Genomic DNA, 288358 nt, shown 5'->3' with positions numbered 1-288358 from the left:
TTCTTTAGCAATAAGCAAAGTAACATTTTCTTACTAAAATATAAATAATCTAAGGCTACATCCCCATCATTTACCCTGACATATTGCAAACTAGATTTGCACAGATGGGCAACAAGCCAGATTGTAAAAGAAACAACATAACATTAAATTACAATTAAGGTAATTCAAGCTATGAATGCAGTCACTTTAGAATTATATTTACCCTTAAACAGCAGATTCAATTATAATTCTTCTTATTCTAACTAAACTTGCTCTTTGTCAGCGACTCATGATTATTGGTGAAGCTATCTGAAATAGGCAACATGAGTGTTTTAGTTAAAGTTATAACATTTGCACCTTCAAAAACTCTCAAATATCTTGGGATCCTTGTGGTTTAATGGTGGAAAATAAGTTATTTGTAGAATGTCCATTTAGCCCTGTGATTAAGATAACGAATTCTTGCAATGATATAGTAATGTTAACACAGTAAACCCTCCAAAGCAATTCAATGGGACATTAGCCAATCAGCTTTTATTCTGCTTTTAACTAGGTCAGCCAGATGGACCTCATGGACTATGAGTTCCCTAATTGGGGCTGTTAATCTGGTCCAATCAGAGAGCCCTAGTTGACAGAAATAAACAGGAATGGCAAATGTCTTGTTCACTCTGAGAGCTGGCTCTGAGGGAGCTGGCTCCTTATCAAGGACTCTCCACATGTAAATAAAGGGTGACTTGGTGATAGTATTCTTGTCTCTGTGGAGTTATTTCAGTGGTGATGAGAGAAAAGCATGCTCCTGAAGAAATTTGCTCGCAACAGTTGTCGTTGAGTTGGGGTAAGCATTTTGACTTCATACCATTGTTTGGAAAACTTATCTCTTTTGATCTTTCCTTCAAAGACTGGGGCCAATATGTGGACAAAATGCATTATCTTTTTATGGGCAAATGACATGGCGGAAGATGAAAAGCAATGAGTATTTCTCCTGTGGATCCACAGCTTTTTCGGTTATTAGAAGCCTAACTTTCCCTGAGGCAACAGCTACTAAAACCTTTCAAGAGTTCAAAGGTTTGGGGCAGCTCAGTGGCTAGCACTGCAGCCCCACAGTGCCAGGGATCTGGGTTCGATTCCAGCCTCGGGTGACTGTCTGTGTGGAGTTTGCACGCTCTCCCCTTGTCTGCATGGGTTTCCTCTGGGTGCTCCGGTTTCCTCCCACAATCCAAAGAAGTGCAGGTTCAGTGAATTGGCCATGCTAAATTGCCCATAGTGTTCAGGTGCACTAGTCAGGGGTAAATGTAGGATAATAGGGGAGGGGAATGGGTCTTGGTGGGTTCCTCAGAAACACAGGGATTCTAGGTCAGCCCACAGCAAAACCCCAGAACAATGCCCAATATCAACAAACACATCGACCTGGACCCAATATACCGGCCACTGCAGCAGACAGCTGGAACTGACAACCGGAAGCGGCAGACAAACCACTATAAATACTGGAGGAAACATCACAGAAGTGCTTCACAGGAGGCTCCCAAGCACTGAGGATGTAACCTAGACAGGGGACGAAACATCTGCAACACAAATTCCCAGCTTGGTGAACAGAATCACAAGAACATTCCAAACTTTGAAGACAGGCGTGAAAGAAGCAGCCTACAACTTCATTACATATCAAATTGTCCGATTACTATTTGATCATATGACCACCCCTCATGCAATAGGGATAGCACCAGCAAAGTTGCTAATGGGGAGAAGACTCCACACCAGGTTAAATCTGATCTTCGTGGACCTGGGGTGGGGTCAGGGTGAAACTGCATCAGAAATGCCAATGCTGGACAGAAGACTCCACTAAGTGAGTGACACAGTTAACTTCGGGGAACAAATTTTGACATAGGAACCATGGGAATGAGTACCATGGGTAAGAGACATGGTTGATGCAAGGTCAGGTCCAGTGATGCACAAAGTTCGGGTAGATGAGATAGTCCAAAACACGCACATGGACCCCAGATGAAAGCTTCAAAATGAGTGGGCTTGCATAAAGGATCTCAAAGGTTGTGCTCCTCTCACCACCAGCCAAGCTATGTCTTGCTGCTTGATGGAATCAGACAGCTTCTCTGTGACACCAACTGCAAGGACACCCCTCCCAGAATGCTTCACCGTGTCACCATCTGTGAGGACAACTTTCCAGAATGTTTCTTATTTTTATTTCAAAAATATACTTTATTCATAAAATACTTTAATGGTCTGTACAGTTGGACAAGCCATACATATGTAAACATTCCATTTGTTTGCATACCAATACAGAGTAATCATTCCTATTTACAGGTGTGCACGATTAATTTTTAGATGAGGCATCAGCAGAGCCCAAATGACTGCGCAGGCCCCCTGTTCTTCTTTAAGCAGGCAGTGGTCTTTCCCCACTGCACCTTGGCAGCAGCTGCCCCAAGCTTCAGCGCGTCCCTCAGCAGTGGAATGTGCCAGTCTGCAACACTCAGTTGGGGTCAACTCCTTCAGCTGGAAGATCAACAGGTTTCGGACCGCCCAGAGAGCGTCCTTCACCGAGTTGATGATCCTCCAGGCACAGTTGATGTTCGTCTCGGTGTGCGTCCAGGGGAACAGGCCGTAGAGCACGGAATCCCGCGTCATGGCGCTACTCAGGACGAACCTCGACAAACACCACTGCATTCCTCTCCAGACTTCCTCTGCATAGGCACATTCCAGAAGGAGGTGTGTGACAGTCTCGTCCCCCCCGCAGCCGCTTCGAGGGCAGCGTGCGGTGCGGCTGAGAGTCCGGGCGTGCATAAAGGATCTCACAGGCAGAGCCCTTCTCACCACCAGCCAAGCCATGTCTTGGTGCTTGTTGGAAAGTTCTGGCGATGAGGCATTCTGCCAAATGACTTTGACAGTATGCTCAGGGAACCGCTCGATAGGATCCGCCCTCTCCTTTTCCCGAAGGGTCTCAAGGACACTACGTGCTGACCACTTCCTGATGGACTTATGGTCAAAGGTGTTTTCCTTCATAAACTTTTCCACGAAGGACAGGTGCTATGGAATGGTCCAACTACTCGGAGCGTTCTACGGCAGCGAGGCAGGCCCATCCTTCGCAACACCGGGGACAGGTAGAGCCTCAGTAAGTAGTGACACTTGGTGTTTGCACACCGGGGATCCACGCACAGCTTGATGCAGCCACACACAAAGGTGGCCATCAGGGTGAGGGTGGCATTGGGTGTATTTTTTCCCCTGTTGCCCAGATCTTTGTACAGTGAGTCCCTTTGGACCCGGTCCATCTTTGACATCCATTATAAACTGGAAGATGGCCCGGGTGACTGCAGCGGCACAGGTTCTGGGAATAGGCCAGACCTGTGCCATGTATAATAGCAATGACAGTGCCTCACACATGATGACCAGGTTTTTTCCCGCGATGGAGAGCGACCGTAGCTTACATCTGCCCAGTTTCTGCCTCACTTTGCTGATACGCTCCTCCCAAGACTTGGCGCCGCCCCAGCCCCCCCCCCCGAACCAAATACCCAGCACCTTCAGGTGGTCCATCCTGACGGTGAAGGGGATCGAGGATTGGTCGGCCCATTTCCCGAAGAGCATGGCCTCGCTCTTGCCTCGGTTTACCTTTGCTCCCGAGGCCCATTCGAACTGGTCACATATGCACATGAGTCTGCGCACGGACAGCGGATCTCAGCAGAAAATGGCAACGTCATCCATGTACAGGGAGGCCTTAACTTGCAAGGCCCCCGCTGCCAGGAATAGTCACCCCTCTCAGGCTCGCATCCTTCCTGATGGACTTGGCAAATGGCTCTATGCAGCACACAAACACCGTGGACGGCACGGTGGCACAGTGGTTAGCACTGCTGCCTCACAGCGCCAGAGACCCGGGTTCAATTCCCGCCTCAGGTGACTGACTGTGTGGAGTTTGCAGATTGTCCCCGTGTCTGCGTGGGTTTCCTCCGGGTGCTCCGGTTTCCTCCCACAATCCAAAAGATGTGCAGGTCAGGTGAATTGGCCATGCTAAATTGCCCGTAGTGTTAGGTAAGGGGTAAATGTAGGGGTATGGGTGGGTTGCGCTTCGGCAGGGCGGTGTGGACTTGTTGGGCCGAAGGGCCTGTTTCCACACTGTAAATAATCTAATCTAATTTAATCTAAAAAAACAAGGCAGGAGAGAGAGGGCAGCCCTGCCTGACTCCAGATCTGACTGGGAAGCTATCTGATTCCCACCCATTGATTGAGACTGCACTGACAATGTTGGTGTAGAGCAGTCTGATCCAATTGCAGATTCCCTCCCCAAAGCCCATTTTGGAGAGAACATCTCTCATATACCTGTGTGATATCCTGTCAAAGGCTTTCTCCTGGTCCAGGCTGATCAGGCAGGTGTCCAACCCTCTGTCCTGCACGTAGGCGATCGTATCCCTGAGGAGTGCGAGACTGTCAGCAATCTTCCTGCCCGATACAGCACAGGTTTGGTCAGGGTGAATCACCGACCCCAGAGCAGACCTGACCCAGTTGGCGATTACCTTTGCCCAGAATGCTTCACTGTGACACCAACTGCGAGGGCACCCTTCCAAGACTGCTTCGCTGTGACACTGACTGCGAGGACACCCTTACCAGAATGCTTCACCGTGACACTGACCGTGAGGGCACTCTTGCCAAACTGCTTCACCGTGACACTGACTGTGAAGACACCTTCCCAGAATGCTTCACTGTGACACTGACTGTGAGGACACTCTTCCCAGAATGCTTTACTGTGACACCAACTATAAGAGAATGGATGGGAATCTGGAATCCACTGCCTGAAAGTGTAGTAGAGTAGCAAAGTCTATAAAGAGTAGTAGAAACTGTCATGATATTTAAGAAGTATTTAGAAATGCAGTTGTGATGTCATGGCATACAAGGCTTTGGACCAAATGCTGGAAAATGGGATTGGAATAGTTGGGTGCTTGTGTTTGACCAGTGCAAACTCAATGGGCTGAAGGACTGTAAACTTCAGTAAATCTTTGACTCAAAGATTAGCAGAAAATCACCAAAGGAAGGGGAAGGAACTTAAAGCAACCTCTATCATGAGCAAAAAAGTATTAGGAAAATCCATTGGACTAATAGCTGACAGGTGTCTGGTTCTTTGCCTCTTAAAAGTAGTGCCTGCAGAAATAGCGAATGATTGTTTGTAATGTTCTAATATTCCCTTGATTTCACAAAGGACCCAATGAATTGAAAAAAACTGTAAATGTGGCATTTATATTCAAGAAAGAAAGAAAACAGAAATTGCTTCTGCACTCTCTCCAATACAGTCACATCTTTCCATAATGTGGCACCCACAGCTGTGGACCATACCCCAGTTGAGCTCTAACAAATGGTTTATACAAGTTCAACATCGCTTCCTTACTATTGTATTTTATGTCCCTACTCATAAAACTGAGGAAAATGTATACTTTATTAGCATATTCTGTTCCTCCACATGCCCTGCCACTTTCAATGATATTTGCATGTATACACCCAGGTCCCACTACTCCTGCATCCCCTTTAGAATTGTACCCTTTATTTTGTATCGCCTTTCAATGTTTTCCCAAACAATATGCATGACCTGACACTTCTGCACATTGAACCTCATCTGCTGTTCTCTCCACCAACTTGTCAATGTTATTTTGGAGTTCCACACTGTCTTATAGTTCTTCCGAGTTTCATGTCATCTGCACACTTTGAAATTGTCCCTTGGACTTCAAGATCCAGATCATTAATATATATCAGGAAAAATAAGGGTCCTAATACCGATGCCTGAAAACTCCACTCCAAACATTCCTCCAGCCTGAAAAAAATCCATTGAATCACTTTTTATAAGGGGTGAGAATGTGAATGTGGGGAAGTCTTACTGCAACCATACATGACATTGGTGAAACAATATGTTTCTGTATGCAGTTTTGCTCTTCTAATTTCAGGGAGATATACTTGTATTGGAGGCAGTCAGAGAGGGATCACTTTTTGATCCCTGGGCTGAAGAGTTTGTCTTATGAAGAAAGGTTGAACAGTTGGAATATACCCATTGGAGTTGAGAAGAAACATCAAGAGGGGATCTTACTGAGAGATGTAAACTTCTGAAGAGATAAAAATGAAATACTGCAGAGGCTGAAAATCTGAAATAAAAACAGCAAGTGTTAGAAATAATCATGATGTGGAGGTGCCGCTGTTGGACTGTTATGGACAAGGTTATAAGTCACATGACACCAAATTATAGACCAACGGGTTTATTTGAAATCACAAACTTTCAGAGCGCTGCTCCTCTGTCAGGTGAAGTGTCTTCACCAGCTGAAAGGACAGCGCTGCGAAAGCTTGTGATTTCAAATAAACCTGTTGGACTATAACCTGCTGTCTTGTGACTTCTCACCTTGGAAATACTCAGCTGGTCGGGCAGCTTCTGTGGAGAGAGGAACAGAGTTAATGGTTCAAGTAGATGAGTCTTCTTCACAACTGATTGTGAACAGGCTTGACAGGATAGTCATAACAGTAAGACATTTCCCTTTTTCAGGGCATCGAAAACAATGGGACAGGGTTTCAAAACAGTCCTCCCATTTAAGATCAAGTTAAGGAGGGATTTCTTCCCTTGTTAACCTTTGCAATCTCTACATCAGAGAGCAGTGGAGGATGGGTCATTGAATATTCTCAAGCCTGAGTTAGACAGTGTTTTTATCTTTAAATGAGTGAGAGGGTAATGGGAGTAAAGCAGAGATGCAGAGTTAAAGCCATTATCAGATCACCAATACAGGAGTTGGGACATCATGTTGCAGCCGTACAGGACACTGGCTAAGCCACTGTTAGAATATTGCGTGCAATTCTGGTGTCCTTCCTATCAGAAAGATGTTGTGAAATTTGAAAGGGTTCAGAAAGGATTCACAAGGATGTTGCCATGGTTTGAGGATTTGAGCTATAGGGAGAGGCTGAACAGGCTGGGGCTGTTTTCCCTGGAGCGTCGGAGGCTGAGGGGTGAGAAAGCAATTAGCTTTGTGTAGGAGCTAATTTTAAATTATTTTGTCCAGGTGTATTAATTTTGATATTGCAAAAATATTGCCTTTTTTTTGCATTTGCAGTGACACTTTACATGGAGCAATAACGAAACTGACATTTCATGTGTGGCTTTGTACAAAATTATGAGGGGCATGGATAGGATAAATAGACAAAGTATTTTCCCTGGGGTTAGGGAGTCCAGAACTAGAGGGCATAGGTTTAGGGTGAGAGGGGAAAGATATAAAAGAGACCTAAGAGGCAACTTTTTCACACAGAGAGTGATACATATATGGAATGAGCTGCCAGAGGAAGTGGTGGAGGCTGGTACAATTGCAACATCTAAAAGGCATTTGGATGGGTAGGGTTTGGTGGGATATGGGCCAGGTGCTGGCAAGTGGGACTAGATTGGGATGGGATATCTGGTCGGCATGGACGGGTTGGACCGAAGGGTCTATTTCCATGCTGTATATCTCTATGACTCTATAACTCTAATGTCAGAGCAGGCTTGAGGGGAAAAATGGCTTACTCCTGCTGTGCTCTTGTGTAGAGACATGAGTTGTATCCTTACATTACATTTTCCCATTTCACCTGAATTTTAATCATACACACTAGAAAATACCTTTTTGACTGTTTACCTGCTGTCTCAAAATGGAAAAATGTACACTGACCTCATTAGGACTGACTCATTGCATTCCATTAGAATATCATCTAATCAGCCAGCTGGAGATGTAACCAGTGGACCAGAACATTCGATAGCAGTTATTTGACCATTGTTGTCATTTAAAACCCTCATTGAGGCCTCCAGAAAATATTGTGCATATTCTCGACTATATTTAAGATTCGGTCTGTTGCATGAAGCATCTTTATGTCATAAAGGAGGAACTATATTACAAGATGGCCACTTCTGTTATAAAATAGCTTGCAGTGAATTGATACACCCGAATTACAGTACCCAGGCATGATTAGAAAAACTGAGTGGCTTAAAATACTTGGCTGCTGTCAAAACATTTGAAGTTTAATGACCACGTAAAAGTGAAAGATCTTTCAACATAATACATATTTGGTGCAGTATATGTATGAAAGGACTGCCTGACTAATTAAAAGAAATGTGGCATATTGCAATTTAAGAACATAAGCAGAGACCAAGCCCGCTAAAATGCACTGTAAACAATCTTATTACCCAGTCTGCAACTTCTTTAAGATAAAGTTGCATGCCTTTGTAAAAGAACTTGTCGTCCCACTTTAAACACATTAATATAGTTTCAGCAGCATTATTATGACTTAAATTTCTTCTTGCAACAGTGTAAAGTGCCTCACCCTAATTAAAACCAGATGATGAATATCATGTCATACTTGGAAAAGAACCAATCACATAAGTGGGTGGTTAGCCTTATTTGTTTTTAAGAAAACATTTCTAAGGGATCTTCCAGTAAAATGTGCTAGAGAGAAAGAACAGATGTTTGCATTCTGAAGAAGGTCCATCTTCAGATGCATTCAGAGCCGGTGAATCCAGACAGCTATTAATTCCAACACCCTGATTCAGAAAAACTATTTTGGACATGGAGGAAGCAATTAGCTTTGTGTAGGAGCTAATTTTAAATTATTTTGTCCCGGTGTGTTAATTTTGATATTGCAAATATATTGCCTTTTTTTTTGCATTTGCAGTGACACTTTACATGGAGCAATAACGAAACTGACATTTCATGTGTGGCTTTGTACCAAAAAAATGCCACCAGGTATTTTTCATACATAATGTGGACAAATAAGGTGCAATTGTTTTAAATGTTTGGCTAACTTGCAACATACAAATAGGTATCATGGCGACAAGAAAAGATAATACATTCATTAACAAAGGCACCATCTAATCTTGCAGCAGCCCCCCGAGTCTTATGAATCCACCAGATAACACAATTTTAGTAGCTGTGCAGTGAAGATCAGGGCAGCAGCACATTACTTTGCAATTGCATTTCTCATAATGGTCAAACTCAAATTGCTCGGATATACACAGCAGAGTTGTTTATGCCAGCAGTAAAAGCATGACTGGCTACATTCTCAATTTGCTGAAAATGTGTTGCTGGAAAAGCGCAGCAGGTCAGGCAGCATCCAGGGAACAGGAGAATCGACATTTCGGGCTTATGCCCGAAACGTCGATTCTCCTGTTCCCTGGATGTTGCCTGACCTGCTGCGCTTTTCCAGCAACACATTTTCAGCTCTGATCTCCAGCATCTGCAGACCTCACTTTCTCCTCCTACATTCTCAATTTCTTGACTGAGAATGCCTTAAATTAAGCAGCCCACTTGATTGCAGTGAAGTTCATTCAGTCAGTGTGCTCTAGTCACACTTCTGCTATTACGTAGCTCTTCTTCTGCAACAGACACAACAGAGGATTCTCCTTTGAATCCTCCCACTTCCTCCAGACCAAAGGGGTAGTCATGGGCACACGTATGGGCCCCAGCTATGCCTGTCTCTTTGTTGGCTACGTAGAGCAGTTGATCTTCCGTAATTACACCGGCACCACTCCCCACCTCTTCCTCCGCTACATTGATGACTGCATTGGCGCCACCTCATGCTCCCGCGAGGAGGTTGAGCAATTCATCAACTTCACCAACACATTCCACCCTGACCTTAAATTTACCTGGATCATCTCTGACACCTCCCTCCCCTTCCTGGACCTCTCCATCTCCATCAGTGACGACCGACTTGTCACTGACATTTTCTACAAACCCACCGACTCCCACAGCTACCTGGATCACACCTCTTCCCACCCTACCTCTTGCAAAAATGCCGTCCCGTATTCCCAATTCCTCCGCCTCCGCCGTATCTGCTCCCAGGAGGATCAGTTCCACCATAGAACACACCAGATGGCCTCCTTCTTTAGAGACCGCAATTTCCCTTCCCACGTGGTTAAAGATGCCCTCCAACGCATCTCGTCCACATCCCGCACCTCCGCCCTCAGATCCAACCCCTCCAACCGCAACAAGGACAGAACGCCCCTGGTGCTCACCTTCCACCCTACCAACCTTCGCATAAACCAAATCATCCGCCGACATTTCCGCCACCTCCAAACAGACCCCACCACCAGGGATATATTTCCCTCCCCACCTCTCTCCGCCTTCCGCAAAGACCGTTCCCTCCGTGACTACCTGGTCAGGTCCACGCCCCCCTACGACCCACCCTCCCATCCTGGCACTTTCCCCTGCCACCGCAGGAACTGTAAAACCTGTGCCTCCCTCACCTCCATCCATGGCCCTAAAGGAGCCTTCCATATCCATCAAAGTTTTACCTGCACATCCACTCATATCATTTATTGTATCCGTTGCTCCCGATGCGGTCTCCTCTACATTGGGGAGTCTGGGCGCCTCCTAGCAGAGCGCTTTAGGGAACATCTCCGAGACACCCGCACCAATCAACCAAACCGCCCCGTGGCTCAACATTTCAACTCCCCCTCCCACTCTGCCGAGGATATGGAGGTGCTGGGCCTCCTCCACCGCCGCTCCCTCACCACCAGACGCATGGAAGAAGAACGCCTCATCTTCCACCTCGGAACACTTCAACCCCAGGGCATCAATGTGGATTTCAACAGCTTCCTCATTTCCCTTCCCCCACCTCATCCTAGTTTCTAACCTCCAGCAACACGATCCCCTTGACTTGTCCGGACTTGTCGGACCTGCCCAGCTCCTTCTCCACCTATCCACTCCACCCTCTCCTCCCTGACTTATCACCTTCATCTCCTCCCCCACTGACCTATTGTACTCTATGCTACTCTATCCCCACCCCAACCCTCCTCTAGCTTATCTCTCCACGCTTCAGGCTCTCTGCCTTTATTCCTGATGAAGGGCTTTTGCCCGATTTCGAAGCTTTTCGGATGCTGCCTGAATTGCTGTGCTCTTCCAGCACCACTGATCCAGAATCTGGTTTCCAGCATCTGCAGTCATTGTTTTTACAACAGAATACATCATAACTTTGTGTGATAGGATAATGAGTGATGCTACTTAAATTGAAATTTATATTGAGAGAGATGTAAAATCAGTTTGTCACTCATTATTCACCCATAGCCATTATAAAAAGTCAAATTCCACTCCATTGAGTTTTGCATCAACATGCTGGCAGGGCATAATATATTAATGAAAAGATAAACTCAAATACTAAACCACTGGTCATATCATCCAGAAATCCACACCTTGGATCATCCAGGAACCAATTTCAGCTAGTTATTTCTGTATAACATAAAATTGGAAGAAAACATTACTTTTGTTTGTTTAGCATCAAGAGGAAGTGGTAAATAGATGAAAGTAGGATCCTTAATTTGGGCAGTTAACAGAAGTAGAAAATAACATGCATGAATCTAAAGCAAGACCTCCAATTGTAAGAATTCCCCTGCAAAATGAACAGGGTGATCAGTGAAATATCACCTGCAGATGTCAGAGACAGGCCTGACCATATTTGGGCTTCAGGCCTCATTTGAATGAAACAGGGGAACAATTGGAAGTGACCACTCAATTTACCAGATAGAAGCATTTGGATTTTGGCCAACTCAAGCAAATGAGTCAGCCGCCACAAGAGGCTGCTGGGAGAGGGGAAGAGGGCAAGCCTTGGGCTGACAGTGGGTCACAGGATTTTGTGGAGCCACAAGGGGCATGGAAATTAAGGTTTTCTTTGTTTTCTGAGTAGTTTCTTTAAAGATGGTTCATTAGGAGCTGAAGACAGGAATAAACTATTCAGAGCATGCATTGTGTAAACCTCTCCGATTTGATCAAGGCTTAATTACCTACATTTACATCGTCAAAGCATCTGACAACTCCTTTAGGAAAGCATCAAGCCTACAGGTCACTTCCAGATGACATTAAACCTGAAATTCTTCTCTTAATTTAGTGACCAAGGAATTGGCATAACGCTATTGATTTCTTTCTGTTGATATTAGTTTCATTGGTTTAATGAAAGCATGGTTGTGGGTGAATTTCCATTTATAAGACCATAAGACATAGGAGCAGATGTAAGGCCATTCGGCCCATCGAGTCCACTCCGCCATTCAATCATGGCTGATGGGCATTTCAACTCCACTTACCCGCATTCTTATAAATGAGATCAGAGGTTAGAGAGATAATGATAAATGTAGTCAAATGTTTTGTAAGACATGATGATTGCTGAATTAGTTATTTTTGATTTGCTCATTCATGGGATGTGGATGTCACTGGCTGATCAGCATTTATTGCCCATTCCTAGTTGCCCTGGAGAAAGTAGGGGTGGGCTGCCTTCTTGAACCACTGCAGTCCACCTGTTGTGGGTGGACCCATAATGACATAAGGGAGGGAATTCCAGGATTTTAACCCAGCGACTGTGAAAGAACTGTTAATGTTTCCAAGTCAGGACAGTGAGTGGCTTGGAGAGGAACTTGAAGGGGGTGGTGATCCCATTTATCTGCTGCGCTTGTCCTTCTGGATAGAAATGGTTGTGGGGTTGGAAGGCACATACTGAAGTTCTTTGGTGAATTGCTGCAGTGCATCTTGTAGATAGTACACACTGTTGCGACTGAACATCAGTGGTGGAGAGAGTGAATGCTTGTGGATACAGTGCCAATCAAGAGGGCTGCTGTGCCCTGGATGGCTTCTTGAGTGTTGTTGGAGCTGCACACATCCAGGTAAATGGAGAGTATTCCATCACACTTCTGACTTGTGTCTCATAGATGCTGGATGGGGTTTGGGATGTCAGAAGGTGTGCTACTTGCTGCAGTATTCCTAGCCTCTGAAAATGATACCATGGAAATGCTATGTAAAGGAAGACCACAGATCAAGAACATGCAGTGTTAGGAGCTTGGAGTTATGTCTGAATCTTCTTCAAGGTGAGGATGGAAGAAACTGCAAAATTTGGATCAATGTTAAATTGGGAGAGTATATATAACATGATTCTGCAAATTGTACATGTTCTACAGAGGCGACAGCCTGATAGGCTACATGATCTCTCTGTTCCTATATTCAGACATTGTCAAAACAGAAATGAATAGTTTCAGTCTGCCCAGTACCAAATTAGACTAAAACAAAGGGCTCTGGAAGCACTTAGTAAAAAGTCAAACAAGGTGCTGTGAACTTGTACTGTCCATTGAATATGTTTCACATTTTACTTCAAATTGCATTAAGGGCAATGTTCCACACTTGAAGGCGACCTATGAAACTCTTGTATAGTGTAGTTGTAGGTTGTAAATTTGCAACATTGGACTACTTGTATTGTTTGATTTCCTGGACCTTTTTAACATTTAGCATTTCTTAGTTAACTCATTTTTAGGGGTTTCCCACAGCAGGCAAGAATTACATGAGGGTGACATGATTGAAATCTTAGCTGCTAGTCTTTCAGAAATGCATCTTCTGTTGGTGACTTTTTTTTAGATTAGATTAGATTCCCTACAGTGTGGAAACAGGCCCTTCAGCCCAACCAGTCTACACCGACCCTCCAAAGAGTAACCCACCCAGACCCATTTCCCTTTGACTAATGCATCTAACACTATGGGCAATTTAGTATGGCCAATTCCTCTGACCTGCACATCTTTGGATTGTAGGAGGAAACCGGAGTACCCGGAGGAAACCCACACAGACACAGGGAGAATGTGCAACCTCTACACAGACAGTCACTCGAGGCTGGAATTGAACCTGGGACCCCTGTTGCTGTGAGGCAGCAGTGCTAACTGCTGAGCTGGCCAAGCAACATTGACATGTCTACAATCTCAGTTATTTCATTCTCATAAAACCTGAAGAGGCAGCACTGTGATAGAAAATGTTTGTCAAGGAACAAACAGATGAAGAACACCTTACTCCTGATAAAAACAAGGAATTCATTCAAACCATTAGTGGATGACTATGGGTGCGCACTTTAAAGAGATTCAGTTATCTGTTACAACTTATCACAAAATGGGCTGCATTCTCAAATTAGTTTAATAGCACTATTATTTAGCACTTGCATATTTGAGATAAATGCATTTTAAAGTCACAGATTCTTGTCTACAATTGTCCCTAACAATTTATGTTCCTGATCTAAACCACTGGAACATATTTATTTGAAAACATGAGTAGCTATCATTATTGTACAACTTATCAAAAACATAATTCCAAATGTTAAATGTACAAGAAAGAGATAATGTTTGAAACTTTGGAAGGTGCAAAGTGCCAATATTCAGGTGTTGTTGACCTTGTGATAGTCAGAATAACATTAATTAGTTTGTAATTGTTACTGAGGGCAGAATCTTCCCAGCTCCTGAACAATATGGGCATTGATGAGAAAGTTGGGAAAACCATGAGAGATGGCCAGCAAGAAGTTTCTCAATATCCAGACCAAAAAGTCCCATTCTGCAACCAACTATTGAATAAAAAGACAATATTCTTGTGAATGAATGTGAGAGGTCTGTTTGAATTCATTATGAGTTAATCTTGCCTCATTAACATACAGTTTTCCCTTCTCCCATCCACCAGATAGAAAATCAACAGCAACCACCTGATGAAGAGGCAGCGCTCAGAAAGCTAGTGATTCCAAATAAACCTGTTGGACTATACCCTGATGTTGTGTGATTTTTGACGTTACCTTGAGTATGTAATTTAAAATAAATTCTGGGATTTACATATGACAGAACAGAAACCAGCATATCCTATTCTAAAAGATGAAAGATTTAATCTAAAATTGTTTAATGTATCACATTTCCATGATCTTTAGCTATAAATTCTGTGATCATGATCTTATTCTCCACAACCACCTGATGAAGGAGCGTCGCTCCGAAAGCTAGTGCTTTCAAATAAACCTGTTGGACTATAACCTGGTGTTGTGTGATTTTTAGCTTTACATAGAGCAAGCCATTGTTATACATTTAAGAACATCAGGAGGTGACCCCTGGATTCCCAAGTATAATTTACATGTGTAATATTTTACACAAGGACTTGTGGATATAGACAGGCACGAACCCCAATCAAGAATCATCTTTGTTCAATTCCTGACCCTCTTTAGATGTTCACAAGAAAGTTATTCTGTGGACACTTCTACCTCATTCTGTTACACTGAATCAGGATTTATGATTGAACTCAAGTCTTGGAATTAATAATCTATAATATTGCTTTGTTTCATTCCGTTATACAAGTACCTTTTTTAGTGTTACATAACGAGATTTGGATTTGGAGCATGTTGGTATTGCAAAGGACATGTTCATAAGTTACATTGGCTTGCTTGTAGAATTTTGCACATGTTGCAAGAAGCACATTACTCATGTAGCAAACTGCCATAAATAAGATAGCATGTCGTCTGCAGAGAATTACAATAACACTGAGGAAAGAGCAGCCACAACCCACCACAACAAAATTTGAGCTATTCACCAGTGATTCTGCAAGCGATCTGCTGTGAAAATGTGGCAAATCCTGGGTTACTTCATTTAGTGACAATACCATTACTTTCAGCCCAGTACTATAAACTGTGTAACTAGAAATAAAATGGTGGTTTCTGAGCAGATCAAAATATTACCAGCAAAATCTCTGAAATAAATTGATGTAAAGAACGATAAAAAGCTAAAAAACACTAAAAAAAATGAAAAATAAATTGAAAAAATATATAGTTGAAAAGAAAAAAGCTGTTAAATAGATAGAACTATCTAAAAAAATTAAAATCAGCTTTATGTTGTTCACATGCATGAGAACAGATGGCTTTTATCACCAGATAGTCATGTTAGCAAACACTTTCAGCAAATAATTTCCACAAGAAATAATCAGTCCTATTAAAGTACTGTATTCCCAATTCAATGAAGGATTGAAACATGCTCCTTCATGATTAATTCTGTATAATATGCACAGGCGAGATCCATGGAGGTTGGGAGAAAGTTAATGGGGGTTGTTCTATTTACAGTCAGAGCTTTGGTTCTCCAGTGCCCACTCTCACTATCTTAGCTTAATCCATGTCTGATCTGATTCAAAAGTCAGCTGGAATGTCGGGAGATTGTGATTCCTGGAACGTGAAAGGAATTGTGAAAACATTGGTAATTTGCTTGGGCTGGTATCTTGCCCGAGCATCACAGGTGGTACCAGGCACCGCATGTTCAAAGATGGAGCCTTCATCACACCATCAACTTTGCAAAAGGCCCCACCACATTCTGGTTCTCATCCAGCTCATTCTGTACTGAATGTGCTTTATAGTGTTCATAGATCACATCTGCTTTCTATTATAACAACATCTGTAATAACAATTTTTGTGAAGTTACAAATGCTAAAAGTCATAACGTAGAATTAGAGGTATCCTTATCACTAAGTTATTTTTCAAATCTACTTAGAATTGCCTTTCCCCTCCAAAGTAAGTTATATCATTGTATCTGAAATGTCAGCACTTAGGTCTTTTAAGTGTTAATTAGGAATAAAATTGCAAAGAAATTAGCCAAACCAGCACTTTTTTTGTTTCATCAGTTTTGAAAGTGTTATTTTTAATCTCCTGGTTTGCGATAAATTTATCTGGGTTCAAAGCACAATTCACCTCTGAAGTAGAGACAGCCAGATAATGCTATCTCAGACTGAACCAGCCTTTGCTTTGATTTTATCTCCTGTCATTAGTAAAAGCTAATTTATTACACCATTTGTTTTCCCAAAATCATTAAAGAACTTTAGTTTTAATGGTTTCATTAAATTTAAGAATCCATTAATCTAAACTACTGTAAAGAATTCCTTCAAAAAGCCACCTACTATTTATCAGATTTCCCAAGAACCCGAATCTACTGCTTGGAATATTCACTGCGTACTTATTTAAGAAATTGTCTTTAAAGATTGTATGTGAAGGCATTCAATTATTCTCCACAAAATCAGCAGTATAATATTTTACACCTGTGCCCTGTGTGTGACTCACATGGACACAGTGATTAGCTCAGTACTAACATTATTTTGTCTCAATGCAGTGACTTTCCTTCAGTATTGTTTTGCAAGGTCATTAGATAAATACAGATAAGGAGCCTTATGGCATATCTCTGCACTGTCCCCAGGCTTTAAATGTTTTCCTTGTGCCCCACTGAGACTAAGGCAGGGTCTGACCAGCGTACACCCTAAAGCTGACCAGCTTATCTTCTACCATTTCAGCGTATAGTTCAATTTGGTGCTTTCTTTCATCAGTCTCACACAGTTATTTGACATGTTAATTGCCAAATGTACTGATATACCAGATCCTTGTAATGTCACAGTCCATGAAAATTAGCCTATTACCCATTTACCTTTTGAAGATGTGAGGTATCCTTATTAAAAGCTCTCTTCCAAAACAATGAAGAGACATAATTATCTCCACATTCATCTTCCTAGTGAAATTCCTTTCAGTGAGACGAGATTCTCACTTGTCTATGAATGCTTGGGTGGGCTCCACTCTAAAATATTCTCTTGTCTTAAACTTTCTCTCTGCACAGGAAATGGAACTGAGATACCAGGATTTGGCAGCAGACTATTTGGCAGCTGGTAATGACAATTGCAAATGTGAGGTAGGAGATCATAATCCTGTAAACAAATCTCCTGTCTGAGTTAACAATATTTGATGTGGTGCAAAATGGTGGCAATATTTCTATTTAGCATTAAGTTAAAAAAGGTAAAGTCACCAGTGTTGTGCTCTCTCGTTAGAGAGAGTCAATTGGTGGTTTAACAAGAGAGTCATCATGCCTCAGGCATGGGGAGAGGTTGAGAAGGACAATCTTTCATGGCAATCACAGCCATGCAGGAATGGTTGGCATCACCCATCAACCAGCAGGCACAGGACCTCTCCATCTCCATCTCCAGCGACCGACCAACCACAGACAAAAAAAAACCATAGCCATCACTCACCAACCATCCAAGCAACTGAGCTAACTGACCCCTCCCATATTCAGCAATGGTTAAATCAATTGCACAATAAGTGCAAAGTGGAGTCCTCATCCTCAACCCAATAAAACAGTATCAGTGTGCTCAGTTTTGAAGTAATGGAACAAACCTGTACATTGCTCAGAAATTAGTATGTTTCTTATCAGTCTGTGCATAGCCATGTAAATGAGAGTGGTTCAGGTGTTTGATTTGTTTGAGCATGTCAAGTCAGCTGTAAGTGGAGACTATTTCCTGAGAAACGTGATTGTACATGCGCAAAGGTTCGAATACTTTAATCCAGTTAAGGACAAAAATCTCTTGGTTGTGACCAAATTCTTTTGGAGGTGATGTGGTGAAAAGTTTTTGTATCAGCCCTAACATCAATGGATCATAAAACCAGGTGCGTGACCAGATGTTGACCTGTTTCTGTTAAGTGAGTTAGGTTCAAGACCTGGCTAAAATGTTTGCTTACAGTTATAGGAATTTATTTTGGTGAAATGGCACTGGTAATACAGGCTGGAACATCTCTGAGAGAAGAAGAGAAAGAACAATAGAAAGAGAAATAAATACATTGGCGATTGTAGCCAGGTACAGTGGAAGGCAAAAATGATAATGTGTATATTTTGTACATGTGTTCGGTACTTGATCCATTCTAATTATTTTATCTAATATTATTGTGTTCTTGTGTCTTACATTACTCCCTTGGTAAAACCCCAGCTCGTTATACCTTTTATGAGGACCTTTGCTTGCTTTTAGATCTCGGTACCTTTCAGTTAGGTATTGCCCTATGGCACCATGGGGCTGCCCTCTCATTAGAGAGAAATGCCTGGTGGTGGTTTAACCAGAGGATCACCACACCTCAGGAGAGGGGAGAGATTGAGAAGGAGAATCCTTCATGATAACCTCAGCTGGTACAGGAATTAAACCCATGCTGTTGGCAACAGTCTACATCACAAACCAGCTAGCCAGCCAAATGAGCAAACTGAGCCCCTTCAGAAAATGAACAACGTAAACCTAGTAATTGTTTTTAGCTACTGGACTACTCCAATGCTTTAAATGATCTTTTGCAAAACAACATATCGGACATCATTTTCAGCTTAAAATAGCAAGCAAGTTTATAACATAAAAGGTAAATAAGTAGCCAAATGTAATATAATTATGCATTTCTATCAAACCTTTCAAGTGAACAAAATAAAAATATTGCAAATAACATACAAATACACAGAGTTTGATTTCTTACCACTGTAGGAGCTAACATAATTTAATATGCTTCTTAGAAACGTAAATCCACTTGTTCTTTTAGTGGTTTCAAACAGATCAGTTCCTTCTCTGAGATTTTCAGATAAACTCTTTGAAGCGGAGAAGTACTTGTTTATCATATCTTGGAAAGGTTTTAGGTTCTGGCTATTCCAAGTTAGGGAGAAATCGAAAATCATATGCGAATCAAACCGTTGCACTGCATTATTCCTTTCTCCAGTCTTTGGCTGACAAAGCGTTGCAGTATCAGCGTAGGCATGCTACAAGATCCTGGCTTGGCTGCTGTTAAATTCCTCAGTAGCTGATCTGTTCGCTTTTTGCTGGTCTCCTCAAGTCTTCCTCACGATCCCTGCCAAAGATGATAGGTCATGGGATTCATGCACAAGTATGTGGAGGAGGCACATTCAAATTTGCAAATGAGAGAAATGCATCCTATGGAATCAATGTGCCCTAACAATGCTGGATGCATAAGCTGTCTGCTCACCCCGGCATCCATAAAACCATAAGATAAAGAAGTAGAATTAGGCCATTCAGCCCATCAAGTCTTCACTGCTATTTGATCACAGCTGATATGTTTGTCAACCCCATTCTCCTGCCTTTGTCCCATAACCTTTGAGCTCCTTACTAATCAAAATCCTATCTATCTCTGTCTTAAATGCATGCAATGCCTTGGCCTCCACAGCCTTCTGTGCCAATGAGTTCCACAAATTCACCCCCTCTGGAAGAAGAAATTCTTCCTCATCTCAATTCTAAAGGGTTGTCCCTTCATTCTGAGGCTGTGCCATCAGATCCTCATCCCCCCATTAGTGGAAACATCTTCTCCACTCCACTCTATCCAGGCCTCCCAGTATTCTGTAAGCAATGCAAAATATGCCAAAGTATTGCACTAACATTTATAGACTCAAAGCAGAAGCTCTTTGGTTAGTTGCTGAATGAATGGTCAGGAACTGGACTTTTGCCAACCTCTATGCATCCACCACTGCTCAATCCGTTTATTTGAATCAGAGCTTATTAGGTTTGCATGGCTAACTTTCACCATGAAAATATCAGCTATTTCTGCAAGAGTGGAGAAGCCCAGCATCAGAAGTGAAGGCAAGAGATTTTAAAGTGATAGAGGCTGACCAGAGATCTGTGGCAAGTTTCCCACTGGGCACCAACTAAGACTGAGCCTGCATCATGTAGATCTGTGGAGCCAAATGGAGACATTAAAAGCTGCAAAGTGGTCCTCAATGCCTGATCTCAGGGCTGGCTACCATGTGTTCAACAGGCTGGTATCCATAGGTTGAATCAGGCAGCAAAAGACTTTCAGAGATTTACAAGTGTTTTATTGTAAATCTATAACTTAGTGCAAACACCGTTTCCACCATTCCTCTCTGGACCCTTTCCCTGTCCAGAAGTCAAGTCCCCACTGAGGAAGAATCTAGCTCTTCACTTTTAATTAACACATTCACAGATGTTAAAACACACTTCTGGAGCAGATATGATGTGAACCCTGGGCCTCATGGCTCAGAGATAGGGTCACCGCCATTTCACCACAGAGCTTCATGAATCCAGTTCTTTTTGAAAAATGAACACACCAGGGACCGTCAACAATAATAGAAGGGAAGGACATGGAAAGAGGGAAGGTATTTAATTAAAATGGAATGGGGGAGGGTAGGAATAAGGCAGTCCACCTCCTACAGTGCCCACCGCTCTCTCATGACATCGAGAGTGTTGGTGGACACTGCAAGCTCTGTCTCCAAGGCCTATAAGGGCAAGAATGTGATCATGGAAAAGGGGCAGTCAGCTGGGAACTGTGCAGAGGTGGGTACTGCAGATGTTGGAGATTAGAGTGGTGCTGGAAAAGCACAGCAGGTCAGACAGCATCCAAGGAGCAGGAAAATCGATGTTTCGGGCAAAAGCCCTTCATTAGCATTCATCCCTCCATGGTCTACAGCCCAACCTGACAATGGTTTATTTAGATCAGATTGGTGCTGGAAAAGCACAGCAGGTCAAGCAGCATCTGAGGAACAGGAAAATCAATGTTTCGGGCAAAAGCCCTTCATCAGGAAACAGGAACCCTTCCCGCTCCTCAGATGCTGCCTGACCTGCTGTGCTTTCCCAGCACCACTCTGATCTAACCTCTGGTTTCCAGCATCTGCAGTCGTCACTTGTGCCGAATGGTTTATTTAGCCAGACCCAGGCAGCAGACCCATCACAAGGTACTCAGACTATCCTGGCCCCATTTTTACAAGATGCTCAACCCAGTTCATGTTTTAATAAAACCACAACCAAATCTACCCACCATTGCAATGCAGCAATAACAAAATAGGGAAGCGTATGAAGAGAGGGAGAGAATTAAATTAAAATGGAATTAGTTGAACCCAGCTCTTAAATACAAAGTCCAATGAGTGTCATTTTCTCTCAGTCAACCCTGGAGCTGTTTTAGGCTTACCCTTATATGGATATGCATGTCTAACACTGACAGATTCCAGACTCATTTTTATTCAAGTCAAGAAAAATATATTTAGACAAGGATCACAGTCTAAAGGTATGGAGTTAGCCATTCAGGACTGAGATGAGGAGAAATGTTGTCACCTAGAGAGTGGTGAGTCTGTGGAATTCTCGGCCACAGAAAGTGATTGAGATCAAAACATTGAATATTTTCAAGAAGGAGTAAAATACAGTTCATAGAGAAAGACAGATCTCTGGCCACAAACAAGATGCAAGGATGGTATGTTGCTTCTTATGTGTGAAGGTTGAGGATAACTTGGAGTGACTACAGGACATTCTGAAGTGGAAGGGTGAACAGCCAGTAGTCATGGTGCACATTGGCACCATTACATAGCTTAGAAAAGAGATGTAGTCTGAAAAGCAGAATAAAGGGAGTTAGGAAACAAGTCAAACAAAAGGACCCTATAGGTAGGAATCTCTGGTTTGCTACTGGTGTTACATGCTACCATGTGTTCAACAGGCTGGTATCCATAGGTTGAATCATATTGGAACTCCATTTTATAATTTTCCACTCCTGTACCCCTTACTGCCAATCCTTTACTTCTTGTCCTTCATCTTGGATATTTAGCCAGTTTTTACATTTTTCCACAGACATGCTTGCATGGCCCACAATCCAAGATGTTGGCAGTGGGGACAGCAGTATTTGGCTCCTGAGCGAAGGGCTCCATCACTCTTGGGCTCATACACTGGGCCAAGTTGCATCCATGCTGCTTCAACATTCTCTTTCCAGTTTGGTAACATTTTTGTTTTGACTTTGGTTGCCCTGGGACCTCATCCTGATGTCCTCCGATGAGTCCTCCATCTTGGGTGGCAGTGTCAGAAGATGAGCCAGGACTCTGTTGGCTGATGTCCAATGTCGGAGGAAGCGCAGGACCTGCACTGAACCATCTCCAGCTCAGAGGCGATGGCGCCATTGACAGTAGAAAAGGACCACATTGTCAGGACTCCAGAGACAATGTCTGAGAGTAGTGACGAAAGGAGGAGGTGCAGATGAATGCTAGGGAGAAGGAAAAATGAATTTTTGAAGCTGTTTCAACCACTGTAATATCAATTTAATATTAATTTATTTAGTATTTTCACATTTGTACAATTTCTTCAGTAATTTATTCCATAATCCAAGATTGTGCCAGAATGTGGCAGGATTATACACATTTCACTGTACCGAGGTACAAGTGACAATATTAAATAAATCTAAATCTAATGGCGACCTTTCAGTCATCTGACTCTGCTGGCTGGTAAACCATTCATGAATGGAATTCGAGCAAATGATCCTTGCATGAGATTACTTTGTCATGTTCTTTGTGATCAATTAGTGTATCAGTATGTAATTCTCTTAAATTCTGCCTCTCTGGTTCCAAATTGCAGAACTTGTGGCATGCAAAGTACATACTACTTCATTATCCACATCTTCTCCCACATTCTCAGAGTCAGAAAACTCATAACGCATCCCACTCAATATGCGGAATGTGCCATTATATACTGTGAATCCTGTGTAATTAAAATTTTTGCATTATGAAAGCTTTCCTGTGAGGAAGGAGGAGCAAATTGGTTATGCAATTTTCTTATCAGTCAGACTCCTCCCTTCAGAGGTCAATAACACTTCTTGGATCTCTTGACAAGAAACTCTTGGTTTCCTCAACAGAGTACAATAAGATTTGGATTGTGTGAATTGTTTAATTTTTACTGAATACAAAAGCTTTACATTCTTCATGTCCAAATGCATTTTTGCTTTTTTCATCAAAGCTTTACTAAACGATAATGGCATGTCACTGTGGTTGGCACAGTCCTTATCAAACGTCACAGTCCTGCAATTTCACAGGGGTAAACCACTCTCCTTAAAGATGGTAATGAATTATTGTCACTGAATTAAAAGCAGGTAGAGCTTTCATATTCTTTGAATATAATTTTATTTGTTTTGTCTAGGATATCTAAATAACAGGTCAGCCAATCAACTCAACATACATTTGAGTTACAGCCAAGTACAGTACAACTGACTGAATCAGCGTGGGTTCCATTCCTGCACCAGCTGAAGTTACTACTTAGGACACTCCTTCTCAAACTCTCCCCTCTCCTGAGATGGCATAACCCTCAGAGGCTGGACCAGCTGCTATCTCTGGACGAGCTGACCAAGGCCCTCGAGTCCTTCGAAAAGAATAAAACTCCCGGAAGCGACGGCTTACCGGTCGAGCTCTATTCCGCTCTGTGGGACTTGATTGGCCAGGACCTACTGGAGGTGTATGTCAGTATGCTTCGGGCAGGTACCATGAGTGAATCCATGAGGAAAGGCATCATCACCCTCGTCCACAAGCGGAAGGGGGAGAGGGAGGAACTCAAAAATTGGAGACCAATCTCACTGTTGAATGCAGATTACAAAATTCTGTCAAAAGTAATCGCCAACCGGGTCAGGTCTGCTCTAGGGTCGGTGATTCACCCTGACCAAACCTGTGCTGTGCCGGGCAGGAAGATCGCTGACAGTCTCGCACTCCTCAGGGATACGATTGCCTACGTGCAGGACAGAGGGTTGGACACCTGCCTGATCAGCCTGGACCAGGAGAAAGCCTTTGACAGGATATCACACACGTATATGAGAGATGTTCTCTCCAAAATGGGCTTTGGGGAGGGAATCTGCAATTGGATCAGACTGCTCTACACTAACATTGTCAGTGCAGTCTCAATCAATGGGTGGGAATCAGATAGCTTCCCAGTCAGATCTGGAGTCAGGCAGGGCTGCCCCCTCTCTCCTGCCTTGTTTGTGTGCTGCATAGAGCGATTTGCCGAGTCCATCAGGAAGGATGCGAGCCTGAGAGGGGTGACTATTCCTGGCAGCGGGGGCCTACAGGTTAAGGCCTCCCTGTACATGGATGACGTTGCCGTTTTCTGCTCGGATCCGCTGTCCGTGCGCAGACTCATGTGCATTTGTGACCAGTTCGAACGGGCCTCTGGGGCCAAGGTAAACCGAGGCAAGAGCGAGGCCATGCTCTTCGGGAACTGGGCCGACCAATCCTCTATCCCCTTCACCGTCAGGACCGACCACTTGAAGGTGCTGGGTATTTGGTTCGGAGGGGCTGGGGCGTGCGCCAAGTCTTGGGAGGAGCGTATCAGCAAAGTGAGGCAGAAACTGGGCAGATGGAAGCTACAGTCGCTCTCCATCACGGGAAAAAACCTGGTCATCAGGTGTGAGGCACTGTCATTGCTATTATACATGGCACAGGTCTGGCCTATTCCCAGAACCTGTGCCGCTGCAGTCACCCGGGCCATCTTCCAGTTTATATGGAGGTCAAAGATGGACCGGGTCCGAAGGGACTCATTGTATAATGATCTGGGCAACGGGGGAAAAAATACACCCAATGCCACCCTCACCCAGATGGCCACCTTTGTGTGTGGCTGCATCAAGCTGTGCGTGGATCCCCGGTACGCAAACACCAAGTGTCACTACATACTGAGGTTCTACCTGTCCCCGGTGTTGCGAAGGATGGGCCTAGCCTCGCTGCCGCGGAACGCTCCGAGTAGTTGGACCGTTCCGTATCACCTGTCCTTCGTGGAGAAATTTATGAAGATAAACACCTTTGACCACAAGTCCATTAGGAAATGGTCAGCACGTAGTGTCCTTGAGACTCTTCGGGAAAAGGAGAGGGCGGATCCTATCGAGCGGTTCCCTGAGCAGACTGTCAAAGCCATTTGGCAGAATGCCTCATCGCCAGAACTTTCCAACAAGCACTAAGACATGGCTTGGCTGGTGGTGAGAAGGGCTCTGCCTGTGAGATCCTTTATGCACGCCCGGACTCTCAGCCGCACTGCACGCTGCCCTCGAAGCGGCTGCAGGGGGGACGAGACTGTCACACACCTCCTTCTGGAATGTGCCTATGCAGAGGAAGTCTGGAGAGGAATGCAGTGGTGTTTGTCGAGGTTCGTCCCGAGCAGCGCCGTGACAAGCGACTCCGTGCTCTACGGTCTGTTACCCGGGACGCACACCGAGACGAACATCAACTGTGCCTGGAGGATCATCAACTCGGTGAAGGACGCTCTCTGGGCGGTCCGAAACCTGCTGATCTTCCAGCTGAAGGAGTTGACCCTGACTGAGTGTTGCAGACTGGCACATTCCATGGTCCAGGACTACGTGTTGAGGGGCACGCTGAAGCTTGGGGTAGCTGCCGCCAAGGCGCGGTGGGGAAAGACCACTGTGTAAAGTCTGCCTGCCTAACGAAAAACAGGGGGCCCATGCAGTCATTTGGGCTCTGCTGACGCCTCAGCTAATTATATGGGCATATGATCAAAAAATGTACAGACCTGTATAAAAATGATAAGTTTTGATCTCTGTATGTAAATGTTTACATACGTATGGCATGACCAATTGTACAGACCATCAGTCGTCTCTCACTAATGAGAGCAGCAGCATTGTAATCTAGTAAGACTGTGGTGTTTTATTCATCCTCAGAACCTTCTATTTCATGAGCTGCTTCAAACACTTCTTTAGACAATTCCTGATATAGGGACGTTTGGTGTTACCTTGGAAACAGCTGTCAGCTATGGATTTCTGGAACTCAGTTGCTGTCAGTTGTCACCCCAATTCTTTATTTTCCCTTGATTCAGGAATCCATTAAATGTACAACCCTCCTCAAAATAACTTGCAGTAATTCCGTCCTTATACAGCAATTCCGTCCTTGTAGCCAAGTCCCCTTCGACATTAACAGTTAATAATCATAGAGTCTTCCATTCTCTGTATCACAGCAGACCTCCCAATATGTCCTGTGAAAGAAGCTGAATACAATTATTATGACGTTTAACATCTGTCCGAACCAATGGCCTGACCGTGTGCAACATTTATGCACAATCTTAATAGTTTAAGCATCAGCACAGGCTTCAAAATTTATACACTGAATTGCTTTCACCTTTTATATAACCTCTCAAACTCCATGTTATATTCTTCCATCGACTGATTACTAATTTTCTTAAATTTATCTAATACTGACCACACCTTGCAGGCGTTCAACAAGTTATCCTTTTTAGAACTCAAATGTCATTAAAGTCATAGAGATGTACAACACAGAAATTGTCCCTTCAGTTCAACTCGTCCATGCCAACCAGATATCCTATTCTAGTCCCGTTTACCAGCACTTGACCCATATGCCTCTGAAACCTTCCTATTTATATACCCATCCAGATGCCTTTTAAATGTTGTAATTGTACCAGCCTCCACCACTTCCTCTGGCAGCTCATTCCATACATGCACCACTCTCTGCATGAAAAAGTTGCCCCTTAGTTCCATTTTAAATTTTTCCTCTCTCACCGTAAACCTAAGCTGTCTAGTTCTGGACTCCCCCATCCCAGGGAAAAGACCTTGTCTATTTATTCTATCAATGCCCCTCATAATTTTATATTCCATTTGCCTTCCTAATCCCTTGTACCTGCACTCTAGGACAAGATAAAAACCGAAAGAACTGTAGATGCTGTAAATCAGAAACAAAAACAGAAGTTGCTGGAAAAGCTCAGTAGGTCTGGCAGCATCTGTGAAGAGAAATCAGAGTTAACATTTCAGATCTGGTGACCCTTCCTCGGAACATTCTGATTTCTCTTCACAGATGCTGCCGGACCTGCTGAGCTCTCCCAGCAACTTCTCTCCGACAAGATGCTAGTTGCAGTTAAAGTTGATGCTTTAATTAATTTCAGAGGAGAATGTTATACAAGGGGCTTCAGGATCCTGGAGCAACCTTGCAATGATGTTACAGAGCTGCATTTCGCAAAGTATGAATGACAGTGTGGCTGGAGTATAAACACCCAAGAATAAGAGAGAGTTTTAAGCGCAAAAGGATATGAACATACAAAGAGGATTGAATAGTCCTGATTTAATGTAACTATAAGTCAGAGCCTGGTGTATTTATGATTATCATGTATAGCAGTATCTAGTACTAATGTACAATAAATAGTGTTACTTTGAAATCTAAACATGAAGACAGTTCTTGATTTTGCCTTTGACCAGTCTTGCATCAAGCCCCATAACAAAAGAAAGAGATCAGTGGCATGATTGAGTTTTCAGTACATGAACAGACACTGACAGCTGAAAGATGATGATACAGCAGCTGGGGCCATTTGTGACTGCCTCTAACAAGTTATTCCTGTTCTGGGGAAACAAAAGTTCCATCTAATAATAGTGTAATTAACACCTCACCAGAGGACAAGGAGTTACAGTACTTTTTTTTGTGTCTGTTGCTCAATTGCTTCAGGTCATTGCATTTGCAATTGGATCACAATCGGGTAACAAAAGGATGCCCTATGAATTCAATAGCATGAGATGGATCTTTCACACATTTCTATTGTTTCAAATGCATTCTCTGACATACCAGAACTCCCTTTACCCCCCTGCTATAGCTGTATATAAAGTACAATATATACATACAAGGTGAGATTCCAAACCTGAATAGACATATTCTGGGAGGTTTCATCAGATAACCTCCAAATGCCGCATCTAGTCAAATATTCTTCTGACTGTCCTTTGTGATAGTTTTAAAATTAACAAATTAAGAAAAAATGAAATAGACAACCAGTTGACTTGGAGACTGGGCCTCATTTGCATTAGGCTAGCAGCCTGTCATCTACAACTGAGTAGGCCTACACTGGGCGAAAGTGAGGACTGCAGATGCTGGAGATTAGAGTCGCGAGTGTGGTGCTGGAAAAGCACAGCAGGTCAGGCAGCATCAGAGGAGCAGGAAAATCGACGCTTTGGGCAAAAGCCCTTCATCAGGAATTCATCAGGCCTACACTGGGCCAACTGTCCTCAGAACTGGAGAGAGGTGGGTCACAGAGGCAAAGCAGCCTTGAGTGGAGGTTGGCAAGTTGATGGGGATTGGAGGTGTAGAGGCTAAGTCCAGGATTATGGAATCCAGTGAGCTACTTCTGCCCATTCTGACCCTACATGTCATGTTCACTTTTCAAGTCCTCTTCAGCCACCCGATGTTGGTCAGAGCTCATAAGTTGCATGTTATACCCAGATCAAGGCCAAAGTTGACCTCATTTGAATTTAACTTTTATTTTGTATAGGCCCACCTCCTGAATCTGTGGTCCGACTCCAGCTACCCAACAACTTATGCTCCTACATATACAGCCCACAGCAAGGGAGTGGTAAGCCATTGCACCTCATGTTTTGGGGTGTTTCTACTCCATTTCTGCCAGATAAAGTGGTGAAAATTCAGTCCAATTGGTCACACTGTCTACATTGCTGGATGAGAGGTGATGCTGTAAACGGACAGTTACAGAAGAAGAGTACCAGTTCTTTGAATGGAAAGTCCGAAGTGCAAACATTCTGCAGGAGTTGCGTGCACGATTCGTTTTGTTCAGAAACCTATGTTCCAAACTGATTTTGTCCTTTGGTGTACCTGGTACCCCATGACCAACCACTACCACCTCAGAATCATGTGTGGCACGTAAAATGATTCTTGATTACATCTACCTTTGGCCTAATGAAATTTAGGAGCTGACTCAGTGCGGCTAGAATGATGAGTAGCATTTCTTCAGAAGGTCAATTAACAATTGAAGGCTAAAAATGATGTTGCAAGCGTAAAGCAAGAGCTGACAAGATGATGTTGTGCTTTAGGAATCAATATATCATGTTTGTTATTGTTTGTGAGCGTGCATGTAAATATGCAAAAAGTAAATAATAAGGGTGGTCTAGAAAAAGTGATGTGCTTTTAGCTGATGTAGGAAGTCAAGTAGAACTAAATCGAGACTTTAATTTACATGTTGTAGATTGCCAGTCTGTTACTGATTTGCATTGACTTCGTCATAAATAATTGTCTCAAACACAGCAAGTGTCATTATTGCAAGCATGCAAAGTTGAACGTCTCTGCACAGTGCTGGCTGTCCTGTTATACAGCATACAACAGTTTCTAATGCATCCTGGCAAAGTGCGCTGCCTTTCTTAGGCCTCACGGTATATAGTACACTCGCAGTCCTGTCTTTGTTGCATCATGCAATATCAGTTTATTTCCTAAAGAGCAATACGAAGAATGTTTAAAAATAATTAGGGCAGCACAGTGGCTCAGTGGTTAGCACTGCCGCCTCACAGGACCAGGATCCCACGTTTGATTCCAGCCTCGGGCGACTGTGTGGAGTTTGCACATTCTCCCCATGTCTGCATGGGTTTGCTCTGGTTTCCTCATACAATCACAAAGATGTGCAGGTCAGGTGAATTGGCCATGCTAAATTGCCCACAGTGCTAGGTGCATTAGTCAGAGGGAAATGGGTCTGGGTGGGTTACTCTTCGGAGGGGTCGGTGTGAACTGGTTGGGCTGAAGGACCTGTTTCCACACTGTAGGGAATCTAGTCTAGTCTAACACTATTAAGTTTGCCTTCCATATGGTAGGGGCAGAGTGGAAGATGGATTGCATCCTTTAGACAATACATTCACTATTAAGCGCAAGAGTACTTTTTAACAACACCAAATTCCATAGAATCATACAGCTTGGAAACAGATCCTTCAGTCCAACCAGTCCATGCTGAACATAATCCCAAACTAGACTAGTCCCACCTGCCTGTTCCTGGCCCATATCCCTCCAAGTCTTTCCGAATCATGTACGAATTGAAATCTTTTAAACATTGTAACTGTGTATGCATCCACCACCTCCTCGGGAAGTTAATTTCACCTGTGAACCACTCTCTGTGTTAAGAATTGCCCCTCATGTCTTTTTGAAATCTCTTTCCTCTCACCTTGAAAATGTGCTCACTAGACTTTAAATCCCCATCATAGGAAAAAGAAAATCTTCCATTAAACCTACCGATCCCCCTCATGATTTAATAAACCTCTATAAGGTCACCTTTCAACCTCCTATACTACATTGAAAAATGTCACAGTTTATCCAACCATTTTTTATAACTCAAATCTTCCAAGCCTGATAAATCTCTTCTGAACCCTCTCTAATTTAGTTATACCCTTCAGTTAATGAACATTTTTCTGAAGGTTGGTAAGAATATTCTCACTGCAGAATAAGTATGTGTGGGGGGGGGGGTGGGGGGGTGGAAGTGAGAAAAGGATTTCTTTTATCTTTCTAAGAAAGGAAATATGAAAAAAAGGAAGATGAACAAATCAATTTAATGCAAGCTCATTGTTTCATGTCCAATATTGTGCCATAGTTTAGGAGTTACTGGACTGGATTTTCACATCCAGGTGTGTGTGATTCCAGGTTCTGAAACCTCCACCAGAGAAATAGTCATCCTTTGGAAATTTCACAGAAGTGCACCCTTTAATGGCACAGAGACAGGTTATCTTCCTGACCCAAGGTGGTGTGCGGGCTCTCAAAGCTAGAAGGCCAATCAGAAGCCTTCCAGCTTGAGACGTAAGTCACTGAGATAGTATTTCAACATCTAGGTCCGGACTACCAAAGTCGTTTTCAAACTTCAATTAAAAAGCTTGTGCAGTGTCTAGGCCACCATGATGCAGGGTGTTGTAGGGAAATCCCTCCGTAAGGAGCTCTTTAACTGAATCTTCACCCATGGAGTCAGGCAGGGACGACCTCTAGGTTGGCCACCCAGCTCAGGAAAGGCCAACTTTGAATAGAGTTAACAACAATAATGCTAATTGACTGCCTACAACTTGCAGATAGTAGGAAAGTATTGAGGGGGGGAATTGGAATGGTGGTGGCAGGTGTCCCTGTTGGTCCTGAAATCCCCTCAGCAAAAGGCCATTTCTGGGAACCTGGCCTTTGGATGGCACCAACATTTTCAAGCCCATTCTTAGCCAAGCCAGCAGAGTAAGCAGGAAATGTGACTCACTGTCTCGCAATTCTAATGCAGACAGATACAACAGAGAATTGGAAAGGAGAGCAAAGTAAACAAAATATGACTAGAGGGAGAGAAACAGGTGAAGCTGACAAAAGGGGGTGGGGGGGGGGAATAGCATTCAAGATCCAGAGTTATACTGGAACAATGAAAACATTTTCTATTTTTTCTAGTGGTTCAGGGAAACAGGGAGATCTGCAGCTATGTAAATGTCAAATACCCCACGTACATGAATTTTTTAAAATCCCATTTTGGGGTCAAAGAGAGCCTTTGAGATTACCCTTAATGAATGGCTGGTGATTTTGTGCATTTCTCATTTCATAAGTGAGAAAAATAACATACGCAACTCATTTAAGACTTGCTCTTGTGTAAAGTGCAGGAATCACCTGAATTTATAAATTTTTTATTGAATCTGACTTCCTTAATAACCACAAACCAAAATTTTGAATTTTAATTTCAGAAATTATAAGAAAAAAATACAAATGTCAAGATTGGTGGTTATTTTGCAAATGTGTTTCTGTCTTAACTGTTTTGGAAAATATGCCTATTTCTAAGAAGTCTTGTACTTTTGCCATGAAGGCATTTTCACACGTTGATTTAATTACCATAGTATTATGATGTAGAAATGACAGGGAACATGATCTAAAGTGATCTGGAACCACAAGAATATTAATCCTAAATGAGGATTGATTTCATACAATTGACCTGAAATGTGACATGTTATGTGGTGGTGATTTGAATTATTTTTCTTAAATCTGGAATACTAATAAACGATCTGAAGCAATGTTTGATCTGATCAGAGTTGCTTGTTTTGTGGGTATTTCTTTGGGAAAAAAATTCAATCCTGGAGACTGCAAATACTCCAGCTGCCAACACCAGTGATTGTGTGGATCTGAGCTCTATAGATGAGGACAGTTCAAAGGTTAAAAACCTGTAGCCTCTGCTGAACTATCAGATGTTTGGCACCCCCTTGTCTGTAAGAAGAAATGTTATCCGTAGTTTCCATCCTTGTTTATGTGGAAGTGTGACAATGGACTGAAAACAGGTTCAATCCTGCTGTGGTACTTTCCACAGTTGAATAGCCTGAAGAAACTCAATGTTTAAATCGCACACAAACTATTTGAATCAACTAAGTGTTGAACTATAGCCTCTGCACAAACCAACAGGAGATAGAGGAAGAAAGTCAGTTCTTTAAACTGCAAAAGGTTTAAGGATGTGTAGAGAATTAATTTGTTGAAAAATACTATTCTCACATAAAACTGATGGCAGGTGGAACAACAAGGGTGAGCTACTGTTCGGATGAGTAGAGAAATATGTAAAAACATGTCCCAGTTCTGGTAGATTTCACTCACCACTGTGAAAGTTATAGTATTTGGCTCTCCGTCTCTAAACTTTACTCCCTCTTGATCTCTTTTATTGCTATATCAGATTCTTTGTGACCCCATAGTTTCTTATTGAAACTGAGCTTGCACTTTTGTTCCTTTTATGTGATTTAGTTCATGTGGTTCAGCTAATTGTTTCAGATAAGTAAAGATTAGGCATATTTAGAGAAAAACAGCCTTATCAAGTGATGACTAGCTATTATTTGTTTTTATTTTATTTATTCATATGCTTTAATTTCTTTTTCCATTTGTCACTTCTTCAAAAAGCTAAGTGGTTAAGTATTCTGTACAGTATCGGGCTAAAACCACTCTCTGTGTTCAATTAACCAATTATTTTAAGTAGGTTCCAATTGATCTCGGTATCATTGGGTAGTTTTTTTGGTACAGACACAATGGGCTGGAAGACCTCCTTCAGTATTGTAAAATTCTATGTTTCATTATCTGGACTAGAAAGGGGGTGGGGGTTGGAGGAGTAAGGGAGGGATAGAAGTCAGTCATGGGTTCCTACCCTGTTTTTCTATCTTGTATCCTTGATGTAGGGTGATAACAAGATTCAAGGATAAAGTGAGGATTGCAGATGCTGGAGATCAGAGCTGAAAATGTGTTGCTGGAAAAGCGCAGCAGGTCAGGCAGCATCCAAGGAACAGGAGAATCGACGTTTCAGGCATAAGCCCTTCTTCAGGAATGAGGAAAGTGTGTCCAGCAGGCTAAGATAAAAGGTAGGGAGGAGGGACTTGGGGGAGGGGCGTTGGAGATGGGTTGGGTGGAGGGAGTGGTCTTTTTGGTTGAGAACGTGGTTGAAGAGCTGCTGTGCAGAGGAGATGACCTGGGGAGTGCAGTGAGAGAGGGACTCACTAAAATCCTTGTAGAGGGAGGAAGAGAGCTTCTTCAAGGAAGGCATCCTTGCAAGAGGATTCGCAGTAGGTTAAAATCTTCGAGGAGAAAGTGTTGCTGGCTCTCCTGTTCCTTGGATGCTGCCTGACCTGCTGCGCTTTTCCAGCAACACATTTTCAGCTCTGATCTCCAGCATCTGCAGTCCTCACTTTCTCCCTACCTTTTATCTTAGCCTGCTGGACACACTTTCCTCATTCCTGAAGAAGGGCTTAGCCCAAAACGTCGATTCTCCTGTTCCTTGGATGCTGCCTGACCTGCTGCGCTTTTCCAGCAACACATTTTCAGCTCTGATAACAAGATTCAGCCAAGATGATGAGATGTTTAACAAAACATTGTTGTTTAGATTTACATGTGAAGAACAACCAACTGACTGAGGTAACTGTAAGCTACCAGTGTTAACGCATCTTGATACAGTTGACCACCACAAGGAGGGAGAGTGGCTGAAAATGGTTACAAGCAATGTCGTGCCCAAACCAGCAATAGTAATTTAGCATCACATATGACACCGCATTGCAGTCAATGGAAAGGGAAGTCTATCACTAAAATTGGCTGGCAACTTGCTATTGCCCATCTCCACATCACTGGTTCAGACCAATTTCAACACAAGAGCAGAAAGGGGAAATAAAGATTGGCCTCTTTCATGTGCATGCAATCAAACTAATGTTCACTAATATGTGTATGCAGCCCCATTTGAAGAGCTGGATGATAGACATGGTGGAGCACATCAATCTCCTACTCTATAAATCTGCAAGGAGAACTCAACTGGAACAAAGTGGATAGATTAGATGTCTACCTGACACATTCTTTTTAAGTTCTTATGAACAATAATTCCAAATTTGAATTATGTATCTGAGGAGTGTCTGCAAGAGGCAAGAAATCTTAACATTATCTGATCTAAATGAAAGACTAGACAGTGCATATACTGTGGTTGGGAAATGCCTAGATAGGACACGAGGGACATATGGAACTTTACCACAGCTTTAATCAATGCCTTCAGAAGTGGAGGGATTTTATTAGCAATTCAGGAAAAGAACAACAAAAGTATACTTAATAGACAGTTAGTTTTCATAACAAAACTGTGTAACAAAAGTTTAAGATGGCTCCCCTCTTCGATGGACACAAAATACCATTCAAAAAGGAGCAGAAGATCTCGCCGATCGCTCTGCCAACCTATCTTTTATTGTCATGTTCATATTGTCATATTTTCAGAATTTCAAATTAGTTTTTATATTTTAAAACAGAAATGTAAAAAGCTGAAAAAGATGTCTGCCTCTAGGTCACTTGACTTCTTTTATGGATTGGAACCACTCTCCTAAGAGGTAACATTCAGAACTCATGAAGGAACGAACAGAACGTTCCAGACTATGCCGAAGCAATGCCTTTTCCTCAAACCAATCCGAAAGGTCCTGTCAAATTGAATCAGTCATTCAAACACAAAGAAGAATCTTTTAGGGACCTGAATGATGTGGGCAACGCTGAGGTGTGTAGGACAATTGGCCGACAAGTGCAGTGAGGCCCATTGAGATGTTGGGAGCAACTCCAGTAATCTTTTGTTTTTTTCACAAGCAGGGTGACAAGATTCTCGCCAGGTAGCAGCAAGTTACCAATAGATGGGATTATTATTTGTTAAACACTATGTTAACAGCCCAACTCACTGCATTAATATTCAGCTTCCTATCTTACCAAACATATCATAAAAGTCAACATCAGGAAAACTCAACAAGTAAACATTCAGCTCACTGCTTGCAGTAAGCAACCTCCACATTGAAAACCAGGAACCAAAATCTCAGGGAATTCTCCCTGGGTACCACTATCATGCACCCCATATTCATTGACATTGTCAGCCTTTAGCAACTCTTATGACACATCTCTAATCCATATACACGATGTTTCTGCACTTTAGTGCTTCACTTCGGGCTACACTGGCAACTATTATGTTGCAGATAAGAAACTGTGCACTTAGGGACACTCTCCCAGGTCACTGGCTGGACTGGACTGCATCTCTGGGCTCCCCACTTGCATTTGTAGCATTCAGTCACTGAACCTACCTGGATGCTCACATCATCCCTGCTTATGTTGTATTGCTTTACTGCAATTCTCCCCTCACCAGGAAACATCAGATTTATATTATTACTGTATTGCAATGCTGTTTAATGCAGACACAAAACCAGGAAGCTTGTCCTGATTGTCAGCAGACCTCACTCAAGGCAAGGGAAATACCTTTGTTCAGGGGGTCTGGTACTGTAAGTCAAGGTAAGTACCTGATACCAGTCCAAGCGCTGATGATGAAGGACCGAGTCAGGATCCTTTCCTCACAAGGGAGTGAGGAGCTGAATGACTGGCAGTCCACCACCCATTTTGACTCTTTCCACCTTGGGATGGGAGGGTGGGGGTTTGTTTCCTCATGTATTAGGAGGTGAATGTGAGTGGCATACCCATTATTATTTGCAGGTATTTGCATTTGGAGGTGTCCCAAGTGCGTGAGTGAGTAGGCAAAGCAGAAAGTTTGTTTTTTATTAGATTAGATTACTTACAGTGTGGAAACAGGCCCTTCGGCCCAATAAATCCACACCAACCCTCCGAAGAGCAATCCACCCAGACCCATTCCTCTACATTTAACTCCTCACCTAACACTAGGGGCAATTTAGCCTGGCCAATTCACCGAACCTGCACATTTTTGGACTGTGGGAGGAAACCCACACAGACATAGGGAGAATGTGCAAACTCCACATAGACAGTTGCTTGAGGGGGGAATTGAACCCAGGTCTCTGTCGCTGTGAGGCAGCAGTGCTAACCACTGTGCCACCGTACCGCCCACATTATCATAGGGCTGAGTTTTACACCATCCCAGCTGGGATATTTGGAGTCAAAGTAACTTGTAATATAAAATGGGTGTTTTGCCCTCCCATCATTAGATGTACTGAGTCCTTTAAGTGGCCAATTGGGAAATATATGGTAAAACTTCTTAGTCAGATGCCCTCCAATCAAGTAGGAATACTACTTCACTCCAACTTTGTGAACTAGGCTCCCCTCATCATGCAAAGAGAGAATTACAGGAGGAAGGAAGAGAAAATAAGTAAAAATAAAAATGGGTGAGAAGTAAAAGTTTAAAATAGAAGGTCATTGCCTTGGATTTGGAGCTGCAGCCAAATTACTCATCCAAGTGAACACATGGAAGACACAAGTTCAGTTGGCCTAGTTAAGCAATTGTTAAACTATTGTATCGCTATTTATGTTTAATCAACCTGTTCAAATGTGTTAATATACTCCTCTGGATCAGATGGGACTTGAACTCAGGCTTTCTGCCTCAGAGGTAGAGACACTGCCACTTAACCACAAGAGATCCCCACGTCCTCCTTTCTACTCTTCCAAAACTACTAATTCTCAAATAGCTAGCCAGACCCCTCTATAGCACTGTAATGAAAGTAAAACAAAAGGTTTGGAGAAACTTATAGAACTGAATGGAAACTTACTGAATCAAAATAATATTCTCTAAAGTATTGTCCTTCTTTCTGTTCTTTTAAAACAAAACTAAAATTAGGTTACATGTTCTCTGATGAGGCACTGTAATAAAATTCCCCCCTTTCTATGCTCAGTCCAAGGGGTCTATCTCATTAGCAGTGATAGAGAATAAACCACTATTGAGTCACAACAATAAGAACCACTTGTCTGACACAAAATGTAGTTTATTGCATAATAGGCATCGGTACAGTTACAGTGACTAGTTGGACATATCTGTCTCCACTGGGACCTTGTGCCAGACTGTACCTTCTCCACCCAAAGACTGTATGGCTCATTGTCAGATTGGGTGGCATTTAATGCAGTTTCAACATTAACTCTTTCAGAATCATTCCATAATACAACACAGATGATTGAAGGACTCATTGATATAAACATTTCCATATGAATGAAGATACAGTCATACAGTCACAGAGCTGTACAGCATGGAAACAGACCCTTCAGTCCAATTCGTCCATGCCAATCAGGTACCTTAAATTAAGCTAGTCCCATTTGCCAATACTTGGCCCATATCCTTCTAAATCCTCCCTATTCATATATGCGTCCAGATGCCTTTTAAATGTTGTAATTGTATCAGGCTCCACCACTTCCTCCTGCAGCTTATTTCATACATGCCCCATCCTCTGTGTGAAAAAGTTTCTAGTAGGGAGTTGGGTTTTGGGACAGAAAAGATCTCCAACTAAAAATCTGACGCCAATTTTAAATAATGCCGAGACAGCCATCAGATTGCTATAAAAACCCAATTAATTTCACAAAGGACCCCAGATGTATCCTACATATCACACAAACCACACAAACCGGATTAACCCTAAACTGGCCTTTGAAGGAGTATGGCAAGCAAATTGTATCCACTGGAATTAGCAATCAGCAATAAATGCTCACCTTGTTAGCAATGCTCATATCCCAAGAGAGTTTTTTTTAAAGAAGTGTTTGCATTTTTAAGCTATAAACCCAATACATTTATATTTATTACAGGCCCCTTGCCCCAACGAATCAGAAATGTGGCAGTTCTCTTTTGAATATTTCAGCCACACGAGTTCTTATTTCACTAGGTAGCAGCTTATTCTGTCAATTGAAGCTTTGAAAAGTAGTTACTCCTTAAGTAGTGGTTACATTATAATTTCAGGTGAAACATGATCTTGTACTTGCTTCATTTTTAGTGATGTTAACACTCTTGAATGTCAAGGGGCGGTGGTCAGATTGTTTCCTGTAGGTTATGATCATAGCCTGGCATTTGTACGGCATGAAGGTTACTTGTCACTTGTCAGCCCAAGCTCAGATATTGTCTACCCTTTGTTAACAGCTTGAAACATACTGTAACCTTTCCTAATCCCCATAATGAGACCAGGTTTAGTTTTTCCTTCTGTTAGCCTGTTGCCCATCACCTGGATCCGAATACTTGTCAGTTCCACCAATTCCTTTACTAACAACAAGATCACATAGTTCAAAGGGAAGAAAAGAATGATTATCATTTCCTGCTGATTGATCAGGGTCGTTAAAGTCAGTGCATGGCTCCTAGAGATGGGAGTGTTCAGTACTGTCCTTCAGTGCACAGACTTAGGGAGTGAAATTATGAGGAACTGAAAAGCAAAGTAAAAAAATGTTTCACACATTTGAAATAATGAGCAGAGTTGATAAACTACAAGCTGTAAATTCTTTGAAATATTTTGCCTTTTCAGTTTCAGAGAATATTATTTTGATTCAGTAAGTTTCCATTCAGTTCTATAAGTTTCTCCAAACCTTTTGTTTTACTTTCATTACAGTGCTATAGAGGGGTCTGGCTAGCTATTTGAGAATTAGTAGTTTTGGAAGAGTAGAAAGGAGGACGTGGGGATACAGCTGTTTAGAAGACATGTCTGAAAGAGCTGATTGTATCCTTTTGAAGGATTTATAACATATTTTGCATTGTTTCTACATAGGAGTGTGCAAAATTAAACAACACAATAAATTCAATTGCTTGTATTAATAAGAAAGGAAATAATTACAGCATTCTGAAAAAGAAAACATCCACCAATCTGGCACACATGATGAAGTTCCACGCTTGAAGTTTATGAAGGTAAATAGGAAGATGGCTGTAGTTGATGGAGGTCAGTACCTCAGCTTCAGGACATCTCTGCAGGAGTTCCTCAGACTATTGTCCTAGGCACCACTATCTATAATTACTTCAACAATGACCTTCCTTCCATCATATAGTCAGAAATCGCAATGTTCACTGACAATTGCACAATGTTCAGCACTGTTCACGACTTCTTAGATACTGAAGCAGTCCAAGTTCAAACATGACAAGATCCAGACAATATCTGAGCTTGGGCTGACAAGTGACAAGTAATCTTCATGCCGTACAAATGCCAGGCTATGATCATTACATACAGGAAACAATGTGACCACCACCCCTTGACATTCAAGAGTGTTAGTATCACTGAATCGCCCACAATCAGTATCCTTGGGGTTACCAGTGACCAGAAACTCAACTGGAATTGACATATAAACACAGTGGCTATAATAGGAGGTTAGAGGGTAAGAATACAGTGGTGACTGATTCACCTTCTGACTCCCTAAAGCCAATCCACTATCTCAAAGTCACAAGTCTGGAGTTTGATGGAATACTCCCCACTTATCTGGATTGGTGCAGCTCCAACAACACCATCCACGATTGTGGTCGAAGCAGGGAGCAGAGTGAGTGCAGGTCAAGTCCTGGAAGCCAACCACAGCTGGAGCCGGAGTGAGAGCAGAGCCAATGCAGGCCAAGCTGGGAGCTGAGTCACAGTTGGAGCCTGAGCTGGAGCAGCAGCAGAGTGAGTCCACGCTGGCTGGAGGACAAGTCCAGGAGGTGAGTCTGGGACAGAGGCCTGTGCGTGGAGGCAGCATGGCCTCATGTTCTGAAGCCTTGTGGATACAAACTAAGTGAAAAAGGACTATGAGTTGAGTACTTTAAAGATACTCTTTATTCTCATCGTAGACTTTTAAAACTCTATTCCCATGCTGGTCTATTGTTTTTTACTATTTTAATTATTTAACAACTCTTAAAGTATCTGTACCTCAGTACCCTGTGCCTAAGATGGTGCCAAGAGGCAACATTACAAACTTTTCACTGAATTCATTTGATTGTATGTGACAATACAGGCTACTCTAAAGGCATGACAAGCTTGATAATATCCACAACAATGCAGCGTGCTTGATTGGCACCATATCAAACATTCACTCCCTCCACTACCAATGCTCAGTATCAGCAGTGTGTACTATCAACAAGATGAACAGCAAAAAGTCAACAAAGAGCATTAGACAGCACCTTCCAAACACACGACCTCTTCCATCTAGAAAAACAAAGGCAGCAGATACAGGAGAACACCACCACCTGCAAGTTCCTCTCCTGAATGGCACTGTGGGTCAACCCACAGCAGATGGACAGCAGCAGTTCAAAAAGGCAGCTCACCTCCACTTTCTCAAGTGCATCAAGGGAGAGGCAATAAAATGCTAGCCAGTCAGCAACGCCCACATCCCATAAATGAAAAAGAAAGGAGTTTTAAAGATCTTATTGTTATGCATATAGACAAAACACAAGACATCCCAGTACCACTCATGGAACTCAAAAATGAAACCAAAATTATGTTCTTCTTTAATATAAAATAATAAATCAACTTAAATAATATATTTCAGACTGGAATCCAAATAAAAATAACAGGAACAAAAATAATGAATCACATTATCTTGTCACTTTTGAAATGTTACTTCTCTGAAGACAGTATTCTTGTTCTTTCATGGGATGTGGGCACCACTGGTTGGACTGGTAGTTTTTACACATCCTTGCCTACTGAGACAGTGGAAACCATATTGCTGTTTGGAGTCTGGAGTCACATGTAGGCAAAGCCAGGTAATGATGGTAGATTTCCATAGTGAACTAGTTGGGTTTTTACAGCAATCAGCAATGGTTACATGGTCACCATTAGACTAGCTTTTTAAAAAAGTTAATGCTTTTAATTGAATTGAAATTCAACCAGTTGCCACGGTGCAATTTAAACCCATGCCCCCAGACCATTACCTCTATGTCATTGCTTCCTGGGCTCCACAAACCTTGAAAAATGGTGGGCAGAACCCAGATTTTTCTAATTGGTCTCATTTTTGTTGCAGGAGGCATTCTTAAGATACTTGCAGATGACATGAAAATTGATAGATAATCTGATTATAGGATGTGGATTGTGGGATAAACCTTAACAAGGACACGAGAGGTAATGAATTTCCTTGATCTTCTTGAAAATAGTGTTATGGAATCATTTATAAACACTTAACAATGCAGAGGGGGCTTCAGTTTAACATCTCTTCCATGGGAAAGCACGTCTGACAGTACAGTACTCCTTCAGTGATGAAATGCAGTGTGCTGGATTTTTACCCTCAAATAAGAAAGGGATTGACTTTTGTGGAAATTATGAAGCTGTCAGTAGATCCATCAACTTTTATCTGAATAAAATAGTTGTGTTCACAAAGTTACATTTTTAGCATAATTTGTTATATGAGATAACAAAATCAGTGGATTTGCCGTGTGCGTGAGGTTTAAGAGTACCATGTGACAATGTCTATTTGAAGAAGATGAACTGCATCATGAGTGCTGAATCTCATGGGATGTCCTTTGAAAGCAAATCATTGCATCTGACCCTGCTCTCCCCACTATTGGTGACTCCCTCTCAATGACACCCAATACGCCCATGCAGCGATCAATTGTCTGCAGGGATCCAGCAATGATTCTTGGTGAAGGCCTCTCTGACTGATTGGCAATGGCCAGTGACAAACAGCTACAGGCTCCAGAATGGCCAGCAGCACTTTGAGAACTTCTTGGAGACTTAGTTCTCTTGGCAACCCAAGCTTGGCCTCCAATGCCTGATTGCATTTCAATCACAGCAGACTGCCTTCACAGAAATGGCAGTTTGTTTTATTCACTCGTGGGATCACTGAGGAATGGTGATGATAGTGTCTGGGACATTGTCTATAAACTATCATTTCTTAAGTGTGACTATGTTAGGCTGTTGCTTGACTAGTGTTATGGACTGGGGCAGGCCACTCGAAACATTCGTAAGCAGGCAGCCCAGACCGTAACTTTGCTATTTGTTTTGTTAAGTGAAAATTACCCAAAGTAAGTTAGCTAGGTTGACTACCAGGTTTTAAAACAGACAAAAGTGTATTCACAAAATTACGGAATGAAACACAAAGAAGAGAATATAGAATACCCACAGAGTTCAGTCTATCCAAACTAGACCTAATTATGCTGTTTTGAAAAATACGTGCAACAGTCCCAATAAACAAACTCCTTAAACATAGAGTAAAACTGAAACAGAAGCTTACAGGTTAAAGTTAGAAGGGCAGAAAGAGAGAGAGTCTAGCAGCCTGTTTCCACACAGCCCACTGCTGAACTGACTCAAACAAGACTTCAGCTTTCAGAATTGACTACTCCCCTTTCAGTATACAGGTTACTTCTAAAACATGAAAGCTGTGGCCTAAAGTCTCATCTGTTTACGTATAAACAAAAAAGCCTCTCCATAAACCCATTCATCTCTGTACCAAACCAGTCGCTTCGGAGCCTGGACTGTTTTACAGTCCCATGACTATGAAAACAAGTGACCAAACCGCTTGATCATTTGAGTAGAAAACGCATGTAGGAATAGCCTTGGCCACAATGGTGCAGTAGGTGGTCCTTTTATGAGGTTGGATTGGAGGCAAGCCATTGGAGACAACTAACCAGCATTTTGTTTTGCAATATTTGGCCTGCGTGTGTTTTATTCTAAGACAAGGCAGCTGGGAAAGGCAACAGTTTCATGTCCAAGGGGATAAAATTCTTCATCATGACAAACATAACATTCACCAACAAAATCAATGGGAACGCACGCCAAATTTGAAGGATAACACATATGATTCAACCCTTTACGGTTCCAAAAGAAATTAAAAATATGTCTTGATTTAATAGCAGTGCTGGTGAGGAAATATTCCAGCACAAAGTGTAAACAATATTAATGGTATAAATCACGACTGACTGACACACACAGCATTGGGAGTCTTGTTTCTTTCTAAATGAAAAAGAATATGAAATGTGATTTTGGGAAAGCAAAGCTATGTTACCAACTGGAAAAATGTTAGTGTGTTTTTTGTATGAGTCTCTGATGTTAATGTCATTGTAAATTTCAAACAAAACAGATGGGTAACGATTGCACAAATAAATTGTGATTAATTAGATTAAAAGTGTATGACAACATAGAAACCAAGATCAAAAAACTATTTCCAGACAGAGTATGTGAATGTGATTAATGCATATTAAGCCTTTTAAATATCAAGGAAACTATGCATGAAGTGGAAAATATGTGTTTTACTCCACTTTGTATTGATGTCTGTGATGTCTGCAGTCAAGCGTTACGCAACAGCACTTAGTGCTATCCCCTTTGGACAATGCATCTCACAGTTTCTTGACTTTGAACATGAGAGTTTCCTTATGTTTACGATACAAACAGCTCAATTTGCTTTGGAAGTCCTCCAACTAGGACTTTACTTATTGACCCATTCAGCCATCTAACTTCATGCTCTCAGGATATCAATCTCATTCTAGACATTTGGTGGTGGAACTTTTACACATACGTGCTAGAAAATCCAATATGACATTTTCCCTAAAGGCCAGAGGATATGCTAGTAAACTATGCCACACTAAATGTGTTTATTCTGTTCCTAAAGTCTGGCTATATGCAGCATGACAGGTCCTTGAAGGGCACAGTGTAATTGCTGTTACTCGCTCACATAATTTAAACAATGATTTAAAAACTCTTGCAACTAAGTAAACATTACTGAAGTATGAAACAAATGTATTTTAGTGTAACACCTCTAGTTTGATGGACACATGCTTTAGATGCATGGTTTTTATAAATCATCTCTACACGTTCTGTTGTTTGAAATATGTGTTTTGAAAAATGATTTTAGGATAATAGAAGATCTTGAAAAGCATTGTATAGTTGAACATAAAGTGTGTTTTCAATGGTAACATAGTGGATAATCCAGCAGTTGGTGCATTAAATCCTTAAAGGGAAAGGAGTGGTATTGCAGCTATGATTTAAGTTGATTTCACACTGAAAATTTGAAGTCCCTGGTTTAAAAGCAACACAAATTGCATACTTAAAAGCTGCTAATGCATATGGTATATGGTGACAAGATAGTTCAACTGTGAGATGCATTTGTATGTTTCAAGAGACATAAGAAAGGGACTGATGAACAAGAACTCAGGTCATGCGTGGAAAGTAATATATAGGGATTTGAAACACAGGGAATTGGAAAAGCAATGGCTACAACAAATAGAATTGAGTTCAGTGGCTTTGAATGCTGCAGAAATGTTTGAGGAGATGTCCAGAATACGCAATAAGGTAATTGATGAATATTGACATACAAATATCATGCCTGAAAGGACAAGTAATTCAGAGAATTATTGGTTCCAGTTTTGGTAAAAAGGTCATAAGAGTACGAAGAGAAAGGTGAAATAGTGCAGTAAAATTTTTACTCTGATTTCTCTCCACAGATGCTTCCAGGCCTACTGAGCTTTCTCAGCATGTTTCTGTTTTTGGTCTATGACTACATTCTGTTATCACACATTAATGCATAAAATGTGACATATTATCCACTGCATAAAAGGGAAAACTATTTTGATCAGATTGTTTACAAGTGAAATAATATACAGAAGCTAAATTCTTATTGCAAGATGTTAACCAAGATCTTTGTTGAATAAGAATTATTAGAAATAGCAAAATGTTGCTTATAGTCCCTCACAGGCATAATGTGTGACAGATGAAATGATTGAATTTCTCTCTTTTCTCTTCAACACGGGAATATTGTACATGAGCAAAGCAAGTTCTAGTTCATACATGGGGTAATGTCTAGCTGAGATATTGAGGTGTCCAACCAGCTGACTGAAGAGCTAGTAACAGAGCTACTATACGCCATATTAGCAAGGGCTGCCAAACTACAAGCCAATCAGACAGTGTTGAGACTCTTGGTGGGCCATGCAAGAATCAAGACCCTGATGCCAAGATCCCATCCAGCAAGCATTGTCTGCCAATCAGAAACCCACAGTGCTTCTGCTTCACATCAACACTGAGGAGACAATGGCAGCTGTCAGAAGAACAGCCAGCAAAGTTTCCAGATTCAAAGAGGGCTTAGGCCACAGGTATTGTGTAAATGTGTACATGTGTGAATGTGAGTGCATGTATGTGTGTGTCTGTATTTGTTTGGCTGTATGTGAATGAGTCTGTATGTATGTGATTGTTTCTGTGTGTACATATGAGTGCATCTGGGTGTGTGTGTGTGCCTGTGTGCTTGCATCTGTACGTTTGTGTGTGAGAGGGTACGCGTGTGTCAATGTGTCTGTATGTGTGTCTGTGCATGTGATTGTGTGCGACTATGTGTGTGTGTGTATGCGTTTGTGTGTTTGTGTGCGCATGTGTCTCTGTGTGTCTGTATGTTACTGTGTGCATGTGTCTATGTATGTGTGTTTCTGTGTTTCTGTGTGCATATGTCTGTCTGTGTTTCTGTGCAAGTGTGCATGCGTCTGTGTATATCTGTGTGTCTCTGTGCACGTGTGTGTGTGTCTGGACTTGTGTATTTGAATGCCTGTGTGTGTGTAAGTGCTTTTTGTGTGCACGTGTCTATGTGTGTATATTTGTGTTTCTGTGTTTGTGTGAATGTGTGTCTATATGTGCGTGTGTGTGCATGCATGTATATCTGTGTCTCTGTGTGTGTACATGTGTGTGGTTGTTGTGTGTGTGTGTTTGAGTGTGTGTATGGAGGGGGTTTATATGAGGTAAGGCTTGCGGGATTTGTGGCAGGAGTGTCAGAAGCAAGAATGGAGGAGTGGATGAGCCAGCTGCTTCCTGATGTCCAGTTCCTCGGTAAGGCTTGATGTAGTTGATGTAAAGCCCCATTCCTGAAGTGACAAGCAGCCCCATTCATATGGCAACAATCCCACTTGCTGCTGAGTTGACCTTGGTGGTGGCTGACTGAGGCTCTGATGTAGTTCTTAGTTGGCCACTGATCAGCTTTGATAGGTGGCAATGCAGGCAAGTCCCTCCGAAGAGTAACCCACCCAGATCCATTTCCCTCTGACTAATGCACCTAACACTACTGGCAATTTAGCATGGCCAATCTACCTAACCTGCACATCTTTGGATTGTGGGAGGAAACCAGAGCATCCGGAGGAAACCCACGCAGACACGGGGAGAATGTACAAACTCCGCACAGACAGTTGCCCGAGGCTGGAATGGACAGCATAGTGGCTCAGTGGTTAGCACTCCTGCCTCACACTGCCAGGGACCCAGGTTCACTTCCAACCTTACTTGACTGCTTTGTGTGGAGAGTTTGCATGATCCCCCTGTGTCTGGTTTATGTCCTGATGTTCTAGTTTCATCCCATAGTCCAACGATGTGCAGGATGAATGGATTGGAAGTACTGGGCTGTGCAGGCAAGATGGGTTAGCCATGGTAATTGGGGGTTTAATGGAATTAGGTGAGATGCTCTTCAGTGGGTAGGTGTAGTCTTGATCGGTCAAATGGTTTCTTTCTATTAAGGACAAAAGGATAACTAGGGAGAGAATAGGGCCCCTCAAAGATCAGCAAGGTGGCCTTTGTGTGGAGCCACAGAAAATGGGGGAGATTCTTAACGAGTATTTCACAGCAATATTTACTGTGGAAAAGGATATGGTAGATATAGACTGTAAGGAAATAGATGGTGACACCTTGCAAAATGTCCATATTACAGAGGAGGAAGTGGGGGATGTCTTGAAATGCATAAAGGTGGATAAATCCACATGACCTGATCAGGTGTACCCGAGAACTCTGTGGGAAGCTAGAGAAGTGATTGCTGGGCCTCTTGCTGAGATATTTGTATCATCGATAGTCACAGGTGAGGTGCCAGAAGACTGGAGGTTGGCTAACGTGGTGCCACTATTTAAGAAGGGTGGTAAGGACAAGCCAGAGAGCTATAGACCAGTGAGCCTGATGTCAGTGATGGGCAAGGATTTGGAGGGAAACCTGAGGGACAGGATGTACATATATTTGGAAAGACAAGGACTGATTAGGGATAGTCAACATGGCTTTGTGCATGGGAAATCATGTCTCACAAACTTGAATAAGTGTTTTGAAGAAGTAACAAAGAAGATTGATGAGGCCAGAGAGGTAGATGTGATCTATATGGCATTCAACAAGGTTCCCCATGGGAGACTGATTAACAAGGTTAGATCTCACAGAATACAGGGACAACTAGCCATTTGGATACAGAACTGGCTCAAATGTAGAAGACAGAGGGTGGTGGTGGAGGGTTGTTTTTCAGACTGAAGGCCTGTGACCAGTGGAGTGCCACAAGGATCGGTGCTGGGTACACTACTTTTTGTCATTTACATAAATGATTTGGATGCAAGCATAAGAGGTACAGTTAGTAAGTTTGCTGATGACATCAAAATTGGAGGTGTAGTGGACAGCGAAGAGGGTTACCTCAGATTATAACGGGATCTTGACCAAATGGGCCAATGGGCGGAGAAGTGGCAGATGGAGTTGAATTCAGATAAATGCGAGGTCCTGCATTTTGGGAAAGCAAATCTTAGCAGGGCTTATACCCTTGATGGTAAGGGTAGTGTTGCTGAACAAAGAGACCTTGGAGTGCAGGTTCATAGCTCCTTGAAAGTAGAGTCACAGGTAGATAGGATAGTGAAGAAGGCATTTGGCATGCTTCCTTTTATTGATCAGAGTATTGAGTACAAGAGCTGGGAGATCATGTTGTGGCTGTACAGGACATTGGTTAGGCCACTGTTGGAATATTGTGTGCAATTCTGGTCTCCTTCCTATTGGAAAGATGTTGTGAAACTTGAAAGGGTTTACAAGGATGTTGCCAGGGTTGGAGGATTTGAGTTATAGGGAGAGGCTGAACAGGCTCGGGCTGTTTCCCCTGCAGTGTCGGAGGCTGAGGGGTGACCTTGTAGAGGTTTACAAGATTTTGAGGGGCATGGATAGTGTAAACAGACAAAGTCTTTTCCCTGGGGCGGGGGAGTCTAGAACTAGAGGGCATAGGTTTAGTGTGAGAGGGGAAAGATATAAAAGAGACCTAAGGGGCTCTGTACCATACAGAGCATGGTACGTATATGGAATGAGCTGCCAGAGGAAGTGGTGGAGGCTGGTACAAGTGCAACATTTTAGAGGCACTTGGATGGGTATATGAATAGGAAGGGTTTGGATGGATATGGGCCGGGTGCTGGCAGGTGGGACGAGATTGGGTTGGGATATCTGGTCGGCATGGATGGGTTGGACCGAAGGGTCTGTTTCCACGCTGCACATCTCTATGACTCTAAGTCGACCATGGGCTTTCCACGAAGAAATTAATTCTGATGGAAATGGGAAGGCAGCAGGCCCACCTAATCAAATGCCCATCCTGCCTCCAAACATACTACCACTGAAAGCAGAATGTTCCATTCGTGGTTTATTGTTCTTGTTCCAGACTGGAAACCAACAGCTAGAACTATGGCTTTATCTCATTGGGCATTTACCATGTTACAGCCATTATGTTTCATGTCAAACAGACCTGTCAAAATCTTTACACTTTGGATACTGAGATTTATCCATCTTTGATAACGATGCCAGCTTATGATTCATTTCCAATTTAATACAGGCTGTCTGTTCTCATATGATTGTGAAGACCAATTTTAATGAAAGATATTTCTCTAATCTCAGTGGACCAGCTGTCAGATTCACCTCAACGATGATTGTTCCTTGATTTCAGAATCTGGGCTGTGATGTGAATTATTTCCAATATTATCATGACATTATAAAGCTGGGCTGCCAGTTTCATAGATTCTTAAAATGGTCTGTCTGAGACTTGTTTCTTGTCAATCATCAGGTGGAGTCAGCAACACTCATTAAGGACGTCACGCTAAAACATTATTCCACCGTTTTATTTGCTTGGGTGACAGCTTGGTTTGAACCTCATTACATCATTCAGAACTGCTTGGTGAAGTGTATATTTCTAAGCAAGCATAATTTAGCAATCTCAGGGTTGCTCTCATCAAAGCAGTATTGATGTTCACAGAGTTTTGGCTGTAGGATCTTACCGACTACCGAAGTTTAAGGCTTCTCTGAAGTTTATTAAGTCAAATTTCGATGTTTCCACAAGTTTTGACAACTGATAATCTCCCACAACTGGACACAGGTGATTTTCCAGTGCTGTATATTTGACAGAAATTTAATCTGGTTTATCACCTTGTGGACTTCCAATTGGTGCTACCTGGAGAACACAGTTTGCTCAGAAGTGTTAGTTGCCCAGTCAAAGTGAGCATTGAGGGCAGTGTTAACAGAAGTGAGAGAGGTTGGGGGAAATTCCCAAAGCAGGGAGTCTAATCAGTTGATGCCAAGGCTGCATGTGAAGCTGCATTAGTATGACCAGGGGTGATGGCAATTCCATGGAAGTTCCTATTTCAGCTCCTCATTAGTTGCAGAATGATGTGTTGGTCATTTATAATTTAGTTTGACACTATCATTTAGATTGAGCTTTCAAAAAAAAACAAACATTTAGAGTCATAGAGATGTACAGCATGGAAACAGATCCTTCGGACCAACCCGTCCATGCCGACCAGATATCCCAACCCAAACTAGTCCCACCTGCCAGCACCCGGCCCATATCCCTCCAAACCTTTCCTATTCATATACTCATCCAAATGCCTTTTAAATGTTGCAATTGTACCAGCCTCCACCACTTCCTCTGGCAGCTCATTCCATACACGTACCACCCTCTGGTGAAAACGTTGCCCCTTAGGTCTCTTTTATATCTTTCCCCTCTCACCCTAAACCTATGCCCTCTAGTTCTGGACTCCCCCAACCCAGTGAAAGGACTTTGCATATTTATCCTATCCATGCCCCTCATGATTTTGTAAACCTCTATAAGGTCACCCTTCAACCTCCAACGCTCCAGGGGAAATAGCCCCAGCCTGTTCAGCCTCTCCCTATAACTCAAAAAAGGTTAATTTTATTACTCAAAAAAATCTCCTACATGAAGGTTAGGGAGGAGAATTTGATCCAGCAGCCTGGATAGATTTGAAACATAATTGAAACACTAGCTCTCCTTTGTCTAACTTACTCGTTACCTCCTCAAAGAATTTGTCAGATTTGTCAGACATAACGTTCCCTTGACACAGCCGTGCTAACTCAGCCCTCTTTTACCATGCACTTTTAAATACTGAATCATGGACTCTAAAATCTTACCTATGAATAAGGTCAGGCTAACTGGCCTATAGTTTCTTGCCTTCATTCTCCCTCCCTACCTAAACATTTTTCAGTCCTCTGGGACCCTCCCTGACTCAAGTGATTCATGAAAGATCACCACCAATGCCCCTACAATCTCCTCAGCTATCTTCTTCAGACCTCTGGGTGTGGTCCACCTTCACACCTTTCAATTTTTCCAGCACCTTCTCCTTAGTGTTGACCACTACACTCACCTCTGACGCCTAACTCTCTTGAATTTTTGATATTCTGCTGGTGTCTTCCACTGTGAAAACTGATGCAAGAAGCTATTCTGTTCTTCTGACATTATTTTGTTCTCTATTATTGCTTCTCCAGCCTCAGTTTTCAATGGGCCAATGTTTATTCTTGCCTCTCACTTCTTACATATCTGAAAAAAACTCTTCCAACCCTCTTTTATATTACTATTTAGCTTACCCTCATATATCATCTTCTTGCCCCTTATTGCATGTTTAACTTATCCTCTGCAATTTTTAAACGCTTCCCAGTCCTCTGGGTTTTCCACTAATTTTTATCACATTGTATGCTTTTTTGTTCCCTTATCAACCATGGTTACTTCATCCTTCTCTTAGCATGTTACTTCTTCCTTGGGATGAATTTCTGCTGTGCCGCCCAAATTACCCCAGAAACTCCTGCCATTGCTGCTCCACAGTCTTCTCTGCTAGGGTCCCCTTCCAATCAATTCTGGCCAGCTCCTCCCTCATGTCTTTGTAGTTATCTTTATTCAATTATAATACCTTCACATCTAAGGTTAGTCATCTCAGCTCCAAGACATCTCTGAGGGATTCCTCAATGTAGAGGCCTAGGCATCTTTAGCTGGTTCATCAATGACTTTCCATCTATCATAATGTCAGAAGTGGGGATGTTACTGATGACTACATAGTGTTCAGCACCAAACATGACTCCTCAGACACCAAAGCAATCAATGCTCAAAGCAGAAAGTACTGGACAATGTCCAAAGTTGGGCTGACAAATGGCACGTAATATACATGTCACATAAGTGCCAGGCAATGACCATCTTCAGTGATAGGGAATTTAATTCATTGACATCCAATGGCATTGTCAATGCAGAATACCCTATTATCAACATCCTGAGGTTAGCATTGAGTAGAAACTGATCTGGACTAGCCATGTAAATGCAATGGCTACAACAGCAAGTCAGAGGCTAGGAAATCTGCTGTGAGTAACTTACCTTCTGACTCCACAACGCCTGACCACCATCAATGAGGCACACATCAATAACGTGATGGGATACAACCTATTGTCTTGCTGAGTGCAGCTCCTACAACACTCACAAAGCTCGATGCCATCCAAGACAAAGCAGCCTAATTGATTGACACCACCTCCACAAACATTCACTTCATCTACCACCAACTTTCAGTAGCAGGAATGTGCACCACCGACAAAAGATACTGGATAGATTCACCAAGGCTGCTTAGACTGCACCTTCCAAATTGACAGCTTTTACCATCTAGAAGACAGGGGAGGTAGATACATTGGAACACCACCACCTGCAATGTCCCAACTAAGTCACTCGCCATCCTGAGTTGGAAATATATTACTGTTTCTACAGTGTCATTGAGTCAAAATCATGGAACTCCCTTTCTCATAAAATTGTGGGTATACCGACACTAGGCAATTGGGATTTGTACAAACTGGACCAGTTATAACTTAACAGGACCAGGAGTGATATCATCACAGAGAGATTTGCTAATGCTTTTGGATGTCATTGAAACTAGCTTGGCAGAGGGATGGGAACTTAAGAGATAATCCAATTTGGAACTGAGCTCATAAAAGGAAGCAGAAAAGCTGTGAGGCAGATGGGGGAAACAAAGCCAAATATCAAGTCTATCTCAAATGTGAAATAATGTCAAAAAGGCAAAATTAAGGTAAGCTAGCTCAATTTACGCAACATTTGCAACAAGATCTGATGATCTAAAGGTACAAATAGAGATAAATGGATAAATTGATGTTACGGAAATATGGTGACCAGGACTTGGAACTGAATATTTGATTTTTTAGAAGGACAAACAAGAAGGTAATGGAGGTGGAACTGCACTGGTAATACAAGATGAGATCATCACATTTGTAAGGGAGGATTTCAGATCGGAAAAAACAATGTGGGAATCTATTTGGCTGGAATTAAGAGACAGCAAGGAGCAGCAGACTTTAGAAGGGGTTATTTATAGGCCCTCAAATATTAGTGGTAGTGTGGAGCTTGGTGTAAGTCTGGAGATGAGAGAATCTTTTAGCATATGCAACACAGTATGAATGATTCCATCTGCATATAGACAGGATAATATAATTTAGCACTAAAGCCATGGAGGATGAGTTTCTGGAGCGTTGTAGGGTTGTTTTTTTAGAGCAGCATGTTGAAGAGCTGACTAGAGGATGATTTGGGATTTAGTATTATGTGATGAAAAAGGGTTAATTAATATGCTTGTTATAAAAAAACTTCAGAGATGAGTGACTACAATATGACTGAATTTTATATTATGCTTAAAAGTCGTGTCATCTGAAGTATAGGTGTTAAATCTGAATAAGGGAAATTATGAAAACAGAGGCACAAATTGGCTGAGCTGATTTGGGAAAATGCAATTAAAGGTTTGATTGCACATAGGCAATAAAGAATTTTTAAAGAACCATTCCATGGCTTACAGCTGTTATACATTTCTTTAAGGTGCAAAGTCTCAAAAGCTCTAATCAACCGTGACTCACAAAGGAAGTTAAGGCTTACATGAAGTTAAAAGAAAAGTTTTATAAATTGGCTAGAAATAGTAATAAATTGGAAGATAGAGGTTTTTGTTAGAATACAGCAACAGAGGACCAAGAAACTGATAAGAATAGGTAGAATTGAATACAATGAAATCCAACAAAAAACATAAAAATGGACAGTAAAAGCTTCTATGTATGAGAAAAGGAAATGTTTCATTAAGATGAATGTGGATACACACATTCTCCTGACTCTGCTTCAATCTGCATATACTATGGGTGACTGCATATAGATTGCACAAATCAAATTAGTAACAGTTTCACGGAGGAGGAATTCCTGGAATGTATACAGGATGGTTTTCTGGACCAATACACTGAGGAACCAATTAGAAAAAAGGCCATCTTAGACTAGGTATTATGTGAAGAAAAAGGAATAATTAACAATCTAATTGTGCAAGGCTCCTTGAGGATGAGTAACCATATATGATAGAATTCATCAAGACAGAAATTATGTAGTTGATTTTGAGATTAGGGTCCGGAATCTAAATAGAGGAAACTACAGTGGTATGAGACACAAGTTAGTTATAATAGATTGGGGAACGCTACTTAAAGGGATGACTGTGGAAAGGCAATGACAACATTCAAAGAGCACATAGGTGAACTGCAATTATTGTTCATTCATGTCTAGTGCAAAAGTTAAATAGGGAAGGTGACCAAACCATAGTTTGCAAGAAATAATATTAGATTCAAGGTCAAGGCATACAAATTGGCCAGAAAAAAACAATAGACTTGAGGAGTGGCAATGGTTTAGAATTCAACAAAGCAGGACCAAGGATTAATTAAGGAAGGGGAAATAGAGTAGGAGAGTAAGATTGCCGGAGACATACAAACTGACTGTAAAGGTTTTTTGTAAAGCCAGAGTAATTTTTGGGATAGCAGAACTGACAGATGAGGAGAAATTGAGTCTACTAGGATTGTATTCCCTGAAATTTAGAAGAATGAGGCAGGATTTCATAAAAACCTATAACATTCTAACAGGACGAGACAGGTAAGATGCAGGAAGGATGTTTCCAATGACAGGAAGTCCAAAACTAAGTTCGTGGTTTAAGGATAGGAGGTAAACTTTTTGGAAATGAAATGAGGAGAAATTTCTTCACCCAGACAGTGTGGGTTTGTCAAATTCATTACTACAGAAAGCAGTCAAAGCCAAACATCACGTGATTTCAAGAAGGAACTGGCTATAGTGTTTGGGGCCAAAACGATGAAAGGATATTGGTGAAATGTAGGAACAGAATAGAGAGTTGGATGGTCAACCAAGATAATAATGAATACTGGAACATGCTTGAATGGTCAAATTACCTACTTTTGCTCCTATTTACTAGGTTTCTATGTTCCTACAACAGGGAACACAGAAATAACAGAGAAGCTAAGTTATTGCTTGAATCTATTTTCACTGAGGAATATATGAGAAATCTCGCAGAATAAGAGATTGAAATTTCTAAGGAGATTGAGAAATTGAAGGAAATTAGTAATAAGGTTGTACTGGAGAAATTAATGGGGCGGAAAGTTAATAATTCCCAGAACCTGATAGTTTATTTAAAGGAGGTGCTATAGAATTAGTTGATGCATCAGTCAGCATTTTCCAAATTTCCAGAGATTCTGGAATGATTTTTGTAAATTGAAAGCTTGCAAATGTCACACATTATTTAAGAAAGGATCAAGGAAACAAACAAGGAAACACAGACCTGTCAGTCTTACATCGGTAGTGGGGAAAGTGTTACAATCTGTCGTAAAGGACATGATAAATGGACACTTGGATAAAAATGTTCTGTTAGTCACAGTCAGTATTCATTTCTGTATGGAAAATCTTGCTTAACAAATGTACTGGAATTTATTAAAGATGTTAGGTACAAAATAAGTATCGGAGTACTGATAGATGTAGTATGTGGACTTTCAGAAGACTTTTGATGAGGTTCCCTTACAGGAATTAGTTAGCCAAATTAAAACACTGCCATCAGAGGCAATGTACTCTTATGGATTAAGGATTGCCTCACAGACAGAAAACAGTGAGTAGGAATATATGGGTCATTCTTGTATTGGTAGAATGTGACAGAATGTGGGTTAACACAGCATCAGTACTTGGGCATCAGCTGTTCACAATATATATCAATGATTAAATGTCGGCCCCAACTGTAATATTTCCAAATTTGTAGATGATATAGAGCTAAGAGGGAATGTGTGTTCTGAGGAAGATACAGTATAAAGTGGCTTCAGGAGGATTTGGACAGGCTGGGTGAATGGGCAAGAACATGGCAGATGGAACAGAATGTGGAAACAGGGTAAAATGAACAAGATGTACAGGATATTTCCTAAATGGTGGGATGTTGGAAAATGTAGATGTGCAGAGAGGCTTAGGTATCCTTGTTAATAAGCCACATGAAGGTGCGGCAAGTTATTAGGAAGGCTAGTGGAATGTTAGCATTTGTCGCAAGAGGGTTTGAGTAAAGGAGTATTGGAATCTTGTTTCATTAGATCAAACATTGAGTATTAGGTGCAGTTTCAGTCTCCTTATCTGAAGAAATATATTATAGCTAGTGAGAGTGTGCAATGAATATCCATCAGACTTTTTTCTGGGATGTTGTGACTGTCCTTTCAAGAAAAGTTGGGCAAACTGGGCATGCATTGTCAAGAGTTTTGAGAATAGCAAGTTAATTCATTAAAATCTACAAAATACTTAAAGGGGTATACAAGGTAGATGCAGGTAAGATATTTCCCCTGGCTGGGGACTGTAAAACCGTGGAACATATTTTAAAAATAAAGACAATGCCATTTAGGACTAAAATAAGAAGAAATGTTTTTACACAGAGGTTGGTGAATCTTTGGACTTTTCTACCCCAGAGGGCTGTGGAAGCTCAATCTTTAAACATATTTAAAGTAGAAGTTGATAAATTTTTGATTATCAATAACATAAATGGCTATGGGATTAATGTGAGTAAAAATGAAATGTAGAAACTTAGAAAGTAGGAGCAGGAATAGGCCATTTGACCCCTTGAACCTTCTCTGTCAATCATCATGGACATGTCTGATCATCGAGCTCAATACCCTAATCCTTCCCTTCGGCCATATCCTTTGATCCATTTAGCCACATGAGTTAATGCATCCCTGGGAGAAGAGGCCTCTCCTCATATCAATCCAAAAAGGTTTATCCCTTAGGCTTCAACTATGTCCCCTGCTTCTGGACTCCCCCACCGTCAGTAACATGCCATCTGCAGCTAAGTTTTCTCGTCCTGTTACAATATTATAGGTTTCCATGAGATCCACCCCCCCCCCCCCCCCCCCCCCACCCCACTTTTAAATTTGTCTGCAGTGAATACAATCCCAAACTGACTCTCCTCATATGTTAATCCTGCCATCCCAGGAATCAATTTGGTAAACCTTCGCTACACTGAAGTGTTCAATCAGCCATGTTTATTAAATATAGAACAGGCTCAATGGACTGAATAGCCTATTCTTGTTTCCATGTTTCTAAATGAACTGCAGCAGATCAAGATGGAAGCCATCATGACCTTCTCAAAGTCAATCTGGAATGGATAATAAATGTTGGTCCAGCCAACAACACCAACATCCAATGAATGAATAAAAAGAAAAGTACTCTTAAGATCTGTAACTGCATCTGCACTTATTATCCCTGTAGCAGTAAATATCCTTCTGTCCACATTATTTCATTTTAACGTTTCTTACCTGTGTTTGTGTGTGTGTGCTTGATGTTGCATTTTCTTATTTTTCCCAGTTTTGAAAGGTAACAAAAATCCACTTTCTTTCAGTTGAGGAATCCGTGGATTTGGCACTCCTTCATTTCTGATCTGTTAATGTGTTTTTTTAATTGAAAAAGGGTTTTGTTTTTTACAAAATTATAAAAGTACAAAAGATAATATAGAAATCTTATGGTACAACAACAATAATAATAAACTACCTACTACTCTACAGAACAAGCCAAAACTATCACAAAGCCACAGAACAATCTTCCCACATTACAATTCAATAAATAATTAAACATAACAAATTAAATTAAATAAACTTAAATTGAACTAAACTAACTTAACTCAATTTAAATTAAATTAAATTACACCACTCGATGTTCCCCCACCGAAGCTCCCAACAATGGGAACATCATAAATATGCGTATTCATTCAGGTATCCTCCCCTCAGGGTCCCCAGACTGCCAAGCCCGGTCTTTGTGGCTTTACAAAGGCCCTAATCAATACGGCTGACAAGTCCATGTCTATGTGATTCAAAAAGGGCCGCCATGTCTTATAAAACAGCTCCGTTTTCTGGTGCACCACATTCGTAAGAAAGTCTAGGAGGACATGCTCCATCACTAACCTATGCCATCCCATAAGACCCAAGGGATTTTCTAAGATCTAGCTCATTAGAATGTTCTTCCTTGCAAATTGCGTGAGCATGTTGAAAACTCTCCTCCTGTGCTCACCTATCAAAGACAGATTCGGCAATCCCAGAAGAAGGCATACTGGATCTGCCTTAACTTCCGTTCCCAAGATCCCCTCCAATACATTCTCTATGGCACCCCAGTACCTCAGGATCTTATGGCACGACTACAAGCAATGTGTGAGAGTACTGGTATCTGTTTTGCATTTAGGGCACCTTGGAGATCTTCCTTTCTTAAATTTTGTGAACCACTCGGAGCCCAAACAGGCCCTGTTGAGAATCTTTAGTGCTTTATTAGAGAAGCTTTATTGGAAATCGAAATCTTTTGCACATTCTCCCAGATATCCTCCCATGCTCCCAATTCCTGATTCCAGACTCTGTAAAGCCTTTCCACATCTTCCAAGGCACCCCTCTCTGTAGATGATAGAGGGTACTGTCCAAAAGAGTGCCCACACACCGAAACACTCTTTTCTCCATATTGGACTTATAGGGCTGAGCCAAGAGTGTGGTCTTTTTCTATATATAGTCCCTGATCTGAAAATAACGGAAGAGGTCCCGAATGGATAACCCATATTTTTGACTCAACTGGTCAAAAGACATAGGGGAAAGTGGAGTACTGCGGATGCTAGAGATTAGAGTCAAGAGTATGGTGCTGGAAAAGCAAAGTAGGTCATGCAGCATCTGAGGATGCCTGGTCAAAAGACATCAAGACATCTCCCTCAAATAGATCTCCCAAACAGGAGACTCCCCTGGCCTCCCATACCTTAAAGCTGACATCCATTGATCCTGGTCTGAATCCTGGTGCTCCTACTAAGGGGGTGAATGGGGAGGTCTTATGTTGATTACCTTCATTCTGCTGCATCATTCTCCATGCTTTGACCATGTTTATAACGATTAGACTTATACAGTGCTCAGCAACAGTATTCATCCTATCTATAAATAACAAATTAAGGAGGGAACATTTTGCCAAGGAGGCCTCAATGTCGAGCCTTATCGACCTTGGATCCTTGCATGCCCGTTTACTCACATAAGACAATAAGGAGCTTATTTGGTATCGTTTAAAGTCTGGGAGATCTACCTCTGCCATTCCCTGTGGAAGTTGCAGCTTAGCAAATTTAATAAGAGGACACCCACAGTGCCAAATAAAAGATCCGAGCCAGCCTTTAAGCCTCCGCAGCTTTTGCCCAGGCAGCAACAACGAGAGCATTCTCATGGGGTATAGTAGGAAGAACATTCATTTGAATCAGAGCTATTCAACCTAATCATAATATTGGTAACCGCTCCAAAAGCTGAAGGTCTTGTTTTATCTTCTCAAACAACAGTACAAAATTAGCTCTGTACAATCAGTGAAAAGCAGGGGTAATGAAAATACCCAATTACAGGAAACCTTTTGTGACCACCAAAAAGGAAATCATGTTCCATCTTTCAGGTCAGGTACTCCCGCAAGGCTGCCTACGGGGATCTGTTAATAAGTTTAATCAAAGTGTGAAAGCTACGTACTAAGAAAGAAAGAAAAATACTTGTTGCGACCAACTGAAAGTGAATTAAAAAGAGGGATACATTTGAGCTAATATATATTGGAGCAGACTGGAACTAGATTGGAGCTTATACTTGGAATTTGTACCTCCATGAACAACTTGTCATAGAAAATATGATAAGATTATCCTCAGTTCTATTCTTCACCACTTGGATTTCTGGAATAGCACATCTCCATTAGTAGATAATGCTAGTGGTGGTATAATTGACCCAAATCATTGAACAAGTAAAGGTATAGCTCAACTCGAGACTCTTGCACATGACCATTACAAAAGCATTAAAGGTATAGAACACCAGGAAGTCCCTCTTGGCTCCTTCAACCTGATCCTGAAGTCTTAGCATTCAAATGGTCCTGCATAATTCTGGACCTTTTGCCTCCAATATACCATCAGGGAATCCATTTCTTTTACAGATCATTCTTTACATCAAGGTTATCTTCCTGGAATCAGCCTGAAATGTCCTTTTTGCAAGTTGAAATCTGAGCCAAACAGGGTAACATTTCAGACCAAATTACTGCAGATGCCGGCATCTATACTGAAAAATTACTTAAAATGGAGAGAGAGCAAGCTAAGGTTTCAAGTCGAGATGAACCTAGATACTGTTTCTCCACAGATGCTGCCTAACCTGCTGTGATTTCCATCATTTTTTGTTGTTAGGGACAAAATTTCAATGGGTTGCTACAACTCTCTTGCTGGAGTCGCTCAGAGTTTCATGAAGAACAAAGTTATCAATAACACCTAGTGGTAAAAAGCAGTCAGATCAGCCATCACAAAGTGGAAGTTCCAGCTGACATGAAAGAAGGACAGGAAAAAGACTACCACAAATGGTAGTCATGATTTAGAGATGCCAGTGTCGAACTCGAGTGTACAAAGTTAAAAACCAGGTTACATTCCAAAAGGTTTATTTGGAAGCAGTAGCTTTTGGAGCACTGCTTCTTCATCAGGTGGTTGTGGAGTATGAGATCATAAGACGCAGAATTTAGAGCAAAAGTTTACAGTGTGATGTAACTAAAATTGTATAATTGTAAAAGACCTGGATTGTTTGTAAAGTCTCTCATCTTTTAGAATGGACATGTTGGTTTCAGTTCTTTCACATGTAAATCACAAGGTCCCGATTGAGGCCATCCCCATAGGTACCAAACTTGGCTATCAGCCTCTGCTTGGCCACTCTACATTGTCCAGTACTTCCCAGAAGCCGAAAAACTATGCCATGTTTTTCACAGTCGGCAACACACTATTGATGAGGATGAGCACCTCGCCAAGACTTTCCCCACACCTCCACTTCTCACCTTTAAACAACCACCAAACCTCAAACAGATCATTGATCGTAGCAAACTGCCTGGCTTTCAGGACACCACCATACAACCTTGTCATAATAGACGCTGCAAGATGTGTCAGAAAGTCGACACAGATACCACCATTACGCATAGGGAAATCCTCCCACCATGTTCATGGCAGGTACTCATGCGAGTCAGCCAATGTTGTCTATCCCATACGCTGCAGGCAAGGATACCCTGAGGCATCCTTGAGACTGAGCAAAGGCCACAGCAATGGATGAATGGACACCCGCACAACAATCAACAGACAGGAGTGTTCACTCCCAGTCAGAGAACACTTCAGCGGTCTGGGACATTCGACCTCGGACCATCGGGTGACTGTACTCCAAGGCGGACTTCGGGACAGGTAACAACACAAAGTGCTGAGCAGAGGCTGATAACCAAGTTCGGTGTCCATGGGAATAGCCTCAACCAGGACTTTGGGTTCATGTCACACTAAAGGTGACCTTACTGCACTATACACAGACACGCACATATACACAGATGCACACTCACAGACAAACGAACAGACACTCACAGACAGCCATACACACACACAGACACACAGACTCTCCTATACACACACACTCCTACAGACTCACACACACTCCTACAGACCCATACACTCACACAGACGCTCTCTCACACACAAACTCTCTCTCATATGCTCACACGTACACTCCCACTCACACGCGCACATGCACCCTCTCACAGACTTAAACCCCTTTACATTCTCACATACATACACACCCCTTTACACACTCAAATACATACACACACTCTCTCACAGATACTCATAATCCCCCCCCCCCCAACACACACACACACCCACATGCACACACACATATACGTTTGTGGGGTGAATTTGTACTTGCTGAATTACATTTTAGTTTGCTCAAGAACTGCATGTATCCATGTAAGATTCTGTAAATTCGTTGTTTAGATTAGAATCAGTCTGAACATTGTGACATAGACTGTCTCACACAGGGCACCTCACACCTTCAATGCATTATCTGGGCTGACATGACAGCAATTGTTAAAATTCACTTGAGAATGTAACTTTAAAAAAGTTTTGCGATTTACATGTGAAAGTACTGAAACCAACATGTTCATCCTAAAAGATGAGAGACTTAACAAACAATCCAGGTCATATTTTTAATATATAATTTCAGTTACATCACATTGTAAACTTTTGCTCTAAATTCTGTGTCTTATGATTTTATACTCCACAACCACCTGATGAAGGAGCAGTGCTCCGAAAGCTAGTCCTTGTGTGATGTGTGATTGTGTTGTGTGATTTTTAACCACAAATGGTAGTTGTTTTGACAAAGGAGTGGAGATAATTAGACACAAAATATTAAAAATGTGCTTGTTTACATGCAAAATTGGGAAGCAACTGTTTTAAGCTTCTTTCTCTCTTGCAGGTGGAGGTGACATTTCTTCATGTCATTCATTGAAGGAGGAGGTTTAGAATCTTTATACATGTCTCAGCTACTAAAACTGATAATCAGACTGATAGGACAGTATAATAAGTAAGTTAAAAAGTCCCTTTCCAGTAGCACTGCGGATGTGTTTACCCACCATGGATTTAAGTAGGCAGTTCATCATCACCTTCACCAATGCAAATAATTGCTCAGTGACGCCAACATAATTTTTTTTAAAAAAAGGAACAGAACATTTAGTTCCTTGCATCTGCTTTATCACTGAATTAGATCTGGCTTTGCTGAATTTTAACTCCACTTACCACACCTTCACTCCATATTCCTTAATAATCTATAAAGAACTTATCAATCACAGTTTTACATTTCCAGCTGACACAGCTTTTTGAAGGCTGTAGGCTTCCAAGTTTACATTGAAAAGGAGAGGTGGAAGTTAATTCTTTAACTAGTATCAATCCTATGTATCATTTTGCACAATGACCACTCTGGAATTCTGCAGTACTGAACACCATGGAATAGAATTATAGCATCATAGAATCATACAGTACAGAAGAGGCCCTTCTGCTTAGCAGGCCTCAATAACCACAAAGATTGCAAATGTAGACCAAAGGGTTTAAGTTTAGCTTAACTGGTTACATCACAACAGCAACTTCACTTCAAGGATAATTAATTAACAGTGCAGTATTTTGGGAGATCATGGAAGTTGCTATCTAAATGCAAGTTCCTTCTTTCTTTTAGAGAAAGACTGCTAATGACCCTTTGACCAGATTGATACCAGTTTTGACATTTTTGTTGTGGCTTGTACAAGTTGAAGCACTTTGGATGACTGGTGTACAATGTTTTGGCCAGCCCAGCAACTCCAGACTAGATTTAGGTTCATAATTTGCCAAGTGCTCTTACTTCAGGAAATTTTTAAAAAAGCATATTTCTCTCATGTATCCATGGCAATGCACCTTAGTTATAGGGTTGCAATGGCATTAGGGGCCATCAAGGAAACCACAGGCAATTTCTAGGCATGCCAAGTTAAGGAGTGGCATATATGGGGCAATATGTGAAATAAGAATCAAGGAAATAGTCTTGAAAAATGTATTGTGTATGTTTTTTAAAAAAAATTAGATTGTCCTGCTTGGTTTATGTACAATTTAGAAGAAAGCAAAATGTCTCTCAAAGTCTTTTATTTTCTGTCTGGAAATTTTCAGAAAAAAAAAAGAGTGCTTAAGTCTACCTAAAAGTGAAAGCTTCTTATGCAAATGTTCTCATTTTTTGGGAAATCTGTCAAACATGCAATCCATTATTAGCAGCTGCTGAGCACAGCTCTGCTGCCCCTGTATGCTTTGGCAGCTGTTAGGTGCACAGGAGCAAGAACTGGAGGGGCAGAGGCTTTGATGTCTGTCTGGTGATGTTATGTTTTTCTTGGCTTTTTACAGCAGTGGAAATACATTGTAACACGTTCTCATCTTTGCTAAAGTGCAAACGTATGTCAAGCTGCAGTGGCCTGGCCATGGATTTTATTTTTTTCCACACCATGCAATGAAATCTGTTTAATTTTTGCAGACCCCTAATTTGACACTGGGATAACCCCCTTCCTCAGTGCCCCAACGTACTTGCCCACTAAGGCTTGCCGCCAAAGTTAGCATACCACGGTTGAAGTAATGGTCAGCCTGTCGGTTTGTTTTGTTCTGTCGTTGAACAATGTTTTTAATAGTTTAACGCAGTATAATTCTCAGATGCATCACGTGGACAGGGAATAATTTGTATCCTGTGGAATCCAAAATACTGACTGATTTCTTAAAGTGTATATTTGTTTGATTTCCCAGCCCATAATTATCACAATTGGTAGGCAGTTGGACACCGAAAACTAGAAATTAGCTGCATTTTCTCTCATGTATTTCTGGGAAAAAATGTCTCACCAAACCCAGACAGAGAAAAATTAAAGGTTTTACTATCCGCTGTTGTAAGACACACTGCAATTACACTACTCATAAAAAAATGAAAGGATCTACACAGCCACTCTCCCAGATGTACACATAATTCAGCATGATTAGCAGGCCCCATAATCAATTTTCACTTATTGCGCTAAGGGGGTACACAGTGCACAATGTTTATATCAGTAAGCATATGGCATGAGGGAATGGTTCGGATTTGGCAATGGTTGAGGACAATCTAACAAGGAGTTTCTGCTGGGTCAAATAATAGCTGTGCCAGGTACACTATGAGGCCAAAAAGATGCTTCTCTTTTCTGACAATTTTACTTTATTGCTGCTGCAGGTATTTACTTGCTTTCTCAGGTCATGGAAAAGTACATAAACAGCAGCATATGTGTCCACTTGCAGGTTATACAGTTCTGACAAATCCATAAAATGAGGGTCCTATACATTTAAGTGATTATTTATCCTTGTACAGGACAATCTGTCGGCAGAATCAGTCTTTCCACATCAGTGGCCTCAGATTACACTAAGAAAGGATGTGGAAGTGAGTAGTCACAGTTAGTAACTGAACAGTGCTTGGTACCCAATAAAAGCGAAGTACACAAGGGGGATGGTCGATTGTAGCTTTGTCTGTTTAAAGATGGGCTGACAAAGAAGGGGCTTTGTTGGCGGAAAGGTGCACTGACAGGAATATGTCATACTTCCTAACTCTTTAGTTGCAGTCAGTGCAGACAATTCATGTACGAGTATACCTTTTTCTAAATTACAAATGGAGAAAGTGAGGTCTGCAGATGCTGGAGATCAGAGCTGGAAATGTGTTGCTGGAAAGAAGGGCTTCCTGAAGAAGGGCTTATGCCCGAAACGTCGATTCTCCTGTTCCCTGGATGCAGCCTGACCTGCTGCGCTTTTCCAGCAACACATTTCCAGCTCTAAATTACAAATGTTCATTTAAATCTTGTAATCATACTCATTGTTGCTATTGTCCAGTGTCATGATGAGTCAGTCATACATAATTGCTTACAGGCAGCCATAGTGATTGATCAGGTCAGTGGTATTAGTGTTTATAGAGTCACACAGCACAGAAACAGACCCTTCGGTCCAACCATTCCATGCCGAATATAATCCCAAACTAAATTAGTCCTACCTGCCTGCTCCTGGCCCATATCCTTCCAACACTTTTCTATACCGCTGTGGCTGACTGCTATATTGATTGTGCATTATGTGTTGCTGTAACATCAACTTTAACTCAGAGCATGAATGCATTGTATGGATGCCAAGGCGGTTGGTCAGTCCTCTTCACTACCACAGGTCAAAATCCGAATTATCTCCACTCTCACCATATAGACGTAAGGACTCTCGCCTGAACTCAGTAGGAATCATAAGACGGCTGATGGACAGGTGCAGATTTTTTGGTGCGATATTAAGATACCACCAGAGACAGGGGAGAATGACTCTGGCATAATGTAAGGCAGATTATTCAGACATGGTGGGGATGAAAGTCAGAACAGGGAAGGCTCATATTTCTTTGAGGGGCAGGGTGGAGCAGTCATACTCCAATTGGACAAGAAATCAACCTTTAACAATGTAAAAGTTTAATTCAGTGGACCCCAGTCCTGCCTGCTGACATCTTATTGTACAGCATTTCATGCAACTTGAGTGACACAGGGTCAAAGTCATGTTGGTGCTCAATACGAACCAAACATTTTAATTATTAATGAGGTCCTGCTTGCTTGTACGTTCACAGAGGGCATAAATGTGAAGGATAAAGGAAAGAAAAAGTGAACTTGACCCCACCATTTTAACCCTCAGGAGGCCAGAAGCAAAATCCGCCCTCAGAATAATTTTCATAGTTCCATGGACAGTTGCCTCTCTACTTGGAGGTGATAGTTGATCCAAACAGGGCAAGTTAGAAATGTGCTGAAAATGTGTTGCTGGAAAAGCGCAGCAGGTCAGGAAGCATCCCGGGAACAGGAGAATCGACGTTTCGGGCATAAGCTCTTCTTGCGAAACGTCGATTCTCCTGTTCCCTGGATGCTGCCTGACCTGCTGCGCTTTTCCAGCAACATATTTTCAGCTCTGATCTCCAGCATCTGCAGACCTCACTTTCTCCTCAAGTTAGAAATGTGCCAATGAGTAGTTTTCTTTTTGAATTTTCTTTGCACAGTCTCAGTAAGTAGATAATATTTTGGACTAGGTCACTGTATTCTCATACTGTTCAATCCACATTAACTATGAAAGGACATGGCTTACCTGCTGCTATCTGAAAGCAGGTCTATAATTATCATGAAAATCCTGAATGATGTTTTAGCCTTTTGGGTACTATAAGGAACTCCAGCAATATTCAAAAAACAAAAGAACGACAAAAGCTGGAAATCTGAAACCAAAACAGAAATTGTGGGAAAGTCTCAGTAGCTCTGAAAGCATCGATAGAGAGAAATCAGAGTTAATATTTTGGTTTTGTTTTGAAGGAGGGCCACTGGACCTGTAATGTTAAATCTGATTTCTCTTCACAGATGCTGCCAGAGCCGCTGCGGTTTCCAGCAATTTCTACTTTTGCTCCATCAGTTTTCACTCTGTTTTCTACCTTATTCTACACAGTCAATGAAGTAGGATTAATGTAGCTCTTTTGAATGGTCTGCTGTGAGATTTTGTGACTTAGTAGTGTCACTTCTGCCTCCGAACCAAAAGGTGGTGGTTCAAGTTCCAGCCCAGAGTCTGAAGCACACCATCTAGATGTGGGGCATCGGGGAAGACTGTGCAGTTGGAGGTGTGAGTTTTGGAGTGAGATATTAAACAGAGTTCCTGTCTGCTTTCCCAGTTCAGTATAAATAATCCATTGTGGCCAACTTTTATCCCTCATTACTGAAAGCCACTAATATATCAATGTTGATTATGGGGCTTTGCCTTGTATAAATTAGCTGCCATTACAACAGCGTATATACTTCAGAAGTCCAGTTGGCCTTGCTCTAATGGATGGGATGGTGCACAGACAGAATGTCCCTTTTCCACATGACCACCAGTGGAGCCCATAACCATGCCAGCCTGGGTCAATGAAGTCTCAGTCATCTGGAGGAATACCCAGCAATGCAGGAAGAAGATTAATGGCTTTCTCCACTTCACCAGCATAAGTGTCTCCAGTTTCTTCCCAGTAAAAGTAACAAAGAGGATTAATGATGGCAGCGCGGTGGACGTGATCTATATGGACTTCAGTAAGGCATTCAACAAGTTTTCTCATGGTAGACTGGTTAGCAAGATTAGATCGCATGGAGTACAGAGAGAATTAGCCATTTGGATACAGAACTGGTTCAAAAGTAGAAGGCAGAGAGTGGTGGTGGATAGTTGCCTTTCAGATTAGAGGCCTGTGACCAGTAGTGTGCCACAAGGATCGGAGCTGAGTCCACTGCTTTTCGTCATTTATGTAAATGATTTGGATGTGAACATAGGACATATAGTTAGTAAATTTGCAGATGACATCAAAATTGGAGGTGTAGTGGACAGTGAAGAAGGTTACCTCGAGTACAACAGGATCTTGATCAGATGGGCCAATGGGCTGAGGAGTGGCAGATGGAGTTTCATTTAGATAAATGTGAGGTGCTGCATTTTGGAAAGGAAAATCTGAGCAGGATTTATACACTATCGGTAAGTTCTAGGGAGTGTTGCTGAATAAAGAGACCTTAGAGTGTAGATTCATTGTTCCTTGAAAGTGGGGTCACAGGTAGATAGGATAGTGAAGAGGGGTGTGGTATACTTTGCTTTATTGGTCAGAGCATTGAATATCGGAGTTGGGAGGTCATGTTGTGGCTGTACAGGACATTGGTTACGCCACTTTTGGAATATTACGTGCAATTCTGGTCTCCCTCCTATCGGAACGATGTTGTGAAACTTGAAAGAGTTCAGAAAAGATTTACAAGGATGTTGCCAGGGTTGGAGGATTTGAGCAAAGGGAGAGGCTGAATAGGCTGAGGCTGTTTTCCCTGGAGCATTGGAGGCTGAGAGGTGACCTTATAGAGGTTTATAAAATCGTGAGGAGCATGGAAAGGATAAACAGACAAGGTCTTTCCCCTGGGGTGGGGTGTCCAGAAGTGGAGGACATAGGTTTAGGGTGGGGACGAAAAGTTTAGAAGAATCCTAAGGGACAACATTTTCACGCAGAGGGTGATGCAGGTCTGGAATGAGCTGCCAGAGGAAGTGGTGGAGGCTGGTAAAATTACAACATTTAAGGGTATCAGGAAGGGTATATGAATCAGATGGATTTAGAGGAATATGGGCCAAGTCCTAGCAAAAGGAACTAGATTAGGTTAGGATATCTGGTCGGCATGGACAAGTTGGACCGAAGGGTCTGTTTCCATGCTATACAGCTCTATGACTCTGTGACCTCACATTTATTCTATCTCTGCTAGTGCACCCTGTCTTCCACTCTAGCTTGACCACTCTTGCTTTTGCCTGCAACACCTTCTGTCACTCATTCTCACCCACTCCAACACCCTACACCATGCCTATCTTCAGAGATACCTAAATGCTCGCTTGGGTTGACTTTGTGCCACCTTTTCTCATCTCGCATAATATCTAGCTCCTCTCCGGCAGAAAACAAGCCTGCATTAGGGCAGAAAAACACAAAACAAAGTGAAAAAAGGCAATGCAAGGCAGATATACTGTGAGTAAACAAGTAACAGCAAGTAAACAGCCCATGGATGCAGTCTGGTCCAGTACATGAGCTGGGTTGTGTCCCTCAGTACAATGTCCTTGCCACAGCTTTGCCAGGTCGTTATCAATTTGGCCTGAGGTGCAGCATTGAACTGCAAGTGGATCAGAGACATGCCATGAGTGTTCCAAGTGGTTAGCGTCTCAGATGCCAATGTCTGCGGATGTAGGTGTATGTAGTAATATGGAACGTGCCATGAAATGTTGGTGCTAGGTGTCCAACAAAGAAATCATTTGGAGCAAATAGCAACCTGAAGTTGCTAGGTACTTGCTCTCTCTTCAATATCAAAAATTCTCGTCATCTACCTCGTTGACATGTTTAGTAAGATAGGTAGCTGAATATTCATGAGATAATTGTATCATTAATAAAGTTAGTAATATTAAGCATTAATCCCCCTTAATTGGTAACTTGTGGTCACTTGTCTCACTCCATGGCAGATGCAGTGAACTGCTCCCAACATCGAGCTAAGCATGGACCCTGCCACGAATCTTAATCATGCCCACATCACTTAGGCCCCTGTGAGATTCTTCCATTTACTTTCACAATTTCCTATTCAGATAGGTGGTGATTTAGACCTGCCTATCAAAGTGATGCACAGCATGAAGTCTCAGGGATCCCCACAAGGGAAGAAAGGGCTGTCAGATAGTATGCCACAGGGAAATCTCAGGCATTTCAGTTTTATTTTCAGTATATATTGGCTGGAACCTGTCGGTCACTTACATACTTAATTGTCAGAATTGTGGTTCGTACTGGAGGCAAGACATTTCTGCATAGCAAAGTGCCTGAAAACAATAATGTGATAATGGCCAGATACCTTATTGACAAAAAATTCACCTCTTCAGACCTACTTAGGATCAATTCCTTCCATTTGAAATTATGTAGTTGGTTGCATTTCGTGTCCTTGAGCATAGTTTGCTCTTAAGTTCATTGAAGTAACAAAATGCTTGCAAAAACAATGAAGAACTCAAGCAATTTCCTGGCATTCATGCCTGGATTGTGCCTTTTGCCATTTAAAACCATTTTGAATGTTGGAGGGGGGGAAGTGAGGTCTACTGTCTGAACTACACTGGTAGTTCTTTCCTGTATTGTCACCATAGCCTCAAATTCAACACGAGTTCTATCAGTCCAAACCTAGAGTGTAAAACCAGTTTAAAAAACCAGAAATTCTTAGAAGTATATGTACTCGTCATACTGGAGCATCACAGCTCTGCAGTGCTGCCACACCCTGCTGTAAATGGTAGTGGGCAATTAAACAAAGCACTGGAGGAGGAGGCTCCATAAATATCCTCATCCTCAATGATGGAAGAGCCCAACACATCATTGAGGAGAAAGTGAGGACTGCAGATGCTGGAGATCAGAGCTGAAAATGTGATGCTGGAAAAGCACAGCAGGTCAGGCAGCATCCAGGGAACAGGAGAATCTACGTTTCGGGCATAAGCCTTATGCCCGAAACGGCGATTCTCCTGTTCCCTGGATGCTGCCTGACCTGCTGCGCTTTTCCAGCAACACATTTTCAGCCCAACACATCATTGCAAAGGATGAGGATGAAGCATTCGCAGCAATCTTTAGTCAGAGGTACAGAGTAGATGATCCTTCTTGACCTCCTCCAATGGCCCTCAGCATTACGGATACCAGTGTTCAGCCAATTCAATACACTCCACATGACATCAAGAAATGATTGGAGGTACTGGATACTGCAAAGGCTATGGGCCCTGACAACATTCTGGTAATAGTACTGAAGACTTGTGCTCCAGAACATGCCACACTTCCAGCCAAGTTACAAGACTGGCATCTACATGACGATGTGGAAAATTGCCCAGGCATATCCTGTATACAACAAGCAGGACAAATCCAAACCGGCCAATTACCACTGTATCAGTCTACTCTCGATCATTAGGAAAATGACAAAAGGTGTCATCAACAATGCTATCAAGCAGCACCTGCTCAGCAATAAGCTGCTCAATGATGCCTCATTTTGGTTCCACTAAGGTTCCTGACCTTATGACAGCCTTGGTTCAAACATGGACAAAAGTATTCCAGAGGTGAGGTGAGAATGACAGCTCATGACATCGTGGCTACAGTCGACCAAGCGTGGCAACAAAGACCCCTGGCAAAATTGGAATTAATGGGAATCATAGAGCAAATCTTCCACTAGTTAGTCATACCTGACACATAGGAGAATGTGGTTGTTAGAGGTGAGTCATCTCAGCTTCAGGATATCTCTTCTGAAGTTCCTTTGGGTAGTGTCCTAGGCCCAACCATCTTCAGTTGTTTCAACAATGACCTTCTCTCCATCATCATGTCAGAGTGGTGATGTTAACCATTGATTGCAAACCATTCAGCGCCATTCATGACTCCTCCAATACTGAAGTAGTCCATTTCCAATGCAACAAGATCTAGGCAATAATCCGGGCTTGGGCTGACAAGTGGCAAGGAACTTCCATGACACACAAATGCCAGGCAATGACCATCTCCAATAAGAGACAATATGACCACTGTCCCTTGACATTCAATTTCAGCTTCCTCTGTTTAATCAACAAGGAGGTCCAGAGCTGTGGGGTGCAGTCAATAAAGTAGATCTAAAGCCAGTCAGGTTAGCCATGAACTTAATGAATGGCAGAGAAGGTTTGAGGTGACCCTCTTCTGTTCCAATTTCTTATGAACTTTACGGTTTGGAAAAATGGCACCCCACGGTTACATTTTCCATGATGTAAGTTCCATCAACCTTGAATTCGGTGCTAAAGTACTTTTAGACTATCTTACTTTATTTTAAACTATAAATTTAAATTCACGATTAGCTGCAGCATTGAGTAAGTTTATATTCCAAAACAAATAACATGGAGTAAATCAAAGGCCTTCAATATGAGACATATCATTAGGAGTTGTCACATTTGGTTAGTATGCTTTCTTTCTAGAGCACGTGAATAGAGAAAAACCAGGTATGAGCAATAAATGTTACAAATAAATCATTCTTTAAGGTGACCAGCACCAAATGAAGTAGAAGCCATTCTTTTTTAATCAATAATAAGCCAGTTATTTCACACGTTTTACATTATTATGAAGACATTTTGGCTTCAGATCAATCAGAATCTACAGTAGAATAGTGATTGGTGTGATTGTAAGTGTATAAAGTTTCCAGACTGAATATGAACATTAAGCTTTAACTAGTACAGTACTTGGAAACTGGAGCAAACACTTACTAATGCAAACGTTCAATTGCATCAACAGAAAGCCAGCAACATAACTTGGGTTTTCCCATTCTATGGGGAGAAAGTGAGAACTGCAGATGCTGGAGATCAGAGCTGAAAATGTGCTGCTGGAAAAGCGCAGCAGGTCAGGCAGCATCCAAGGAACAGGAGAATCGACGTTTCGGGCATAATCCCTTCTTCAGGAATGAGGAAAGTGTGTCTAGCAGGCTAAGATAAAAGGTAGGGAGGAGGGACTTGGGGGAGGGGTGTTGGAAATGCGATAGGTGGAAGGAGGTCAAGGTGAGGGTGATAGGCCTGAGTGGGGTGGGGGCGGAGAGGTCAGGAAGAAGATTGCAGGTTAGGAAGGCGGTGCTGAGTTCGAGGGATTTGACTGAGACAAGGTGGGGGAGGGGAAATGAGGAAACTGGAGAAATCGGAGTTCATCCCTTGTGGTTGGAGGGTTCCTAGGCGGAAGATGAGGCGCTCTTCCTCCAACCGTCTTGTTGCTATGGTCTGGCGATGGAGGAGTCCAAGGACCTGCATGTCCTTGGTGGAGTGGGAAGGTGAGTTGAAGTGTTGAGCCACGGGGTGGTTGGGTTGGTTGGTCCGGGTGTCCCAGAGGTCTTCTCTGAAACGTTCCCCAAGTAGGCGGCCTGTCTCCCCAATATAGAGGAGGCCACATCGGGTGCAGCGGATGCAATAAATGATGTGTGTGGAGGTGCAGGTGAATTTGTGGTGGATATGGAAGTATCCCTTGGGGCCTTGGAGGGAAGTAAGGGGGGAGGTGTGGGCGCAAGTTTTACATTTCTTGCGATTGCAGGGGAAGGTGCCGGGATTGGAGGTTGGGTTGGTGTGGTGTGTGGACCTGAGAGGGAGTCACGGAGGGAGTGGTCTTTTCGGAACGCTGATAGGGGAGGGGAGGGAAGTATATCCTTGGTGGTGGGGTCCGTTTGGAGGTGGCGGAAATGACGGCGGATGATACGCTGTATATGGAGGTTGGTGGGGTGGTAGGTGAGGACCAGTGGGGTTCTGTCCTGGTGGCGGTTGGAGGGACGGGCTCAAGGGCGGAGGAGCAGGAAGTGGAGGAGATGCAGTGGAGGGCATCGTCGACCACGTCTGGGGGGAAATTGCGGTCTTTGAAGAAGGAGGCGATCTGGGTTGTACGGTTTTGGAACTGGTCCTCCTGGGTGCAGATGCGGCAGAGACGCCACCAAGACAGAACCCCACTGGTCCTCACCTACCACCCCACCAACCTCCGTATACAGCGTATCATCCGCCGTCATTTCCGCCACCTCCAAATGGAGGGGGGAGGGGGAAGGGGCGTAATTGACCACAGTTATATTCACATAGTTATTTGATAGGAGCTATTTCAGTCGGAAAACACAGGTAAAAGCCTGATAGAAAACTGAAGTTGCTGAAAAAACTCAACAGGTCTGGCAGCATCTGTGGACAGAAAGCAGTGTTAATATTTTGGGACCAGGTTTTTCTTCAGAAACCTGACTGAATTGTTTCAAAATGGAGTTACTTGAAAGATAGGCATGGACATGGAATTGAGAGAAAACAATGAAACAATGTGTTCAAGCAGTCTGGAAAGGAATGGGAGGTTTTATAGTGTGATCGCTTGCAAGCATTTTTTTATTGACTTTAGCTCTGTTCTCAACACCATAATTCCAACCAAACTCATCTGCAAACCCCAAGACCTAGGACTCTGCTCCCCCCCCAACTCAAACTGGATCTTCGACTTGCTGACCCACAGACTGCAATCAGTTTAAGATAGATGATAACACCTCCTCCGCAATAATCCTCAACACCAGTGCCCTGCATGGCTGCCTACTCAGCCCCTTATTTCACTCCTTATACACTCATGACTGTGTAGCCAAATTCTGCTCTAACTCCATTTACAAATTTGCTGATTACGCTACCTTAGGGTCAGATCTCAAGCAGCCTTGAGACAGAGTATAGGCAAGAGATAGGTCTAACATATGAGGAACGGCTGAGGATACTGGGATTGTATTCGTTGGAGTTTAGAAGATTAAGGGGAGACTTAATAGAGAAGTACAAAATAATACATGACTTGGAAAAGGTGGATGCTAGGAAATTGTTTCCGTTAGATGAGGAGACTAGGACCCGTGGACACAGCCTTAGAATTAGAGGGGGTCATTTCAGAACAGAAATGCGGAGACATTTCTTCAGCCAGAGAGTCGTGGGCCTGTGGAATTCATTGCCACGGAGTGCAGTGGAAGCCGGGACGCTAAATGTCTTCAAGGCCGAGATTGATAGATTCTTGTTGTCTAGAGGAATTAAGGGCTACGGGGAGAACGCTGGTAAGTGGAGCTGAAATGCGCATCAACCATGATTGAATGGCGGAGTGGACTCGATGGGCCGAATGGCCTTACTTCCACTCCTATGTCTTATGGTCTTATGGTCTTATAAAGAGTTTAGTGATATGATGTAAAGACAATAGTCTCTCCCTTAATGTCAGCAAACTGAAGGAGCTGGTCATCAATTTTAGGAAATGGCATGAAGAACAAGTCCCTGTCTGTATCAATGGCATTAAGGTACAGATGTTCGAGAGCTTCAAGTTCCAAGGAGTAAGTACCACCAAGAATCTGTCCTGGTCCAGCCACATTAACGCTACAGTCAAGAAAGCACACCATCGCCTCTACTTCCTCAGAAGGCTAAGGAAATTGGGCATGTCCACAATGACTCTTACCGATTTTTATAAATGCACCATAAAAAGCATCCTATCTGGAGGCATCACAGTTTGGTATGACAATTGCTCGGCCCAAGGCCACAAGAAATTACAGACTGTCGTGAACACAGAGACCATTCCTTAGAGAGCATTCCCTCTGTGATTCCCTCGTTAGGCTCATACTCCCCACCAAACCACCCTCCACATTCAGCACCTTCCCTTGCCATTCATCACAAAAGTCAGCCTTCCATCCATTGTCTCCATCTATACTTCCTGATGCCTTGGGAAAGCAGCCAACATAATCAAAATCCCTTCCTAGCCCAGTTGTTCTTTCTTCAACTCTCTTCCATCTGGCAGAAGATAAAAAAGTTTGAAAACATGTACCAACAGGCCAAGAATAGCTTCTTCCCCACTGTTGTCAGACTTTTGAATGGACCTCTCATACATTAAAGTTGATCTTTCTCTGAATCACCTAACCTGCACATCTTTGGTTTGTGGGAAAAAACCAGAGCACCTGGATTTTTAGGACTGAGTGGGAATCCTGAGTCCCAAGGGTACAAATTTTCAAAGGGTGGCATCCTAATTAGCTGGCTATGCGTTTGCTGTGTACAGACTCCTTTAAGCAGCTTGGGAACCTTGGTAATACCTGTGAAGGATGGACAGACTCGGTGAGGGCATATCGCCATAGATCCGCCCACAGTTATCAGGCCATTATAGGAAAGCAGGAGAAAGGAGACCATTTCTCTGAAGGATTATCCTCATAACTGAAGTTCCTCATCTGTGGAACCACACTTGTAAACTGCTTCTGTACTCTCTCAAATGCATTCACATCTTTCCTTTAATGTAGAGGTCAGAACTGGATACTGAAGGCTAACAAGGGTCATCTACAATTTCAACATCACCTCCTTGTTCTTGTACTCTATGCCACTATTAAAAATCCAATTAATAAATTATTTACTTTCTGCTGTCTCTACCTGTCCTGCCACTCCCAATGATCTGTGCATTAATACACATATATCTGCTCCTGCACTCCCCCTTAGCCTTGTATTCCTTAGTTTATATTGCCTTCCTGCCAAAATGCATTATCTCACACTTCTCTGCATTGAAACTTATCTGCCACCTATCTGCCAACTCCACTGCCTATTTTATGTCTTTCTGGAGTTCCACACTGTCCTCATTGTTGACAATTCTTCCAAGTTTGTGTTAATAGACAATAGGCACAGGAGTAGGCCATTTGGCCCTTCTAGCCAGCACCACCATCATTATGATCATGGCTGATTATCCACAATCAGTATCCTGTTCCTGCTTTATCCCCATAACCCTTGATTCCACCATCTCTAAGAGCTCTATCCATCTCTGTCTTGAAAGTATCCAGAGACTTGGCCTCCACTGCCTTCTGGGGCGGAGCATTCCATATATCCACCACTCTCTGGTGAAGACGTTTCTCCTCAACTCTGTTCTAAATCGCCTACCCCTTATTTTTAAACTGTGTCCTCTGGTTCTGGAATCACCCATCAGCAGAAACATGCTTCCTGCTTCCAGAGTGTCCAATCCTTTAATAATCTTATACATCTCAATCAAATCCCCTCTCATCCTTCTAAACTCATGTGTATACAAGTCCAGTCGCTCTAATCTTTCAGCATATGATAGTTCCGCCATTCTGGGAATTGACCTTGTGAACCTGTGCTGCATTCCCTCAATAGCTAGAATGTCCTTCCTCAAACTTGGAGATCAAAACTGCACACAATACTCAAGATGCAGTCTTACCAGGGCCCTGTACAGCTGCAGAAGGACCTCTTTGCTCCTATACTCAATTCCTCTTGTTATGAAGGCCATTAGCTTTCTTCACTGCCTGCTGTACCTGCATGCTTGCTTTCATTGACTGATGCACAAGAACACCTTGATCTCGTTGAACTTCCCCTTTACCTAACTTGACTCCATTTAGATAGTAATCTGCCTTCCTGTTCTGGCCACCAAAGTGGATAACCACACATTTATCCACATTAAACTGCATCTGCCATGCACCTGTCCACTCACCTAGCCTGTTCAAGTCACACTGTATTCGCATAACATCCTCCTCACATTTCACCCTGCCACCCAGCTTTATGTCATCAGCAAATTTGCTATATTACTTTTAATACCTTCATCTATATCATTAATGTATATTGTAAACAGTTGCAGTCCCAGCACCGAACCTTGTGGTACCCCACTGGTCACTGCCTGCCATTCTGAATGGGACCCGTTTATTACTACTCTTCGCTTCCTGTCAACTAGCCAATTTTCAATCCAAGTCAGTGCCTTGCCCCCAATACCATGTGGCCTAATTTTGCTCACTAATCTCCTATATGGGACTTTATCAAAGGCTTTCTGAAAGTCCAGGTACACTACATCCACTGCCTCTCCCTTGTCCATCTTCATAGTTATATCCTCAAAAAATTCCAGAAGATTAGTCAAGCATGATTTCCCCTTCGTAAATCCATGCTACTCTGACTATCCTGTTTCTGCTATCCAAATGAGTCATAATTACATCTTTTATAATTGATTCCAGCATCTTTCCCACCACTGACGTCAGGCTAACTGGTCTATAATTCCCTGTTTTCTCTCTCCCTCCCTTCTTGAAAAGTGGGACAACATTAGCCACCCTCCAATCTGCAGGAACCGATCCTGAATCTTGGAAAATGATCACCAATGCATCCATGATTTCTAGAGCCACCTCCTAAAGTACCCTGGGATGCAGACCATTGGGTCCCGGGGACTTATCAGCCTTCAGACCTAACAGTCTATCCAACACCATTTCCTGCCTAATATAAATTATCTGCAAACTTTTAAATTGCCCCCTACACACCAAAGTGAAGATCATTAATGTAAATCATGGAAAGCAAGGATCCCGGGGAACTCCACTACAAATCTTCCTGCAACTTGAAAAATATCTTTACTCTTTATTTCTGATCACTTAGTCAATTTTGAATCCACACTGCTACCGACCCTTTTATTCTGTGACCTATAACTTGCCTCATCAATCTGTTGTGTATCAAATGTCTTCTGAAAGTCCATGTACACCACATCATGAGTATTATCCTCATTAACCCCTTGTGTTACATCTTCAAAAACCTCCATTATTTCTCCTTTAGAAATCCATGGTGATTCTTCCTAATCAACACACATTTTTCAATCAAGCCCGAGCCCACAACCTTCACTGATCACTGAAGTCAGAGCTATATTCTCACAAGAACTCAAACCTTGAATCTCCAATGTTTCAGCATTATAATAATGCAACTGAATCCCTTACCCATAAGGACCACAGAATCAAAAATAAGAACTAATAAGCTGCACTTTTTAAACTGTACATTGTACAGTAGGCCTGGGAAACATGAACAGCTGTGCAAAATACATAGTGTATTGGTTCTGAGTGATACCGGTTCAACTTAACTTGGGAGAATTCCCTTTGGGAATGAGTGGCTGTTCTTGATTTCCCAGAATTTTAAACTAATATCAGCACTCAGGGATCTCTTACTGTTACTAAGTGAATGCAATGTTTTTCTTTTTCTCAGTAATCATGCTTTAATTAGTTTATCCTCCCAGTTGAGCCACATAACAAACCTGAGAGGAAGTTATGTTGTGTTCACGTCATTGTGAATGCCTGTGTTATTTGGCCTCTGTAAAGTACAAACAGGCTTACAGATGAGGTGCATTGTAACCAACTGCAGAAGCAGGCCTGCACTTCTTGCAAGTAGGATTTGTTTTTAAAGTCTGCGTTATACAGATTATACTGATGAAAGAGATCTGTAAATGGTTTGGCAATTATCAGCAGATGTTTTTTGAAACAACTTTTTAAGTCTCCCCCAAAGCTGATTAAGATATTCCTGATGCAGGAGGTGCAAGTCACCATTTTAAGTGGGACAAGCCTTGGTTATATATTGTACTTATGATTCAATCTACAAATCCTGTTGAATATTAAGCTGTGGTATGATTAAAGGGTAGTAGTAGAAGATTAATAAGCTAGGATTTTAATGAAAGGCTCTGTTTTTCAACCATTAGTGCCTTAATTTAGTTACTCATCGAGGAAGATTTCTTATCAGTATAATGTTCCCTGCTCCTCAGCACTGGGTTTGCTATCAGCAGATTAAACTTTGTTAATAAAACAGCACAAGTTTTTTTTTTCTCTATTAGCTAACACACTGGGGTTGAATTGCCTCAGAGCTTTCTCCTAGTTTAACCCCGTACCCTGGTAAATGGAGTGCCCACAGCACTTGTGGCAATGTTGAGGCAATGATCAGGATAAAACTCTGAGGAAATTCAGTGCAATTAACCTTGTCCAATTGATTATAACCCACCAACTTTCATTGGTTACTCAACAACAAGTGGATTTAAGTAGCACAAACCAGAACAAAACTCAATCTTTTGATTAAACATAAATTTGATGATGATTGAGTGGAACCTCTATTTTTGACTTAAGCTCTGCTTTTGTTTCTCAGGGGTCCAGATGTCTCTAAGTGGCATCCTGGAATTTAGAAAACACAGTAATGCATTGACATTAGATAACTGTGGACTGCTTTTGTCCGCATTACAGAGGAGGAGGTGCTCGATATCTTGAACGCATAAAAGTGGATAAATCCCCAGGACCTGATCAGGTTGACCTTAGAACTCTATGGGAAGCTAAGGAAGTGATTTCTGGGCCCCTTGCTGAGATACTTATATCATTGATAGTCACAGATAAGGTGCCGGAAGACTAGAGGTTGGCTAACGTGGTGCCACTATTTAAGAAGGTGGTAAGGAAAAACCAAGGAACTACAGACCGGTGAGCCCTACATCGGTAGGGGCAAGTTACTGGAGGGAATCGTGAGGGACAGGATTTGGACAGGCAAGGACTAATTAAGGATAGTCAACAATACTTTGTGTGGGGGAAATTATGTCTCATGAAACTGATTGAGTTTTTTGCAGAAGTAAAGAAGAGGATTAATGAGGACAGAACAGTGGATGTGATCTATATAGACTTCAGTAAGGTGTTTGACAAGATTCCCCACGTGAGACTGGTTAGCAAGGTTATATTTCATGGAATACAGGGAGAACTAGCCACTTGGATACAGAACTGGCTCAAAGGAAAAAGACAGAGGGTGGTGGTGGAGGGTTGCTTTTCAGACAGGAGGCCTATGACCAGTGGTGTGCCATAAGGATTGGTGCTAGGTCCAATGCTTTTCGTCATATATTTAAATGATTTAGATGTGAACATAGCGGGTATAGTTAGTAAGTTTGCAGATGACACCAAAATTGGAGGTGTAGTGGACAGTAAGGAAGATTATCTCAGAGTCCAACGGGCTCTTGGATTAGATGTGCCAATGGGCTTAGGAGTGGCAGATGGAGTTTAATTTAGATAAATATGAGGTGCTGCATTTTAGAAAGGTGAATCAGAGCAGGATTTCACACACTTAATGGGAAGGTCCTGGGGAGTGTTGCTGAATTAAGAGGTTTTGGAGTGCAGGTTCATAGTTCCTTGAAAGTGGAGTTGCAGATAGATTGGATAGTGAAGAAAGTGTTTGGTATGCTCTCCTTTATTGGTCAGAGCACTGAGTATAAGAATTGGGAGGTCATATTGCGGCTGTACAGGACATTGACTAGGCCACTTTTAGAATATTGCGTGCAGTTTTGGTCTCCCTCCTATCAGAAGGATGTTGTGAAACTTGAAAGGGTTCAGAAAATATTTACAAGACCGTTTCCAGGATCGAATGACTTAGCTTTAGGGAGAGTCTGAATAGGCTGGCACTGTTTGCCCTGGAGTGTCAGAGGCTGAGGGGTGACATTATAGAGGTTTATAAAACCATAAGGGGCATGGATAGGATAAATAGATAAGGTCTTTTTTCCCTGGGTAGGGGAGTCCAGAACTACAGGGCATAGGTTTAGGGTGAGAGAGGAAAAAATTAAAAGGTACCTCAGGGGCAATCTTTTCACACAGAGGTAGTGCATGTATAGAATGAACTGCCAGAGGAAATGGTGGAGGCTGGTTCAATTATAACATTTAAAAGGCATCTGGGTATATGAACGGGAAGGGTTTAGAAGGATATGGGCCAAGTTCCGGTAAATTGGATTAGATCAATTTAGGATATCTGGTTGGCATGGACCAGTTGGATCAAAGGGTCTGTTTCTGTGTTGTACATCTCTATGACACTCTATGCTTTTGTTGCTGTTCAGCTCCAACTTTGACAATGTTGCACCCGTCCCCACACGAATAATCATTTATGTAACATATCTGTTGACAATTTAGATAATCCCAATACTGGCTTGGAAGGGAAGGACTCTCACAGTGGAGTTCCTAGCTCTGAGCCAGGTCTAAGTGCCACCTACTCCAGAGGTGTGTGGAAACATCTATGAACACATTGATTAGAAACCAGATTCTTTTGGTGCAGGCTTAGTGTCTCTACCTCTGGGTCAGAAGGCCTAGGTTCAAGTTCCACCTGCTCCAGAGGTTTGTTATTAAATATCTGGAAAGGTTGACTTTCAAAAAAAATAGAAATTGCTATCTGCACAACAGATCATACCTGAAATTGCCATTGTAATAAAGGAGCACTATCCCTTTAAGATTCCCTTCTTACTGTGTATGGAAAATGTTTGCCTTTAATGCTACTTTGAAGTGGAAGACTCAGTGTTTGGTGAGACTTCTATTCAGAACTCCGAGAACAGCAAACCTTGTTGACTTATTTAAGTGCATTATGCTCATATAGAGCCAAAAATGAATTGGCGGGGCATGAAGCCAGCAAATGAATTATTGTCCTTTTGTAAAGGGATCCAGGGATCTCTGATCCTCCGTCTCAGGAGTTTTACCCAGTACTTTTACAAGGAGTGAACATTCATTGATCGTCATACAGAAAAAAAGGCAAATACATGCAAAGGAATACACAAATGTGTCCAGCCAAAAAGAGCAATAGCTGTAATGGTTTAACTTAGTGCTGCGTATAAGAAATGTAGCGCATTCACAGAATTGGCAAGCCAGTCCTTATCAGTACAAGATAGCATCATTCACATGGGATAAGAACGATAGATAATGAGGATGTGACTTTAATATATAGGTTCCATAAGATGGGGCAGGGACAGATCTAACATCTAGAAGTGGGTCAATGTCAGGTATTCCTGTATGGCACGTATGGTGTGTTGGGAGGAGAGGAAAGGCAACAACTTGAGACTCCAAATAATTTGATTTCTCCCTGAGGCAGTTCAGGGCATCAGTAAGGGAGGAAATGAATCTTTCAGATCTTAGTCTAACTGGATTCCTGACCATTCCTGCTGTGACACATTTTGTTGGAGCAGGGGTAGTGAGCTAGCAATGGCAAGTCCCTGACAGTACTCAAGCGAGCCAATTCTGTCAGAATCTGTCTTGAATAATTTTCACTTCAACAATTACTTCTCAAAACAATTCCAATATCACCTCATGCAGTGAAGCTGGTGGAGTATGACGTAAAGCAGGGAGGGCAGTGGGTGAATCCCCTTGGACCATGTCTGCTTCCTGTCATTGCTGGTGTGATCGGTCTGGGATTTTTTTCCCTCTTTCAATCTGTTTGAGAGCTTTAACTAAAATGCGTCAACAGATCATTAGAGTCTGGGAAAGTATAAAATAGGAAGCAGACTCACTCTCAGGGAATCTCTTTGCTTTACGTCACCCTAGTGAATCCTTTCCATTGTTCTATGGCAGTGGAGAATACACAGGGCTGTGTCGAGACCTGTAAATGGGGATATCATAAAGTATTTGCAAGCAAAAAATTTAAACAGCTCCATGTTTCACCTATGCAAACATTCATAGCATTCTATACTACTTGCCCATATAATAATGTTATTCTTTAAAGGAGCTAGCCAGTGGGAAAATCCATCACCCACTTTCACAGGTGTTTAGAAATTCTTCTCATCATTACATGCAATAACATTGCAAATGTTTTCCCAAGTATGCCCTCCCTGCTATCTTTTACAAATCATAAACAAATTATAAAAGAATGAATTGCCAATTTCATGATATCAAGTAATCTTCCTTGATTGGTACAGCGATGGGGGCTGTTGTAGTAATGGTTGGCCATTCTGACACTTTCATGTTACTAGGCTAATTCCACAAAACTTGATCAATGATTGTATCATTAGATTTCACAGTTTTAACCTTGCTTGCTTACCGAAGTAAATGATTTACCATTCCAAGTTGCATATGCTCTGTTTCCCATCCTATTTCTATTATCATTGAGATTAGAAATTAATCATAAAAATAAATTAGTGTGTGAAGTTGCAAGTCTTGGCGATCACATCTATTCAGCCCTAAGTTACTCTACGGATTTTCCTTAAAAAAACCTAACAGGGTGCAGCCAAACATAAATAGGACATGCAGTATACAGTAAGTGCACAGAAAAATAACTTGAAGCCATAGTTTTCATCACTAATAGGATACAAAAGTAATTTAATGGAGTCCAACTTTTGTATATGGCTAAAAATTCAAAACTGCTGAAAACACTCAGCAGCACAGGCAATATCTGTGAAGTTAAAAATCACACAACACCAGGTTATAGTCCAACAGGTTTAATTGGAAGCACACTAGCTTTCGGAGCGACGCTCCTTCATCAGGTGATTGTGGAGGGCTCGATCGTAACACAGAATTTATAGCAAAAATTTGCAGTGTGATGTAACTGAAATTATACATTGAAAAATTGATTGTCTGTTAAGTCTTTCATCTGTTAGAATACAGTGATAGTTTCACTTCTTTCATGTGTAAATGTGTAAGTCGAGCCCTCCACTATCACCTGATGAAGGAGCATCGCTCCGAAAGCTTCCAATTAAACCTGTTGGACTATAACCTGGTGTTGTGTGATTTTTAACTTTGTACACCCCAGTCCAACACCGGCATCTCCAAATCATGACTAATATCAGTGAAGACAGCTTTCATCAAAATGGAGGAAATTAGAGATTTAACTCATTGTGGAAGTTACTTAGCAATGGGTTATCAGTACTGCCATGGCCAGATTTGAACCTTGTGAGAGTTATAATTACACTTATGTAATGCCATTTCTAATAGCGATAAATCTTTTTGATTCTGTGCATTACACCTCAAGAATATTGCTGACATCCAAATGGTTTGATTATCAAACTCTTTTTATTAGTTTTAACTCCCTCCAGTTTCAGTGCTTCCCCATTTGCTGTTATTGTATGATCAACCTGCTCAGGCATGCTATGATACTCATTTGGACTTCAACCCAGACCTCTCACTTTTATAATGGCATTGGCTTCAATGGTCTATTCAATCAAAACTAAACTTTACATTTTCAATGATTAAGGACCGTCGAAGCCAAAGGTCCAAATTTTTGAGTTGCTGGAGTAGCCTAATATTGTAAGTTCTTACCCCAAACAGGGCACTTCCCCTTTTCCATGGGGGGAGTAGAGTCAGGTTGGGTTTTATGAGTGTACGGTTTACAGAGAAAGCTGGCCACTTAAATCACCTGCTCACACCACTGAAGCGGGATTTCAGGATCCATGTAATGCAGAACCTGGAGTGTGTAAAGTGTAAACTAATTTACTAGCCTGGAAAGAAAAGGTAGCATCTGGATATGATCCTGGGACATCTTTGTATGTAAGGGAATGTGGTGATCAAGTATCCTTGGTATGGTCAGTTATTCCATAGGATTGTTAACAGCAGAGATTATGCCTAAAAAGTGCATAAACTTCTCGGTATCATATTCTAACAGGTGTTAAACCTGTCAAGAAGTGTCAAAAACTGTTGAGAAGTGTCAAACTTGTGAAGAACTGTCAAGAAGCAACAAACATGTCCAAAAATCTATTTTTATGAAATGCCTTTCTTAACAATATAGAACTTGAAATATTATAACTTTAGAATTATTTTCCTCTGTGCATGGATGCTTATAGATATAAGATAGGTTGGTGTGGTACGTTAAGGGATTAGTTAAGGGAACTATTGATTGGTATGAGTTGGTATGAAGGGCCATATAGAGGAAAGGTAAGAGAGACATTGGATGCTGCAGGGAGTATGAGGGGCCGGGGAAATGGGTAAAGAGAATTAGGTAGCATGAGTTGACATGTGAGGCAGGTGTATGAGATTTGAGGGCTGGAGGAATGTTTCATATTTTCTTATTTTATTTTAATGTCCAGACATGGTGCCTAACAGGAGGATTTCCCCACTGTCAACCTTGACAACTGACACTTCCCAGGTCACCAGGCTCAACATCTAAATCAACCCACTCCCTTCAGATCAAAAATGAAGAGTGTGGCCAGCCATGTTTAAAGGCCAGGTTCACAAAGCTGTGATTTCTCCTGTCTCTGTTCACCCAAACTAGGAATGAAAATCATGACCTAATTCAATAATTTATTCAGCTTTGTCTTGTGAAAATAAAAGCTCCTCAGATGAAACAGTATAAGTTAATATATTCATAGATCATTTATGCACACCTCCACATGATTCTTTCACATTTAAAGGAGACAATGGAGTGGTGGTAATGTCACTGGGCTACTAATCCAAGATGTGAGGCCAATGTACCAGGTAGTGGGTTCAAATCCTATCCTTGACAGATAGCAAAAGATCTGGAATTAAAAGCTGGCCTAATTAAAGACAGCAAAGGATTGTGGGCCTATTCTCTCATTAGACAGAGATGACTGGTAGTGGATTAACCTGAGGGTCAGCACACCAGGCAAAGGGAGACAGCAAATCAACCATCCGGCTAACAGAGTTAACCAACCCCCAAATGGCAACTGTGTGTTGACTGTTGTAAAAACCCATCTGGTTCACTATGTCCTTTACAGAATTGTTACAATGCAGAAGTGTCTGCACCAGCCCCCTGAGATTTTGACTTAGTGCCACTCTCCTGTCTTTCCCCTGTAAACCTGCATACTGTTACTTTTTTAAAAATATTTTTATTGAAAATGTAACATGTTTTTACAAACTTACAAAATAAAAAACACAAGTACAAACACTAATATACAATTAAATATTCAATAAATAATAACCAAAACTTGTCAAACAAAAAGAAGAGATAAAGATAAAAATAGAAAAAGACAAAACTCAACTAACTACTAATCTAACCTATAACTAATCAGAGCGTATAATAAAATATTTTACATTACTCAAGAAAAAAAAGGATAACATAGTAATGAAATAGTGAAGTACATACTCGGAACGAATTAAAATCCAGTCATGATAAAACCCATATTCATGCAGGATTCCTCCCCCAAGGGGCCCCGGACCAGCCAGAACCGCTAGCACAACTAGATGAAAGCCCTTGACAAAATGGCCGAAATATCTCTATCTATGTAATTCAAGAAGGGCTGCCATATTTTATAGAATAATTCAGTTTTTTTGGTGCACCATATTTGTAAGGAAGACAAAGGGAATACATTCTATGATTAATCTGTGCCAATTCGGAAGTCCTGGAGGGCCCTCAGCTACCCAGTTTACTAAGATATTTTTCCTTGCACAAAAGGAGAGAATGGAAAATAATTTCCTCCTGTGCTTATCCAGGGAAGGCAAGCTTGAAAAGCCCAGGAGAAGTGATACTGGATCTACTCTAATTTCCGTTCCCAAGATTTCTGTCAAAGCATTTGCTACTCTGACCCAGTATTTGCGGATCTTATGACATGTCCATAAGCAGTGTGCGAGAGTGCCCACCTCTATTTTACATTTGGGACACATTGGAGATGCTCCTGCCCTAAATTCTGTCAATCGTTCCGGTGCTATATGAGCCCTATGGAGTATCTTTAACTGAATGGCCTGGGTTCTATTACAGATGGAGATTTTTCTGGCATTTTCCCAGATGTCATCCTACATTTCTGTGGATATTTCCAACCCCAATTCCTGATCCCATGTTCTCAGCAAACGTTCCATGTCTTCTGACACTTCGTTACGTAATAAATGATAGAGAGTGCTGACCGAGGGTAGACCCATTGGCCACAACACTCTACGTTCTCTATCTGATTTATAAAGGCTATCTAATAATGTAGTCTTCTTCTGTATGTAACCTCGAATTTGGAAGTATCGAAAGAGGTCTCCATTAGGTAGTCCAAATTTCTGGTGCAGCTGTTCAAAAGACATCAAGACCCCCTCATCAAACAGATCCCCTAGATCTCCAGGATTTAAATGTGGCGTCTGTGAGCCCCGGTTGAAAACCCCATGCCCCCATTATATGAGTATAAGGGGGAGGTTTTATGTGAATTACCCTCGTTTCGCTGCATTATCTTCCAGGCTTTAATTGTGTTTTAATACTATAGGGTTTTTACAATGGTCCATAATGACTTTCATCTTATCTAAAAATAAGAGATTAATAAGAGGGCACTTTACTTGAGAAGCCTCGATATCCAGCCAGATTGATTGCGGGTCAGATGAGACCCAATCGGCTATGTAGCTTAATAGAGAACTCAGCTGATACTTCCTAAAGTCTGGAAAATCCAGCCCTCCCCTTGCCTGTGGAAGCTGTAGCTTCTTTAACTTAATAAGGGGCCGTCTATGATTCCAGATGAAAGAACTAAGCCAACCATACAATTTGCGCAGTGCCGGCCTCAGCAGTATCACCGGGAGCATTTTCATACTGTATAAGAGATGGGGCAAATCATTCATTTTAATTAGAGCTATTCTACCTAGCCAGGAAATTGGAAGATCCCCCCAATGTTGAAGGTCCTGCCTTATTCTTTCCAGTAGATGCACAAAATTGACCTTGTACAGCTGACCAAATATTGGGGTAATAAAAGTACCTAAATATAAAAAAACCCTCCAGAAACCACCAAAAGGGAAAGTGAGATCCATCCAAAAAGTGGGACATACTAGCGATACCACCAATCGGCATGGCCTCCGATTTTGAGAATTTAATTTTGTAGCCTGAGAATGTACTAAATAAATTAATAACTTGGATCAGGCGGGGCACGGACATCAAGGGATTACTAAGAAAAAGGAGAACATCATCTGCATAAAGGGTAATTTTATGCTTACCTGTGCCAACTCTCGGGGCCGTTATATTAGAGTCAGCCTGTATAGTTTCTGCTAGTGGCTCAATTATTAGCGCGAATAGCAACGGTGAGAGAGGACATCCCTGACAGCAGCCCCTACCCACACTGAAGCTATCCGAGCCTAAGCCATTGGTGATCACACAAGCTTTGGGGTCATTATACAATGTTGAGACCCATTTATCAAATACCTTTCCAACACCAAACCTTTCCAGTGTATAGAACAGGTATGACCATTCAACCCTGTCGAATGCCTTCTCCGTGTCCAACGAGACTACTATTCCCGGTATTCTTTCCTGATGACAGACTTGAATCACATTCAAAACCCTTCTAATATTATTAGATGATTGACAGCCCTTGATAAACCCTGTCTGGTCCTCTTTTATGATATATGGCAATACCCTCTCTAGCCTCAATGCTAATGTTTTAGAAAGAAGTTTAAAATCAACATTTAGCAAAGATATTGGTCTGTATGATGTGCAATCTTCTGGGTCCTTTCGTTTTTGAGAATGAGGGAGATATTCGCCTCTTTCAACGAAGGTGAGAGACAGCCCTGACTATATGAGTAGTTGTACATGTCCATAAGTGGACCAGCTAATACTCCTGTAAATTCTTTATAGAATTCAACCTGAAATCAATCTGGCCCAGGTGCCTTACTGTTCTGAAGCTGCCTGATTGCGTCAAGTCTTCCTGGGTTGTTAGGGGAGCATTCAGGACCGATACCTGTACTGGGGTTAAGTCCAGAAAGGCCAGTCTTTTAAAGAAGGACTGCATCTTCCCGGCTCTATCTTCACAATCCTGCGATTTATACAAATCAGAGTAAAACTTTCTGAAGATTGTGCTGATCCTTTTATGATTGTGAGTCAGAGTACCAGCTCTTTCCCTAATGGACATGATAGCTTGAGGGGCCTTTTGTTTCCTTGCGAGAAATGCTAGGTATCTACTAGGCTTATCGCCAAATTCATATAATTGTTGCTTTACAAATAATATTTCCCTCTTTGCCGTTTGGGTAAGCGCAATATTCAGGGCTGTCCTAAGGGCTGTAATCCTTTGTAATTTAGCAACAGAGGGCCTATCAACGTACGCTGTCTCAGCTGCCTTTAAGCGAGCCTCGAGTAGACCATGTTGTTCTCCCTTTAGTTTTTTCTGGGTCGCCGAGTATGAAATAATCAGACCCTGCGCATAAGCCTTAATAGTCTCCCACATCATTGACAGGTTACTAGCCGTACCTGAATTAATTTCCAAAAAAGTTTTGAATTCTTGAGAGAAATATTTTACAAATTTACTATCCTTCATTAAGAAAGAATCCATACGCCAATGTCGGGGAGATGTCTCACTGTTCCTAGTCTTGATTTCCATATACACTGCAGCATGATCAGAAATTATGATGTTACCTATTTTGCAGGATAATATGGAATTCAAAAAGGTTGAGAGGGAAAAAAACTTATCAATTCTAGTATGACACTTATGTGAATTAGAATAGAAAGAGAAAGTACCTCCACACATCTACTAATCCTAACTCTTTATTCAAATCCGCCAATTGCCTGGATCTGCAGTACTCTTGAGTATCTTGTCTATCTCCGGATCTATAATGCAATTAAAGTCTCCCCCTATAATTGTATGATGATCCCCAAGAGCCATCAGTTTGGAGAAGGCTTCCATTATAAATTTGAAAGGGTGACAATACAGATTCAAAATCCCATATTCCTCTCCATTTATAAGGGCTTTCATCAGTATGTGCCGTCCAGGTTCATCTTTTATCTGACTTAGAATTTTGAAAGGGAGATTCTTCCGAATAAGAATGACTACTCCCCTACTTTTTGAACTGAAAGATGAAAAGAAGGCCTGATCAAATCCACCCTGTTGTAATTTCAAGTGTTCTTTATCAGTAAATGTGTCTCCTGTAAGAGAGCTATATCAACCCTTTCCTTTTTGAGGTTTGATAGTATTTTCTTCCTTTTGATTGGCGAATTACTCCCCTTGACATTCCAGGTGCACCATTTAATCGAATGACTAACCATAATTGTCCAGGCAAGTCCGAGACCCCCCAGGAGGAAGAACCCCATCCAAAATACCCCGAGCATAGACCATAGAAAAATTCACAAAAATAGAGATTCTTTAATACACTCACACCAATATAGTAAAAAACTATTTCTAAATTAAAAAAAAATATTTAAAAGGAAATTTTCCCCCTTGCTTCCAGGGGGCATCACTTCCTTTCCGAAAACCCATCATATCCTCTCCCAACCAGTGCCCCACCCTCGGCCCAGGCACCCCATAATAAAATAAAAAAATTCAAGTGTACTATAAAGCTAAAGTTAACAGTGAGTACCCTACCCCCCCCACCCACACCAACACCGAGATACATTTAGTAATATTAATACCATGTATAAACATATAAAACTATAAAGTTACAGTCTCAGCAAGTAATAATTAAGTATAATAACACAAAATAAAAGGGGGAAACAACCCCACTCGAAAAGAAAGAGATAAGGTAGGACAAGGCAGGCACCCCTCCTCACCTGAATCAACTAGACCGCCTGGCCTACATATAAAAAAAGAAAATCGCATAGTGGAGAACAAATAAGCCCCCCTCCCTAACCCCCGGAGATGATATTAAACAATAAAGGGAATAAGAGAAAAAAAAGGGGTAAACCGGGGTGGGTGGGGTGGGGGGGGGGGAGCAGAACAGCATCATTAACAACACGAATTAATTCTTACAAACTATTTAAGAGAGTCCAAAAATTCCTTGGCCTTCGCTGGTGATCCGAAGTTATAGACGGACACTTTGTGATTAAAACATAGCGTCGCAGGGTAGCGCAGGGTGTATTGAATGTTTAAAACCCTTAGATGCTTCTTCGTTTCAAGAAATGCCCCCCTCTTGCAGACCAAAGCTGGGTAAAAAGCCTGAAACAGCATAATCTTGGATCCTTTGTAAGTCATGGCTTGGGGATCTTTCCCGAGATTTCTGGAGGCTTCCAGGAGCATTTGCTTCTCTCTGTAACACTGAAGCCGGAACAGGACCGGGTGAGGGCGCTGGTCCGACCGGGGCCTGCGTATTGCAACCTGGTGGGCCCATTCTACCTGCACCTGGCCTGATCCAGCCTCCAGCTTCAACATCTGAGGGTGCCACTGCTCCAAAAACACTGTAAGCTGGCCTTCCTCTTCCCGTTCGGGAAGGCCCAGCAAATGAATATTTTTTCGACGACCCCGATTCTCGAGGTCGTCAATGTGATCTTGTAAGGTCCGTACTTGCTGTTCGAGAGTCCGGACCCGAGCCACGGCCAATTCTGCAGCAGCCTCAGAGGTCGTGGCCTTTATCTCCTCCCCTCCAACTCGATGTTCGATTTTTACAATGTCTCAGTCGTGCTTTTGCAGCGTGACTGAGAGTGATTCCCACCTGCTTCTGAACTCCTCTATGAAGACGTCGATCTTCTCTTCCAGCTTGGTAATCACTGCAACAAGGCTCGCCATTGTAGGTAAGTCCCCCGGGGCGACTGTGGATGCCTCTGCTGCAGCTGGGGAGGGTGGGGGAGGGGTTCCCGCTTGCTGTGAGCTGCAGGCATTCTTTCCCTTAGTCATTTTAACAAAGCACCAAACTACTCAAGTTTAGTGCAAAATGACTAACTGTATTAAATAAAAGTTATTTTGAATGGTTTGGCAGGTGTGGTGGAGGTGAGCAGCCACTTTGCCTGATTCTTGGGCAGAGTACTACGGACTCAGATTGCTGGGTCGCCGCCATCTTAGATCTCCTACTGTTATTGTTAAAATAATCAATAAATACCTCTTCAACACTTCAGTTTAACCTGCCTCCACTATGTCGCCCAGCAGTGTGTTCCATTCACTAAATATTTGATTTTTAAAATTTGCTCCTTGTATTTTATTCTTTTGCAAAACTCTTCAAACTGTAACCTCTGGCCCTTGATCCACTTACAAGTGGGTACAGATTCCCCCATCCACTCTGCCCAGACCCCTCATGATTTTGAAAATGTCCATCAAATATCCTCTTAGCCTTCTTCTCTCAATAGAAAACAATTTCAATTTCTCCAATTTTCCCTAATAACTGAAGTGTCTCATCCCTGGAATCATCACGTAAATCCCAGTGCATTCTCCAATGTATCCCCAACTATCGTATTGTGGCATGCCCAGAACTTTACGCAATACTCCAGCTGAGGTTCAGCCAGTGTCTTATATAAATTTATCACAACACCTTTCTCTACTTGTCATGTTACCTCTTATGACTTATCTACATATGCAAATAGATCTCGCTGGTTCTGCACCCTTTATTTTATACAGTCTTCATATTCTTTGTACCAAAACGCATTCACTCACACGCTTTTTGCATTGAACTTCATCTGCATCTTTCTGCCTGCTCCTCCAATGTGTGAATTTCTATCCTGCCCCCCTCAGAATTAGGGAAGGAAATCCTTACTTTGTGTGGCCTACACATGACTCCAGACCCACAGCAACATGGTTGACAATTAACAATGCCCTAAAGTAGACAGTCAGTTCCAGGTCTACGAGAGATGGGCAATATATGTCTTGCAAATCACCAATCACCAATCATCAAACACCCGCACCAATCAACCCACTGCCATGTGGCCCAACATTTCAACTCCCTCTCCCACTCTACTGAGGACATGCAGGTCCTGGGCCTCCTCTACCACCACACCCTCACCACCCAACGTCTGGAGGAAGAATGCCTCATCTTCTGCCTTGGAACACTTCAACCCCAGGGCATCAAGGTGGACTTCACCAGTTTCCTCATTTTCCCTCCTCACCACCTTACCCCAGTTCCAACCTTCCAGCTCAGCACCATCCTCATGACCTGCCATACCTGCCAATCTTCCTTCCCACTTATCCGCTCCACCTCCCTCTCTGACCTATCACCTTCATCCCCACCCCCATCTACCTATTGTACTCTTTGCTACCTTCTCCCCAGCCCTACCCCCCGCCCCCCCTCCCATTTACCTCTCCACCCCGGAGGCTCCATGGCTTCATTTCTGATTAAGGGCTTTTGCCCGAAACGTCGATTTTCCTGCTCCTCGGATGCTGCCTGACATGCTGTGCTTTTCCAGTATCACTCTAATCTAGATTCTGATTTCCAGCATCTGCAGTCCTCACTTTTGCCTAATATTTGACTTGCAACCAACATCAACAAAATAGATACATTGGAAATATTTTCCTTCTTTATAGTGGAACATTCCTGGGAAAAATGTGTTACATTTTCTTACAAACTAACAATTATTAAACTTCAAAGTAATTCATTGGCTGTGAAGAACATCGAGGCATATTGAGAAGGTAAAAATCCGTATGTAACAGGGTAATCAATTAAAACTGCAGCTAAGTTTAATTTTTATTAATTCATTCTCAGGATTTGGGTCTCATTGGTGAGGCCAGCTAATATTCCCCACCTTTAATAAGCTGACGGCAAATAACCTCCTGGAGTCATTTGAATTCATTAGAATATTTTTTAACACAACTGAGGAATTTTGTAAGATCGTTTCAGAATACAGTTACGAGTTAATTAAATTGCTGTGGGTCTGGAGTCACATATACATCAGACTCAGAACATTAGTGAGTCAGATGGATTTTACAACAATGCAGTATTCTTCTGGTCACCACACTGATTCTATCTTTTATTTCCAGATTTATTTAACTGACATGTTCTATGGTAGGAGAAAAAAACTGATATCTCTGGATAACTAGTTAAGTGACATAATAACTGAATTGCCATACCTTTCACATAACTAGGTGCTAGGAGAAAAGTCTTCATAAAGATTATTCATCCATCTGAATACCTGATTTCCTCTCTTTATCTCGTTTGCAGTTAATGTTTGTTGTTTTTCTCTTATAAAACATTTCCATAGGAAATATTATCCTGCCTCTTACATTTTGGTGCTAACAGGTCTGCTGTGGTTCACAGCATTTCCTGTTTTTATTTCAAATTTCTACTGCCTGCAGATTTCTTTTTCTTTTTATCTCTTGAAAAGTTTCCTTGCTGATGAACTGGCCAATGATGAAAAGTAAACTTTACAATAGGAATTCTCTAACGCTCCATTTAGTATTTGATTGTTAACCTTTCACCCCAAGGTTTATGTTTCAACAAACAGCACTCCAGGTAACATGCAAGTAGCACCACCTTGTGCTACTTGATTTGTTTTATTTGTTTATTGTATGATTTTAGAAGCATAAGGCATTGTATGACATTTGAGCTGAAATTCTTCTTTAGCTGTGTTGATGGCAATGGTGTATTTGCACCAATGTAAGCCTACACACCCTGTCTGTTGAGAATGCCCTGCTTCTTCATTTGTATGGTTCTAATGAATTCCCAGCATAACTTTCATCGTGCATTGCGAGTAAAAGGGAGGACATTTTTCTGAGCAGGTGTATAAATATGCAACTGCAGCTCCTTAATGCAACAATGCCTGTTATTACTTTCACCGCTGGGTTAAGTTCCATTGTGAGAGATATCAGATGGAAAAACTGAGGTCAAATCAGGCTGCTTGGTGGGTGCAAGGAATTGCAGGACACTATTCCCATAGAAAGTTCGCCACTGTGTTCTGAATTATGCCTCAACATCACAGAAACAGATTATCTAGTCATTATCTCATTTCTGTCTGTGAGAGTTTGTTACGTGCAAATTGGTTACCAAATTTCCTAAATTACATTCCTAAATTACACCAAATTTCCTAAATTACAAGAATTGCTGAATGTCAGAAGTACTTCATTGACATGAGGTGTGCAATGATGTGAAAATCATGAAAAGGACTGCGAATCTTTCCTCCCATCAGTGACACAGCTTCAAAGTGGCCAGTTAATACTGCATATTATGCCGAGGTGAGTTGAGCATCTGCTTATTTCTGAGCACAGTAAGAACTTGCAAGGTCAAATGAAGCATTTGGTAGCTGTAGAGCAACACAATTGAAACCAAATTAAAATAGACAAGACACACCCAAAGATTAGAAAAGGTGATTTTAAAACTAATTCTGCGGGCTGTGTGATTGCAGAATAATGTGTTGCTTCAACTTTATGAAGGTGCCTCGTACATATTTGTCTTGGTGATTAAGTATATTAGAATTGTTAAGAAAGCAGGGATATACCCTAGACATGTCCGATATAATGTACTTCTGAGGTATGTGCAAAGCTGCATTAATGCTTCTGCTGTACACTCTTTGAAATAGCCCTGGCAGGCATGAACAATTGCGTGGAGTCTTCCTTTGCTTTCTTTATCCCTCTGCACCTAGCAAGCACCTGTGTTATTGGCACATCTGAGTAGAATGTCAGGCCCATAATGAATGCAATTTAATAGCTATTATAACACTTAGTAATAAACAGTGACATTACCAAATTCCTGCTCTATCACTAGATAGAGATGACTGGTGGTGGCTTAACCTAAGGATCACTATGCTTCAGGTGAGGGGAGAGGTTGAAAAGGACAATCCTTAATAGTAACGACGATTGGTATGGGAATTGAACCCACACTATTGGTCAGAGTATTGAGTACAGGAGTTGGGATATCATGTTGCGGCTGTACAGGATGTTGGTTAGGCCACTTTTGGAATATTGCATGCAATTCTGGTCTCCTTCCTATTAGAAAGACGTTGTGAAACTTGAAAGAGTTCAGAAAAGATTTACAAGGATGTTGCCAGGGTTGGAGGAATTAAGCTATAAGGAGAGGCTGAACAGGCTGAGGCTGTTTTCCCTGGAGTGTCGGAGACTGAGGGGAGACCTTATAGAGGATTATAAAATCATGAGGGCCATGGATAGGATAAATGGATAAAGTCTTTTCCCTGGGGTGGGGGAGTCCAGAACTAGAGGGCATAGGTTCAGGGTGAGAGGGGAAAGATGCAAAAGGGACCTAAGGGGCAACCTTTTTCACGCAGAGGGTCGTGCATGTATGGAATGAACTGCCAGAGGAAGTGATGGAGGCTGGTACAATTGCAACATTTAAAAGGCATCGGGATGGGTATATGAATAGGAAGAGTTTAGAGGGATATTGGCCAAGTGCTGGCAAATGGGACTAGATTAGGTTGGGATATCTAGTCGGCAGGGACGAGTTGGACTCTATTGGCCAACCAGCTATCCAGTCAACTCAGTTAACTGAGGCCAATAAAGTAACCAAAGTATGTTCTTTAACCATTTCAAAGTTTGAATGGGAAAGCCATAATGATTCATAGCTCAATGTACCCTACACACTTTTCACACAACCATGCAGAGATTTTGAAGGTTAATCCCTGTCCCTTCCTGAGTCAACCAACATAAAGCCAGGTGGTAGGAGAGGTGCAACAATTGACCTCCATGGTTCAGTGACAGTTCCTCTTCTAACAATTGATCCTGTGGGGGATATACTTGTATAAACATTGGGTGTGAACTCAATCAGCTCACTCTGACGGCCTCAGTAGTTAATTCTTACAGCTGTTCACTGTCCAGCCATTTGTGCATGAATGGCCACTGGATGAACTATTGATGGATCTTGGCAGCCACCACCATTAAAGAGCAAGGAGCATTGTATTTGTGGATAGAAAGATCCTACCACCATTTCTTTTTCTTTGACTGGGTGTAAGAACTTACTTGGTCTACAGTCGTAAAGGAACAACTTTGGTTTCTACTGCAGTCATTAATTCTGCTAGGGCATTCCAAGAGCTATGATGCCTTTGATGTAAACTTATTCTCCTAAGCACTCTCTTTTCTCTTCCTTCTCTCTATAAATGTCTATAATTGTTTCTTAAATTCTTTTGTATTGTCTACATTATTGGGCCTTTCCTCCTAATACTTTCCTCTTTTCCCCCAGATAGGGGAGTCCAAAACTAGAGAGCACAAACTTAAGGTGAGACGGGAAAGATTTAAAAGAGACCTAATAGGCAACCTTTTCACAGAGAAGGTGATGTGTATGTGGAACAAGCTGCCAGAGGAAGTGGTAAAGGCAAGTACTACTACAACATTTAAAAGATATTTGAACAGGTACATGGAAAGGAAAGGTATTGAGGGATATGGGCCAAATGCAAGAAAATGGGACTAATTCAATTTAGGAAATCTGGTCGACATGAACGAGTTGGCCAAAGGGCTTGTTTTCATGCTGTATGTCTCTATGACACTAGTATTCACTTCTGTAATCTTTCTAAATTATGTTTTACAAAATCCACAACACAAATGAAAATGAAAATGCAGTTATCGTTTTATCTTGCAATTTTTTTGAGTGTGATTTTCTTTTTAAAATGTTTACTTTTTTTCTTCAGGTCTTTCTGCATTACACAAACAGCCTGGAATGAGGCTTATTCCAAACATCAATCTTGAATATTAATTATATTTCTTTCATCACAGATACTGATGATGGTTTACACCATTTTCTGTTGTAGTGGTGTTCAATTATGTTGGGTTGAATCATCTTGCTATTCCTTTGCTTGTCTTTTTGATAGATTCGCCTAAGCAGAAGTAATGTTTCTGAGTCACAGATTCTCGTGCAGGATCTCAGTGAATCATTTGTGAATCATACTGCTGACTAGTGCTATCTGTACCTTACATGAGCTATCTAATGTTATGTCACAAATGACTGGAAAATACCAAATCTCTATAAGCTTGTCTAAGACACATGAAGTCCAGGATTTTGACCCAGTAACTTTGAAGAAATGGCGATGTAGTTCCAAGTCAGGATTGTTTGGATTGAAAAGGAACTTGCATGTGATGGTGTTGAGATATATTGTAAACGGCATGACCTTCAGACTCACAGAAAACCCATATGTCAGTAACCCAACTGGGCTTAGGGTTTTTTAAAATTTAGGGGAAACACCCAACAGCTTAGAGCAAAAGATGTCTTAAAGAAAAAGAACAGAAAGTGTTAAAGAAACTCAGCAATATTTGTGGACCTCATTTAATCGATCAAAATTAATTGCTCCTCTTAAGGGATAAGTTGTTTTGCTATGCTCACTAGTTGTTTAACCTCGGTGAACATACAAATTTGCAAATTAGGAGCAAGAGTGGGCTATTCAGTCCCTTCAGCCTGCTCTACCATTCAATAACATCATGGTAGATTAGATTAGGTTTAGATTAGATTCCTGACAGTGTGGAAACAGGCCCTTCGGCCCAACAAATCCACACTGACCCTCCAAACAGTGACCCACCCAAACCCATTTCCCTCTGACTAATGCACCTAACACTATGGGCAATTTAGCATGACCAATTCACCTGACCTGCACATCATTGGACTGTGGGAGGAAACCAGAGCACCCGGAGGAAACCCATGCAGACACGGGGAGAACGTGCAAACTCCACACAGGCAGTCACTCAAGGCTGGAATCGAACTCGGGTCCCTGGCGCCATGAGGCAGGTCACATCCCCGTGACCCTGGTAACCTTTGACCTCAAGAATCTATGTCCTGCCATGATGCTGTACCGTTAACAAGGTTATTTTGTCTTTTTTCTATTGACAAGAGTGTAAAGGCAGAGGTACCAAAGAGTCTAGTTTAACAATAGAAGGGAGTGGCCAATTCTCCCAGTTCACATCTTTTTCTAGTTTGTTTTAGCTGTAGCAGTCACAATATTTCTGAGTGCAGGGGAGTTGCAAGCTTCAGTAAAGAATTCCTCTCACTTTCTTCTGAAATGTCTCTTTGGATGTCGATCCCTTCTGCCTGGAAGAATCTGTGGTTGAATTTACCTTTTTGCCAAGGAGTGTGTTTATGGAATGTGACTGTATTGAAACAGTTAATTAGTCATGGTTACTGTATCGGGTCAGTTAAGTTTTCTAATAGTTAAATTCTGCTTTGTTTTGTTTGTGTTTCAACTGTAGTGTTTAAATAAATTCTGTTTTGCTTAAAGCTGAGTGTTTGACCAGCTGTATCACACCTGTAACATCCATTTCACATCTGCCTTTACTATAAGTTAGGGTCTAGGCTACCTTCTTATAATATTTTGAGGGGGTCTGACCTGGTCCATAGCACTACTCTTGCCTTAAAAATATTCGAAGACTACTTCCAGCACCAATCAAGATTCGCCCCTTTATGTGAGAAATAAAATTCTCTTTTGCTTAAATGGACGATCTCTTGCTTTTAAACAGTTGCACAGTGGCCTCTAGTTCTAGATTCTCTCACAAGAGGTGACATCCTTTCACATTCACTTTATCCATACCCTCAGGATCTTATGTGTTTCAATCAACTCACTTCTTACCCTTCTAAGCCCCCAGATGCAAGCCTAGCCTGTCCAACGTCTCTTCATAAGACAAGCATTTCAGGTATTAATCTAGTAAACATTCTCTGAACTGTTTCCAATGCATTTACATCCTTCCTTAAATAAGGATACCAATGCTCTGCTCAGTATTTCAGATGTGATTCCACCAGTACCCGATATTACTGAATTACAGCCTCCCCATGTTTGCCTTGTTCCCCTTGCAATAAAATCTATCTTCTTTCCTAATTACTTGTTCTACTAGCCTTTTGCCAATCATGCACCCCAGAAGGAATATCATGTTCAATTCTGGACACCATAGTTTGGGAAGGAGAAACTGTCTGATTGGTAGCTACCAGACACAAATTTAAGGTCATCGGCCAAAGAACTGGATGACAGCTGAGGATAACTTTTTCATACAACGAGTTTTGATCCAGAATGCACCTTGTGAAAGTAGAGCAGATGATTGATTTAGGAGTAGCTTTTAAAAGGAAAGGCTGAAAAAGGGATTGCTGATTGATTAGATTAGATTACTTACAGTGTGGAAACAGGCCCTTCGGCCCAACAAGTCCACACCGACCCGCCGAAGCGTAACCCACCCAGACCCATTCTCCTACATTTACCCCTTCACCTAACACTACGGGCAATTTAGCATGGCCAATTCACCTAACCCCTGCACACTTTTTTTTGGATTGTGGGAGGAAACCGGAGCACCCAGAGGAAACCCACGCAGACACGGGGAGAATGTGCAAACTCCACACAGAGAGTCGCCTGAGGCGGGAATTGAACCTGGGTCTCTGGCGCTGTGAAGCAGCAGTGCTAACCACTGTGCTACCGTGCTGCCCACTTGTAAAGGAAATATATGTGGGGCTCTAAGGAAAGAGTAAGCAGTGAGAGACCAGTAGAACAAGTCATCAAAGAGGTAGCATAGACAAGATGGGTTGAATGGTCACCTCTTTTGTGACACCAATTTGTAACCTTGAGGATGTTAAAGCTATGTTTTGGTAGATGAGCATTTGAAATCTGCGAGATACCACTTACAACTGTTAAGAGAAGTATGTTAGAATTGCTTTGTCAGACACTTTGGCCCAAATCAGCCTATTAAAATTAGCACAAGAGCAGCAGCAATATCTTGTATTTATGTAGTGTCTTTAATGTTGTAAAATGTCTCAATGCATATTCCAGGAATATAATCAAATCAAAATTGACACTGAACTGCATTTACTGGGGCTTCTTTCTCTGGAGCGTAGGAGATTGAGGGGTGACCTTTTTGAGATTTATAATATCATGAGGGGCACAGATAAGGTGAATGACAACACTCTTTTTCCTAGGGTGAGAAATTTTAAAATGAGGGGACTTATCTTTAAGGTGAGAGGAGAAAGATTTAAAAAGAACATGAGGGGCAACTTTTTTTTTACAGTAGCTTATATGTGGAATGAACTGCCAGAGAAAGTGGAGCAATCAGGTACAGTTATGTTTAAAAACCTTTGGATAAGTTTATAAATAGGAAAGGTTTGGAGGGATATGGGCCAAGTGCAGGCAGGTGGGACTAATTTAATTTGGGAACATGGTTGGTGTGGACCGGTTGGACCGAAGGGTCTGTTTCCATGCTGTATATCTCTATGACTTTCTGACTCTATCTCTGCAATCTCTCACCATTTGGATAATGTCCTTCATCTCTTCGCTGTCTATGTCATTCATATCGATGCTTTTTCCAATTGATTCACTGATAGCATTAGGAGCAGGAAGGGCTCTGCTGATTTATTATCTTTTTTTTCCTTTCACAAAGACAGTGAAACCATTGCAGTATCCCTACTGTCACTCACAACTGCAGCAACTTATATTGATTTGATTGATTGTCACGTGTACCAAAGTACAGTAAGAAGCTTTGTTTACAAGTAGTACAGGCAGATCACAATAAGCAAGGATGCACAGATCAGAGATTGTTCAAAAAGTGTAGACAGAGGCATACAGGTTACATTGCATAGGAAGTGTGCTAGGTGAGATCAATGTTAGCAAAATCAGCATTATTTGAGGCTTAAGAGTCCATTGATCAGTTTAGTAATGGCCAGGAAGAAGCTGTTCCTGAATTTGCTGATGCATGTGCTCAGGCTTCTGTACCTTATGCCTGACAGAAGAGGTTTTAGGAGAGCATTACCAGGGTGTGATGGGTCTTCGATGATATTGGCCACCTTTCCACAACAGCGAGTCGTATAAATGGAGTCCATAGATGGAAGGTTGGCTCCTGTGATGGCCTGGACTGTGCAGGTAGTTTTTCACAGTCCTGGGCAGAGCAGCTGCCATACCAGGTCATTGTGCACCCAGACAGTATGCTTTCAATAGTGTATCTGTAGAAGTTGGTGAGAGCCCTTATGGAGTTGCCACCTGAGGAAAAAGAAGTACTGTTGCACCTTCTTGACTGTTTCATCTATATGTGAAGTCCAGGACAGGTTGTCAGTTATCATCCCTCCGAGGAACTTGATGTTCTCCACCCTCTCAACCTCAGTTCTGTTGATGTAGATGAGGGCATGTTCTCCTCCTTTCTTTCTGAAGTCAATGATCAGTTCTTTAGTTTCACTGACGCTGACAGAGGCTGTTCTCATTGCACCATGTCACCAAATCCTCTGTCTCCCTTCTGTATTTTGACTCGTCATTGTTAGAAAGCTGTCCTACTATGGTGGCATCATTAGTGAGATGGCATTGGCTTGGAGTTTGGCAACACACTCATGGGTGTATAGGGAGTACAGTAGGGGGCTGAGGACGCATCCTTGGGGTGTCTCCAGTGTTGAGTCGCTAGGTGAATTGTAGGAGATCATGGTTGCCTGGGAGACTGGAGTTGATGTGGGCCAAGACCAGCCTTTCAAAGCACCTCATGATTATTGAAATCAGAGCCACTGGGCAGTAGTCATTACGGCACATTTACCACTTGTGTATATTAAAATATCCCAATGTGTTTCACAGAAGCATTAAAATAAAATTAATACCAAGGCACATAAGGACTGAGTAGGACAGATGACCAATAGCTTGGAGGAAGAGTGAATCTAACAGAGCGGCTTAAAGGAGGGAAGAGAATTATTGAGGCAGAGGGAGAAATTAGAACTTTAAGCAATCAAATTCCAAGCAAGTGAGGGTAAAGCAGAGAGCTGTCTGGATCTGTAGATTTCATTATTACACCAGACAGCACCATTATCCACTCAGCCATCAAGAAAACCGCTGAATTGAATTCTCAATATAAAAGTTTAAAAGTTAACAAGTAATGGATCCCTTATTAAAACAACAACGTTCATCAGTTTCAAATCTTGAAAACTTTATTTTTGTTGCCAGATTTATGTTGCTCCCCATGCTCTCGATGGAATGTTCTATTGATGATGTCATGGGTTGAACCTGAGCCATGTTCCTCAGATTATCTCCTGACTGATGACATCATCCACTCAGATCGATCATGGAAGCAAATGGAGAAACCTTCTGTGGTCAATAAAATTAGGATCAGACCCTTGACTTTCCGAACATTTGGTTTTAATACTATGAAATCCGTTCGCTGTCAGAATTCTTTTTTTAAAAAAGGCTTTAAGTTGTTATTAATGTACATGAGCAGAAATATATATTTTCCCAAAAGTCCTATTTGTCAGTTTCAGGTGTCGTTCATCCATTTAAATTTAACTTCTCATAAATCTTTGTATCCTCATCTCAGTTTTATTTTGTAAGGTCACAGAAGAAATAGGGCTCATGTGAAGTTGTATAAAGGAACACCAATGATGCGATTCATCTCACAATCCTTTCCAATTCTGACTGATCTGCTGCATCATATTTGCAGTTTTTCCTGTAGATTTCCAGCATTTTCAACATCGCCCTACGTACAGTGAGTGGAAGAACTGGCCAGCAACAAACCTCATCCCTTAATGTATAAGAGATCATCATCCAATTTTATGCACCCAGCCAGCAAATCTTACACAGTGAAAACACACATTAGCCAATAAGCAAACTTCAGATAAGCACTTTTCTTCAGCAAAGGACCTCTTTGGGAGCACATCATTTTTCTTTATTCGTTCATGGAGAATGCATATTATTGGATAGACCAATATTTATTGCCCATTCCTAATTGTCCAGAGGGTAGTTATGAGTCAACCATATCATTGTGAGTTTGTAGGACAGACCAGTTAAGGTCAGAAGATTTCCTCTGTAAATAGCTTTGATTCACACGTATCTCCAATTGTTCTTTTCCTGCACTGCACTTTTAAGTTATAGAACATAAAACATAGAACATTACAGCGCAATACAGGCCCTTTGGCCCTTGATTTTGCGCCATCCTATGAAACCAATCTGAAGCCCGTCTAACCTACACTATTCCATTCTCATCCATATGCCTATTCAATGACCATTTAAATGTTTGTAAAGTTGGCGAGTCTACAACTGTTGCAGGCAGTGCGTTCCACGTCCCTACTACTCTCTGAGTAAAGAAACTACCTCTGACATGTGTCCTATATCTATCACCCCTTAATTTGAAGCTATGCTCCCTCCTGCTAGCCAAGGAAAAGGCTCTCACTGTCCAGCATATCTAACCCTCTGATTATTTTATATATCTCAATTAAGTCACCTCTCAACATCTTCTCTCTAACAAAAACAGCCTCAAGTCCCTTAACCTTTCCTCGTAAGATCTTCCCTCCATACCAGGCAACATTCTAGTAACCCTTTCCAAAGTTTCCACATCCTTCCTGTAATGTGGTGACCAGAACTGCATGCAATACTCCAAGTGCGGACGCACCAGAGCTTTGTACAGCTGCAGCATGACCTTGTGGTTCCGAAACTCGATCCCTCTACTAATAAAAGCTAACACACCGTATGCCTTCTTAACAGCCCTATCAAACTGGGTGGCAACTTTGAGGGATCTATGTACATGGACACTGAGATCTCTCTGCTCATCTACACTACCAAAGATCTTACCATTCGCCAGTACTCTGCATTCCTGTTATTCCTTCTAAAGTGAATTACCTCAGACTTTTCTGCATTAAACTCCATTTGCCACCTCTCAGCCCAATTCTGCAACTTATCTATGTCCCTCTGTAACCTACAACATCCTTTGGCACTATCCACAACTCTACCGACCTTAATGTCGTCCGCGAACTTATTAACCCATCCTTCTACACCCTCATCCAGGTTGTTTATAAAAGTGAAAAACAGCAGTGACCCCAAAACAGATCCTTGCAGTACACCACTACTAACTGAACTCCTGGATGAACATTTCCCATCAACCACCACCCTCTGTCTTCTTTCAGCTAGACAATTTCTGATCCAAACCGCTAAATCAGCCTCAATCCCATGCCTCCATATTTTGTGCAGTAGCCTACCTTATCAAACGTCTTGCTGAAATCCATATACACCACATCAATGGCTTTACCCTCATCCACCTGTTTGGTCACCTTCTCAAAGAACTCAATAAGGTTTGTGAGGCACGACCTACCCTTCACAAAACTTTACTATAAATTCTGTGTCTTACAATTATGTACTTCACAACCACCTGATGAAGGAGCAGCATTCCAAACGCCAGTGCTTCCAATTAAACCTGTTGGACTATAACCTGGTATTGTGTGATTTTTAACTTTGTACACCCCAGTCCAATACCAGCATCTCCAAATCACAAAATTCACAAAACCATGTTGACTATCCCTAATCAACTTATTCTTATTGAGATGATTATAAATCTTATTTTTCATAACGTTTTCCAACACTTTACCCACAACCAAATTAAGCTCACTGGTCTATAATTACCAGGATTGTCTCTACTCCCTTTCTTTAACAAGGGAACAACATTTGCTATCCTCCAGTCTTCTGACACGATTCCTGTAGACAATGATGACATAAAGATCAAAGCCAAAGGCTTGGCAATCTCCTCCCTGGCTTCCCAGAGAATCCTAGGATAAATCCCATCTGGCCCAGGGGATTTATCTATTTTCACACTTTCCAGAAATTCTAATACCTCCTCCTTGTGAACCTCAGTCCCATCTAGTTGAGTAGCCTGTTTCTCAGTATTCTCCTGGATAACGTTGTCTTTTTCCAGTGTGAATACTGATGAAAAATATTCATTTAGAGCTTTCCCTTTCTCCTCTGACTCCATGCATCTCATCTCATCCTAACATAAGCTCTCTTCTTCCTGTTGACAAGAGATTCAATATCCTTAGTAAACCAAGTCTCCTGCACTCAATAACTTCCTCCCTGTTTGACAGGTACATACTTATCAAGGACACACAGTAGCTGTTTCTTGAATGAACTCCACATTTCTAAAGTGCACATTCCCTGCAGTTTCCTTCCCCATCCTAAATCTCATCTAATCGCATCATAGTTGCCTTTCCCCCAGCTGTAGCTCTTGCCCTCCAGTGTATACCTATCCCTTTCCATTGGTAAAGTAAACATAACTAAATTGTAGACACTATCACCAAAGTGCTCACCTACCTCCAAATCTAACACCTGGCCGGGTTCATTACTCAGTACCAAATCTATTGTGGCTTTGCTCTTTGTTGGTTTGTCTACATAGTATGTCAGAAAACCCTCCTGCACACAATGGATAAAAACAGACCTATCTAAATTACTTGAATTATAGTATTCCCAGTCAATATTTGGGAAGTTGAAGTCCCCCATAACAACTATCTTGTCACTCTCGCTCCTATCAAGAATTATCTTTGCTATCCTTTCCTCTATATTGCTAACTATTTGGAGGCCTATAGAAAACTCCCAACAGGGTGATTTCTCTTTTCCTGTTTCTAATCTCAGCCCATGCTTTCATATCAAACACTTATTCTTGATTAAGAGGTCAGGAACCTATATAGTGCCAGTAGCTATTTCACTCTGTAAGAATGCACACTCATCAGGAATTATTTGATAATTTTCCCACTTCCTTGATGCCACAGGCCTTGAATTCATTTGCCACTTACTTCCAATGAAGCAGAGTTTGAGCTATCTGTATAATTGGAATCGCCTGCAACAAGTGCATGAAACAAGTGACATCAAGCAGGTCAATATGGGTTGGTTTTAGATAGAATTTCTTTGTCCTGTTCATTGTGTAGTGCTTCTTTCCCTCCTGTATTTCTCCCTTGAACATGCTGAGGCACATCTCCATGGATACTGGTCACCCACTGAGATTCCAAATCTCCAACCACACCCTGGATACCAAAATCAGTTTCTGATACCATGTCTGCATCATGACTAGGACTGCAACTTCCATAACATTGTCCAAGTCTAAACCCTGCCTCAGATCATTTTTTGCAACAAGTCCCATTCATCCATTGTCCCTGTGCTCACTGAACAACACCTTGGTTTAAAATCTCATCGTTAATTTCAAATCACTCCATGACCTCATCCCTCTTACATCATCAGGAGGCTTGATTATGTCAGACATTACAACCAATCTCAAATGCTAACCTTGGTGGATTCTTCTCATCTTCTACCCTGGTGTGTGAATGTCAATTAACGTATAACATTATCAATGATTTGAATGAGGGGACCAAATTTCTGGCAGCTAGATTTGCCATTGACACCAAGATAGTTTTCAAGAGGAGCTAGAGAGTCTGAGGACGATTGAGCAAGTACGCAAAAATTTGACAGATGGAGCATAAGGTGTGTAAACACGAGCCTGTCCACTTTGCCATGAAGAATACAAAAGCAGTATAGCATTTAAATGGAGAAATATTGTAGGACTAAGTCGTGCAGGGGATCTTGGAATCCTGATACAATGCATGAATCACATAAAGTCAGTATGCAGGTACAACCAATGATTAGGAAGTTGAATGGAATGTTGGTGTGAAGTGCAAGAGAATGGAATATTAAAGTAAGGGATTTTTGCTGTAGCTCTTCAGGGTGTTGGGAAGACCACATCTCCACTACTGTGTACACTTCTATTATCGAGTCATAGACTCATGCAGCACAGAAACAGACTCTTTGGTCCAACTTGTTCATGCCAACCAAGTTTCCCAAACTAAACTAGTCCCACTTGCCTGCACTTGGCCCAAAGCCCTCTAAACCTTTCCTATTCATGTAACTGTCCAGACGTTGTAAATGTTGAAATGTTGTAACTGTACCTGTATCTACCACTTCCTCTGGCAGTTCATTCCACATACAAACCAACCTCTGTATGAAAAAGTTGTCCCATAGGTCACTTTTAAATCTTTCTCCGCTCACCTTAAAAATACTCCCCGTGATTTTAAACTCTCCCACCCTTGGGAGCACACCTTTGCTATTCACCTTTATCTATGCTCCTCATGATTTTATAAACCTCTATAAGGCCACCTTCAACTTCCTACATTCCAGTGAAAGAAATTCCAGCAAATTCAGCCTATCCTTATAACTCTAACCCTCCAGTCCCAGCAACATCCTGGTAAGTTTTTCTGAACCCTCTCCAATTTAATAATATCCTCCACATAGCAGGGTGACCAGAACTGTACACAACACTTCAAAAGTGGTCTCGCCAACATCCTGTACAATCTCAACATGACATCCCAACTCCTATACTCAATGGTCTGAGTAATGAAGGCAAGCATGCCAATCGCCTTCTTATCCATCATATCCACCTGTGATGCAACTTTCAAAGAACTATGTACCTGAACCCCTAGGTCTCTCTGTTTGCTAATACTACGCTGGGCCCTAACATTAACTGTTTAAGTTCTGCCCTTGTTTGTTTCACCAAAATGCAATACCTTGCATTTAGCCAAATTAAACTCCATCCGACAGTCGTCTTTATTTGAGAAAAGTTCTTATTGCATTAGAAGTAATTCAAAGGAGATTCACTTGATTCTTTCCTAGGGTGAAGGATGCATTTTATGAAGAAAAGGTGAATGGGTTAGACCCAGGTCTACTGGAGTTTAGAAGATAGAAGAGAATCAAACATACTGAAACATCTAAGATCCTAAGGGGACAGGAAAGGATGGCTACTCAAAGGACATTTCCTTTTGTGGAGGAGATGAGGAGAATTATTTCCTTTCTCAGGGTTGTCAGAATTTGGAATCCTCTTCACTAGATGTAATGAAGGTTAGGCCTTCAAATTTATTCAAGGTTGAATTAAACGGATCTTTTGATGGATGAACCAGTCAAAAACAGAAAAGGGGAGCTCAGATCAGATGCAAAGCAGCGATGATCTTATCAAGGGGTGGAGCAGGCTCAAAGTGCCAAATGGCCTCCTTCAGCTTCTTAGTCCTACATTCCTAGAAAATTGCTTGCCATTCAATTGCACTCCCATATTAGATTAGAACTAGGGTGGAAGCTGTGGCCTTCCCATCTGTGAGGCTGGGACAGCACCTACAGCAGATGCCAACTTTAATCTCTGGAATGCTGAGAGATGTTTCTTGCCATGGCCTTCATGTGAAGACACGGTCTGGCCACAGACTGTGAACAGGGACAGCTCCATTAAAATACTGCTTTTTCTCCTTTGAAAAGTCAATTTCAAAGATCAGAGCAATCACATCAAAGAACTGTCCCTTTAAGAACAAGGGTTAAATCCAAACTCTGTGTCCTTGCTTATGTTTGCTCGTTTCAGATATCAAAGCAGGCTGGTTACATTAAGTAAAACTATGTTAACGGTTAATTTTAAAAGCATACTGTGCACAGGTTGTACCCACATTGAGGCCTTTCTAATCTAATAGTTGGTTACTCGGAAGTGAACCAAACTCCACCTGGTTATAATTGACAAAGTACATTTCAATGAGTGTGCCCAGGTGAGGCCCTACTTTGTATTGTATCTTCGCAAGTATCCCATGTCATCTTCAGCCTGTCTCCAGTAGAAGGGGACAGAGCCATTGATCCGAGACTGAACATAAGTCCAGTTCATATATTTAAAAATGTTCCTACTTTGAATGTTACAGTGCATTCTACATCCACCAGATAATTCACGGGACAATTGTGAATAGGTCGTATAGCTCCTTTTGGTGTTGCAGATGCTCTCCACAGCAACAGCTCATTATCAGGAACAGAATTATCACACTTATAAAATGTGGCATGAGTACAACTTCAAGAGTAAATGTGCTGGTATGATCTTAGGTAAGAAGTCCATGTTGTGATTTTGGATTTTTTAAAAATGGTGTATGATAATCTGTGAGCGATAACAAGTCATATATCCAGGACAATATGTTTGCCGTTATTTGTCAGTGCATTGAGTACAGGAGTTGGGAGGTCCTGTTGCGGCTGTGCAGGACATTGGTTAGGCCACTTTTGGAATACTGCATGAAATTCTGGTCTCCCTGCAATAGGAAAATGTTGTGAAACTTGAAAGTGTCGAGAAAAGATTTACAAGGATTTTACCAGGATTGGAGGGTTTGAGCTATAGGGAGAAACTAAATTGGCTGAAATTGTTTTACTTGGAATGTTGGAGGCTGAGAGGTGACCTTACAGAGGTTAATAAAATCATGAGGGGCATGGATAGGGTGAATACTCAAAGTTTTTTCCCCTGGGTGGGTGAGTCCAGAACTAGAGGGCATAGGTTTAGAATGAGAGGGGAAAGATTTAAAAGAGACCTGAGACACAACGTTTTTCACACGGGTGTTGCGTGTATGGAATGAGCTGCCAGAGGAAATGGTGGTGGCTAGTACAATTACAACAGGTAAAAGGAATCTGGATGGGTATATGAATAGGAAGTGTTTAGAGAGATATGGGCCAAATGCTGGCAAATGGGACAAAATTAGTTTAGGACATCTGGTTGGCATGGACAAGTTGGACCGAAGGGTCTGTTTCTATGCTGGACAACTCGATGATTCCATGACTGATAGCTCAGATCAAAAAGTGTGTCATGAAATGTGTAGCATTACTGGAAGAAGTCTCCTCAGGATGGACTTCAATGCTACAAAAGCGTGCAGTACCCCACTTTTACAGAACAGCTGTCCAAGTTAAAATCACAGAATAGTCGCAGGACAGAAAGGGGTTATTTGGTCCATTAGACTCATGCATCGTGGCAACAGAGCTGCAATACAAATGCTGCATGACATTTTGTTAACTTACAGTATACTATTAAGAATGTACCATTTGACTCAAGGCACAGCAGTAAAGAAATTTTCAAATAAAAGGTCAGCACGAGAGGAAAGCAAGCAACAGTGCCCCCTATCTCTAAAGTTCCAAAAGCATAATGGAGATGTTCCCAGAACACAGGAATGTTCAAAAATGATGAGTTTGGAAATAACCACATGTAACCAGAGAAATACCATAAGGATTCAGCTGTTTGTCTCCTATTTTGTTTTTGTATTATTTTGGTTTAAAACTGGTGTTGCGCCCAATTGCAATCCTGTTCTCTTGAGTACTGCTAAGGATCTGAATTTAAAACATTTTCATGATAAGTGAGCAACCATTGACAAATTTTATGGGTGTTTAAAAAATATTTACTGCAAATTAGAATAGCTGCCAGTAGAGGCCCATAGCTATGACTATGAAGCAGCCTTTTCTGTAGGGGATCAGGTATCAATTGCAGGTTCTCTAGGTATATGGGTATTGCCTGTTTTTCCAAAAGAGAGGGAGGAAGGGGAGCTTGAAGTTTAGGTCCTTCATGTTCTTTCATAAGGCACAGGCAGCCTATAGGCTTTTTCAAATGGGGAGAGGTTTGTAATATGCATTGATCCTAGCAGAAGATATGCACATTTGAAAATCAGGATGACAATATTATGTTGCGTTATATTTTAGTTAAAATCTGCAGCTATAATACTTTCATATTCAAAGGAGGCACCCAGTGGAGAGGGTTTTTTTTTAACTGTTAAACTCCTGTACTACTTACAATGTGAAAGCTGTAGCTCCAATGGTTGCACTCACTTCTTGAGCCACCCGGTTCAAATCCCGTTCCAGGACCTGAGCACAAAAATGAAGGCTAACACTCCAGTACAGTCCTGAGGGAGTGATGTTGTCAGAGGGTGCTGTCTTTTGGATGAGACATTATATGGAGACCCCCATCTACCTTTTGAGTAAAAGATTGAGAAAGTGTGATGGCTCTATTTGAAAGCAGGACAAAGATGTTTTCCGGGATGTCCTAGCCAGTATTTATTTCCCACTCAATGTCACTAAAGCAGATTGTTTGGCCATCATCACATTGCTGCCTGCGGGACCTTGCTATGTGCAAACTAACTGCTGCATTCTCTATAGTACAAAGGTGACTGCAGTCCAAAAGGTCCTTCATTAGCTGTGGAGTACTTTGTGAGGCCTAAGGTTGTGAAAAGGGCTATATAAATGCAAGTGCTTTTAAAAAGATCTGTGCTGCCCAGAGTCAAAGTAAGCATTGAGGGAATACAGTTATTACAAAATTCAGCTGTTTATATATGAAATAGAGGCTTGTTCATTGATTTCAATAAATCAGAATGAGAATATTAAGTGAACAATGTTTTCAGTTAAAATCTGTTGCTACAATACTTTTGGTATTCAAAGGTGGCACCCAGAGGAAACTTTTCGACTGTCAATCTCCTTGAAGCATTACATTGTGACAACATTTCAAAGAGTACTTCATTAGTTGTGGAATGCTGGAGATTCAAACCTGACGTAAACTTTTATTCAATTCTTTCTGTATATTCAGTACCAACCATCAGTTTACACCAGGTTTAGAGCTCCATCTACTGGTTATTATTAGTACTTTACAAACATGAGGTGAGAAGTTTCTGTTTCTTTGTACAACTCGCCTTAATTTCTGAACAACTGTTAGCCTTTTTTAGACATTAAACAATTTACTGACATATTTTGCATTAAATATAATAAATAATCCAAAACTCCTGAGTCTCTCAGTCTTCACCTTTATGAAATATTTCTTCAAGTTAGAATGCCTGTGAGTATGAAACTGTGATGTAGTGTACTCTAAATACCAACTTGGGTATTTTTATCACTATTCTCATAAAAACTGTCTAATTAGTACCTTGCTTTTACAGAATGACTCACAAAATTTACATCCCTGGTGCAAACAATTAAATGTTTCCCAGGCTTTCCTTAAGGGTATGAATCTTAGAGAGGTTGTACATATAATCACATCTGTTTATGTGATGACTATACATTTATATTTCTAAATTTTCACTTTACAAGGTATAACGCCTGCTAGAAATTGCAGAAGCCTAACAGTAAAAGAATCAGGAAAAGAGGGTAAAGGGCAAGCTAACAATAAGAAAAGGTATAATACAACATGCCAAATCTGGAGACATATCAGACTCGAAACATTTACTCTGTTTCTCTCTCCATCAACGCTGCTAGAACCTGCTGAGTTTCCCAGCATTTTCTACGTTTAACTGGAGGTAATAATTTGCACATAGATCTGGATGTAGAGGATCTGGACTGACTGAAACATGACTACACAAAGAACATGATTGACAACAAAATATTGAAAGACATTTATGAACAAGTGAAGTGTGGATTGAATTAGGAGATAAGGAAAACCTGCATTCCTAATAAAAACATATCATAAATAACCAAACAATGAACAAGAATGCAAGGAACAATTATGTAGGTAAATAGCTGAGGAACGGTCATAGAATAATAATCATGGGAGATTCCAATAACCCCAAATAAATTAGCAACAAAAAGTGAAAGCTGAAAAAAAGAGTTTTACTGTGCATACAGGATTCCTTCACACTTAACATTTAAGCTGTTCATTAATAAATTAATTACCACTGAACCTTATAAAGGTTAATGAGCCAAAACAGGTCAGAGAAGTAAGGAACATCAGAGCAGGAGTGATATCAAATATCAAGATTAGGATCAAGAATGACAAAAGGAAGACAAAGACTTAGGGCATAGATTGGAAAAGAGCAGATGTAGAGGAAACAAGTGTGGAACTAACAAAGGTAAATGAAAAGAAAATCTTATAACACAGAGACCATAAAAAGAAAGAAATCTTTACACAGGTAATTAACGGAACAATCATCAACAATTCTATTCGTTTTAAAATAGTGACGGAAAAGGATAGACCAGATCTAAAAGTTGAAGTTCTAAATTGGAGAAAGGCCAATTTTGACGGTATTAGGCAAGAACTTTCAAAAGCTGATTGGAAGCAGATGTTCACAGGTAAAGGGATGGCTGAAAAATGGGAAGCCTTCAGAAATGAGAGAACGAGAATCCAGAAAAAATATATTCCCGTCAGGGTGAAAGGAAAGGCTGGTAGGAATGCTGGATGACTAAAGAAATTGAGAGTTTGGTTAAGAAAAAGGAAGCATATGTAAGGTATAGACAGGATAGATCGAGTGAATCCTTAGCAGAGTATAAAGGAAGTAGGAGTATACTTAAGAGGGAAATCAGGAAGGCAAAAAAGGGACATGAGATAGCTTTGGCAAGTAGAATTAAGGAAAATCCAAAGGGTTTTTACAAATACATTAAGAACAAAAGGGTAACTAGGGAGAGAATAGGGCCCCTCAAAGATCAGCAAGGCAGCCTTTGTGTGGAGCCGCAGAAAATGGGGGAGATACTAAATGAGTATTTTGCATCAGTATTTACTGTGGAAAAGGATATGGAAGATATAGACTGTAGGAAAATAGATTGAGACATCTTGCAAAATGTCCTTATTACAGAGGAGGAACTGCTGGATGTCTTGGAACAGATAAAGGTGGATAAATCCCCAGGACCTGATCAGGTGTACCCGAGAACTCTGTGGGAAGCTAGAGAAGTGATTGCTGGGCCTCTTTTTGAGATATTTGTATCATTGATAGTCACAGGTGAGGTGCAGGATGACTGGAAGTTGGCAAACGTGCTGCCACTGTTTAAGAAGGGCAGTAAGGACAAGCCAGGAAACTATAGACCGGTGAGCCTGACCTCGGTGGTGGGCAAGTTGTTGGAGGGAATCCTTAGAGACAGGATGTACATGTATTTGGAAAGACAAGGACTGATTAGGGATAGTCAACATGGCTTTGTGCATGGGAAATCATGTTGCACAAATTTGATTGAGTTTTTTGAAGAAGTAACAAAGAGGATTGATGAGGGCAGAGCAGTAGATGTGATCTACATGGACTTCAGTAAGGTGTTCGATAAGATTCCCCATGGGAGACTGATTAGCAAGGTTAGACCTCATGGAATACGGGGAGAACTAGCCATTTGGATACAGAACTGGCTCAAAGGTAGAAGACAGAGGGTGGTGGTGGAGGGTTGTTTTTCAGACTGGAAGCCTGTGACCAGTGGAGTGCCACAAGGATCAGTGCTGGGTCCTCTACTTTTTGTCATTTACATAAATGATTTGGATGCGAGCATAAGAGGTACAGTTAGTAAGTTTGCAGATGACACCAAAATTGGAGATGTAGTAAACAGCGAAGAAAGTTACCTCAGATTACAACAGGATCTTGACCAGACGGGCCAATGGGCTGAGAAGTGGCAGATAGAGTTTAATTTAGATAAATGTGAGGTGCTGCATTTTGGGAAAGCAAATCTTAGCAGGACTTATACACTTAATGGTAAGGTCCAAGAGTGTGTTGCTGAACAAAGAGATCTTGGAGTGCAGGTTCATAGCTCCTTGAAAGTGGAGTCGCAGATAGATAGGATAGTGAAGAAGGCATTTGGTATGCTTTTCTTTATTGGTCAGAGTATTGAGTACAGGAGTTGGGAGGTCATGTTACGGCTGTACAGAACATTGGTTAGGCCACTGTTGCAATATTCCGTGCAATTCTGGTCTCTTTCCTATCGGAAAGATGTTGTGAAACTTGAAAGGGTTCAGAAAAGATTTACAAGGATGTTGCCAGGGTTGGAGGATTTGAGTTATAGGGAGAGGCTGAACAGGCTGGGGCTGTTTTCCCTGGAGCGTCGGAGGCTGAGGGGTGACCTTATAGAGGTTTACAAAATTATGGGGTCGGGGAGTCCAGAACTAGAGGGCATAGGTTTAGGGTGAGAGGGGAAAGATAAAGAGGAGACCTAAGGGGCAACTTTTTAACGCAGAGTGTGGCATGTGTATGGAATGAGCTGCCAGAGGAAGTGGTGGAGGCTGGTACAATTGCAACATTTAAGAGGCCTTTGGATAGGTATATGAATAGGAAGGATTTGGATGGATATGGGCCGGGTGCTGCCAGGTGGGACTAGATTGGGTTGGGATATCTGGTCGGCATGGACAGGTTGGACCGAAGGGTCTGTTTCCATGCTGTACATCTCTATGACTCCCTGACTCACATTCATGTGGCACGTTTAACATGGGAAACCACACCAAGGCAGCTTAAAGAGTGCAATCATAAAAAAATTTACACCAAGATTGATACGGATTGTTGATAGGTGAGCGGTGGGGTATGGTGCATTAAGTAGCATCTGAGCAAATGGCGCAATTCATTAATGCTGCCTTTTGAAGATGTATACCATGACCTTAATCACTTGTGTGAGACTAAGTCACTTTGTTCTCAGCAAAGTCAACCTTTAAAACTTCAGAAAGTCCCTCAAAAAATGGCAACTTACACTTTGAGAGTGAGAGTAAACAATCAGCATGAGGTGTGAGTGGTCACCGTTTTGTCATTCACGTTGTAGGAAGTGCTCTGTGTGCACTTGTCTCCAGGTAAGGAAGGGAAAAAAGGGGTGGGCTGAATGTCCATTAGAAAACATGTAGGTAAAAGTTATTATCATATTATAAGGTTGAGGTGAGTAAAATAGAAGCGTAAGGAACAATGACAACTAGGATTTTTAAAAAACATATTGAAATTCAAGTTCAATATGACCACTCAAAATCTGGGATATGATCGGTGGTAATGCCAATTGGAAAAGTCATGCTGTACGTCTCTATGACTATGAGTCAAAATTCCCTACAGTGTGAAAACAGGTCCTTTGGCCCAACAAGTCCACACCAGCCCTCCAAAGAGTAATCCACACAGACCCATTCCCTGACCAATGCACCTAAGACTATGGGCAATTTAACATGTCCAAGTCACCTAACCTGCACATCCTTCAACTGCAAAGAAAGGTGACAGGCTAGAAGATTGGACAAAGTATAAAGACAGCAAAGAATAACTTAAAAATTAAGGAGGGTAAAATTAGAAAATGAGGAAACCCAGCCAGAAACATAACAGTGGTAACAGCTTCTATACACATGAAACAAAAATAAAACAAGTGAGCATTGGTCCTCTAGAAACTCAGCCTGGAGAATTGATAATGGGAAATAAAGAGACAGCAAGTGATTTGAATAGGTCTTGTGCATCAGCTTTCACAATAGAAGGTACAAGTACCAACTCAGAACTATCTATAGATGAAGAAATGAAAGAGACTGAGGAACTCAGGAAAATTACAGTCACCAGAGAGTAAATCAGTAAGTAACTTGTTGAAGCTGTGTGCTGAGAAGTCCCCAGGTCCTGATGGATTTCATCCTAGAGTCGTAAAAGAAGAGGCTAGTGAGACAGTTGATACATAAGTTTCAATTTTCAAAAACACCCAGATTCGGGGAAGGTCCCATTAGAAAATAGCAATATAACTCCTTCATTCAAAAACAGTAGAAGGAAAACAGAAAACTAGGTCAGTTAGTGCAAATTCCATCATTGGGATTATCTTAGAAACTATTATGAAACAAATTACAGCAGGATACTTACAAAAGTTCAAGATAATCAGGCAACGCCAACATGGTTTTATGAAGAACTAGAGGGCATAGGTTTGGGGTGAGAGGGGAAAGATATAAAAGAGACCTAAGGGGCAACTTTTTCACAGAGGGTGCTGTGTGTATGGAATGAGCTACCAGAGGAAGTGGTGGAGGCTGATACAATTACAACATTTAAAAGATATATGAATAGGAAGAATTTAGAGGGATAGGGACCAGGTGCTGGCAAATGGGATTAGATTAGTTTAGGATATCTGGTCGGCATGGACGAGTTGGACCAAAGGGTCTGTTTCCATGCTGTACACCTCTATGATTCTATAAATAGAAGTCATGTTTAACCTATCTATTGGACTTTGTGAGGAAGTAGCATGTGCTGTGAATAAAGGAGAACTGGTGAATGTACCACACTCAGATTTCAAAAAAGCTTTTGCTAAATTGCCCTATCAGAGATTATTGCAGAAAATTAAAGCTCTTGGTATAAGAGATAACATATTGGCATGCATAGAAGATTGATTGGCTGACAAGAAGTAGACATTAATGAGTCTGTTTCTGGTTGGCAAGATGTAATGAGCACTGTGTCAAGGGATCAATGCTTACACATCTATTTATATAAATGACTTGGCTGAAAGAACAGAAGGTACGGTTGTCCCATGATGATACAAAGATAGATGAGATTCGCTACAGTATGGAAACAGGCCCTTCGACCCAACAAGTCCACACTGACCATTCAAAGAGTAACCCACCCAGACTCTACATTTATCCCTGACTAATGCATCTAACACTAAGGGCATTTTAGCATGGCCAATTCACCTAACCTACACATCTTTGGATTGTGGGAGGAAACCGGAGCACCTGGAGGAAACCCACGCAGACACGGGAAAAATGTGCAAACTCCACACAGACAGTCGCCTGAGGCTGGAATCAAACCTAGGCCCCTGGCACAGTGAGGTAGCAGTGCTAACCCCTGAGCCACTGTACCTAGATAGGTAGGAACATAAATTGAGAAGGGGGCATAATGATGATACAAAACAGTATTGATAGGTTGAATGAGTGAGAAAAAATCTGGCAAATCGAATACAATGTAAGAAAATGTGAAGAAAAAGAAGCATATTATCTAAATCCTGAGAAACTGTACAGTTCTTATATACATAAGCGATCTCAGTGTACCAGTGCATGAACCCTAAAAGACTATGATTCAGGTCCAACAAGTATTAAAGGAAAGTTAATAGAATATTCTCATTTACTGCAAGGGGAATTAAATCCAAAGATAGGAAGGTCACACTTTAATTATACAGGACATTGGTGAGACCACATCTGGAATACAGTACACGGTATTGGTCATCTTTTAAAGGAAGGATGTAAGTGCACGAGAAGCAGCTCATAAATGTTTTACCAGACTAATTCCTGGAATAGTCTGGGTGTCTTATGAGGAAAGGTGCAATAGGCTAGGCTTATTTCCATGTGCTTAAGTAGGAGGCAATTTGATTAAGATCCTGAAGGATTATGATAGAGAAGTTGTGGAAATGATGTTTGGAAAACTAGGGGTCAATGTTTAAAAATAAGAAGTCACCTATTTAAACAACGAAGAGATGAATTTTGTTTCTGACAAAATGTCGTACATATTTGGAACTCTTCTTGATAAGGCAGAATTAATATTTTTAAGGCTGAGGTGAATAAATATTTGTTAGGCAAAGGGGTAAAAGGTTTTCAAGAGTAGGTAAGAATGTACTTTTGTGGATACAATTGAATCACCATGATGTTATTAAATGGTGGAGCGTCCTCAAGGGACTGAACAGCTTGCTACTACTGCTTGTTTCTTTGTTTATTTATCAATTGACTCAAGTGGGGTTTGTTGTTCATTGGCTAACTCATTGCTTTCTTTTCCTCACAAAGATTGCTGGCTCATGAAATCAAAACGCTCTTCAGTATTGATAGCAGTGGAAAACATCTGTTCTCATCTATATGTTCATAGATTCTCATTTCATTGACAGTATGAAATAAATTTCTTAATCCAATGTAACTAATCTTTAGGTTCCATCACATGCCAAGAGTTTCCTATGAAATCTTCAACCACCTATCCTTTCACCAATTGTTCTTTGACAGCCTGTTCCTTGACTTTACATAATTTAATGTGTTCGGCTATTTGGAGAAGATTGAGGTCTAGATATGGCTTCCTGCCCATGTAGGAGAATCCTCGACATGAGGTACACATAGATGTTCTACTTGTTAACAAGTATCTTGTTAACAAACAAGATACTTTGTTAATATAGTATCTTGTCCCAGTATCTAACTTGAGGTCTGTGAGGTGACCATTGACATAAATGTCTATTTGTCAGAATGTAAAGTCTGTACTATCTATTTCTTCTAAGAATGCTTCAGGTTTTATTCTACTGTAGACTGTTTTTCGTGGACAGTTTTTCGTTTTCTTGCTTTTCTGAAATTATGTCCATTTGTAGTAGTTGAACACAGTCTGTGCCTGTGAGGTGTCTTTGTTCCACAGCATTGACAAAGGTTTTTTTAGTGTCTGTTACCCGCTATACTTGCTGTACTCGTTTCTCATATTTGAAATTTATATCTTAAAGATTGAATGGACTCTGTTGATGTCTTGTACCAAGATTGACTTTTTTTCTTCCTAGATCAATATTGCTGCCAGACCTTTTCTTCATTTATCATTCAAATGACTTTCTCTAGAGTCAGGTCTTCTTTAGACTGTAATACATCTGACAAAGACTCCTTGGCAATTCCTACAATAATTTAGTCTCTTATGAATTCCGAATTGCATTCAACATAGTAGCACTTTTCCAGAGATTATTAATTAAATCACCTATGGATTCCCTTGAATGTTAAACTCTTTCATTAATTATCTTCTTCTTTCAAGAATTGTATTAGTTCTGAGATTAAAATAATGTCAAATGCTTTTAGTTCTTCTTCAAAGTATCTGTTGCTTGTTTTACGCCTTGGTTACACTACTGTGTAGGTTCTCTTGTTTAGCTTCTAGGGTTTAGTATTTAATTTGGAAATTATTTTGTATCTCAGAAATTGTTTCTCTAAAATGTTCCATCCTGTGTTCGATTTGACATATCTTTGAAATGAAGACTTCCTGGCAATATTATTTTTGAAGTCATGTCTTCCTAATGTGATGAACTATTTTGCTTGCTTAAAATACCTTATTTTGCAGTAATAGCAGTTTTGCTGCTCTTCACTACTGTACCGGAGGATTTTCCCATATTTTGTGTTGAGTATGTTAACTTCCCATGTTCTCTCATGGTTATAATGGAAGATTTCCACCTTTTTCGCAGTTTCACTGCATGAATCTTTAATAAATGATCCTATTTTAATTATAATCTTACTCAATAATTCCTGCTGCTTGTGGTTTAACTAAGTAAATCTCACCTTTATCATGGTTCTGATGAAGAACTTTACCACATTTTCTAGATCCTGAATAATGTCTCTCAAATTTTCCCTTCTGTTTGAATTGATCTGCTTTGGCTTTTAATTTGCCCCATGTTATCACTTTAATCACTGACATTCAGATGTCAGCTACCTTGAGTTACAATTTCTTTTCCTGGCCCTTTACTTCTGTTTCTATAGCCATGCCTGAATTCTTCACTCGCTTTGGCAACAATGCACGATCTGAACTGTCTTCATTTTTCCAGCCTGGATTGCTCCACAGTTTTAATATCTCCCTTGGCCCATCGCAGATTTTAAGCTTTACTCATGGAATCTCCATTGCCTGTCTGCTCACTAGGACTGCTCCCACAAATGACCAATACTGCATGGTGCTGCCAATATTTGCTTTGGAGTTACTAATTCTTCTTCTGTTAAGAGTTGTGTTATGAAGATGTGGGTGTAGTTTAAGAGAGTTAAAAGCAGCAGAACTACCAGACACAGCAACAAGTGTTCTCAATAAGGCAACAATGTAACACTTTGTTGAACAACTCAATTAGCTCATTGCCTGGAGACAAAACAAATTCAAATTTGGCAAATCAGTTTAAATCATACCCCAAAAAATATCAAACTCCAGTCCAGTTTGAATTTAGTATATTGACAACCTTAAAAGCCAATCCGATGCTTTGGGTTATATGACCAGGGAAAATTGAACAGTTGAGAGGAGAACTGACAAGCCCAGCATATAAACAGACTTCCTGAAAATAGCTGTCTTAAAAGTACCTTTTCGATCAGTTACCTGGAACACAGAAATTCCTAAGAAGAATAAAAGAACACAGGAAGATCCGAATAGAAGAATGAAAGTTGCCTGGTTTTGAGATAAGAAGTGTGGTTTTGTAAATCTTAATTGTGAGTTTTATCAGACTAGTATTATAGAAGGGAAGGTAACAGATAGTAAGACTAAGGAATGTAAACAGTTGCTAGTTAATTATTCAATGTTATCTTCTTTTATCATTCACTGAAGCATTCTTCCTTGTTCAGGATTACCATGGGGGTTTCTTCTTTCGGATTCTTAAATCTTCAACTCTTTGCTGCTGTTAAGTGTGCTGCATGAAGGGACAGCGGAAGAAATCACAGGTCTTGGTGCTGCACCTGCTCTGGGCCCCTAATCTCATTCTGATTCCTGACCTGATTAGAGCAGCCCCACCTCTAACTCAGCATAGTCGGTCTGCCAGAGTCTTAGTCCCCGGCTATTGGGCCGTAATGCATGGACATCCTACCCCTGTCCCATGCCCCACGCCAATCCATTTCCATCCCATCTTGGGCCATGGCAGTGTGAGCTGGCAACCTAGAGCTGAGTCTGCGATCTAATACCAATGCTCACAATATGCTGTCTGAGCAGTTATTTCAAATCCATATCACCACGTATCATATTGTATAGGCAGGGGCAGCTCACAATATGCTGTCTGAGCTTCTGCTCATGACAAAGATTGTTCTCACCATCCTCTTTAAGTGTAAAAAACTTCTGTGGTCTGCCTGGTCTGGTGTGGTAGAGAAAACCCAATTCCTAGCCTAATGAAAAGGATCTCTGTCGTTAACAAGATATAGTTTATTGCATGTTAGCAATAAGTGACAGGTTAGATTGATATGGTAGACATTGTTACAGAGAGGATCAGATGATAGATTTCACTCTTTAGAAATTCAAAGTTGTTCTGCCCGCAAGCCCAAATGACACTAACATAGTGGGTGGTTTTTATGGCACACCTCACTACTAACCCTTTCAGATCCACATAATTATTTCCCATTATTGGATGTTTGTCAAGTTAAAAAGAGTCATGGATCAACTTTCAGCACCTGCTCCACCCCAATTCTTTAAGAGACAGAGGATGGCATTAAGTGCAGACTAGCTTTGTATGGTGTTAACCTCTCATGATTTTGGGCCCTTGATGAGCATGTGCAGCTGTTCAATAGCACAAGTAGAGTTAGTTGCATGTTATTTTAATAAACAGAGAGAAGGACAATCATAGTTAGAGAAAGGTACAGCACAGAAACAGACCCTTCAGTCCAACTCGTCCATGCTGACTATTGCCAGCACCCGGCCCATATTCCTCTAAAGTGTTCCTAATCACGTACCCTTTTAAATGTTGTCATTGAATGAGCCTCGACCACCTCCTCTGGCAGCTCATTCCATACACCCAACACCCTGTAAGTAGAAAGGTTTCCCCTTAGATCCCTTTGAAATTTTACCTCTCCCACCTTAAACCTATTCTAGTTTTGGACTCCTCTACCCTGGGGAAAAGACGTTGACTATTCACTCTATCCATGCCCTTCAGGATTTTATAAACCTCTATAAGGTCACCCCTCATCCTCCAACACTCCAGGGAAAACGGCCCTAGCCTCTCCCCCAGACCTCAAACCCTGCAACCCTGGCAATCAGCTTGTAAATCTTTACTTCAGAAGCAGCAAACACATGTCAATTCTGCATCATAATTCTTATCTATTTTCAGGCCTGATCAAATCTTGTCACTTTCATTTGTAATACGTTCCAGCTCTGAAGAAAAGTCATGGATAGGACATTAAATTGATATCCACGGTTTAATGAAAAGATCCCATGGCACTACTTGAAGAAGAGCAGGTAATTTTCCAAATATCTTCACCAACGTTTGTTTTACAGTGAAGATTCTAAAATATAGGGACGTAATTTCCACCTCCCTTTATGATCTTATTGTGGAAATCAGCTGTTATTTTACAACACAGCAACAGCAGATAAACCTTAAACATAATTTGTGAGCTATTGAAGTGTTTCAAAAGACACTGAATAAATGCAATTACTTTCTTTCCTTTAGAAGACTGAGGTGGGAGAGAAAATTACTAGGATGAAAGTGACTAATTTTTTTGCACTGATCAATGTGTACTAATGGTATCTTGGCTACAGAAAACCATTGCAGTCACCAAAATAATTTGAAATGGAAAGCTGAAAAATATCTTTTAATAATTCATAATAGGTGCCATTTTTCAAAATGAAGTTTGCAGCATGAAATTATATTGCTTCATATCAATCTATTTATGTTTGTGAGTATATATACTTTGAGTTGGCCAATGACTATCTGTCACAAGAAGGCTATTTTACTCAAATGCTGTCTCACTGGACTGCTGCTTAAATAATGTATACTTGTGTAGACAGTCTGAAAGACACAGGATGCAATTTGAAACGTTGCCTGAAAAAAATCTATACGCCACTAAAACATTCTTACTTCATTGACATGAATCAGAATTATGCTGCTATATTGCAAAGTGCAGCTGAAGTCAAAAAACAGAAATAACTCAAACTGTGTTACCACAGAAATTCAGTTCTGCTGTAAATACGATAACAAGGATGAAGATTGCATTACACTGTTGTGAGAAATGATCTTTTGCAGTTATTGTTATAAATTATGTACATTTCTTTTTGAATGTTTCAGTAAAAATACTTCTGGGTTTGGTGACTGATTACTTCGATGCATTTGATAGCAATTACAGTGAAGACTGGATCATGGAAGTATTGTAAATAAATGTTTGTGTTGTCATGCAACTTGACAAACCAAGAGTAATTGTTATTTGGGTAAAAAGGAGGGTCAGTCTTAGCAGTCTAAGACTAATTCTGCAGAAGCCCCCAAGTTATGAGCTTTTATGCACTTCTGGTCATGTACCAACTTCTTGATCTGATCAATTTACATTGACCAAATGTCCTGTTGATAGTTTACTCACTTCCCAAATGGCATACATACATCTGGCCTTCCATATCCTTGCTTTTTGTGTGGCCTATCTGTCCCCAGTTCCCTATCATTTACCACCTGCATTCCTGGTCTTGACCTTTTGCATTCCCATCCTTAAGCTTTTCAGTACAGCTGTGAACCTTCAGTTCTGCCCAGATTTATATTTCACTGACAACACTTTATAACTTAAACTGCTCAACCCTTATTCAACCCTCATTTGCTAAAATATTCACTGACTGTGCAGAATTTATAGGATACTGAATGATGTAGACTATGGTAGGGAATCTGGGAGAATCACGTGAGAAGTTGGATGTCTTTTCTTGACATCTGAGTAACTCTGCATTTTTGGTCATTGAAACAAAATTCTTGCTTGGGAGCGGTGACAAGTTTATTAACAGAGATTGTTGCTTGCTTTCAGTCTCATTATTTGTTAATTTTGCCTTATTAATATGTACCTTCCTATCTCACCACCCGCTAAGAGGAAACTTGACAATTCCCAAAATGAACGTCAGAGTGAGTACCCACAACTTCAGCTCCCTGCTTGCTCTTGCAGACAGCCATCTGGGACACCCGGCACTAACATCTCACAGCACACTCCATGGACAGCGACCACATGCAATCACTCATCCATTGATACTTGCTTCTGACACGTGCCATCTTCACTGTATTACCATGGCACATCTGCAATCAACTTACAGATGGTTCACTATTGCCATGCTGAATCTCAGGCTGCTGGAAGGACACTTTATGTGCAAAGACAGATAACTAGATCAGACCAGGCTGCATCTCAGGGCTGTGTGCATGCCCCCTGAGCCCCTCACCCATTTTGATCCTACTTGGATGTTTATAGTATCCCTGCATTTTTGCAGTGTGCCCCCTCAGACAGAGATACCAGACTGACAGCATAGAGTCCTAGTTGCTTTTAACCTACTGCGAATCCTCTTGCAAGGATGTCTTCCTTGAAGAAGCTCTCTTCCTCCCTCTACAAGGCAACACAACGCCTGGAGGAAGAGCGCCTCATCTTCCGCCTAGGAACCCTCCAACCACAAGGGATGAATGCAGATTTCTCCAGCTTCTTCATTTCCCCTCTCCTCACCTTATCTCAGTCCCAACCCTTGGACTCAGCACCGCCTTCTTGACCTGCAATCTTCTTCCCAACCTCTCTGTCCCCACCCCCTCTCCTGCCTATCACCCTCACCATAACCTCCTTCCACCTATCGCATTCCCAACGCCCCTCCCCCAAGTCCCTCCTCCCTACCTTTTATCTTAGTCTGCTTGGCACACCCTCCTCATTCCTGAAGAAGGACTTATGCCCGAAACATCGATTCTCCTGCTTCTTGGATGCTGCCTGACCTGCTGCGCTTTTCCAGCAACTCAATTTTTCAGCTCTGATCTCTAGCATCTGCAGTCCTCACTTTCTCCTCCTGACAGCATAGAAACAGAGTCAACAGCATAGAAACAGCCCCCTTCAGCACACAATATTCGTGACAAGTAATAAACACCAAATTACACTAATCCCATTTACCTGCACTTGGTCCATAATTCAGTAGTTCTGTATTGTCTTATTGCTTAGCAGACACAAAGCTAGGAAGCTTGTTATCACTGTCAGTGGTCCTCAGTCAAAGGAGACATTCTTCAGTCAGGGAGTATCGGCACTGTAAGTCAAGGGCAGCTTCCAATATCAGTCCAGGGCTTGGATATTATCAGTTAGCTGCCAGTGTCAGGATTCGTTCCTGGTAAGGATTGAGGCATAGTGTTGAGCAGCTCACCAGCTGATGTGATTTTTCTGCCTTAATGTGGGATATTTTCTACTGGAATGACAGAAAGGCAGGTACGGTGGGAGATGAAAGTAGGTAGCACAGCCTTTAGTGCGGCATGATTAGTAGTGTGGGTGGGTGAAAGCGAGTGAGGGAAGATGTTGATGATTTAGTGAGAGTGGTCAAGCCTGAGCCTCGTGGGACCATGGTTCAGTGGCAGAGATAGAGCAAGCGTGAGTAAGAAGAGAGATGGTGACACATACCTTGGCAGAGTGCAGAATGTCATGGGCCTTCTTCGTATTGCTGAGCACTCTGAGATATTTGAAATTGCACTGGCCCTGGTGGCAATCTCAGACCACACTACCATGGTCTGGTGTGAGAGGCTCTTCTGGCTCTCCTGGGAGAAGAGAAGACGAAGTCCTGCCTCTGCACCAACCAGCTCAACAGAACTTCCAGGTACCTGTTCTCATTGCTGGGTGCTAAATTCCCTTTAACGGCCATGTCTGAAGCTAATGTCATGAGTTGTGCAGGGTTGGTCTGACAGTGCTGTTCGGGTGTACAATGGCCTTTTAAAGATGGCACTGCCAATAGGAATGCAGTTCTATTCAATGTTATGCAGGCAGCAGTGAGTTTTTCCAGCTACAGTGAGTGTTGAATCAGGCTAGCATTGGGGACCAGAGGGACATGGCAGGTAGGTTAGAGGGCAAGTCTGGTAAGCTGGCACAGAAAACTCATTAAGATTCAGGGAGAGTAACACTCAATGAAACTGACACGCAAGCCACAAAAACCCAAGGTTCAGCCAACTGTATCTGCACTGCTTCTGGGAACTGACAGGCATGTAGATGTAAGAAAAACAAAAACAGAAATTATTGGAAAAGCTCAGCAGGTCCGGCAGCATCCGTGGAGAGAAATCAGTTAACATTTTGGGTCAGTGACCCTTTTTCAGGATAGCATGTAAATGTATGTTTCTTTACAAGGCCATTAGAAATAGGAACACAAACAGGCCTGCTCTATCATTCAATAGGATCATGGCTAATCTGAAACTGCTCATATTCACTTTCCCGCCCTTTATGCATGACCCTTGATTCCCCTGATTAAGAAGCTATCTATCTTTGATAGAACTGGACCTCAGTGGTCACCATTTATTGCTTATCCGAAATTGCTCTCAAACTGAATGGTGTACTGAAAGTATAAAAGCAAAATATTGCAGATGCTGGAAATCTAAAGCAAACATACAGAATGCTGGACAAAGACAAGGATCCCAGTTATATCTGTGAAGAAAGAATAGGAGTTAACATTTCAAGTGCAAAAGATTTATATTCTAGAGCGCTGGAGGTTTAGGGATGACCTTATAAGGGTTTATAAAATCATGAGGGGAATGGATAGGGTGAAAAGCCAAGGTCTTTTTTCCCAGGGCAGGGAAACCCAAAGCTAGAGGGCATAAACATAAGGTGAGAGGGGAAAGATATAAAAGGGACCTAAGGGGCAGGGTTTTCATGCAGAGGGTGGTGTGTGCATGGAATGAGCCAAAAAAGGAAACTGGTACAATTGCAACATTTAAAAGGGATCTGGATGGTACAAGAATAGGAAGTGTTTAGAGGAAAATGGGCCAAATGCAGCCAAATGAGACTAGATTAATTCACGATATCTGATCAGCAAGGCCAAATTGGACCAAAAGGGTCTGATTCCATGGTGTACAACACTATGAATCTATATCCAGAATTGAATGGGGTTGAACTATAGACAGAGGGATAAGAGAAGGAACAATAGAATGCACTACATGGTGCAGTGCCCAGAATAAAAGACAAAATACGTAAGTGATAATGATGGCAACAAATAGATTTAGATGTAAAATAGATGTATAATTATAGGTGAGAAAAGGAGAAAATGCTGAAAGCAAAGCCAGACACAAACAAGACAGGGTCTGTAATCAAAATGCAGGACAACTCAATGTTGACCATAAGGCATAGGAGCAGAAATTAGGCCATTCAGCCATTGAGTCTGCTCCACCATTCAATCATGGCTGATAGGTTTTTCAACCCCATAACCTTTGATCCCCTTGACAATCAAGAACTTCTCTATCTCTGTTTTAAATATACTCAATGACCTGACCTCCACAGCCTTCTGTGACAATGAATTCCACAGATTCACCACTCTCTAGCTAAAGTCATTTCTCCCTATCTCTGTTCTAAAGGGTCTCCCCTCTACCCTAAAATTGTGTCCTTGGGTCTTTGTCTCTCTTGCCAATGGAAACATCTCCACTCTGTTGAGGCTGTTCAGTATGCTGTAAGTTTCAATCAAACCCCCTCTCATCTTTCTAAACTCCATCGAGTATAGTCCCAGACTCCTCAAACATTTGCTCATATGTTGAGCCTTTCATTCCTGGGATCGTTCTCGTGTACCTCCTCCGGACCCACTCCAGGGCCTTCCTGAGGTATGGGGCTTAAAATTGCTCACGATACTCTAAATGTGGTCTGACCAGAGCTTTATAAAGCCTCAGAAATACATCCCTGCTCAAGATGTTTGACAACATTGTATTTGCCTTCCTAACTATCGACTCAACCTGCAAGTTGACCTTAAGAGAAATCTGGACTAGGGCTCCCAAGTCCTTTTGACTTAGATTTCTGAATTTTCTCATTTAGAAAATAGTTCATTCCTGTAATCTTCCTACCAAAGTGCATGACCTCACAACTTCCCACATTGTATTTCATTTGCCACTTCTTTGCCCACTGTCCTAACCTATCTAAATCTTACTGCAGCCTTCCTGCCTCCTCAATACTACCTGCCCCTCTAACTATCGTTGAATCATCTGCAAACGTAGCCAGAATGCCATCAGTTCCTTCATCCAGATCATTAACGTGTGAAGTGAAAAGTTGTGGTCCCAACACTGACCCTTCTGGAACAGCACTAATCACTGATTTCCATCCTGAGAAGGACCCTTTTATCTCCACTCTCTGCGTTCTGCCAGCCAATCTTCTATCCATGCTAGTACCTTGCCTCTAACATCATGGGCCCTTAGCTTACTCAGCAGTCTCCTGTGTAGCACCTTATCAAATGCCTTCTAGAAGTCCAAATAGATAACATCCATTGGCTGTCCTTGGTCTAATCTGCTTGTTACCTCCTCAAAGAATTCTAACAGATTTGTTAGGCTTGACCTCCCCTCATGAAACCATGCTGACTTTGCCCTATTTAACATGCAATTCCATGGTATTCAGAAATCTCATCCTTCACAATGGACTCCAAAATCTTACCAACGACTGAGGTCAGATTAATCCGTCTATAATTTCCTGTACATAATTTCCCTTCTTAAGTAGTGGGGGTTACATTAGTGATTTTCCAGTCCTATGGGATCCTCCCTGACTTCAGCGAATCCTGAAAGATCACTACTACAGCCTCCACTATCTCTTCAGCTATCTCCTTCAGAACGCTGGGATGTAGTCCATCTGGTCTGGGCAATTTATCCAATTTCAGACCTTTCAGATTTTCTAGCACCCTCTCCTCAGTGATGGCCACCACACTCATCTCTGTCCCCCCACCCCCCACGATTCTCTTGTACTTTTGGGATATTACTCGTGTCTTCCATCATGAAGACTGACGCAAAGTATTTGTTCAGTTCCTCAGCCATTTCTTCGTTCCCCATTACTATTTTTCCAGTGTGATTTTTCCAGCGGCCCAATGTCCACTTTGCCTTTAACAAAAGAAACTCTTGCAATCTTTTCTAATATTACTGGCGAGCTTACCCTCATATTGAAAATCTCCTTCCTCATTTCTTTCTTCATTGTCCTCTGTGGTCTTTCTAAGCTCCCCAATCCTCTGGCTTCCGACTGCACTTCGCCACATTATATACTCTCTCTCTTGCTTTTATGCTGTCCCTGACTTCCCTGGTCAGCCATGGTTGCCTCATCCTGAGGCAACAATGTTGAGTTCTGAAGTGTATAAAGTGTTAAAGCGGAAAGTGGGTGTTGTTCCTCCAGTTTGCATTTGTCTTCACTGGAACAGTGCAGTAGAATAATGTAGGAGTGGACCAGGGTGAATTCATGCTATCTCCAGCCAGATGTCTCCTCAACTTGGCATTTCATAAGGACTGTTCCCGCTAGAAATTTAGTACCCATTGATACTAAATAGTACCTGATTGAAATACAGGACCCAGGCAATAAAATCAGTGTTATTTTGCTGGGAAGACAGTGTGGGTTGCAAGCGTTAGAGGGCGACACAACATCTGTTCTTCCAAACTCTTCTCCAGAAAGAACACTCTCTTCGGCTGTGTCATACGAAAGGAGTCGACGAATTCCGGAAAGAGCCGAAGAGCTCGGACACCGCTCCGGAAAGAGCCGGCAATTGCGAGGTACGGTCGGGAAGAGCCGAAGAGGGCGGGCGCTGGTTCGGAAAGAGCCGAAAGGTGCGGCCTCCGCGCCGAGAAGAGCCGAAGAGGGCGGACGCCGCTCCGGAGAGAGCCGAAGAGGGCGGAGGCGTCCGGCGGAGCCTGGGAGAGGAGAGGTGCAGGCGGGGTGCTCGGTGTTCGGGCCGTGACGGGATTGTGGAGGTGCCGGCCGGTAGGCCGGGTGAGGAAGATGGCGATATCGCGGGGTCTGTGGTGCTGTCAGCGGATATTGGCCTGGATTCCGGTGCTCATCATAACCATGGTCGTGCTGTGGTCTTACTACGCCTATGTGTTCGAGCTGTGTGTGTGTGAGTGCCTCTTTGTTGTCAATTGATGTTGACAGTAGTAGGAAGTTATTGGGCACGTCCACTCAGGGATAAAAGACTGTTAACATCAAGGTTCAGATCACAATCAGACTGAGTATTTTGATCTCTTACCATCTGTCAGGACAGCAGGATCTCACCATGCAAGAACTTGCTGCTCAGCTTTTATGATGTGTGTGTTTAAATAAGATTCTTTAGGAACTGCTATTGCCAGTCCAATGATAGTTTCACTTAATTTACAGTAAAATCTGAAGTTATAGCTACGTCTTTTAGAAGTTCGCCTGCTGAAGTTTGTTCGTACCAGTGTTAAGACTCTTGTCAGATTATGCTAGTTTACATTAAGAGATATAAATGCATGTTATAGATTTAATCCAAGTTTCAAGTTTCCTTTGTTTTGGTTCTCCTTTTATGGCTTGAAAGCAAACAAGTTGATTTTTAACTAATGTAAATAGTTTTATTATAGTTAGTTCTCTAACAGTGCTGTGGTTGGATAAGCTGAAAATGTCAGATAAGTGTCTTGTTTGTAGATTGAGTGGCACCAGGTCTGTCATTAGGTAGTGAACAGAGAGTCATAGAGATGTACAGCATGGAAACAGACCCTTCGGTCCAACTCGTCCATGCCAACCAGATATCCTAACCTAATCTAGTCCCACTTGCCAGCACCTGGCCCATATCCCTTTAAACCCTTCCTCTTCATATATCCATCCAGATGTCTTTTAAATGCTGTAATTGTACCAGCCTCCACCACTTCCTCTGGCAGCTCATTCCATACATTCACCACCCTCTGTGTGAAAAAGTTGCCCCATACGTCCCTTTTTATATCTTTCCCCTCTCACCCTAAACCTATGCCCTTTAGTTCTGGACTCTCCCACCCCAGGAAAAAGATCTTGCCCCTCATGATTTTATAAATCTCTATAAGGTCACCGCCTAGTTTCTGATGCTCCAGGAAAAACAGCACCAGACTATTCAGCCTCTCCCTATAGTTCACTCCAACCCTGGTTACATACTTGTAAATCTTTTCTGAGCCCTTTATAGTTTCATAACATCCTTCTGATAGAATGGAGATCAGAATTGCATGCAATATTCTAAAAGTGGCCTAACCAATATCCTGTACATTTGCAACATGACTTCCCAATTCCTATACGCAATGTTCTGACCAATAAAGGAAAGCATGCCAAACACTTTTTTCACTATCCTATCTACCTGCGATTCTACTTTCAAGGAGCTATGAACCTGCACTCCAAGGTTTCTTTGTTCAGCAAGACTCCCCAGGACCTTACCATTAAGTGTATTAGTTCTGCTCTGATTTCCTTTTCCAAAATGCGGCACCTCAGATTTATCTAAATTAAACTCCATCTGCCACTCCTCAGCCCATTAGTATCATCTGCAAACTTACTAACTATACCTCCTATCATTTATATGGACCCAGCACTGATCCTTGTAGCACACCAGTGGTCACAGGCCTGTACCACCATTCTTTGTCTTCTACCTTCAAGCCAGTTCTGTATTCAGCTGGTTAGTTTTCCTTGTATTCCACGAGATCTAACTTTGTTAACCAGTCTCCTTACTGAACACCCATATAGATCATGTCTACTGCTCTGCTGTCATCAATCTGCTTTTTTTAACTTCAAAAAAACTCAGTAAAGTTCACATGCACAAAGCCATGTCCTTGCCTTTCCAAATGCATGTACATTCTGTCCCTCAGGATTCCCTCCAACAACATGCCCATCACCGATATCTGGCTCACTGGTCAATAGTTCCTTGGCTTGTCCTTATCACCTTTCTTAAATAGTGGCACCATGTTAGCCAATCTCCAGTCTTCCGGCACCTCATCTGTGACTATTGATGTTACAAATATCTCAGAAGGGACCCAGCAATCACATCCCTAGCTTAATGTTTCCAAGATTAGCATCCTTCTGAAATAGCTATGGCATTTCTGTTTCATTCAAGCAATTTCTTAGCCATACTTCAATACTCAATCTAATTATGATACGTTTTTAGAACCAGTATCTAGTGCCAAGTCACTCTTAAGTGAAGAACTGCATTTTGATGCTACCCTGAATTTTCTTTTTAATAGTTTGTATCAAGTTCCTTTATCTGACGGTCTTTTTTTTTAAACTTTAAGTAGTGCTCTAAATTTATAGTTTCTATTCCTCATCTCTGCGTTGATTTTTCGGATTCAGCTGTAGTTCTGAGGATGAATCCTATAAATCTCCTCTGCGATTTGGTGATTCTCCGTTGTATATTCCAATACTGCATACTCTGATCAGAATGAATTGTGACCAGACAACAGTATAGTTTTAGCAGAACAGCATCAGACCATCTCTGATTTGGTGGATTATGTTTGCAGTGTTGTTTGCTACTCAGTACCTGGAGATGGTTAATGTTGAGTCTATTGTGCTTCCATATTTCTTTGAACATCTAGCTAATTAAACACCATTTTTTAATGACAAAAAAAATTGTTGGAAAAGCTCAGCAAGTCTGTCAGTATCTTTGGAGAGAAATCAGAATTAACGTTTTGGGTCCAGTGATCCTTTCTCAGAACTGATGATAGCTAAGAAAATGTTGGTTTATATGCAGAAAACAGGATGAGAAGAGGGGGTAAGCAGTAAATGATTGGTGGGGATAGAGCCCAAAGAAAGAGAAGAGCAGTTGGACAGTCAACGGAGTAGATAACAACCCAGCACGAGGGTGAATAGATGTTAATGGGGGCTGTTAGTGGCTAACAATGGGTGATGTGTAATAACAGACAATGTGATAAGAAGGCCTGGTTTGTGGGGACTGGGGCAAAGACATGGGAGAGCTCAAGCCCTGGAGTTATTGAATGTGATGTTGAGTCCGGAAGGCTGCAGGGTACCCAAGCACCTCATTTTCTGCTTGGGGACCTTGTTATCACATAGTCTGTTATTACACACCACCCATTGTTTGCCACGAACAATTCTCATTGACAGCTATTCACATTCCTAGCCAGGTTGTTATCCACTCCTTTGTCTGTTCAGCTGCTCTTCTCTCTCTCTCTGGGCTTTATCCCCACCTATCGTTTACTATTTACCCCCTGCCCCGTCCTATCAACTGCGTATAAACGAACATTTTCTTAGCTACCATCAGTTCTGAGAAAGGGTCGTCAACTTGAAACATTAACTCTGATTTCTTTCCAAAGGTGCTGCTAGACTCCTGAGCTTTTCCAACAATTTCTATTTTTGTCTCTGATTTACAGAATCTGTTGTCCTTTCAGTTACCAGTTTTGAAATACATTCCGACTACTTTTCATACATAGAAGATAGAGTCATAGTCAGATGTTATAAACTAGAAAATTGTAAATTAACTAATTGACTGTGGCCTTGGTAAAATATTCCTACTTGTCTTTCTCAAACTGAGACTATTTATCTCCAGTGCCTCTCCTCTGTCCATCATTTGAGTGGTGATGCCTTCAACTGGGTCCATTCTCATCTATCCACATCTAATCAGAGCTGCAGTGATTCTCTTCCTATTCCCACATCATTATCTCTGATGGCCCCTTCAATAATATATTGTTAGCCTCTCCAGTTTCTCATTCTGTGATGTTTCTATAGGGTAAAGCAAACTTCAGATTCCATATGTACCCTGATGATACCCAGATCTACCTGACTGCCCCTCCACTGACTCTGATCTTTAGGAGAGGATTCAATGCTTATCCGAAGAGAAAGAAGCAGAGGAGGGAAACTTAATAAGTTGCTATTACACTGAGCCATCATGGACGTATTGAGATGAATGTCCCCCTACACTGTAATATTTCTACCTTTCTATGATAAAACAAACAGTTTGTCCAACACCTAGCATTTGGTCAGTAGGTTTGCTTGAACTAAATATTTGGATTACCGGTAGTCATTGACCTATAAATAAAGAGGCGGACATACCACCAGTGCTTCACCAGAGACTCTCACTGATATCTTATCTAGTATGGTGTCAAAACGTCTGAAAACAAACCTTCAAGCTCAGCGAGCTAATTTACTTATCATCAACCTGAGCTACAAATCTTGTCAAAAATCGGTAATTGTCATTGATCTCCACCACAAGCCTTATTCTATAGCTACTGACTCCAACCCTTCTCCATAATAAGTGTCTGAGGCCAGAGCATTTTATATATCTCAATCAGATCTCCTTCATTTGTCTAAACTCCAGTGAGTTATGAGCCCAAGCTGTTTGAGTGCTCCTCATGTAACAGCCCTTTAATCCCTGGAATCAATCTGGTGAACCTAACCCTGAACTGTGTCCAGTGCCACCACATTCTTCCTCAAGTAAGGAGACCAAAACTGATACAATATTCAAGATGTGGTGTCATCAAAGCCTTATATAAGTGAAACAACTGTGCTTTATTTTTATAATTCAGTCCCTTTGCAATAAATTACAGGATTCCATTTGCCTTGCTTATTATATGCTGCACATGCATACCCACTTTCTGTGATTCAGGCACAATAGTGTCCCGAACCCTCTGCACTGATGCACTTATTCTAATGCTGACCTGACAAGTCTCCCATCTTCCACCTGACATAAAGCTGAGCATGTCCAAGACTCTAGTTGTATCGTAACTATGACCAAGTCCTGTTGACTCAATGCCCTGTGCTCACTGACCTACATTATCTTCTAAGCTGGCAGTGTCTTAATTTTAAAATTCTCATCCTAGTTTTGAAATTCTTTAATGGCTTCACCAGCTCCCCACTTGCATCCCTATCTCCTGTTATAGATCAGACCAGACCCCCTCAAAACATTTCAGGAAAGCAGCCCAGACCCTAACTTTGCTAGTTGACTTAAGCAGGTGTGGATGGATATTCCAGGAGTGATGCAGCTAGTCCAACCACTTAGTTTTAAACAAAACAGAATTTATTGGCAAGATTACCGAATGAAACACAAACAAAGGAGAACTGAATAGAGAATAACTTAACCTATCTGAAAACCCAGTAGATTATTCCAATTTAATGATGCTTTCCAAATTCCTGCAACAATTCCCATAAGCGTCCCTTGGCAAAAAAAAAGTCAAACCAAACACAGGAGAGAGAGAGAGATAGTGGCGAGATTCAGCATGGAACACCTTCTCCCATGTAGCTGTTTCTTTGACCAGCAGCTTCAAAACTGATTGACTACTTTCTCTGAACAACCATACTGTTAAAACCCAAACCAAACCAGAGAAAAGCTGAGCTGGGAGAACTGGCCACACTCCCTTCGTTGTACAAGTGTTTTTTTAACTTGAAAGCCTTTTGCCTGAGACAGTATCTGTTAGTTATAATTAAATTGGCCCTAAAATCCATAAAAAACAGACCGCCTGGAGGCTGTGCGATTCTGAGCTCTCTGAAGAATAAACAAGAACAACATAACCTTATTAAAGGAGCAGTATCATCACACCTCCACACTCCCTAACCAATCTCTGAAAACTTCTCTGAACTACAACCCTCGGATCACTGCACTGCACTAGCTTTTGTACATGCCCAATTTTAATTGCTCCACTGTTGAGGACCTTTCCTTCAGGTGCCTAGTCCATAAGCCCTGGTATTCTCTTCTCAAAACCTAATAATTTATGTATGTTTCAGCATAGCCCACTAGATGCTTCCTTTTCATTAGCAACTTTCAGTAACTTAATACTGTTAGCTTATATATTAAAAAAAGACATTTCTGAGAGAAAAAAAGCCAGAAAAATGAACACTGACCCAATATACGGAAGATTGTATTTGATCCAAGTGGTCAGTTTTAAGAAGGGCCTTAAAGGAGGACAATGAAATGGAGACCTAACATTTCTTATGAATGTCCATATCCCTTGCAAAAACCATTTCTTATTCCATAAAACTTAAATGGATAGTATCTCTACTGCAGGTCTTTATCAAAAGTCTTTCTGGAAGTGAAAGAGCACTACAGTAAATCGCTTACCCTTTTAATTTACTTTATCATCAGAGATTGGTAAGGATAAAGTATGCCCCTTCAAAAATCAAATAAACTGCTGGTTCAGGTTGTATTTTATTTCTGTTTATGGATTCATACAGCTTGTACTTTTGGATTACAACTTTGTACTGTATGTGAAAATGCAATGTAAACAAGAAGTGATCAATGAAAATGAACCTTCAAATAGCTTTATGGGCGGTACAGTGGTTAGCAGTGCCTCACAGCGCCAAAGACCTGGGTGACTCTCTGTGTGGAGTTTGCACATTCTCCCCGTGTCTGCGTGGGTTTCCTCCGGGTGCTCCGGTTTCCTCCCACAATCCAAAAAAAAATGTGCAGGTTAGGTGAATTGGCCATGCTAAATGTGCAGGTTAGGTGAATTGGCCATGCTAAATAATAGTGTTAGGTGTAGGGGAATTGGTCTGGGTGGGTTGAGCTTTGGCAGGTCGGTGTGGACTTGTTGGGCTGAAGGGCCTGTTTCCACACTGTAAGTAATCTAATCTAAAGTAATCTAATCTAAAGCTTGCAGAACTGGGTATTTTGAGTAGGGGGAATACTGAAATGGGATTTATTATATATTTAATTTAAGTGCAGTGTTATTGTACTTGCACTAGGATTTTAACTTTGGCACTGAAGATTTTTTAGTGAGGATTTTCAGTCTTGATAATCCCCATCCTCCCTGTGCTGTCAGAATACCAATAATTAAAAATCTGTAGTTTGATCCAGGGCAGAAAACAGGCCATACAAACTGCTACTAGAAGTTATTAATTCAGTTTGCATATGGCAGTTATTGTAGAAGTTAATTTCATCCAGTTTTGTTTTGGAAATTCAGATCAATTTTGTCAGCTTGTTTTTAATGATTTATATAGGATATCCCAATGGGTATGACAGGATTACAGTGTGATACTGCCATTTCAGATGGAGTTCGATCCTGCTCTTTCAGGATATATTCCAGCCAAATTCCATAGAGATTCTTAAGAGCCATTACATAACTCTGCCGTAATTCTACCCAAATCTTGCCAGTTTCTCCCCGGACTTTAGATCTAATAGAAACTTTGCCTTCAGTGACAGCACACTGTCACTGAATCTCAGCATTTTCTAATGAGATGCACAGTATAAGCATAAATCCAGCAACAGATAATATGCTCTCTTCCTCCTGTGATCCAGTCCATTGTTGATGAAAATCTTCTAGCCATCAAAATTAAGGCTATTTCTCAAGGTTGCTACTGGTTGCTAACTGTTCACATTTCTCTACTCACATTATGTATTGGAAAAGTAATGCTTCATCTCAAATGAGGATGAGAAACACAACCAGAAAATGCAGAAAATATTCAGCAATCCATTGGAAGTGCAAAGATAGGTTAATGTTATTGAGATCTGTCTCTTGATTAAATTTTACAAATATAAACCATAAGTATTAAGTTAGCCTGAAGCAGTGGTTTTTTTAAGAGCAACAAGATGGTGCTATTTTCTGGGTCTGTAGATTGTGAAGGAGCAAATGTGGCCTTTAGTAGAGTGATGTGCTCTTCCTGTCAGGTGTGCAAGTTTAGGGAGAATTTCCATGTTACTGATGATTATGTTTGCAGGAAGTGACTTTGGTTGCGAATCCTATCAGATCTCATGGATCCGTTGGAGTGACAGTTAGGGGCAGTAAGGAATTTGCAGGAGCTAGGAGGTATCATGGATGGCAGTTATAGGAAGGGAGAAAAGCCGCAGGTAGAAAAGTAGGAGAGACAGGCAGGTAGTGCAGGAGTCTCCTGTGGCTATCGCAATCTCAAACAAGTATGATGTTTTGGAAAATGTAGGAGTGATGGACTTTCAAGAATGTAGCATGAACAGGCAAGTTTCTGGTACTAAGAATGGCTCTAATGTAATCAGGAGTACGTCAGGTTCCAAACAATCAATTATGATGGGGGCTGTCTAGTAAGAGGCACAGACAGATGTTTCTGTGGCTGGCAGCGAGCAATCAAAATGGTGTGTTTGCTCCCTGGTGAAAGATCAAGGATATCTCAGAGAGGGTACACAACGTTCTCAAATTGGAGAGGGACCAGTAGGAGGTCATTATACACATTGGAACTAACGACAGAGGAAGGGAAAAGGATGATATTCTGAAGGGAGAATATAGAAAGTTAGGCAGAAATTTAAAAAGAAGGTCCTTGAGGATAGTAATATCTGGATAATTCCCGGTGCTACGAGCTAGTGAGAGTAGTAATAGAAGGATAGAACAGATGAATGCGTGACTGAGGAGCTGGTGCAGGGGAGAACGGTTCTCATTTTTGGATCATTGGAATCTCTTGTGGGCTAGAAGTGACCTGTACGAAAAGGATGCATTGTATCTGAATTGGAAGGGGATTAATATATTGGCAGGGAGATTTGTTAGTGCTGCTCAGGAGAATTTAAACCAGGAAGTGAGGGTGGGGGTAGTGGCAGTGGTGAGACCCAGGGAAATAGCGAGGAAAGAGGTCAATCTGAGACTGGTACAGTTGGGAAAAGGGGCAAGTCAAACAGTCAGGGCAGAGAGAAACAAAGCAGAGAACAAGGTAGGATTGATAAATTAAACTGCATTTATTTCAATGCAAGATGCCTAACAGGGAAGGCAGATGAACGCAGGACATGGTTAGGAACATGGGACTGGGATATCATAGCAATTACAGAAACATGGCTCAGGGATGGACAGGACTGGCAGCTTAATGTTCCAAGTTACAAATGTCATAGAAAGGATAGAAATGGGGCAAGAGAGGAGGGGAGGGAGAGTGGCATTTTTGGTAAGGGATATTATTATAGCTATAGTTAGGGAGAATATTCCTAGGAATACATTCCAGGGAAGTTTTTAGGGTTAAACTGAGAAATAAGAAAGGGATGATCACCTTAGATACCCCCCCCCCCCCCCATAGTCAGCTGGAAATTTGTTTCTCAGTTGTAAGGAGATCTCAGTTATCTGTAAGAATAATAGGGTGGTTACTGTAGGGGATTCTTAACTTTCCAAACATAGATTGGAACTGCCACAGTGATAAGTGTTTAGATGGAGAGGAATTTGTTAATTGTGAACAAAAATATTTTCTCATTCAGTATGTGGATATACCTACTGGAGAAGTTGCAAAAGTTGACCTACTCTTGGGAAATAAGGAAGGGAAGATGACTGAGGTGTCAGTGGGGGAGCAGTTTGGGACCAGTGACCATAATTCTATTAGTTTTAAAATAGTGATGGAAAAGGATAGGCCAGATCTAAAACTTGAAGTTCTAAATTGGAAGAAGTCCAATTTTGAAGGTATTCGGCAAGAACTTTCAAAAGTTGATTGGGGGCAGATGTTTGCAGGTAAAGGGATGGCTAGAAAATGAGAAGCCTTAAAAAAATAAGGTAACTAGAGTCCAGAGAAAGTATATTCCTGTTAGGGTGAAAGGTCAGGCTGTAGGTGTAGGGAATGCTGGATGACTAGAGAAATTGAGGGTTTGGTTAAGAAAAAGAAGGTAGCATATGTCCAGTATGAACAGCAGGGATCAAATGAATCCTTAGAGTATAAAGGCAGTAGGAGTATACTTAAGAGGGAAATCAGGAGGGCAAAAAGGGGACATGAGAAAACTTTGGCAAAAAGGTTAAGGAGAATCCAAAGGGATTCTATAAATACATTAAGGACAAAAGGATAACTAGGGAGGAATCCGACCCTTCTAAGATCAGCAAGGCAACCTATGTGTGTAACCGCAGGGGATGGGATAGATACTCAATGAGTATTTTGCATCAGTGTTTACTATGGAGAAGGATTTGGAAGATACAGAGTGTAGGGAAATAGATGGTGATTTCTTGGAAAATGTCCGTATTACAGAGGATGTGGTACTAGATGTCTTAAAACGTATAAGTGGATAAATCTGCACAACCTGATCAGGTGTACCTTAGAACTATGCGGAAAGCGAGGAAAGTGATTGCTGGGCCCCCTGCTGAGATATTTGTATCATTGATAGTTACAGGCGAGGTGCCAGAATACTGGAAGTTGGCTAACCTGATGCCACTGTTTAAGAAATGTGATAAGAACAAGCCAGGGAATTATAGACGTAAGCCTGACATCGGTAGTGGGCAAATTGTTAGAGAGTATCCTGAGGGACTGGATTTACATATATTTGGAAAGGCAAAGACTGATTAGGGATAGTCAACATGACTTTGTGTCTGGGAAACCATGTCTCACGAACTTGGTTGAGTTTTCTTGAGGACGTAACAAAGAGGATTGATGAGGGCAGAGCGGTGGACATATCTATATGGACTTTAGTAAAGTGTTCAACAAGGTTCCTCATGGTAAACTGTTTATCAATCTTGAATCTCATGAAATAGAATGAGAACTAGCCATTTGGATACAGAACAGGTTCAAAGGGAGAAGATGGAGGGTGGTGGTGGTGTAGAGTTGTTTTTCAGATTGGCAGCCTGTGACCAGTGGAGTGCCACGTGGATCAGTGCTGGGTCCACTACTTTCTGTCATTTATACAAATGATTTGGATGTGAACATAAGAGGTATAGTTAGTAAGTTTGTATATTACACCAAAATTGGAGGTGTAATGGACAGTGAAGAAGGTTACCTCAGATTAGAACGGGATCATGATCAGATGGGCCAATGGGCTGAGGGGTGGCAGATCGAGTTTAATTTAGATAAATCTGAAGTGCTGCAATTTGGAAAAGCAAATCAGAGCAGGACTTATACATTTAATGGTAAGATCCTGGGGAGTGTTGCTAAACAAAGAGACCTTGGAGTGCAGGTTCATCGTTCTTTGAAAGTAGAGTCACAGATAGATAGGATAGTGAAGAAGATGTTTGGTATGCTTTCCTTTATTGGTCCGAGTATTGAGACTAGGAGTTGGGAGATCATGTTGCAGCTGTACGGGACATTAATTAGGCCACTGTTGGAATATTGCACGCAATTCTGATCTCCCAGCTATCAGAAGGATGTTGTGAAACTTGAAAGGGTTCAGAAAAGATTTACAAGGATGTTGCCAGGGTTGGAGGATTTGAGCTAAAAGGAAAGACTGAATAGGCTGGGGCTGTTTTCCCTGAAGCATTGGAGGCTGAGGGATGACCTTATTGAAGTTTATAAAATCATGAGGGGCATGAGTAGGATGAATAGACAATGTATTTTCCCTGGGGTGGGAGAGTGCTGAACTAGAGGGATAGGATTAGGTGCGAGGGGAAAGATTTACAAGGGACCTAAGGGGCAACTTTTTCACTCGGAGGGTGGTGCATGTATGGAATGAGCTGCCAGAGGAAGTGGTGGAGGTCAGTACAATTACAACATTTAAAAGGCATCTGAGTGGGCATATGAATGGGAAGTGTTTCGAGGGATATCTGCCAAGCGCTAGCAAATAGGACCAGATTAGGTTGGGATACCTGGTCGGCATGGATGTATTGGACTGAAGGGTCTGTTTTCGTGCTGCACGTCTCTATGACTATGACTTTATGTAACTGTTCATTTGAACTGTTCATTTTCATAGGGTGTGGAAAATAGAGAAGGTTAACCATCAGTGTTGCAGTAACAGTTTGGGAGTGCTTAAATTCTGTTTACTTACTATGCAAAGACAAAATACTGCAGATTTTGTAAATTTGAAATAAAAACAGAACTACTGGAATACTCAGCCAGGCGGGCACCATCTGCAGAGAGAGAAATAGAGCTATGACGAGGATGTTACGACACTGGATAAACCCCCCCACCCTGCTCATTTTAAACCAGCAACACAGAAAAGGTTTATCCCGTGCAGTAATTTGTGAAAATTCAAGAGGCCAAGAACTACTTAAAGTAAAGATTAACAACTTTATTTCTTAAAGAATAACAGAGAATAATTAGCTAACAACTATTTACAACTCCTTCCTCTAACCTATCTTTTACTTTCCCTTCTATAATACTAGTCCAATAAACCCCCCGATTAAGACTTGCTGAAAAATTCAAATTTCAAACCCAGCTGTCGAATCTTCTCCTTGCGGATTTGCTCACCAGGTCGGTGTTAATGTTTTTCTCTATGCAAACTCCTTCTCTAGACAGGTACCTCTCAAACAGTTCTGACGGCAGTCTACATCTGTTGGTCTTTTGGAAATTCTCCCCCAACTGTTCAATTTTTCTCGGTTTTATACCCCCCAAAGCATCGGATTGTGTCATTGGCTTTTAATATTGTCAATACTCTAAATTCAAACTGGAGTGGAGTTTGGTTTTTTTTTGGGGTGGGCTATAATTTAAAGTGATTGGCCTAACTCAAATTTGTGTTTATCTCCAGGCAACCAGCTGCACTAGCTGCTGGACCAAAAGGGTCCATTGTATCTTGTTCAGAACACTTGGTGCTGTCAGATAGTTCTGCTAGCTTTTGAAGGTACAGTACACCCACAACTTCAGAACAAAGACGCAGGAAGTAACAAAGTGACTGTGAAAATGGAGTCTGATGGGGTGGTGTAAGATTATGCAATTTGGCAAAAGAATAAAAAAGAACCACATTCTTTAAATGGTTATAGATTGTAGCGTTTAGAGATGCAGGGTGATCTGCATGTCCTAGTGCATGAATTCTAAAAGGTTAGAATGTAGGTACAGTAAGTAATTAGGAAACCTAATAGAATTTATTGTTTATTGCAAGGGGAATTAAATACAGAAGTAGGGACGTCATGCTTCAGTTATTAAGGCATTGCAGAGACCACATCTGGAGCACTGTGCGTTTGAGGAAAGATATAAATGTGTTGGTCGCAGTTTAGAGAAATTGGTCGTTGGAATGAGTGGGTTTGTCTTATGAGGAAAGGTTGGATAGGCTAGGCATGTTTCCATTCAAATTTAGAAGGGTAATGTGTTATTTAATTGAAAGATCTAAGGTCCTGAGGGGTCTTGACAGGGTGAATGTGGAAAGGATGTTCCTTCTTTGAGTCACAGAGTCATACAGCATGGAAACAGACCCTTCAGTCCAACCAATCCATGCCGAACATAATCCCGAACTAAATTATTCCCACCTGCCTGTTCCTGGCCCATATTCCTCCAAACCTTTCCTATTCATGTACTTATCCAAATGTCTTTTAAACATTGTAATTGTGCTCACATCCCCCACTTTCTCAGGAAGTCCATTCCACATGCAAACCACCCTCTGTGTAAAATATTTGACCCTTATGTCTTTTTTTAACCTCTCTCCGTTCACCTTAAAAGTGTTCCCCCGAGGATCCAAGGTGGCGATCTGAGAGGTCTGCTCTGCTGCGCTCTGCACCATAACCCAAGCTAAGTGGTGCTTTTACACCCCCCACCCCACCATTAACCATCCGTGAGAAAAATCAAGAGAATAGAGTGAAAAAGTCCCTAGCACCCTTTAAATTCCAATTTAACATTGTAAGGAGAAGATGAAGTCGGCTAAAGGGAAGGGAGCGTGAGGATCACAACAGGCAAGGCACCTCTCTATAGTTAATATTAGAGGCGTGCTGGAAAAGAAGGGCTTATGCCTGAAACGTCAATTTTCTTGCTCCTCCGATGCTGCCTGAACTGCTGTGCTTTTCCAGCACCACTCTAATCTTGACTCTAATTTCCAGCATCTGCAGTACCCATTTACGCACGGCACTCCGATTGAGTGTCAGGCACACCCGCAGCTGCAACCCCAATTCCCGCTGGTTGCCCTGGAACCCTGGAGTTTGTAAAACTTCGAGAAAAAATTGCATCAGTGCAAGAACCGATCTCTGCCATGCTGCAGAAGCATGAGCAGGAGATCCATGCGTCAAGGCAGTCAAACAAAGGACTGCAGCCAAGAATTCACAGGATGGATCCGAAGACTGGAAGGCCAGGTTCGGGCCCTGCTGGACCAGGTCAATGACTTGAGAATCAAGGTTGAAGGAAACATTTACGGTTTAGTTGGGCTTCCGGAACGTGAAGTAGGTGAGGGCCTGGTCAGCTTCCTGGAGCAGTGGCTCCTGCAGTTCCTAGGGCTGGAAGTCAACTCACGCCGGGTGTGTGTGAAGCGAGCCCACTGGATTGTGATGTGCGGGTCGGTCAGATCAGCCCCTGCCCAGTCCTAGTGTGACTCCAGTATTACAAAAGGAAGCAAATGATAATGGAAGCCTCCATCCAGAAGGCTGGGAAAAGATTCACAGGCCCTGGTGTACAAGGAGTCGAAAATTATGTTTTCAAGACTTCTCTGGGGCTATAATTAAGAAGAGGAAATCTTTTGAAGTCAGGAAAAGGCTGAGAGACTTGAATTTCCAATATTCTGTGAGGTAACTGGCAGTATGGAGGGTCTGTTTATAACTTTGTCCCAGCAGAGAAAACAAGGGATTTTCTAGACTCTTGAAATAGTTGGTTTGGATCAGAAAAAAGCTATGGACAATGGTACATCCTTTGCTCTGTTGGTCGTTGGTTTTACATGCTTGGTATTGCTCAGATGTAAAATTCCCTTTTTCCTTTTTGTTTGCTAATTCCAGTTATTCCATTGCTTTCTTTTGGGTGTGGGGTGGTTACTTATGTTAAAGATAAATGGGATTGACATATGGAGGGGATGGGTTGGGCGTCCACTTTTAATTGTGTGTAAATAATTGGTTTTCTTTATCTCTGTACTGCTTGGGTTTGGGACGCGGCCTTAGCTGGAAGGAACCAAGATGATGGTCGGGATTGGGATGAGAGCCCCCTATGGGTGAGGGGGAAATTTCCAGTTATTTGTTGTTTTTATGTTTATTTAATTTAGGAGTAGTAATTAGTTTTTTTTTTAGTATTAATGGTGGTTTTCTCCACCAGGTGCACCATGAGTAAGCTTCTCTTTGTGGGGCCACAGGCCGCTTGGCACGGTATGGCATGTGGTTCGTTTAGATTGTGCACCTGGAATATTAAAAGGGAGTCATTTCCCGATCAAAAGGAAGAAGGTGCTGTCAAACCTCAGAAATTAGAGCGTTGACATTGCCCTGCTACAAGAGACACAGCTGAGTGACTAAGAACATTTGAAGTTACAGTAGGGAGCATTTGGTCAGGTATATTTTACCTCTTTTAACTCTAAAAGAGGAGGACTGGCCATTCTCATACAAAACAACCTTCCATTTCAGATAATAGACCAAATTAGGGGCGAACATGGATGGTTCATCATCCGTAAGACCTTAATACACAGGAAGGAGTATGGCATCCTGAGCGTTTAATGTCCTCTAGCGCACCCCCTTAAATTTTTAATTGACACATTCTCCAAATTGATAGCTCTTGGAATGCACCATATGATGATTGGAAGAGACTTTAACTGTCTCATGGACCCTGAGGTGGACAGGATGCCAAGCAGTCTTTCAGGTATCTCCTCGCAATCCAGACTTACGGTGGACTTATGTGGGGAGTTGGGGTTGGTGGATGTGTTGAGTATTTCCACCCTAATGGTAGGGATTTTACCTTTTACTCCAACCTACAGATATGCCACATGAGTCTGTCTGGATACGGTGTTATCCTGCAGGATTGAGAACATAGCCATTTCAGACCATGCAGCAGTGTGCTTGGATGTTAAGATCAGAGGTAGTGGAATAGATACTCATGCATCCATTTCTTTTAAAGGATATCAAAGTTATAGAGTACTTCATAAGGGAGTTTAGGACCTTCTGGGACATTAACTCGGGTACACCCAGTAACCTATAGATGCTTTGGGAGACCACCAAGGCTTACGTAAGGGATGTAATTATTTCATATTTAGCAACCAGGAAGAGGCAGAGTGAAGAACAACAACATATGCTTGAGGCCCGGCTGAAGGCAGCCGAGTCGGCATGTTATGACAGACCGTCTGTGACTAAGTTACAGCGGGTCACAGCTCTCCGGGCTGCTCCGAATTCAGTACTTACCCAGGCGGCGAAGAGACAGGTTTCCTTTGCAGAGCAAAGGTTGTTTAAATATGGGGATAAGCCAGGTAGATACCTGATTTATTTGGCTAAGAAGAAAAGTGCTCACATCCATTGTGTGCATTAGGGAGAGAACTGGTACTATTACTCGCAAGTCTAAAAAGACTAATATGACATTTAGGAAATTTTACGCAGAGTTATACCAGTTGGAGGGTTGTGAGGGTGGAGTAGCAAGGATTGAATCCGTTTTTGAGAGTCTGGACCTCCCAGGTATAAATGCAGAGCAAGCCTCCCTTTTGAATGCACCCTTAACAATACAAGAGGCAGTAAGGGAGCTCCAAAGTGGCAAAGCACCCAGCCAATATTGGAAATGTACAATAACTTATACAGCCAGGACTGCCTTCCGCCCTCTCTTAGGGAGGCCAATATCTCCCTTATTCTAAAGAGAGAGAAAGACCCTGAAGACTATGACTTGTATAGGTTTACCTCACTGCTGAATGTAGGTTTTAAAATAATCTAAAACGTTAGCTTTGAGATTGGAGAAGGTATTGCCCACTATCATAAAGGAAGATCCAAGAGGATTTGTTAGGGGTCCCAACTGTTCCAATAATATCAGGAGAGTGTTGAATGTAGTACAGTTATGTCAGCAGAGGTCAATTCCGGGCTTGGTGGTCTCCTTGGATGCGGAAAAGGCATTTGACCAGCTGGAATGGCCATATCCTTTTGGTGTCCTGGAAGGCTTTAGCCTTGGTCTGGCTTTCACTAGGTGGGTGGCAGTTCTGTATAATGACCCTTTGGCAGCGTAAAATCAGACAACTTTAGCATTGAGAGAGGCAGCCGACAAAGGTGTCCTCACTCGCCACTGCTATTCACCTTAGTAATCGAACTGCTGGCGGTGGCTATTCGGAAGGACTCCGAATGTAGTTGCCCCAAAAGTTCCGGCGAACTCAGAAAAGTCTGTATTCTACTGTACTCTGGGAAATACAAAAGATTAAGTTATTTGGCATGTTCTTGGGGTATGAAATTAATTTTACAAAACCAGAAGCCATGCCCGTGGGAGGCTTGGCGTGAGTATCTGATCTGGAGGATGGAACACAATTCTCTTTCTGGTGCTCACAAAAAGGTTTTCTTTATTTGGGTATTTTGATTATCCCCACTTTCCACTAGCTGTATAGTGCTAACTTTGTGCAATTGTTTGAAAGGAGAAAACAAGATCTTCAACATTAGGAGGGGTTGCCAATATCATGGTTGGGCTGGATAGCCCTGATCAAAATGAATGTTCTATCTCGGCTACTTTACCCCATGAGAACGCTCCTGTTGCTGTTGCCCAGACAAGTGCTGTGGAGGCTCAGTGGTTGGGTTGGACCCTTTACTTGGCGTTGTAGGTGCCCTCTTATTAAATTCACCGAGTTGCAACTTCAACAGGGTATTGGGGGGGGTGGTGGGGTAGACCTCCCAGATTTTAAGCAATACCAAATAAGTGCCTTATTGTCCTATGTGACTGACTGGGTGTGGAAGGACCTGAGGTCGCAATGGCTTGCTGTCGAGACTCCCAGGTAAGGTGTTACCCCCTCCCCTTCAGTCTGCTGTTTGTGGATAAGGTGAAATCTGTGACTGAGCATTGTAGAATTCCGATCATTATAAACATGGTTAAAGCATGAAGGGTGATATGGCAGGGCGAGGGTAACCTACTTAAGACCTTGCCATTTACCCCTTTGGAGCCCCAGGATTCAGACTGGGGTCAATGGATTCTGGCTTTAAGGCATGGTCCAGAGGATCTCCTGTTTGGGAAACCTATTTGAGGCAGAGGTCTTGATGTCATATGACCAGTTAAGTCATAAATATGGGCTACCCAGTAGGGACCTCTTCTGTTACTTTCATATTAGAGATTATATACAGAGACGGACCAAGCTTTTAACTCAGCCCTACAAGTCTGACATGGAGAGGAGAGTGCTCCAGTGCGCGGACACTCTCTTGGTCAGGACTGTATGCCATTTATAGAGAGGGGGCACCTTGGAGGAAATGGAAAGACTCTACAGAGTCTGGAGTCCGGAACTAGGGGTAGAAATTTCATCTGAAATGTGGGAGGACATACAGGAAAATGTGAAGATCTTGATATGCAATAAGGTGCAGGCTCTGCAGTTGAAGATTCTTCACAGACCTATGTGTCCCTGGAGAGATTAGCAATATTCGAGAAGGGAACATCTTCAGGGTGCCCTAGATGTAAAATAAGCACCCTCGCACATTGTCTGTGGCTGTGTCATAAGATCTGTAGGTATTGGGGTGGCGTAGAATTTTTTTCATTAGAATTACAATTCCTACAGTGTGGATACAGGTCCTTTGGCCCAACAAGTCCACACCAACCCTCCGAAGAGTAACCCACCCAAACCATTCCCCTACTACTCCAGACTAATACACCTAACTCATACATCCCTGAACAGTATGGGCAATTTAGCATGGCCAGTTCACCCAATCTGCACATCTTTGGACTGTGGGAGGAAACCGGAGCACCTGGAGGAAACCCACGCAGACACAGGGAGAACGTGCAAACTCCACACAGACAGTCACCCGAGGCTGGAATTGAACCCAGGTCCCTGGTGCTGTGAGGCAGCAGTGCTAACCACTGAGCCACGCGCCGCCCTCAGTGAATGAGGTGGAGGAGATTCTGGGAATTGAAGTTCAGGTGGATCCGGTGTCCCTTCTTTTGGGACTGCTGAATCTGCCTTCATTAGATAAGCATGGGAAAACATTATTTAATATTCTTACGTATTGTGCAAGAAAGAAAGTTTTAATGAGCTGGACTTCAGAAACTTCCCCAGGTCTTATGGGATGGCATAGACTAGTAATGGAGCACATTCCTCTGGATTTTCTTCACAATGTGGCACACCAGAAAATGGAACTATTCTATAAGATGTGGCAGCCCTTTCTAAATTACATAGATATGGACTTGCCAACCTTATTGACCAGGGCCTTTATATAGCAGTGAGGGCCGGGTTTGGCAGTCCAGGGGCCTTGGGGGGGTTGGGGGTGGGGGGGAAAGCTTGAATAAATACGGGTGTAATAACTAATGCTCCAATGGAAGTTTTGGTGGGGATACACCAGGTGGTGTAACTTGATTTAGTTTAATTTAATTTAATGTGATTTGAGTTAATTTAAGTTAATCTTATCTAGTTTGACTCAATCTAAGTTAGGTTAGTTTAGTATAAAGTAAGCTAATTTAAACTAATTTGCTAAGTTCAACTGTTTATCAAATTGTAACTAGAAAGTTGTAACAGCTTTGACAAAGGGTCAGTTAGACTCGAAACATCAGCTCTTTTCTCTCCTTACAGATGCTGCCAGACCTGCTGAGATTTTCCAGCATTTTTTTCTTTTGGTTTGTAACTAGAAAGATTGTTCCATACCTTTTTGATAACTTTGGTTTGTTTTGTAGAGTAGTGGGTAGCTTATTGTTAATATGTTTGTAATATAAGATTGTTATACTATCTTTTGTACTTATTGTGAAAAATAAAAACCTTTTTTCAATTAAAAGATTCCCCAGTCTTGAAATTCAGCCATCCTATGGATAAGACAACTACCATTAACTCTATCCATACCCCTCATTATTTTATAAACTTCAATAAGGTCACCTCTCAACCTTCTATAATGTGGAAGAATGTAGAATTGGAGGTCACCATTTAAAAATAGAGAGTTGCCCATTTAAGAGAGAAGAGAAATGTTGTCCTCTGAGAGTTGAGTGTCTTGGGAACAGTCTTTTTCAAAAGTTGATTGAAGAGGAGCCTTTGAATACTTTTAAGGCAGTGGTAGATATGTTCTTGATTATCAAGGAGGTGAAAAATTGTCAGGCGTATGTGAGAATATGAAGACAACAGATCAATCATGATTTTACTAAATGATGGAGCTGACTCAAAAGTCTGAGTGGCCCACATAATTCATACGTTCATAATGTTTCAGATCAGTATCTCATTTTCTGTTCACTTAACCTTTCAGTTTTAGTGCTTAGCTAGTAAAGTCCATTGCCCGAAAGGTTAACCTGTCAACACTGATGGATCTGCTGTGTAATTCCAGGATTTTCCGTCTAGGTGTTCAGACTTTTAGCCTTTTCAGTTTTTAATGATACGTATTTAAGGTTTCCTTTTACAGTTTACATTTTGCGCAGATTCTTGTTCCATCATGTGTGATCTGTTTTCTTGCAGAAAGAGGTTGGGCTTCTGCTTTTCCTATCTATTATATAATTGCATCATACTTGGAGAATACAGTTTAGACCATGAAATAATTCATGGTCTAAACTGAGGTTGGTATCCCGTCACCAAGTCATCCTTCACTTACATGTGCACAATACATGGGCTCTGACCAACCAAGTCAAAGCTAGTCTATAGACTGAGGAGACTCTGAATCTGAGAAACACCACTTCTTTTTTGTTTTTTCCCCTTTTGTTTTGTTTTTATACTATCGCCTAACCGCGGTAGTGCTTATTTTTCCCCAGCACCCATGTTGTGTGTGTGTAGGTGTCAGACACAGTGAAAGACACAAGGTGCACAAATCTTTATTCAATTTCCACCACCAGGAAGGAAGCATCCAAGTGGCCGGTGACCAGCTGTTTATTTTTTTTTCTTTTCCTTTTTTTTTAACTGAACCTCTGCCACTCCTGTTGTTTTTCTTTTCTTTCTTTGAGAGTCCTTGCAGTACACGCGCACACACACTGGTCCAGCTCCCTCAAGAGCCAGCTCTCAGAGTGAGCCAAACTATTGACCCTCCTGTTTATATTTTTTTTACCCCCACACTACCACCTAACTGCGGTAGTGCTTATTTTTACCCCCAGCACCCATGCTGTGTGTGTGTGTGCGCAGGTGTGAGACACAGTGAAAGACACAAGGTGCATGAACCTTCATTCAAATTTCCACCACCAGGAAGAAAGGAAACACCCGAGTGGCCAGTGACAAGCAGTGCCTTTCACATCTAAGGGCAATGCTGTGAGATCAAACAGTGAAGGGGAGGCCAGGGATTAAATCAAAATAGAGTTGGACGGGGAAATAATGCACTCCACTCCCTGCGGCGCCCACCTCTCCCTGAACAACTCCAGGGTGTTGGTGGACACCGCGTGCTCCTTCTCCAAGGATACCCGGGCTCTAACGTAACCGCAGAAGAGGGGCAGGCAGTCGGCCCTAATGACCCCCTCCACGGTCCGCTGCCTGGACCTATTTATGGCCAGTTTGGCACCACGTGTTTATTTTTTTTGAGGGGACTCAATCTCCTGTTTTTTGTATTATTAAACAAATTACAAAACAGTTTACAAAAAACAGTTAACATTTACAGCTGTATACAACAGCAATTTTACAAGGGAGAGGAGCAGCAAAGCCAGGCCCCAAACCCTACCATTTAACCAGTTTACAGGGAGATGAGGACAAACCTCAAATCCCAGTTCCACATATAAACCACCTGTTTTTTTTTTTCTTTTTATCTTTTTATTTTCTTTTTTTCTTCCCCCACACTACTGCCGAACTGCGGTAGTGCTTAAATAAACCACCTGTTTATCCTTTCTTTTTTGATCAATCCCCTGTTAATTTTCTTTTAAAAACCCCCACACTACCGCCTAAGTGCGGTAGTGCTTATTATTTCCCCAGCACCCATGGTCTGTGTGTGCAGGTGTGAGGCACAGTGAAAGACACAAAGTGCACGAATCTTTATTCAATTTCCACCACCAGAAAGATAGGAAAACACCCGGGTGGCCAGTGACAAACACTGCCCTTCACATCGAAGGGCAGTGCTGTGTGATCAAAAACAGTGAAGGGGAGGGTAGGGACTAAATCAAAATAGAGTTGGAGGGAGAAATGATGCACTCCACTCCCCGCGGCGCCCACCTCTCCCTGAACAACTCCAGGGTGTAGGTCGACACCACGTGCTCCTTCTCCAAGGACACCCGGGCTCTAACGTAACCGCAGAAGAGGGGCAGGCAGTCGGCCCTAACGACCCCCTCCACGGCCCGCTGCCTGGACCTGTTGATGGCCAGTTTGGCACCATGTGTTTATTTTTTTTTGAGGGGACTCAATCTCCTGTTTTTTTTTTAATTAAACAAATTACAAAACAGTTTACAAAAAACAGTTAACATTTACAGCTGTATACAACAGCAATTTTACAAGGGAGAGGAGCAGCAAAGCCAGGCCCCAAACCCTACCATTCAACCAGTTTACAGGGAGATGAGGACAAACCTCAAATCCCAGCTCCACATATAAACCACCTGTTTTTTTTTTCTTTTTGTCTTTTTATTTTCTTTTTTTCTTCCCCCACACTACTGCCGAACTGCGGTAGTGCTTAAATAAACCACCTGTTTATGTCTGTCAGCCAGGGCTCCCTGATTGGCTCAAGTTAACAACCCCAATCAAGGATCTCATAATCAATAAGATCTACCTTGCTATGGTTCCAATCACTAAAGACCATAGAAGCAGAATTAGGCCATTCAGCCCATCAAACTGCTCTACAGTTTGAGCATGGCTGATATGTTTCTCAACCCCATTCTCCTACCTTCTCACCTTAAGCCTTGATCCATTTACCAATCAAGAACCCGTCTATCTCTGCCTGAAACATACTCAATTATTTGGCCTCCAAAGCCATATAAGGCAATGAGTTCCATAGAGTAACCACCCTCTGGCTGAAGAGATTCCTCCTCATCTCAGTTTGAAAGGGTTGCCCTTTAACTTTGAGGCTGTGCCCTCAGGTCCTAGTCTTTCCTACTAGTGAAAATATCTTCTCTACATCACTCTATCCAGGCCTGTCAGTTTTCTGTAAGTTTCAGTCAGATTCCCTGTCATCCTTCTAAACTCCATTGAGTACAGACAGAGAGTCCTCAACTGCTCCTTATATGACAAGCCCTCCATCTCTAGGGTCATTCTTATAAACTTCGTGTGGACCCCTTGCTACATTTGCACATACTCCCTTAGATACAGGGCCCAAGCCTGCTCACAATATTCCTAATGTGGTCTGACCAGAGCCTTATACAGCCTCAGCAGAACACCAGCTAAAGAGGATTTTGCCACAGTTTGTGCACAGAGAATAGTTCTACATCAATAAAACCTATAAAGAAAGCTCCTGAATTATGGTACAAAGGGCTATTGAGATTAAGATGGAAGAATCTTGTCGCATATCACTTTCAAAAGGAAACGCTTCAGCTTTCAATGCTGACCTGGTTCATTTAGGAAGGACCGTTTTAAAGCATTAGAGGTCCACCTGTTCCTTGTGGGTCACTTACGAGCTCCTCTTAAATTCTCTCCTACTAAAACGCTGCTAATTAAATCTATACAACTAAAAAATACTACAGATTTTGTCAATCAAAATAAAGACAGCAAGTGCTTAAATGTTCAGCAACTTGGCCCCATTTGTAGACAGAGAAATAGAGTTGTGAAGTGGAAATCAGAAAGCTAAATGGGGAATAGAATAAACACTATTTGCATGTACCTAACGCAGCAGCCAGGTGAACTATTGATCCTTGGCCCTTGCAGTTGGAAGGTTCTCAGTGGAATGATTTTTTTTTTCTCTTGTTTCTATTCACTGCCCCATTGTGGAAGAACTGTTCTCTGATCAGAAACTTGCCTTGCCCATAGCACATATTTAATGCGGTGCCTTCCTAACATTATCTCTCTAAACAAGTTTCAGAATATTCACTGAGATGAAATGTTACAGCCCCGATCTTCTTTGGTGCCCATGCTCTCTGCCTCATTTCATTACCTGTTTCCTTCCCTATACTACTTTGTTTTGAATGTCGCGGCAATAATTTCACAGATGCTCCTGTAGCTTCAAATGTGGCTCTGGAGAGTTGATCATTATTTGTTTTTTTGAGTGCAACCTACTGAATTGAATCTTGTCTTCACATAACTTAGTGTTCTGTTCTCACCAGTTAGTTCTCATCAGTTAGCAGCCTTGTTTGTATAGTGTCTTTTTTAAAGTGCTTGTAAAATGAGAGCTTCCAGTATGTGCGCCTCATTACCCAATACAGTATACACATTAGTTCCTGCAAGAGTGAAGCGATCCACTTACAGTTTTATCCATAGTCTAACTGGGATGTCATGTTTTATTGGTGGCTATCCAGCATGTTTGGCTTAGTGTTCATTACAAGCCCTGTCCTGACTCTGTACTTGGTTTCAATCCTCTAGTTCGGTAAGCAGAGCACATCACTTGTCTTTCAAAGATTTGAGTCAATTCCTTGGTGGCTTCCATCGATATGCTTTAGCAACTCTACTCTCAACCCCGTAGGGATAATGACTGTAATTCCTTTATACACTATGCCATTTTGGCCTGTCAAATTCACCTCCACATGCCTAATATGCTCGTTATAGTAACACGTTTGCCTTTGATGCTTTCGGGTCATCCTTATGCCACCATTCCTTGCAATAGTTAGAGAGTTGCATCTTGTTGGGTGGTTCACTTAGTTTGAGCAAGGTATGTGCCATATGTATTCAATATCTCTGCTGGCTTGATGATTTCCAGAGAATAATGAGTGCTCCTTCATATTGAATCTGAAAGATTTCACACACACTCGTAGTATTCTCCATTTTCTTCATTGGGAGTGCTGCTCTTAACAGCAAGTCGGTAATGTACATCTGCTTCATTTGCTTATATGCCACATCTAAATGGGATCTGTAACCAGAATAACATTCTTTGATGATGCTTTGAATCAGGAAATAGTGGCTTGAAAAAAATGGTTTGAGGGCCTGGTGGTCTGGCTTAATGATCACATTTTCATTAACACCTACTTGGAAGAGGCATTGGCTCGGCACCCTTTCTCAATCTGACTCTAGCGCTGTTTCATTTGTGTTAACCAGTTGTTTTTGCCTCCAAGACATTGTCTTTGTTATATTAGGTTTGTCTTAATGGTATCATACTGCAGGGTGACCTCATTATTTACCACATGGTGGAAGTGACTAACTATGGCAGATAATTTGTATATGATTGTACTTCAATCCAAGCAGTTGGTAATACGTGTGTGTATTGACAGGAACCATTGAAGAATAATTGGAGGCTTAAAAAAAAGTTATGCCTGACCTTTATTTACCCTACCCATGGCCAGTTGTAGAGCTCCTGTATCACCATCTACAATCAGCTAATTATACATGAACTGTTCCAGATCTGAGATTTCACTAGAAACATGCTAGATGGGGAAGTCAGCATTTATGTGGCTTCTGTAGCTTTGTGAAAATGTATATTACTGAAGAGTTCTGATCTTAACTCATGACCATTGGTAGCTCCAGAATTTTCAGTCTCCCGGGGCAGGCAGCAATCAGTACATATATTGTACTAAAACAAGCTCTAGTGTGCAGATAATATTATTCAAATATTTTGAATGCATTTGTTCAAGAGCACCAAGATAAGTATTGTAAACATGCAAAGTTTAAATGAAGAAAAATATTTCTTGCATTTTCTCATTATTGTAACCGCTCATTCCCTTTCAGTTATCTGTAATGTACCAGCCCTGGAGGTTCGTGAATACTGCATTCTCTAATTTTCCATCAGTCTCTGATCTTGTTCAAGCACTATCAGTTATCTACTGATTTTTGTCCGTTATTGTCACCTTAATAGGCAACCTTTCTTTATGACTCTTCCCTACTGAAGCCAATTTATATAAACTTCTCATCAGTCTCATTAACTTTGTGTTTCTTATGCTTTTTCAGCAACATGCTGATTAATCATTCTTCCACTAACCAGTGCCATCCCTCTCCAGGACTACATCCTCAAGTTGTACGATTCAGTTCCAGTTTCTACAATTTTTTCTTCCTTCAGAATTATCTTTTGGTTACATGTATTTTTCTTTAAACTTTTTCATAGCAAAATTATGGGATCATAGGATTTGATCATTAAAGCACCAGTTTGAAAAATTCCAAGGTCCTTCATAGTGAAAGTGAAGTATGCTATTAATCCAGTCTAAATCATTTGCCCTGTTTAGCTTTTAATCTGGCATCCACATTGAAGTTAGATTTTGTTTGGCTGCAAACTGACTTCAGTTAAAAATTAAAACAATGACAATTGATATGGCCTGCCAACGATATGATAGCTAAACACCCCATTTTTTATAGAATTGTAAAATCCCTACAGTGTGGAAGCAGGCCATTTAGCTCACCAACCCACTGAAGAACATCCCACCCAGAGCCACACCCCACCCTATTCCTGTAACCTTGCATATCCTGTGGCTTATCCACCTAACCTACACATCCCTGGATACAACAGGGAATTTAGCATGTCCAATCCACCTCACCTGGACACCTTTGGACTGTGGGAGTAAACTGGAACACCCAGAAGAAAGCCACGCAGACACGGGAAGAACTCCACAAAGACTTCCACAGGTGCAATCAAGCCTGGGTCCCTGGCACTATGAGGCAGCAATGCTAATCATTGAGACAGTTAATTATTTGATGCAAAATAAAAGCTAAAATGTGGGGATAAAAATGCTTATAAAACTCCTTAGGAAGATAATGGACCAGAGTTGTGTTGTCATTGATCTAAATCTATTTGAGACTTCGTTTTAAGAACTGATTCTAATGCTAGATGTGAAGTGTTTTAATTCTTTCTGGAAGTGTTTTAATTGATTTTATTAGCTGAAGCACTAACTTTCCTGGCAATGTTGTTGTCCCGTTTCCCCCCTCAGTTGAAGCAAAATGCTCAGAAACACAGTATAGTTTTATCTCCTTCGTCTTTATTCCGGGCCTTGGCGGGAGGGAGAACGATTGCCCATGTGCACAGGGACATTAGTTCTCAGTCTTGTCTAACAGCAGTTTCTTAATGAATCATATAGTCATTTTACAGGGAGGTGCATCCAGATAAGGCAACATACATATTGGTTGGGTGACCAATACAATCAGCAAGTGTCAATAATAAAGATTATGTCATCTGCTGTTACACAATGAATAACTAGCTTCACGTAATGAATACTTTTCATCTTGTTAACTGACTCCACATACTGAATGCTTCTAATATTGTTAGATGGCTCTACATAATGAATGCTTTACCACCTTGTTAATCCATTACCCTTGCCTCCAGCATCCTGTTGTTAACTGCAAGTTCTAATCTGATCTGAGTCATGTTCAGTTGAACCGCAAGAAACTCAAAACTTAACTCTTTCCCTACCCACTCATATCTAATACACATTCTCATTCCCTCCTTTTATAATTTCATGATAATCAATGGCATTACCAGCTTTCATAAGACTCTGACAGCCAGTATTTAAGCAAGTTATTGATAGATAACATGCAGTGATTATAACAACAAAAATTATTAGTCCATTACAGTAAATAGAGTTTGAAGAACCCTCCCACGTGGGAAAAAAATTCACCAGCAAAGTTCTTAAATCCACAGTCCTTAGTGACCACTCCATCCCTTCTAAGTCGAGTGGAAATGAGACAGTTCTCCAAAATATCCTTTAGCAAAGTCTAACCTGAAAACAAAATTCAGTCTGTCCTTGTGCATCACTCCATGCAGAAATCTGAATTCTTGGATAATGGCAGTTAAATACTTAACAACATGGATGAAACTTCCAGTTTTCTGGAGATGCTTCAGATGTGGGATACCAGGGCATCTGAGGCAGTGCACCAGTTGCAGCAGCAGGGCAGATGAATGCAGCACTTTTTGCTGCTCCCGCTCCCGCTCTGCTGTTAAATGTCACAAAGCCAACTGGCTATTGTGATATTAGCTTGATCAGTGAACCTTCATATCCCTTAAATGATCGAAAGACAAGGTAAAGCTCAGGTGGTTTAACATCCATAGGAAGGCCACTGATAAAAAGCATACCGACCTCTTCTTAGACTCTTGTTAGTTTCTTCACTTTTCATGTTCATGACTGGGGTGCTGATTGAATCTGTTGGATCAGGTTGTGCAGGGATGTGCGGTGGTCTGAAGGCGTGCTTTACCTGTGAATGGAGAAACTCTAGAGATGTTATTAGCTGCTGAAAGTATCTTTGCATTTCCTCTCTTATTCCTTCCTTGCCAAGGTAGATATCAGAATGAAGACAGTCACACATTTAACTGCAATAAATTGTATCTGCCTATTTCAACATTCTCAGTTGTCTTGAAGTCTGTTATTCAGTTCACTATTTATATCATTATCATGTTTTATACAATCCATAAGCTTCTAAATTGTACTGCCTAATCAATTCAGTCAATTATAAACAACAATCAATGGTCTTAAAATCGGGGGACCCTATTCAGGTTATTCAAAAATTATTTTCCTTTAACAAATTGGTACTTGGCTAATGTGAAAGCTGTCAGGAAAAGTACTTCAAATGTATGGAACAGCAAGAAAACAACAAAATGTTTCCTGTGCTTTAGTAATTGAAGAGGCAGTTTCAGCGCCGATTTAAATCTCTAATATTTGTGGGAAACAAATGCTGAATATATTAAAATACATTCTCCAAATTAAACTTCCTAAATAAAACAGTCAGAATTATGGTGGCAATTTTGGTAGAAATCAACATTCTTTGAATTTGCAATATGAAGGGGCCAATGAAGTCCTCGCCATAATTAACAGAATTTAAACAGCTCAGCCTCAAGTTCTAATATCCTCTAAAATCTTAAAACGATCAACTCAAAATGCACTCTTCTTTTTGTGAACACTGTATTAAAAACACAGCAGCAAAGATATTTTAATACAGTACTCTCATCTGGCTAAAGCATGACCACTGACCCAATTTTTTTCATTAACAGGCATTGTAGAATTTCCGACAAATCAGGGGCTCAAGGTCCTCAAACAATTTGTTTTAAGGTTACCAGCTTGATAATTTTAAAAAGGACATAATGTTGTACAATTTCAGTGTATAAACAAAATCTGCCCCATTACATGGCCCACAAAACACAAGGTCCTAATTCAAACAAGGCAAGACAGTTAATTAAAAGGATTTTCTGAACCAGTATTTTAACAAACCAAAATGTTTAAACACCAAACACCCTCAGCATGGCACAGTTTACATTGAAGCTTTCCTTTTTCAGCCCAAGTATTAGTACAACTTTAATTTCTGCGTTTCTCATATTTATTTTTTTCATCCTCTCACTGAAATTAGACTTGGAGAAAGCCCTCGCAGCGGACCACATGGTGCACAATCCAAGCCATTTTCTTCCCCCAGAACAAAGACTCACAGAGCCTCAAATTTCAGCACTAGGGGATTTTAACCCCTTTCTCACTTTACTCCTCACGCGGGCTCGCACCCCAATTAGACGCAAAGGACTTGAATCTCAATTAAACACAGGGCGCAAATCCCACTTAAACACAGAGAACTTGAATCCCATTTAAACTCGGAGAGCTCGAACCTCAATTAAACACAGAAAGCTCAAATCTCACTTAAAGACAGAGAGCTCAAACCCCAATACCACGCAGAGGATTCAAACCTCGAATTAACCCACCTAGGGGACTCGAACCCCTATACAGCACAGAGGACTCGACCCTCAATCAAACCCATCCGGGGAATCAAACCCCAATACAGCGCAGAAGTCTCAAGCCCCACTTAAACCCATCCAGGGGACTCGAACCTCAATCAAACCCCGTTTGAGGACTCAAACCTTAATACAGCGTAGAGGATTCAAACCTCACTAAAACCTATCCAGGGGACTCCAACCCCAATACCATGCAGAGGACTCTAACCTCAATCAAACCCATCCAGGGGACTCAAAATTTACATTCCCCCCGCCCCCGCCGACTCTCACCCCAATATCACACAGAGATTCAAACCTCAAATTACACCCCACACCTCCCCCCAGTGCAGTGCAGAGGACTGGAACCTCTGATTGTCAGCGTGCTTGTGAAATTGTGTCTCTTGACTGAACTAATTACCATTCGAAGAAGCATGGAAAAGAGAGCGATCAAGCAAGGGCACTGTCTCCGGCACACAGGAATATCAAGAGGACCAAGGTTCTGGGCGGCCGCTGACACCATCCGATCGTAACTATCCGTTTGAATCCTGCCGACTACGCCAATATTGTTGTTCCATTTCGCCCCTCAGTCGAAGCACAATGCTCAGAGACACAGTATGGTTTTACTTTCAGTGTTTTTCCAGGCCATGGATGGAGATAGAACGATCGTCCATGTGCGCAGGGACATGGGTTCCCAGTCTTCTCTCTGGGAACAGCAGTTTCTTAATGAATTATATAGTGATTATACAGGGAGGAGCAGCCAGATAAGGCAATACACATCTTGATTGGATGACCGATACAATCAGTGAGTGTCAATAGTAAAGATTAAGCCATCTACTGTTACACAATGAATAACTGGCTTTGCGTAATGAATACTTTTCACCTTGTTAACTGACTTCACATACTGAATACTTCTAATATTGTTAAATGGCTCTACATAATGACTGTTTTTCCATCTTGTTAACCCATTACCCTTGCCTCCAGCACCCCATTGTTAACTGCAAGTTCTTATCTGATCTGAGTCATGCTTAGCTGATCCTCTTGTTTCACAAAACTCAAAACGTGACTCTTTCCCTACCTACTCATACCTTATACACATTCTCAATGTGTTTGTAAATACAAAATTGTCAGTGATCTTTTTAGTTACGAACAAATTCTGCAGTGGTATGAGTTTTATGCACTGCTGTGTAATACTTACACAGTACAGTTCCCCACTTCTATTTTGTTAAGATGAGCGTAGCTATTTCTTCCCTGTTCCTCCTTTGAATCTTTGCTGTACTTCCTCTTACCTGTCTTCCTTCCTCAAAACACTTTAGTTGTGAAAATGTGATATTTTACCTCCTAGCTTGAGTCACATTTATCCAAGGCTGATGAGACAGAATTTTGCATGCTCAGTCAGTTGTAAGAATCCAATGTGATACTAGTTCAGACAGTCACTTAAAGCTTCCTTGGTGTGTATAGAGCTTTTTTTAAAAAGGCTTAGTATTTGAGTAACGCAGTCAACCTATTTAAGTCGGAAGATTATTGTTGGGTGACATACGGACATTTAAATGAGGGGGCTTTTCTTTGTTCTTTAAAATGTAGGCAACATTGGAAAAGGTGTTTTCCAATATACCCAAGCAAGGCAGTAGTGAACCTTCCTCCTGAGTCACTAAACTCCTTGCACTGATGGTTGACTTCTGATTTTGGAGTAATAGATCAAGTGAACAGATTAATAAGGGTCTTACATTGCACTTGTACATGTTGTAACTGGACTGGATATTTATTTTTATTTTGCAATCCTGAAGTAGAGATATAGAGTTATACAGCACAAAACAGTTCCTTCGATCCAACTTGTCCCTGCCAACTAGATATCCTAAACTGATGTAGTCCCATTTGCCAGCATTTGGCCCATATCCCTCTAAACCTTTCCTATTCATCCAGATGCCCTTTAAATGTTGTAATTGTACCCACCTCCAATACTTCCTCTGGTAGCTCATTCCTTATATGCACAACCCATTGCATAAAAACGTTGCCCCACAGGTCCCTTGTAAATCTTTTCCCTCTCACAGTATTTTCCTACCCTGGGAAAAAGACCCTTTCAATTCACCCTGTCCATGTTCATCATGGTTTTATAAACTTCCGTGAGGTGCTCCAGGGGGAAAAAATGCCCCAGCCAATTCAGCCTCTTTCTACAGCTCAAACCCTCCAATCCTGACCACATTCTTGTAAATCTTTTCTGAACCCTTTCAAGTTTGACAACATCGTTCCGACAACAGGCAGACCAGAAATGAATGAAGTATTCTAAAAGTGGTCTCACCAATGTCCTGTACAGCTGCAACATGGCATCCCAACTGCTATACTTAATGCACTGATCAATGAAGACTAGTGTGCCAAACACCTTCTTCACCACCCTGTCTACCTGTGACTCTACTTTCATGGAACTATGCTCCCTAGATAGCTTTCTTTTTAAATTCTACCCTGCTTTGCATTACTAAAATGCAACACCTCACATTTACCTGGACTTTCGTAATGTGCAGGAGGTTTCTATCTGAGGAATCCTCCAGCTGGGCTTCTTTCCTTTCTGATTCAAAAATACATAATTGGGTGTCCAGCAGGGTGTCCAACAGTAACCATGCCTGTTATAAAATGACTTCTCCCCTCCCCACCTCGAGTATGCAAGGGTGGAGTTGAGTTGATCTCTGAAAGAAAATAGTTTTTCTTTGCTTGGTTCCTTTAAAGTCCCAAAGGATAAATGCTTGACTGACTTATCTCACTGTCGTAAACACTGTAGGTCTACCTTCACTAAATGGACTGCAGCGGTTCTACAAAACAGCGCACCACCACCTTCTCAAAGGCAACTAGGTCTGGGCAATAAATAAAAACCAAAAGAACTGCTGATATGCTGGAAATCAGAAACAAAAACAGAAATTGCTGGAAAAGCCGATCAGGTCGAGCATTGCCTTCCTCAGAAATGTTAACTCTGATTTCTCTCTGCAAATGTTGGAATAAATGCTGGTCCAGCAGCAAGGTTCACTTCTCCCAAATGAATAACAAAAAAAAATTACATGCTACCATTTAGAAAAGTCTAGAGTTCTATTGTGCTCTTGATCCCTCCACTTTGTGTAAATTGTCAAACTGTTTGTCGGACATCCAATGATACATGATTTCCAGTTTCATTCCGCAAAATGTTTGTAAGACCAGAACCATTGTGGCTATTTCCAGTGATCTCATTCAGTCCCGTCCCAATGTCCCTATTGAACCAGATTGGTGACTCATTTAAGTCGAGTTGGTAAAATAATGTTATATTGACTCAATCACAAAAGTTTCCTACTTCCATCCCTCGTTCCACCTGCCTCAACAGGTTGCTCAGAAATTCATTGCCTACTAAGTCCACACCTCCAACCGCTTTTCTCCTTACACCTGCTCAACAAGGTGGAATTTATGGTTATCTTTCCTAATATAATCTCCTCCTTTAGCTTGATGGCAGTTTTATTGTTCTGCCTCCGAGAAAGGCTTTGAAGATATTTTTATTATTTTGCATCGAGATACTATATAAATGCAGAACATTGTCATTCAGTGCAGATATGTTGTCAGCCTTATTAATAAGATATTGTGTTTCAAAAATGCATCCACGATGTACAAACACATCATTTCTACCTACTTTGAGAGTAGCAAGAAATTGTTTGTACCCATGGATGTTTTGCACTAACAGGTTTACATTATTGAAGATCTACAGTTTGGGTTTGAATGTTTTGATGTTATTTCTTAGAATACCAACTGCCGAAAGTGAAGTTGCTCTTGCATGTAATGGGAGGACAACAACAGCAGCAACTGTTGCGAAACATACTATATTTATTGCTTGAAATAAACCTGTGGTTTTCTCAGAATTTGATGATGGCAAATTTAGATTTGACGGTTTCTGACCTTTTTTTCCGAAAACTGATTGACAAATAAGTACATAACAGCGGTCCAACTGAATAAAGGAGGAAGGGTTTGGTAGAGGGGGAAAGGTAGGCTTCTAAAGCAAGCAGATATGTCAGCATTACAGGGCAGCTATTTGGCTGACAATACCCAGACTGGGAGAGGAAGGGACAGATTATATAAACATAGAAAGCCGTCAGTAAATAGGTTCAAAAGGAAAAGAATGGTAATAAGCCAAAATTAAAAGCTTTCTTCATGCAGAGTATTTGGGGGGATAAAAAAGAGTAATGGCACGAATACAGGTTGACAGGTATGACTTTATTGCTATTGTGGAGATGTGGTTACAAGAAGATCAAAGCTGGAAACTCAATATTCAGGGGTGTGCGACTTTTTGAAATGATGGGCAGAATGGAATGGGTGGTGGAGTAGCATTGTTAATATGGGATGGAATAAGTACAATAGCAAGAAATGATTTTGAATTGGAAAATGTAGAATTCATTTGGTGCGGGTAAGAAATGAAAAGGGGGGAAGGACACCGGTAGGAGTAGTCTATAGGCCTCCTAACATTAGCTTTATGGTTGGACAGAGATAATTATGGCATGTAATAAGGGCAGTGCATTAATTGGGTTACTTTGATCTTCATGTAGTTTTGGATAGTCAGATTGGCTGAGCAAGCTATGAGGAAAAATCCATAGGCATTATCGGGACAGTTCCCAGATATTGTAGAGGAGAAAGTGAGGACTGCAGATGCTGGAGATCAGAGCTGAAAATGTGTTGCTGGAAAAGCGCAGCAGGTCAGGCAGCATCCAAGGAGCAGGAGAATCGACGTTTCGGGCATGAGCCCTTCTTCAGGAATGAGGAGAGTGTGCCAAGCAGGCTAAGATAAAAGGTTGGGAGAAGGGACTTGGGGGAGGGATGAACTCAGATTTCTCCAGTTTCCTCATTTCCCCTCCCCCCCAGTCCCAACCCTCGAACTCAGCACCACCTTCCTAACCTGCAATCTTCTTCCTGACCTCTCCGCCCTCACCCCCACTCCGGCCTATCACCCTCACCTTAATCTCCTTCCACCTATCGCATTTTCAACGCCCGTCCTCCCTCCTTTTATCTTAGCCTGCTTGGCACACTCTCCTCATTCCTGAAGAAGGGCTCATGCCCGAAACGTCGATTCTCCTGCTCCTTGGATGCTGCCTGACCTGCTGCGCTTTTCCAGCAACACATTTTCAGCTCTGATCTCCAGCATCTGCAGTCCTCACTTTCTCCTCTACAATATCTGGGAACTGTCCCGATAATGCCTATGGATTTTTCCTCATAGCTTGCTCAGCCAATCTGACTATCCAAAACTACATGAAGATCAAAGTAACCCAATTAATGCACTGCCCTTATTACATGCCATAATTATCTCTGTCCAACCATAAAGCCAATGTTAGGAGGCCTATAGACTACTCCTACCGGTGTCCTTCCCCCCTTTTCATTTCTTACCCGCACCAAATGAATTCTACATTTTCCAATTCAAAATCATTTCTTGCTATTGTACTTATTCCATCCAAGATATTGTAGAACTATTTGTCCTGGACAAGACAGCATTTAAAATTTGCCCAGTCTCTCCTGACCTCACTGTGTCGTTGCCTACAAAGTACAATCAGTCCTGAGGCTATCGCCTTCCTGATCCAGTTCTGTTGCTCTGATTTGCTGGCTAGCTTTGAAGCTTGTTTACAGATTTATTTTTCTATCTGACCATTGTGAGTACACAGCACATTGTCAGCTGCTTGGCTGACAGTTCATGTTCATCAAACCTTTCTGACCCAAAGCCAAATCGTTACAAATAACGCGGTTTTCATGGTTAACTCATGTTACCCACATGAGCTGCAGTGTTTGTTCAGAGAAGCTAGAACATAGGACTGCCTGAGATGATAGTCTTAAAATCTATCCATAAAGCTGTCAGATTGCTGGCCTTCCTTTCAAGTGGGGCTAGACTACAGTGGCAAGCAAGCAGTCCTTTCATTGTCTCGAACATCAGACAGACTCCATCTGGAGCATTCTGTTCAGATCCGGGCACTACACCTCAGGAAGGGTGGACTGGCCTTAGAGGCAGTACTGTGCAGACTGTCCATCATGATACTGCGACTTAGCGTTACGAGGACAACTTGCCTCAACCCAGGTTTTCTCTTGCTTCTAGAAGTTTGAGAGGTGATTGATCCATGTGTTAAAACTTTCTGATAGTGTAGATACAGAGAACTATTACCCCAGATTAGGCAATCAAGAATAGGGTTTTGAAATTCAGCCTCAGTCTTTCAGTGGTGAAATTGAGAGACAAAAAATAGGAATCTGATGTTCTCCCCATCAAGAATGTATACATGTGTCTGCAGAGGGTCAGATGGATATTTTGAGACTGGGATTAATGGGTTTATGCGGTTAAGGGGATTGAAGGATATGAGACATAGCCAGGTCAAGGCACAGGTCAGCTCCGATTTACTTTAACCACAAAGCAAAGATTAACCCAGCTGTTGTTGTCATGTTCCAAAGAGGTGGGAAATGTTTTTCCTTTTGGAATCATCACTTTCAAGTTGAGCAGTGATTGCCTCTCTTGGCAGCTCAGTTGCCTGTTTGGTTAATCCTTCCATTGTTTATGCTCTGTAGCTATTCCAGTCATATCATAAAAACACCATTGTTAGCTGTTTTATTCTTTGAACGAGATGTAAACCTGGACCTTGTCTACTTGTTCAGATGCAAGTTAAAGATTCAGAGCAAGGAATTCTTTCAAAGTTCCAGCACATGGTCTTCCCCCAGTGAAAATCCCTGAGAATTGTATGCATTCAAGGACCTCTGCCTCGTCTTTTTGTGTCACCTGGATAACAGTATACGTTGCAATGTTTAACATGCTGAATGCCCCGTGTTCCGCAGTGCGTGTTACAGTGCCCTGTGTCCCGCAATGCCTGTTATGGTGCCCTGTGTCCCACAGTGCCTGTTATGGTGCCCTGTGTCCCGCAGTGCCTGTTACGGTGCCCTGTGTCCCGCAGTGCCCGTTACGGTGCCCTGTGTCCCGAAGTGCCTGTTACGGTGCCCTGTGTCCCACAGCGCCCACTATTATGTTCATATTGCTGCAATTCTGACCATAGTGTTCTCTTTCTGTTTATACAACAACAAAGTAGAGCTATCAGAACAACCAGCCAAAGGCTGGACCCAGGACTCCATTTCGAAGACAAGATGCTGCCAGTTGGGTAACACTTCATAAAATATCCTCATTTTGAAAAACATTCACTGTACTCTTGAGTAATTCCTTGTGTGATTCCTTTGAGATGCAGCAAAATCAGACGCATCCGTGAAGGTAGACCGAAACCACAGATTCACAAACAACTCATAGGCGGCACGGCGGCACAGTGGTTAGCACTGCTGCCTCACAGCACCAGGGACCTGGGTTCAATTCCCGCCTCAGGTGACTGTCTGTGTGGAGTTTGCACATTCTCCCAGTGTCTGCGTGGGTTTCCTCCGGGTGCTCCGGTTTCCTCCCACAGTCTAAAAATGTGCAGGTTAGGTGAATTGGACATACTAAATTGCCCGTAGAGTTAGGTGAAAGAGTAAATGTAAGGGAATGGGTCTGGGTGGATTGCTCTTCGGAGAGTCGGTGTGCACATGTTGGGCCGAAGGGCCTGTTTCCACACTGTAAGTAATCTAATCTTATCTAAATTCCTGTTCTAATGAAACCTTGGGTACAGCTATTTAGATCTGGTACTGTAATGAAGCAGATTTAATAAATGAAGTCAGAGTAGACAATGACCATACAATATTAGAATTTAGCATTCAGTTTGAGAGAGAAGAACTTGGGTCAGAAACAGTTGTTGCTAAGCTTAAATGAGGTAATTACAAAGGAATGAAGGTAAAACTGGCTGGAGTTGACTGAAAGTTATTGAGCAACAAAGACAGTTGAGGAGCCACAGATGTTCAAGAAAATAGTTTGTGGCTCACAGCAAAGATATATTTCAGTGCGGAAGAAGGATTCTAGGAAGGGGCTATGCCACCTATTGTTAATCAGGAAGTTAAGCATAACAAAAAAATTGAAAGAAAAAATACATGAGTATGTTTTTGGTAAGCCAGAGGATTGGGGAAGTTTTAAAAACCAACAAAATATGACCAAAAGACAAAATAAGGCTGAAAATAAGCTTTGACGATAACCTTGCAGGTAATATGAACTGAACAGCAAGAGCTTCTTTAAATGTATAAAAAGGAAAAAGAGAGCCAACGCGAACATAGGTTCCTTCAAGAATGAGGCTGGAAAATAGAAATGGGAATCAGGAAATGGCACAGAGGTTGAGTAATGTTATCACAGTTGAATATACTAATAGAATTCTAAAATTACTAAATAAAAGTGTAAAAGGTGAAGAGGAAATAAATACAATAACTATCACTAGAGAAAAAACTTCTAGAGAAGGTAATAAGGCTAAAGAGTGATACATTCCATTGGTTCTGGGGAGTGTTGCCAAACAAAAAGACCTGGGGTGTAGGTTCATTGTTCCTTTGAAAATGGAGTCACAGGTACACAGGGTAATGATGAAGTACGCTTGCCTTTATTGGTCAGTGCATTGAGTTTAGGAGTTGGGAGGGCATGTTGCAGCTTGTACAGGACATTGGTTAGGCCATTTTTAGAATACTGCATTCAGTCCTGTTCTCTCTGCTATCGGAAAGACATTGTGAAACTTGAAAGAGTTCAGAAAAGATTTCCAAGGATGTTGCCAGGATTTGAGGGTTTGAACTGTGGGGAGAGGCTGAGTAGGCTGGGGCTATTTTCCCTGGAACATCGGAGGCTGAGGGGTAACCTTATTGAGGTTTATAAAATTGTGAAGGGCATGGATAGCTTGAATAACCAAGGTCTTTTCCCCAGGGTACACAATTCCTAAACTAGAGGGCATTTGTTTAAGATGACAGGAGAAAGATGTAAAAGGTATCTAAGGAACAACTTTCTCACCTGATGTGCATGTATGGAATGAGCTGCCAGGGAAGGTGATGGAGGCTAGTACAATATTTAAAAGGCATCTGGATGGGTATATGAATAGGAAGGGTTCAGAGGAATATGGCCAAATGCTGGCAAATTAGACTAGATTAATTTGGCATATCTGGCTCATGTGGGTGAGTTGGACCGAAGAGTCTGTTTCTGTGCTGTCCATCTCTATGACACTAGCCTCAGAGATACTGGCTGTAACCTTCCAAGAATCCTTAGGTTCTGGAAAAGTCCCAGACAAGATGGAGGACAGGAAAAAATATGGGTCTAAGAGCTCCTCCTTTTTTTTTTGAGGTATTTTAGGTGTTGAAGGTGATTTCCTCGAATTCCAGGAGCAGCAATTGCTGTTGCACTGTTTTGGAACTTCGTGAGAAAATAGGTGAAAAAAGAGGAAGACAGACAAAGGTAGGGACCACATGATCAGAGTAAGAAAATTACACTGCTGTCTGACACAGCAGTGAATCTGCCTCTGCTGTTTGAGTTCAGATATCATTGGGCATCGGAGTACATCTGGCAAAAATTAACAAACAGTGAAGTTCACAGCTGACCTTGGAGGAACCTGTGTGGGAGAGTTCACAGTACAGGAACAGATAAGTGCATAGTTTTAAATGTGTAGACTTGCTGTAAGTCTGCAATAGTGAGTAGAGTGGGTTTTCTTTGATTATATGTTTTATTGAAATCTGTCTCGATTAAATTGGACAAAAATATAAAACATAGGTATTAAGTTCGTCTGGAGCAGTGTTTATTAGAGCAATAAGATGGTGCTATTTTCTGGGTCTGTAGATGGTTCAGGAGCAAAGATGGCCTTTAGCAGAGTGATGTGGGAGATTAGGGAGGGTTTCCATGTTACTGATGATTAGGTCTGCACATCCTATCCGATTGCATGGATCGGTTGCAGTGGCAGTTAGTGGCAATAAGGAATTTACAGGAGCTGGGGATGTGTTGGATGGCAATTGTAGGAAGGGAGAAAAACCGCAGATACAGTCAGGTAGATGGGTTACCTCCAGGAAGGATAAGAGAGAGAGACAGGTAGTGCAGGAGTCTCCTTTGGCTATACCCATCTCAAATAAGTGTGCTGTTTTGGAAAATGTAGGAGTGATGGAATTTCAGGGGAATGTAGCAAGAACAGCCCAGTTTATGGTACCAAGAGTAGCTCTAATGTAACGAAGGGTATGTCAGGTTCCAAGCAATTGTGATAGGGGCACAGACAGATGTTTCTGTAGCCAGTAGTGAGAAATCAGAATAGTTACCTATTTGGTGCCAGGATCGAAGATATCTCTGAGAGTATGCAGAATGTTGTCAAACGGGAAAGAGACCGGCAGGTGGTTGTTGTACACGTTGGAACTAATGACATAGGAAGGGAAAAGGATGAGAATCTGAAGGGAGAATATAGAAAATTAGGCAGGAATTTAAAAAAGAGGTGCTCAAGGGTAGTAATATCTGGATTACCTCCAGTCCTACAAGCTAGTGAGGTTCGGAATTGGAGGATAGAGCAGATGAATATGTGGCTGAGGAGCTGGTTCAGGGGAGACCGGTTCGCAGTTTTGGACATTGGAATCTCTTGTGGACTAGAAGTAACCTGGACAAGAAGGACGGATTGCACCTGAATTGGAAGGGGACGAATATACTGGCAGGGAGATTTGCTCGAGCTGCTCAGGAGGATTTAAACCAGGAAGGTGGGGGTTGGGGGGTACCCAGGGAAATAGTGATGAAAGAGACCAATCTGAGACTGGTACACTTGGGAAAAGGAGCGAATCAAACAGTCAGGGCAGGGAGGAACAAAGAGAACAAGGTAGGACTGATAAATTAAACTGCATTTATTTCAATGCAAGAGGCCTAACAGGGAAGGCAGATGAACTCAGGGCATGGTTAAGAACATGGGATTGGGATATCATAGCAATTACTGAGACATGGCCCAGGTACGGACAGGACTGGCAGCTTAATGTTCCAGGATATAAATGCTATAGGAAGGATAGAAAGGGGGACAAGAGAGGAAAGGGTGTAGCGTTTTTGGTAAGGAATACCATAATGGCTTGAGAGGATACTTGTGGGAATACATCCAGGGGAGCTAATTGGGTGGAACTGAAAAATAAGAAAGGGATGATCACCTTGTTAGGATTGTATTGTTGACCCCCCCTCCCGCTCCCAATAGTTAGCAGGAATTTGAGAAACAAACTGCGACCTTGGGCCAGCAACCATATTTCCATTAGTTTTAAAATAGTGATGGAAAAAGGATAGACTCTACCCATTTAAGTTTTACATTGGAGGAAGGCCAATTTTGACAGTATTAGGCAAGAACTTTCAAAAGTTGATTGGGGGTGGATGTTTGCAGGTGAAGGGACGGCTAGAAAATGGGGAGCCTTCAAAATGAGATGGAGAGACCAGAGACAGTATATTCCAGTTAGGGTGACAGGAATGGCTGGTAGGTGTAGGGAATGCTGGATGACTAGAGAAATTGAGATTTTGGTTCAGAAAAAGAAGGTTGCATATGTCAGATTTAGACAGCAGAGATCGAGTAAATCTTTAGAATATAGAAGCAGTAGGAGTATACTTAAGAGGGAAATCAGGAGGCCTTAAAGGGGACATGAGATAGCTTTGGCAAATAGGGTTAAAAAGAATCCAAAGGGATTTTATAAATACATTAATGACAAAAGGGTAACGAGGGAGAGAACAGGGCTTCTCAAAGATCAGCAAGGCAATCTTTTTGTGTAACCACAGGAGATGGAGGAGATACTAAATGAGTATTTTGCATCAGTGTTTACTGTGGAAAGGAAATGGAAGATATAGAATGCGGGGAAATCGATGGTGACATCTTGAAAAATGTCCCATCACAGAGGAGGAGGTGCTGGATATGTTCACACATAAAGATGGATAAATCCCCAGGGCCTGATCAGGTGTACCCTAGAACTCTGTGGGATGTGATTGCTGGGCCCCTTGCTGAGGTATTTGTATCATCGATAGTCACAAGCGAGGTGCTGGAACACTGGAGGTTGGCTAACATGGTGCCACTTTTTAAGAAAGGTGGTCAGGAAAAGCCAGAGTACTATAGACTGGTGAGCCTGACATCGGTGGTGGGCACGTTTTTGGAGAGAATCCTGAGGGACAGGATTTACATATATTTGGAAAGGCAAAGACTGATTAGGGATTGTCAGCATTGTTTTGTGCATGAGAAATCATGTCTTATGAACTTGATTGAGTTTTTTGCGGAAGTAACGAAGAGGATTGATGAGGGCAGAGCGGCGGATGTGATCTATTTGGTCTTCAGTAAGGTGTTTGATGAGGTTCCTCATGGTGAACTGGTTAGCAAGGTTAGATCACATGGAATACAGAGAGAACTACCATTTGTGTAGAGAACTGCCTCGAAGGTAGAAGGCAGAGAGTGGTGGTGGAGGATTGCCTTTCAAACTGGAGGCCTGTGATCTGTAGTGTACCACCAGGATTGGTGCTGGGTCCACAGCTTTTTGTCATTTAAATAAATGATTTGGATGTGAACATAGGAGGTATGGTTAGTAAGTTTGCAAATGACATCAAAATAGGCGATGTAGTGGACAGTGAAGCAGCTTACCTCCGAGTTCAATGGGATCTTGATCAGATGGACCAATGGGCCAGGAAGTGGCAGATGGAGTTTAATTTAGATAAATGTGAGGCGCTGCACTTAATGGTACACTTAATGGTAAGGTCCTGGGAGTGTTGCTGAACAAAGAGACCTTGGAGTGCAGGTTCATAGTTCCTTGAAAGTGGAGTTGCCGGTAGATAGAATAGTGAGTCGAGAGTGTGGTGCTGGAAAAGCACAACAGGTCAGGCAGCATCCGAGGAGCAGGTGAATCGACGTTTTGGGCATAAGCCCTTTCCTGTTTGAAGGGCTTATGCCCAAAAGATCGATTCTCCTGCTCCTTAGATGCTGCCTGACCTGCTGTGCTTTTCCAGCACCGTACTCTCGACTCTGATCTCCAGCACCTGCAGTCCTCGCTTTCTCCGAGGTAGAATAGTGAAGAAGGCATTTGGTATGCTTTCCTTTATTGGTCAGAGTATTGAGTAGAGGAATTGGAAAGTTGTGGCTGTACAGGACATTGTTTAGTCCACTTTTGGAATATTGTGTGCAGTCCTAGTCTCCCTCCTATCAGAAGGATGTTGTGAAACTTGAAAGGGTTCAGAAAAGATCAGCAAGGATGTTGCTAGGGTTGGACGGTTTGAGTTATAGAGAAAGGCTGAATAGACTGGGGCTGTTTTTCCTGGAGCATCAGAGGCTGAGGAGTAAATTTGTAGAAGTTTATAAACTCATGAGGGGCATGGGTAGGATAAATAGACAAGATATTTTCCCTGTGGTGGAGGAGTCCAGAACTAATGGGCGTAGGTTTAGGGTGAGAGGGGAAAAATTTAAAACAGTCCTAAGGGGCATCTTTTTCACACAGAGGGAATGAGCTGCCAGAGGAAATAGTGGAGGGTGATACAATTAGTACATTTAAAAGACATCTGGATGGGTATATGAATTAGGAAGGGTTTAGAGGGATATGGGCCAAGTGATGGCAAATGGGGCTAGATTAGATTAGGATATCTGGTCAGCATGCACAAGTTGTACTGAAGAGTCTGCTTCCGTGCTGTACATCTCTATGACTGTCATTGCAAAATTGTTAAGGAGGTAAAGGCCATCTAGCTTAAAGTCTGTTATTGGGGAAAATGTCAGCATCTATTATAAATAATTTAGTAGAAGAGATTTAGAAATATATAATATAGTCAAGCAGAGTTAGCCTAGCTCTCTGAAGGGGAAATCATGCCTGTCAGATTGATTAGAATTTTTTGAGGAGGTAGCAAGCAGGATAGATAAAGGGAAAGCAGTAAATGTAAATATGTGGATTTTCAACATGTATTTGATATGGTATAAATATTTGACTACTTATTAAATAAGTACGCATGGTGTTGGAGGTAGAATATTAGTACGGAAAGAGGATTAGGTATCTAATAGAAGACAGATAATTGAGAGAAGGGGAGCATTTTCAGGATGGCAACCTGTAACTAGTGATAGATTCATAATTTATTATTATATATAAATGAATAAATAAAATGACTTGGAGGAGGAAAATTAACTTACTACAGCCAAGTTTGCGGAAGAAATGAAAATAGGTGATAAGGCAAGTGAAGAAACATAAAATAGAAGAGAATCATAGAATTCCCTACAGTGTGGAAGCAGGTCATTCAGCCCATTGATTCCACACTGACCTTCCAAAGAACATCCCACTCCGACTCACCTCCTACCCTATCCCTGTAATCCTGCATTTCCCATGTGTAAACTGCATAGCCCGCACATCCCTGGACACTATGGGCAATTCAGCATGGCCAATCCACCTAACCTGCACATCTTTGGACTATGAGAGGAAACCAGAGCACTCGGAGGAAATTCACACAAACACAGGGAGCATGTACGAATTCCAAACTCTAAAAAGCTAACATAGTCTATAGAGAAAAATAGACAGATTAAGAAAGTGGCAATAACGACAGATGGAACATAATGTGGAAAATATGATATTGTGCACTTTGGTATGAAGAACGGAAGAGCTAATATTATTTAAATTGAAAATGACTGTAGAAAGCTACAGAATAAAGGGATTTAGAAGTCTTCATCCATGATTCACAAAAAGCTAATATCCAAGTTGAGTGGGTAATCAAGAAGGCAAATATAATGTTAGCCTTATTTCAAAATGAATAGAATATGTTTCGACCAAACCATACACGACATTAGTTTGACTATAGCTGGAACACAGTGAACAGTTTTGGGTGTTTTTTTTCTCAGGAAAGATACACTGGCATTGGAGGCAGTCAGAGAATGATCACTGGGCTGATTCCAGGTCAGATTGGACTGTCTTAGGCCTATACTCATTGGAGTTTAGAAGAATGAGAGGCAATCTTATTGAAATTTCCAAGATTCTTAGGAGGCTTGACAAGGTGGATGTGGGCAAGTTGTTTCCCCTTATGGGAGAGCCTAAGACCAGAGGGCAGAATCTCAGAGTAAGGGGTTGCTCATTTAAGACAGAGATGAGGAGAAATTTCCTCTGAAGATAGTGAATCTGTGGAATTCTTTACCACAGTAAACTGCTGAGCCTAGATCATTAGTATATTCAAGGCTGAGATAGGCGTATTTTTAATCAATAAAAGGAATCAAGAGTTACAAATAAAAGGAAGGAAAGTGGAGTTTAATATTCAGATCAGCCATGAACTAATTGAATACTAGGGCAGATTTCATAGAATCCCTCACCGCGATAGAGACCATTTGGCCCATTGAGTTTCACCGACCCAGCCCCCCTACTCTATCCCCGTAATTCTGCATTCACCTTGGCTAATTCAACTAGCCTGCACATCCCTGGATGCTACGGGGCAAATTAACATGGCCAATCCACCTAACCTTCACATCTTGGGAAAGTGAGAGGAAACCAGAGCACACAGAGGAAACTGTATTTCAAAAGAAACATGTTTTTTGTAAAGTCCTTTATGATATGAGTTATTGTATAAATGTAAGCTATTGCTTCAAGTCTTTGTCCAATGTACATTTGCTGTATATGGCAAATATGTAAGGTAAAGAAGTTTCTAAGGTGTGGCAGGCTGATAAATCAGTTGGCCTATTTCTTAGTTTTGTGCCAAATTAGAAACCTACTTTGAAATTCAGTCCATGGTGATGTTATTTCAAAATCCATATGAACGTAAGTTATAAGAGCATAAGTAGGCCATTTAGCACCGCTTGAAGTGGTGATTAAGAAAAATTCAAATACCGGAAGACCTCCCTGCTTTTCTTTCAGTATGGCATGAAATAGTTTGCATCCACCTTCATATGTTGATGGGATTCAGACAGCAGCAGTTCAAACTGTGCAGCAATTCTTTCTATACTGCACAGGAGTATCTGCCTACAGTATTGATCCTCAATTTTTTATATTTGAAGAGCACTTTTGGGTTGGTAATTATAAACTCCCCATCTAAGCTAAAATACTATATAATGCTTATAACATGATAGTGCTGCATGTATCAATGCTTCAATAATGCTTTCAAAACAAGTGCAAACAACTCCACAGTCCTGTTCCCTCATAAGACAACCAACTTGTCCTGCACTGCTACTGTGATGAATCACACTGTCACGGTATTTTGCAGTCTCTGTAAGAAGTCTTTATGCATTCCCCAAAGAATCCACAGACTGCATTTTGAGAACCACTAGTCCAGACCATGAGCTCAAGTCTATAATTGGTTGTGAACTTTGACCACATGAACCAAGCTAACACTGGAGACGTCAAAAATGCCTGTAGTTGAATGTGAACAATGATTTTCATGGATTACAGAACAACCTCAGTTATCCGAACAAGATTGCAAGGTCCTGTAAAAATGTTATCTGTTATCCGAACAATCAGTTATCCGAACAAAATACAGGGAAACCTTGATTATCTGAACATGGTGGGTGGGCACTATTTTGTTCGGATAATCGATTATTCAGTTATCAATTAAATGCATTTCCTCTGGGGCTCAGAGTTTTTAAAAGTCTGCTCCTGGTTCAGGAGACTAGCAACAGCACACAGCGCGTGAGACCCCGCCCCCAACACCGCCCCGGTGTCAATACCGCCTCCCCAACCCCAACACTGCTCCCCCCACCCCCAATCCCATCAAACACCGCCTCCCCAAACCCAACACCGTTCCCCCCACCCCCAACCCCGTCCAACACCGCTTCCCCGCCCCCAACCCTGCACCCCAACCCCAGCCCCGTCCAACACCGCCCCTGACCTCAACCCCGTCCAGTGTTGCCTCCACCGCCCCTGACCCCAACCCCATCCAACCCTGCCCCCCCCAACCCAACCCCGCCCCCTGAACCCAACCCCGTCCAACGCCACTCCCCGACCCCAACCCTGTCCTACACAGCTTCCCCCGCCGTCAACCCCGTCCAACACCGCCTCTCCGCCACCAACCCCGCCTCCAACTCTGCCACCCGACCCCAACCCCATCCAACTCTGCCACCCGACCCCAACACTGGCCCCATGCAACACCGCCCCTCGTTACCCCAACACCTGCCCCCCTCCTCCAACATCACCCCTGCCCCCAACCCGACCAACACTGACCCACGCCCGCCCCCAACCCCGTCGAACACCGACCCCCCCCCCCCGTCCCTGTGCAATACCGCCCCCATGCAACACTACCCCCAACACCGTCCAACTCCACCCCCACCTGCCCCCTCTCTGAGGCAGCTGGACTGGACACCAACAACAAGTCTGCTGCTGCTGCCATTGTGGGATAAGTCTCCAAATAGCGCACACACAGCCACAGCCACAAAAACAACTTTTTACTGCAACTTTTTGACAGGTTCCACCTTCACCCTGTACAGGACAATGTTGGCGAGATTATCTGGGGAAGGGGTGGGGTTTAAGGTACACCCCTCTGTAGAACTCCAGGGAAAGTGTGGGGAGAGAGAAAGGACGGGCAGTCAGTCATTTGGAGACGGTGCCTGTTTAATCACTGTAAACAAAAGACGCGATCACTGTTGGAAACACTTCTGTGATGTAATGTTTTAATCGGGACCTCGAGATCTCCTTCGGATAATCCGATTTTCGAATAATTGGTATTTGGATAATCGAGGTTCCTTTGTGCTCCCCGTCCGTCTTGTTCGGATAATCAAGGTTGTTCTATATTCGAAACCAAGTGAAGAGTTCAGTGTACGATTCTACTCATGTATCCCAATGGAAAGTATAGATTTGTAAATGCTGACAGAATCAAGTCTAGAAATAATACTGTCGATGATTGAGTCATCTGTCACTTCCTGTCCAGTCACTCATGGCTATTTCGAAAAGAAGCATAGAACCATTTACTCCTATGAAACTGTATCTCAGCACAAGGAAGCAACTTAAGAAAAAAGAAGTGAGATGGGGAAATAATTAGTATGCATCATCACTTTAATGTGAATTAAATGCAATATTTTTAATATTTAACCAACAGTGTGGAGATGATGAATTTTTCAGCGTGAAGTGGTATTGTTATAGAAATAAAAGCATAGGTAATTTTTAAAATGTAAGTTTTTTTTTTAATTCACTAATGGGAAAGTATATATAGCCAGTTTCAATGAAGTAGTAGTCTGATGATATGGTTGTGGGCATGTTTTAGAGATTTAAAATCAGCAGATATTTTTCTTTCTCAAATGGTGAAATTTAAATGACAGTCTCTGAGTAGTATTGTGTCCTTGGGATGATCATTGTATATTCTCCTCATGCTATAGTATTCATTTCTTAAAAGCCAGTACATCATTCAGTCAGTCTCTTGTGTGAGTTGAATGAGGTCGACAATTATATAAAGAGTATCAAGCATCACAATTTGTTTGTTATGCCAAGTTAAGAGCTACAAAATATTGTAAGCTGATAAAGAATTTGATAGATTGCAGGAGAACACAGGCTATAAAAAGCACAGTTCAATGTGGGTAAATACAAAGTAAATGTTTTTGGGACAAGAGCAGAGAATACAAATATAGCCAAGAGGATAAAATTGTCAAATGTGGTGGAGGATTAGCCAGATCTAGGCTACACAATGCCATACACAGGTCTTGTGAAAGCATGAATTCTGCTTAAAACAAAAAGCTTGTCGAGGGAAAATTGTATTCTAGGTTTATTGTAAGAGGGTAAGTAGAAGAAACAAGAGTTGGTACTGAATACACAATTGGTGAAGGCACAGTTGGAATTGTGTACAATTTTGGACACTTGATAAGAAAAAAAATGTAATCATGGAAAATACCAGATGTCAGAGCATATCACCACAGTGAGAAACTTGAAAAAACTAGGATTGTTTCAGCTGGAGTAGAGAAGGTTAAGGGGAAATGTAAGAGAACTGTTAAAACTTTTAGAATTTTTCACAGGAAATGAAAGATTACTTCCATTGGTGAATCATTGAACAAGGGAAAGATTTGAGGATTGGAAATAAAACAATGAAATGGTGGAGAGCAGAGTTCGGATGTTAGATTGGCTTTGACAAAAAAATATTTATAAAGATAGTGGGAAATTAAAGTAATAAAACTGAAAATTCTGAGAATACAGAAGCCTAGCAGCATTGGTGGAGAAAGAAACAGGTAAATTGAGATAAATGAACTTTCAATACTCTTTCCTGAAAACAACAAATGCTGGAAGTCATAGCGGGTGAGACATCATCCATGGAGAAAGGGGCTAGATGATTCTTCAGCTCTGTTGAAGAATCATCTCGACTCAAAATGTTAGTTTGCTTTTTCTTCATGGATGCTGTCTGACTTGCTGTGACCTCCAGCATTTGTTGTTTTCAGTACAGATTCCAGCATTTGCAGTAACTTGTTCCTACCTTTCATTATTCTTTGCTTTGACTGCATGTGTTTAGCATTTATAGCTTTTAGATTTCCAGCAACAGTTGTTTTTGTTTTTGCTTTAGACTTTAGATAGTTCATATGGAATTTGCACTTCAAAAGACAGACAGGTCTCCTTTTGCTGGTATTTTTAATCCAGCACAAATAGTTTAAAATTTTCTTTAATGGATTATAAAAATGTATTTTTTTTTAGTTTGAGTCTGAATAATAGGCCTTGCTTATTTTGATCTCTCCATGGTTTTGTGTCCTGTGTTAATTTTTTTATTTCTTTCCATTTACAGTTACTGTCCAGAATGGGTTTGAGAAAGGTAAGTTTTTATTTTGAATCCATCTTTTATAGAACCTGATTCTATCATGAAAATCATGACTCCTCTGCCCTTTCAAAAGCTCTATGTTAATCTTTGTACTCAGATGCAGACTGTTGTTTCTCAACAGAAGAGAAACAGCTGGTTTTCATTGAACTGTGAACCATCAAAATGTGCAATGTATGTGTTCCCTACAACAGTCGGATTTGAATTCTATATCAAAGATCATACATTTAAAGTTTTAACTGTGATACTTAATCGAAAGGCTTGTAATTTATGGATGAAAGCTTGTTGGCTTTATGTAATATCACCTGAAGACCAATATGTTAATAATTTTAGAAATTTGTCATTGCGTCTTTCAGTTGCTGCGATTTATTAATACTCTAATTCCTCCTTTAACTATCTGGTTGTATTCTTGAAAAATGCAACTTTAAGTGAAACAAAATAGAGTCATAGAGATGTACAGCATAGAAACAGACTCTTCGGTCCAACTCGTCCATGCCAACCAGAAATGCTATATTAATCTAGTCCCATTTGCCAGCACTTGACCCATATCCCTCCAAACTCTTTCTATTCATATACCATCAGATGCATTTTAAATGTTGTATTGTCCTAGCCTCTGCCACTTCCTCTGGCAGCACATTCCATACACACACCACCCTCTGTGTAAAAAAAGTTGTCTGTTAGGTCCCTTTTAAATTTTGTCCTCCTCACCCTATACCTATGCCCCTAGTTCTGGACTCCCTCTCCTCAAGGAAAAGACCATGTCAACTTACCCTATTCATGCCCTTCATGATTTTATAAACCTCTACAAAGTCACCCCTCAGCCTCTGATGCTCCAGGGAAAACAGCCACAGTCAATTCAGCCTCTCCCTTTAGCTCAAATCCTCCAACCCTGGCAACATGCTTGTCAATCCTTTCTGAACCCTTTCAAGTTTCACAACATTCTTTAAGGTGTTAAGCTAATCAGATCTTTCCAGAGGAATTGAATTTTCCTTCAGACAAAAAAATATGAAATACTGTGTGTTATTAAAGAAAATAATTGTAAAGTAAAATTAAGTACTAAGTACAAAAGAAATTTAAACTATTCTCCAAGGTTTCACCACTGAACAAGTTGACGATGCAAATCATTAAACATTTGGGTTAGTGTACAGAATGAGAGTGTAGGATGTTAGGATAAAATTGAATGAGGAAAGAATAATTGAGAAGGAGTTTTCAAGAGTGAGTATTCATCTTGGACCAAAAAAGGATTCATCAGGCGCCTTTGTTTTAAAATATTCATTCTTGGATGTGGGCATCACTGACTAGGCCAGTATTTATTGCCCATTCCTAATTGCCCAGAGGGCAGTTAAGATTCAGTCACATTGCTGAGGGTCTGGGATCACATCTAGGCATACCTAAAGGACATTAGAGAACCTGATGGGTTTTTCTGACAATCAACAACATTTTTATGATCGCCATTAGATTCTTAATTCCAGATTTTTATTTAATTGCTTTCAAATTCCACTGTTTGCCTTGGCAGGATTCAAACCTGCAATCCCAGGACATTAGTTGGGTCTCTGAATTTATGGTCTAGCAATAGTATAACTGGGCCATCACTTCCCCATCCTTCTAGATAATGTGAGGTTACATACAGTGGATATCCAAAGAGATTTGTGGTACAGATTCATGGATCATTAAGACGCCATGAACAGGTGTGGAAAAAAAATCAGGAAAGCTAATGGAATGCTGGGCTTTTATATCTACTGAACTAGAGAGTAAGGACATGGGCACTGAGTTACAATTATACCAAATCCTGATTAGATCCCACTTGGAGCATTGTGAACAGATCTGGATACCACATCTTAGGAAGGATATATTGGTTTTGAGGGGGTTCCCTGTAAATTTACAAGAATGACATGTGGACTTCAGGAGTTAAATTCTGGAGAGATTATGCAAGTTAGGCCTTTTCTTTTGTAGATTTTAGAAAGCCACAGGATGATCTGATCAAAGCCTTCAAGATAGTGACAGGAAAATACAGAGTAAACAAAGATTAGCTGCTTTGACTGGTTGAAGATTCTAAAATTTAAGGGGCATCAACTCAAAATTAGGGCAGACCATTCAGGATAGATGTTAGGAAGCACTTCAATGCACAAAGGGTGGTAATGGTTTGGAACTCTCTTTCACAAATGGCAGTTGATGCTGGATCAATTGTTAATTTTCAATCAGAGATAAATTTTTGTTAAGTAAAAGTATTAAAGGATACGTGCCAAAAACAGGTATGTGGAGTTAGGCCAGAGATCAGCCATGATCTCATTGAATAACTGAATTTCATTGGAACAGGTTCGAGGGGCTAAGTGTCCTACTCCTGTTCCTGTGTTCCTAGATTCTAGACATAGAGGAGTGGTAGGAGCAGGAGCAAAAATACAGAGAGAAAGAGAGTGAAGTGGTAGCATGAATAATTTAGGAAGATTTGATTTGATTTTGATTTGATTTATATTATCGCTGCTGTCTGGTGCCATTTTAAATCACAGAAAGAAAACCCAAAACATTGACAGATGAAGAGTCCAGAACAATGACTGAGAGAAACTGAGAGTTGAATTTAAAGTTGTCAGTCTCAGATGTATTGACACAATTAGCAAAAAAAAGTGTGGATGCTGGAATTCTGAAACAAAGCTGAAATTGCTGGAGAAACTCAGCAAAGCAGAGTTAATATTTTGGGTCCAATGACCTTCCTTCAGAACTCAAGAAAGGTCACTGGATCCAAAATGTTAATGCTGCTTTCTCTCCATAGATGCTGCAAGACCTGCTGATTTTCTCCAGTAATTTCTGTTTTTGTTTCAATGAAATTTATTGTTAGACCCGCTGCCCATGTCTTTATCCCTATCAGGTCCTGAGTCTGCTTTTGGAGAAAGTTCCTTTTTTTCAACTTACAGACTAAATAAATAAACATAGTTTAATCAGTTCTTCATTTATTCTGAAGACATCGTGATTTAAAATCTCGGCGACCATTGCATTCAAAAATAGAATGAGGTTGATTTCATCAATACATTTAAATTATCCTTGTTACTGGTCTGCTGGCAAACAGTGCAACAGTGAATAATGCAATTTTAAAGAGACAAATATTGCACATTTGTATCAGCCACATTACAACAGAACAATGTTATAACATATTGACTGAATTCCTGTACTTGCTCTCCACTCTCAACAAACTCTCCCCAACAAGTTCAAAAAATTCCTTTGCAATCTTTTATGGTAATTTGTGGACGTCTGAAAATTTGGGTCTATGTGGTTGCATTAGTCTTTCATGAACAGGTGTAAAATGTATAACCCATTAAGCCAATCTCATTCTGTAAAAAAAATCAAATCAGACAGTTCAGAAGGAGGTCTTTCAGCCTACTGTGCTTGAATCTTCCTTTTGAAAGAGCTATTTAATTAGTCTTGAACATTAGTGTTTCATCCCGTAAAATCTATCTTACTCATTCAATGCTTCTGATGGATTTTGTTTTGCTTAAATGCACAAAAACCTTCAAGTTTTGAATGGTTGATCGTCATATATCAAATAGTCAACAATGACTTTCATATAAATATCCAAAAAAGCTAAATTTTAAGATTTTTTTTGTCAATGTTTTTTTTAAATCATCTGCTATCCGACACGCATCCCCTACAGTTACAAAAGATACAAATAATATTCATGTCTAGCTGCTGTTTTAAGAAAATGGCTGAAACCAGAACTAGCTTCTGTTCTGGTATGTTTGAGTGTGTGACATCATGAAACCCTGGTTTCTTTTTGCAAGTAATTCATTGTGGGGAATGATTTTTCCATCTGTAGCATTGCATCTGTGTTTCCCAGAACTAGTCCTGTAGTCAGTGCATATTGAAGCTCCCTGTAGGCCTGCTTCGACACTGTGGGGATTCTGTGATTTCGATTTAGAATCATAGAGATGTACAGCACGGAAACAGACCCTTCGGTCCATCTCGTTCGTGCTGACCAGATATCCTATATAAAACTAGACACATTTGCCAGCACTTGACTCATATCCCTCTAAACCCTACCTTATTCATATACCTAGTCAGATGCCTTTTAAATGTTGTAATCATACCAGCCTCCACTACTTCCTCTGGCAGCTCATTCCACAGACACACCACCTTCTGCGTAAAAACGTTGCCCATTAGGTCCCTTTTTAATCTTTCCCCTCTCACGTTAAACCTATTCCTTCTAGTTTTGGACCACCCCACTCTGGGGAAAAGACCTTACCGATTTACCCTATTCATGCCCCTCATGATTTTATAAACCTCAATAAGGTTATCCCTCAGCCTCTGACGCTCCAGGGAAATAGCTCCAGCCATAAGACCATAAGACATAGGAGTGGAAGTAAGGCCATTCGGCCCATCGAGTCCACTCCGCCATTCAATCATGGCTGATGGGCATTTCAACTCCACTTACCTGCATTCTCCCCATATCCCTTATTTCCTTGTGACATCAAGAATTTATCAATCTCTGCCTTTCTTGACATTTAAAGCCCGGCCTCCACTGCACTCTGCAGCAATGAATTCCACAGGCCCTCCACTCTCTGGCTGAAGAAATGTCTCCGCATTTCTGTTATGAATTTACCCCCTCTAATTCTAAGGCTGTGTCCACAGGTCCTACTCTCCTCGCCTAACGGAAACAATTTCCTAGCGTCCACCCTTTCCAAGCCATGTATCCGACTCAGCCTCTCTCCAAGTTCAAACCCTCCAATCCTGGCAACACTCTTGTAAATCTTTTCTGAACCCTTTCAAGTTTCACAACATCTTTCCGATAGGAGGGAGACCAGAATTAGAACATAGAACGTTACAGTGCAGTATAAGCCCTTCAGCCCTCGATGTTGCACTGCTCCGTGAAATCAATCTGAAGCCCATCAAACCAACACTATTCCATTTTCAAACATAGGTCTATCCGATGACAATTTAAATGTCCTTAAAGTTGGCAAATCTCCTACTGTTGCAGGCAGGGGGTTCTACGCCCCTACTACTCTGAGTAAAGAAACTACCTCTGACATCTGTCCTATAGTGACGAAGGGTGTAGTAGGTTGCAGAGAGACATAGATAGGATGCAGAGCTGGGCTGAGAGGTAGCAAATGGAGCTTAATGTGGACAAGTGTGAGGTGATACACTTTGGATGGAGTAATTGGAATGCAAAGTACTGGCTAATGGGAAGATTCTTAGGAGTGCAGATGAGTAGAGAGATCTCAGTGTCCATGTACATAGATCCCTGAAAGTTGCCCCCCAAATTGACAGGGTTGTTAAGAAGGCATACAGTGTTTTGGCCTTTATTAATAGAGGGATTGACTTCCGGAACCAGGAGGTTATGCTGCAGCTGTACAAAGCTCTGGTATGGCCACACTTGGAGTATTGTGTACAGTTCTGGTCACCGCATTATAAGAAGGATGTGGAAGCTTTGGAAAGGGTGCAGAGGAGATTTACTAGGATGTTGCCTGGTATGGAAGGAATGTCTTACGAGGAAAGGCTGAGGGCCTTGAGGCTGTTCTCGTTAGAGAGAAGAAGGTTGAGAGGTGACTTAATAGAGATATACAAGATAATCAGAGGGTTAGATAGGGTGGACAGTGAGAGCCTTTTCCCAAGTATGGGGACGGCAAACACGAGGGGACACAACTTTAAAGTGAGGGGAGATAGGTATAAGGCAGATGTCAGAGGTAGTTTCTTTACTCAGAGAGTAGCTGATAATGTGTTGCTGGAAAAGCGCAGCAGGTCAGGCAGCATCCAAGGAGCAGAAGAATCGACGTTTCGGGCATGAGCCCTTCTTCAGGAATGAGGAAAGACACTTTCCTCATTCCTGAAGAAGGTTTCATGCCCGAAACGTCGATTCTCCTGCTCCTTGGATGCTGCCTGACCTGCTGCGCTTTTCCAGCAACACATTATCAGCTCTGATCTACAGCATCTGCAGTCCTCACTTTCTCCTTACTCAGAGAGTACTAAGGGTATGGAATGCTTTGCCTGCAACGGTAGTAGATTCGCCAAGTTTAAGTGCATTTCAGTCGTCATTGGGCAGGCATATGGACGTACGTGGAATAGTGTAGGTGGGATGGGCTTCAGATTAGTATGACAGGGCGACGCAACATCGAGGGCCGAAGGGTCTGTACTGCGCTGTTATGTTCTATGTATATCTATCACCCCTCAATTTGAAGCTATGCCCCCTGTGCTAGCCATCACTATCCGAGGAAAAAGGCTGTCACTGTCTACCCTATCTAACCCTCTGATTATCTTCTGTGTATCAATTAAGTCACCTCTCAACCTTCTTCTCTCTAACGCAAACAGCCTCAAGTCCCTCAGCCTTTCTTCATAAGATCTTCCCTCCATACAAGGCAACATCCTAGTAAATCTCCCCTGAACCCGTTCCAAAGCTTCCACTTTCTTCCTATAATGAGAGGACCAGCACTGTACACAATGCTACTAGTTCAGCTGCACCAGAGTTTTGTACAGCTGCAGCATGACCTCGTGGCTCTGAAACTCAGTCCCTTTGCCAATAAAAGCTAACATACTGTATGCCTTCATAACAACCCTGTCAACCTGGGTGGCAACTTTCTGGGATTTATGTACTTGGACACAGACATCTCTCTGCTTATCAGCATTACCAAGAATCTTACCATTAGCACAGGACTCTGCATTCCTATTACTCCTTCCAAATTAAACCCATTTTCCACCTCTCAGCCCAGCTCTGCAGCTTATCCATGTCCCTCCGTAACCTACAACATCCTTCGGCACTACCCACAACTCTACTGACCTTAGTATCATCCCCAAATTTATTAACCCATCTTTCTGTGCCCTCATCCAGGTCATTTACAAAAATGACAAACAGCAGTACACGACTAGTAACTGAACTCCAGGATAGAATTTCCCATTTCCACCACCCTCCGTCTTCTTTCAGCTAGCCAATTTCTGATCCAGATCACTAAATTACCCTCAATCACATGCCTCCGTATTTTGTGAAATAGCCTATCATGGGGAACCTTATCAAACACCTTACTGAAATCTATATACATCATATCAATGTCTTTACCCTCATCCATCTATTTGGTCACCTTCTCAAAGAATTCAATAAAGTTCGTGAGGCGTGACCTACCCTTCACAAAACCGTGTTGACTATCCCTAATCACCGTATTATAAATCCTATCTCTTATAACTCTTGCTCCAAAATCAAAGTTAGGCTCACTGGTCTATAATTACCAGGGTTGTCTCTACTCCACTTCTTTAACAAGAGAACTACATATGCTATCCTACAGTTTTCAGGCACTATTCCTGTAGACAATGACATAAAGATGAAAACCAAAGGCTCAGCAATCTCCTCCCTGGCTTCCCAGAGTATCCAAAGAGTATCAGATACTTAAAGTGGCCGAATCAATGTCCTGTACAGCCGCAGCATGACCTCCCAATTCCTATACTCAATGCATTGACAGATAAAGGCAAGCATACCAGATGCCTTCTGTGCTATCCTATCTACCTGTGACTCCACTTTCAAAGAACTATGAACCTGCATTCCATGGTTTCTGATCAGCAACATTCCCCAGGACCTTACCATTAAGTGTATAAGTCTCTAAAAGTTTGTCCCTCAGCCTCCAACACTCCAGAGAAAGAAGTCACCCTGAATCTCGGCAGCCAATATTACCCCAATTCAGTACCAATTGATAATGTCACTTAGGGAAAATGACACTAAAATTGAAGATGTAGTGGACAGCAAAGGATGTTACCTCAGAGTACAATGGGATCTTGAACAAATAGGCTAAAAGGCCAAGGAATGGCAAACAAAGTTTAAATTAAATGTGAGGTGCTGCATTTTGGAAAGTCAAATCAGCCTTTTGTGTAAGGCTGTTGCAGCTATTTATTATATTGCCCAGTGCCCTGGATGCCTAGTTTCCCTTGATGCAAATGGTTACTGCAGTCATAGAAGAGCCCTGAGTTACATCATGTTATGTTATGGATATTGAGAAATTACTTCTTTCTTTTCCTTTGATAGTCTGTTTATTTTGTTGGTTGTCTAAATACGTTAGTGCTCAGAAAATTGAACTATTTGAATGTATATGAAATGCATCATCTTAGAAAACAAACAAGATTCTGAAGGGCTTAATAGATTGTTCCTCTGGTCAATGAACCAAAAACATAAGGACAACATCTCCAGGTAAGGGATGGATCATTTAGAAGTGAGATCTGGAGAAATGGCTCCACCCAAGAAATGAGAATCTTTGGAATTCTCTACTCAAGGCGTTTGTGGACACTCCACCATTGAATAAATTTAATGCTTGTTGACAGATATTAAGTCTGTTAAGAAACTGAGGAATATAGTGGGCAGTGAAGTCCAAGGTCAGCCTGATGGCATTGAATGGCAAAGCATGCTGGGTGGTCTACTCTGTTTCAGTGTCTCATGTTGTAAGGTACTTTATGGGGTATAGGAAACACTGAGCAAAAGTAGGAATGAAGTAAGCAGGCAACCCAAAAACAGCCCAGGATTACAGGCTTGATTTTTCTTTTTTGAGCTGAAAATGTGTTGCTGGAAAAGCGCAGCAGGTCAGGAAGCAACCAAGGAGCAGGAGTATCGACGTTTCGGGCATGAGCCCTTCAGGAATGAGGAAAGTGTGCCAAGCAGGCTAAGATAAAAGGTAGGGAGGAGGGACTTGGGGGAAGGGCGTTGGAAATGCGATAAGTGGAAGGAGGTTAAGGTGAGGGTGATAGGCCGGAGTGGGGGTGGGGGCGGAGAGGTCAGGAAGAAGATTGCAGGTCAAGAAGGCGGTGCTGAGTTCAAGGGTTGGGATTGAGACAAGGTGGGGGGAGGGGAAATGAGGAAACTGGAGAAATCTGAGTTCATCCCTTGTGGTTGGAGGGTTCCTAGGCGGAAGTTGAGTCAAAAGATTTCTTGATGTTACAATCTCGCCCATGAACCCGACAGTGCCAGCTCATGCTGTTCTCGTGGTGATGTTGCACGACTGAGCTGAAGTCCAGGTCATCAACTCTTGAACCAAACACAAGGAAGGAATGGAAGGGAGCAGATGTCAAAGCAGGCAATTCAGAAGACCTGCCTCCATTCATAAGACATCAGCCTAGTTCTGTACATTAGGATTATGCACCCTATCTGTCATCTCTCACCACCACCCCCATCACATCTATCACCAGACTCCCCACCCATGCCCTTTTCTCCCTTCAATCCCTATACCTCCTCTAAACACCTGATATCTAGTGATCCAGTATCTGTTGCAAGAGGATTTTAGGAGACTCTGAGGGCTGAATCACTGATGGAAGTGGTCACATTTTATGTGACTCTAGAGTTGAGCTGTGCTCCTGTCTGTATATGTTCTATATCCAGCTATAATTAAAAAGCCAGATATTTATTGTATATTGTTTATATTCCTGTGACTCCATTATCAGTCACCGACTAAAGAACAAATAATATAACAATATCTATTACATATAGAACTCATAAAACTTATAATATTGGTAAGTCTTTGAATGCTCAAAAAAATTCACATTAAACAAAGAGCCATTCAAAAACCACTTCTTCAAAGCTGAACAGATGAATGTGCTTCTAAGAGGTTAGCCATTTGTTCCGCTATTCCGAGACTCAACAGATGGCTGGAATGTGAATTGTTCAATTGACATATTAAAATGTGAAACTCAATACTATTCAATGCAAACAAGCATTTCATCCACAGTAAAATACTTTAGTGCACCTGCACTCTTGCACAGCACCAACTCTAATGGTCACTTATCTTTTCACAACCAAGCCCTATCATTAGCCACTACAGTAAATACAAACTTAAATTATCATAAATATGATGTATAAAGTTAATAACATCCTTTATAATTATTGTCAAAATTGTCAAAAAGATTTCTGACTCCTGAACAGGCATTGCTCATGATTCACAACCCTTCAACCTGATGTGAACCACATCACTTTTAGAAACTTTCTGAAAGTGAACCAACTTGTCTAAAAATTGTTGGGGCTATCTCAAGTCATTACTGCACGATTGAGCTACCAGTGTTAGGATCGCTGAGTGTGGAATCATGCAAGGTCTATTGAGTATGTTTAACATAGTCCCTGGCTAAATTTATGTTTTTATAAAAATATGAATGTTGAGTTAGGCAGCCTGACAGATTGATTAATGGAAGTCGGCTTGTGCAGGTATATCTCATTCTGTTGCTGTCTGGACTGAGCTTCGTAGGCTGATGACTGGCAAGTAGGTTGTAGCTGAAACTTTAGACATGGGAGCTGACAGCTATTGCAAGATACAGAACGTAACTCCGTCTGTGTGTATGAATCATGAATGAGGCAGGCATCTGGGCTGGAGAGCAAGGAGAGTAAATATCTGACTATTGATGGAGAAAGAACAGGATCTATGCTCTGTGATGAAATGAGTGATGCTAGATAGAGCTCAGCTGTGTGTTTTTGAATTATAACTGCCCTTCAGAAGTGAAAAATAAACACCCAAATTGACCATTGCAAGCTCCTACAAACAGCAATGTGATAATGACCGTATAATATTTTACTGGGATTTATTGAAGTGTAATTATTGGCTAGGGAATCTTCCCTGCTCCTCTGCAGAAGTGTATAATGAGATCTTTTAAATCCATCTGAGTAATCAGATAACCTTAATTTAACATCTGATCTGAAAATGGCATCTCTGATACTGCAGCACTCCCTTAGTTTTTCACTGGTTTGTTATCTTAGGTTGTTGTGCCTGAATTCACAGCTTTGAGGTGAGAATGTTACCCACTGAACCATATTTTATGCTGGTGATACTCTACTCTGTTCTGTGTCCTGTTGAATAAATTCTATCAAGTTTTTGAATTTTAGTTCTGTTAAATAGGAAGTGATTATTCTAGCCACAAAATGTTCTTGATGAATGAGAACATCTAGAAAAAAATAAAAACCAATAGGAAGGAAAGCAGACATTTATTTGGAAAGATCAGAGTTATGAATACAAAATAATTATCAGGAAGAAAGTTAACAGATACCCAGTGCTCTTCATTAATGATTTTCATTTGAACACATCTGCACAGCAAAACATATAAAATATGAATGGTGAAACAGACTAATCCCTATAATTATTTTCTGGTGTTTAAAATTGTATTACACATACAGGCAGAAATTTGACTGTAAGCTGTTTAAAAATGCTGGAGAATCTTCCAGATGGATGTATAGGTTGATCTAGTAGAATTTTAAAAATTGGCCCAGAAAAGCCAAACAAAAGAGACTGTGTCTGTGTAAATACAATGTGGGCTGTGTTGAACTTGCTGGCACATTGCCACGTACTTCCTGTTGACCTCTACCCAACACTGCAACTGGTACGCTGGGTGTAGCTGGTCGCAGTGAGAGATCCAAGGAGAAGCAGCCAGATTCTGAGCACATTTGTAGTCTGTAAGCTCTGGCACCTTAGTTTTATTTCACACTAAAATGATTAACAGCTTTTCATGAATCTCTGCCTTAAACCTAGATTTAGCAAATTAAAATATTAGCTTTGAAAATGCTGACATAAAAATTGATGGAGTATGATTTAATATGGAAAATAACAGGTAGATTTAGATTTTCACATTTTAAGCACTGACAGAAATAAAGTATTCGGAAAAGCAGTAAGTTGGAATGAAGGGTATCTCAGTTGCCAAGGTTTTACTGAAACAAAGCCATGTATGATAATAACAGCCAATTGCTCTAGATACAACAGGCTTTCATTGAGAGCAATACCCAAAAACTAGAGCTCTGCATTAAGCATGTTGTCCTTTTGATCTTAACAGATGAGCTTTCAGTACTGAATATTCATGCTCGTCTGCCTTGCTTCTTAGATGGAAGCCAAGAAACTGAATGTCATCTTCTGATAATGAATAAGACATTTGACTGGAGGAATGGCCATAAATGTGTTTATCCTAAATGCTGAATTAATTCAAAACTTATTTTAAAAATTGTTTTTACTGTGCTGAAATATTTTTTACTGTCAATTCTGAGTTAGTTTGTCAAGTGATTCTGAATCTAAATTCTAATTCTGAACCTTACTTTCCCTTTAATGTTCTCCATCCCCATGAGCCTTCAAGGTATTTTTCCTATTTTAATTGCTGCACCAAAATTGAAGGTATAGGGGACAGCGAAGAGGGTTACCTCAAATTACAACAGGATCTGGACCAGATGGGCCAATGGGCTGACAAGTGCCAGATGGAGTTTAATTCAGATAAATGCGAGGTGCTGCATTTTGGGAAAGCAAATCTTAGCAGAACTTATACACTTAATGGTAAGGTCCTCGGGAGTGTTGCTGAACAAAGAGACATTGCAGTGCAGGTTCATAGCCCCTTGAAAGTGGAGTTGCAGGAAGATAGGATAGTGAAGAAGGCGTTTGGTATGCTTTCTTTTATTGGTCAGAGTATTAAGTACAGGAGTTGGGAAGTCATGTTGCGGCTGTACGGGACATTGGTTAGGCCACTGTTGGAATATTGTGTGCATTTCTGGTCTCCTTCCTATCGGAAAGATGTTGTGAAACTTGAAAGGGTTCAGAAAGGATTTACAAGGATGTTGCCAGGGTTGGAGGATCTGAGCTACAGGGAGAGGCTGAACAGGCTGGGGCTGTTTTCCCTGGAGCGTCGGAGGCTGAGGGGTGACCTTATAGAGGTTTACAAAATTATGAGGGGCATGGATAGGATAAATAGACAAAGTATTTTCCCTGGGGTCAGGGAGTCCAGAACTAGAGGGCATAGGTTGAGGGTGAGAGGGGAAAGATATAAAAGAGACCTAAGGGGCAACTTTTTCACACAGAGGGTGGTACGTGTATGGAATGAGCTGCCAGAGGATGTTATGGAGGCTGGTACAATTGCAACATTTAAAAGGCATTTGGATGGGTATATGAATAGGAAGGGTTTGGAGGGATATGGGCCGGGTGCTGGCAGGTGGGACTAGTTTGGGTTGGGATGTCTGGTCGGCATTGGCGGGTTGGACCGAAGGGTCTGTTTCCATGCTGTACATCGCTATGACTCTGTGACTCTATGACTATACCAGTGCCCTAAGGGCTGAAACTGCCTCCCTAAATGTCTCCAAGTTCCCACCTCTTTTTCTTCCTTTAAGGCATTCCTTGAAGCCTAGTTCTTTGACCAAGGTTTTGGTCATCTGACCTAATATCTCCTTATGTAATTTGGAGTTTTGGTTAATTTTATAATATCCCCGTGAAGCATTTTGCAATACTTCAGTATGATAATGGTCCTGTATGTAAATGGTCATTTCTTCAAGTTGTAACTACAACAATATACATGTGTTTCTTCTCCCTGTATGGTCTGTATATTGAAATCAAATCTCTTTGTAACATTCTTCCTGAAAACCTTAAAGCTAGACCACCTTATTTATTTGGCTATTTTCACTTACTATATTCATCAGACTTTTAAAACTCAATCCTGGCCTCACCCATTAGTTTTGAAAAGATTTGCTTTGCCATGTTACTTGTTTCCTTCAGGTTTGTTAGTGTACTGAAATGTTGGTTTTGGCTTTTTATTTTTCTGCATTTGCAAAATCAGTCAATGTATATTGTTTCAAACTTAGGAAAAGCAGTTCTATCTTTAAAGCTTTCTGGGTGAATATTATTTCTCATTCATTTGCAAGTGAGAAATATAGGTGCAGACCTGATGGAATGAAGATCTTTTTCTGTGCTGTAGACCGTTATAAATCTATGACAGTTGACAAATGCACCAGTTTTGCACTTTAAGCATCTTATCCAGAATTGAGTTGCATAGAAATATAGAAAAGAGGAGCTGGTATAGGCCATTCAGCCCTTTGCTCCCTTGAACCCTAAGAACTATTTTTGAGAAGATTTGTATCTCAGGTTAAGGTTCGGGTTGTAAGTTTGCTCACTGAGCCGGGAGGTTTGTCTTCAAATGTTTTGTCACCATACTAGGTAACATCATCAGTGAGCCTCTGGGAAAACACTGGTGTTCTGTCCTGCCTTCTATTTATGTGTTTTGGTGTGTTAAGGTGGGTGATATCACTTCCAGTTCTTTTTCTCCAAGGTTGGTAAATGGGGTCCAAATCGATGTGTTTATTGGTGGAGTTCCAGTTTGAATGCTAGGTCTCCAGGAATTCTCGTGCGTGTTTTTGTTTAGCCTGTCCTAGGATGGATGTGTTGTCCCAGTCAAGTGGTGTCCATCTTCATCTGTATGTAAGGACACTAGTTGGTGTTCATGTATCCTGGTGGCTAGTTTTCTGCCTGTCTGTCCAATGTAGTGTTTGTTACAGTCCTTGCATGGTATTTTGTAAATGCTATTTGTTTTGCAGGTTGTTGGTATAGGGTCCTTTAGGTTTCAGTGTGTTGGTAGGTTTGTGGGCTACCATGATGCCAAGGGGTCAGGATAATCTGGTAGTCATCTCTGAGATGTCTTTGTATGGTAGTGTGACTCGAGTTTTTGGGCATGTTGTGTCTACTTGTTTGGGTTTGTTGTTTAAGCATTGGCGGACTGTGTCTGTCGGGTACCATTCCTCTTGAATACGCTGCATAGGTATTTTTCTGTTGCTGCTCGTAGTTCCTGGGTGCTGCAATATATTGTGGCCCATTTAAGTAATGTCCTGATGTAATTCCATTTGTGGGTGTTGGGATGATTGCTTCTGTAGTTAAGTATCTGGTCTGTATGTGTTGCTTTCCTGTAGACACTGGTCGAGAGTTCTCCATTAGCTGTTTGTTCCACTGTGACATCTAGGAATGGGAATCTGTTGTTGTTCTCCTCCTGTTTTGTGAAATTTATGCCATTGAGGATATAATTGATGATGTTGTAGGTTTCATCTAATTTGTTCAGTTTTGTGATGACAAAGGTGTTGTCGACGTAGTCGACCCAAAGTTTGGGTTGGATCCTGGAGAGGGCTGTTCGTTCAAGTCTCTGCATTACTGCTTCTGCTAAGAAGCCTGATATTGGTGATCCCATGGATGTTCCGCTGAGTTGTTTGTCGGTCTTGTCATTGAAGGTACAATGGGTAGTGAGACACAGGTCTACTAGCTTGAGGATGTGGTGCTTGCTAATGAAGTTGATGCTGTCTGGTGTTTGTGTCCTCGGTTCGTCTAGTAGTAGTGCGGTCAGTGTCTCTTTGGCCAGGCTGATGTTAATTGATGTGAATAGGGCTGTTAGGTCAAAGGAGGCCATTATTTCATCTTCTTTTATCTTGGTGCCCTTGATGATGTTCAGGAATTCTTAGGTGGAGTGGATGGAGTGGCATGAATCTTCTACTAGGTATTTCAGTATCTCATTAGTAACCTTACATACAGATAAGAAGGACACCACTTCAACTGGGACAACATATCCATCCGAGGATAAGCTAAACGAGACATACACGGGAATTCCTAGAGGCCTGGCATTCAAATCGGAACTCCATCAATAAACATATCAATTTGGACCCCATTTGCCAACCTCTGAGAGAAAGAACCGGAAATGATATCACCTACCTTAAGACCATAAGACATAAGAATGGAAGTAAAGCCATTCAGCCCATCGAGTCCACTCTGCTCTTCAATCATGGCTGATGGGTATTTCAACGCCACTTACCTGCATTCTCCCTATATCCCTTAATTCCTTGTGAGATTAAGAATTTATCAATCTCTGCCTTGAAGACATTTAAGATATGGCAATGAATTCCACAGGCCCACCACTCTCAGGCTAAAGAAATGTCTCCTCATTTCCACTTCAAATTGACCCATTCTAATTCTAAGTCTGTGCCCATGGGTCCTAGTTTCCCTGCCTGACGGAAACAAATTCCCAGCATCCACCCTTTCTAAGCCGTGCATTATCTTGTAAGTTCCTATTAAAAACCTCTCAACCTTCTAAACTTTAATGAATACAGTCCCAGGATCCTCAGTCATTCATCGTATGTTAGGCCTACCATTTCCAGGGATCATCGGCTGGACACGCTCCAGTGCCAGTACGTCCTTCCTGAGGTGTGGGGCCCAAAACTAGATGCAGTATTCTAAATGGGGCCTAACTAGACCTTTATAAAGTCTCAGTAGCACATTGCTGCTTTTACATTTCAGCTCTTTTGCAATAAATAACAACATTACATTTGCTTTCTTAACCACGGATTCAACCTGCAAGTCAGCCTTTAGAGAATCCTGGACTAGCACTCCCAGAATACTTTGTACTTTGGCTTTGTGAATTTTATCACCGTTTATAAAATAATTCATGCCTCTGTTCTTATTTCCCACGTGCAAAACCTCGCATTTTCTCACATTGAATTTCATCAGCTATTCCTTGCACCACTCTCCTAAACTGTCTAAATCTTTCTGCAACCTCCCCACCTTGTCAGAACTACCTGCCTGTCCGCCTAACTTTGTATCATTGGCAAATTTCACCAGAATGCCCCAAGTCCCTTCATCCAGATCATTAATAGATAAAATGAACAACATCAGCCCCAACACTGAACCCTGTGGGACACCACTTGTCACTAGCCGCCATTCCAAAAAAGAACCTTTTATCCCAACTCTCTGCCATCTGTCAGACAGCCAGTCCTCAATTCATGCCAGTAGCTCATCTTGAACACCATGTGCCCTCAACTTACTCAGCAGCTTCCCGTGAGGCACCATATCAAAGGCCTTTGGAAGTCTAGATAGATAACATCCACTGGGTTTCCCTGGTCTAACCTACCTGTTACCTCTTCAAAGAATTCTAACAGGTTTCTCCGGCACGACCTCTCTTTACTAAATCCACTCTGACTTGTTCTAATCCGACCCTGCACTTCCAAGAATTTAGAAACCTCATCCTTAACAATAGATTCTAGAATTTTACCAACAACCAAGGTTAGGCTAATCAGCCTATAATTTTCCATCTTTTGTCTTGATCCTTTCTTGAACAAGGGGTTACAATAGTGATTTTCCAATCACCTGGGACTTTCCCTGACCCCAGTGATTTTTGAAAGATTACAATCAACGCCTCTGCTATTTCCTCAGCCACATCCTTCAGAACTCTAGGGCCAGGAGATTTATCAATTTTTAGACCTTTTAGCTTTTCTAGCACTTTCTCTTTTGTAATGGCTACCATACTCAACTCTGCCCCTTGACTCTCCTTAATTGTTGGGAGATTACTCATGTCTTCCACTGTGAAGACTGACACAAAATATTTATTAAGTTCTTCAGCTATTTCCTTATCTCCCATCACTAGCCTTCCTGCAACAATTTGGAGCGGCCCAATTTCTACTTTTGCCTCTTGTTTGTTTCTTATTTATTGAAAGAAACTTTTATTATCATTTTTAATATTACTGGCTAGCTTACCTTCATATTTAATCCTCTTCTTCCTTACTTCTGTCTTTGTTATCCTTTGTTTGTTTTTGTAGCCTTCCCAGTGTTCTGATTTCCCAGTGCTTTTGGCCACATTATAGGTTCTCTCTTTTTCTATGATACATTTCCTGACTTTCTTTGTCAGCCATGGCTGTCTAATCCCTTCCTGGATAATCTTTCTTTTGTTTGCGATGAACCTCTGTCCTGTGTCCTCAATTACACCCAGAAACTCCTACCATTGTTGCTGTACTGTCTTCCCTGCTAGGTGCTGCTTCCAGTCGATTTTCGTCAGTTCCTCTCTCATGCCCCTGTAATAACCTTTATTTAACTGTAGCACCATTACACCCAATTTTGCCTTCTTTCTTTTAAACTGCAAACTGAACTCTACCATATTATGATTGCTGCCTCCGAAGTGTTCCCTTACTTTGAGATCTTTTATAAAGTCTGCCTCATTACACAGCCAGAATAGCCTACTCTCTTGTGGGCTCCATCACAAGCTGTTCCAAAAAGCTATCCTGCAGGCATTCTATGAATTCCCTTTCTTTGGAATCACCGGCAACATTATTCACCCAGTCCACCTACATATTGAAGTCCCCCATTTTCACTGTGACCTTGCCTTGCTGACATGTCCTGGTACATCTTACGCCCCTGATCCTGACCACTGCTGGGAGGTCTGTACACAACTCCCATTATGGTTTGTTTGCCTTTGTGGTTCCTCAACTCCACCCACACAGACTCCATATCATCTGACCCCATGTCATTCAGTGCCATAGATTTAATTTCATTCTTAACTAACAAGGCAACCCCACTCACTCTGCCCACCTCCCTGTCTTTTCAATAAGTTATAAATCCTTGGATGTTGAACTGACAGTCCTGAATCCCCTGCAACCATGTCTCTGGAATGCCTACCACATCATAATCATTCACGATGACTCGTCGTGTTAATTCATCTACTTTGTTATGAATACTACAAGCATTCAGGTAAAGCACCTTTAATGCTAATTTTATCGTCAGTATTTCTATCACCTTTTGTAATATGTCCTAAGTTATCCTTCCTTTTGCTTCATTCCTAGTCTGCCTCGAACCTAAACCCTGCACACATGCTAACCTGCTGCTTATCTTTCTACTTTACTCCATACTCCCTGTTGCTTTGCTAGTATTTATGAAGTCATTGCAAATAAAATTAGCAATACTCCATTTAAATTGCCAAGTATAACTTAATATCTTTCATAATGTGGAGGGTCCAGTGTTGGACTGGGGTGGACAAAGTCAAAAATCACACAACACCGGGGGCTGTAATCCATTTGGTTTATTTGAAACCTTAAGCTTTCAGAGCCCCGCTCCTTCCTCAATGTCTAACTGCCTGAGGAAGGAGCGGGGCTCTGAAAGCTTAAGGTTTCAATCAAATCTGTTGGATTATAATCCGGTTTCATATGATTTTCAATTTAATTTCTTTCAAGCTGGTCTTTAGACTGTTAAATACAAGGAAGTATTTTCTGTTGTTACAATCCACTGCACAATGTTATCCTGGAATTTTGTGTCACAGTAATCCTAATTGCATCATAAATACAAGATTACTTTTGCAATTGTTCCAGAGTAGTGGCAGATGTGAGGAAATGAAATCGGTTTGTCACCCTTTTATAGTTTTGTTGTAAAACTTGTGAATGTGAAGACTCATCGACAAAATGTCAAGCAACTTGTTTCTTTGAAAATACATATTTATTGCCGATAAAACAATGATAACTATACTTCAAAATCAAAATTGCCATTGGAATTTACTAACAAACATATGCAATACAATGACTTTAATTTTTGGGAATGTCGCCAGTTTCATAATCCTAACCTTGGAGAGGTTGCCCAGATGATTGAGGTTGGCAGGAATGGATTTTAATGCGCGTTAGGCCTGCTGCCTTTGAAAGACTTTGGAGTCTGTAATGAATGGAGATACACAGTGGAAAGGGCCTGACTTGATGATCAGAAGCTTTGTTGTGCCTGTTTTAAAAAACATACAAAACAAAAATAGCCTTCACCCTTCACATTCTCCCTGCAACATACTCCCTGTGCCCCAGCCATATCATTCTATGTCCTTCCCCATACACACAGTCATAGCCTTTGTAGTCCCAGTGCTGACTTACTGCTAACTCATGCCAATCCATGACTCTACCAACCTTTGTCCTTACACCCTCCATACCAATTTGTCAACTGTCCATTATAGGTGGACTTTGGGAACTGTACTCAGATGAAATCAAATTATTCTGTCTTTTGTTGAATTCAGTATTTTAAAAGGGCACTTAAAATCCATTCACTGTCTTTAACTTCCTTCGACTACTTAATACATTGTGAAACAAGCACTTGTATTCACTGTCTCACTTCAAAAGGTTTTTAACAACACGGGGCTACCAGTCATTCTGTGAACTGATAACAGAGCACCTCACTCTGATAAGTTGTGAGAACACAAATCCGAAATGATAGCTCTCAGGCTTGTGTCAACAGACAGTGAAACAGCAGGTACTGATTTTTTTTAAACACTGCAGACGGTACTTCTTCCTACCTGCAACAATTTAAATATGTGGAGATTTAAATACTTTGACAGCTCAACAGCTTCCATGATGGCTTGACTGTTCCAAAAGGTTTATCTATTTTTTTTAATGTATCCTCAATCCATATGTCACCTTGTCTTTGCTGAAGGTGTGCCTGAATCTCTTCAAAAACTCTTCAAATAATGCCAGCAGCTTTAGATCTTCTGATTAATCTCTTTAAAAATTCAATCGGACTGAAGGCAGGTGTAATTTTGTGTGTGCAGTATCCTCCATGAATCACACGTATCCAAAAGCCACCATTTCCTCCAGCCCCATGGTGGTATAGAAGAGTTTGAGATGCAACTTCTGAATTCTGCCTTCCAGCACCATTTTAGCTCTGCTGGAGTCACTCTCAGTCATGGTGAAAATTTAGATCTATGTGTAATTATTTTTTCTTTTCAGGCCAGAAATCTAAAATCAGACTTACACTGAAGATGTTAAAAGTTTTAGCTGAATATGTAAATCTTGTAAAATTTACACTACTTGACTTTTAATATTAGATGAATCTCAACACTTATTAGATTATTTTGTGTATGTACAGTACTGATTACCATCTGCGCTATTTAATGAATGTTTAAAACTATTCTTTACTAAGCTTTGCATTACACATACCCAAGCCTGTTAAGAAATGCAAGTCAGGTAATGTCATATGTTTGATGTGTGGCATTAGGTCAGGGGCTGCCTAAATGAAAATCTTCTCCATTTAATGAAAAACGATTTTGGTTGTCTCTACTCATGGCTGGCTACACAAAAGCTGCCTGCCTCGTTCAAATTTAGCAATTTCACCAGAAAAGTGATGACTAAGGAGATGGAAGATTTGTTTATGTTCAGAAGCATGACCACATATTGGGGCACTGTGGAGGAAATTTTTGGTCTAGCCATGAATATTCATTGTTTGAGGCAGATGTACTGGTGAAGTTTCCAAGGTTACTTCAAGACTTAGTTTGCTCAGCATCTGCTCACATGCCCCTGAAATTTCTCTAACCAATTCTTGCTTTCACTTGAGGAACAGGGCGTGCTGAGACAAATAATATAATTCCAATGCAGGTGAATAAGAAACTAAGCAAAATGGCTACTTTAATTGGAGTCGTTACCACCTGGTGAAATTTAGTGAAAGGAAAACACATTTGAGTTGGAGATTGATTTGACCAAATACTTGAGAATACAAATATCAGTATGCTACTCCACAGGTCCTTTGTATTCTTCTCCACTAGCTTAGTATGGTGAACTTTTGGCTTACCTTTACCAATTGCAATGCTGACAATTGTCCATTAAATTTCATTTTATTGAGTTCCTAGCAAAAGCTAAAGTACTGTCCCTGTAGAACAGAACTGAATGACTAATCAACCTTTACGTATACAGAACATTTTGATGGTAAATATAGTTACATGTACTTTTTAAAACTCTGTTAATAATAGATCTCTTCTTCATCTGATCTTTCTTTTATATTGCAGCTGCGTATCTTGTGGTATTTCACTTATTTTTTGTGATGTTTGTATGGACCTATTGCAAAGCTATTTTCACAGTACCAGCTTCACCCTCTCGAAAGGTAATTAAATTTGAGTGAAATATGTAGTAATCTTCCTTTTTGCACGAAGTTCAAACCTCTTATGGTGTTTACCTTCAATGTAAATTATATAAAGATTGCCTGCACCCATTGCCAATGTTTGATATTACAAGACACTACTACAGAGTGGACGATTGCAAGGTGGGTTCCTCAATCCTTTCAGTGCGATTGGATGCTGATTCAGGTCGTACTATTGAAGGTAGCTGTTGAGAAGGCCATGGAAATGAAAGTTGTTTTGGACTACTTTTTTCATATGTTGCATCAAACAGCACTGGCAGATGCCTGGCTTGTGATTTTCTTTATCAGTTCTAGGATTTAAGCTGAAGCAGGAAAAATGTGTGCTAAATTTATGGATGAGTAAATAAACAGCAGAGGGAGAAGCTTCTTCTAAACACAAGGCTAGATTCAAAACTGTAAGACATTCAACTGTTGCAAGCAGCCGTATGAAACTTACTGCTGCGGTAGTTCATAATATAGTCTGTAAAATTCTATAATACTGTAAGATCCTTGTAGGATGGTATGCAACACTGGGTCTTATTTTTTATTGTATTCTGTGTTCTCCTTTATAATTATTATTTACATTAGTTATGTTCAGACTTGTGCCTTTGGAGCTGAGCAGATAGCCTGCTTTAGTCTATTGGCAGAGCCTGCTTAGACTGATTTTTAAAGATTCTGAGACAGCTACTGATGTAGTGGTCAGACAGGACAGTTCTTGACTTTCACTTCCTTATTGAATGAATAGCAAAAACCCTGCTAACAGATACTAGTGAATTGTCCATTTAAATATGTGCTTTATATAACTGCTAACTAGTGCTCAATAACAGCACCAGAGTATAGCAGGTCTTTGGTTTTAAAATTATTGCTGCAGATAGATTCTCCAAAATCAAACCACAGAGTCAGAGTTTTTTTTTTGGAGTAGATTTAGGTTCAGTCTTGTATTATCCATTTTGTTTTGCAGTGCTAGACCTGATGGTAAACAGCATCAAGCTGTGGGAATGAAACAGCTTGAGAATTTATAGGGGTAAAGGGAATTTTAAGACCCTCTGACAGCCTTTCTAATTTTTTGCTGTTAGAATAGAACTCTAGCTAATGCTTCATGCTCAGTGTTGTTCACCCATTTTGTTTTGACACTTGTAGTATTCTGTTGACATTAGTTTGACCATCACCAAATCCCCCAACATTAATAACCTGAATATCTCAGCATTAATGACACGATTGACCAGAAACTTAATTGGACCAGTCACTTTAATACGATTGCTATAAGAACAGATCAAAGGTTGTGTATTTCATAAACTCACCTCCTCATTCCATAAGGGTAAAAACAATGACTGCAGATGCTGGAAACCAGATTTTGGATTAGTGGTGCTGGAAGAGCACAGCAGTTCAGGCAGCATCCGAGGAGCAGACAGCATCTAATAAGACACAAATCAGGAGTGTGATGGAATACTTTCCACTTGTCTGGATGACATCAATAGTGGGAAAACTGATGGAGGCCATAATATGGGATATGGTAAATATACACTTAGAGAAAAATAAGTTAATAATAGACAGCCAGTATGACTTTGTCAAGGGCAGGTCATGTCTGACAAATTTATTAAGTTCTTTGATGAGCTGACACAGCCAATGGATGAGGATAGTGCTGTGGATGTTGTATATTTGAACTTTCAGAAAGCATTTGATCCAATGCCATATGGCAAGCTGGTTAGCAAATTAGAAATGTTTGGAATTGGTGGGCCCTTGGCATCATGGATTAGAAGTTGGCTAAAAATTGGAAACTGAGGGTAGGTATTGATGGGCATTTCTCAGATTGGAGACAAGTTGAAAGTTCCCCAGGGATTGGTGTTGGGATCCCTGGTTTTTTCAGAATTATACAAATGATGTGGAAATGGGTGTTGAGTGCAAAATCTCAAAATTTGCAGATAATACAAACTATGGAGAATAATGAATTGTGAGGATGATGCTTAGTGACTTCAAAGGGACGTTAACAAGTTGGCCAAATGAGCAGACACTTTGCAAATGAATTTCAATGCAGAGAAATGTGAGGTAATACATTTTGGTAGAAGAAACACTGAGCGACAATACAGGCTTAATTGTCCATGAGATGAGATTAGATTAGATTAGATTCCCTACAGTGTGGAAACAGGCCCTTCGGCCCAACAGGACCACACTGACCCTCCGAAGAGTAACCCACCCAGACCCATTTCCCTCTGTCTAATGCATCTAACACTATGGGCAATTTAGCATGGCCAATTCACCCTAATAGACAGACACACGGGGCAGGAATCAAACCTAAAACTGAGTGCTATGAGACAGCAGTGCTAACCACTGTGCCGCCCCAAGATGAATACAGGAGCAGAGGGATCTAGAGTTCACATATATATTTCTCTGAAGTAGGCCAGGCAAGTTGACATGGCTGTGAAGATGATTTATAGGATTCTTGGGTTTATAAATAGAGGACGAATATAGAAACAAGGAAGTGATGCTACAAATCATTGGTTAGACCACACTTGGACTGTTGTGTTCAGTTCTGCATACCTTATTTAAGGAAGGATAGAGTAATAGAGATTTACAGCACGGAAACAGACCCTTCGGTCCAAACAGTCCATGCCAACTAGATATCCCAACACAATCTAGTCCACCTGCCAGCACCAGGCCCTTATCCCTCCAAACCCTTCCTATTTATGTACCCACCCAAATGCCCTTTAAATGTTGCAATTGTACTAGCCTCCATCACTTCCTCTGGCAGCTCATTCCATACAAGTACCACCCTCTGCGTAGAAAAGTTGCCCCTTAGGTCTCTTTTATATCTTTCCCCTCTCACCCTAAACCTATGCCCTCTAGTTCTGGACTCCCCACCACTGGGAAAAGACTTTGTCTATTTATCTTATCCATGCCCCTCATAATTTTATAAACCTCTATAAGGTCACCCCTCAGCCTCCGACGCTCCAGGGAAAACAGCCCCAGCCCTCTCCCTATAGTTCAAATCCTCCAACCCTGGCAACATCCTTGTAGATCTTTTGTGAACCCTTTTAAGTTTCACAACATCTTTCTGAAAGGAAGGAGACCAGAATTGCATGCAATATTCCAACAGTGGCCTAACCAATGTCCTGTATATCCGCAACATGACCTCCCAACTCCTGTACTCATGACTCTGACCAATAAAGGAAAGCATACCAAACGCCTTCTTCACTAACCTGTCTACCTGCGACTCCACTTTCAAGGAGCTATGAGCCTGCACTCCAAGGTCTCTTTGTTCAGCAACACTCCCGAGGACCTTACCATTAAGTGTATAAGTCCTGCTAAGATTTGCTTTCCCAAAATACAGCACTTCACATTTATCTGAATTAAACTCCATCTGCCACTTCTCAGCCCATTGGCCCATCTGATCAAGATCCTGTTATAATCTGAGGTAACCTTCTTTGCTGTCCACTGCACCTCCAAATTTGGTGTCATCTGCAAACTTATTAACTATACCTCTTATGCTCACATCCAAATCATCTATATAAATGATGAAAAGTAGTGGACCCAGCACTGATCCTTGTGGCACTCCACTGGTCACAAGCCTCCAGTCTGAAAAGCAACCCTCCACCACCACCTTCTGTTTTCTACCTTTGAGCCAGTTCTGTATCCAAATGGCTAGTTCTCCCTGTATTCCGTGAGATCTAACCTTGCTAATCAGTCTCTCGTGGGGAACCTTGTTGAACGCTTTACTGAAGTCCATTTTGATCACATCTACTGCTCTGCCCATATCTATCCTCTTTGTTACTTCGTCAAAAAGCTCAATCAAGTTTGTGAGACATGATTTCCCACGCACAAAGCCATGTTGACCATCCCTAATTAGTCCTTGCCTTTCCAAATACATGTAAATCCTGTCCCTCAGGATTCCCTCCAACAACTTGCCCACCACCGACGTCAGGCTCACTGGTCTATAATTCCCTGGCTTGTCCTTACGACCTTTCTTAAACAGCGGCACCACGTTAGCCAACCTCCAGTCTTCCTGCGCCTTATCTGTGACTATCGATGATACAAATAGCTCAGCAAGAGGCCCAGCAATCACTTCCCTAGCTTCCCAAAGAATTCTAGGGTACACCTGATGAGGTCCTCGGGATTTATCCACCTTTATGGATTCTCATGATCTCATTTCTGAAGGCTTCCCATTTTCCAGCTATCCCTTTACCTGTGAACATCTGCCCTCCAATCAGCTTTTGAAAGCTCTTACCTAATACCGTCAAAATTGACCTTTCTCCAATTTAGAACTTCACCTTTTAGATCTGGTCTATCCTTTTCCATCACTGTTTTAAATCTAAAAGAATTATGGTCGCTGGCCTGAAAGTGCTCCCTCACTGACACCTCAGTCACCTGCCCTGCCTTATTTCCCAAGAGTAGGTCAAGTTTTCACCTGCTTTAGTAGGTACACCCACACACTGAATCAGAACATTTTCTTGTACACACTTAACAAATTCCTCTCTATCTAAACCCTTAACACAATAGCAGTCCCAGTCTATGTTTAGAAAGTTAAAATCCACTACCATAATTACCCTATTATTCTTACAGATAACAGATCTCCTTACAAATTTATTTCTCAATTTCCCTCTGACTATTAGGGGATCTATAATACGATCCCAGTAAGGTGATCATCCTTTTCTTATTTCTCAGTTCCACCCAAATAACTTCCCTGTATGTATTTCCAGGAATATCTATCCTCTGCTATTTAATTTAAGGTAAGAGAGGTAGGCAGTTAGTGAAGGAGTCTTCTGTGGCTATCCCCATTTCAAACAAGTATGCTGTTTTGGAAAATGTAGGGGGTGATCGATTCACAGGGACATAGTACAAACAGCCAAGTTTCTGGTATTGAGACTGGCTCTAATGCAATAAGGGGTATGTCGGGTTCATAGAGATCAATTGTATTAGGGGACTCTCTAGTCAGAGGTACGGACAGGCATTTCTGTGGCCAGCAGTGATATATCAGAATGGTGTGTTACTTCCTTGGTGCCAGGATCAAGGATGTCTCAGAGAGAGTGCAGAATGCGCTCAAGGGGGAGAGGGGCCAGCAAGAGGTCATTGTCCACATAGGAAGGGAAAAGGTTGAGATTCTGAAGGGAGACTACAGAGAGTTAGGCAGGAATTTAAATAGGAAGTCCTCTAGGGTAGTAATATCTGGATTACTTCCGGTGCTACAAGCTAGTGAGGGCCAGAATAGGAGAATAGAGCAGATGAATGCATGGCTAAGGAGCTGGTGTATGGGAAAAGGATTCACATTTTTGAATTATTGGAATCTCTTTTGGTGTAGAAGTGACCTGTACAAGAAGGACGGATTGCACCTAAATTAGAAGGGGACTAATATACTGACAGGGAGATTTGCTAGAGCTGCTCAGGCGGATTTAAACTAGTCAGGTGGAGGGTGGGACCCAGGGAGATAGTGAGGATAGAGATCAATCTGAGACTGGTCCAGTTGAGAATAGAAGCGAGTCAAACAGTCGGGGCAGACAGGGACAAGGTACGACTGATAAATTAAACTACATTTATTTCAATGCAAGAGGCCTAACAGGGAAGACAGATGAACTCAGGGCATGGTTAAGAACATGGGACTGGGATATCATAGCAATTACAGAAACATGGCTCAGGGATGGACAGGACTAGCAGCCTAATGTTTCAGGATACAAATGCTACAGGAAGGATAGAAAGGGAGGCAAGAGAGGAGGGGGAGTGGCGTTTTTGATAAGAGATAGCGTTACAGCTGTACTTAGGGAGGATATTGTTGGAAATACATCCAGGGAAGTTATTTGGGTGGAACTGAGAAATAATAAGGATATTAAATTCCTGGAGAGAGTTCAAGGGAGATTTACTAGAATGATACAAGAATGAAGGAGTTTAGATACAAGCAGAGATTGGGGAGATTGGGTTTGTTCTTCTTGGAGCAGGAAAGATTAAGAGGTGATCTTATTGAGGTGTTCAAAATTATGAACAATTTTGACAGGGTAAACAAGGATGATCTACTTCCATTCGTTGGTATGTCAGTAACTGATGGCCACAATTTCAAGATTGTCAGCAAGAGAGCTGGGAGATGAGAAACTGCTTTACTCTGAAGGTTGTTAAGATTTGGAATGTGCTGCTTGGGAGAGTGGTGAAAGCAGATTCAAAGGAGATTTCAAAAGATAGCTGGATATATACTTGAAACGGATGACGTTTGAGGGCAACCGAGATAGGACTGGAGAGTGGGATTAGCACTTTCAGGAACTAGTACAGATATGATGGGTTAAATGGTCTCCTTTTGTACTGTAAAACTCTCTGATTCAATGAGCGCAGCTTCACCAATAGCTTCAACCTCAGGAAGATCCAAGCAAAGCAACTCACTTGATTGACACCCTAACTGCCACTTTAAAATCCACTCAGTGTACCATTGTGATTGCAGTGTATCCCATCTCAGAGATGTGTGGCAGGGACACATCTACCCTTTACATTTGGTATTATAGATCCTGAGTATTGCTGACAAAAAGCAGTTTCAGCAGGATGTATATTTTTTCAGCAAGGTATCAAGTCTGCTTCAACAGCAGCCCCCAAATGCACAATTTTAACTATTTAGAAGGACAAAGATAGCAGGTGTACAGAAATACAAGCCTACTCAAGTTCCTGTCCAAATTGCACATCATCCTGACTTGAAAATATATTACTGTTCCTCCTGATGCCATTGTCAAAGTCCTTGAACGCTCTACCAACAAGTACTGTGAAAGAGCACCTTCAACACAGACTGTAGTGCTTCAAGAAGACAGCAAACTACCACCTTCTTAAGGAAGGTTAGAGAAGGCTAAATGCTGGCCTTTCATAGAGTCATAGTCATAGAGATGTACAGCATGGAAACAGACCCTCCCAATAATATCCATGATGAATCAATCAAAAGAAAATGTTTGATTTTGTTGCATTTTTTATGTGCTTATAGTTCCAATTGAGCAGAGCTGATAAAGAAAAGTATGAGCGAGAAGAAAGGCCTGAAGTACAAAAGCAAATTCTCTTGGATGCTGCTAAAAGGTTACCAGTGTACACCAGGACTGCAGCTGGAGGTATCAGGATCCAATCTCAAATGGAATTTTTCTTTAAGACAAAATGTTATCCGTAAACAAGATGATATTGGGCTATAAGTATGACAGTCGGTATGTTGTTGGCTTCAATGACATTCGTAAACTATGATAAGAAATAGGAGTAGGCCATCTGTTGAGCCTGCTGCGCCATTCAATAAGATCATGGGTGATCTGTTCGTGGACTCCGCTCCACTTACCTGCCTGCTCACCATAATCCTTCATTTATTTATTGTTCAAAAATCTATCTATCTTTTTCTTACAAATATTCAATGAAGTCGCTTTAGCTGCTTCACTTTGTAGGGAATTCCACAGATTCACATCCCCAAGGGTGAAGGAGTTCTTTCTCAACTCAATCCTAAATCTACTCCCCCATATTTTGCGACTACGCCCTCAGTTCGAGATTCACTGGCCATGGAAACAACCTCCCTGCATCTATCTTATCTCTTCCCTTCATAATTGTATATGTTTCCATACAATCCCCCCTCATTCTTCTAAGTTTCAATAAATATAGTTCCAGTCTACTCAACCTCTCCTCATAAGCCCAGTCTCTCAATTCTGGAATCAACCTAGTGAACCTCCTCTGCACCCCTCCAGTACCAGTACATCCTTTCTCAAGTAAGGAGACCAAAACTATATGCAGTACTCCAGATGTGGCCTCACAAACACCATATACAGCTGCAGCATAATCTCCCTATTTTTAAACTTGATCCCTCTAGCAATCAAGGACAACATTTAATTTGCCATCTTAATTACCTGCTGTACATACAAACCAGCTTTTTGTGGTTCATGCAAAAGGACACCCAGGTCCCTCTGCACAGCAGCATGCTACAATTTTTCACCATTTAAATAATAGTCTATTTTGCTGTTATTCCTACCAAAATGGATAAATTTCACATTTGCCAACATTGTACTCCATCTACCAAACCCTTCCCCATTCACTTAATCTATCTGTATTGCTCTGCAGACTTTGTGTCCGCTGCATACTTTGCTTTATCACTCACTTTAGTATCAGCTGCGAACTTTGATATACTACATTTGGTCCCCAATTCTAAATCATCTATGTATTTGTGCGGCACCTTGTTGTGTGCCTTCTGGAAATCCAGATACACCACATCCACCAGGTTGCTCGTTATCCACACATGCTCATAATGTCCTCAAAGAATTCCAGTAAATTAGTTAAACAGCTAAGTTTAAAATAAATTTCTCCACCAGAGTAGTCACAATTGATCAGGAGTAAAAGTAAACTTTTGGTATTGACATGCAGTATTCCATGGCCCAACCTACTCTAGGAAAATTACTATTATCTAAATTGATACCTTAAAACTAATAGGGAAAAAATAAGGAATAGAGTCTTGTGGAGGATCCATCATTACCGGTTTGGAAGTCACACAGGTTGCCTCAAAACCTGATCCGTGACAGTGGGAATTCTTCTGACAATGATGTTTTGAAGATATGATGCATGCAGACAAAATCAGTTAACTTTGTTCCTTAGTTGGGACTGTTCTTCAGAACTGAAAGGAACTAGAAAATTATGTTTTTATGCTAGTGACAAAAGGGGAGGAGGAGTAAACGGAACAGATGGTGAGCATACCCAAAGCCAAAGATGGTAAAGAGGTGATAGATATGCAAAAATAAGTGTAAAAGTTAGCTGTGAAAAGAAGAAAATGAATCCATTCTACTGAGAGAAAATGGCGGGGTGGGGCATGTAAGAAAAATGGAGTACAGAGGTCATTTGAAGTTGTGAAACTCAGTCCAAGAGGCTCTAAAGTGCATACATGGAAAATTAGGTGCAGTTCCTCCATCTTGCATTGAGTTTCATTGGAATATTATAGAAGGCTGGGAATGAAAATGTTAGCATGGGAGGAAAGTGGTTTATTGAAATGGTAATCAACTGGAAAGTCTGGGAAATTCCTACAGTCAGAGTAGAGGGGTTCCAAAAAGGGGTCACTCAACTTCCATTTGGTCTCACCAGTGTAAGGGAGACTACACAATGAGCAGTAAACGTAGTAGACTAAATTGAAAGAAGTATATGTGAAATGCGGCTTCATCTGGATGGTGAGGAGGGAGGTGGTGAATAGGAAAGGGTTAACATCTTTTGTAATCACAAGAGAAGGTGCCATGGAGAGAGGAAATGTTAAGGGTGATGGAATAGTGGATCAGTGTGTCACGGAAGAAACCATCTCTGCAGGATTCTGACAGTGGAGGGGCGGAGAAGATATGTTTGGTGGTGGTATCCTGTTGTAGATGGCATAATGATAGAAAATTATCCTTTGAATTCCGAGGCAAGTGGGTTTGAAAGTGAGGACAAGGGATATTTTACAGACACGGTTCAGGGCCCGAACCACAGTGAGGGAATATCCTCTATTGAGGAAAAAGGAGAACAAGTCAAAGGTATCCCAGTGGAAGGAGGCATCATCGGAACAGATGCAAATAGATGGAGAAACTGGAAAATAGAATGGAGTTCTTCCAGAAACTAGGTATGAGGAAGTACAATCAAGGTAACTGTGGGAGTCAGTGGGTTTGTAATAGATAGTGGTGAACATGCCTATGCCTAGAAATTGGAACAGTGAAATTCAGGAAGGGATTGGTCTGAGATAGACCAGGTGAAGGAAAGATGGAAATTGGAAGCAAGATTGATTACTTTTCCAGTTCTGGACAAGACCAGTGCTGATGACACCATCACTATATTAGACCAAGTGTCGTAGGTCGCTCCTCCCCCGCCTCCATACAACTGGAACAAAGAATATTCCATACCTCTCAGAGTGACAGGCGGAGCTGGTATCCATGCGGGTACCTACAGCCACAACTCTGACTTGGATAAAGTGAGACAAGTTAAGGTCAGGAGAAAGTGAGGACTGCAGATGTCAGAGATCAGAGTCGAGAGTGTGGTGCTAGAAAAGCACAGCAGGTCAGGCAGCATCTGAGGAGGCTATCATGAGTGGTCATAATTTTAAGGTGATTGGAGAAAGATTTAGAGGAGATGTCAGAGGTATATTCTTTACACAGAGAGTGGTGGCTGTGTGAAATGCACTGTCAGCAGTGGTGGTAGAGTCAGATGCATTAGGACATTTAAGCGACTCTTGGATAGCCAGATGGAAGATAATAAAATGAAAGGTATGTAGGTTAGTTTGATCTTAGAGTAGGATGAAAGGTTGGCACAACATCGAGGGCGAAAGGGCTTGTACTGTTCTATGTTCTCTAAGTTCAGAGGGGCAGGAACATGCTGAGACTTGAGCTCAGACATTCTGGCTCACATGACCACTGCACCACAAGATCTGCTTCAAGTTGTTAAACCTGCTGTTTTGGAATTGGAACCCTTGTTCTCCCAAGCATTCACCTGGGCCTTTGGATTACAAGCCCAGTAACACTATTAGTGCGCCACTATTGTGATCTCAATTATTCTTTGAACAGTGCCTGTCTCCTGTGTACTTTTAATAGCATAACTAATAAATCATTAACAGATTCCAGATCCTGACCACTTCTGCATAAAAAAAGTTTCTTCTTGCCAATCTTGCTTCTTCTACAAACTACCTTAGATCATTATCCTCTGCTTCTTGGTCATTCTATAGTTTCTCCCTACTTAAATGCTACTGATGCTGAGCATCTCTACCACAGCCCTTCTTAATCTTCTACAGAGAAATTTCTGCCACAATTTCTCTGAGTTACTTCTAATTAAATTCTATGAAATGATAATAATTAAACAGGAAATTTTTAAGATAGTTTTTAATTTAAAAAAATGTTTGAATTGAATTGCTGGATGTGCAAGTACTTTCACATATATTTGGTGGTTCTCATCGTTGTTTTCTTTTCATTAGCCATCCGATACTGTGACCGATGTCAACTGATTAAACCTGACCGCTGCCATCACTGCTCCATTTGTGATACGTATGTATTTCAGGTTTTTTTTTCACTAAGAAAATCTGGAGTAAAAATAGGTTCATTAGATCAGTCACATCATGAAGTATATTCGATGCACTCTGAAATCCACACATCACAATTGCAATTGTAACAACTACTCACCTGTAAAGAAAAAAAAATTGCATCGATTCGAATGCAGTGCAGCTCATTTGAAAACCAGCTGCTTGCATGCAATAGACATTTTGTCTGTAGGTATATATTAAGTGTTACCATGCAATTAGGGGCACAGTTAATTCCCTCTCTTTTGAAGAGTGCTTGTTATGTTGACCACACTTCCTGCCTCTGGTTCATAATTCTCATGAATCTCTGCTTCCCAGGTCACCAGTGATACTTGTAAAAGTGCATTCTGTATGTTCCCATCTGTCTGTTTTGCAGGTAGTGCCAGAATGCTTCAGTTTGAACCTAATTTCATGTTTGTGAAACTGACAAAATGCATTGAAATGCCTTGCACCACAGTAGTATGCTGTTCCCTCAAGATGAGGGAATAGCATTTTTTTTTAGTATGTTAGGACTGCATCTGCTGACATTTTGGCAGCAAAATCTTTTAAATGAATTGAAATAAAGAATGATAAAAATCTAACAATCATAAAAAAGGAAGTGAAAAAGCTGTTAAATAAAGTGGATTTTGAAAAAGGTTTTAGAATCAGCTTTCTATTGCATGCACACTTGAAACAAAATGAGGTGAGCATGCACAATAGGAATTTATCATTGGATGGTTGGTGTCCACAGATATTGTACTTAAGTTGAGATGGAGATGAACAAATTCAAAATAATATTGAGAATGTTACAAGATCATGAGAAATATACAAAACGTTTAAACCAGCACCGAACAAATGACTAAATGTAATTATTAAACATGACAAACTGATATTTATTATATGTAGAATTACTATAATTATCTGATATGATAAATGTTTGTTTCACTTTCTCAATCCCAAACTAGAATATATTTCTGTCCAAATTCTAATAAATACTGAACTCTTTAGCTGCACTAAGCATGGAAAGGCATATCTCCAAAAATGAAGTAACATGCAGTAGTAAGCAAATGAATCTACTGCCTTCAAAGAAGCTTGCAGATAGTTGAGAGAACTCTTAGTAGAAGTTTCAGAATAGATTACCAATCTGATGTCTCCCAACAGATTAGTAATGCCAAAGCGATGGGGACAGTTGCAGCATAATGTGAAATAAATAAAAATACAAGAAAGCTTGGAATAATTTTGTACACACTGGGGGAAGGGGGAAAGCATAAGTCTGCCAAATTGTTGAAATGTCAGATGATTAATATTGTTCTCTGTAGATCACATAACCTAAATTGAATCATGGATTGAAAATTACTTTGTCCTGCTGAAGCTCAAGATAAGTTCCTGGATTATTTTTCTGGCATTAAACTTTCCTTAAAACATCGTTTGGGTCTTTAATTTGACGCAACTTATCATTTTTCTTTCTTTCTCAGATATTTGTGATCCTTGATTTCTGGCCTTTTACACATCAGTGACTTCAGTTGTTCCTTGTTGGCAGCTTAAGACATAGCTAGGTTCAAGAATTCTTTCCCTAGGCAGAAACTTAGAAGCAGAAACTTTGAAGCCTTCAGAAGCAACCTGGGCAGATCTACACAGACTTTGAGAGGGTAAAACAACTGATCATTTGATGCAGGTATTTAGAATAGACAACATGTAGGAGAACCTGAGGAAGGTAATTTCCTTGAAAAACTTAAAAATTAACAGCCTACATCATCAGAACCCATGCAGAGAACAACACCACTTACAAGTTCCCCTCCAGGCCATCCTTTCAGAAATATATTGTTGTTCCTTCAGTGATGCTGGCTGAAAATCCTCCATCTCTCTACCAATGGATTTTGAGGCTACCTACACCAAATGGACTGCAGCAGTTCAAGAAAGCAGGTCATCACCACCTTCCCAAGGACAACTAGGGAACAACAATAAGTACTGGCCCAGAGCACAACAGCCACATCCGTGAGTGCATTTAAAAAAACATTCCAGCAGGCAAGTAGCCACAGTGGCCAATAATAACAGGGTTGTCCACAAGCCCTTGGCCTAGTAGGAATATTTTACCATCACACCCACAAGCCGTGGTGGCTAGAAGGTGGGACAATAAAAACAAGGCCAATGGTCAGGGTCAAAAAGGGACAGTTGAGAATGAAAAGGGATTTCTTCCACAAAGCAAAGTCTGAGGATGGAAGTGATTCCTAGATGGAAAGATTCCTGGTAAGCAAGTAGGATTTACTAGATACATCCAGGTCAATTTAGGAAAAGGTGCATTCACCACCCGATATGGCCTACTGGAGAGGTGAGCAAATCCATAACTGTTTTAGGGAAACTTTGTCAAAAGGAAAAATAGCTCCCTATGCCTCAAGTCAATCAGATAAACCCATAGTCATATTTGGGTATATAAGCATCTAAATCATTTTATTGGGAAAAGGCATGACTTTTCCATCAGAGAGTGCATTAAATGCCAAGGTTTGGACAAATAATATTGGCAGCAAGGACATACCCATTCCTACTGGGTGCATCTTGTGTGCCATAATGTCTGGGTCCCTAATATGGGGCTTACATATAATTTGCCTGTGGACAGGGTTGACCAACTCCAAGGGACTGAACTGACAGAGGCAAAGGTAATGGCTTTCCCAGTAGTCTAAGGAAGACCAGATTAAGGAGAAGGAGCAGTTACAGAAAAAGACGCAATGTTTCCCCCTTCCAGTATAGAGACCTGGTTGATAGGTAACTAAGCTCCATTGCCTGAGGCCAAATTGGCACTACAGACAGATGACTGCCATTTGATTATCCAAAACCTTGATCAGGGATTTGGCTGCCTGAATTCAATGATAATTAGGTCTTCTCTGTTTGAAATTCAGTAAGCCAGCCAACAGTTAAATAAATTGACCCAAACTGCTCAAGTTGAAGCTGAAGCTGAATGTTCTGAAATGGGACCATGTTAATAATGTGAATGCCATATTAATAATGAGGTTCTGACTTCCTCACAGACCTAAGAATGATGGTAAACCAGACAGGAGTTTCACCTTGGTACTATTAGGATATATTGTGAATAGCCCACAAAAGTCCAATAGCTGGGCATGCAGGAATCTGGAACCCAATGCACAAAAGTCAGCATTTTACTGGCCTTGCCTGCAAAAGGATACAATACAATTTTGTTAAACATGCTATGCATGCCAAATTGTGGGGAAACTCCAACCTTCCAGAAGACCGACAAGAAGAAGTAATTTTGAGTGGTCTGAATAAAACACAGCTAAACCACCAGAGTCACAAGTGGCTTTTATAGAACAATTTCTTCTAGATCCTCAAGATGATAATCGGGGCATACTACCACGATACCCCATAACTGGGACAGAGGGCTTGAATTTCTCTTGCTTACCACCCAAGATTCACCCAATAAGTCAATTAGTTTTAATCATTTTGAATTAATTTATGGGCACAAGGTAAAAGATCCTTGGATCTAATCCAGAAAAGTAATCAAAGAAAATTCTTCTATGCTAACACTAAACTATAAAGGAGATTAAATCACAGAATTATAGAATTCCCGCAGCGTGGAAACAGGCCATTCGGCCCAACACATCCACAACAACACTCCAAAGAGCATCCCACCCAGACCCTTACCCTGTCTCCGTAGGCCTGCATTTCCCGTGGCTAATCCACCTGACCTACGCATCCCTGAACGCTACAGGCAATTTAGTATGGCCAATCCACGTAACCTGCACACTTTTGAACTGTGGGAGATAACCGAACCACCCGGAGGAAATCCATGTAGATACTGGGCGAATGTGCAAAATCCACACAGACAGTCACCCGAGGCAGGAATGTGGCCTGAGTTTCTGGCGCTGTGAGGCTGCAGTGCTAACCACTGAGCGACCATGCTGTCCTATCATAAATGCCACAGTATCATATTTCAATACAGAATATTGAGTTCACCGAACAAAGCTGTTGATGGCATCTAAAGGGACCTACAGGACCAAACCAGTATGTACACTATAATCTCGCACAGTGTGGATATGGGAGAGTCTCCTGTCCTGCAACAATATCTTTATCACCTAGGTACCAAGAAAAAGGCCCAAATGACAGTAGAGATATGATACATATTGGAAAGCTGCAAGATTGAAGTCCAGTCAAATGAGATCAAGTTCCCAATTGTGCTAATGCCCAAGCCTGTTTCTCAACCAGCAAAATAAGGGTGGACTCCTACCCACTTCCTCACTGGGAGGGTTGAATTAAATGGATGTCAAAGGCCTTCTGTCTGCCAATAATTATGTGATTGGTTCCTAAGTAGCTAAACAGCTTGGGGCTGTGAAGACAATGGGAAAAACATAGATCTGACTTTGTTCTGTGCAGGAAAAAAAACACTTTAAGCCTGAAAAAAAAAGATATTTTTACTTCAGCAGCTGCTGTAATAAGTCAGATCTTTATGTAAGTGTGAATGAGTCATGCTGTGTCTCCTGCAAACAAGTGAAAGCATCCAGAGAAGGAAGATTGAGAAGTAGCATTCTGATCAGTACAAGAATCATTTCAGCAAACATTGCAGCAGGGCCCTCCAAACTGCTGCCCCAATCTTTCCTGTATCTACAACACCCATGTTTTTTTTCTTTCTCTCTGCCTGTGTCTATATCTATATGTGTGCATAAAGGGGGAGCTTATAAGGGGGTTAGCATTTTAACTATTAAAGTTACATGCTTACAGATAATAATTGTTTATGTATAGTGAGAATCTATTGAAATGAATAGTCATTCTTGTAAATACAGAAACCTGGTGTGTGCTTTCTTTCAGTAGCCATTAAGTCAGGTACACTTGGGGATTCTGTAGTTTTTAAAAAAATCTTGAACTTTTTCGATGACTCTGGAAATAATTTTAATTAATTTCCAGCACACTATCACAGTGAGGCATAACATACCACCCATACATTGAGACTTTGATACATTCTGATCTTAAAACACTAATCTTTGTGGAAATTTTTTTTAAAAACACAGAATATCAGACTATTTCAATGTAGTCTACTATTGCAGCCCTATCACTCAAAGAGTTTTTACTTTGCAGGGAAAAGCAACCTAATAGCTGATGTTTGTCCAGAATTCAACCTTGTTTCAAATAACCTGAATACCAAAGTGGAAAAAAGTATATTAGTTAGATTTAAAGGGGCAAATTAATATCCTGGTATAAATAGATCACACATTTACCACAAGAAAATGCAATGTTTTTCTGTTAAAATTGTCAACTAAATTTTTCTTTAAGTATTTTGGAATTCATTGTACTGAAAGACCAACAATTATTTCCCCTGGACTACTTGAGTATTACTTTTTTAAAATGTTCTTTATCGCTATCTATCACTTATTGGATCTTACTATTGTCTTTGTTTCTTAGATGTGTGTTGAAAATGGATCATCATTGTCCATGGTAGGTTCAAATTTATATTTAGTGACCTCCTAACCCTCATTGGTGACCAAAGTCAAGAGCAATTCCTAAACCATTTATAATTCTGTTGCATTTTTGTTGCACACAATAATTTCTCCCTTGGTATTAAATGCGTGGATTGTAGAGTTATCCTGTCACAATTTAAGACCATTGAATAATCACTTAAATTGTACATTCTGTTCAAGTGATTCTCCAATAATTTTTACCATGTTATCTTGGCAATGAACTTTGAAAGCCCTTCAAGAATACTTTTTAGTTATTGTTCAGTTGTCATTCTAGCTGTAAAGCTATAGTTTAGAAAATTAAAACATACATTTAAATATAAATTAATGTTACTATTCTAACACTACTTAATTTGCAAGACCTGAGAAGTATCACTTCTTATCTGATTGCATGCATTATCACTTAACCTGTCTCCCAAATTTAAAAATCACACAACACTCCGAAAGCTAGTGCTTCCAAATGAACCTATGGACTGGTCTTGTGTGATTTTTAAATTTGTCCGTCCTAGTCCAGCACCGGCACCATCTAGTCATCTCTCCCAAATAACTGAGTGGGACATTGAATTCAGAAGAGCAGATCCTCAAAAGTAGATTTTCTCACTATTTACTGTCTTTAACAAAGTCCTTCTTAGAATCAAGTTGCCATTTTATTCAAAACAAAATACAAGCAGTCCCCAATTTACAAACATCCTACTTGCGAATGCTCATACTTTGAAAGCGAGCCGGTACAAGGGTGTATTGATGTTAATTTTAAATATCCAACACACAAATGTTTCCTTGCATTCAATTATTTTATATTGTCCTGTATTGTGTTCAGATTTGCATACAAAATAATTTGCAAATGGACTCGAGTGGAACCCATTCGCAACCTGGGATTGCCTGTAACGTCATTTGTTTCGGGAGTCTGTTTGCATTTAAACCCTGGTATGCATAGTAGTGAGCATTCATTTCATAAACAGTTCATCAAACTTTGGCATTCATCGCTGAGTCAACCTTTTTTGGGGAGGTACTGGAGAATTCACCCTCATGTCCTAGTCAGTTATCTGTCAACTAAATCAACACAAAAATAGAATATTCAGTCAGAATCTCACTTTGTTTGGAATTGCGCTATATTCATTTGGTAACCACATTTCCCATATTGCAACAGGACTATATTTTAAAAGTAATTAATTGACTAAGGTGCTTTGGGACATCTCAGATCTTGAAAACTGTTTCTGTCTTTATCATTATGAATGAAAAGACCATGTCATGATTTTTTTTTCTCTCTTTTTAGGGTGAATAACTGTATTGGATTCTCAAACTACAAATTTTTTCTTCTTTTTTTGGGGTATTCCATGCTGTATTGCTTGTTTGTTGCTGCCACTGTTCTACGATACTTCATCATGTTTTGGACGGTAAGTTCTATTTTGCAACTCTCTCCTCACTCAACATTGATCTGTTTCAACAGGGCTATTGGATAGTAGGCAAAAGTGGGAACTCCAGATGCCTTTTCTCCATCTTCCCATCTTCCTCACCCAGGGATAAAGAGAACAATTGTAGTACAGTAACTACCAACTAGACTAAAATCAGTTACCTTATTACATATTGCAAATTGAACTTAGATCTTTTCAACTGCATAGTGCTGCATCAAGTTTTGTCTTTAACCTGATTTATTAAATGTAAACTAAGCACTTATTAAAATGCATTGAACACCAGTGATTTTTTTTCACTGCATAATACTTGATTTCAAATAAGTCAATAAATTAAGCCTTGGAAATTCAGTTTCTTATGTCTCACAATTATAGAAGACCAATCTCATTCAATAACTTTATTTGCTGACAGGGTGGTCTATCTGACGGTCGTGCAAAATTTCATGTACTGTTTCTTCTGTTCGTGGCTGTAATGTTCTTCCTCAGCCTGATGTTCCTCCTTGGTTACCATTGTTGGCTGGTCAGTTTGAACAGATCTACATTAGGTAAGAGTTCAGCAGCAAGTCCACAGTGTTGTGCACTATTAAAGAGATAATGTAGTTTAGAAATGTTATCTCTTATCATTAAATGAAGAATTAATCAAATTAAATGTTATCTTTGAAGGAGGATAGTATTACAAGAGTTAGTTCCCTGACTATGTTTGCAATTGACTTGTTAATGTTTGCATACGTGATTGTCTAAAACATAGAAACTTAGAGCAGGAGTAGGCTATTCAGCCCTTCGAGCCTATTTCTCCATTCAATATAATTATGTCTGATTGTCTGTCTCAATGCCATAGTCCCACTTTCACTCTGTGTCTCTTAAGTTTTTAGATATTTACGACCAGTAACCTCTCTTTTTTAATATCTTCAGTGGCCTGGTCTCCACAGTTTCTATGGTAGCAAATTTCACATACTGGCCACTCTTTGGAGAGGTGGTTCTTCATCTCAGTCCTAAATGACTTTTTCTGTATCCTGAGACTGTGAACCCTACTTAGAATTGATTTTGTTGTCATGGAGTAGATTGGTGTAATTATCTTCAAACAACCTGCTTGAAACTCAAGGGGAAAGTATTGTAATAACCCAGAGACATTCATAAGACCGTAAGATGTAGGAGCAGAAGTATGGCATTTGGCTCATCAGGTCTACTACACCATTTGATCATGGTTAATATTTTCTCAACCCTATTGTCCTGCCTTCTTCCCATAACCTTTCATCCCCTTGATAATACATTCAGTAACTTGGTCTCCACAGCCTTCTATGGCAATGAGTTCCACAGATTCACAATCCTCTGGCTAAGAAATTCCTCATCCTCTTAATTCGAACGAACCGTTCACTCTGTGAGGCTGTGCCCTTTGGTCCTTGTCTCTTCTATAGTGGAAACATCTCCACATCCACTGTATCCAGGCTTCTCTGTATTCTTTAAGTCTCAATGAGATGCCCCATAACCTTCTAAATTCTAACAAGTACAGACCCAGAGTCTTCAACCGCCCCTCTTGACAAGCCCTTCATCCCCAGAATTGTTCTTGTAAATCTCCTCTGAACCCCCTCCAATAGCAGCATATCATCTTTTGAAACAGGACCCAAAATTGTTCACAATATTCCAAATATGATCTGACCAGAGCAGCCTCAGCAGTACATCTATTGTATTCTTTCCCTCTCAAATGAATGTTAACCTAGCATTTGTTTTCCTAACTGTCAAATGAATCAGCACGTTAACCTTAAGAGAAAGCTGGACTAGGACTTCTAAGTCCATTTGTGCTTCTCGTTTCTGAAGCTTTTCTCCATTTAAAAAATAGTCTCCACCTCTTCTTCCCAGCAAAGTGCATAAGCTCACAGTTTCCCACATTGTATTCCACCTGCCACTTCTTTGCCCACTCTCCTAACCTATTCAAGTCCCTCTGCAGCCTCCCCACTTCCTCAACATTCTCTATCCCTCCACCTATCTTTGTGTCATCTGCAGACTTAGCAACAACGTCCTCAGTTCCTCCAGTTTTGATTCATTGTGATCTTACTTTTGCGAGAAGTGGTAGAATTCAGTGAACAGCATTTACTTATTTACCAGCTGACGCAAATTTTCCAAAGGTTTGACAAAGCAACTGGAGGGATAATCAACTCTCCTTCTGTGGGGTATTACATCTACAAATAAGCTGGACCAGTAGGTTTAACACCTCATCATCTAACAATATGGCATTTTCTACCTGCCGAGCATCCTACATATTCGTCAGTAAATGACTTACTATGATAAGAGTTTGTTGTTTAGTGTGGGTTGCAATAGGTCATACATAATGGAACAAAGGTTGCAAGTTTTCTTTCTAGGGAAACTTGGCATGTTTATGCAAACTGTTATTCACCTTTTATACATGTAACGGTAAAGCCCAAACTGTAATACGGCTCGATGTACAATAGACAATAGGTGCAGGAGTAGGCCATTCGACCCTTCGAGCTAGCACCACCATTCATTATGATCATGGCTGATCATCCACAATCAGTATCGTGTTCCTGTCTTATCCCCATAACCTTTGATTCCACTAGCTTTAAGAACTCTATCCATCTCTTTCTTGAAAGTATCCAGAGACTTGGCCTCCATTGTCTTCTGGGGCAGAGCATTCCATATATTCACCACTCTCTGGGTGAAGAGGTTTCTCCTCAACTGTTCGAAATGCCCTACCATTTATCTTTAAACTGTGTCCTCTGGTTCTGGACTCACCTATCAGCAGAAACATGCTTCCTGCCTCCAGACTGTCCAATCCTTTAATAGTCTTATACGTCTCAATCAAATCCCCTCTCATCCTTCTAAATTCAAGTGTATACAAGCCCAATCACTCCAATATTTCAACATATGATAGTCCTGCTATTCCAGGAATTGACCTCGTGAACCTGTGCTGCACTCACTCAATAGCCAGAATGTCCTCCCTCAAACCTGGAGACCAAAACTACACACAATACACCAGGTGCGGTCTCACCAGGGCCCTGTACAGCTGTAGAAGGACGTCTTTGCTCCTATACTCAATTCCTCTTGTTATGAAGGCCAGCATGCCATTAGCTTTCTTCACTGCCTGCTGTACCTGCATGCTTGCTTTCATTGACTGATGTACAAGAACACCTAGATCTTGTTGTACTTCCCCTTTACCTAACTTGACTCCATTTAGATAGTAATCTGCCTTCCTGTTCTTGCCACAAAAGTGATAACCACACATTTATCCACACTAAACTGCATCTGCCATGCATTCGTCCACTCACCTAGCCTGTCCAAGTCACACTGTATACTCATAACATCCTCCTCACATTTCACCCTGCCACCCAGCTTTTTGTCATCAGCAAATTTGCTAATATTACTTTTAATGCCTTTATCTATATCATTGATGTGTATTGTAAACAGCTGCAGTCCCAGCACAGAACATTGCGGTACCCCACTGGTCACCGCCTGCCATTCCAAATGGGACTTGTTTATTACTACTCTTTGCTTCCTGTCAGCCAATTTTCAATCCAAGTCAGTACCTTGCCCCCAAATACCATGTGGCCTAATTTTGCTCTCTAATCTCCTATGTGGGACTTTATCAAAGGCTTTCTGAAAGTCCAGGTACACCACATCCACTGGCTCTCCCTTGTCCATCTTCATAGTTACAGCCTCAAAAAATTCCAGAGGATTAGCCAAGGACGATTTCCCCTTTGTAAATCCATGCTGACTCTGACCTGTCCTGTTTCTGCTATCCAAATGAGTCGTAATTTCATCTTTTATAATTGACTCCAGCATCTTTCCCACCACTGACGTCAGGCTAATCAGTCTATAATACCTTGTTTTCTCTCTCCCTCTCTTCTTGAAAAATGGGACAACATTAGCGACCCTCCAATCCGCAGGAGCTAATCCTGAATCTTGGAAAATAATCACCAATGCATCCATGATTTCTAGAACCACCTCCTTAAGTACCCTGGGATGCAGACCATCAGGTCCTGGGGACTTATCAGCCTTCAGACCTAACCGTCTATCCTTCACCATTTCCTGCCGAATATAAATTCCCTTCAGTTCATCCATTACCCTAGGTCCTTCAGCCACTATTACATCTGGGAGATTGTTTGTGTCTTCTCCAGTGAAGACAGGTCCAAAGTACCTATTCAACTCTTCTGCCATTTCCTTGTTCCCCATAATAAATTCACTCATTTCGGTCCTCAAGGGCCCAATTCTAGTCTTCACCATTTTTTTTCTTTTCACATACCTAAAAAAAGCTTTTACTATCCTCCTTTATATTTTTGACCAGTATGCCTTTGTATCTTCTTAGTAAGTTTGCCTTTTTTGTATAATATTGTGAGTCACCCTGCAATAACACATCTCAAAACTGTCAAGACTGAACTAATCCACATAAAGGTTGAAGAAATAAAGTAATACATGAGAGCTAGTGAATTGGTTGGGTGCAGCTTTGGATATGGTGACTTGTGCTGTAAATTCTTGATCTGTTGCAGAGCAGAAAAGAAGGTAGGAACATTGAGAAGGGAGGTTGGGTGTGCCCCTCTCTCACAACCCTTATTTAGACCTAGTAGCCAGTTTCATAATTGTGTTTATCCCCAATCCAGCAACCTGAGTTCTCCTTTAGCTGAGGGATGATGCATATGGAAGAAGCAAACATTAATGGTCTTAAAAATGAGGTGACAGTAAAGGCAAAGTCAGTATAGTCCTAACGGACTATAGGGCTGCTATTCCTCATTAGAGAGTCAGCTGGTCACCATACATCAGGCGAGGGGCGAGATTGAGAAGAAGAGCCTTTCATGGTAACCTCAGCGAGTGCAGGAATTGAACTGACACTATTGGCATCACCCTGTGTTGCAAACCAACTATCCAGCCAACTAAGCTAACTGACCCCACAGCGACAGTAAAAGACAATCAATAAAGAAAAATACACCATTATTAAAATTGGAAAGCTATAATTTATAAAAACAGTCAGTAAATTACCAGTTTGATCTTCTAGTTCTACCAAAATATATAATCTTCTCAGAAGTACTCTGAGAACTGAGCAATTTTCCACCTGTTCGGAAAGCTACCAGCCAACTGAAATAACTAGTTACTGCTTCAGTACTTGTGCTATCAGGTTGCGTTTGAAAGTTTAAGAACAAATACAGAGGCATTTTTCTTTATTTGTTTTCGTTGTTTCCTTTCCTCTAGAGGCCTTTTCTGCACCAGTATTTCAGCACGGTGCTGATAAAAATGGTTTTAACCTTGGTGTGTGGAAAAATTTGACACAAGTATTTGGACCAAAAAAGAAGTACTGGCTGCTTCCTGTCTTTACCAGGTATTATACCATGTTGGCTTGTATTTGTTACTGATGTCCATTTACAATATTGTGTGCAGTTTTAGACCAAGTACAAGCAGAATGGAATGGGGTGTAGAAGGTCACTAAGGGTTTCAATCAAATGTGGCTTCCCCATGACTGAATTGTACAATATTTTTTATGACAAATGTCATTGATTCATTGACACATCATAAGACTTTTGCAGACTTGAACCATCAGGAATCCAAGAAACATTTGTGTTTAAATTTAGTTATCAGTGCTGGGCTAAGTGCTGAGACTCAAACTCTGCATTCTGCTAAATTTAATCTTTCTCATGATTTAATTCCTAAAACTTTGCTTGCAGTGTTGGAGATGGGCATTCCTTCCCCATGAAATCACAGTCAGAGAGTCACAATCCATTACTGTCCAACGAAGAGCACTGGGACGAGGGTGAATCAGATGTGGAATACTCAGGTAGGATGATAAGAATTGTGCTTGAAAGATATAATGATTTAATTTCAGAAATCATCCATTCAGATAAACTAATTTGGAACTTGTGCAGTTGCTTTGGAAGCAAGTTGGACATCTTCAGCCAGCCAACATTTCAAATGTTCAAAGTTTGTGAGAAGATTTGTAGCTCGGGTGCTCGCTGTTGTGGTTCTGTTCGCCGTGCTGGGAATTTGTGTTGCAGACATTTCATCCCCTGTCTAGGTGACATCCTCAGTGCTTGGGAGCCTCCTGTGAAGCGCTTCTCTGATCTTTCCTCTGGCATTTGTAGTGGTTTGAATCTGCCGCTTCCGGTTGTCAGTTCCAGCTGTCCGTTGCAGTGGTCAGTATATTGGGTCCAGGTCGATGTGCTTATTGATTGAATCTGTGGATGAGTGCCATGCCTCTAGGAATTCCCTGGCTGTTCTCTGTTTGGTTACATGTATCTGTCTTTTTGTTTTGAATGAAGGAATTGAACACTTGAGGGTGTTTTAAAGATTTGAGTGGGCTTTCATATGTGGTGATGTTTGTTTATTACAGTGAAAGCTGTAACACATATTTGATTTACTATTTTATTTGAACCTTAACACAGCTTCTGAAGTCTGCCTATGGTGAATGCTGGGTTTCTTTGGAAGTAAGGGCAAACGATAATGGATTTTGGGCATGGTTTGGCATGAGTTGACATTGTTAACATGAGCTACATGGGGAGGGAGCATGAAAATTTTCTTTTCTTATACCACACACTCCTTTCATATCTGGCCTCTTTCCACTATTTTGCGCTCTTTTTCCAACTGCAAATGATAAAGGAGTTAGACAAGTACTTTGCATCAGATTTCACAGTCGAGGATACCAGTTGCATTGCAAAAATATTAAATAATCAAAGGGTTAAATGGGGGGAAGGAAATAAACATAAAAGCATTTGATAAGATACTTGAGAAGTTAATGCAGCTAAAGGTGTTAAAACACCTACACCTGATGGGTACATCCTAGAATTTTAAGGGAAGTAACTATAGAGATACTTAATCCACTCATAGTGATCTTCCAAGAATCCTTAGATTCTAGAAAAGTCCCAGTGGAATGGAAAAATGCCAGTGTTACATGCTTATTCAAAAATTGAGGGATACAAAAAGTGGATAACTATAGGTCAGTTAATATCTTTTGTTGGGAAAGTGTTACAGTCTGTTATAAAAGAATGTAATAGCAGAGCACACGAGCAACACTAACACACCTATAAGAGTGGCATTGTGTCTGTTTACATTTCTTGGTTTTTGAGAAAGTAAAATATATTTTCCATTTTTTGGGAGCCAAGAAAAGTTGAAATCACAGAAATGTGTCAATTATTGACACGATATTTTGTTTTTAACAATTCCACACAAGGAATTGTTCCATTTTTCAGACACACCATTATGTGAAGTGGCACAAGACAACAAGTGTCTTGTGCCACTTCACATAATGGTGTGTCTGAAAAATGGAACAATTCCTTGTGTGGAGTGGTTGTAAGTTTAATAGAGGGTTGACAATTTATTTAAGATATTAATGAACTTTTCTAATTCTGTTTTTGAGAGTCCAAAAATCTCATGTGTGGGAGACGATGGTCTAGTGGTATTATCGCTAGACTGTTAATCCAGAATGATACACTCATGTTCCGGGGGCTTGTTTCAAATCCTATCATGGCAGATGATGGAATTTGAATTCAGTAAAGAATCTGGAATTAAGGATCTAATGATGACCATGAAACCACTGTTGATTGTCAGGAAAACCATTTGGTTCCCTGCTCTCCTTTAGGGAAAGAAATCTGTTATCTTTACCTGGTCTGGTCTACATGTGACTCCAGACCCACAGCAATCCGGTTGACTCTTAACTGTCCTCTGGGCAATTAGGAATGGGCAATAAATGCTGGCCTAGCCAGAGATGCCCACATCCTGTGAATTTAAAAATTGAATATAAATGCAGAAGATAATGGGACTAGATTTTTCACCTAACAAAGGAGTTAGTAAGAATCAAAAAAGGAACCCTTGAGAAATCTGAAGACATGACTTCAGTTTAAAAAGACATGAATTTGATCCTTGTTTCAAAGAACACTGAGGTTTATCAACAATAACTTCCTTCGAAAATCTCTGTTGGCTACTTAGAACATAGAGCATAGAAAATTAGAGGGCAGTACAGGCCCTTCTGCCCTCGATGTTACGCTGACCTGTGGAACCAATCTGAAGTCTATTTATCTTACACTATTCCATTTTCATCCATGTGTTTATCCAGTGATGATTTAAGTGTCCTTAAACTTGGCAAGTCTACTACTACTGTTGCAGCCAGTGCGCTCCACACCCCTAGTACTCTCTGAGTAAAGAAACTACCTCTGACATCTGTCTATATCTATCACCCCTCAATTTATAGCTATGTCCTCTTGTGCTAGCCATCATCAGCTAAGGAAAAAGGCTCTCACTGTCCGCCCTATCTAATCCTCTGATTATCTTATATGTCTCAATTAAGTCACCCCCCAACTTTCTTCTCTCTAATGAAAACAATTCTGTCAAGTCCCTCAGCCTTTCCTCATAAGACCTTCCCTCTATGCCAGGCAACATCCTAGTAAATCTCCTTTGAACCTTTTCCAAAGCTTCCACATCCTTCCTATAATGCAGTGACCAGCACTGTATGCAGTACTCCAAGTACAGCTGCAGCATGACCTCGTGTCTCTGAAACTCAATCTCTCTACCAGTAAAAGCTAACACACTCTATACCATCTTAACAACCCTATCAATTTGGGTGGCAACTTTCAGGGATCTATGTACATGGGCACCAAGATATCTGTCTTCCCTTCTACACTACCAGAATCTTACTGTTAGCTCAGTACTCTTTATTCCTTCCAAAATGAATCACCTCAGACTTTTCTGCATTAAACTCTATTTGCCACGTCTTAGCCCAGGTCTGCAACGTATCTATGTCCCTCTGTAACATGTAACATCCTTCAGCACTATCCACAACTCCACCAACCTTAGTGTCATCTGCAAATTTACTAACCCATCCTTCTACACTCTCATCCAGGCCATTCATAAAAATGACAAACAGCAGTGGCCCCAAAACAAATCCCTGTGGTACCCCACTAGTAACTGAACTCCAGGATGAACATTTCCCATCAACCACCACCCTCTGTTTTCTTTCAGCAAGCCAATTTCTGATCCAAATTGCTAAATCACCTTCAATCCCATGTCTCCATATTTTGTGCAATAGCCTACCATGGGGACCGTTATCAAACACCTTATGAAATCCATACATTACATTAAACATTTTACCCTCATCCACCTGTTTGGCCACCATCTCAAAGAACTCAATAAGATTTGTGAGGCACAGCTTACCCTTCACAAAACTGTGTTGACTGTCCCTAATCAACTTATTCCTCTCTAGATGATTATAAATCCTATCTCTCATAACATTTTCCAACACTTTACCCACAACAGAAGTAAGGCTCACTGGTCTATAATTACCAGGCTTGTCTTTTCTCCCCTTCTTGAACAAGGGGGCAACCTTCGCTATCCTCCAGGGTGGGTTAGTAAATTTGTGGACGACACTACGGTCGGTGGAGTTGTAGATAGTGACGAAGGATGTAGTAGGTTGCAGAGAGACATAGATAGGATGCAGAGCTGGGCTGAGAGGTAGCAAATGGAGTTTAATGTGGACAAGTGTGAGGTGATACACTTTGGATGGAGTAATTGGAATACAAAGTACTGGGCTAATGGGAAGATTCTTAGGAGTGCAGATGAGCAGAGAGATCTCAGTGTCCATGTACATAGATCCCTGAAAGATGCCCCCCAAATTGACAGGGTTGTTAAGAAGGCATACAGTGTTTTGGCCTTTATTAATAGAGGGATTGAGTTCCGGAACCAGGAGGTTATGCTGTAGCTGTGCAAAACTATGGTATGGCCACACTTGGAGTATTGTGTACAGTTCTGGTCACCGCATTATAAGAAGGATGTGGAAGCTTTGGAAAGGGTGCAGAGGAGATTTACTAGGATGTTGCCTGGTATGGAAGGAATGTCTTACGAGGAAAGGCTGAGGGCCTTGAGGCTGTTCTCATTAGAGAGAAGAAGGTTGAGAGGTGACTTAATAGAGATATACAAGATAATCAGAGGGTTAGATAGGGTGGACAGGGAGAGCTTTTTCCCAAGTATGGGGACGGCAAACACGAGGGGACACAACTTTAAAGTGAGGGGAGATAGGTATAAGGCAGATGGCAGAGGTAGTTTCTTTACTCAGAGAGTAATAAGGGTATGGAATGCTTTGAGGAGAAAGTGAGGTCTGCAGATGCTGGAGATCAAAGTTGAAACTTTATTGCTGGAACAGCACAGCAGGTCAGGCAGCATTCCTGAAGAAGGGCCTGTGCCCGAAACGTCGAATCTCCTGTTCCCTGGATGCTGCCTGACCTGCTGTGCTGTTCCAGCAATAAAGTTTCAACTATGGAATGCTTTGCCTGCAACGGTAGTAGATTCGCCAAGTTTAAGTGCATTTAAGTCGTCATTGGACAGGCATATGGATGTACATGGAATAGTGTAGGTGGGAGGGGTTTTAGATTAGTATGACAGGGCGACGCAACGTCAAGGGCCGAAGGGGCTGTAACTATGTTCTATCTGCTAATGACTTCTCATGTCCCCTCCTGGCTCTTCTTAGCACTCTCTTTTGGTCTTTCCTGGCTAACTTATAAATCTCAAGCACCCTAATTGAGCCTTCATGTCTCATCCTAACATAAGCCGCCTTCTTCCTCTTGACAAGAGATTCAACTTCTTTAGTAAACCACAGCTCCCTCGCTCAACTACTTCCTCCCTTCCTGACAGGTACATATTTATCAAGAACATGCAGTAGCTGTTCCTTGAATAAGCTCCACATTTCAACTGTGCAAAATTGTTTTACTTCTAATTGTTTTTCTCTTTATGTAAATGAATGGTAATTCCCATAAATGAAACAGCCAGTGCACACTCCACTTTCTGCTAAAAGTTATCTGTTTCAGGTCGTTCGATCATTCGCCTCTTGCCATTTAGGAAAATTCTACATTATCTATACTCAGTATTAAGAAAGAGCAATCAGCCTGCAGTTAGTAAATAAAAAAAACACTTTACATGTTGTGGAGCCATGTGAAAAAATGGAATGAAGTTTGATCACTGTTCTTTGATAATCTCAAGCAATGGTGAGTAATTAGAATTGGCCTTCGTGTTCTCAGTCTAAAGAAGCGGCAAACATAAGCCAGTTTTCCTGATGGTTTGCTGATCTGCAAGAATGTGTGGCTGTAAACATTGAATGAGGACAGGGTAGATTTTCATGTTCTGCTGTTAGTCAAGCAATGTCCTTGGCCATGAAGATTGCTCAATAGGACTGGAAGGGGAAATTTGCTTAAAGTGCTAAAAGCCAGGTAGGGGATATAATAATATGAAACAGTATATTTATAGATTCAACGTAATGTGCTTAAAATACTAAATGTGAACTTATAGAAAACAGAGGATAATTTTCTTTAATAATTAATTAAATTGTTTTCTCTAAAATGTAACTACTTTTTCACTTCAGCAACTACAAGTGGCGCTACCTCTGTGACTGTTGAAATGGAGTCTTAGCTGACCCCTGATGCCCTTTTAGCATTTACAGTGAGTATCCATAAGCCCCATTTATTTTCACTCTTTACAGATTTGTGTTTAAATTTAGTGGGAAGATAGAGCAAAAATGTAGTTCATTTTGGAAATGCTAGTTTTTGGTGTTGAGTAAGAAATAGTCTCAAACTTGCCACCCAAAATTCAACTAGGAGAAAGTGAGGACTGCATGTGCTGGCAATCAGAGTTGAAGAGTGTGGTGCTGGAAAAGCACAGCTGGTAGCATCCCAGGAGCGGGAGAGTCGACATTTCGGGCATAAGCCCTTCATCAGGAATGAGCCTTATTTCTGACGAAGAGCTCATGCCCGAAACGTTGACTCTTCTGCTCCTTGGATGCTGCCTGACCGACTGTGCTTTTCCAGCACCACACTCTTCGACCCTAATTTCAAGTAGTTAATGAATTTTTCCATATCTCTAAAATCCTTTCATTTATCAATGAGTGAAAATATTATTCTGCAGATGAATTAGGATTGTTGTACGGTCAGGATGCAGCATCATGTGGTTTTATATAGTGAGACCTTTCCAATCCACTGTAAATAGGGAGAGAAACCAGTGAAGTCTCAAGTCAGCAGAAAAAATTGAGCACTCACTTTACCGTTAGGCACTTTGTCCTCGGCTGGGGGTGCACATCACTAGCAATCGTTTTTGGAATAGTGTGTGGCATAGAATATATTCCTTAGGAAAGGTAGAGTTTTAGCATGTGCAACACAAACATTTTGCTTTATTAAAGTTATAGTCACAGATGAGCCGAGGTCTGGTATTTTCACATAAGAAGAGAGTCACATAAGTTCACTCTGCAAACCTGCTAAGGACCATTCTGACCACTCCGGAAAAGATTTCTTCTCCCTTTCAGTAGAAATGTGGTACGCAGCACTAGTAACCCCAATTTGTGAGGATAAAAATGATGTGTAAAATGCAAAGATTGTTACTTACTTCAAAATTAAGAAGTCCAAATTTCTGAGACATTAATTTTAAAATCATTAATCAAGCAAAATCTCCCCTGCTGGTTCATAATCCTGTGATATCAAACCCTGCAGACAAACAAAGCCTCAAGTTATATTCATGGTTAGTACTGACGTCAACGGGGAGTAAGGTTTCATTACTGGGCTCTCAGAACCCAGAGTTTTTTTTTAGATTCCCTACAGTGTGGAAACAGGCCCTTTGACCCAACAAGTCCACACCAACCCTCTGAAAAGTAACCCACCCAGACCCATTTCCCTCTGACAAATGCACCGAACACTATGGGCAATTTGGCATGGCCAATTCACCTGACCTGCACATCTTTGGACTGTGGGACGAAACTGGAGCACCCAGAGGAAACCCATGCAGACACGGGGAGATTGTACAAACTCCACACAGACAGTTGCCCAAGGCTGGAATCGAACCTGGGACCCTGGTGCTATGAGGCAGCAGTGCTAACCACTGAGCACCATGCCGCCCAATCTGCTATAATTTTTATTTTGATCACTATCCAACTGTGTGGACATCTGAAACATTAGGATTGGACCCTTGCCTCCTGGCAAGAGATGCAGAAGTTTAATGTTGGGCCTCCCTACATGTGGAATTTTAACTCTATCATAAAGTGTGCCTTTGGTCATCGAAAGTTTGTCGGCACAGATCAGCCAATTGGGCAAGGAATGCAGTAGAGGAAGCCACAGAACCCATGGAAGTCCAAACCTCTTACCCTGGCAGGGAGATCCAATCATGGGGGAGGGTGGAATCAAAATCTGACCATGGGTGATCCTTGAGGTTTTTCTGACAGTTCCTCATGGCTTGGGAAACTCTACAAAGGGTGTTAACACTGGCCATCAACCTTATTAATATTGAAGTGCCTCTTGGGAATAGATTAGTTGCCCATTCACTGTCCTGATTGAGTGAAACCTGGAAGTACATTGGGGTTCTCTATCTGGCATGCTTTCATGCAATGCCCATGCAGCTAGCTGTAGAACAATTCTATTCTTCCCCCATTCCCAGCTTGGGAGTTAATCTTGTCAAAGTTAGCACTGTACAGATTTACACATGTAGTCAATTAAATTAACTGCTGAAAAACAGTTTTTGGAGTAGAGGTAAGTCAGAAACACTGGCGATGAGCAACAGCATTGATAAAGTAAGCTTCCCCTTTTGAAAGCTAAATCTGGCCTAGAAGTTGCTGACAAATTATGCTGTTTCGTACTGTCATTGATTATACTTCACTATCAGTTATTTTAATGTCCACTAGCCATAGAGCTCTGAACCTTTTCCTCTGTTTATCAGCAGCATTATGAGATGCAAATTTTATTTTTATTCATTTACTGTTGATAGGTCACCTCCATAAATATAAAAAAAAGCACTGTTGGTAAATAATTCATCAAAAATAATTTTAATGTATGCTTTAATATCAGTTATTGCTTTATTTTCAGATCACTCCCAGAGATTGCTATATTATCTGAAGTGTGAACAAGAGAACCAAAGATCTTTGAGGGTCTTCAACATAGAAAACGGAAATGAAGATTACATACCTACACCAGGCAACCTCCTGAAGATCTTTTTCAATAGATAGTGTACATTCAGGCTTTGGTTCACAAACAACTTCACTTCCTTGCTGTGGGAGGGAAATGCTGTAAATTTACTTACAACTGGGTACCCACAAATATGAACTTTTGTGTAAATAATGTGTGTTTGAATGAGGCTCTATCACAGATAGCTAAAACCAACATTGGGTTTAATTTAACATTGACACGTCGCGTTTAACTCATTAGGGCGAAATGCTAAACAAAAGTGTTCCTTGCATTAATATTGCACAAGTAAGGTACAAATATAAAACTGTCAAATTGCAAAAGAACTGCACCGTCTGTTCAACCATGCGTTCGAACGAAAAAGCAGGAAATTGACTGTTTACTATGTTTATATGAATTAAGTCATTACAAACCAGGTCATTTTTTAAACGAATGTTTTTTTTTCATTTTTTTAAATATGTTAAGAAGATTCTTAAATTTAGCTAGTTTTTTTGATATGTTTGTAATGTGATGTACATATTTTTAAACTGCCCTCAAAACTAAATACAATAAAATTACTCCAATAAGGGACCAAAGATTTGTAAAGCAGTATCTGCTCAAAAGTTTGAGTCACTCTCTAACCTAAGGAAAGTTATCTGCTCATGCCAATGTTAAGCTTGATAGCACAGCAAATAATCTGGTTCTTGTTGTCATTCCATGAAGGTATGATTTCCTTTTATCTGGAACTTTAGTCTTGAGCAAAGGAACAATGACCAAAAATCTACAGTAAAAGAAACAGTTCATTAACTTTGTGGCAAAATTCCACCCTAAAATGCCATCTTGCACTTTCTCCCTGTGCCAACTCCCGTAGGAAAAGTCAGTGTTTGCAGTTTGATACTTATTTGTGTTATATTTCAAAAAGTATCTTTAAATTCAGGGAAGAAGTTAACTGTTAAAAAATCGGCATGTAAATCTCCCTAAAAACTATAAGCCATAAGAGCAGGTTGGCTGCCTCCAAGTGCACAAATTCACTAAACTGCAGTGATTAGTGGATAAAACCATGGGAACTTTGTAACATCTTTTCCGGATGTGTTCTCATCATGTGGCTTTTGAATTTCCTAATTTTGATGTGTGGAGATTTCTTATCTTGGGTAACGGTTCAGTTCCCAAAGTGCTGAGGTGAATGCAGAACAAGCTGCTTGAACTAGAGGACAATGAGTCATGGCTTTCATCATTTCCAGCAACATTAAGGAATAACTGCTGCTAGGTTCAAGGATATTAATCTATAAAGAAGAAAATACTGTAGGCCTCAATGTTTTTTAAAAAATGGAATTTTGAAGTATTAAAGCATTACGTAGCTTCCATCTTTGGCATGCAACCAAATTGAAAATGTTTTTTTAATATTAGTGGGTTTAGTGAAACCACTTTCTAGTATTAAAATGTTGTTCTTACAAGAATGACAGGTATTAAAAACATTTGCCCAGCCATCACTTATTATGAGACCATTCAAACAACTTTCAATGATTGTCCATGTTTTCTCTCAACCAACACCTACATCAGACAGTTTTGTCATTTTGTTTTATTGTATATTGTGAGGTCCTATTGTGTGCAAATTATCTGTGCATTTCTTACAACAACATTGACGGCACTTCAAGAGCACTTAATTGTCTGTAAGGAATTTTGGGATGTCCTGTGGTTATGAAAGGCTCTGTATGAACGTAATTGTGATTTTTATTTTCCTTTTTTTAATGCCTGTTTTGATTAAACCAATTTAAAGGATTCATTTTGGACTACCAGGAGTGTAATAGACAGGATTCTGAACACCTTGTATATATTTAAAGGAATGCTGTAAAACTGTTACCTGTCATGAACACACTTACTCTCTGACTGTATGATGCAAAGGTATTTAGGAATGTGATGCAGTTGTGATGCAAGGAAATTGGATTTCAAATAAGAATCTGTCTACATTAAAATAGGAATTGGATAGTTTGCTGTCCAGTACAACACAACTTTGGGATTGTTAAGATAAGGCTGCTGCTGCAGCTGTGCATGATGTATTTTTGTCAGAATCTATTGGTTGAGTTGTTCCATTTTTATTTTCGGTCACATTGTGAATATATTAAAAAGCTTTCTTGTCATCGGCTAAGCCCTTTATGATAAACCAATCAGTGACTTAATTGCAAGTGTTGAAATAGTTAAGTTGTAAATATTCAGTTGGTTTTTAAGTAGATAAATGACAAATGTAGAAATTGAAACTGATTTTCACAACAGTATTTTTTCAAAGTGCAGGTTTAGCAGAGTGGAAGCAATTATATGAGGCTTATCTGTTTGATAAGCCTGAAATTTTCTTTTTATAATGTGACACCTATGCAATGTATACACGATTTCTAGAACCGAGAATTGAAAAACCTGATCCCTGCTGTGTAAGCAGCTTTGATATATGCGCCAAGCCTTTGCAAGTTTGACTTTTAACTTCAACACTATTTAAACACAAGGCTAACAGATTGACTTACACTAGAGTCCATTTTTTAAAAGGTGGTGTTGCAATGTAAAGATAGGCACAGGTCCTGTAATACACTTTTCTGAAAACTGCACTGTTATACATGTACTACAGAATATTCCAGCATGCATTAATATCTATGGCATTGTAATCACATTTTAATTTTTTTAGTTATATGATGAGTAACTCTGTTTTTATTAGAGTAACCTTTTAGTGACATTCCCAATTTAATGTTAGTTTCAACAAGTTCACACAGAAACATAGTCTTAGGGGAACTAGGTTGTTGAAAATAATTTTAATATAATAGAAAACATTCATGCAGTCCTGATCCCCCTCTGCTGCAGCAGAAATAACTGGTGTTCTTGCTAAATCCTTGTACAGAACTTTCCAATTAATAGACTCGTCTGGTTACAAGCAGGAAGTATTGCATAGGTTTGTTTTTTTTTAAATTTGCACTAAAGATTTTTGAAGATGGAGGAAGATAATCGTAAATTATCCTGATTTGCATTTTGGGATAGATAATTCAGTCTGAATAGAGCTGTGCATCTCAATTTTGAACAATTGTATTTACATAGGTTGTTGTGTTTATGTGCCAATGTATGTGGAACATTTGACCTTTATTGCGGTTCATCTTGACTTTCTGTCTCAATATGATTCAAAAGGAACAGCAAGTTAAAAAGCATGCTGTAATGAGAGAACTATGCAGACTTAGGAAATGGCTTTTGAAAGGTTATGTGGAGAAATGTAAGGGAAGATAAAATTCCTATTTCCACATACAGACTTACAGTGATGATGAAGAGCTTTCATCAATTTTTCCAATGCTAATAAAGCATTCAATTAAATATTTTTCGAATATGAATAGTTAATACAATTGTCTTAATACAAGCATAATTATTCATAGGTTAATGTAATCACTCTTTCATTTGGTGACCCGATATAATCCAATGTGACTTTGTTACTGGTTAATTGGTAACTTTCAGATATTTTTTTCCATATCACAGAGCTATCAGAGACCATCCCTTGCAAATTAAACTGGAACAGAATGATGTCATGCTGAGCAGGGAGGAGGCGTTAATTGTTACTATACATACTTTCCGAGTGTCTTTATGAAGTGAAACAGAAGTGGATTTAGAATACAACCGATTAGAAAGCCCTTGAATTCATGTGCCTATTTCTTATTCATTGGTTTCCATGCTATTTTATAGATAACGATAACTTGGACAAGGCTTGAATGTATATTTGGTCTGTGGTGAGAGTAATAAAATTCTGCCTTTTTAATAACTTGATATCTTGCTGTTATTTTCTATTTGTTTATCTGCAGCAGTGTTGTCCTTCAGATATCTCTGTTCTACAAGACGTTCTGATCAATTTGCAACTAAACTATTGAACACAAGCCTTAAAGTGATAATTGCAAATTACAAATTATCACTTAGATTCTCTTGGTCTTTCCTCCCTAATTAGAAAACATTTTCTTAGTTTACATTACAATAATTACATAATTGAGAACTATGAAGTAAAGTACCTGTTGCTCTTATTCAAAAGAAGTAGTCATTAATACAACTTGGAAAGCTGGTTTGCCTTGAATCACTAAATGTATTGAGTCAAGAAATTTTACAAGCACCAGTTTGCAGAACATATGCTTGCAGCCTTTTCTGGAAATATCAAAGAATTCAATGATTTTCTGAAAAGTGTTTTCCATTGGTGAAATACATTGGCTGAAATGTATGAAGAATTCTCTCTCTCTCTTTCTATTAATCATCACCACCACCAACAAGAAGGGGGAGCACTTAACTAAGATAAAATTACATGTAAAATGAGATAGATTATTGTGCCTTGTTACCAAATCAATTAAGTCTGACAGCGATAGAAAGGTGAGAAATTTGTTTTTAGCTTTGAACTGCACAAGCCATTACTAATATCTGTACAGCAATTGAAAGTGGATGAGATAAAATCAAAATTGACATTTTTAAGAACTTGATGTGTACCAGCTTTCCATTGCCATGTTTAAATCCACAATCAAGGTGTTAATTAATAATTTTCAGCTTGCAAGATAAAGGCTTGATCTACAAGTGTATGAATACCAGGAGCATCATTACAGGATGATGAGCTCAAAAAATGTACAGTAATTAACCGTAGCTTCCAAACTTGTATGTCTGCAACATACCACCTCCTCTGCCGTTGTCATCCATATTAATGCTCAACTAATGTAGGAATTAAGACCGAGGCTTTTGAAACTGCTGACTCCCATATTGTCTTATGTATTGGGTATTCATCCCCCTTATGTTATCCTACTGTACAAACATTAGGAGAAAGTGAGGACTGCAGATGCTGGAGATCAGAGTCCTAAAGTGTGGCACTGGAAAAACACAGCAGGTCAGGCAGCATCCAAGGAGCAGGAGGATCGACATTTCAGGCATAAGCCCTTCATCAGGAATGAATACTTTACACATATTTATTAAATTACCAAGTTACCTCTAGATCAACAAGCAGTGTTTTGGCCAATTCTCAAAGGCATAGTTACGGAACTTTGACAGTTATTTAACATACCAAAGAATTTGTCTTTTATCAAAATTAGTTGAGTTGTATGATATTGAAGAACAGCATACTCAATTTTTTACTATATTAAGTATCATTCAGTGTTTATTTCACATAACTGAGTTCTGAACAACACTTTCTAAAATTGATTTCAGTAGAAAATTCCATTTCCTCTAATTTTCTTTCTTGGTTTCACTGAAAATTTTAAATCCTTGATTTTTTAATTTCTTATTTGAGCATCGCCAAGACAATTATAGTGACATTTTACTTGACATCTAATTGCCACATTTCTGTTGTGTGATCATCCTATAATTTTTATATTGTATTAAAATAAAATAGATCACAAATGAGGAAATGATGACTGTTTTAAAACCACAGATCAGTTGAACATAAAAATGCATGCAATGTTTTCATTCACTACAATAAAATCTGAAAATTATTTTTAAAATTTAACTGGCATGTTGCAGTAATTTGCAGGTTTATTTGCAGTTTCACCTGTTGAGATGATCATTTTGATTCAGAACAATGGCAAGGAGCAGAAGAGAACTCAATTTAATTGGCTGTAACATTAAAAAAAAAATTGTTGATCTGATGATTTGGCACTGTTAGCACTTGAGATAAATGAAAGCCAAATCAATACCCAACTGATGCCAAATCAGCTTGGTTTCTTCTCCTAATGTGGCACCCTTCATAGTCTATCTCTGGAATGATATTAGTGAATGAGAAGTTAACAAGTATCCATTCATCCCATTTAACATTCTGACCTGTCATAGTACACAACAATAGTTTTATTTTATGCATAAGGTCTTCCATTTTTTTTCCTGGTGTCTGAAACCCTAGCACCTTTTTTTTCTATCTAAGTTGCCCTATTACACCATTTTGAGAGTTTTCAACTTAAGCATGTCATCAAAATGCACTTCATGTTGGGACACTTTCCCTGCTTATATCTTTAAATTTTGCTATCTTCTGAATCCCATACAAATAAAAAATGCTCTAATTCAGTAATTGCTTTATAATTAGTAACATATCTGTTAAAATCTTCATTGTAAGAAAATACATTTACAAAGATAAATGGTTTATTTTAATAAGTGAGATTTAATACCACTTATTTAACAGCAATCACTTCTATTGGACATAGGTTTTTAAGAAAATGATTGCCTCAATGTAAAGAATATGCTTTACATTGTGGTCACTATAAACACCAGAGGAAACATCAAAGAAGCGCTTCGCAGGAGGCTCCCAAGCACTGATGATGTCGCCTAGCCAGGGGACAAAACGTTTGCAACAAAAACTTCCAGCTCGGCGAACAGAACCACAGCAATTTCTCTAATGTCTTTTTTATATTTGCTTGCAGGATGTGGGTGTCACTGACTGACCAGGATTTATTGCTCGTCCCTAGTTGCGCTTGAGATGATAGTGAGCTGCCTTCTTGAACTGCTAAAGTCCATCTGCTGTGCTTTGACTCACAATGCCTTCAGGAGGGAATTCTAGGATTTTGACCTGGCAACAGTAAAGGAACGGCACTATATTTCCAAGTTAAGATGGTGAGTTGCTTGGACAGGAATTTGCAGGTGCTGATGTTCCTATGTATCTGCTCCCTTTGTCCTTCTAGACAGAAGTGGTCACAGGTTTGGAAGGTGCTATCTGAGGATTTTTGGTGGGTTTCTACAGTGCATCTTGTAGATAGTACACACTGTTGCTAGTGAGCGTTGGTAATGGAGTGAGTGGATGTGGTGCTAAATGAACGGGCTGCTTTAGACCTGGATGGTATCAAGCTTCTAGAGTGTTGTTGAAGCTGCATCAATCCAGGCAATTGGGGTGTACTCCATCTTGATCTTTCTCAGAAGACTTGTGCTTGGTAGATGATGGACAGGTTTTGGGGAGTCAAGTGGTGAGTTACTTGCTGCAGTATTCCTAGCCTCTGACCTGCTCTTGTAGCCTCTGTGTTTATGTGGCAAGTCCATTTGAGTTTCCGGTCAATGGTAACCCGCTAAGATGTTGACAGTGGGGGATACAATGATGGTAACACCATTGAACACTTTGAATAACATTCAAGGATATGGGACAAGTGCAGGAAATTGGAATTAGCACACCTTCAGTGGTAGTTATGTCAGTGCAGATTCGATGGGCTGAATGGTCTTTTCTGTGCTGTATGACTCTGGCTGTATGAATGTCAAAGGGCAGCAGTTAGCTTGTCTCTTACTGCTAATGGTTGTAGCCAGTATTTGTGTGACCTGAATGTAACTTGCTACTTGTCAACCCAAGCCTGGATATTGTCCAGATCTTATTGCATTTGAACATGACTGCTTTAGAGCTTGAGGAGTCTTGAATGGTGCTGAACATTACGCAATCATCGGCGAATAAGTCCACTTTTGACCTTATGATGGAGGGAAGGTCATTTATGAAGCAGCTGAAGATGGTTGAGTATAGGCTACTACCCTATTCTTGCTGCAGCACAGTGGCTCAGTGGTTAGCACTTCTGCCTCATAGTGCCAGGGACCCGGGTTCAATTTCAGCCTCGGACAACTGTCTGTGTGGAGTTTGCACATTCTCCATGGATTGTGTGGGTTTCCCCCGGGTGCTCCGGTTTCCTCCCACAAACCAAAGATGTGCAGGTCAGATGAATTGACCATGCTAAATTGCCCATAATGTTTAGGGATGTGTAGGTTAGGTGCGTTAGACAGGGGTACATATAGGGTAGGGGAATGGGTCTGGCTGGGTTACTCTTTGGAGAGTTGGTGTGGATTTGTTGGGCCATAATTAGAGTCATACAAATGTACAGCATGGAAACAGACCCTTCGGTCCAACCTGTCAATGCCGACCAGATATCCCAAGCCAGTCTAGTCCCACCTGCTAGCACCCGGCCCATATCCCTCCAAACCCTTTCTATTCATACTCAAAAAAATTCTCATACCCCGAGAAACTCTTAGAACTAAATATCATACAGTCCAGAAACCGGCCCTTTGGCCCAATGGTCCATGCCCAAAGATGTCCTGGAGTTGAGATGACTGACCGCCAGCAACCACCACCATCATCTTATGTGGCAGGTATGAATCCAACAACTGATGTACCACTACCCACAAGGACTGGAAAAATTCAACATTTGGACACACATATAAAATTGTCAGAAAACTGATTTTGCATTGTCTGAACTACTTTGAATTAATGGGCCATGTGAAATTGTCATGTATTTACAGCAAAATATTTTGGTAGTGATGCAGAGATATTATGCATTACTCTCCAGTTGTGTGTCCAGGATAGTGCTGACCAACACTTGTCAGTTCTTCCCCATTTCCTTAAGTGTTGGTGTTGGATTTGCTCATACTTGACCTCATGCCCTGCTCTGCTGGCCAGTACAGAGAATTCATTTAAGCAGGAATTGCAAACAAGGTCAAAAAAGAGAGACCTTGGTACATTAGTGATTTGCCTTTGTAAACAAGAGATGGAGCATCATCGCTGTGGTCAGTCGAGAAAAACCAGGAGTGTTAAGCAACAGTGAAAGCTGATACTATTGCCTAATACTTGATCAAGAAAAGAAAGTGAACTATCAGGGCTGTTCTCATGCTTTTTAGTTTTTAAAAATTTAACAATTATTAGTAAAAGTGGAATTTTATTTTTGTACATATTTGAGAATCATATTTGCCTTTTATCAGGGAGGGTCATTTCAACACATATAAAGGAGTAATGAAAACATTTGTACCTCTTCTGAGAAAGATCAAGATTCAGAGCAGTGAAAAAAAAATCATTGCTTTATTTAAAAACCAGAACAATTGCAGACACTGTAAATCGGAAACAAAAACAAAAGTTGCTGGAAAAGCTCAGCAGGTCTGACAGCATCTGTGCAGAGAAATCAGAGGTAAACGTTTCGGGTCTGGTTACCTTTCCCCAGAAGCTACTCTCAGAAAGGTCACCAGACCCGGAACATTAACTCTGACTTCTCTTCACAGATGCCACCAGACCTGCTGATCTTTTCCAGAAACTTCTGTTTTTGTTCACAGCTTTATTTTCATACTTAATCGCTCAGCACAAATGTTTGCAGCACATGATGTTAATACTACTTTTGTTGCTTGTAGTGTGTCAGCTGGAAATGAGAGAATTTTCTGAATTAAGTTTTGGTTGGAAAAGAGAGCTTCGGTAGAAATGAAAATGAATGTAAGTTCCCTCGTAATTCAGCTATATAGAGTTAGTATTTGAGCCGTTCAGAGCAAGGAGAAGTCCAACCTTGATTCCTGGTCAGTTGTAAGACTTGGTGAAGAAGTAGATAATTTAGCCCATTGAGTCAGTTCTGTGATTCAATGAGATCAGCCTTGAATATGTTTGATGATCCAGCTTTGAGAGCACTCTGTGGTAACAAACTCCATGGATTCACTGACCTTTGAGAGAAGAAAGTCTTCCTCATCCCTGTCTCAGAGAAATGTGACTATTTTGACTTGAGAAAAAATAGCAAGTGTTCCTGTTCCTGATTGCTATCCAGCGATCCTTTCTGGTAGGGTGTATGGATCAGATAAAGACCTGTTCAGTAACAGCAAAGATGTGGAGGTGCTGGTGTTGGACTAGGGTGGACAAAGTTAAAAATCAAACAACATCAGGTTATAGTCCAACAGGTTTATTTGGAAGTACACGCTTTTGGAGCGCTGCTCCTTCATCAGGTAGCTAGTGACTAGGTACCCGACAAAGGGACAGCGGTCCGAAAGCTTGTACTTCCAAGTAAACCTGTTGGACGATAACCTGGTGTTGTGTGATTTTTAACAGTATCAGTTAATCCTATCTTCCCAAACCAATTCAAACAAGCAGCCAGCATGCTGAACAATGATTATCTGGAAAGGATACAGGAGGATCCCTATTAAGTTATAAACAAAAACATAAATCGCTGGAAAAGCTCAGAAGGTCTGGCAGATCTGTGAAATCAGAGTTAACATTCTGGGTCTGGTGATCTTTCCTCAGAACTGATGGTAGTTAGGAAAATGTTTTTTTAATGCAGAAGAATAAGTTGGAGGGGAGGGGGTAAAGAGTAAATGACTGATAGGGATGAAGCCCAAAGAGAGAACAGTTGAAACAAGGAGGAGTGGATAACCACCAGGCTAGGAGGGTGAATAGCTGTTAATAGTGACTGTTAGTAGCTAACAATGGGTTGTGTGTAATAGCAGACTATGTGATCACAAGGCCTGGTGTTTGGGATAGGGGGCTAGGACATAAGAGAGTTCAAGCCTTAAAGTTATTGAACATGATTTTGAGTCCATAGGGCTGTGGCATCCCCAAGAGGACAATGAGGTGCTGTTCTTCCAGCTTGCACTGAACTTCGGTGGAGCACTGTAACAAGCCAGAAACAGAGATGTTGGCCAGGGAACAGGGTGGTGTGTTAAAGTGGCAGGCAACTGGAAGCTCGTGGTTCTTTTTGCAGACAGAAACATATATGTTCTGCAAAGCAGTCACCCAGTCTTCACTTTGTTTCCCTAATGATGAGGAGACCACATTGTGTGCAGCAAATAGTGTAGGTTAGATTGTGAGAAGTGCAGGTAAAGTGTTGCTTCACCTGGAAGGTATGTTTGGGTCCTTGGACATGGAAGAGGGAGGAGGTAAATGGGCAGGTGTTACACCTTTGGCGATTGTAGGGGAAGGTACTGTGAGGCGGTGGGGGGGTGGTTTGGGAGTGAAGGAAGGGTGGACCAGGGTATCCCAGAGGGAACAGTCCCTGCGGAAGGCGGACAGGTGAGGGGATGAGAATATGTGTCTGGTGTTGGCATCACACTGGAGCTGGCGGAAATGGCAGTTGATGATCCTCTGGATGTGGATGCTGGTGGGATGGTAAGGACAAGGAGAACCCTATCGCTGTTGCAGGACGGAAGATGGGCTAAGGACCGAAGTGCAGGAGATGGGTCAGACACAGTTGAGGGCCCTGTCAAAACCAGTGCTAGGAAATCCATGGTTGAGGAAGAAAATGGACATTTTGGTGGCTCCTTTGTCGAAGTTGGATCATCGGAACATATGCGAGACGGAGATGAAGGAATTGGGAGAATGGAATGGAGTGTTTACAGGAAGCAGGGTGTGAGGAAGTATAGTTCAGGTAACTGGGAGTCCTTGGGTTTATTGTGGATATTAATGGCAGTCCATCCCCAGAAATAGAAAGAGATTTGTTGAGGAAGGGAAGGGAGGAGTCAAAGATGGACCAGGTGAAAGTGAGGGCATAGTGGAAATTGGAAGCAAAATCGATTAACTTTTTCAATTCCAGACGAGAGAGGGAAGCTGCACCGGTTATCATCGACATAACGGAGAAAGAGTTGTGGGTGGGGGCCAGAACAGGACTGGAACAAGGAATGTTCCATGTACCCAACAAACAGACATGCATAACTGGGTCTATGCGAATACCTTTGGCCAATCCTCTGACCCGAAGAAAATGAGAGAAGTTAAAAGAGAAGCTGTTCAGGGTGAGGACGAGCTCGGCCAAGAGGAGGAGGATGGTGGTGGTGGGTGGGGCCAGTTCAGGCCTTTGCTCCAGGAAGAAGCAGAGAGCCCTGAGACCATCCTAGTGGCGTAAAGGGACTACACATCCATGGCAAAGAGGCAGCAGCTGGAGCCCGCAAACTGGAAATTCCAAAACTGGTGGAAAGCATCAGAGGAATTACGGATGTACATTGGCAGGGATGGGACCAGGGAGAAAACACTAGCGTCAAGGTAGGAAGAGATGAGGCAGGAGCAGGCTGAAACAATGCCTGAGCAGTCCTGTTTGTGGATTTTCAGGAGGTAGAAGCGGGCTGTGCAGGTCTGGGTGACTATCAGCTTAGAGGCAGGTGGGTGGGATCACCAGATGAAATGAGGTTAGTGACCGTAGTTGATACAATGGTGGGGTTGATGTTCCATGGTGGGGTCATGGTTCAGGGGAGATAGGAGGAGGTATCTTAGAGCTGGTGCTCAGCCTCTGCAATGTGTAGAGTTCAGTCCGCCAGACTACAACAGCACCACTCTGATCAACAGGCTTAATAACAAAAGTCAGGGTTGGATCTGACCACACAGAGTGCAGTCAGTTCGGAGAGAAATAGGCATTCCTGATGAAGGGCTTTTGATCAAATGCAGATTGAAGCCCAGAGGAAGGGATCCAGGTGGAGGGAGACTGTTGGAGGTGGGCGAAGGCGTGTATGGGAAGGGGAGAGGGCTCTTGTCCAAAGAAATGGGCACGGAGGCAAAGACAATGGAAGAAGATTTTGTTGTCATGTTGTGCCCAAACTTTAAGGTGGAGACACAGAGGGATAAAACTGAGACCTCTGCCGAGTACAGCATGTTCGGCATTGGAGAGTCGAAGTTTAGGAAGGATAGTGAATATGCAACAAGAGGTAGTATGGGGGGATGGGCTGGAGTTAGAGGGAAGGGGAGGAAGGATCCAGAGGGGTATGGGTATCTCTGACTTGTTGCATCTTGTGGGCCTTAATACCAGAAAGCTGGAGGATGAAGTGGAACTACAGAGTGGTGTAGCCCTGAGCCAGCGTGATGTGATGCTGTTGGAGAAAGGTCGAGTGTGTGCATATGACGCCGCACAGCACTGAGTGTGGATCTCAGGATGCAGCAAGAGCAGCTGTCAAGTTATCCTCTGCCAAAGACACATTGCTTTTTAGAGAGCAGGAATGGAAAAAGTTGGGAAAAAGGGTGAGGGGCGGAATGAGATAAATAGCGGAATTTATAGGAAACTGTAAACCAGCAAATTAATAATCAACACTTTGGCCTGGAATTTCCTCAGTCAGTCCCAAAGCTGTCATTTCCTAAAATAAAACTGCACCTACAGTGTATGAATTTATTCCCAATGGAGCACATGGAAACTTCCATGCAGTCTTTTCAGAGTTCAGCCAACACACTGCACAGCAAACTGAGGGACAAACAAGAAAGAGACCTTTGTTCTTTAAAAACAGAGATCTTCGCTTCATTGGCTTTAATATCACTCTGTATCCTAGTGATAACGCAATGCTATTTGTTTGGAATAATGACACACAGTCACCATGTGGACCCACAGGACAGTAGCACTTGGCACCAAGACATAAGATTGCACAACTTCAGATACACAAACCCTCCTTGAGGAAACTGAAGGCAAATGGCACAGATTACTGGGTGTGAGTGCTATTTAGTCATCCAGTAATATTGCTTGTGCTGCCTAGAGGAGGTGTAGCACTAGCTGAGTGCCAAAAAACAAGTAATGGTTGACTTTCTCTTTGGTAAAATGCAGTTGCTCAGAGATGTTGTAATGTGCTGTCTGTATATTTATGGATGATGAGTGTGGCTAATAGCTGGGGAGTTGAATCAAATTCTAAAAGTGTCCAATCTCCTTGATCATGGAGCCTGTGTGTTTGCTCATCTGTCTTATTATAGCAAAACGTGATGCTAGTGAAAAAATACCTACATCTCAGAAACACAGGCAGATTTTTCCTTTCTTATGTAGCAACAGACAATGGTGAGAGTTACGAAAGTATGGTGACAATGAAAAAAAATCAGAATCTCACATGTTGCGAAAATTATTTCTGATTTTCCCCTCATAAGATTTAAAGAGTAAGTTCAGAATGACACCATTGAGAATGGCTACCTTACTTCCATGTATTTGCATCTCATTAAAGCCCCAACTCATCCCTAATTTATATGTTGCTTTAATTCTCTCCTGCTTCCCCGGGAAACCAGACAGTGCATGTTTCCCACATACAAGTCGAGCTACAGCTCACCACTTGCTTCTCCTGGCCATCATGGATGGCACAGTGGCTCAGTGGTTAGCACTGCTGCCTCACAGTTCCAGGGACCTATGTTTGATTCCACCCTTGGGTGACTGCCTGTGTGGAGTTTGCACATTCTCCCCGTGTCCGCATGTGGGATTCTTCGGTGCTCCGATATGCAGGTTAGCTAGATTGGCCACGGTAAATTTTCCTGTAGTGTCCAGAGATGTGTAGATTTAGATAGACTAATCACAGTAAATGTGAGGGGATGCTCTTCAGAGGATCAGTACAGATTTGATGGACCGAATGACCTCTTCCCACACTGTAGAGATCTATCATTCTGTTATCTGTTTCTTCACCACAACAACCCTATATGGTCCTTGGCCATCATCCTCCTCAACTCTTCTGCAAGTCATATAGCACAGAAACAGGCCCTTCGGCCCAACTTGTCCACATCGACCACGTTTCCTAAACTGAACTAGTTCCGTTTGTCTGCATTTGGCCCATATCCCACTAAACCTTTTCTATCTATGTAGCTGTCCAAATGTCTTTTAAATATTTTAATTGTACCAGCCTCTACCACTTCCTCTGGCAGCTTATTCCATATACGCAGCACCCTCTGCGTGAAAACGTTGCAGTTCAAGCCCCTTTTAAGTCTTTCCCCTCTCACCTTAAACCTATGCCCTCTTGTTTTGGATTCCCCTACCCTGGGAAAAGGACTTTGGTTATTCACCCTATCCACGCCCCTCATGGTTTTATAAACGTCTGCACCTCTCCTTTGCATCCTACGCTTCAGGGAAAAAAGTTCCAGCCTATCCAGCCTCTTCTTATAACTCAAATCTTCCAGTCTTGGTGACATCCTTGTAAATCTTTTTTTGCACTCCTTCCAGTTTAATAACATCCTTCCAATAACAGGGTGATCAGAATTGTGTGCATTTACTCCAAATGCAGTCTTTCCAATGTCTTGTACAGCTGTAACATGATATCCCAACTCCTGTACTCAATGCTTCGACCAATGAAGGATAAATACCTTCTTCACCACCCTGTCTGTCTGTGACACCACTCTCAAAGAACTATGTAGCTATTACCACTAGGTTTCTCTGTTCAACAACACCCTCCAGGGCCTACCATTAATTGTATAAGTCCTGCCCTGGTATGTCATACTAAATTTTAAGATCTCACATTTATCTACACTAAACTCCCTCTGCCATTCCTCAGCCCAGTGGTCCAGTTGATCGAGATCCTGTTGCACTCTTAGATAAACTTCTTCACTATCCACTATACCACCAATTTTGGAGTCATTCACTTCAACAATTTCTCTTATATTCTTGTCCAAATTGTTTACATAAATGACAAACAATAGTGAACCCAGCACCGATGCTTGTGGCCTGGGCACACCCCTGGTCACAGGCCTCCAGTTCAAACCACAACGCTCTACCACCACCTTCCACCACCACAGCGACCATTATCCTTGCCATATTATCAGGCCTGCGCTCAGACCAATTTGTATACCACTTCAGCCCTTCAACACTTTACTTCAGAGGTCAGGAACACTTACTCAAGTTCTTAGCCTGCCTTATTAGCACACATTTGCTTTGCACTTACTTGGAACCTCATGGCCTGATTTGCTATTTTAGCATACAGGGAATAAGGAGATGGAAATGTTACAGAGCTATGTCAACGTTAAACCTGTAGTGAGTGGCAGCAGTTCATGCAGCAAAGACACTGCATATACTCCAAACAACAGAATGCCCTCAGTTGGTCAAAGGGCACATCTGATTAAAGTACATGGAGTTGGCCCCTGTCAAACACTTGGTCCTACCAGAATCCAGGGAAATGCCAACTTACAGGATGGAGATTACAGCATGCTCAGTCCAACAGGTCAAGTGAAACCAATCCAGAGATTACAGGTAAGTCAGCCAGGAAACTGTGAAAGACATCATTCTGAAGGAGTGTGTGCATGTGTGTATATAGGGAGAGCGAGAGGTTATTTTTGCTGCAATGAGACAAAGGGATGCATTGTATATGATGGAAGAATAGTTAGTGGTCACACATATGTAGGAGTAGAGGTGAGGTGTTTCTAGTGAATGAGTTGGAGTTATAGAGGTAGCAAGGAAGGATGAGAGGCATTTAATAGATGTGGTAAATGGAGAGTTATAGTCTGAGAGTCTTGATAAGAGGGGTATGTAGTGGCAGATTTAGAGTGAGTAGTGGCCCAATGAGGAAGCAAAGAGAGGGTAGTGGCACTTATTTGCAGACCTCAGACCACTACCATTCTTCCTGCATCGCTAGGTATTCCTTTGAATATGAAATACAGCACTGATCTAGACCACTATCTGGGTGCAGGGCTGGCTGGATCTAGTGGCATGGTCTACCTTGGCAACCAGCAGGAAAAGCTGCCCTCCTCTCCACCATCCTGTCCACCAATACCTCCAAGTCTCTGTCTGCTAGCTGGAGACAGTGATTATAGTGATAATGTCATTAGACTAATAATCCAAGGGCCTAGATTAACACTGTGGAGGCATGGGTTCAAATACCATCCCTGCAGCTGATAAAACTTGAAAATCTGGGATTGAAAGCTAGTCATAGTGAGGATCACCACTAAACCCATCAGGTTCGCTAATGTCTTTTAGAGATAATGCCATCTGTACCTGGTCTAGTGATTCCAGACTCCTAGCAATAACTACCCGCAGATATGGCCAACTTACAGGATAGAGAATTAGACCTCTCCCCAGAATTCCCTCTTAGTTGTGCAGTTGCCCACAAGTGCAGCTCAGATTCTGCACACAGTGATTGGCACACCGCTCACAGCATGAGTTACAGTTCTGGAGATCGCTGTGGGTAAGAAAACTAGACAAAGCGTTGCCTAGCAACAATATCCACATCCCACGACAGAATTTTATTTTAAATGTTAAGCATGACAGCCGAAGAGCACTTCCTCAGTTGCAGTGACATGAGGTGCTGTAGAGCTGGGCTTTAAACATCAGGCTGGTGGGGTGAACACCAGAAGGTACCAGCAGTGGTGAACACCACCTACTGCACAATTCCATAAGGGCAGCATATAGCACTGTTTTCCACAATTAATGTGGTGGAGAGCTGAAGATAGCATGGGAAAAATCGTTGTGAGCTATGGCACCAATGAAACGCGCTCCACGAACACAAACTGAAAGTGGGAAATTCAACCCAAAAGAGATGTTCAAAAAAAAGTACCGCATCACAGGGAACACTCATAAAGTAAAGTTTCTAGACTCCATAATCAAGCCATTGCTTCATTTGACCCTGACAGCTGCTGCACCTCCATTACCCTGTCAGCCAGAGTGCACTCGCAGTGCAAGAGACTGTGATATTCAAATGAGACCACTGGAGATGAGAGGTGGAGATGGGATCACATGACCAAAGGCTTGCTGAGCAAGGAGAAGCTCAAGAAGCATCAGGAGAAGAAACAGCTTCTGCATGTACTTCCTCATTTAAAACAAATTGAATCAATTTCCAAACGAAAACCATCAATGTCGAAAGAAGTGTTTAGTAACTGCAGGAAACCCTGGGTGAAATGCAACAGTAAAAATGCTGATTAATTTTAATAATGTAATACGTTGGGGATGCTTCTGGTATAAAACAAGAACCTACAGATGGGAGAGTTCCTAGGTTCAATCTCTAGTCTTCATACATCAGATGCAGGAAGGTGAAACATCAGCCACCATTGCTGGTTCCAGCTGCTATCTCTATCACTCTTGGTTATGTGTGGATATCAGGTTAGGACAAGAAAAGGCTCAACTGTGATCACTGTATTATAAAAGTCCAACAACAATGTGAGACTGGCATGAAAAAGACCACTTTAATGACATGGCTGTGGAATTGTGCTTGACTGCTGCCTATATAGAGGAAATCTGTAAAGAGAGATCTTTTCAAATAAATAGATTTAATTTCAAGTGTTTTTTAAAAGCAAATTTAATGCAATTTGAGGTTACAATTAGGCACTGCCTCTAAATACAAACAATAAATAGGCTAAAATGGCTACGTGACAATGATGCATGCAAGCACAGTGCAAACATTTTGAAAGAATTGGAATGTGCTTTTTAGAACCGACTTTTATACAAATGACTGAGGAGAAGAAGTTAAGGCAAATAGTTTAGGTCATTCTTCTAGATGTCAACATTAAGCTGGTTAACATTTTGACTCATCCTGCAAAGGTTTGGAAGAGGGGAAACACACTAAAAAAAAACTAAGCCTTTGTTATTGAAGCAGCAACATAATCAAAGGTTTCATTAGGATCTGGTCTTGACTTCAGTCCGTACCAAAATATTTCTGTCCAAAATGTGTGGGTGCGATTGGATGTACTTCTGTTGCTAAAATTGTGATATCGGGGAATTCTTCAATAATAGATTTTGCACCTTTTGAAGGAGAGAAAAAAAGTTGATGATTTTGACTTTCTTGAAAGTGGGACAGAAACCTCCTCTGTCCTATTATTTATAAAATAACCCTAAATGTACAGAGGTTAGCTGCACAAATATATCAATGTTGTGCCTGAATTGTAATGCCTGAAGTGATTCATAACACACAACTAGAGCAGAATCACCATTCTGGCTAGCTGATCAACACATCATCTCAGCAATAAACTCTTCACTTCCCCAGCAATATACATGATTACTTACCTCCAACTGCTGATAAGTGATGTGCCTATTGCCCAGGTAAGTACCTAACCTGTCATAGAAAGTCATAGAGTCATACAGCATGGAAACAGACCCTATGGTCCAACCAGTCCATGTCAATCATAATCCCAAATTAAATTAGTCCTACCTGCTTGCTCCTGGCCCATATCCCTCCAAAAAGTTCCTATTCATGGACTCATCCAAACATCTTCTGACATCATAACTCCCTCAGGAAGTTCATTCCACACACAAATCACTGTGTTTAACATAAAATTGCCCCTCGTGTCTTTTTAAATCTTTCTCCTCTCACCTTAAAAATATGCCATCTAGTTTTGAACTCTTCCACTCTAGGGAAAAGATTTTTGCTCATGACATTATAAAATCATAAGGGGTATAGATAAACTTCTATAAGGTCACCCCTCAACCTCTTACACTCCAGTGACAAAAGAGAATGCAAACCTTTCTATGCTGCAGTTGATGAATTGTGGATGTTGTTCCCATAAAAACCTTGTCTATTTTACATCATCACTAAACTTAGAGCCATTTGTGTGAACCATAACAAATGCAGAGTGCACTATTACATGGAGCAACTTTTTTACTTTAAAAAGCCATATAAAATGCTTCATATTATTGTTGTTTGTTAAACAAACAGAGACAGCATTTCTTTTTAAAAAGTTCATATCCATCATTGCCAAAAAGGAATAAATTATGGTAAAACCACACTTCTCGTATAAATATTCCCAGCAAACCCGTGTTGAACGTGTTCCAAAACTTGCTCTGAGTTCAGAGCATGAAGAGAGGTGACTTAAGCAACAGCTGCTAATGTTGGGGTAAGAGGGTAAGGGGAAACCCAAGGGTTTAAATTAAGTAAAATAGAGAACTGTTGGAAAGACAGAGAGAGCGAGGTTGTGAGAGAAAGAGAGTGACACCAACCAGAAATGTATTCAGGTCATTGAGTATACAAAGAAAAAAAGCTACAAGTGTCATCATTATAGCAGCAAATAGACTGAGGCAGGGTGATGGCTTGCAATCTTGTAACAGTTGAAAGTCAGTAATCTTTAAAGTGGAAGAGATCAAAAATCAAACTGCAGATTAAATTAGGATGATGAGATTGCACACTGTCTGGATGGGCCTGAAAAAATGTGACACGGGATGGACTGCAAGAAAATGCATTTCCGTGGGATAGACAGAATACGATAAGGTTGATCTCTGAATTATTTAGCTGGAGGAAGTTACAGCTCATCCAGATCTTTAATGCTGGACATGGAATCTTGTGGCACAGAATCAGAACACTGATCCCACATCATCAGATATTGCAACCAAAGAGTATCAGGTGAATGAGGAAGGGAACTCTGAGAGAATTGCTGAGTTAACGGAAGCTACCACAGAGATGCTGTGACACCAAATGGGTAGGCAAGATTGAAGCCAGCAAGGACAGTTTAGAGAAGGATAGTGCTGTTGAGTGTGTCAAAAACTGCAGCGAGTAACTGAGAAGAAAAACACAGTACGATTGGTTTAAATAGTATCTGGCTCTACGCAATATAACTTTTTGTTAAGAATATAAAAACTTAGCCAAAACAATTCTGAAATCTTCCAGCTCTTACAACTCCACATCCACTAATTTGTGGACATGGATGCTCAGTGGGTAGCACAGTGGCACAGTGGTTAGCACTGCTGCCTCATAGCGCCAGAGACCCGGGTTCAATTCCTGCCTCAGGCGACTGACTGTGTGGAGTTTGCACGTTCTCCCCGTGTCTGCGTGGGTTTCCTCCGGGTGCTCCGGTTTCCTCCCACAGTCCAAAGGTGTGCAGGTCAGGTGAATTGGCCATGCTAAATTGCCTGTAGTGTTAGGTAAGGGGTAAATGTAGGGGTATGGGTGGGTTGCGCTTCGGCGGGTCGGTGTGGACTTGTTGGGCCGAAGGGCCTGTTTCCACACTGTAAGTAATCTAAAAATCTACCGTTTTGACATCAAGGTGGCTGAGTTATGGATAATCTGACACCATTGCTGTCTTCTTTTAAATGTCAACCCATTTAAGATTTTGTGGAATGCCACAGGCTTAAAGTTAGAAACTCTCAAATAATAGCTCAAGAGAGGAGACTCGACATTGCAGAGTGTGGTTTCACTCAAGCTCTTGCTCAGACTTTAGTCAGAAAAATGAGTGGCTACATCATGTAACTCACATTATAAAATTTAACTGTCACCTTGGAACACATTTGCACCTACTGTCTAACAACAGAACAGATTGATACCTAAGTGATTGCTAATATGTAATTCTAAACAATTGAAGAAAAATTAAGGATAAATTGAGGCTACTGTCTCTGTTAACATTTAAAGACTGACTGAATGTCTCGAGTTGCAGTTGGCATGGACTGTAATTTACCAAGTGAATCTTAAAGAAATTAGCATACACTTTCAGTTTTTGCAATGAAAAAGAAATGTTCTCAATTTGAAATAATTCTCTGGTGTGCATCTTGGCTTTAAAATCTGTCACATTATATTAAGCATTCACACATCTCACTTACCATGTGGTGTTGAAAAAAGACTGAGCAAGATTATATGGTTTGGCTGCACTCCATGCTCAATCAGAACCTTCACAGCTTCAATAACTGTGTTGCCTGTACCTGCAGAATAGATAAATGACCCGCAATTATCTGGAGTAGTGTGGAAAAGACAATTTGAGAATCAGCTGGTGATTTACAACCTGACAGCCTCATTGTCTATTTTACTGCTACCAGCCCTTTTAATTACAATTTTTTTTGTCAATATAAACTGAATTCAAATTCACTGCCAGGATGAGATGTAAACTCATATTCTCTGTATTATTAGAGCAGTAAATTAACCACTACATTATTGTTTTAAAATGACCTAATTACCATCAAGCTTGCCTCAAAACCTGACTGTCCTTTTGCAAACCAGAAGACTAATCACTGTATCCTCCAATGTAACAGATACCAACCCTATCATTGTTTAACATGAGCCATGGCTTTATAGGGTAAGACATGTCCTCTCTAGGTAACTGATGCTGGCCTCTTCTGGAGGTTCACTCTTCCTGGCAGAGAAATCGTAAACAACCTTTGCATGTGCCACCCAAGATTCAATGCTACACCCTTGGCACTGACAGCTATTCAAACAAAAATAATTCAATTAATTGACTAAATAATGGGGAATTTTCAATGAAAGATTAGATCTAATTTGGCCAGTCTTGAGATTCATGATTTCTGATTGAAATATTTTTTTTAAACTGCTTTTTCTTCTTTCTCATCTTTGGCAAGAGTTATAGCAAGTATCAACATTGGCTCAGTAATAACACTTTCAACGCTCAAAGATTCTACGTTCAAGCATGACTCTAGATGACTGACTCCAAAACAGAACTTGAGTGCAGTATTGTTGAGGGAGTCTACTTGTGTGAATGATTTGTAAGTAAAATTATAGTAGTTAAGCGGTTGCTTTTGACTAACACAGATGGGAAGGGCCAAACAGCCTTTTTCTCATAAGTTCATAAGGTATAGGAAGGATATGGAAGCTTTGGAAAGGGTTCAGAGGAGATTTACTAGGATGATGCCTGGTATGGAGGGAAGGTCTTATGAGAAAAGGCTGAGGGAACTGAGGCTGGTTTTGTTCGAGAGAAGAAGATTGAGACGTGACTTAATGGAGACATATAAGATCATCAGAAGGTTAGATAGGGTGGACAATGAGAGCCTTTTTCCTCGGATGGTGATGGCTAGCACAAGGGGACATAGCTTTAAATTGAGAGTTTGATGGATATAAGACAGATGTCAGAGGTAGCTTCTTTACTCAGAGAGTATTAGGGGCCTGGAAAGCGCTGCCTACAACAGTAGTTGACTTGCCAACTTTAAGGGTATTTAAATGGTCATTGGATAAATATATGGATGATAATGGAGTTGTACAGAATAGATAGGCTTCAGACGGTTCCACAGGTCAGTGCAACATCGAGGACCAAAGGGTCTGTACTGTGTTGTAATGTTCCAGGTTCTATATAGGGGCAGAATTAGGCCATTCAGCCCATCGAGTCTGTCCTGCTATTCAATTATGGCTGATATACTCCTCACCCCCACTTTCCTGCCTTCCCTTCAACCCATTACCAATTAAAAATCTGTCTAACTCCTCCTTAAATTTACTCACTGTCCCAGCATCCACCGTACTTTGGGGTCGTGAATTCCACAGATTCACACCCTTTGGGAGAATTAGTTTCTCCTCAATTCTGTTTTAAATTTGTTTCCCTTATCCTAAGACTATGACCTCTGACCTAGAATGCTCCACAAGAGGAAGCATCCACTCCACGTCTATTTTATCCACACCTTTTATCATCTTGAATACCTCGACTTGATCTCCCCGCATTCTTTTAAATTCCAGTGTGTATAGGCCTAAACTGTTCAACCTCTCTTCATACGACAAACCCCTCATCTCTGGGATCAATCTAGTGAACCTCCTCTGAATTGCCTCCAATGCCACAACATCTTTCCTCAAATATGGAGACCAAAACTGTGCACAATACTCCAGGTGCCATCTCACCAATGCCTTGTACAGTTGCAACAATACTTCCTTGCCTTTACATTCTATTCCTTTAGCTATAAAAGCCAATATTCCATTCACTTTCTTTATTATCTGCTGTACCTGCATGCTAGTTTTCTGTACTGTAGACCTCTATAACTCTATGTCTAACCATATGTCAATATATTAATAACCTAACTCAGAATGGAGAAAGTGAGGACATTAGATGCTGGAGATCAGAGTTGAGAGTATGGTGCTGAAGGTCTGATGAAGGGCTTATGCCCGAAACATTGATTCTCCTGCTACTCGAATGCTGCCTGACCTGCTGTGCTTTCCAGCACCACACTCCTATCTCAGAGTGGAGTCCTATACTTTCAATGTGGAAACTGCTTAGATATTTCCATTCCAGTAGATCTTTAGTATATGGTACAAGGAGATCAATGCGATACTTACTCAATATTGGGTACATGAGAAGCACTTTCCTGCGGTAGATGTCAGGTGGGAACTTAGCATAGTACACCTTTGCCTTTTGGGTGTCTTCATCACTTTGTATTAGGATTTTTCCGATTCGTATTGATCGGCAACAATCTCGCAAACCTTGCTCCATTGCTTCACCTGGAAGATGAAACGTGTTTCAGCAATTTTAAGAGTTAAGAGCAGGGGGGTTATGCTGGAACTGTATAAACTGTTGGTTAGTCCACAGCATTATATGCAGTTCTGGAATCCACATTATAGGAGGGATGTTATTTCACAGGAAAGGGTGCACAGGAGATTTACCACGATGTTGTCTTGGCTGAAGAGCTTTAGTTATCAAGAGAGATCAGATATACTGGCATTGTTTTCATTGGACCACAGGACATTGAAGGGGAATATGATTGAGATGTATACAATTATGAGAGGCACAGATAGAGGAGGCAGGAAGGAACTTTTCCCCTGAATAGAGGATTCAATGACCAGGGCATAGATTTAAGTGAAGAGACAGGAAATTTAGTGGTGATGTGCAGAAACTTGTTTTTCACCCAGAAGCTGGTGGGAATCTGGAATTCAATGTCTACAAGCGTGATAGAGACAGAAACGTTCATAACATTTCAGACATATTTAGCGGTGCACTTTCAATTCCAAGGCACACGAGGCTATGGACCAAGTGCTGGAAAATGACATTTGGAAGACTTTGGTATTTGTTTTTGACTGATGCAAACTCAATGGGCCGAAGGGCCTTTTTCTCGATGCTGTAGACCTCTATGACTCTATCCATTCCTTCCCTTGAAACAAAGTGGAACTGTCTATTTTGAAAGGCAATTATACAAAGATAGCTACAGTTAGTCACAAACATAAATGCCATTTTATCAATAAGTATCTCCCAAACTAAAGTTTAACTATTTGTGAACCTCAACAATTTGCATAAACTGATCCGACCTTATAACTGATATACTATTCAGATTTCATTTTTGTCTTTTAAAAGGATAAAGTCTCAAAGACAGTTTTGATTTTATTTGTTCAGTGGATGTGGGTGTAGCCAGTATTTATTGTCCATCCCTATAATTGCCCAGGAGAAGATGGTGGTGAACTATCTTCTTGAACCACTGCAGGTTTTTGGGATGTAAGGGCAGCCACTGTGCTCTTTGAAAAGGGTTCCGGGATTCTGATCCAGTGACAATGAAGGAATGGAGATATAGATCCAAATCAGGATGATGCGTGACTTGGAGGGTAACTTGAAGGTGGCAGTGTTCCCATGTACCTGTTAATATTCTCCAGAGAAGTTCAAAATGAATTGCTTTGGAGTTTACTCACGATTAGAATACAAATAATGTGACTTAATTTCAAATCAAAACAGATGACCAATCAAATACCTGCTGTTAGAGGAATTCAAGTTGTGTACCCTGTATTTGGAATACTGTGAGTAGTTCTGAACCCTGTGAAATGGAAAGATGTGCTGGCCTTGCAGGGGTTCCAGAGGAAGTTTACAAGAATGATCCCAGGATTAAGGGCTTGTTATATGAGCAGTGGTTGAGCACTCTGGGTCTGTAGAAGGATGAGGGGGATTTGATTGAAACTTAGAGGCCTAGATAGAGTGGACATGGAGATGTTTCAACTAGTAAGAGAGACTAGGACCCAAGGGCACAGCCTGAGAGTGAAGGGAAGACCCTTTAGAACTGTGATGAAGAGGGATTTCTTCAGCCCAGAGAGTGGTTAATTTGTGGAATTCATTTCTACAGAAGGTTGTGGAGGCCAAGTCATTTGAGTGTATTTAAGACAGTGATAGATAAGTTCTTGATTAGCCAGAGGATCAAGGGCTACAGAGAGAAGGCAGGAGAATGGGTTAAGAAATATATCAACCATGATTGAATGACAGAGCTGACTTGACGGGCTGAATAGCCTAAGTCTGCTCCTATGTCTTACGGTCTAAATGATGAAGTGGTTTAGGGAACCCTCCTGAATGGTGTGAATGTGTTTGTAGCATGTCGTGGCTTTGACCCCAACTGCATTTCTGCCTATTTCTACACACAGTACTCCAAAATGCTTTCTTGGACATTCTGAAAGAACTATCTGGAAGTCTTCTTCCTCCGGTCTACCTTACAGAAAATCTTATTGTAAGTGAATGCAGTAATAGGCAACAGGGGATGAGAATCTAACTTTGTATTCGGTGGACAGAAGAACACACATGATTTAGTCTTTGTATATATTTTAGGGCATGACAATGGGAATTGCAGAAGACAATGGGAATTGCAGAAGACAATGGAAAGGAGCAGGTCGAAAAAGACAGTGTTCAAGTTTGGACTCTTGATCAGGCTGCCGTCTTCCCCACATTTCTGGGGTCAAATACCAAAGTACTCAGTGCTCAATATTCAGTTAGGCTGTCCTGATGAATGCAAGTAAAATTATGTCACAGATGGCAAAGAACATTAACAATCAATAATGGTGACTTACCACTTCTCATAATACTAACACCACAGTTTCCCTTCTCAAACTTCACTCCATCATACTTATAGCCTGTAGAAAATTAAATTTTAATTGGAGTTATTGAAGCATTAGTGGTGTAAATTCCCTCCACTCCCCTCCATCACCCCACTCCAATTGCCAAGCATCATTCTCAGAACACAAACTCTGTTTTTAAAGTTTGGGAGAAGATTTGTAGCTCGGGTGCTCGTTGTTGTGGTTCTGTTCGCCGAGCTGGGAATTTGTGTTGCAGACATTTCGTCCCCTGTCTAGGTGACATCCTCAGTGCTTGGGAGCCTCCTGTGAAGCGCTTCTGTGATGTTTCCTCCTGCATTTATAGTGATTTGTATCTGCCGCTTCCGGTTGTCAGTTCCAGCTGTCCGCTGCAGTGGCCAGTATATTGGGTCCAGGTCGATGTGCTTATTAATTGAATCTGTGGATGAGTGCCATGCCTCTAGGAATTCCCTGGCTGTTCTCTGTTTGGCTTGTCCTATAATAGTAGTGTTGTCCCAGTCGAACTCATGTTGCGTGTCATCTGAGTGTGTGACTGGGGCAACACTACTATTATAGGACAAGCCAAACAGAGAACAGCCAGGGAATTCCTAGAGGCATGGCACTCATCCACAGATTCAATCAATAAGCACATCGACCTGGACCCAATATACCGGCACTGCAGCGGATAGCTGGAACTGACAACCGGAAGCGGCAGATACAAATTACTATAAATGCCAGAGGAAACATCACAGAAGCGCTTCACAGGAGGCTCCCAAGCACTGAGGATGTCATCTAGACCGGGGACGAAACGTCTGCAACACAAATTCCCAGCTCGGCGAACAGAACCACAACAAACTCTGTTTATTTTCAGGATGACATAGGGATCAAGTTGACCCAAACTGTTGTTGAAGCACTTCATTCTCAACCTCAGACATTAAAAGGTAGTGACATTCTCTAGGGGTTAAGGAAAAGTGTTACCCTGCCTGCGTACAAGTCATTTACCCATTCCCTGCACGAGGAACACAGGGACACCAATTCAAACCTCATTTTTGTGAAGCCAGCTCGGACTCATTAATTTGGGCAAAAGTCTCTCAATCTTAATGGATGAATCCCTCTCAACTCATAACTATTCTTTAAAAGAAAGAAGAGTACCCAAATTCTGGATCTGTAGGAAACAAGTACTATGCATTTTGACTACTGTCCCTCTGAGCTACCAGCTCATTCAACTATAATAAAAGAAAATGTATTCATCAAATAAGCATTTGTTCAGTGCTTTGCACAATAATGTGAAGCCCAGTCAGCCTTAGACGTATAGTGTTGATTTTGTGCAGCCAGCCCATCATTTCCTTCCCACGCTGCAATTCTAAACAAAAGAACACAAATGCATGGTAGTGGCTGTTTTGCTAACAGAGCAGCCTCAAGAATCCAGTCTTGAACAGAACCAGATCAACATTCAGCCATGTCGACAATGGCAACCAGTACCAAATCCTGCTGAGTCAGTGAAAAGGTTACACTTTCACTTGATTAACTGGCTTAGTCACACTTAAAAATACAAGTGAGTCAGTAAAATTAACCATCTAACCTCCTAAAGAGAGGACTCAGAAGGAGTGATGATCCATTGTTTTGCTGAGAAGTGTTGTCAGTTCTGTTTTCCTCCTAATTCTCCCTGCATCTCTATGATTCTAAGATCTCATGGTAATGCCTTTAGCCCTCTTGTGCATTGTTAAAGTTGTTAGTCTTATATGACCATTCTATCATATGATTTGAGTCCAAATTGTGAACTCTGGCAGGTATTTTGAGGACCATTTCAACTAATTCTGATATTCTCTGCAGAATGGATGGCAAATGATTCGCCCTTTTCCCTAATACAATGGATGTCCTCAGTTGCTGCCTTGTCTGTCACTCACAAATGCCCTCCTCTCCCCAAGGTACTTCTAAAGAATATGTCATAGGCAGGTTCCAGTATATCAGCCAAGCCTTGTGAGTACAGATGAAGAGATTGCTTCAACAGAGCTGGGGGCCTCAGAGCTCCACCCATTCCTGCCCTCACCCAACATCTGCACAACATATAAACTTCCAGAAGGTGTCACTACATAGGAAGTGCCAGAAGCATTAAGACCAATAAGTCCTTCTGCACAGGTGACATCAGTTAACTCAGAACAGACAATAGATTAAACATGATCCTGAGTTCAAAGTTTGTGAGAAGATTTGTAGTTCGGGTGCTTGTTGTTGTGGTTCTGTTTGCCGAGCTGGGAATTTGTGTTGCTGACATTTCGTCCCCTGTCTAGGGAGCTTCCTGTGAAGCGTTTCTGTGGTGTTTCCTCCAGCATTTATAGTGGTTTGTCCCTGCCACTTCCGGTTGTCAGTTCCAGCTGTCCGTTGCAGTGGTCGGTATATTGGGTCCAGGTCGATGTGCTTATTGGTTGAATCTGTGGATGAGTGCCATGCCTCTAGGAATTCCCTGGCTGTTCTCTGTTTGGCTTGTCCTATAATAGTCGTGTTGTCCCAGTCGAACTCATGTTGCTTGTCATCTGCGTGTGTGGCTACTAAGGATAGCTGGTCGTGTCATTTTGTGGCTAGTTGGTGTTCATGGATGCGGATCGTTAGCTGTCTTCCTGTTTGTTCTATGTAGTGTTTTATGCAGTCCTTGCATGGGATTTTGTAAACTACATTGGTTTTGTTCATGCTGGGTATCGGGTCCTTCGTTCTGGTGAGTTGTTGTCTGAGAGTGGCTGTTGGTTTGTGTGCTGTTATGAGTCCTAGTGGTCGCAGTAGTCTGGCTGTCAGTTTGGAAATGCTCTTGATGTATGGTAGTGTGGCTAGTCCTTTGGGTTGCGGCATGTCCTCGTTCCGTTGTCTTTCCCTTAGACATCTGTTGATGAAATTGCGCAGGTATCTGTTTTTGGCGAATACATTGTAGAGGTGTTCTTCTTCCTGTTTTTGCAGTGTGTTGTGGCCCTTTAGAATAGTGTCTTGATGCAACTTCTTTTATGTGTGTTGGGGTGGTTGCTTTCGTAATTCAGGACTTGGTCTCTGTGTGTGGCTTTCCTGTATACCTTTGTGGTGAATTCTCCGTTAGGTGTTCTCTGTACCCTCACGTCTAGGAATGGGAGTTGGTTGTCCTCTTCTTCCTCTCCAGTGAATTGGATTCCTGTGAGTGTGGCGTTGATGATTCAGTGTGTGTTCTCTATTTCTGTGTTTTTAATGATTACAAAGGTGTCATCCACATATCTGACCCAGAGTTTGGGTTGAATTTGCGGTAAGACTGTTTGTTCTAATCTTTGCATTACCGCTTCTGCTATGAGTCCAGAGATGGGTGAGCCCATGGGTGGGCCATTGATTTGTTCATATATTTGGTTGTTGAATGTGAAGTGTGTTGTGAGGCACAGGTCCAGTAGTTTGAGTATGCAGTCTTTGTTGATAGGTTCCCCATCTTGTTGTCTGTTCTGTATGTCCAGCAGGTTGGCTACAGTTTCTCTGGCTAGGGTTTTGTCGATAGAGGTGAACAGTGCTGTTACATCGAATGAGACCATAGTTTCTTCTTTGCCTATGTTATATTTCTAATGATGTCCAAGAATTCCTGTGTTGACTGTATAGAGTGTCTGGATCCGCTGATCAAGTGTTTCCATTTCTGCTGTAGTTCTTATATCACAAAGGTATACAGGAAAGCCACACACACAGACCAAGTCCTGAACTACAAAAGCAACCACCTCAACACACACAAAAGAAGTTGCATCAAGACACTGTTCAAAAGGGCCACAACACACTGCAGTACACCAGAACTTCAAAAAGAGGAAGAAGAACACCTTTACAATGTATTTGCCAAAAACAGATACCCGCGCAATTTCATCAACAGATGCCTAAGGGAAAGACAACGGAACGAGGACATGCCGCAACCCAAAGGACTAGCCACACTACCATACATCAAGAGCATTTCCAAACTGACAGCCAGACTACTGCGACCACTAGGACTCATAACAGCACACAAACCAACAGCCACTCTCAGACAACAACTCACCAGAACGAAGGACCCGATACCCAGTATGAACAAAACCAATGTAGTGTACAAAATCCCATGCAAGGACTGCACAAAACACTACATAGGACAAACAGGAAGACAGCTAACGATCCGCATCCATGAACACCAACTAACCACGAAACGACACGACCAGCTATCCTTAGTAGCCACACACACAGATGACAAGCAACATGAGTTCAACTGGGACAACACTATTATCATAGGACAAACCAAACAGAGAACAGCCAGGGAATTCCTAGAGGCATGGCACTCATCCACAGATTCAATCAATAAGCACATCGACCTGGACCCAATATACCGACCACTGCAACAGACAGCTGGAACTGACAACCGGAAGCGGCAGAGACAAACCACTATAGATGCCGGAGGAAACATCACAGAAGCGCTTCACAGGAGGCTCCCAAGCACTGAGGATGTCACCTAGACAGGGGACAAAACGTCTGCAACACAAATTCCCAGCTCGGCGAACAGAACCACAAAAACATGATCCTGAGTCTCAACATCTCACTGGCTGAAGGCATTGATTTACAATACCAGGTGCATTAATTCCCTTAATCTCTGTGATAGCCATTGTAGAGTCACACAGCACAGAAACAGACCCATTGATCCAACTCACCCATGCCAACCAAGTTTTGCAAACTAAACTAGTCCCATTTGCCTGTGTTTGGCCCATATCCCTCCAAACCTTTCCTATTCGTATACCTATCCGAATGTCTTTTAAATGCTGTACCTGTATCTGCATCTACCACTTCCTCTGGCAGTTCATTCCACATATGAACAGCCTCTTTGTGAAAAAAATGCGCCTCATGGCCTTTTTAAATCCTTCTCCTCTCACCTTCAAATTATGCCCCCAGCTTTGAATTCCCCCACCCTAGGGAAAATAACTTTGCTATTCATCTTATCTAAACTCCTCATGATTTTATAAACCTGTATAAACCTCAACCTCCTATGTTCCATTGAAAAAGTCCCTGGCTATCCAGCCTCCCCTTATAACTCATGTTTAAAGCAAAATCTCAACAGTTGGCAGAAATGTATTGACAAATGCAACTAAAGTATAATAGCAATATTTGAGAAATTTTTCCACAGTTGCAACACAAACATAACTGATAATGTTCATGACACGAACATTGTTGAGTAGCTGATACAGATGTTCACATAAGACAAAATGGATACCCCCTACCCCTTCAAATTGCGAACATCTTACGTTGTCCAAATCAATACCTCAGCAAGGTATCTCAGCTGCCAAAAACGACCAACCTGAAAATTCAACCAAAAAGGACTGTAGGAGACAAGGCCAAAAATGTACTTAAGATTTCCAAGTGTGCTAACAATGGGGTTGGGGGTACCTTGCTAACAAGACAACTTTGCTGCCAACTTGAAGTCAGCAAATGTGTGACATTTTTAAAACTTGTGTCTCAATGGGGAACAATCAATTGTTGGAAGCTGGCCAATTTTTCACTTCTTAGCTTTAAGACTGTGAGACCCTATGTTTGCTCGCTGTGACCTTTTTTAATAATTTAGATGTAACTTTGACCTTGAGTGATAAGTGTAAAACCAGCAATATCACAATCAGAAATCTGTTTATGCCTCTGCCTCTGAAAAGAAAATGGGGAGAGACATACACTAGACAGTTGATTCAATATTGCCCTTTGGACATTATCACTGTCAAAATTATCCCTTTAAATTCCAAGGTAGTAATGATTGTGATCCTCTACAAATCATTAAAGTGTCTGGCAAAGTAGTGAATCTTGTTTACAAACAGCGGTTGAGCAAATTGCCTCACCCATCTTAATTAGAACAATAAATTATTAATAAAGGCAGAAAAAACGTTACTGCCATACGTCTGTAGCTTTCAAAATTACATTAAATAACAAAACATTTTGGACTTCTTGAATGTCTCAGGTACAGCAGTAAAGCAGGCTGGATACTGTACTATCTATGCTCCGTTGCTTGTATCTAACCTGTAGGAGTTGTGACTGTACATTCAGTGTATGGAAGCTGGTTCAGTCCTTCTTCGACCACTAGTCTAATCTGTAACATAATATTGCCACGTGAAAAAATGTCTTTGTCTTGCACATGTGTATCACAAGTTTAGAGAACAGTAAATTTTCTCTAGGCAATAAATACAAAGTAAGCAATTAACACCCATTTCTTTTTCAAAACAGAAACTTGGCAATGTACAGTTGACCATAAATACACACTTCCCATAAATCACATCACAGGGAGGAGAAAGTAAGGACTGCAGATGCTGGAGAGCAGAGTCGAGTGAGTGGTGCTGGAAAAGCACAGCAGGTCAGGCAGCATCCATGGGGCAGGAGAATCGACGTTTCGGGCATAATCTGACTTTTCCTGATGAAGGGCTTATGCCCGAAACGTCGATTCTCCTGCTCCTCGGATGCTGCCTGACCTGCTGTGCTTTTCCAGCATCACACTCTTGACTCAAACCCACCACACTCTAGCTCCTCCTCACCTTTACTTTTTTAAGCAAATAGCGACCACGGGGGAGCTTTAATAGTTCAACAAATTAAAAATTCACATTGCTACTCACCAAGCGATCAGCACAAAATACAAAGTCTCCTCTGCTAGTTGTTCTGGGATAAAAAAATGAAAAATAAGGTATTTAGTAATAGATAAAAATCTTCATAATTTAAGATATGTGAGTACAATCATCACCTCTTCACAAATGGCAACAAATATGCAACAAAATCACAGTCTGATAATATTTTATGCTTCATTCATAGCCAAAGTCAATGAATACTGAGCTCACCAAAGTGAGTCATTAGTGAAAGGTTAAAGAACAATTTGGCAGTCAAAGTCAATTATCCTCGGTCCACAATGGTCAACTTCACAGTAAATCTCCTTCCATTTTACTCCACTACTGTGGAATTCTCAAACTAAATCTTTTCAACTTTTTCATATCCTTTTATATGTTCCGTAAAATCTCCCTTCCTCTAATGCCAACGGATCCAAGATGACAAGCAAGGCCACAATTTGACGTCTCATCTGAAATACGGCATTTCTGATAGTGCAGTATATTCTCAACACCTTACTGATGCGCCAGTCTATATTATGTGCTCAAGTTCTCTGGAGTGGGACTTTTAATGCTTTTCCTGACTTGTCCAGTATTATCATCAGCTAGAATCATAACACTTACTTCACGAAAGCCATAGTGTAGCTGTTGCGGGAAATGGAAACTCACTTCATGCTTGTTCAAAGCCTGTAGTCAGTGACCTTTGACTCCAAAGTTAAGGTGTTATCACTGATGCAAGATTGGCACCTTAGTATGGTGCACTCAGCCTTTATTCCTCAGCGTTTAGATCGGAGTGGTGCTGAAAAAGCACAGCATCTGAGGAGAGGGAAAATTGACGTTTCGGGCAAAAGCCTTTCATCAGGAATACAGGCAGGAAGCACCTCAGCACCAACTCAACAATGTATCCAAAACTGGAAATGTCTGCACTGACTAAAAAAAAACTGGCCAAAATCTGCCACCTTTAACCAGTCTGGGCCACATGCCCACATGCCATGAAAGAAATAAACACAACTGCAGAAAAAATATTAAAGCTTTACACCCTGTGAACCTTGATCTAAAAAACATTCCTCCCTGATACCAAACTAACATTCAGGCAGTTGGACCTGACCTAACTGCTTAATTTAGTAGTTTGATTTGCAGTTAGACTTTTCAGTTATTACTAGATAAAACTGTTAAAGGGTTTTTGAAAACACAACACAACAGTCACTAGGCTTATTTCACGTAATTGCAACAAATGTTGTGGGGGGGAAAAAAACTGACTGCTGCATCCTGTAAGGTTTTCGCCAATATGCCCCCATGCATAAAATGTGTAATTTATCATTCAATTTACTTCCACTACATCCAACACTGATGACAGACCCGTAACCACCAGCATGCTAATTCCAGCGTTATGCAAAACAAATATTCTTTTTCCATTTCAGACACAACCAAATTTGGAAAGGAAAACCTATCTTTATTGTAGTGTGTTATTCACACTTCAAACAGATGTGTAAGAGTGTACTTTGAAAAGATTTTATTTTCTGTATTTTTGATTGTGGACTGAGTTTTTTTTAAATCAAGGATTGTGGAAGGAATTGCTGCACTTCTAAAAACAAAGTTACTGAAGCAAATTATCTGCAGTATTTGCACTGCTGCTTTGTTCCAGCAGTGACGGAAGCTGTTTATTGGCAGCCTGGCACCAAGAGGGATTAAGATTAGATTAGATTAGATTACTTACAGTGTGGAAACAGGCCCTTCGGCCCAACAAGTCCACACCGACCCGCCGAAGCGCAACCCACCCATTCCCCTACATTTACCCCTTACCTAACACTACGGGCAATTTAGCATGGCCAATTCACCTGACCTGCACATCTTTGGACTGTGGGAGGAAACCGGAGCACCCGGAGGAAACCCACACAGACACGGGGAGAATGTGCAAACTCCACACAGTCAGTCGCCTGAGTCGGGAATTGAACCCGGGTCTCTGGCGCTCTGAGGCAGCAGTGCTAACCACTGTGCCACCATGCCGCAAAGCAGTGTGGGCCACATGCCCACATGCCATGAAAGAAATAAACACAACTGCAGAAAAAAATTAAAGCTTTACACCCTGTGAACCTTGATCTAAAAAACATTAAGCAGTGTGAGATTTGACCAGCAAAAGGTGGCTGATTGGTTTGTGCAACTGTCACCAGTCATAGATGTCAAAGGTCATCAGCCTGACAACAATTTTCTGATTGGTTCCTCAGTAGCTAAACAGCTTTGAGCACCTAAATGCTACAGAGAGAAACCTTTGCATGTCTGGAAGGGGAGGTTGTGTGTGTCTCTCTCTCTCTCTGCACTGAGGATACCCAAAGCCTAAAGAAAGCCATTTATTCTTCCCCTACCAGTTGCTGTAAGCTTTTGACTTTAGCCAGTAACTAAGAGATTTTGCAGAAGTTGTACCAATGGCTCTGTATTTGCTACAAATGCGAAGAATCCTAGAGAAAAGAAACTGAAGGACAGAAAGTCCTATCAAACTAAAAAGGATCATCTCCGCAAAGACTGTGAGCTTGTAAGAATCACAGAATCCCGACAGTGTGGAACAGGCCCTTCAGCCCAACAAGTCCACATCGACCCTCCAAAGAGTAACCCACCCAGACCCATTATCTTATATTTACCCCTGACTGATGCACCTAACCTACACATCCCTGAACACTATGGGAAATTTTGCATGGCCAATTCACCTAACATGACAATTTTCTGATTGGTTCCTTGGTAGCTTTGTGCACATGAATGCTACAGAGAGAAGTCTTTGGATGTCTGGAAGAAGAGGCTGTGTGTGTGTGTGTGTGAGAGAGAGAGAGATTGCGTGTGTCTGTCTGTCTGTCTCTGTGGTGTTTTGAAATGTGTTTTAAGATAAAGATGCTTGATGTTACAGGTAAAGTATTAGCATGGATAGAGGATTGGTTGACTAACACGAAGCAAAGAGTGGGGATAAATGAGTGTTATTCTGGTTGGCAATCAGTAACTAGTGGTGTGCCTTAGAGATCAGTGTTGGGACCACAATAATTCACAATTTATATAGATGATTTGGAGTGGGGACCACATGTAGTGTGGCAAAGTTTGTAGATGATACTAAGATGAGTGGTAGAGGAAAGTGTACAGAGGAACATAAATATTTTATGTTGTAATGTTAAAAGATTAAATTGGACTATCTCCCTGGACATTAATGTAATATTAAAGGGTTAAACTGCATGGTATTCCTCCAGAAGCTGAATATTTTGGAAGTGGGTGGGGACGACATTCATGCAAGAATGCGGATGACTCCCACTTCATTTAGACAGTCATTTATTGCTACTCCCCTACTGTTATCAAACTAAACTCTCATTCAGTCCCTTCCATTCAGAAATACTTCCATAGTCATTCCCCAGCCAATTAGGTTTGCTTGCATGATCATCCCCAATACTGAAACGTATCACACCTACATTGTCTGGGGAAGTAGAGGCGCCAGAACTCGTTTGCAGGGCCGCCCCAAAGCTAGGATATATCACACCTACATTGTCTTGGGGAATAATGGAGTCAGGAAATCGGCTGCATAACGATTCCCCAGGATTAGGGCATTTACATTTACCTGGGGTAACATGTGGTTATGTGGGGAGTGGCCAGAGTACCTGTGAGCATTACCAACTGACCTGTATAAAGGGGATGTGTTTTCTTTGTTCTGGGCCTGATTTTGACTCGATTTCACACGACCAGCGAAGAATGTCAGTGGGGTCACCTAGCTTGTACAAGCTTTAATAAACTTTAACTGTTTGCAGATGTTGGAGTGTGTGAATTGCATCTTGTGTGTGAAACCTCGGGAAAAGAACCTAACAACATGAGTGAGCAAAGGTCGGGCAATTGGAATACAATGTTGATAAATGTGATATCATTCATTTTGGTAGGGGTAACAGTAAAAAAGGTTTTTACTTGAATGGTAAAAAATTGCAGCGTGCTGCTATACAGAAGGACCTGGGTGTCCTTGTGCATGAATCACAGAGGGTTGGTCTGCAGTACATCAAGTAATTAGGAAGGCAAATGGAATTTTGTCCTTCATTGCTAAAGGGATTGAGTTTAAAAGCAGGGAGGTTATGTTGCAGATGTATAGGGTGCTGGTGAGGCCACTCCTGGAGTACTGCGTGCTGTTTTGGTCTCCTTACTTGAGAAAGGATGTACTGGCGCTAGAGGGAGTGCAGAGAGGTTCACTAGGTTGATTTCGAATTTGAGGGTGTTGGCTTATGAGGAGAGGCGAGGATTGTATTAATTGGAATTCAGAAGAATGTGGTGGGACCTTATAGAAACAATTAAAATTATGAACGGAATAGATAAGATAGAAGTAGAGAGGATTTTTCCACAGCAGGTGAAACAAGGACAATTGGGCATAGCCTCAAGATTAGAGGGAGCAGATTTAGGACTGAATTGGGAAGGAACAGTCATCCAGAGGGTTGTACATCTATGGGATTCCTTGCCCAGGGAAGTAGTTGATGCTACTTCAGTAAATAATTTTATAGCTAAGATCGATTTTTTTTTTAATAATAAAGGAATTAAGGGTTATGGTGAGAGGGCGGATAAGTGGAGCTGAGTCCATGAAAAGATCAGCCATGATCTAATTGAATGGTGGAGTATTTCAGTGGGCCACATGGTTTACTCCTGCTCCTTATATTTCCAGGGTTTTTTTCCCTCCACCTATAAAACCAATGTTATTTTGTATGTCTGATTGTATGTATGTGTAGCGACTTTTTCCAACAATCATTGTTGCCATTACCTTTCAATTTCAGACTTTATAAATCAGGATGTAAATTCTACCAGCTGTTGTGGTCGGATCTGGACCCACATCCCCCGAGCATTAGGTTAGGCTTCTGGATTACTAGTCCAGTGTTATCAGCACTAAGCCACCATTGTTTCATAACTGGAAAGCGGTGGCATTGTCAGCTCCTCCCTGAATCCCTCCCTCATGTTCTCAGCCTCCATCACTCTCTCCTCCTTTAAGTTGCTTCCTTAAAACTACCTCTTTGATTAAGCCTTTAATAATCTCTCTCTACACCTTTTCATAAGGTTAGTGCCATCTTGGTTTGGTTGCACTCCTGAAGTGCCTTGGAACATATTTAGTACATTAAATCATTAAGAACAATGTCTAAGTTAAAATTACTATACATACTTGAGTAATAGTCAATCTCATGTAAAGGTTGACCCCCTACTTTTGGCCAAAAAATCTGGAATTTTCCATATATTTTGTATTACAAGTCTACCCTAATTCTTCACAGATAATAGATCAACATTTGTCAGTCAAGGTATTATCCTGTACATGAATGTTATGATGAGGAAATGAAATTTTGTTTTGGGCTATTATGTGATTTGATATATAATTCACACCAATTTGGTACGAAAGAGTCAGGTGACAACCAACCTCATGAGGTTTTGAAATTTCTTCATCACTTTGTGTAAAAATGCCCTCCAGCAAAAACAAAAAATAAGCAGCAGTGTTTAAACTGAAAGTTACTGAAGTAGCAGAGAAGACAAACAACTGTGTAGCAGTTTCGGAGTGTGTTTCGGAGAAATATGAGGGAGACTGGAGAAAGATATCAAACCAACCTCAGATATTGCTAAAATGAAAGTGCGCCAACAGAGGTAAACCTAGCAAGTGGCCACAACTGGAGAAAAAAAGGTGTTGAGTGGATACTTGAAAAACATCAAAAAGGAAAATGTGTTAGTCATGAAGCCATCCAAAACCATGCATAAAACAAACCCAAGAAGGATAGAATTTCGGATTTTAAGGCAATGAACAAGGTTCATGAGAAGACATGACTTAGTACTTTGGCAGAGAACTAAGGTTTCAGAAAAGCTGCCAGCTCAACTGGAAGATACAATTTCACCAGTTTGTAATCGGAAATCGGCAGAAGGAAGGCTACAAGTTATCCATGCATTGAAATATGGATGAAATGCTTGTTACTCTCAACATGCTGGAGAATCAAACTGTGAAGCCAAAGGAGAAAAAGCAGTATTGGTGAGAACCACTGGCCATGAGAAAACTAGGTTTATTTAAGTGCCATCAGCCATACAAGAAAGAACTAAGTTAAAACCAATGGATGTTTTTAAGAGAAAAACTTTGCCAAAGGAGAAATTTCCAAAAGGAATTGTCATCCACATGAATCCACAAGGCTGGATGGATGAAGGAGGATGTAGAAAATGGATAAAGGAAGTTTGAAATTTACGACATGGTGGACTACGGATGGAAAAAAAAATGGTTTACTCCGTCTGGGACCAGTTTAGATCACATCTATGTAAAGAATGTTGTTGATAACATCCAATCACATAACACTGTAACTTCTGGTGGACTTGCAAGTATTGTTCAACTAATAGATGTTGGTATCAATAAGCCATTTAAGGATATGATGAGAATGAAGTGGAATAACTGGATGCAGGATGGAGAAAAAGCATACATGAAAGGAGGCAGTATGCGGGCTCCATTACGGTTATTGATCTGTGAATGGATGGTTGATTCATGGAAGGAAATAAAAGCTGAAAATATTTTCAAATCGTTCAAGAAATGTGGAATTTCAACTGCATTGGACTGTGCAGAGGATAATTATCTACGGGAAGACACAGATGAAGGAAAAGCAGCGGACGATGTGCTAACACTAACTATGAATAGCGAGGTTGAAAAGGATCCATAACGATGATATCATTTATCCTGATGATTGTGAAGCTTTAGTTGGTGCTGAAGATGTTGAACAGTGTGATTTTAATGAAATTTTGTATTTGACACGTTTAATTAAAGATGCAACATGTACCAGTAATTGTGATTTAAAGCCATATTACATTTCTATGTCACTTTTTGTATGTATAAATAAAAGCTTACGACCGGTAATTCATTTTTGTTTGTATTGTCTTTATCCAGTAATTACCATAATTCATCACTTTTTTTCCTTTATTCATTTAGAGATCAATTGGACTTCTACTAATGATACGGTATGAATTTTGACGGGCAGAAATTTCAGCCCCTCAAAAGCAGTATCCATCTAATAGTCAACCACATAAATTTAACCTTAAAAAGTAGTCTAAAAAATTTGACTATTGCTTGACTATATACGGTATAACTTTTATTTTGTGATTAAAAAGTAAAAGCTTAGGACTATAATTCAGTGAAGTCCGAAGATCTGCTGGAGAAACACAGTAGTTCTGTCAGTATCTCTGGAGAGAGAAACAGAGGCTAACGCTTCAAGCCTTCTATGTCTCTTCTTTAGAATTAAGTGACCTTGAGTTCTGAAAAAAGCATTACATCAGACTTGATACATTAACTGTTTCTCTCTCCACAGATACTGCCAGAACTACTGAATTTCCCCGAAGGTCTCAGTGTATTTTTCAGATTTCCAACAGCTGCGGTATTTTACTTTGTCACAAAGCTAGTCCCTTTTTTTTGAAAAGCTGTTCCTGGACTCAAGGAGACTCTGTCCTTGATTTTTTTCCCTGGGGCAATAAACTGGGCCGGGTTCCAATCAGTCTGGTTTGGTACAGAGATGAAAAGGATTTTCATAGACCTTTTGTGTGTAAACAGATGAGACTTAAGGCCAAAGTGGTCATATTTTAGAAGTGACCTTTATAATGAAAGGGGAGTAGTAGACTGTCTAGCTGAGCTGCGCAGTTTTCGTTCAGTCTTGAACTGGGAAGTTCAACAGGTAGCTGTGTGGAAATGCTCTCGCTTTTCTGCCATAAACTTCAACCTGTAAGCATGTGTTCCATTTATATTGGTTTTTAAAGGGAGTTTGCTTATTGATACTGTTGCGTGTATTTGGAACAGCATAATTAAGTCGAGCTGGATAGGTTGAGTTCTGTAGAGGTTCTTTATTCCGTTCTTTGTGTTTCATTATGTAATTTTGTGAATACATTTTTTTGTCTGTTTTAATAGTCTAATAGTCTAAATCTAATAGTCAACCTAGCTATTTTACTCTGGATAATTTTCACTGTACACTTACAGAAACAAATTGCGAAGTTAGGTCTAGTGCTGCCTGCTTAAGAATGCTATGATTGGTCTGGCCTAGTCCATAACAACTTTTATACTTTCATTTATGTGGCTTGTTTAATGTATATAAACATTGTGTAGGGAGGAGATGGTGGCATAATGCTAGACTAATAATCCAGAGACCCAAGCTGATGCTTTGGAGATACATGTTCAAGTCCCATCCTGTCATTTGGTGGAATTTACCATCTAATGTATTATGGCAGTATGCAGAACGACATGGCATGCGTTCTTATTTGCTATCCAATTGCCTCTACTGGAACTGCATCTGTAAGGAGATGGACTGAGAACTGGCGTGGATGGGATTCAACTGATGTCCTCCCAATTGCACACACATTCCAATAACTTACCAAGGCTCCCTGCCTAGGTTTACACATGAGGAATGTCTACCAGTGTGAGATATTGAAAGGATCCCCAGCTCACACAATCACCTTCAACAGAGAAGAAATAGAAGGTAGAAAAGTGGAACTGAAAAAGATGGATGCATAATTAGAATAACATTCTCAACTAAATGCATTAATGTTGACTCAGTTCAGATGAAGCACTGAGCAGAATGCAGGATTTAACTTTTAAACCAAAATATACCCTTGTTTCAGATAACAAAGCCACAGTCAAGAAAGTACACCACCACCTCTACTTCCTCAGAAGGCTGAGGACTGTTGAGATGTCCACAATGACTCTCATCAATTTTTATAAATGCACCAAAGAAATCCCATCTGGATGGATCACAGCTTGATATGGTAACTGCTCTGCTCAAGACTGCAAGAAACTAAGAATACTGCCCAGTCCATCACGAAAACCAACCTTCCTTCCGTTGACTCCACCTACACTTCTCAGTGTCTCAGGAAAACAGCTAACATAATCAAACACTTCTTCCCCCCCCCCCAAGTCATTCTCTTTTCCACCCTCAAGAGAAACTTGAAAATAAATACCAACAGATTTAAGAACAGCTTCTTCCCCACCATTATCAGACTTATGAATGGACTCTTATATTAGAGTTAATCTTTCTCTTTACCTTCTCTGTAGCTATAACACTATATTCTGATGTATTTTTGTAAAGTTTGATTTGTCTGGATAGCATTCCAAACAATACTTTTCGGTGTGACTTGATACAAGGGACAATAATAAATCAAACCAAAATAAAAAAAAACCTTATTAAACAAATGCAGAGAACACTGAAGAAACTCAGCAGGTGCAGCAGCTTCTGTGGAGAGAGACACAGAGTCAACATTTCAAGTCTGGTATGACTCTTCTTTAGAATTACAAACTTTATTTAAACCCCCATGCAACATCAGTTTAGATTTTGTTCCAAAACGAGGGATCGACACCAATGCTTAACAAATCAGTCTCCAACATCTTTGGAAAAGAATTCTACTCAGGTAAATGTATGGCCTTCCAATAATGTACAGAATTCAATCTAACACTGGTAAGCAGTGAAAAGAATGACCTGGACACATGAGCAACTTCAGACAGTTTGGCTAACCAATCAATCCAAAAAATAATGGAATACCATTTAAAAAAATAGAAATAGCACTGGAAGAAACAAGCAGGTCCAACAGCATCAGAAGAGGAGGGAGTGGGATTTTCCAGTTGGATTTCCAACACCAGGTGGAATTGTGAGAGTTATAGAGAGAGGCTGAATAGGCTGGGACTATTTTCCCTGGAGCATTGGAGGCTGAGGAATGACCTTAGAGAAGTTTATAAAGTCATGAGGGGGCATGGACAGGGTAAATAGGCAAGGTCTTTTCCACATGATAGAGGAGTCCAAAACTAGAGGGCCATGGTTTGAGAGAGTAAGGATTAAAATGGACCTAAGGGGCATCTTTTTCACACAGCGGGTGGTACATGTATGGAATGAACTGCCAGAGGAAGTGGTGAAGGCTGGTACAATTACAGCATTTAAAAGGCATCTGGATGAGTATATGAATAGGAAGGGTTTAGAGGGATACGAGCCAAGTGGGACTAGATTAATTTAGAGTACGGCATGGACGATTTGGACCGAAGGGCCTGTTTCCGTGCTGTACAGCTCTATGACTCAATCCCCAGGGTGCAGCGTGTTCCTGTAATGTCCCTGCAGTATTTCAGTCTCTTGCTATAGTGACATGCTGCTGGGTTTCACAAGAATGTGTTTGTGTGGGGAGGGGGTGCGCATTCCGCCTGTGGTTTGCTCTCGAGGGATATATCTGCCAACTGGCAGCAAAGTGACCCATTTCCCTGCTGTCACTTTCCGCTTCCCCCCACCCCGGGAGCCTGTTTTATTCAGAGGAGGCCTGAAGCTCCGGGCTGCTGCATATACCGTGAGAAAGGCCAGTCCGCGTTGGTTGCTACACCCTTGACTCCCAGCTCCTGCCACTTACTTGTCCCTGATGATGGTCTGCAGCTCTCGGATCTGGTCGTTCATGGGCAGCAGTTTGAGCTGGTGCCCGATGTTTTCGTGCTCCGGGCTGGCTGCGAATCTCACTCTCTTGGCGAGCGAGGGGTTCTGCTCGGAGCTGAGCTGCTGCGGGTTGTTCGGGCACGGCATGATGCTGGCTGCAGGAAAGTCAGCTTCCATAGACTGGCGCCGACCTTCCCTTCTCATCCTCCCCTCCTCAGCAAACCCCCCACCCCGCGGACCCTCTGCACCTCCAGGGTCTCCGCAAGATTAAACCCGAGGCTGACACATCAGGGAAGGGGGAACAGTGAAGATTAATCCACGTTCCTTCCTCCGTGTGCCTGTTTCTTCCTTCCTTGTGCGCGCTGTCCCCTCCCTCTCACACATTGACTGTTGCTCCACCTTCTTCAACTACATTTCCTATATTTTTTTTAAAATCTGGACTTTTTTTCTGATCGTGCAAAAAGCACGTTGATTGTTCCGGGTACCTCTCTCTTTCTCAATATAAAGTTAAAAATCACACAGCACTATATAGTCCAACAGGTTTATTTAGAAGCACACTAGCTTTCAGAGCACTGCTCCTTCATCAGGTGCTTGTGGAGTATAAGATCATAAAACACAGAATTTAGAGCAAAGTTTCACAATGTGATGTAACTGAAATTATATATTGAAAAAGACCCGGATTGTCTATTAAGTCCCTCATCTTTTAGAATTAACATGTTGGTTTCAGTTCTTTCATAAATCACAGAACACCGGCATCTCCAAATCATTTCTCAATCTAGTTAAAAATCACAGTACACTAGGTTATAGTCCAACAGGTGGTTGTGGAGAAGCAATGCTCCAAAAGCTGGTGCTTCCAAATAAACCCGTTGGACTATAACCTGGTGTTGAGTGATTTTTAACTTTGTCCACCATCATCCAACACCAGTTCTTCCAAGTAATTTCTCAATATAGGCTATCAATTTAAAATGTAAGGGGCAGGAACAAAATCAAGACTTTTTTCGACTGTTGCTGATATTTGTTGCCCTGAATGTTCCTCTGAAATCTTCAACAAATGCACTGTTCTTTGTTCTATGACGTACTATGTCGATGTACATTCTCATATCAATGCACCAATGTTAATGATGACTGGCATAGACTAGATGAGCCAAAGGGTCTTTCTCTGTGCTGCAGATTTCTATGACTGACTAAGTTGAAATATTCATTATATGTACAAAAGCTAACTGCAAACTTGAACCTGAATCAGAAAGTGAGCTACCAGCTTGAAATGCATTGCCTGGAATGGATTCAACAGTTTTCTGGTGTCTAAAGTTGATCATTAAATATACCATTATTTCCAAACTCCTCTATTAAGATATTGTTCAAATTGCATTTTTAATGAGCAGGGGCCCGTGCCTGCCACCAAAACCACTTATATTGAAAGTCGCATGTGACTTCAATGCACCAATATTGGAGAAACAGTCTTTCAAATGAGACCGTAAAAGTAAAGCTTACTTTCAGATGTATGAAGTAAGACTCTGTGTTCAAAATCATGAGGAGTCTAGTCAGAATAAATGAAGACAGAGAGAGAGAAAAACTGTACCCTTGGACAGAAGTTCATGAGCTAGAAAATGTTTAAGGGCCCAAAAGAATCCTTAAGGGATACAAAAGAACCAGAGGCAGCACACCATACTCTAAGTATTATTGCAGATGATGTATTGCTCCAAGTACTACTGCAGATATTAATAATGCGCAGTGTATTATTTCACACAATAACAGTGGTCTGAGTATTATTCCAAACTGTAATAATTATCTGAATGTTATTATAGACCTGTAGTATAATGCCTTAGAAGATAGTGGAAACTGCTTCATTCAGGGTTTTCACAGGGGAATTGAATAAATTCCTGAATATTAAGAAAATCAGGATTTATGGTGAAAGGGCAGGATAATGACCCTATGAAGCTAACAACATGACACGGTTGAAAGGCATGGAACAGGGTCTAATACTCTGAGTGTTTATTACAATGATTAATTTTCATTATTTTCATGACGATATAGGTGAACTATACCTAGAGAGTTAAAAGCGAGCAGTGACAGCACCAAGTATTCTCAATCAGACACAATGCAACATGTGCTTCAGTTGTTGTGGTTCTGTTCGCCGAGCTGGGAATTTGTGTTGCAGACCTATCGTCCCCTGTCCAGGTGACATCCTCAGTGCTTGGGAGCCTCTTGCGAAGCGCTTCTGTGATGTTTCCTCTGGCATTTATAGTGGTTTGTCTCTGCCGCTTCCAGTTGTCAGTTCCAGCTGTCCGCTACAGTGGCCGGTATATTGGGTCCAGATCGATGTGCTTGTTGATTGAATCTGTGGATGAGTGCCATGCCTCGAGGAATTCCCTGGCTGTTCTCTGTTTGGCCTGTTCCTATAATAGTAGTGTGTCCCAGTCGAACTCATGTTGTTTGTCATCTGTGTGTGTGGCTATTAAGGATAGCTGGTCGTGTCGTTTCTTGGCTAGTTGGTGTTCATGGATGCGGATCGTTAGCTGTCTTCCTGTTTGTCCTATGTAGTGTTTTGTGCAGTCCTTGCATGGGATTTTGTACACTACGTTGGTTTTGCTCATGCGGGGTATCGGTTCCTTTGTCCTGGTGAGTTTTTGTCTGAGAGTGGCTGTTGGTTTGTGTGCTGTTATGAGTCCTAGTGGTCGCAGTAGTCTGACTGTCAGTTCAGAAATGTTTTTGATGTATGGTAACGAGGCTAGTCCTTTGGGTTGTGGCATGTCCTCATTCCGTTGTCTTTCCCTTAGGCATCTGTTGATTAGATTAGATTAGATTAGATTACAGTGTGGAAACAGGCCCTTCGGCCCAACAAGTCCACACCGACCCACCGAAGCGAAACCCACCCATACCCCTACATTTACCCCTTACTTAACACTACGGGCAATTTAGTATGGCCAGTTCACCTGACCCTGCACATCTTTGGACTGTGGGAGGAAACCGGAGCACCCGGAAGAAACCCACGCAGACACGGGGAGAACATGCAAACTCCACACAGTCAGTCGCCTGGGGTGGAAATTGAACCCGGGTCTCTGGCGCTGTGAGGCAGCAGTGCTAACCACTGTGCCACCGTGCCGTTTTTGCGGGGGTATCCGTTTTTGGCGAATACATTGTAGAGGTGTTCTTCTTCCTCTTTTTGCAGTTCTGGTGTGCTGCAGTGTGTTGTGGCCCTTTTGAACAGTGTCTTGATGCAACTTCTTTTGTGTGTGTTCGGGTGGTTGCTTCCGTAGTTCAGGACTTGGTCTGTGTGTGTGGCTTTCCTATATACCTTTGTGGTGAATTCTCTGTTCGGTGTTCTCTGCCAAAAACGGATACCCCCGCAATTTCATCAACAGATGCCTAAGGGAAAGACAACGGAATGAGGACATGCCACAACCCAAAGGACTAGCCTCGTTACCATACATCAAGAACATTTCTGAACTGACAGCCAGACTACTATGACCACTAGGACTCATAACAGCACACAAACCAACAGCCACTCTCAGACAAAACCTCACCAGGACAAAGGACCCGATACCCAGCATGAGCAAAACCAACGTAGTGTACAAAATCCCATGCAAGGACTGCACAAAACACGATATAGGACAAACAGGAAGACAGCTAACGATCCGCATCCATGAACACCAACTAGCCACGAAACAACATGACCAGCTATCCCTAGTAGCCACACACTCAGATGACAAGCAACATGAGTTCGACTGGGACAACACTACTACTATAGGACAAGCCAAACAGAGAACAGCCAGGGAATTCCTAAAGGCATGGCATTCATCCACAGATTCAATCAATAAGCACATCGACCTGGATCCAATATGCCAGCCACTGTAGCGGACAGCTGGAACTGACAACTGGAAGCGGCAGATGCAAACCACTATAAATGCCGGAGGAAACATCACAGAAGCGCTTCACAAGAGGCTCCCAAGCACTGAGGATGTCACCTGGACAGGGGACGAAACATCTGCAACAAAAATTCCCAGCTCGGCAAACAGAACCATAACAACGAGCACCCGAGCTACAAATCTTCTCACAAACTTTGAAAGCTACTGGAATAGCTGGTTGCCCGGAAACGTCAAAAACAAATCAAATTCGGCCAATCAGTTTAAATTATACCCCAAAAAATACCAAATCCCAATCAAGTTTGAATTGAGTATATTGACAATCTTACAAACAATGACACAATCTGATGCTCTGGGATATAAGACCATGGAAAAATTGAATAGTTGGAGGGGTACTGCCAAGCCCCAGCCTGTAAACAGACTGCCTGAAAAATAGTTCTCTTAAAAGGTACCGATTTTGCTCAGTAACCTGGGAAGTAGAAGTTCCTAAGAAGACACAGGAAGATCCAAATAGAAGAACCGAAAGCTGCCTGGTTTTGAGATAATAAGTTTCATTTTGTAAATCTTAATTGGGAGTTCTGTTGGACTAGTATTATAGAAGGGAAGGTAAAAGATAGGTTAGAGTAAGGACTTGTAAATAGTTGTCAGTTAATTATTCTCTGTTATACTTTAAGAAATAAAGTTGCTAAATTTTATTTTAAATAGTACATGGCCATTCGAATGTTTATGGATTACTGCATGGGATAAATCCTTTCTGTGTTGCTAGTTTTAAATTAAGCAGGAAGGTTTACCCCGTGTCGTAACATTATTGTTATTGGTAATAAAAGCTTTAAAAAAAAGAATCCTGTCACATCTACTTGCAAATCATTTGAAATTTTATACAACAATTTCTATAATCTTTTTCCTTCAATATTTCCCATCATGAAATGTTAAGTTTTTACTATTACAGAATGCACAATTCTCATTCACAAGTGTGAAGAGAAATCTTGATTTATCGTGACTTTCTTCTGTGAAACCTAAAGATTTCTTCCAACAAATTCATGAAGTTCAATGTTCAATATGTAACCTGGTTACACCTAGTTTGCCATCAACTCTGATGTTTGTTTGTATTATTCAGGTGAGGGAGGAATGTAAATTTAATTTCAACAAAAAAAAAACAGTGAATTGTTACAGGATGAACAATTGAATGTTTTGAACAATGCAAAGAAATTTGAAGCTGGTAACACAGAAGTGTGGAAAGTGAATCTCAGGATTCGTAAGTTCTGGAAGCAAATGCGAATCTCTTGAAACAAACATTGGGGTGGTAGATATCTCTTGCTTTCGTTATGTTGTTCAATATGAATATCTGCATTTTGGTCATCACACTAATTGAGATATTTTAGATTTTATTACTAATAACTAACACCTCTTATCACCCGGATTAGTAATTATTGCTCTGAAATGCTGTTGCTATTAATTGGTAAATCCCAGAAATTATAAATGATCAACATATATATTTAATTAATCCCAATTTTGAATATGGGGAAGGTAAAGTTATATAATATGCTTTTTTAAAGAAAATCTATAAGCCATAAATTTGAGAGCATTGTTACAATGAATCTATTATTTCAATATAGTATCACCATTAATAATTATATTACAGGCGGTAATAATGCTCTAAGTATTATTGCAAATGGTATATTCCTCTAAGTAATACTGTAGATATCAATGATGCTCAGCATATTATTACAGTCAATAACAGTGGTCTGAATATTATTCCAGATTGTAATAATTCTCTGAATATTATTATAGACAATGATAATGCATTGGACATTGTTACAGGCAGTTGCTAGAATTAGAATTCCTCTAGTGTGGAAACAGACCATTTGGCCCAACAAGTCGACATCAACCCTCCGAAGAATATCCCATCCAGACTCATTCCCCTATAACTATTACTCTACATTTCCCCTAACTAATGCATCTAGCCTACACAGTTGCCAACAATTGCTGGGCAGACTATCAACTCATCTCATCCACCATGAGAATGAAGATTTGGCCCAGAAGGAAACACCAAAACCAGAAATCAAAAACACTGTCAAGAAATTCAATGTAGACATCCTCCAAGACATCAGAAATCCCATGTACAGAAATTTGAACAAAATCTTCAAAAACAACAGCCTCAAAAAATCCCACCATCCATAGAAGAATACTGGAATCAATTGAAGAATGCTGTCATCACCTGCTGCAAAGAAACAACTGGGTTCAAGACAAAACAAACATTAGGGTTGGTTCAATGATAACGACAAACTACTCCAACAACTTATTGATGGAAAGAGAAAAGCTTTCATCACCTTACAAAATGAACAAAAATTGGCTACCAAAAGGAAACGCTATCAGGAGTGCAATGCTACAGTCCAGAAGAGCACCCGAAACCCGAACGTTGGAGGAAGAAAGCTCAGGAAATCCAACAACTAGCAGACGCCAACGATACCCGAGGCTTCTTCAACGCAACTAAAACTATTTTTGGCCCATCCACTCTTGGTCAAGCCTTTCTCAAATGCAAAAATGGTTCAACCATCCTGAGGAGCAATGCTGACATCAATTCTAGATGGAGGGAGCACTTTGAAGATCTTCTAAATCAAGCTGTCCTGTTTGACAGGAATATGATCAACAAGTTCCAAAACAACCCATTAAGGACTCCCTAAGCAAAGTACCAACACTTGAAGTAGTCAAGGAAGCCATCAAAACCTTGAAAAACAACAAGGCTGCTGGACCCGATGGAATACCACCCGAGGTAAACTGCTTCATTATCCACTGCATCAAGTTCTCATCAAGAGCTGGATAAATGAAGACATACCAGCAGACTTTAGAGACTCAACAATCATTACCACCTACAAAAGGAAAGATGATCAATCTGAATGCGGAAACTAGCGTGGAAATTCCCTTTTAGCAACAGCAGAAAACATCCTCACCCACGTCATGAACAACCGGCTCAAGGCTTTAACCAAGAAGATCCTTCCGGAGGCACAAGCCGGTTTTAGATCGTCACATGGAACACTCGACATGATCTTCACTCTGTGACAACGACAAGAAAAATGTCATGAACAACTTCAACCTCTTATATATGGCATTAATCAACCTGACCAAAGCCTTTGATTCGGTATCAAGGGAACTCCTATGGGATGTCCTATCCACTTGGATGCCCTGAAGAGTACATTTGACTCCTGAGACTCCTCCATGATGGCATGCTTACCACAGTTATGGTCAGCAACAGTAACTGTGAGCCTTTTCAAGTCAGATCAGGAGTAAAACAGGGATGCATGATTGCCCCAACTTTGTTTACCATCTTTCCTGTGACAATCATCCAAATCATCAAGAACGACCTACCCCAGGAATCCAAATTGTCTATAGAACAGATGGCAAACTTTTCAATCTTGCCCGTGTTAAGTGCAAAAACAAGACATCTATGAGTTTCCTCATTAAATTCCAATACGCAGATGACAAAAGTGTTGTAGCTCCCTCAGAAAAAACACCTAAAACACATTCTGACTGCCTTCAACTATACATACATGAAACTTGGACTTACCATCAATTTCAAGAAGACACAGATTTATCAACTGTCACCAACTGAGACAAATCAGATACAACCATCAATTTAATTTGGTGAAACAACCCTACAAAACGTGGACCAATTTCCAGATCTTGGAAGTCACCTCTCCTTCAATGACAACCTCAATGACGAGATCCAACATCATCTTAAATGCATTGAAACAGCTTTTGGACATCTCCAAACAAGACTCTTTCATGATTGTGACATTAGAACAGACACCAAAATGTTAGTTACAAAGCAGTGGTGATCCCAACGCTCCTGTATGCATCAGAAACTTGGACAACATATCGACAACATCTGAAGGCACTTGAAATGTTCCATCAATGGTGCCTTCAAAATATCTTGAATATCAGCTGGGAAGATAGAAGAACCAACATCAGCATGCCGAATGAAGCAAAAACAACTAGCATTGAAACCTATGTCAACAAAAACCAACTAAGATGGAGTGATCATGTTGTTTGGATGAAAGATGAACATCTGCTGAAACAAACCTTCTACTCCCAGCTGAAAGAAGGCAAATGTAAAAGAGGTGGACAACAGAAGAGATTCAAAGATGTTTTAAAAGCCAACATGAAGAAGTGTAACATCGACATCAACAATTGGGAAACCAATGCCAAGGACAGGAAACTCTGGCAAGCCATCATCCAAGAAGGAACAGCAGTGTTCAAAGCCAACAGATGTGCAGATCTAGAAGAAATGAAAAGAAAGTGGAAAGCGAGGCAGCAACAACCAAAACCCAATCTGCCATTTGGAACTAATTATCCCAAATTCTGAATAACATTTAAAGCCAAGATTGGACTCATAAGCCACCCAAGAGCCCACAGATAGATCAACGGAACGAAGATAATCATCCTTGACCTCGCGGGATAGACACGACAATGATGACGACAGCGACAACAACAAATCTGTACATCTTACTCTGTCCAAGTTTTTTTTCACGCTACGATCTGTATGTCCTTGGTACTGTGATCTGCCTGTACTGCTTGCAAACAAAGCTTTTCACTGAACTTAGGTACATGGGGCAATAAATCAAATCAATCAGTAATACCGCTGAATATTATTGAAAAAGGAGTAATGATGATTTCGGGAAAAAAAAGAGCCTCAGTAGGTGTGGCAATATCTGTACAGAGAAAGCAAAGTCAACGTTTCGGATCCAGTGACCCTTCAGAATGATTCTTTGCTTATTATTGCAGGCTGTAATAATGCTAAATATTATTGCAGACAGTAATAATTTTGAATATGATTGTAACTGGTTGCAATGTTACCCAGCATAACTCACTGGACATTCTAGCCATAATGATGTTGATTGTCATGCTGAGTTTTATTGCAGACATGACCAGTTCTTGTATACTGTATTATAATTGCTGAACATTGTTGCGACATCAATTGCAGTTCTGGAATAGTGCCTGTTGATGTCGCTGCGGCCTGGTCACGTGGTGTTGATGCTCCCACAATGCAGCGGGGCGGGCTGAAGATGGCGGCGCTCTGGTTCTCTGGGCGATGTCGGTCTCAGCTGCAGAGGCGCCGTTTCGTTTACCTCTTACAGCCCGTCTGCTCAGCTTACACTCTGAGGAGCTCCGGGTGCCGATTTGATAAGAAGAGCGATCAGGTGAGCAGCTTTGGAGGGCGGTCGGTCAGTCAGTCATTGAGCGAGGCTGGAGGCCGGCAACAGTGTCCTTTACAGGTTCGCCTTCCTCTCCCTACCCCCTCTCCCCACCCCCCCCCCTCCCCACCCCCCCCTCTCCCCCCTCCCCTCCCCACCCCCCCCTCTCCCCCCTCCCCCCTCCCCACCCCCCCTCTCCCCCCTCCCCCCTCCCCACCCCCCCCTCTCCCCCCTCCCCCCTCCCCACCCCCCCTCTCCCCCCTCCCCCCTCCCCACCCCCCCCTCTCCCCCCTCCCCCCTCCCCACCCCCCCTCTCCCCCCTCCCCCCTCCCCACCCCCGCTCCTCCCCAGACCCCGCTCTCCCCCTTCCCCAGACCCCGCTCTCCCCCCTCCCCAGACCCCGCTCTCCCCCCTCCCCAGACCCCGCTCTCCCCCCTCCCCAGACCCCGCTCTCCCCCCTCCCCAGACCCCGCTCTCCCCCCTCCCCAGACCCCGCTCTCCCCCCTCCCCAGACCCCGCTCTCCCCCCTCCCCAGACCCCGCTCTCCCCCCTCCCCAGACCCCGCTCTCCCCCCTCCCCAGACCCTTCAGTCCAACTCGTCCAGGCCGACCAAGTTTCCCAAACTAAAGTAGTCTCATTTGTCGATGTTTAGCCCATGTCCCTCTGAACTTTTCCTATTCAGGTACCTGTCCAAATGTCTCTTAGATGTCGTAACTGTACCTGCATCTATCATTCTCTCTGGCAGTTCATTCCACATATGAACCACCCTCTGTGTAAACAAAAAAAAAGTACTTCGAGTACTGAGCCATGGACAGAGGAGAGAGGAGTGTGATGGCATGATGAACAGTCTTTAAACAGTATGGAAAGGTTGAGAGTAAACAAAGGAGGTTTTGCAATCATACAGGTATTGAACTGGCTTTGAGCAGAACAAGGAACTTAATTAGTTATTTGTTAATAGTTAGCTATAGGGCTGAAAGGTGATACCAGATTTCAAGGGAAAAGGGTAGCAGATTAGGCAAAATTTGGAGATAAATTAGAAGTAATCATCTTGAAGGAGGAGTTATTGGCAGTTTTAAAAAGAGAGGCAGACTGTCTCAGCAAAAGGGAACTGTAAATAACACTGATATTGGAGGGCTGGAAAAGGTTCAGCTATTCTCTGAACCTGACCTGCAATCTTTAATGATCTGTCCATGCACACCATAATTTGTGGGGGTATGTGATCATAGGTTAATCGCTAATAATGCTTCCAGGAATAGATTAACATAAACTGACCGTTTTAGTTGAATGAAGAGGTGTGGCCTGTATTTTTTTTATAAAGCTACATGTGTGTTGACCTAATCTGGTGGAACATGCCTTTCTGATTCTGCTATGTCATTATTACATCACAGGTTTTTTATAACAAATCACATAGTTAATAAGTATAATATCTAAAAGTGATGTTTGAGTTGGTATTGGTGAAAGTTGATTATCATTGGCAGTTGCAAGGTTAATGTTTGTGAAACATGAGTTTTGTCCCTATATTTTGGGGTGTGGATCATCGAGTTCCCAGCATTTAACTGGGAAGGTATCTTGTGAAAGTGTACTGTTTCGAAGTGCTTTTGCTCTCCATGTACATGCTGCTTCATCTGAAAGCAGGATGTTAGTTTTCACATGTATGCTGACAACATCTAACTCTATCTTAGACCACCATAATACTCTTGACTCTGCTATCACTAAATTATTAGGCTTTTAATCCAAGCTCCAGTATTAGATGCTTTATCATTTAAGTATTGGAAAGGCTGAAGCCCATGTTTCTGTCAATCTCCGTTTCCTAGCTGCCAACTCCATCTCTCTCTCCGTTGCAACAGACTGTGATTAAACCAAGTTGTAGCAACCTAGGTATCACATTTGATCTCAATGACACCACTAAGGTTGTGTATTTTCACTTCAGTAACTTTGTGTTGTTGTCTTTCATCTGTTGAATCTCTCATTCATGCCTTATATACACCTCGACTTAACCATTCCAATGTAACTCTGCGCTCATCTCCAACATTTGATTCTTTAAATCCAGTTCACCAAACTTCTGCCTGTCTGTTCTTACAACCAGGTCCTTTCCCCTATTAGCCCTCGGCATGCTGGCATGTTTGGCTTCCAGTCAAGCAAGGCTGGTTTTGAAGTTTTCTTCTTTGTTCTCAAATCATGGCCTTACCCCTCCCAATCTCTGTAATTTCCAGCCCCACAACCCTCAAATATATGCTCGCCACTAACTGTGGATGTTTGTGCATTCCCGATTTTAATTATTCTTCAAAAGGCTGTCCTGTTGCCTTAGCCCCAAAATGTTTCATTCCCCACAACACCCCACCTTGCAATAAGACACCCTTTAAGACCTACCTGTTTAATTAAGCTGTTGGTTGTATGCCCTGAGATCTCCTTTTGGTTGGTTGGTTGATACTTTTTTTTGTAAATATATTTATTTGCAATTTTTTTTAACTTTACACACACATAAAATTATTGAAAAATACAATCAATAACAAATATCAGTATACCCTATAATAACAAATACCCTATAATACAAAACAAACCCTAAAACTGTGCAAGACAACACCAAAAAAAAGAATGAAAAAAGCAATAACAAAATACAGAACAGTTATGCTCAGTGCAAAGCTCCCAAACAAAGGGAACGGGAGCATTGTATTAACTCAGACTCCCTCCACGGCCCAGGGCTCGACAAATCTAACTAACCTGGTTAGACAAATGCCCTAGTTAGGATAACTGACAAATCTATATCCAAATAACTTAAGTAGGGCTGCCATGTCTTATAAAAATGGTCTGTTGTGTGGTGCACCATGTTTGTAAAAAAAAGTCCAAGGGAATGTGCTCCATAATTAATTTCTGCCATCCCAGCAAGCCCAGCGGGTTCTCAGACACCCAATTCATCAGAATATTTAGACCATAAGACATAGGAGTGGAAGTAAGGCCATTCGGCCCATCGAGTCCACTCCGCCATTTAATCATGGCTGATGGGCATTTCAACTCCACTTACCCACATTCTCCCTGTAGCCCTTAATTCCTTGTGACATCAATAATTTATCAATCTCTGTCTTGAAGACATTTAGCTTCCCGACCTCCACTGCACTCCGCGGCAATGAATTCCACAGGCCCACCACTCTCTGGCTGAAGAAACGTCTCTGCATTTCTGTTCTGAATTGACCCCCTCTAATTTTAAGGCTGTGCCCACGGGTCCTAGTCTCCCCGCCTAACGGAAACAATTTCTTAGCGTCCACCCTTTCCAAGCCATGTATTATCTTGTAAGTTTCTATTAGATCTCCCCTTAACCTTCTAAACTCCAATGAGTACAATCCCAGGATCCTCGTATGTTAGATCTACCATTCCAGGGATCATCCGTGTGAATCTCCGTTGGACACGCTCCAGTGCCAGTATGTCCCTCCTGAGGTGTGGGGCCCAAAACTGGACACAGTACTCCAAATGGGGCCTAACCAGAGCTTTATAAAGTCTCAGTAGCACATCGCTGCTTTTATATTCCAACCCTCTTGAGATAAATGACAACATTGCATTCGCTTTCTTAATCACTGATTCAACCTGCATGTTTACCTATAGAGAATCCTTGACTCGCACTCCCAGATCCCTTTGTACTTCAGCTTTATGAATTTTCTCACCGTTTAGAAAATAGTCCATGCTTGTATTCTTTTTTCCAAAGTGCAAGACCTCGCACTTGCTCACATTGAACTTCATCAGCCATTTCCTGGACCACTCTCCCAAACTGTCTCGATCCTTCTGCAGCCTCCCCACTTCCTCAGTACTACCTGCCTGTCCACCTATCTTCGTATCATCAGCAAACTTCGCTAGAATGCCCCCAGTCCCTTCATCCAGATCATTAATATATAATGTGAACAGCTGCGGCCCCAACACTGAATCCTGCGGGACACCGCTTGTCACCGGCTGCCATTCCGAAAAAGAACCTCTTATCCCAACTCTCTGCCTTCTGTCAGATAGCCAATCCTCAATCCATGCCAGTAGCTCACCTCGAACACCATGGGCCCTCACCTTACTCAGCAGCCTCCCGTGTGGCACCTTATCAAAGGCCTTTTGGAAGTCTAGATAGACCACATCCACTGGGTTTCCCTGGTCTAACCTACTTGTCACCTCTTCAAAGAATTCTAACAGGTTTTGTCAGGCACGACCTCCCCTTACTAAATCCATGTTGACTTGTTCTAATCCGACCCTGCTCTTCCAAGAATTTAGAAACCTCATCATTAATGATGGATTCTAGAATTTTACCAACAACCGTGGTTAGGCTAATTGGCCTATAATTTTCCATCTTTTGTCTTGATCCTTTCTTGAACAATGGGGTTACAACAGCGATCTTCCAATCATCCGGGACTTTCCCTGACTCCAGTGACTTTTGAAAGATCTCAACCAACACCTCCGCTATTTCCTCAGCCACCTCCCTCAGAACTCTCAGATGTAGCCCATCGGGGCCAGGAGATTTATCAATTTTGAGACCTTTTAGCTTTTCTAGTACTATCTCTTTTGTAATGGCAACCATACTCAACTCAGCCCCCTGACTCCCTTTAATTGTTGGGATATTACTCATGTCTTCCATTGTGAAGACTGACGCAAAGTACATATTCAGTTCTCCAGCTATTTCCTTATCTCCCATCACCAGGCTTCCAGCATCAGTTTGAAGTGGCCCAATGTCTACTTTTGCCTGTTGTTTGTTTCTTATGTATTGAAAGAAACTTTTACTATCATTTCTAATATTACTGGCTAGCCTACCTTCATATTTGATCCTCTCTTTGTTATCCTCTGTTTGTTTTTGTAGCCTTCCCAATCTTCTGATTTCCCAGTGCTCTTGGCCACTTTATAGGATCTCTCTTTTTCTTTGATACATTTCCTGACTTCCTTTGTCAGCCATGGCTGTCTAATCCCTCCCTGGATAATCTTTCTTTTCTTGGGGATGAACCTCTATACTGTGTCCTCAATTATACCCACAAACTCCTGCCATTTTTGCTCTACTGTCTTCCCCGCTAGGCTCTGCTTCCAGTCGATTTTCGTCAGTTCCTCTCTCATGCCCTCATAATTACCTTTGTTTAACTGTAACACCATTACATCCGATTTTGCCTTCTCTCTTTCAAACTGCAGACTGAACTCTACCCTATTATGATCGCTGCTTCCTAAGTGTTCCCTTACTTTAAGATCTTTTATAAAGTCTGGTTCATTACATAGCACTAGGTCCAAAATAGGCTGCTCCC

The 288358-nt window shown here is 41.4% G+C and overlaps 3 protein-coding genes across 6 annotated transcripts in view; 2 read left to right on the top strand and 1 right to left on the bottom strand.

The window, feature by feature from the left end:
* The first annotated feature begins 129301 nt into the window (after positions 1-129301).
* Positions 129302-235065, top strand: LOC122557360 (palmitoyltransferase ZDHHC15B). Its single transcript, XM_043704992.2, has 12 exons — positions 129302-129532; positions 178132-178158; positions 199435-199529; positions 206485-206605; positions 210439-210508; positions 215926-215958; positions 217252-217372; positions 217800-217932; positions 222584-222710; positions 223054-223163; positions 228726-228802; positions 231205-235065. The coding sequence occupies exons 1-11, from the start codon at positions 129415-129417 to the stop codon at positions 228770-228772; spliced, it is 1002 nt and encodes a 333-aa protein (XP_043560927.1). The 5' UTR covers positions 129302-129414; the 3' UTR covers positions 228773-228802; positions 231205-235065.
* Positions 235066-248928: 13863 nt separating this feature from the next.
* uprt (uracil phosphoribosyltransferase (FUR1) homolog (S. cerevisiae)) lies at positions 248929-274423 on the bottom strand. 2 transcript variants are annotated; one of them, XM_043704994.2, is made up of 7 exons: positions 274032-274414; positions 263679-263721; positions 263092-263161; positions 257089-257151; positions 254614-254775; positions 252171-252269; positions 248929-249389 (listed from the first exon to the last, which is right to left on the bottom strand). In XM_043704994.2, exons 1-7 carry the CDS (start codon positions 274253-274255, stop codon positions 249283-249285), a joined length of 768 nt encoding a protein of 255 aa, XP_043560929.1. In that variant the 5' UTR covers positions 274256-274414; the 3' UTR covers positions 248929-249282. The 2 variants fall into 2 exon arrangements, with proteins under 2 accessions (XP_043560929.1, XP_087848041.1); XM_087991915.1 differs by lacking the exon at positions 257089-257151 and having other exon boundaries at positions 274032-274423.
* An 8518-nt stretch (positions 274424-282941) lies between these two features.
* The window catches only part of abcb7 (ATP binding cassette subfamily B member 7), a 100700-nt gene continuing 95283 nt past the window's right edge, over positions 282942-288358 (top strand). For all 3 annotated transcript variants that reach the window (XM_043704996.2, XM_043704997.2, XM_043704995.2), the window contains exon 1: positions 282942-283112. In XM_043704996.2, the coding sequence (XP_043560931.1) occupies positions 282957-283112 (156 nt within the window). In that variant the 5' untranslated portion in view covers positions 282942-282956. The remainder of the gene's footprint in view (positions 283113-288358) is intronic.

Source organism: Chiloscyllium plagiosum, unplaced genomic scaffold (assembly GCF_037043375.1).
Source record: "Chiloscyllium plagiosum isolate Xiang-an unplaced genomic scaffold, Cpla_swu_hap1 HiC_scaffold_11, whole genome shotgun sequence".
In the NCBI taxonomy this organism is placed as follows: Eukaryota; Metazoa; Chordata; class Chondrichthyes; order Orectolobiformes; family Hemiscylliidae; genus Chiloscyllium; species Chiloscyllium plagiosum.
This window is presented reverse-complemented; position numbering and strand designations above follow the sequence as displayed.

Excerpts from the sequence above, each read along its gene's own strand:
- LOC122557360 (XM_043704992.2), top strand. The coding sequence starts at position 129,415 with ATGGCGATATCGCGGGGTCTGTGGTGCTGTCAGCGGATATTGGCCTGG. Across the intron at positions 178,159-199,434 it reads CCAGAATGGGTTTGAGAAAG|CTGCGTATCTTGTGGTATTT; the intron begins GTAAGTTTTTAT and ends TTTATATTGCAG. Across the intron at positions 206,606-210,438 it reads CACCAGGACTGCAGCTGGAG|CCATCCGATACTGTGACCGA; the intron begins GTATCAGGATCC and ends TCTTTTCATTAG.
- uprt (XM_043704994.2), bottom strand. The coding sequence starts at position 274,255 with ATGAGAAGGGAAGGTCGGCGCCAGTCTATGGAAGCTGACTTTCCTGCA. Across the intron at positions 263,722-274,031 it reads CAGACCATCATCAGGGACAA|AACAACTAGCAGAGGAGACT; the intron begins GTAAGTGGCAGG and ends TTTTTATCCCAG. Across the intron at positions 249,390-252,170 it reads TCTTTTTTCAACACCACATG|GTGCAAAATCTATTATTGAA; the intron begins GTAAGTGAGATG and ends CTCCTTCAAAAG.